This window comes from Cervus canadensis, chromosome 1, assembly GCF_019320065.1.
Source record: "Cervus canadensis isolate Bull #8, Minnesota chromosome 1, ASM1932006v1, whole genome shotgun sequence".
Classification (NCBI taxonomy): Eukaryota; Metazoa; Chordata; class Mammalia; order Artiodactyla; family Cervidae; genus Cervus; species Cervus canadensis.
In genome coordinates this window covers 49,633,609-49,921,966 of record NC_057386.1, presented here as the reverse complement: position 1 = coordinate 49,921,966, position 288,358 = coordinate 49,633,609, and the positions used below count along the sequence as shown (strand labels likewise).

Sequence of the window (288,358 nt, the reverse complement as noted above, 5' to 3'; positions counted from 1 at the left end):
TTAGTCCTTCCAATGAATATTCAGGACTGATTTCCTTTAGGATGGACTGGTTGGATCTCCTTGTGGAGTCCCTTGGACTCTCAAGGGTCCTTTCAAACACCACAGTTCAAAAGCATCAGTTGTTCGGTGCTCAGCTTTCTTTATAGTCCCAACTCTCACATCCATGCATGACTACTGGAAAAACCACAGCTTTGATTAGACGGACCTTTGTCGGCAAAGTGATGTCTCTGCTTTTTAATATGCTGTTTAGGTTGGTCATAGCTTTTTTCCAAGAAACAAGCATCTTTTAATTGCATGGTTGCAGTCACCATCTGTGGTGATTTTGGAGCCCCCAAAAATAGTCTGTCACTGTTTCCAGTGTTTCCCCATCTATTTGCCATGAAGTAATGGGACTGGATGCCACGATATTAGTTTTCTGAATGTTGAGTTTTAAGCCAGCTTTTTCACTCTCCGTTTTCACTTTCATCAAGAGGCTCTTTAGTTCTTCGCTTTCTGCCATGAGGGTGGTGTCATCTGCATATCCGCAGTTATTGATATTTCTCCCGGCAGTCTTGATTCCAGCTTGTGTTTCATCCAGCCCAGCGTTTCTCACGATGTACTCTGCATATAAGTTAAATAAGCAGGGTGACAATATACATCCTTGACGTACTCCTTTCCCAATTTGGAACCAGTCTGTTGTTCCATGTCCAGTTCTAACTGTTGCTTCTTTATCGGCATACAGATTTCTCAGGAGGCAGGTAAAGTGGTCTGGTATTTCCATTGCTTGAAGAATTTTGCAGTTTGTTATGATCCGCACAGTCAAAGGCTTTGGCGTAGTCAATAAAGCAGAAATAGATATTTTTCTGTAACTCTCTTGCTTTTTCTATGATCCAACAGATGTTGGCAATTTGATCTCTGGTTCCTCTGCCTTTTCTAAAACCAGTTTGAACATCTGGAAGTTTATGGTTAACATACTGTTGAAGTCTGGCTTGGAGAATTTTCAGCATTACTTTGCTAGCATGTGAGATGAGTGCAATTGCGTGGTAGTTTGAGCATTCTTTGGCATTGCCTTTCTTTGGGATTGGAATGAAAGCTCACCTTTTCCAGTTCTGTGGCCACTGCTGAGTTTTCCAAATTTGCTGGCATATTGAGTGCAGGACTTTAAGAGCATCATGTTTTAGGATTTGAAATAGTTCAACTGGAATTCCATCACCTCCACTACCTTTGTTTGTAATGATGCTTCCTAAGGCCCACTTGACTTCACATTCCAGGATGTCTGGCTCTAGGTGAGTGATCACACCATCATAGTTATCTGGGTCATGTATAGTTCTTCTGTGTATTGTTGCCATCTCTTCTTAATACTTTCTGCTTCCTTTAGGTCTGTACCATTTCTGTCCTTTATTGTGCCCATCTTTGCATGAAATGTTCCCTTGGTAACTCTAATTTTCTTGAAGAGATCTTTAGTCTTTCCCATTCTATTGTTTTCCTCTGTTTCTTTGCATTGATCACTGAGGAAGGCTTTCTTATCTCTCCTTGCTGTTCTTTGAAACTGCGCATTCAAATGGGTATATCTTTCCTTTTCTCCTGTGCCTGTCGCGTCTCTTCTCAGCTATTTTAAGGCCTCCTCAGACAACCATTTTGCCTTTTTGCATTTCTTTTTCTTGTGGCTGGTCTTGATCGCTTCTCCTGTATAGTGTCACAAACCTCCATCAATAGTTCTTCAGACACTCTGTCTATTGGATCTAATCCCTTGAATCTATTTGTCACTTATGCTGTATGATCGTAAGGGATTTGATTTAGGTCCTACCTGAATGGTCTCGTGGTTTTCCCTACTTTCTTCAGTTTAAGTCTGAATATGGCAATAAGTTCATAATCTGAGCCACAGTCAGCTCCTGGTGTTGTTTTTGCTGACTGTATAGAGTGTCTCCATCTTTGGCTGTGAAGAATATAATCAATCTGATTTCGGTGTTGACCATCTGGTGATGTCCGTGTGTAGAGTCTTCTCTTGTGTTGTTGGAAAAGGGTGTTTGCTATGACCAGTGTGTTCTCTTGGCAAAACTCTTAGCCTCTGACCTGCTTCGTTTTGTGCTCCAAGGCCAAATTTGCCTGTTACTCCAGGTATCTCTTGACTTCCTACTTTTGCATTCCTGTCCCCTATAATGAAAAGGACATCTTTTTTGGGTGTTAGTTCTAGAAGGTCTTGTAGGTCTTCATTAAAACTGTTCAACTTCAGCTTCTTCAGCATTATTGGTTGGGGCATAGATTTGGATTACTGTGATATTGAATGGTTTGCCTTGGAAACAAACAGGGATCATTCTGTCGTTTTTGAGATTGCATCCAAGTTCTGCATGGAAAATATTCCATTTGTAAGTGATAGTATGTATAGTATGAAAGTGAAAGTTGCTCAGTCGTGTCCAACTCTTTGCGACCCCATGTACTATACAGTCCATGGAGTTCTCTAGGCCAGAATACTGAAGTGGGTAGCCTTTCCCTTCTCCAGGGGATCTTCCCAGCCCAGGGATCAAACCCAGGTCTCCCACATTGCAGGCAGATTCTTTACCAGCTGAGCCACAAGGGAAGCCTTGTAAGCGATATCATATGGTATTTGTCTTTCTCTTTCGCTTAGTAAATACAAGACTTTTATGCTATTTGTTCTTATAACTTGCTTATTTGCAGCACTTCTTCATGCTTGTTTTTGTCCATAAATAGGTTTACAGGATGTTGCCTTAGAGAAATGTGGACTATGTTATCTGTATTGCTTACTACCTTTCTCTTTAGTCATACAAACCTTACTTCAGCAAACTTAAAAAGTGATCATTTTATTAAAGAAATTATATTTCTTCTGTAGCAGCATTTGCATTATCCTTTGCTTAGTAGTTTTTTTGAGATATAAGCAGATGTTTCAAATTGATTCTTTTTTTAAGAATCCCTAGGACAGAAGGGCATCCTTTAGCCTATTGTATGTCTTTTGGTGTGTCCTTGAAAAGTTGTGTAGGATTCAGATTTTTAGGAAGTAAATCATATTTTATTCGAGTGCTTACTATTTAAAGGACTACTATGATAAAGCTTATAAGGTAAATTAATCTAATTTTTAAATGGTTTCCCGTGTTTGTTTACTTAAAGATTCTCCTGTACTACTTAAGCAGTGAATGTGTTTCTTAGTTTAAAAAACTAAAGATTAAAAAAGACTATAAAGAAACAGGAAAGAAAATTAGAAAAATGTAACTAGAGAAGCATGATTCATAACAATAAAATAATACTAACCACTGTGTACTGAATGACATGTAATAGCTATTTCATGAATATCCATTTGTTAGGTAACTTAATAAGCATTTTGCATACATTGTCTCTAATCCTCCAAGTATTGCAACATACATATCATCCATATTATCAGGAAATTAAAACTTGAAGCGATTAAATAATTTTGTTCAAGATCATATACCTAGGAAGTAGCAAAGTCAGAATTGAAATTGAGGACTCTGATTTCAAAGTTGTACTCTTCCTATGTTGTGCCTTCATAGAGAACATAAGAATAAAAAGAGTATGTCAGTTTCTCCAACTGAATATTTTGACTCTGGTCTTAAGACTTGTGAATGGGTGAGTTTTTGATGTCAGAAAAATGAGGTATCATACTCTTCAAACATCTTAAAAAGAACAACTTATTTATTCTATATAACTTCTTATTTATTATATATTTGCACTATATAAAACTTGTTATTTATTATATATTATTAAATAAGTCTGCAAGCAGGCTTTCTCTAGTTGTGGCGAACAGGGGCTACTGTCTAGTTGCAGGGCACAGGCTTCTCTTGTTGCAGATCGCAGACTTTAGGCCCACGAGCTTCAGTAGTTGCTACATTCAGGCTCAAAAGTTGTGGCTCATGGGCTTAGTTGCTCCAAAGCATGGGGAATCTACCCAGACCAGGGATCAAACCTGTGTCCCCAGCATTGACAGGTGGATTCTTAACCACTGGACCACCAGGAAAGTCCTAAACATCTTAATTTATTTTAAGAGTGTAAATCTTGATTCTCTCTAAAACTGTTGAGCCTTATATTCTTATACACTCTCCTGTTCCATAATTCTTCTGCATAAAACAGCACTATAGTAGATTAAAGCCAAAAAGAATTGGCTTAAGAATTTAAGAATTTCTTACCACTTAAAAGAAATCTGACAGTTTACTTAATCCTTGAGTATTATTTTCTCGAGAATGGTAATAATTATTATTTATCGCAAAGGGTGGTTATGAGGATTGAAGGAGTATACATAAAGCACCTAATAGACAAATTCTTGATAATAATAACAGTTTATCTTAAATTTACTTTTTAAAAGTATCCCATAATTCTAATAGTTAGGGAGTCTTGGTTAGTTTTAGTCCTACCTTTTATAATAAGGTAAACAGTGCCTAGTACACATACTGGACTTCCCAGGTGGCACTAGTGTTAAAGAATCTACCTGTCAATGCAGGTAGACGTAAGAGACATGGGTTGAATCCCTGGGTGGGGAAGATCCCCTGGAGGAGGGCACGGCAACCCACTCCAATATTCTTGCCTGGAGAATCTCATGGAGAGAAGAGCCTGGCAGGCTACAGTCCACGGGGTCACAGGGTCGCACACGCTGACGTGACTTAGCACTCACGCGTGTAGTATGTGTACCTGTGGTAAGCACTAGGACATGCAGCAGCTTTGTAGACTTGGCTTGCACCTTTCCTCTTGTATCTTTCTGTGGTCTTTTTAAAATAGTCTGTGGTCTTTTTAGTTAGTCTGTTTATATAAAGTGAAAGTGTTAGTTGCTCAGTCATGTTAGACTCTTTGCAACCCCATGGACTGTAGCCCGCCAGGCTCCTCTGTCCATGGGATTCTCAAGCAGGAACACTGGAGTGGGTTGCCATTCCCTTTTCCAGGGGATCTTCCTGACCCAGAATACAATCCAGATCTCCTGCTTTGTAGGCTAATTCTTTACTGTCTGAGCTACCAGCGAAGCCCTTTATATAAAGCATCCTCTCAAATCCCTTGACCATTTAATTGCCCCTCTTCTTCCTGTCTCCCACAACTTTGTGCCTGTCCTAAAATGTGGCACTGATCATAGCAAACACTTTCTTCCAAAAACAGAAGAGATGACTCTACACTTGGACATCAGCAGATGTTCAGTACCGAAATCAGATTGATTATATTCTTTGCAGCTGAAGATGGAGACGCTCCATAAGTCAGCAAAAACAAGACCAGGAGATGACTGTGGTTCAGATCATGAACTCCTTTTTGCCAAATTCAGACTTAAATTGAAGAAAGTAGGAAAAACCACGAGACCATTCAGGTATGACCTAAATCAAATCCCTTATGATTATACAGTAGAACTGACAAATAGATTCAAGGGATTAGATCCAATAGACAGAGTGCCTGAAGAACTATAGAAGGAGGTTTGTGACATTGTACAGGAGACAGTGATCAAGTCCATACCCAAGAAAAAGAAATGCAAAAAGGCTAAATGGTTGTCTGAGGAGGCCTTAAAGTAGCTGAGAAAAGAAGAGAAGTGAAAGGCAAAGGAGAAAAGGAAAGATATATCCATTTGAATGCAGAGTTTCAAAGAATAGCAAGGAGAAATAAGAAAGCCTTCCTCAGCGATCAATGCAAAGAAATAGAGGAAAACAATAAAATGGGAAAGACTAGAGATCTCTTCAAGAAAATTAGAGTTACCAAGGGAGCATTTCATGAAAGGATGGGCACAATAAAGGACAGAAATGGTATGGACCTAACAGAAGCTGAAGAGATTAAGAAGAGGTGGCAAGAAAACACAGAAGAACTATACAAAAAAGATCTTCATGACCCAGATAATCACAATGGTGTGATCACTCACCTAGAGCCAGACATCCTGGAATGTGAAGTCAAGTGGGCCTTAGAAGGCAGCACTACAAACAAAGGTAGTGGAGGTGATGGGATTCCAGCTAAGCTATTTCAAATCCTAAAAGATGATGCTGTTAAAGTCTTGCACTCAATTTACCAGAAAATTTGAAAAACTCAACAGGGGCCACAGGACTGGAAAAAGTCAGTTTTCATTCCAATCCCAAAGAAAGGCAATGCCAAAGAATGCTCAAACTACCACACAGTTACACTCATCTCACACACTAGAAAACTAATCCTTAAAAATTGTCCAAGCAAGGCTTCAAAAGTATATGAACCAAGAACTTCCAGATGTTCAAGCTGGATTTAGAAAAGGCAGAAGAACCAGAGATCAAATTGCCAACATCTGCTGGATCATCAGAAAAGCAAGAGAGTTCCAGAAAAACATCTGCTTTATTGATTAGGGCAAGCCTTTGACTGTGGATCACAATAAACTGCAAAATTGTTCAAGAGCTGGGAATACCAGATCAGCTTACCTGCCTCCTGAGAAATCTGTATGCAGGTCAAGAGGCAAAATTTAGAACCAGACATGGAACAACAGACTGCTTCCAAATTGGGAAAGGGGTACGTCAAGGCTGTATATTGTCACCCTGCTTATTTAACTTATATGCAGAATACATCATGCAAAATGCTGGGCTGGATGAAGTCCAAGCTGGAATCAAGATTGCCGGGAGAAATATCAATAACCGCAGATATGCAGGTGACACCACCCTTATGGCAGGATGGGAAGAGGACCTAAAGAGCCTCTTGAAAGTGAAAAAGGAGAGTGAAAAAGCTGGCTTGAAAATCAACATTAAAAAAACTAAGATCATAGCATCTGGTCCCATTACTTCATGGCAAATAGATGGGGAAACAATGGAAACAGGCTTTTCTTGGGCTCCAAAATCACTGCAGATGGTGACTGCAGCCATAAACTGAAGCGACTGAACTGAAGATGTGGCAAATAGAACTGCACTCAGTTTTTGGAACACTGCATAATTTGGCACAAATGCCAGCTAATTGTTTAACTTTTAATACTCTTAATAATGTTTATTGTCCTACATTGGCACAGTAGCTCATTGGGTTGGTATCTTAAATAATTTACTCCATTGCGTAACATTGGGTCCCATCTGAAGCTTCAGTGTGTTGATTTGTAAAATGGAGAAAATAATTCCCTTATCTACCTCAAAGATCTGTGGTTCAAACAGTTCAAGAATGTGTTAATTGGCGTCACTGGCATCTCGAGTCTGGGCCGTCTCGGAAGGAGAGGGTGGAGGCCGCGGCCAGCTGGAGGCGCAGTCATGCCCCGGAAGGAAAATCCCCCCGGCAGTGTCTGAAGGAAGGAAACTGCAAGGCTTTGAAATACTCATTTTTTGAGTGTAAGAGGTCAATGTTGGATGCCAGATCAAGATTCAGGGGAAGAAAAGGATATTGATACTACTATGTTGAAACCAAGATGAAAACAACAAAGGACTCTGGTCATTAAACCAGAGAAGCCAAAATAAGAAACATACTTTTTGTTACATCTGTTCAGGTGGACCAGTTTTTTCCTCCATGAAACAAGAAAATGGATGAGTTCTGGTTTCCAGTAGGTATAAATGATTCTCTTGCTCTAAGTTATTCTTAGAATAAAAATTTAATTGAATAGTTGTGAGCTGAGAACATAATAGATGTGTTTTAAGAACTGTTCTGAAGCACAGGGAACGGAAAGATTGTTAGTTTCCACTGACTTCTCAACCAGATGACACAATTTGTGCATCCTTTTTCAGTACTGTGGAGGCCAGGGGTGGGACCGTGAGAATCAGCACGCAGCCTGATGAGAAAATATCCGTCTGGAAGGTGTAGGCTAAAACTTTCTTTTATTCAGATTGTACTATTTAGTTCCAAAATAAATTGTGTTTGACTACTTGGTGAAAAAAAAAAAAAAAAGAATGTGTTAATTGAAATCCTTTACAAACTCTGAACTGTTTTATAAGTATAAGGGATGGTTATTATTTCTTGTTTGTAGCTGATAGTATTGATCTAATCATCTTTCTAAATACAATTTAAAATTTTTCCAAAACTTTTCCATACTGTTCATAGGTATAGCAATGGTAGTAATTTTCAACTTGACTACTTATAAGGAAGATTCTGAAGTGTAAATTACATCCTATAGTTCTTTTTTATTCCAGACACTTGTGAAAGCGATAGTCACTCAGTCGTGTCCAACTCTTTACAACCCCATGGACTGTATAGAATTCTCTGGGCCAGAATACTGGAGTGGGTAGCCTTTCCCTTCTCCAGAGGATCTTCCCAATCTAGGGATCGAACCCAGGTGTCCCACATTGCAGGCAGATTCTTTACTACCTGAGCCACAAGGGAAGCCCAAAATGAAAGTCTCCCAGTCCTGTCCAACTCTTTGTGACCCCATGAACTATACCGTCCATGGAGTTCCCCAGGCCAGACTACTGGAGTGGGTAACTTCTTCCCTTTTCCAACAGATTTTCCCAACCCAGGAATCAAACTGGGGTCTCCTGCATTGCAGGTGGATTCTTTACCAACTGAGCTATCAGGGAAGCCCCCAGAAAGTCTTAGAGTACTATGTTACCATAGTTGCTTGTTACTTCCTTTCTCCTACAAAGTTATATGTATTTATTTGAGTATTGAGTGCCTTCTATCTTTTATTTTATCCTGGCTATTTTGTCAGCATAAAAGCAAGATTACCTTGTTTACACGCATGCTGCTGAATCTCTTTAGTCCTGTCCTACTCTTTGCGATCCTATGCATTGTGACCTACCAGGTTCCTCTGTCCATGAGGTTTCCCAGGCAAGAATACTGGAGTGGGTTGCCATGCCCTCCTCCAGGGGATCTTCCCAACCCAGAGATCAAACCCATGTCTCTTTACATCTCTTGCATCGTCAGTTCAGTTCAGTTACTCAGTCGTGTCTGACTCTTTGTGACCCCATGAACTGCAACACGCCCTGTCCAATACCAACTCTTAGAGCCTACCCAAACTCATGTCCAGAGTCAGTGATGCCATCCAGCCATCTCATCCTCTGTCATCCCCTTCTCCTCCTGCCCTCAATCTTTCCCAGCATCAGGGTCTTTTCCATTGAGTCAGCTCTTCACATCAGGTGGCCAAAGTATTGGAGTTTCAGCTTCAGCATCAGTCCTTCCAATGAACACCCAGGACTGATCTCCTTTAGGATGGACTGGTTGGATTTCCTTGCCATCCAAGGGATTCTCAAGAGTCTTCTCCAACACCCCAGTTCAAAAGCATCAATTCTTTGGCACTCAGCTTTCTTCACAGTCCAACTCTCGCATCCATACATGACCACTGGAATAACCATAGCCTTGACTAGCAAGACCTTTGTGGCAAAGTGATGTCTCTGCTTTTTAATATGCTGTCTAGGTTGGTCATAACTTTCCTTCCAAGGAGTAAGCGTCTTTTAATTTCACGGCTGCAATCACCATCTGCAGTGACTTTGGAGCCCCCCAAAATAAAGTTCCTCACTGTTTCCACTGTTTCCCAATCTATTTGTCAGGTCGGCTTTTTACCATTAGTGCCACCTGGTAAGCCCAAACTAGTTTATATTCCCACTTAAAACAATTTTTGTTTTTGAGCATAACTTTGTTGTTTTCGGAAAAGTGATATGTAGTCTTTATATCTGTTATTAAGAATTTTTTTTTAGACAAAGATAAGAATATGTTACCTGAAGTTCCACTGCTTTGCTAGTGCTCTGTTAACCATTGGCAGCATTTTAGTGAATATCCTTCTAAACATTGCATACATACAGGAATCTGTGGATATGTATTCTTTTTTTTTCGGTGGGGTCAAGTCATGCAGTAGTGGGATCTTAGTTCCCCGACTAGGGGTCTACCCCAGGTCCCTGGCAGTGAGAGTGTGAAGTTCTAACCACTGGACTGCCAGGGAATTCCCTGGATATGTATTCAGTTTTGTATAATTTTAATCAGAATATATCTTGTTCTGTAGTTTACTTTTTTTTCACTCTACAGTATGTGGTAGACTTTTTTCCTGCCAATAAGTGAAAGTATTATTAGTGGACGCATTGTTTTCTCTTATCAAGATTTACATAATCTGTCCTTTATTTAGGTTCTTTTTTTTTTTTTTAAGTTCTTTTAAATTTAGAATTTCTATGAACCATGGAATACCATGGTGCATACATCTTTTATTAATCCTTGTGATATTTTCTTGGCAGAGTAAACTCTTAGGCCTGGAACTGATGCATCAAGGGATATACACATTGTACATTTTGATGTATATTGCTAAATTGCCCTGAAGAAATCTGAATCATGCTCTAACCTAGTACTATCAGATTCCCATTGTCAGAGTTGAGAATCCAAATGGCAGTGTGCCGTTTGCACACTAGCTGTTTGTTTCAGCAGTTTTCTTATTTAGAATAGTATTACACTTTAATTTATCAGTTTCTTTAGAACTTGGGTTAATGCCTTCTGGTCTCAATGGTATATGTTCCTTGTCAATTGCATCTGCTATGTAGAACACTAATAATTTGGGCAATGCATCTGTAGGTGGGGTTGAAATTACTAGTTACGGAGTTATTTGACTAGCATGAATGGTCTTTTCACTATACTGCATCCTGGATCTGCTACCTCTTAAATGCTTGAAGTGGGCATTTCCTTAATGTTATCTTTTGTAAAGGGCAAGAATATTTTCCAAATCTTTTTATTTTTCAGACGATCAATATTTTAGAAGATCCAGCCCCTTGAACTGAGTTAAGATTCATGACCTTGTTAAATCAGCACTAGCTATATTGTCTTGGGCAAACTGCTTAACCTGTCCAGATAGCAGTTTTCTCTTCTCAATGAAACAGGCCAGTGATTTCTGATACTCTTTCTTTTTCAACATTTTCCCCCATGACAGTTGATTTCTTGTGCTCATTTCCTTTTTTGGTTTAAAAGATACTGTATTAATTTTGGCACCCCTTATAAATTTCCATCAAAATATGGCATTCGTCTTGGAAGACTTCTGTCATCATATTGGTGCAATTTTTAAAAGATGCCTTTCTTCTGTTACACTTCACTTGTTCTTTCATTAATGTTTCATTTGAAGTATTGGGCCTCCAATAAGGCATATGTTGCTCCTGCTTGGTTACTTATTTTGAATAATTCTGTATACTGTCCCCAAATTTGTTGGTAATGTTTTAGAGAAGTGAGAAATGGAATATTTCCTGCCATATCAGTAAACAAAGGATGTTACAGTCATTGGCAGTTGTAGCCACTGTGGATGGTGAGCTGGTGAGCCCTGAGGGAACTAAGGAAGGAGAGAATACCTCCATCGAGCAGCCATCAGTCTGCAGCCACTGCATATGGTGAGCCCTGAGGAAACTCAGGATGTTTGGAAAACACTGATACTGGCCCGATAGCTGAGGTACGTATCAAAGAAATGATTTCAGTGAGCCAGACTCTTGCATCTTCCCATATATAGAAAGACACTGAATTCTTTAACTTGGAATATCTGGTTTTCTTTTGAGGTTCAGACTATCTGCCCTTTGTGGCAAAACTTCTATATAACCTGGCTCCAACCCTCCCTTCCTCAGAGCAACTCTCACAGGGTTACCTCCCAGGCTTGAAGTCTTAAAATTCTTTCCCCCCCCATCCCCCACCCCCAATAAAACATAACTCTCAACTTTTATGTTGTGAATTTTTTTCAAGTCCACAGAAGGAAAGAATTCTTTTTTTTTTTTTTACACTGGCTATGCTGTGCAGCTTGCAGAATTGAACCTGGGCCACAGCAATGAAAGGATTGAATCCTAACAAGTAGACCACCAGGGAACTGTCTAGGTTACTTTTAATACTTTCGTTTTACTTCCTTAGATCCTCAAAACACTGCTTTGAGGTTAGATATTATTATTCCAAGTTTTATAAATGTGAAACTAAAACTAAGTGATGTGCCCTAAAACTGAAACGAACTAAATGTGAGGCTAAAACTAAGTGATATCCCTAGGGTCACTCAGTTTGTAAATGGTATAGCTGTGTCTATGGGTTCTAAGTTCAAATCTCTTATCTGGCTAAGCCACTGTTGCCTCTATAGTTGAAGGTTAGTCTTAGTTACATATTTTTTTCCTGGTAGTATTTATCATATACTTGTTGTTTAATCTCTAAGTCATGTCTAACCCTTTTGTGACCCCATGGACTGTACCTGCCAGGCTCCTCTGTCAATGCGATTTTCCAGGCAGGAATACTGGAGTGGGTTGCCATTTCCTCTTCCAGGGGATCTTCCAGACCCAGAGATCAAACCTGAGTCTCCTGTTTGGTGGCAGATTCTTTACCATTGAGCCACCTGGAAAGTCATATACATATGTCTGTACTAATCATAAAATAGTCATCAAATTTAAAGAAATTGCTGTCAAGTGACATTTTGGAAGAGGGAAACAGAAACATGAGCACAGCTAATCTATAGGATATAATGTGACAGCCCTAAACAGATACTTTCCCTAATTCCTAACAAAGCAGTAGTTTTCAACTTGTGAGTTTCCTTAAATTAAAAAAAAAAAAAAAGAAAAGAACTTACAATAACATATATAAAGATTACGTTAAATAAGACAAGGTACTATGGGCCCAGGGACTGGCTCACAGAACACAGAAACAAACTGATGTAAGGACACCTAGTTATTCATATGGGGGAAGAAATTAAATTCCTACTTCACAACTTTCATCAAAGTCAATTTCAGATGTATCAAGGGCTTAAATGTGAAATGTAATACTTCAAAACATTTCCTTAAAATGTTTTTAAGTTTGCTTGTATTTGGAATTTTTTATACTTAGTTCTCTGTCTTCTGTAAAAGCTTTATCATTTCTTTGGCTATACTGGTGTTAAACCGAAAAATAAGACTACTATTGATCTCGGAGAAGCAGTAGTGAGCAGTGGCATGAAGTGAGAGCTTAATTCCCTGCCCAGGAATTTAAACTGGGTAGCATGGATGTGTTAGGTAGTTAAAACAGGGAAAAGGAGTCCAAAATGGCGGTGGCTAAAAGACCTGGAAGGGACAAGTCCGCGAAAATAGAACAAAGGAAGGTCCGAGGACCAGAGTGAGGACCTCAGGTAAAACAAACAGCACTCCTGGCTGACCCAATTTACATAGGACAGGCCCAGGGAGAGAAAAACATAAAAAGAGGAGCCAAAGCTCTCTCTCAGTCTCTCTCTCCCTCCCATGCGCTGGGGCTCTCTTCTCTTCCCGTCTTTGGGTCAGCATGCCCTCACGCCTCGAGGATGGGTTTACCTGTTATTATCTAAGTAAAATAGAGCTGTAACACGGAGCTGTAACACTGATTTGTCTAAGAGCTATAACATGGTCCGTTCGAGACCTGAGAGCTATAACACAGTCTGTCCAAGACCCGAGAGCTGTGACACGCCGAGGGCTTTAATGTCCATCACTCCAAACCTTTGTTGTGATGAGACAAAAACCGAGAAGCATACACTCGTGCCACAGATGAAAACCAGAAATCCTAGCCACCAGACCAGCAAGGGCTAGAGGCTGGAAGCGCTATATTTCCCTGGCTCTTGAACCCAGTGAAAGATGCATTTTTCATGGAGGCAAAAACGGCAAATGCAAGTACAAAGTTTATTATCAGAGACAGCACAACAAATGGGAGAGCACAGAGAGAAACAGTTAAGACAGAAGCAAGGCAGAGGTGCACACCTGGAGGGAAAGGGTGTGGGTGTCCTCCCCAATGAGGAGTGCAGTACAGAGGTGGTTAAGTCATTTTTATAGGACAGTTCCAGGCTTTTGTTTACCTTTGGCCAATTATCTGGTTTCTTAACCACACCTGACCTACCCTAGCACCCTCTTCAAAACATGTGTATGCAACTTTTTTCCAAGTTGGATTCCAGCCCAGAGACCTATGTGGGAGCCTTAGCGTCACATATTATGGGGTGGCGCCCCCTTCTTTTTGACCCCCAAGGAGCCTTTCTCCACCTGTGAAATGTCTCCCTTGCCCCAAGGATGGGAAATATATGATGTCCTGATCCCTTACTCAAACAAGGTTTCAGTTCAGTTCAGTCGCTCAGTTGTGTCCAACTCTTCGTGACCCCGTGAATCTCAGCACGCCAGGCCTCTCTATTGCTGCTATGACTATTAAGGTGACACAGGAGACAAGGCCTGGCTATTTACTTTGTTTGTGATGTTACTTCCATTTCAGAGGGCAAATGGGAGCCCATCTATCGCCTGTCTCAGGAAATGCAAACTGAAGGCTAAATTTAAGTGTCCAGCCTGAAGCCCATTTTTTTTTCATCCCAAGAAATGAAAAACAGGAGACCAGTTGTAAATACCTAGCCTGGGGCCCATCTACCTCGTGCCTCACTATGATGGCTGCTGCTGCTGCTAAGTCACTTCAGTCGTGTCCGACCCTGTGCGATCCCATAGACAGCAGCCCACCAGGCTCCGCCGCCCCTGGGATTCTCCAGGCAAGAACACTGGAGTGGGTTGCCATTTCCTTCTCCAATGCATGACAGTGAAAAATGAAAGTGAAGTTGCTCAGTCATGTCCGACTCTTAGCCCGTGGACTGCAGCCCACCAGGCTCCTCCATCCATGGGATTTTCTAGGCAAGAGTACTGGAGTGGGGTGCCATTGCCTTCTCCCACTATGATGGCAAACTGATGTAAAAGTCTTTTTTCTGCTACTTTTTAAAATCTACTGAAGGCCCTTGTTTTCAAGAATCCTCTAAATTTTGTTTTTTTAATTTATATAATAAAATTGTTTTATTTAAATTCCTCTTAAAGGACACAAGAATCTTTGGGAAGTCTTTATTAACAAAAAGAGTTGCAAGTTATCATTTAGTAAAAATGTTCCTCATTTTTCAGATAAGAAAACAGAAGTTTGCTTCGGGTCAGAGTCACATGATTTTAAATAATCACTCTGGCTTCTACTTCTGTGGGAGATCTGTTCTTATGACCAAATTTTCTCCCTCAGCCCTGGGTTAATTCTTTTGCACTGAAATGTGACTCTTAGAATTATAGTTTGGAATGTGTAGAATGAAAGGGAATTTAGTTTCCAGTCTTCCCAAGACTGAAGTGATAACCTATAACACTGTCAACGTTTCCTTATTTTTGAACAAACTTAAAAGTCCACAAATATTGGACTGTCGACCATGTACGAGGCACGAAGTTTGCAATTTCACAGTGAAATGTGAGAAGAGCCATCTCTCAAATATTTGACTGATAAACTGGCACCTCGCATGGTTTGTGTGACAACGGAGAAAGTTCTCTCTTGGCTAGACAAATGGGTGTGTTTATTATTTGCTTTAATAAGCCTTAACTCCTCCTGCGGTAAGAGTTCTTTGCATTTCCTCCAGCAGAGGCTAGCGACGCGCCCCGGAGTGATTCTTTCATGACGTGAACTTCCTAATTACGTCAGGCCTTCCTGAAGGCTCTCCTTGAACAGCCTTTCGTGTGGGAACGATGGCAGAGGCACTGGCGAGTTTCCAAGCTTTCTCTATAGGGCCGCGAGCCGGACCACAAAGCTAGGTGACAGACGCCCCAGGCGCCTACCGGAGCGCGCCTGCGTGCCGGAGCCCCTTTGTTGCTCGCCCGAGTCCGGCTGCGCGTGCGCGGCGGGCCGGCGCCGACAAGTGCGCTGCGCCGCGGGCGCCGGCTGGGGGCGAGCAGACCTCGAGCAGCAGCAGCCGCTGCCGCCGCCGCCGCCGCAGCCGTTGCGACCGTATCAGCGGAGTTCAGAGGGCCAGGCGGCGGGAGGCTTCCTCACACGGGGGCTGAGATGTCGTCCACCGCGGCTTTTTACCTCCTCTCCACCCTGGGAGGGTACTTGGTGACTTCATTCTTGTTGCTCAAATACCCGACCTTGCTGCACCAGAGAAAGAAGCAACGATTCCTCAGTAAACACATCTCTCACCGCGGAGGTGAGAGGGGTCCCCAGAACCAGATGGCGGAAGTAGGGGAGGCTTCCCCCCACCCCACCCCCCGGCCCCGCGACTGGAGCTGAGGCTCCTCGGCCAAAGGCAGGCGGGTGGAAATACGTGCGAGTCTGAGGAAGGATGGGCGTGTGTGAACTGAGGGTCCCCTGGAGGTGAAGACAGTGTGAAGGGGAGGTCGCCTGAAGGAAGGAGAGGGTCTTGAAACCGAGCCAAGGTGGGGGATCTCTTGGGGGCAGGGAAGTCAGGGGTTCTCCGAAGGAGGAAGGACCGGGGCGAGAATGAACGGTAGATGGGAGGCTTCTCGGCGAAGGGAAGGAGAATCGCGGGGTCCCTTCCTAGCAGCGGAGGCACCAGCGGGGAGCCCCGGGCCGATCCGCGGGTACCCTGCCGGGGGAACCCGGGAACAGACTTGTTCCGAGACAAGCCAGTGGCGGAGCTTGTGGGAAGATGGGGCGAACTGCTTCCAGGGCTGAGGAGCTGAGTGAACCTGGAGCGTGGTGCAGTCCGGGCATCCGCAGTCCCTGGGGGCCGGTCCCAGTTCTCCACCCCTCCATCCCTCCTCCTGTGCAGGGTAATTGAGAAGAGGGGGAATCCAAGTTCCCGAGCCGGGGACACTTCCCAAGGTCACAGTTAGAGCTTGAGCTGGACTGGGACAAGAAACTGGGGTGTCCTGATTCCCAAGGCGTCAAACCTCGCATCTATTTTTTTTTCCCCAACTCCACCTTGCACCCCAGCAGTGACGTGTGGATTTCCGAAAAAAAAAAAAAAAAAATACATGATTGGGTTTTGTGACAGGACCATACTGTTTGAAAACAACAAAGAAGTTTCTTTTGAAACAGTGCCTTGCCAGAAGGAACCTAGATAGTTCACCCTCTCATTTCTCAGACAGCAGGCCAAATCTTTGCCTCTTCATTATTGTGTAATAATGTGCTTTTATTTTCATTTCAAGTATGATGTATAAGATGCTGTAAGTTTGGATTATTTCATTCAGTTTTAGCTGTTCTTTAGAGCCGAATGTTAAACTATGTTAAAATTGCTTGGAATTTACTTGAAGTGGTAAATTCTAGGAGTTTACAGTCAAAAATGTCATTTAGTACCATGACTCCTTTTTTTTAACAAAAATTGGCCAGGAATAGTCAGTCAGTCTGTTCAGTCACTCATTCGTGTCCCACTCTTTGCAACCCCATGAACCGCAGCTCTCCAGGCCTCCCTGTCCATCACCAACTCACGGAGTCCACCCAAACTCATGTCCATTGAGTCAGTGATGCCATTCAATCATCTCATCCTCTGCGGTACCCTTCTCCTCCAGCCCTCAATCTTTCCCAGCATCAGGGTCTTTTCAAATGAGTCAGCTCTTTGCATCAGGCCAAAGTATTGGAGTTTCAGCTTCAACATCAGTCCTTCCAGTGAACACCCATGACTGATCTCCTTTAGGATGGACTGGTTGGATCTCCTTGCAGGCCAGGAATAAGGTTTTAAAGTACATTTAAATGTACACAGAAGTACATTTGCACGCTGCTGTAAAATCTGTATAATTTTATCAGTTAAACAAACATAGGACTTCCCAGGTGGTCCAGTGGTTAGGACTCTGCACTTCCAATTCAGGGGGCGTGGATTCAAGCCCTGGTTGGGGAATTAAGATCTCATATGCCCTGTGGTGTGCCAAAAAAGAAAAAAAGAAGATAAGCAGAGTACTAAAGAGTGACTTCAATGGTTATGCTAGTCTCCCACTCATGAAAAGTGTCAAAGATTTTAAGGGATCTATCACCAGCTAAATGACATGTTCTTATTTGGTTTACCTATATTTTAATAGATACAGAGGTAAACTGTAGGTAAAGCCAAAAAACAACTTTTGTGTTTGAGTTGTCCCTGTAGAAGTATTTTCAATGGTAGTAGTCCTACTCTGGAGATAGGCATTACTTACTGATTTTTAAATCAGTAAAGCAGTGTTTACTGATTAAAAAAAAAAAGTATGCTTACTAAAAACCCAAATCAAAACAAAATAAAACTATGTCCTCTTAAGAAGCTTTCTAAACTGTCATTGTGGGTGATCTAGATTTTATTTCAGAAGAAATAATCTTGTTAACTCCTTAGGATATGAAATCTGTTTACAGTCCTGAAGCACTTAGTAAGGTCCTGTGTGATAGTGCTTAATATATTTTTTGTTGAGTAAGTATACCAAATAAAACAGTTGAACCAGAGTGATAGAGAATATATTTACTAAAAACAACTTTGGAACTCAAGATACTAAGTTTCTGGAAAATAATAAATTAGGAAGCAGTCAGCTTCTACTTGCTTTTTATTTTTCTCTTGGACACTGATAATAGCAAGTGAGGCTATCTGTGCATATTTCTCCATGCGTATCATCAACATTTGATCTAATGCTCTATCATCCTAACTGCAAATGACCTATTTCATGTAACCCAGGTGCATGACCACTCCAAGATTGAAACATTGATCATGATAGGTGTATAAAGTATATACACCTGAATTGCTTTAACTTAAAAAGACTGTTAATGTGTACTGTTATGTCTCTATAAAAGCATTATCACCTGAGTCAGATTCTGGACCTATAACTAGTTAACCTTGGGAATAAGCTTTAATTTTAGTTTCCTTATCTATAAATGTAAACCACTTACCTTGCTTCCCTTTGGATTGTTATGAGGATTAGGTGTACAGAAAGCACTTTGAATGCCATAAAATTGTTTAGAAATGTAAGTATGGATATATGGAGTCACATTCGTATTTTGCAATAGAACTTTGCATTGAATGAGAAAAAATGAGATCACCAGTGTACTTAATGTTTTCAAAGTTTTAATGAACACTTTTGCTTTTTGTTGATTGATTGTCCTTAAAGTAGAAAATGCTTTGTTTTAAGAATTAAATGGTATAGGTCTGCTTTGTTCTTACCCAGGTACTGCGTAGGTTGTATTGCATTATATTGTGATAGGATATCTGCTTCCTTTATTAGACTGTGAGTTCCTTAAGAGCAGATTTTATATTTTATTAATGCTTGAGTCTCTAGCCTCTAGTACAGATTGTAACCTACACTTAAAATAATAGCTTATTGTCTGCTAATTATCTACTTTGTGCTAGGTACTTTCCGTGTGTTTCTTTATCTATTTGTCCAAAGAACACTTTTTGTAACTACAGTGTATTGATGAACCCACTCCAGTGTTCTTGCCTGGAGAATCCCAGGGACAGAGGAGCCTGGTGGGCTGCCGTCTATGGGGTTGCACAGAGTCAGACACAACTGAAGCGACTTAGAAGCAGCAGCAGCAGTGTATTGATGAAATACCAGTAAGATCAAAGATGTACCCTTTGGATTAAATCAAGAGTAAGCCATACTCTCAAAGGCTATTTTCATTGTTTCTCAATGAAATTGTGAATTTTAATAATATTTTTGACAGTTGCATAAGCAATTCATGTTCATTGTATTTTTCCAAGAAAATTTGGAAAATATAGAAATGAAAAAAAGTAGTTCCTAAAACTCACCATCAGTAGACATAATCTCTGTTAACATTTTGAAGTACATATTTTAAGTATGTATTTTGAAGTATACCCTTTTTAAAAATATTTTTAAATATGTCCTCTAAGTACATATTTTACTACCCTTGGAATCATACTATATATATACTTATTTCAGATGCCCACTAAGTTAACTAGAGTTAGGATAGCAGGGAAATAACTTTCTCATACTCCCTAACCTGTTTCTCTGGGCCAATTAAATTAAGCAACAGGGTTTACTAGGGTTCAGTGATGAAAGAATTAAAAAAAAAAAATCAGATGATAAAATCCTCACCTGACCTTTTAATCTTTCACCCATGGTTACAAGGCCGAATCCAGATTCGGATTTGTCCAAATCTGGGCATTTTGCCACATATTGATTTGGCAGGTGAGAAGTTTGAGGGTAAATATTGCTAATGGACACTGGTTACTTCTGAGTCCTAAACTTTAATTCCTCAAGGAGGAAATTGAAGCATCAGTTTGAGTCTCAGAGTGTCACTAGAAGTAACATTCTGCGGTTGCACCCTGAAACATGTTCTGCATGGCAGGGTATCAGTTCTTTTCAGCTTCTCTCTTTTCTCTGCACTCCTATTTTCAGGGAAATCTTCCTTACTTGTCAGTAAAGACTTTTCTCCCAACTCGCTTGTTCCTACTGATATCTTACTAACAGTGGAATCATTCATCCTTTATCTTCCCAGGTGGCATTAGTGGTAAAGAACGCGCCTGCCAATGCAGGAGATGTAGGAGATGTGGGTTCCATCCCTGGGTCTGGAAGATCCCCTGGAGAAGGAAACAGTAACCTGCTCCAGTATTCTTGCTGAAGAATCCCCATGGACAGAGGAGTCTGGCAGGCTACAGTCCATAGGGTTACAAAGAGTTGGACATGACTGAAGTGACTTAGCATGCACACATTTTCATGCTTAATAAAGTAGACTAAAATGTACACAGTTGTTTTCAGCAATGGCTGTACATATATCTTAAACTGTATAATATATCTTAAACTGTATACAAAGTTAGAAAAATTGAATGTCGTTACAGAAAAATGTGAAAGTATAATCAGATAGATAGCAAAACATACATGTAGAAAAGAGCACACATGAGCTAGTTAGTTGGTAAATGCTGCTACTGGGTCAGTATATACTTTGAATATCATCCTTCTGTGCTACTGATGTGTTTAAATTTTTTCTTATACCTGTAAATATAAATCTCTCTGATATTTTCCCTAAAAAAAAGAAACAATTCTGCAGTGTTCCAGGGATCCCACATATTGAGAAATGCTCTTTTGTATATACCATTTCTAGTCCTTAAGCTCTTTATGCTCTTACAGATCATACATACTATTTCCAAGGTGCACTATAAATATTGAATTAATGTGTGAGTTTAGAAGTGGAGGAACTCAGCTTTGTTGCTTGATTTATTGAATAACTCCTTTTTAAGTTGAGATAGGATGATGTCTTCCAACATTAAAATGTTTTCTTTGCACTAAGCTGTCTTTTCCAGTATCAGAAAATATTTCATTTGAAAGTTCTTTTGTGGCTGGTGCACATTGTCATGTTTGTCATCGGTTTTATAAACCACACACATACACACATATAGCATGTATACAAAAGATGTTGATGGTAGTGGTGATTGGAGGCTAACTGTAAAATAGGTCTAAACAGGTCTACAATGTTTACTGAATGTCTGTTGTTTAGTTGCTAAGTTGTGTCTGACTCTTTTGCGACCCCATGAACTGTAGCCCGCCAGGCTCCTCTGTCCATGAAATTTCCCAGGCAGGAATACTGGAATGGTTTGCCATTTCCTTTTCCAGGGAATTTTCCCACCCCAGGGTTTGAACCCGCGTCTCCCGAGTTGGCAGGAAGATTCTTTACCTCTGAGCTACCAGAGAAACTTTGTTGAATGTTTACTAGTATATAAAACATTTGGGAGGTAAAAAAGGAAACTGGACAGATATTTCTCTCCTTTACAGCATTTACATCTAAATACAAAATACAAAAGAGAATGTTTCCTTTACTTTTCCTATCCTAACAGATATTAACCACTCACAAAGTAACTGTGAAGCACTATATAAGAGAGGAAAAATTAATATAGAATGAAATATTGGGAAGTATAGCTTTGTATAGTGTTGGGAAGTATGGTTTCTCAAAGAAATAGAAAATATGAACTGGTGAAGAGCGAGGCAGGAAGACATGAGCAGAGACATTATAAACAAATTATAGTAGAACAGCATGTAAAATATATACTCATTCTCTTCTACATTCTGTAATTAATTAAAAATTAAACTTGTTTCCATGTAGAGTAGTTATTTGCAAAGTCATATTAAGCCAGACATCCCCTGCTTATTGAGGGAAAACAAAAATTAATAGCAAGAGTGCTTTATGAATGATGTTACAATAATTGGCAAGAGAAGAAATTCAAACCATTTCATGAGAGAAGAGCTATCACCAAATAATTCCTTAGAGAGGAGTTGGCAGACTTTTAAATTAGTCCCTTAGTTACTCCCCAGGCTTTCACCATATGAATCTAACAAGTAATTTGTGGGTATTATCGTTGTGGGATTTATCTTCAAGCTTTACAAGCAAGTATAAGAATATGGAAATAAGGGACAACATTAATAATTTATCTGTAAAGCTGAAATAAAGAGATATATGACTGCCAGCATAGAAACTGCAGCATAGTTACTAGTGAAAAGAGTGGGATCAGAAGTCATACTGCTTATGCTTGAATCTCAGTTCCCCTTGTTGGCTTATGTGACCTCACCTAATCTTATTTCTGGAGATAGTAATACTTGGCATGATTGTGGGCATTTTAATGTAATAATATAGAGAGCACTAAGCACAGTATCTAGCTTCTCTTAATTATTAATATCTTAATACCTTTTTAATATTTCATTTAGTACCAGCTATTTCATAAACTTATAAAGTAGATCAAAGGTCTTAAGTAGTAATGTTTGCATACTTAAGGTTTTTTTTGCTATAAGGAGCTCATGATTTCAGCCACAGTCAGCTCCAGGTCTTGTTTTTGTTGACTACATAGAATTTCTTCATCTTCAGCTGGCTCAAATCATGAACTTCTTTTGCAAAATTCAGGCTTGAACTGAACAAAGTAGGGAAAACCAGGAGGCCATTCAGGTATGACCTAAATCAAATCCCTTGTGATTATACAGTGGAAGTGACAAATAGATTCAAGGGATTAGGTCCAACAGAGTGTCTGAAGAACTATGGACGGAGGTTTGTAGCATTGTAAAGGAGGCAGTGATCAAAACTATTGCTAAGAAAAAGAAATGCAAGAAGGCAAAATGGTTGTCTGAGGAGGCCTTACAAATCGCAGAGAAAAGAAGTGAAAGGCAAAGGAGAAAAGGAAAGATATACCTATCTAAATCCAAAGAATAGCAAGGAGAGATGAGATAAGAAAGCCTTCTTGAATCGGGTGGAGAGGGAGGTGGGAGGGGGGATCGGGATGGGGAATACGTGTAAATCTATGGCTGATTCATATCAATGTATGACAAAACCCACTGAAATGTTGTGAAGTAATTAGCCTCCAACTAATAAAAAAATAAAAAAAATTAAAAAAAAACCTTCTTAAAAAAAAAAAGAAAGCCTTCTTCAGTGATCAATGCAAAGAAATAGAGGAAAACAATAGAATGGGAAAGACTAGTGATCTCTTTGAGAAAATTAGAGATACAAGGGAACATTTCATGCAAAGATGGCCACAATAGAAAATAGAAACAACAAGGACCTAACAGAAGCAGAAGAGATTAAGAAGAGGTGGCAAGAATACACAAAAGAACTGTACAGAAAAGGTCTTAATGACCCAGATAACCATGATAATGTGATCACAAAGGATCAGAGCCAGACATCCTGGAATGTGAAGTCAAGTGGGCCTTAGGAAGCATTACTATGAACAAAGCTAGTAGAAGTGATGAAATTCCAGCTGAGCTATTTCAAATTCTAAAAGATGATGCTGTGAAAGTGCTGCACTCAATATGCCAGCAAATTTGGAAAACTCAGCAGTGGCCACAGGACTGGAAAAGGTCCGTTTTATTTCCAGTCCCTAAGAAAGGCAATGTCAAACTGCTGTACTATTGTGCTCTTTTCACACACTAGCAAGGTAATGCTCAGAATCCTTCAAGCCTGGCTTCAGCAATACATGAACCAATAACTTCCAGATGTACAAGCTGGATTTAGAAAAGGCAGAAGAACCAGAGATCAAATTGCCAACATCTGTTGGGTCATAGAAAAAGCAGGAGAATTCCAGAAAAACATCTGCTTCGTTGACTAAATTAAAGCCTTTGACTGTGTGGATTGCAACAAACTTTGGAAAATTCTTCAAGAGATGGGTATACCAGACCACCTTACCTGCCTCCTGAGAAACCTGTATGAAGGTCTCTGCTTTTTATTTTCATTAAAAAAAAATATATATGTATATATTATATATATGTATATACAAAAGCTTTTCTACTACACTTGATAAAGGCTTGAGAAAGAACATAAAAAAAAAAGATGGAGAAATTGGAGAACAGAAACTAAATGAAATGGGAGCACTGAATATGAAATAGAAAAAGTGAAACAAACTAGGTAAAAGTAAAAGATCATCATATAGTCCAGTTTTTAAACACGACTGCTCATTAGAAACACATCTGGAGCTCTGGGGAAAAAAAGCAATACGTGAGCATTTGTATTTTTCAAAAAATTTCAAGATAATTTTGATATGCATCTGGATTTTTAAAAGTGATTATAGGTTTTTCTATTAGATCCTAGTTTTGGTGATACAGAGTTCTATTATTTTTCTGTTGGCCAGTCATGATACAATATTAATTGTTACATAATCATAATAGTAAAAGATGTTTATCAGTTTTCACAATCAATAGCAAGACAAAAAATAAAAGATAATTACAATTGCAAGCCATAATGGAAACATGATTAATTTAACAGTATAAAATAATTACATACAATTTGGGGGGGTTACACAGAGTGATGTGATAAGTGGAAGTGCATACATGCACTTGTTTTTATCCACCCAGTCAGTTTGTGTCTCTTGGTTGGTGCATTTAATCCATTTACATTTAGGGTAACTATTGAAATATATGATCCTATTACTTTTTTCTTAATTGTTTGGGGTTTATTTTCTGTTCCATAGGTCTTTTTCTTCTCTTGTTTTTCCTGCCTAGAAAAATTCCCTTAGCATTTGTTGTAAAGCTGGTTTGCTGGTGCTGAATTCTCTTAACTTCTGTTTGTCTGGAAAGCTTTTGATTTCTCCATCAAATCTGAAGGAGAGTCTTGCTGCGTAGAGTATTCTTGATTGTAATTTCTTCCCTTTCATCACGGTAAATATATCATGCCATTCCCTTCTGGCTTGCGAGTTTCTGTTGAGAAATCAGCTGATAGCCTGATGGGAGTTCCCATGTATGTTATTTATTGTTTTTCCCCTGTTGCTTTCAATATTTTATGTCTTTAATTTTTGTCAGTTTGATTATGTGTCTTGATGTGTTCCTCCTTGGGTTTATCCTTCCTGGGACCCTCTGTGCTTCCTGGACTTGGTTGACTATTTCCTTTTCCATGTCCAGGGAGTTTTCAGCTATTATCTCTTCAAATATTTTCTCAGGTCCTTTCTCTCTTCTCCTTCTAAGACCCCTATAATGCGAATATTGGTACATTTAATGCTGTCCCAGAGGTCTCAGTCTGTCTTCATTTCCTTTCATTGTTTTTTCTATATCCTCTTCTGTGGCAGTGATTTCCACCATTTTGTCTTCCAGGCGATTTATCCGTTCTTCTGCTTCAGTTATTCTACTATGGATTCCTTCTAGTGTATTATTCATTTCTGTTTTTTGTTCTTCAGTTCTTCTAGGTCTTTGGTAAACATTTCTTGCATCTCTCAACCTTTGCCTCCATTCTTTTCCTGAGATCCTGGATCATCTTCACTGTCATTATTCTGAATTCTTTTTCTGGAAGGTTGCCTATCTCTACTTCATTCAGTTGTTTTTCTGGGATTTTGTCTTGTCCCTTCATCTGAGACAACTTTCTGTTTTTTCATCATGATTTACTTTCTGTAATACAGTTTTTGTTTTAGCTGCTGTGAGACTGTTCTTCTATCTACCCTCTGATGCATGAGGCTAAGAGGCTGTGTAAGCTTCTTGATGGGAGGGTCTGGCCATGAGAAAAACTGGGTCTTGCTCTGGTGGGCAGAGCCTTGCTCACTAAAGCTTTAATCCAGTTATCTGCTGATGGGGGCAGTGGGGGGGTTGCACTCCCTCCCTGATAGTTTTTTGGTCTGAGATGACCTAGCCCTGGGGTCTACAGGCTCTATGGGAGGATTAATGGTGAAGTCCAAGAAGGCCAAGGGGGACCTTCCAGTGCCTCTGTCCCTGTGGTGAGCCCCTGTTGACCCACACCTCCACGGGGGCCCCCCAACGTGAGCAAGTAGTCTCCTGTGAGGTCACTGCTCCTCTCCTCTGGGTCCTGGTGTGTGCACAATTTTGTTTTTTCCTACAAGACTGCAGTCTCTGTTTCCCTCCATCCCCAGGAAGAGCTCTAATCAAATCCCGCTGACCCGCAAGGCCAGATTCCCTGAGAATTCCCAGTTCCTTTGTCGGATCCTCAGGCTGGAAAGCCTGACATGGAGTTCAGAACCTTCACAATAGTGTGAGAACTTCTTTGGTATCATTGTCCTCCAGTCTGTGGGTCACCCACCCAGCAGGTATGGGATTTGATTGAATCATGATTATGCCCCTCCTACTGTCTCGTTGCAGCCTCTTCTTTGTCTTTGGACGTGAAGTATCTTGTTTTAGTAGGTTCCAGTATCCTCCTGTCAGTGGTTGTTAACAGCTTGTTGCAATTTTGGTGCTCTAGCAGGAAGAGATGAGTGCACGTCCTTCTACTTGGCCGTCTTGAACCAGAAGCCAAGGTCTCTGCTTTTTTAATATGCTGTCTAGGTTTATCATAGCTTCCCTTCCAAGGAGCATTAGTCTTTTAATGTCATGGCTGCAGTCACTGTACACAGTGCTTTTGGAGCCCAAGAAAATAAAATCTGTCACTTTTTCCGCTTTTTCCCCTTCCATTTGCCGTAAAGTGATGGATCAGTTTTGAAGCAGAAGTAGATATTTTTCTGGAATTCCCTTGCTTTCTCTGTGATCCAACAAATGTTGGTAATTTGATCTCTGGTTCTTCTACCTTTTCTAAATCCAGCTTGTACATCTGAAAGTTCTTGGTTCATGTACTGCTGAAGCCTAGCTTGAAGGATTTTGAGCACTACCTTGCTAGAATGTGAAATGAGTGCAATTGGATGATAGTTTGTACATTCTTTGTCACTGCCGTTCTTTGGGATTGGAATGAAAGCTGCCCTTTGCCCTGGGTTCAATCGCTGGTCAGGAAACAAGCCCCTGCATGCCATGACTAAAGACTGCTCATGCTGCAAGTAAGACCCGGTACAGCCAAATAAATAAATATTTTAAAAGATAATTGCCTTCAAAAAGCTTTGTCAGGGTTCAGGTGGATGTACTAGAATTTTTAAAAATTACAATTTAGGAATAAAAACTTCTTACACAGCGTGGGAAGGAGAGAGAAGGATGAATTGAGAAAGTAGCATTGACATATACACATATTCATGTGTAAAATAGATAATTAGTGGGAAGCAGCTGTATAATACAAGGGGCCCAGTCGGGCACTCTGTGATGACCTAGAGGAGTGGGGTAGGATGGGGGAGGGGGGCTCCCGAGGAGGGGGATATGTTTATAATTATGACTGATTCGAGTTGTTGTATGGCAGAAACCAGCCCAACATTGTAAAGCAGTTATCCTCCAATTAAAGAAATTTTAATAAAAGCTCTTAAGAAAATTTTAGGAATGGCATACATGTAGTAGCACTAAGCTGAAACTCCAGTACTTTGGCCACCTGATGCAAAGAGCCAACTCATTGGAAAAGACCCTGATACTGGGAAAGATCGAAGGCGAAAGGAGAAAAGGGCGATGGAGGGTGAGACGGTTAGATAGCATCACCAACTCAATGACGTGAACTTGAGCAAACTCCGAGAGATAGTGGAGGACAGGAACGCCTGGCGTGCTGCAGTCCACGGGGTCGCAAAGAGTCACGACCTAGCGACTGAACGACAGCGAGAGCAACACTGACCTTAAGTGTACAGCTTTATTTTTTTTTAATGTATGTGTACATCCAAGTAGCTGTTACTCAGATCAAAGTATAGAACATTTCTAGAATCCCATAAGAACCCCTTCCCCATCTACCCTCCTCCATCGCCACAGGTGACCACTCCTCTGACTTATCTCATCGTTGACTGTTTAAGACAGTGGTTTTCAAAGTGTGGTCTGTGGAATTCTGGGAGTCCCCAGGACCTTTCATGGGCTTACAAGGTCAAAACTATTTTTATAAGGCATTTCTTACCTTTTTCACCTTGGTGACATTGGCGTAGTGGGTAAAACTGCTGTTGCTTTAGGACAAAAAAAAATACTGGTACAAAATGTACTAGTAGCCATTATATTCCTCAGCATCATGCACTCAGATTTTTTTTTAAAGGGCAGTTTCATGTAAGAATATCTTCGATGTGTTAGAAAGTTATTAATTTTATTGAAGTTCAATCCTTGAGTATATGTAATTTTTAGTATTGTGTGACAAATGTTTTTTTGTGTGTGGGATTACACAAACACTTTTGTTGCATACTAAAGTAAATACCTGGTGGCTCAGACGGTAAAGCGTCTGCTTACAATGCGGGAGACCTGGGTTCGATCCCTGGGTTGGGAAGATCCTCTGGAGAAGGAAATGGCAACCCACTCCAGTGCTCTTGCCTGGAAAATCCCATGGATGGAGGAGCCTGGTAGGCTACAGTCTATAGGGTCGTAAAGAGTTGGACACGACTGAGCAATTTCACTTCAAAGTATGTACATGATTGTCTTGAGGAAAAGCACTTGTGAAGTTGATTGAATTCTGAGATGAATTAGTCTCCCCCCCCACCACCCCGCCGAACATTTTTACTTAAAAAACTGACTGACACACTGGTTATTTAGACTTGAGTATTGGACAGATGTGTTCTTGAAAATAATAAAGTGAGCCTTTCATTAGAAGAAAAACAAATGTATGACAAAACCCACTGAAATGTTGTGAAGTAATTAGCCTCCAACTAATAAAAAAATTAAAAAAATAAAATAAAACAAAAAAAAAAGAAGAAAAACAATCTAGCTGCCTTCTATTAAGGTAGTGCCAATGATTACATTTGAGCTTTTAAGCAAGAATTAGACTTTTAAAAAACTTATATCATCCACAGTGAACTTAGTAGCTTTCCAATTTGATTTTCCTGGTATCAGTTATTAATAAATGTGATTTTTAAAATATATTGTATAATGAAATGTGTCAGTATTTAGAATATCAGCATGATTCAGTAAATCAATATTTTCCAAAAACCAATGCATTTTATTATAAAACATGTGTTGGTGAAAGATCCATTCAAAGTTCAAGATGGACAAATTGATCTTCATGTAATGGAGTACAAAAAGGTCATGATATGGTTCAGATTCCGTGTTACAGCCAAAGAACCTTTCTTTTCCACCTGTCTATGTGAAGGTTGATATGTATGTTTGAAGCAGATACGAAAGTCTAGCTGCCTTCTATTGTCAGACATTAAAGAGATTTGCAAAAGTGTAAAGCAGATGCCACTCCTTAAATTTTTTGGCAGATATTTTTCATAAAATGTTAGGTTAACATGTAATGGGTTTATTATTGTTATTTTCAAATAAATTTTTAAAATTTGGAAGTCGGTTTCTAATATGTAGCTGTTAATGGATTTGTTGTTCAGTCGCTCATTTGTGTCCGACTCTTTGAGACCCCATGGACTGCAGCACATCAGGCTTCCCTGTCCTTCACCATCACCCGGAACTTGCTCAAACTCATGTCTAAGTCAGTGATACCATCCAACCACCTCATCCTCTCTCACCTCCTCCTCCTCCTGCCCCCAGTCTTTCCCAGCATCAGGGTCTTTTCTAAGGGATAGAACCCACATAATCAAAAGCTCTTTGAGGTACTCAGTAAGAGTCCTGAGACCAAAATGGTTAAGAAATGCTAGTTTAAGGCATTAACTCTTTTTTAAAAAAAGTTTTTCTGGAGTATAGTTGATTTACAGTGTTGTATCAGTTGTACAGTAAAGTGAATCAGTTATTGCATATACATATATCCACTCTTTTTTAGATCCTTTTCCCATATAGAGTGTTATAGAGTATTGCATAGAGTTCCCTAAGCTTTGCAGCAAGTCCTTGTTAGTTATCTATTTTATATGTAATAGTATGTATATTTGGAGAAGGAAATGGCAACCTACTCCAGTATTCTTGCCTGGAGAATTCCATGGACAAAGAGCCTGGCAGGCTACAGTCCATGGGGTCGCAAAGAGTCAGACACAACTGAGCGACTAAGACACACACACAGTGTGTATATTTAAGTCTTCCAGTTCACACCCCCCAAACCCCCTGATAACCGTAAGTGTGTTTTCTACATCTGTAACTCTATTTCTATTTTGTAAATAAGTTCATTTGTAGCCCTTTTTTAGATTCCACATATAAGCAGTGTCATATGATATTTGTCTTTCTCTGACTTCACTCAATATAACAATCTCTGGATCCATTCATGTTGCTGCAAACAGCATTATTTCATTCTTTTTGTGGCTGAATGATATTCCATTGCATATATAAGAATGAACTCTTGACTGTAATAAAGAGTTATTGTAATCTTAAGTGAGTGAAAAAAAGCACTTCATGGAGGAGTTGGGAAGTGAATTCATTCTAGAATGAGGATTGGGATGCTATGGTGAAGAGAATTTTGGAGGGATATGATCTGTGTTTAAGGCTTTGATTCTCTCAGAGGTTCAAGAGGGAGGGAACAGATGTATACCTATGGCTGATTCATGTTGATGTAAGGCAGAAACCAACACCATATTGTAAAGCAATTATCCTTCAATTAAGAATAAATAAATTTTTAAAAATTGATCAAAAAAGTAATGCACAGTCATTATGGAGGGTTTGTAAGGCTAGAATAGTGTACATTAGAAAAGAAGTCTTTTGTATTCTGACCTCAACTGCTGGAAATAACTGATATTAATTTGATTTGTTAATTTTTTTGTTTTTTTGCTCTGGTGTGCAGCTTGCAGAAACTTAGTTCTGTACCCTCGGCAGTGAAATCTCAGTGTCTTAACCACTGGACCACCAGGGAATTCCCATACTGATTGCTTATTGTACTCAAAGGCAAGGAAATTAAAAGGACACAGGAGTCAGCTTGAAATAACTAATGATGATGACTTTGATCACTTAGTGAAAGTGGGAGATGCCAGACTTACATTGTGAAGTTACTCTTTTTCTCTTTGTAATTAGTATTTTAGCAGGAAAATACTTTAAACCTACATAAACACCCCATTCCTTATCAGACTTTAAGTCCGTTTATTAAAATGGGTTCAGAATATCCTGTTTTGTTCAGTGGTTTAAAGTCTGTTACTGTCATCATTTTGATTCTAACATTGTCTCGGGTTTGGCCAGTGAGAGCTCTTTCAAATTGGCTTCTGTGTCCTATTAACTTGCTTGTTTTCTGTCACAACAAGCAGTCAGTAATTTAACCTAATCTACAAATAACCATTTTAGTACTTTTTTCTTTTTGATGATATTCTTGAGTGTTCTGTTCTTGAATATTACCTGTGTATAACGTATTTCCATAGTTTTTGACTAAGGCACTGACTGGACTTTTAAAAATCGGTTAACCTCAAAAATACCACCTACTTTGGAAAAAAGCTGTGTTCTCTATATTTGCTTCATCAGTCTTCTGTTACGCATAAACTCTACAAAAGTGACCCCAAAGTCAAAGAGGCCTTTTTCACAAGGGTCTCCCTTTCTCTCTGCCAAATTGATAGAATTTTTAGAACATTAGGTTAATATATTTATTTCTTCATTCTTTATGTTTCTGTTCATTATTAATTAGGTTACAATAAAAATATAATCTAACAATATAAAAGAAGAAAAATTGAATACCCTTGCAACTATGTTCAGAGGTTATTGTATATAAAACATTGTAATGCTGTTACTTGAACAGTACCATAAACTTGAAGTGCTTATTTTTGTTAAGAAAAAACAAAATGGCTGTTTTTCCAAAATATTTGGAAGAATATTTCCAAAGTATTTTTCCTGTGCATTCCATTAATCATTTAGTAATACCAAAATCTTTTAGTTTTAAAATATCTAAAAACTTATGGCTTGCATATTTTATGCTAATTGAGTCTACCTAGTATATTAGCTAAAAAAGGCAATTAGATACTTTTTATCTATGTCCTTTTTTGTAATTTCAGTATTACTTATTACTTCAGGGAGTGGAAACACCAGTTACTATAATGATGGGAGTAGTAATAACAATGCAGTCATCTTTTAGTTTTACTGAATATTCGCTATTTCATTGAATCTAATGCCATTGGTTAATGATGCATATTTTAAGAATTAATTTAAGGATGCATATTTTGAATGTACTGTTTAACACACTTAAAAATCATATAGGTTCTTCTAACCCCCCTGCTTGCTGTGACTGTGTTTTGATCTTTGATTCTTCCTGTGCGGTCCTATGCTTTCTTTGTTCAGTCACTAAGTTGTGTCTGACTCTTTGTGAGCCCATGGACTGTAACCAGCCAGGCTCCTCTGTCCATGGGATTTCTCAGGCAAGAATACTGGAGTGGGTTGCCATTTCCTCCTCCAGGGTATCTTCCCAACCTAAGGATCAAACCTGCATCTCCTGCATTGGCAGGTGGATTCTTAACCAAGGTGGATTCTTTACCACCGAACCACTTGGGAAGCCCTGATTCTTCCTGGTGCCCCTAAAAACGATGCAAAATACTCTTAGATTCTTTAAAATACTTGTAATATCTACCTCATATGTACCAAACGTATGATTTACTTGAAATATACAAGGTGAATTTTGGGGAAAATAAATATTCAAATTAGCTTCAATTTAATGTTTTCACAGGTGCTGGAGAAAATTTGGAGAATACAATGGCAGCCTTTCAACAGTAAGTATATAAAAAGGCATTCCTTTACAGTTTATCATTAAAGTGAAGATTCACAGAGTAAGGATCGTATACAGGTAGCATCTGCTTGTGACAGTTGTTTCTGTTTTATTAAAATCTCCTTTTTTTATTTGGTTAGTCTGAAGTGTTCCAACAAGTGTTTGTCTTCTGCTTAACTGAAAATCTAGATTTGAGTTTTGGCACTACAGTGCCAGAGCTGAAAGAAGACGTTTGTAACAAGGCACATACTGTGCATAATGCTAATTAGTCTCAGAGAGAAGGAGAAAAGGAAAGGAAAGGAAAACACTGTTACATTGGCTCTTGTTTATGTGTAGGATTATGTGTCTACTCAGTAATTCTTCCACAGACCTGAACCTCTTATCTGGTCTTTCTTCTTTGAAGCCTTAGGAGTAATTGATCTTATTTTTAAAAAAAATAAGGTAAATTATTTTTTCCAGTGTTTGAATCATTCATATTTCCCACGGAGGTCTTTTAGAGCACCTCACAGAGAAGCAGCAGGAGAGACAAGAACAAAAGCTGATTGCTATCTTGTTCTTGGTCTTAAAGTAAATGCTTATCATCAGCCTGTGGTAATGCTGAGAACACTGTTTTCTTTTCCCTGAAAAATAAGACAGGAAACGTGGTAAGTTAACCCCCATGAAAAACATGACTATCCATATTTACTAAGGCAAATATTTTCTTATATAATTTTTAACCATTTTTATGTACATAATTGGGGCTAATAAATCAGGCTAACTTGGCTTAAGGTTTAATTCTATTTCTCATCATTCAAAGACACTTGAGAGAGTCTTTTTCTTGTTATCAGGTCCCAAGGTACTGCTTTTCCATAGTCATTTGGTCTAAATCCTATCCTCCTATATTCGTCATTGCTTATTCTTCCTGCTCTAAAACATGATGCCTTTTGACTGTAATCTCAAGTCTCTTACAGCCCTAAAATGCAAATTCTTTCCTCCTGTCACTGATGGTGAAGCAGAATAATGTAAATTACTTTATCTTCTCTACTGAGATTATGTAGCTACCTCCTATAACAAAAAATATATTTAATTTTATGTGAACAGTTTTCACTGTGATTCACACACACACACATGCACACCCACACACACCTACATTGACTATCATTTATCAGATAATTTTTGTCTGTGATGTAGTGATATATTTTACTTGGGGAAAAACTGCTCATGACTGAATGGTTTTAGCATTCTGTATGTAAATGTATGTTATTTTGTAAGTTTTTCTCCATATTTTTTTGCTAAATCTTTACCAGCCACTCTTATTTATGAAATTAAGACACTGAGTTGTATAATAAACTATTTCTAAGGATGATGCATTTGTATAAAACATTATTTCTAAGGATGGTACCTAAATATTTTTTTATCTTTGAAGATTTTGATTCCCTGAAAAATGTTTTGATATTCAAAGAATATCTAATTTAGATGATTTTTACCTGCTGGATACATTTCATTTCCTGTCTTCAGGCAGTTTGTTTTTATATTGTTTTGTTCAAGCAGTAACTATTGAAAAGTACCACAGCCTTCTCTATCATGTGGTAGCTTTCTTTAACTTTAGTTTTTTGGAGGTTTTTCTGGTACTTTAAAAGAAGAAAGCACCTCTTCCATATATTAAGGCTGTTTAACTCTTCAATTGTATGGCTGTTTGCTAACTGACTTTGGAATTTATGTAAAACCTAAACCAAATAGGCTTTATTTTTAAACTTAAAAAAATATTTTTGATGGTGCTGGTGGTAGTAATGATTTGGGTTTTTGTTTCGTTTTGCCTTATGCATCAGTATACTGTCAATAAGTACTTTTTATAATTGTACTTTCATTTATAAATATTCTATTTATGTAACCGCTAGGACACTTAGAAAGGTTTTTTTAAATATACCTACTTCATGAACAATAAGAAAAAGCTGTTTACGCATACTATTTTCAAAGTATTGTATACTAAAAAGATAAACAGTTATACTCCATAATTGGCAAAAGACGGACACTGTGCTTAAGTATGGTTTATCCTTGATAGGTGAAGTAGTTGAAGAAGAAATAGTGAAAATACAATGAGCAGCTAAAACTTAGATCTTATTTGTTACATGTATTTAAATCTTATTTATATATTGATATCTGTGTATATTGAAAAAGCATGTATATTATGACATGGAGGTAAAGATGATATTGAAGAAAGTATAAATAGTTGGTATGGGAAGCCAGGTTAAAATTAATGAGAAAATTGAAAAGATATCAGGACTAGAACAGCTATCATTTGGTGGAGAGGAAGAAGCTCCTTTTAAAATCGTGAAATGTTGAGGTTAAAACGTGAGGTTATGTGGACAGGCTACATCTAGAAAATTGAAAGGACCTTAAGAGTATATGGAAAATTAATTCATTATATATTTACTATATTATAGTAGGGCTAAAGAAGTAATTAGTACTGACAAAGAGAAATAATTATATTTCACAGTTTATAAAAAGTTACTTAATCTGGCTTGTAAAATAATTTCATGGACTTCCCTGGTGGTCCAGTGGTTAAGAATCTGCCCGCCAACACAGGGGACACAGATTCGATCCCTGGTCCAGGAAGATTCCATGTGCCACAGGGCGACCAAGCCCACATGCCGTAACTACTGAGCCCACTTGCCACAGCTAGTGAAAGCCCACATGCAGCAGTGAAGACCCAGTGCAGCCAAAAAATAAGTAAATAAATAAATTTTTTAAATGATTTTACAGACACCTTAAGTTATGAATTGGATAAGGAAATGGCAACCCACTCCAGTATCCTTGCCTGGAAAATTCCATGGATGGAGGAGCCTGGCAGGCTACAGTCCATGGGGTCACAAAGAGTCGGACACAACTGAGCGACTTCATTTTCTTTCTTTAAGTTATGAATGTGGCTCTTCTGGGATTCTTTGAGAATACGAATTTTCCTGATTCATCTCAGTCCCTAAACCTGGCTCTGGTACTAACAGGCTCTCACTAGTCAGTTACTGAGAGGTGTATGGAATGGAGCACTCAGGACCAAAGCAGACTGTTAACAGAAGGTAGAGGCGGAACCCCATTTATAATAAGCATGGAACCAAAAACTAAAAAATTGTACTACAAAGATAGACACACACACTCACACACAAAGAGCCAATAAACCCTGAGTATGTAAAGTGTGGTTCTTAAGAGCTAATAAAACTAGGTTATTAAACCAGGCTGCTGTGGTGAGTACCCACAGGACAGTTTGATCCCAGTGGTATTAATATGAATGGTAAAAGAAAGAAGTAAATTGTATTAGCAATTGCTGGAAGCGTAAGTTGGCCGACAATCAAAGTAATTAATCGGTGACCTGATTCTCATGATAAAATTTTTTAGAATGTCTAATTAATACAATACTAATTATCTCATCTCTGAAGTGGGAATAATATAACCTTAATGTTTTGAGGAATACATGAGATTCAAATAAATTCTTTAACATAAAGTCTATTGTAAGTTTTGATGCATTGTTTATGTGGAGTTTGAAGTAATTTCACTTCTTTTAGAGCTAGAGTTTTTCTTTTCTTTTTCCAGAAATACTGAAATCTTGCCCCCCGTAACTTTTTTCTGTGTTTGTCATCAATTTATCAGAAATTCAGCTATAAAATGTCTGGTGTTTCAGTGGAAGTAGATACATTTTGTTATTTGTAGAAAAGTTTGAAGGCTAAAGTGATTAAAAAAAAAATAGTTTTCTTTTCTCGCTGTGTTCCAGCTATTTGTGTATCGAATTTGAGATGACTTTATTAGAATAATTTACACATTGTCCTAGATACACTTACTATTGTTCTAAATTTTTTATTATTAGCTTTTTAATAAGAGGTAAGCATACAATAAATAAAAAATATTTTTTGTATAATTCCTAAACATTTCTAAAAACAGCCAACATTTCAGCTAAAGGTAAACTTCACACTTAGAAAGATTTCTTAGGTAATATGTATAGGTATTTTTAAATACAGGGAAATATATATTTAAATACAGGAAAATATAGATAACCTCTGCTTTTACCCTGGCAGGCAGATTCCCATCCACTGTGCCACCAGGGAAGTCCCCTTTTATTCTCAATTTTTTTCCCCTTTTATTCTTAAAATAAATAAATAAATAAACGCTAAAAACTATACACAGTATAACAATATTTAAGGAAAATTTAAAATATAGAACAATACTTTTACCAACCTAAAACCTATTTCTGCCTATTTTTAGATTTTATTTTTACACATCTGTGGTTCTAGCAAACACACAATTGCAAACAGTCTTTTTCAAAGGTGGATGTTCTTTAGAAGAGGACATATACAGTTCACATATAGATATTTACTGTCTTAGTAAGAATTATATTAATGAGCCAGGTTTGTTTTTCTCTTAACAGCTGGTGATAATCAGAGCACTGAAAGGGAAGATTATTTAAGAAATAGGGGAGCAGTGTGAGACTTTGGCACACAGCAGCACGTGGCCATTGGTTCTTTTGGAGTGGGATGCTGATGGGGTTGGATCATCAGAGGTAGATCAAGTAAGACAATTCTCAAGTAGTCGGCTCCAAAGATAAATTTTGTGAGGCATATAAAGTGCATACATACACACATACACACTTTATTTTACATCAGTGGGATCCTACCATGCCTACTTTTTTTTCATGTAGATATCCACAATGCCATTCCATGTGAATGCTTTGATTCATTGATTCTTTGATGTATGATGTTCACTAGGGCTTCCCAGGTGGCTCTGTGATAAAGAATCCGCCTGACAGTGCAGGAGATGCGAGAGACACAGGTTTGATCCCTGGGTCAGGAAGATTTCCCTGGACAAGGAAACGGCAATTCACTCCAGTATTCTTGTCTGGGAAATCCTATGGACAGAGGATCCTGGCGGGCTACAGCCCACAGGGTTGCAAAAAGAGCCGGACATGACTTAGTGACTAAACAATTCACTGTGACTTTGTTTTTGTTTTTTAAAGAAATGAACTATTTTAATGGAAAGTGAAAGTGAAATCACTCAGTTGTGTGCAACTCTTTGCGGACCTGGAGATTCTCCAGGCAAGAAGACTGGAGTGGGTTGCCATTTCCTTCTCCTTCACTGTGGCTTTGGATCATCACTATGGACTGATGCTGAAGCTGAAGCTCCAGTATTTTGGCCATCTGATGCTAACAGATGACTCATTGGAAAGGTCCTTGATGCTGGAAAAGATTGAGGGTAGAAGAAGAGTGCGTCAGAGGATGAGGTGGCTGAATGGCATCACCAATGCAATGAACATGAACATGGGCAAACTCTGGGAGATGGTGAGGGACAGGGAGGCCTGGCCTGCCGCAGTCCATGGGGTCACAAAGAGTCGGACACAACTAGGCGACTGAACAGCAGCAATGGATCATCATTGATGAACATTTAGGTACTAGTTGGATATTGATAACCAAAACATAGCTTCATTCTGCTCATTTAGAAATGTGTGATTACTTGCAACATACCCAACATTGTGAACGTTGGAAAATATGAAACAAATACCCTTCCTCACTAGGAATTTACTATCTAGTTGTAGTGACATGACCTCATACACAAACACTGGGAAACAATTTAAATGTAAGGGAATGTATTATACAAACCGTAATTTACCTACTTTACATTTTTCCCTTCCTGCTTTCTCAGTCTGCTCACTCAGCTCTGACTCTGTCCATTCTTGAATTTTAAAAAAGGAAAGGTTTTTTCCCCCTAAAACTCTCTCCCTGCCCTGCCTACGTTTACTTTGTTTTTCATCTTGAAGATGTCATCTGTGGTAATTGATTCATAAAGTGCTATGTAAGCTTTTTACATATACAGAGAGCTGTCTCTTTTCATTTATTAATTCAATACATGCTGTGAGCAGTCCTGTGCCCAGGCACTAAGAATGCGACAGTAAACAGCCATGGTCCAGACACCCTTTCCGTCTAATTGGGCAAGTAGGGGAAGATAAGTAGGTATATTCAAAAGAGTGCGGTAGGTACTCTAACTTAGTAAACACAGGTGGTGCAGGAAGTCCTGGCAATTTGGCAAATAATTGGTAAATAGGCTACCAAATCCAGTCTGGGATGCGGGGGGCAGGGCAGGATTAGGGAAGGTGTCCTGAAGTGCTAGTTTCTTAGTTTACACCTGAAGAACAAGGAAGAGTTAGCAGACAAGGGGAAGAAGAAAGACTTACAAAACTGTTATTGTGGGACTTCCCTGGTGGGCCAGTGGTTAAGACTCCCTGCTCCCAGTGCAGGTTCAGTCCCTGGTGGGGAAACTAGATTCCACAAGCTGCAGGTATTAATAAGACCTGGCACAGCCAAATAAGTAAATATTTTTAAAAAACTGTTTTTTAAACTGTTACTGTAGTGTGTATAATATTTGGTAATATACATTTGGTAATATGCACAAATCTTTAAGTGCACAAGCCCAAATAATTTTAATATACATATACACACCCTTGTGATCACCACCAGAATAAAAGTATAGAACATTTCTAGCACCTCTGAGGGCACCCTTGTGGCCTTGCCCAGCCTGTACTCCTTTCCCCTAGATAACCATTATTTTAATTTCTATTACAATCAACTGACTTTTTTCTGTTCCTGATAACATAAATGTAATCATACAGTGTTTATACTTTTGTCTTTGGCTTTTCTTTCTTTCAATTTATATCTGTAAAATTCATCCATGAGGTGTGAAATAATCTTGTACATGTTTTTTAATGGTCAAATAAGTTCATTTCTCTCAGAAGATACACACTTAGCAGAAGTTGAATTGCTGTATCATGGAGTGTGTGTGTGTGTGTGTGTGTGTGTATGTGTGTGTGTTAAGTCACTCAGTCGTGTCCGACTCTTGTGACCCCATAGACTATAGCCCACCAGGCCTCCCTGTCTATGGGATTCTCCAGGCAAGAACACTGGAGTGGATTGCTGTTCCCCTCTCGAGAGGTGTCATAGGGTAGGTGGATATTTTTCAAAGGATTTTACCAACTTACACTCCCATCAGCAATGTATGAGAGTTCCAGTTGCACCACTGTCTTGCTAACTTATTGTCATTCCTTTTAATTTTAGGCATTCTGTTGGGTATATAGTGCTGTCTCATTGTGGTTTTAATTTCTGTTTCCCTGTGGAATTTTTATGTTGAACACCTGTTCATAAACTTATTGGCCAGTTAGAAATTCTCACTCGAGAAGTGCCTGTTGAAGCTTGTGTCTGTTATTTTATTGTATGTTGTTTTTCTATGAAAGACATTTCAGGCAAAAGAAATATTTAGAGCATGGGGCTGCTTGGAGTGTAGGAGCAAGGTGGGAAGGAGATGTAGAGAGCTAATGTTTTCACTGTTTTGCAAATAAACATAGAGAAGCTAAATAACTGCCCAAGTAAGTGGCAGAGCCAGGATTTGAATGCAGGCTCCCATGTCTGTGCTTTTTTTTTTTTTCCCCCAGCTTTATTGAAGTATAATTGACAACATTTTAATGTATTCAGAGTGTCACAATGTGATGAATGATAAGTGTGTATACACTGTGAAAGGATTCTCACCAAGTTAATTAACACATCCATTACCTCACATATTTACTTTTTTTTTTTCTTTTCAATGTTTGTTCTCTTAACCACTGTGGTACACCTTCTGTATCAGTCATAACATCTTAGGGGGAAAGAAGCCTTAGCAATTATCTGTTCTGATGTTTTCAAGTTTTTTCTTTTTTGAAAGACAATTAAAATATTTTTGTTTTTTCATGGTAAAATGTACATAACACAAAAGTTGCCATCTTAACATTTTTAAGTGTACAGTTCAGTGGCATTAAGTATATCATATTGTTATACAACCATCACCACTATCCATTTTTACAATTTTTTTTTGTTTTTTTGAGAAATAATTGACATACAATCACTGTATAAGTTTAGGGCATACAACATGATGTTTTAATTTACATATATTGTGAAATGACTACCACAGTAGGTTAAGCTAACCTTCATCCTCTCTTATCGACACAATAAAAAGAATAAAGGAAAAAATTCTCCTTGTGAAAGGAACTCTTAGGATTTACTCTCAACAGTTTTGCTGTATATCACAACAGTTAGCTGTAGTCATTATACTATACGTTACATCCCTAGTACGTATTCATCTTATATCTAGAAGTTTGTAGCTTTTGTCTCCAGAACTTTTTAATCATGTCATATTAAAACTCTGTACCCGTTAAATAACTCCCCAGCCTCCTCACCCCACAGCCCTGGTAACCACCATTGTTGTTGAGTTGCTCAGTCGTGTCTGATTCTTTGAGACCCCATGGACTGTAGCACGCCAGGCTTCCCTGTCCTTCACTGTCTCTGAGTTTGCTCAAACTCATGACCACTGAGTCAGTGATGCCATCCAACCATCTCATCCTCTGTCGCCCCCTTCTCTTGCCCTCAATCTTTCCCAGCCTCGGGGTCTTTTCCAGTGAATTAATTCTTTGCATCAGTTGGCTAAAGTATTGGAGCTTCAGCTTCAGCATCAGTCCTTCCAATGAATATTTAGGGTTGATTTCCCTTAGGATTGACTGGTTTGATCTTGCTTGCTGTCCAAGGGACTCTCAAGAGCCTTCTCCAGCACCACAGTTTGAAAGAATCAATTCTTCGGCATTCAGCCTTCTTTATGGTCCAGCTCTCACATCTGCACATGACTCCTGGAAAAACCATAACTTTGCCTATATAGAGCTTTGTCAGCAAAGTGATTTCTCTGCTTTTTAATATGCAGTCTAGGTTCGTCATAGCTTTTCTTCCAAGGAGCAGGCGTCTTAATTTCATGGCTGCAGTCACTGTCCTCAGTGATTTTGGAGCCCAAGAAAATAAAGTCTGCACTGTTTGCATTTTTTCCCGCATCTACTTGCCATGAAGTGATGGCATCCGGATGCCATGATCTTAATTTTTTGAATGTTCAGTTTTTTTCAATCTCCTCTTTCACCTTCATCAAGAAGCTCTTTAGTTCCTTTTTGCTTTCTGTCATTAGGGTGGTGTCATCTGCCTATCTGGGTTACTGATATTTCTCCCAGCAGTCTTGATTCCAGCTTTTGTGAGTCATCCAGCCTGGCATTTCACATGATATACTCTCAATATAAGTTAAATAAGCAGGGTGACAGTATACAGCCTTGACTCACTCCTTTCCCAATTTTGAACCAGTCCGTTGTTCCCTGTCCAGGTCTAACTGATGCTTCTTGACCTGCATACAGGCTTCAGGAGACAGGCAAGATGGTCTGGAATTCCCGTCTCTTCAAGAATTTTCCACAATTTGTCGTGATCCACACAGTCAAAGGCTTTAACGTAGTCATTGAAGCAGAAGTAGATGTTTTTCTGGAATTCCCTTGTTTTGTCTATGATCTCATGGATGTTGGCAATTTGATCTCTGGTTCCTCTGCCTTTTCTAAACCCAGCTTGTACATCTGGAAGGTCTCGGTTCATGTACTGCTGAAACCTAGCTTGAAGGATTTTGAGCATTACCTTGCTAGCATGTGAAATGAGTGCAACTGTGGTAGTTTGAACCTTCTTTGGCATTGCTCTTCTTTGGGATTGGAATGAAAACTGACCTTTTCCAGTCCTGTGGTTACTGCTGAGTTTTCCAAACTTTCTGGTATATTGAGTGCAGCACTTTAAGAACATCATCTTTTAGCATTTGAGATAACCACCATTATACTTTGTTAAATAAACTGTCCTAGGTACCTTGTTTAAGTAGAATAAAAAAATATTTGTATTTTTGCTTTTGTTCACCTAGCATAATGTCTGCAAGGATTATCAATATTGTGGCTTTTGTTTTTCTTTTCCTTTTTTCCTTCCTTCCCTCTTTTCTTTTTTAATAGTCTTTTGAATGGGAGTGAAGTATTTTGATTATATTTCTCTAATGATTAATGATGTTGAGCATCTTTTCATGTGCTTATTGACACATCTTCTTTGCAGAATGCCTATTCATTTTTTACTCGATTGTTTTTCTTGTTGTTTCAGTTTAGGAATTCTGTGTGTATTGTAGATGTTAATTCTTTATCAGATAGATAGGTGATTTTCCCATTGTGAGTTGCCTTTTTAGTCTGTTGATGTCCTTTGATGCACAGACTTTTAAAAGTTTGAAGAAGCTCAATTTGTCTATTTTTAATTTTGTTGCCTGTGCTTTTGGTGTCATATCCAATAAGTCATTGCCAAGTCCAGTTCAATGAAGCTTTTTCTGTATGTTTTCTTCTGAGTTCTTTTTTTTTTCCACTTTAGGTCTTACAGTTCTTTGATTCATTTTGAGTTTATTTTTGGCTATGATTTTAGGTAAGAATTCAAATTCATTCTTTCACGTGTGAATATCCAGTTTTCTCAACACTATTTGTTGAAATGACTGCCCTTTCCCTATTTAATAGTCTTTGCATCCTTGTCAAAAATCATTCGGCCGTATATGCTAAGATTTCTAGACTCTGTCTTCTCTTGGTCTGTGTGTTGTCTCTATGCCAGTACCACATTGTTTTGAAGCTTTGTAGTAAGTTTGAAATTAGAAAGTGTGAGTCTTCCAACTTTGTTCTTTTTCAAGATTGTTTTGGCTATTTGAGCTTCCTCGAGCTTCCATATGAATTTTAGGATAGATTTTCTATTTCTGAAAAAAAGTCACTGAAATTTTGATAGGAGTTGCATTAAATCTGTACAATGTAGTGTTTACATCTTAACAAAATGAAGTGTTCCAGGCCATGAACATGGGGTGTCTGTGCATTTATTTATATCTTCTTTAATTTCTTTCAACAGTGTTTTGTAGTTTTCATTGTATAAGCTTTTCACCTCTTTAGTTAATTCCTAAGTTTGTATTCTTTTTGATGCTGTTGTAAATGAAATTGTTTCACGATTTCTTTTTCAGATTTTCATTCTTAGTGTACAGAAATAAAAGTGATTTTTTGTGTTTTTGTTTTGTATTGAAATTTACTGGTGTGGTTGGTTTAGTTTTTTTAGTTTTTAGTTTTTTTTTTAGTTTTTCAGTAGTGTGTGAAACCTTTTTATCTACATATGAGACTTTGTCATCTGCAGATAGTGATGAATTTACTTCTTTTCCAATTTTGGTGCTTTTTTTTTTTTCTTGCTTAACTTCCCTGATAGTTTCTGATCCTATGCTGAATTTAAGTGGCTGAAGTGGGCATCCTTTTTCATTCCTTAAGCTTTCATTTTGTAGTTTTGGAAATATAGGCCCAGAGAGGGGCATTTACCCGCCCAAAGTTACACAGCAAGTTCATAGCAAAGTAGGAACTGGTACCCAAATTTCAACTTCTGGTCCAGTGTTCTTTCCTTTATATTTGTGTTGTTGTTTAGTCACTAAGTTGTGTCCACCTCTTTTGAGACCCCATGAACTATAGCTCACCAGGCTCCTCTGTCCATGGGATTTCCCAGTCAAGGATACTGGAGTGGGTTGCTATTTCCTTCTCCAAGGAATCTTCCTGACCCAGGGATCAAACATACGTCTCCTGCATTGGCAGGCAGGTTCTTTACCACTGAGCCACCAGGGAAGCCTTTCCTTTAGTTTGGGTTGCCAGATTAGGGATTGCTTGTTATGGAAAGGAGGCAACATGAGTCTCTTATTTATTCTAAGTTCACATAGAATATTTTCATATCAGTTATTCATAATAAATAATAATCTTGAGAAATTTTAGTATTATGGGATTTTCTGCTATTTTGATGTCACTCTGATCTTTTTCTTGTTTTTTTTTTATCTTTTTCATCTAATGTACATAACCTAAATGTTTGCTTATGTTTCAGAATGTCATTATTTTTCTTTGTGTTTCTTCAGTGCAGTTACAATTGGAACTGATATGTTGGAATTGGATTGCCATATCACAAAAGATGAGCAAGTTGTAGTGTCACATGATGAGAACCTAAAGAGATCAACAGGGGTCAATGTAAACATCTCTGATCTCAAGTACTGTGTAAGTAAAAATGCATGATAAACTAATAACTAATAGGTATTTTAATAAGATTTTTTAAAATGGTAGGTGCCAGATAGCGCTTCAATAAATAAGAAAAAAAGTTAAAGATTAATGAATGTCAAAGGAAATTTAAAAAACTATTCTGACTTCCAGTGAGAATTTGTATTCATTACATACATTTGTGAAGACTTATTTTGATAAATGTTTCAACAAAATTACCGAAGTCCTCAAATGTAAAACTACTGAAGTTCAACTTGTTGCAAATATTCTACAGATTATATATATGAACTAGTTTTAGTCTTCAGGAATAGGAAAAAATCCTTTTAAAAATCTGATTTTAGTAGTTTATATGCTCATTATAGTAAACTGATAAATGGAAGAAAAACAATGCCTAATTCTACCACCTAAAGAAAACTTATGTCAACAGGATGCTATCTGTATATATACTCTGAATGTCTTTTACATGGTTGTGTTCTCATTGTATATTATTTATATTGTATTTTTAAACAACTTTAACATTATGGCATGACATACATTTTTTTCCTTTTTTTTTAATTGACTTTTATTCTTTAGAAGTTATATCCACAAAAAATTAATCAGAATATGTAGAAATTTCCCAAATACTTTCTGACCTAACACAGGTACAGCCTCCCTCAACTATCAGCATTCTGCTCCATAGTGGTGCATTTGTTATAGTTGATGAACCTACACTGATACATCATCACCACCCACATAGCTTGCATTAGGATTCATTCTCCACGTTGTATATTCTATAGGTTTCGATGTGGCATACTTGAAAATAACTTCTATCCACTAATATAATGTTATACAGCATGGTTTCCCTGTCCTAAAAATTCTCTGTGCTCTAGCTATTCATCCTTCCTGCTCCCCAACCCCTGACAATGACTAATCTTTTTATTGTCTCCATAGTTTTGTTTTTTCCAAAGTATCATACAGTTGGAATCATACAGTACTTAGCCTTTTCAGATTCTATGCTTATTTTTCATAAATGACTGAAGTTATTATACTGAGTGGATATATTGTTATTTTTTTTTGTGTGTGTGTGTAATAAAGTTTTATTAAAGTATAAAGGAGATAGAGAAAGCTTCTGACATAGGCATCAGAAGGGGGCAAAAGAGTACCCCCTTTGCTAGTATTAGCAATGGAGTTATATACTCTCCAATGAATTCAAAGAATGTCTGGAGGCTGCAAAGACCTCACCAGACCCACTCCCATAATTTACGTTTTAAGATAACAGAGTTGGCCAGAAGGTTTAATCCAAAGATTGTCCTCAGGCAGGATACATCCTTGTAAAGACCAGACCTACTCCCATAATTTATGTTTTAAGATAACAGAATTAGCCAGAGGGTTTAATCCAAAGACTGTCCTCAGGCAGGATACATTATTGTTATATAATCCTAAGGAATGTAGAGGAAAAAAAGTAAAAGTTTGTCCTTTCTTCCTCCTTGAATATCCCAGACCTCTCTCTCCTTGGGGACCCTTAGACTTCTTATCAACCTGCCTAGGAAATGACTCTCTCATTCCCCCCTTTTCTTTTAGGAGAATTATGTTGCCTAGGGAAAAGGGGCGTCGTTCTCATTCCATAACTGCTTCCGAGCTGACAAGGGGCGTTGTCCCTAAATTGGTGAGGCAACATATTCTCCTAATCCTCATAGTGAGGATGTCTGATCCAGGGGCTCTAAGTAATAGTTGGAGGAGGCTGTGGCACTCATAGGAGCTTGGACAACTATTTGTAAATTAAAAGCTTTTAGACTGTTAGAAAACCCCATTATACAGTTACAGACGTAAGGCAAAATAGTCATTAAACCAAGTTAAAATCAAAATGAAAAGTCACATTATGTCCATAGTTACATCAGTCCATCTTAAGGTTGTTAGATGTCATCAGTTTAAGAAGAGGTATCACATGCGATTGTTGAAGTTACTTGCAGACTTGGAGAAAGTCCTTTCCTTGAAGTGGAGATGTCCACCATGGAACGCCTTCCACTGATGAAGAGGGGAGTGCTCCGCAGACCCAGCAGTTAGACCGATTGTGGAATGCAGCATAGGAGTGAGCCCAGGACAGGAAGGCATTGTCTTGAGGATCAAACGGCAGACTCAGGATTTCTGGAGTCAGCAGAAGTAGGCTCACATAGATTATCGGGCCCATCTTGTCCTGAAGGATCCCGGACGAGCCCCCAAGATGAAAGGTTGTTACTGAACGATGAGACGCGGGATTCTTGGCCTATGGAGGAGATGAATTCAATCCGGGGCCAGAGACGAGGCTGGATCGCTCAGAGCTTTTGTGTAATAAAGTTTTATTAAAGTATAAAGGAGATAGAGAAAGCTTCTGACATAGGCATCAGAAGGGGGCAAAAGAGTACCCCTATATTGTTATTTTTAACCATTCCTGGTTTGTTGGGTATTTGAATTAGTTCTGCTTTCACCATTAGGGATAACATTGCACTGAACATCTATTTAGATGTGTGTAAAGATAAAGTTTTGTAAAGATAAAATTTTCTCTATATTTAAAGTTATTTCCTGGTACTTCACTGGTGGTCCAGTGGTTAAGACTTCAGCTTCCAATGCATAGAGTGTGGGTTCAATCCCTGGTTGGAAAGCTGGCATCCTACATGCCTTGCAGCCAAAAAAACTAATATTGAAACGATATTGTAACAAATCGATAAAGACTTTTAAAATAGTCCACATTTTAAAAACTCTTTAAAAATAAAAAAAACAAAGTTATTTCACCAAATTAGCTCTCAGGCTTCCCTGGCAGCTCAGAGAGTAAACAGTCTCCTGCAGTTCAGGAGACCTGGGTTCGATCCCTGGATCGGGAAGATCCCCTGGAGAAGGAAATGGCAACCCACTCTAGTATACTTGCCTGGAGAATTCCATGGACAAAGGAACCTGACAGGCTATATATAGTACATGGGGTTGCAGAGAGTCAGACATGACTGAGCGACTAACTCACACACACAAATTAACTCTCAGCAGGGAAATTATTGGGTAAAAAATCAGGAATATTATAGTTGTGGGTTTTTTTGGCCATGTGACTTGTGAGATCCTAGTTCTTTGACCAATGATTGAACCCGGAACCTTGAGGCAGAAACAGAGTCCTAACCAGGGGGAGCACCAGGGAATTCCCGATAGTTTCTTAACATATATTGAAAGTTGCTGTTGCCAGCTTGGTTTTTAAAAGTGTTCAAAAGACTTTTTCTATCTGATATTAAAAGAATTTCCATTTTGCCACACCCTTACCATTTTGGGGCACTATATATATATAACAAAGAATTTCCTGATTTGCTAGATTAAATTTTAATTAGCATTTCCTTATTAGTGAGTTTGAAGATTTTTTCTTTATGATTTTTTTTCCCTTTGAATTGTCTATTGCTGTTATTTGTCTACTGAGATCTTTGTGTATTTATTATTGACAAATGGTTTGTATTAGTACAGATTTCCTGTAAGTCATGAAAGTTAGTAATTATACAGTCAGTTTGCTGCTGGGGCTGTTCTCCTAGAGAGTTTACTATATAAACATTTGTAGATTTCATTTTTATATTTTTCAAAGAAGCAAATCTTTATGTCTTAATGTAAGATGCTAAGATACTTTTTATTTTTTGAGAGTTAACTTTTTTTAATCATATCTTTTAAAGGAACTCCCACCTTACCTTGGCAAACTGGATGTCTCGTTTCAAAAAGGTAATAATTTACATTTGCAGACAAAATTCATTTATGAATATACTAAGTGTATTCATTTATGCTGAGAATTAGAAATACATGTGTATTAGCTTGTGATAAGAAGTTCTAACTAAAAGTATTTCCCTCAAAGCTTGTTTGTGCAGGCCTACAAATCTGAAATCTTGATGGATATCTAAACCTGAGGTGATGATGCCCAAAGATTTATTAACTGACTCATTCTATCTAAATTTAGTTCATTTAAGTCTGAATATTAATTATGAGAAACCCAGATATTATTAGGGATACTTTGCACTCCTAAAGCTTCAAATTCTAGAATATTACTATAACTTGTAGTAAATAATCCATCATAAATAAGAAGAATAAATGAAAAGAAATTAAAGGGACCCCTTTCGGATCCTTGCCAATTCTGTAATTTTTTCATTCTATGTTATTTAGCTACTCCATATTTTAAATCAGTAAGAGAATTCCGTTAGTCGAATAAACCATCCATTTCCTAGTCATCTTCATTTTCTAATCAGCAACATAGTTTTTTGTTTTTTATTTTTTCTTTTGAGGGAACATTTCTCACAAAGAGACATGTCCCTTGGTCCGATGTGCTAGTTACGTTAGGACGGAAAATACACCACCTCGAGTTACAGGTGCTGAGCTCCCTTCCCTTGACAATTCAACCTCATGTTTTGAGTGATTCACATGTGACTCAGGAAAACTGCATGATGTTCATGTCGTGGTCCTTGGTAAAGCTTGCATATAGTGGAAACCTTGGTTAAACATCAAGGATCTGTTGATATTAATTTTCAAAAAGACCTGTAACCACTCTGTGAGCTAAACTTAAAACTGGTCCATGTAATTTCTCCTTGACTGAGAAACCTTGCTGCTGTTGAGTCGCTAAGTCGTGTCCAAGTCTTGGCGACCCCGTGAAAAAACCTTAGAGAGCCAAATAGAAATCAGAAACCTGTTTGCATGGGCTGTCTCTACAGGACGTTTCAATCTGATGTTTGTGGGGTTTTTTTTTTACTTTGCCTTCCAAGTAAGTATCATTAAGCTTTTGCTGATTTGATGAAACACCTTTCATTCTTATAATTAGTAGGATTATAACTTGCAAAGCTATTCAGTACTGGTGTCACTTGTGGACTTGGAAAAGTTAAGAAAATTTCCTAAGTGAAGTTTTTCCCAATTTTTCCTTTGTAAAGAGCAAAGCCAAAGCCTCACAAAGTTTATAAGATGCTTTGAGAAAAAAAAAATTTTCCCCTGGTTTTATATCTCCCAGATAAGTCATAAAACTTTTGAAAGGGAAGAGACCTTTGAAATCATCTAACCCTGTCTCCTCTTGTTACAGAAAGTAAACTGAGTCCTAAATGTGTAAATTTCCTTGATTAAGGTCATATAACAAGAAAATGACAGACCTGGGATTTGAAACTAGGTCTTCTCCTTACCAGGCCAGTGTTCAGCTATCCATACTGCCCCTCTAGCTACAGAGTCTCTTCAAATCGCATGTTAGTAGCAATGCCATGCACTCTCAAATTTAATGATAAATAATAATTAACCTTTGTTCATATTGTATTCAAGTCATATAATTAGCTTAAAGGCTGTGCCTCAAACGTGAGGTTTATTGTATTTGAAACAGACTTATATATAGTACTGTAAAAACTTGACTCAGATTAGGCAGAAAGTTGTTCAGTTTTTTTCCTCTCCTATTCCCCTGCTTGGAACTGTTGTTTTCTTCAAATACTGGAGGAAGAGAGAGAAAGAAAAAGGGAGAGAGGGAATCAACCCTCAGAGGAGTACAGATTTTAGGCCTCTTGCTTTCTTTGTGGTTCACAACTTAAGTGAAGAAGAATTAAGTGTTTTCTTTTTAAAGGTGCTTTGATGTACCACAGGCTACATTAAAAAGTAAACTTAAAGGAGAAACATGAAAATGTGTTAACCAAAGAGTTTATTTTTATCTGTCCTGCTTACTTGAGAATAACCTCTTTTCCATGGAAAATACATAGTTTGGATCTAGATTTGACTGTAGTGATCTGTTTTAAAGTTCTAGTATGCTTCAGAGCCACTTCATGTGTTCCATCAACCAGCACATCCTATGGCATACTCGAAATCTAGCATTCATGTTTTCATGTTATTTTCCTCTTTCCCTTTTGGTAGTATTTCCCCGTTAGTTATTCTCTGCCTGCAACAATATTGGGGACAAACTTCTTCCTCCAACTCTTTATTCTGTGCTGACTGAATCATCTAATTTACATATCTTCACATCGCTTTAGCACACATTATTCTCTTAGCATATTTTCATTTCCTTGTTTCCCTCCCACTGTTTGATTCAATGTTATTCTTATTGTGTAATGTGTCATGTTGCTTTTCCAAAGTTAGTTTTATCTGACCTTTTTCTAAGTTGATTCTTGCGTACATCTTAACTTAGGTGTGAATAGCTATTGTCTATGGTAATTCTTTGGACTGTGAAATTAGTTTTTCCACATTGAATAAGCTCACAAAAATCTAACTAGAATGGCATTGCCTAAATAGAGCTTTCTATACTGATAGAAATTTTCTACATTTGTACTGTCTGACACAATAGTCAATAGCCACATGTGACTGTTGAGTACTTGAAATGTGGTTAGTATACCCGAGTAACTGAATTTTAAATTTTATTTCATTTTATTTATTTATTTATTGCCACACCATGCAGCATGGGGGAATCTTAGTTCCCCCACCAGGGGTGGAACCCACGCCCCCTGTAATAAAACGGCAGAATTCTTAAGCACTGGGCCACCAGGGAAGTCCCCTATTTCATCTTAATTTAAATAGCCCCATGTGGCCAGTGGCTGCCATGTTGGACTGTACAAATAGAACCTCATGTTCAGACTTTTTAAGTTATAAGTAAACAGAGACCAGTTTACACTAGCTTAAAGGGGAAAGAAGACATTTATTTTTACCATTAACTCTCTAGGATATGGTGGATCTGATATTAAACATTATGGGATCCTTGGGCACATAAAAGGACTCTTGCTTTATTCCATTGTTCTGCTTCTCTTGGGTCCTACCTTCTTTTACTATAGATGAATTTTGCATATGTGGCAGGAATATGATCACTGACAACTATAAATTCACATCCTGCCTGCACTGTGACCCCTGCCTGTACTGTGACCTTACTTATGAAAGGTTCTAGAGAAAGGCACTGATTGGCTAGACTTGGGTCATGTGTCCATCTTGAACTGTTCATGTGGATAAAGGGACAGGCTATTACAATTGGCCAGACCTAGGTCATTTGCCTACTTGTGAGAGTGAGCAGGGAGAAGGTCCTGTTTTTGACAGCCCAATCAGAACAATTTGGAATGTAGGAGATGCATTCCTTCCTTTTCCTAAGGAAGGAAGGGTGCTGGTTAGATAAAAACTATAGCTAAATTTTTGTATATTAACATAAATAATTTTTATAGTTCAGTTCTGTAGTCTGAGTCCAAACTCTTTGAGTTATCAATACTAGAAATCCATCTGAAAATAGTTTGATAAGTTTATAAGAATAATTTATTGCTTTCTCATAACTAAAAAGTCTAGAGGTTATATGCCTTCAAACAACTGATTCCAGTTGCTCAAGCAATAATTTGTCTGTCTCTTATTTCCATTTCTTTGTTCCATTTTCATCATGTTAGCTTTGTTCTCAAGTACATCTTCTTCACATAAAAATGAACCTATGATAAGTTCAAAAGTACAGGATCCGTTTTAGGCAACATCTCCTGTGGTCCATATTTTTATGCTTAAAAGGTTATGTGCTTTCTCTGTGGCTGGGAGACAAAGCCAAATGATTAACAGTCCCATCAGAATGACCCAGAGCCCCATCTGAGTTATAAGGCATAGTAAAAAGACAGTAAGAATAGAATACAGAACCGACAAAATGATAACATATTTTTTCTTTTTTTTTTAATATTCCCATTCCCGTGCTGCTTTTCACACGAGCCTGTATTTTAAAAAGTTTTAGAACTTGGACTTAAATTACTTTTTTTGATATGCTTCTTTGTTTTGGTTTGCTGCACAATAAGGATGAAATAAAGGATCTTTCACAATTTTGTTATTCACGCATTAGTGGAATTGAAGCTTCGGGTGGAAGGGAAAATTTTATAATAGTTATATAGTATGTCATCTAAGTAATTAGAGCAAATGGAACTAAGAAAAGAATAAAATAGCCCTCAGAAAATAAAAAGAATGATTAAAAATCCTCTTCTGATTTTTCATGACTCAGTTTTTCTTTGAATTGATTTAATTGCATTGATATAATTCTTCAACCCATTACTGAATTAGCATGCATTTCCCTTGCCTATCCATATTATTTACAGTCTCTGAAAAATTCAATGATGATATCATAGCAAAACTTTATTTATTTATTTTTAATTTATTTATTTTAATTGCAATGATGATATCATAGCAAAACTTCATTTATTTATTTTTTAATTTATTTATTTTAATTGGAGGCTAATTACTTTACAAAATTGTAAGCAAAACTTTAGAAACAATCGCAATATCCAGTAGTAAGGTCTAGGGAAGGAAAAATTTTTTTCTTCTATTCTTTTAGTTTCTCATCTGGTCCCTGTAACAAAAAAGATTAACACGAGGAAAACAGAAGTTTATTAATGTGTATGTGTCATGGAGGAAGCTCAGGGCGTGGTTAGAACTTGAGTTTATATAGCATCTTAAACAAGCAAACAGAATCCAGTAAATTTTCAGAAAAGTGACAAGACAAAGGAAAAAAGGACTTTGAATGTCTAGAGTGGCAAATGGTGGGAAGGTAAATATGAGGGGTTGATGGAAGATAAAGACTAGTCAGTAGTTTGTCATATAGAGTCCTTTGGTGCTGATAGGGGTCGCGGGTTGTTGTTTATTTTTTACACAGTTTAGTCTTGTTTTTAGGCAGATGGGGGATGGGCATAGAGAACTTTTCTTGTACCTGCCTCTTCTCAATTGCCTTCACTTCAAAATATTCCTTATGCCAAAATGGCATATTTTGGAGTGGCAGATTTTGTTATCCTTCAAGGAGAATGGTTAAATTTTAAACCCTTAAATATATTTAAAATAATAACTGCAGGATAGGATCCATGGATTCTATCAATGTAAATGTCATGGTTATGATATCATACTACAGTTTTGCTAAAGGTTACCATTGGGGAATCTGGATAAACCCTGTACAAATCTCTATATTGTTTCTTAAAACTACATTTGAATCTACAGTTATCTCAAAAAGTATAATGGAAAACTTTTAATCATAATCATAAATGCAGTATATTAACATTTATTTTTACTTATGTGAAAAGATCAAGTTAAAACTTGAAGGGACACGATATTATAACATCATTAGATTATGTATAGGAAAAAAGAGAGAAAGTACATCAAATGGTCTCAATGGTTATATCTAAATTGTTGGATTTTTAGATGATTTTTCTTTTCTTCTTTATACTTTGCCTCATTTTGTAAATGTCCTGTTATGACTGCATACTCTTAACTTTTCTAATCATAAAAAAGGTGATCTTTTAAAAATACATTTAAAAATCTTGCTTCCTCAGCATGCCAATGTGAAGGAAAAGATAACCGAATTCCATTACTGAAGGAAGTTTTTGAGGCCTTTCCTAACACTCCCATTAACATCGATATCAAAGTCAACAACAATTTGCTGATTAAGAAGGTACTTAAGGCATTGCCTCCTCTGAGCGTGTTGCAATCCGATTTCACGAACTAAATACGGCTAGAGTAGGTGCCTGCGTAGATTGACAGTGTTCAAGGAAACGTGATACTCTAGGGACCAGCATTGTTTTAAATACTACGTTGGTAGAAGAGATCACTCGACTGTAGGAAAGCCTGTTTTCAGAGTGACTTGTCATGTCTCAGTCATGGATAAGCGTGAGCTCCTGTGAACCCCCATGGCTGTGGCATTTATGTAATTAATTACTTCTTCCAGTTTCACTTGTTTCATTTGTACTTAGTTTATGTCCAGTTACTAAACAGTTGTATTCTATTAGATAAATCATACAGTGGTAAATGTAATTTCTTATACTTTATGAAATAATCTGAATTTAATTATCAGTTCTTTTAAAATTTTATACTAAGCACTGGCAGATAGTTGTAATCCATTTTATAAGTAAAATCATGTAAGTGGGTTTACAAATAGTCACATGAATAAAATTTTGAATTTTCACATATAGGTTTCAGAATTGGTCAAGCAGTACAGACGAGAACATATAACAGTGTGGGGTAACGCCAGCTATGAAATTGTAGAAAAGTGCTACAAAGAGGTAAGCTTCAAAAATGATACAGAATGAAAAAAAAAGATACAGAATGATCTGTCTTTGTTGTTGTTGTATGTCTATAAAATTTAAGTAATTACAGTAGTAATTTTTTTAAAATATCTTATTTCATAGCCTTGATACAAAGACAGATAGTATTGGATGGAAGCAGCTAACCAGAAGTTTACTAATAGACATAATGAATTTATAGATAATAGATTTAGTAGATAATGGACCTTGCAATTAAGTTCACTATGATTGGACTGGCTCACAGAATTATTATTTTCACATGATAATATTAGTTGTTTGCCAACATGTTATTCATTTTATTATGTATATATATATGACTTTTAGTGTCTGGTTTTTGTTAGGTAATCAAAATTTTTTTGCATAATTTTGAATGAAGAAAAGTATTGAGTCCTTCAACTTTACAACTCAAGCTTTTCTTTACATTACTTCCCAGATAGAGTTAAATCATGGTTATCAGGTTCAATTCAGTTCAGTTTAGTTCAGTCGCTCAGTCGTGTCTGAATCTTTGCGACCCCATGAACTACAGCCCTCCAGGCCTCCCTGTCCATCACCAACTCCCAGAGTTTACTCAAACTCATGTCCATTGAGTTGGTGATGCCATCTAACCATCTCATCCTCTGTCATCCCCTTCTCCTTCAATCTTTCCCAGCATCAGGGTCTTTTCAGATGAGTCAGCTCTTCGCATCAGGTGGCCAAAGTATTGGAGTTTCAGCTTCAACATCAGTCCTTCCAATGAATATTCAGGACTGATTTCCTTTAGGATGGACAGTATGAAAAGATTATCAGGTAGCATATTGAATTACAGCCATCCACAAATTGAAATCTTTCTGTTTGAAGAAAATATATCTATAAAAATTGGATATATTTTGAAATGGTACACTAAGCCTCTACAAGCAAATTTAGCTCATAGTCAGCTAAGAGGATTTGAAATGCAAAGAGTTAAAAAATCTTAAGCATTAAAGATTCTCTTTCAGAATACAAGTGATGATGCAGAAGGAATATCATGACACAAGTTGCAATTCTAAAATACAAAGAATTCTTTTGAAAAGGCCTTTCTTCCTGGCAAAGAAGGAAAGCATAGATCCAAAATCAGCACCATTATAATTAAAAGTACAATCAAAAGTAATGAGGCTCTAATTAAGGCAAGTGATAAGTTTTATCTGTGTACAAAAGGACAGAACAGAATAATCAATGGGCTGAGTGACTTCAGATCCCCAAGAATATAGAACTGAGACAAAAGCAAGATAATATACTGGAGGCTTCATGACCTGCTGATCTTTGTGTGTGTGTGTGTTAGTTGCCTGGTCGTATCTGACTCTTTGCGACCCTATGGACTGTTAACTGGCCAGGCTCCTCTGTCCATGGGTTTCTCAAGGCAAGAATACTGGAGTGGGTTGCTTTTGCCTTCTCCAGGGGATCTTCCCGACCCAGGGACTGAACCTGGGTCTCCTGTATGGCAGACAGATTCTTTACCATCTGAGCCACCAAGGAAGCCCCTTTTTACATCATTCAATTTTTTTTTTCCAAATTAAAAATAGTGATAATAGCAAATGCTGGAGAAGATGAGAAACTGATCTCACATGCATTGCTGGTGGGAATGTAAAATAAAATAGCCACTCTTAATTAAATGAGTAGTTTCTTAGAAAACCAAACATACATTTAGCATATTAATCAGCAATCTTACTCTTGGGCATTTATCTCAGTAAAGTGAAAATGGTGCGCATGAAATTAATTATTCACTCAATTAAGGAGGTAGCAGGAGGGAGTTCTCTGTCGTGATAGAGCAGTTCTGTGTCTTGACTGGGGGTGATTACACATAGCTATACATGGATTACAGCTGCATCTGACTATACACATGCACAAATGAACACAAGTTTTAAAAACGGTGAAAACTGTGTAAGGTCGACAGCCTAACAGTAACATATCGCTGTCAATTCCTGGTTTTGATACATCTGGTTACAGATGGGGCAGCTGCGTTAAGAATAAATGGGACTCTAGTATATTCTTACAACCTCCTGTGAGTTTAAATAACATGTTCACTTTTGGCCGAGAATCACAGAACGTTCCCCTTGATTCACGTATTTTTCTAGACACCTCTGGCCTCCTGTCATTCTAAAATGTAAAAACTCCCAAGATTTCAGCAGCAATTTTCAAACACCTAAGGAAGAATGTCTCAACAGTAATTGTCATTTGTGCTATGAACTTGCTTATATAATTCATGCATCTTTTATAATTCTTAAATTATGATGTATAAGAATTTCAAATTAGCTCTTTACTTCCCAGATGCTAGAGGCTGGAAATATAAAAGAATGGGAGGAAGGTGGAATGAATGGGGAGATTGGGACTGACATATATATGCTACTATGTATAAGATAGGTAACTAAGAAGAACCTGCTCTAGGGCACAGGAACTCTCTGCTCAGTGCTCTGTGATGACCTAAATGGGAAAGAAATCTAAAAAAGAGGGGACGGAGACTTCCCTGGTGGTAGTCCAGCAGCTAGGACACCATGCTCCCACTGCAGGGGGTCTGGGTTTAGTCTCTGGTCAGAGAACTAGATCCCGCATGCCACAAAAATCATCCCCTGTATTGCAGCTAAGTAGCCAATAAACAGGTCTATATTTTTAAGTGACTGAATGTTAAATAAAATATGTTTTTTCATGATTTTTTTCAATGTATTACTTTTATACAGAAACATTCATATGTATTAAAATTTTTGTTTGTTTTAAAGATAGACACGGGGGATCTGGGGGAGGGGAATATGGGGATTTGTTTAGTATAGAGTTTCAGTTTTGTGAGATGAAAATGTGAATATTTGCAACACTATTAACATATATCTGTATCATATCTTATTTAAAATATATATATATGTATAGTTACTGAATATGTATAAGGTTACTGAATATTTCATATCATTATTTCTTTATCTTGTTCCATTAAATTTGATATGTTTAATCTCTGGTGAGAAAGACTACTACCGACAGACAGGACTGGTGCTGCAGAAGCAGAGAGTGGAGAATGGGGAAACTTGAGTATCGGTTTATACTGTAGGACTCCAGGATAGATCCTGACCTATTTGTCAAGGACCAGTCATTTCTAAGTGTAGTGTGTTTGGAAGTAGATGTTGATGATTTAGGGAATACTTTAAACAGATGTCAAGATACAGTCTTGGGGAATCTTGAAGGTTGTGAAATAATCCTCTGATATTGTTTGTGTCTTTTAGAATTCGGAAATTCCTATACTCTTCAGTTTACAACGTGTTCTGCTCATTCTTGGCCTGTTCTTCACTGGCCTCTTGCCCTTTGTGCCCATTCGAGAACAGTTTTTTGAAATCCCAATGCCTTCTATCATATTGAAGTAAGTGATTACCTTGTTTTCATTAGTTAGCGATTACTGGAAAACTAAGACAAAGACTTAGAAAGATTGAAGGCGGGAGGAGAAGGGGACAACAGAGGATGAGATGGTTGGATGGCATCACTGACTCAGTGTCCATCACCAACTCCCAGAGCTTGCTCCAGCTCGTGTCGATTGAGTCAGTGATGCCATCCAACCATCTCATCCTCTGTCGTCCCCTTCTCCTCCCGCCTTCAACCTTTCCCAGCATCAGGGTCTTTTCAACTGAGTTAGTTCGTCTCATCAGGTGGCCAAAGTATTGGAACTTCAGCTTCAGCATCAGTCCTTCCAATGAATATTCAGGGCTGATTTCCTGTAGATTGACTGGTTTAATCTCCTCGTAGTCCAGGGGATTCTCGGATACTCATATTTGTGTAACTTCTCTACTGGGTATAAAGCCTTGTTTTTCACACACTAATTTACTGTTAATACAAAGATTAAAATGTATAAAACACTTGGAGCATTGCCTGGCAAATAATAAGCACTCAATAAATGATAGCTTTTATCATTAAATTATCATTTTTATGTAACAAAGATCTTCATCTCACAATCCCACACCCTTAGAATGTCATTCCTAGCTGTAAATTTCCCTGGAGCTTCTGGAGAGATCATTTAAATGTGGTTTCATCTGCATGAGAACTTTTTTCATCCCCACAGAACTATAAAAATTCAAGCTGAACATACAGCAGTCATTAGAAAATATCAGTAAGAAAGAGAAGTTGGTCAGCACTCTTGTCCTCAGCATCTGTGTTTCACGCTTGTCTTCCAGTTTGAGTTTGTTAGTTATGTATGTGCTTATTTTATCTATTCCCAATTATAATAGTGTTTATTAGCAATTTCTGTAGCTGTTCCTCAGACGAAACAACAGAAATCGCTTCTTGTCTACAAATAAACTATTTTCATTTGCTAAATTAAAATAATTCCTAGCCATTTATCCCTAAAGTACTTTGCTTTCCTCTGGTCTAGAATGGACTGTTGTGCTCTTGAGATCATCTCCAGGTGTTCCTTTTAGAAGGAAATGTTACTAAATTACAGATGTGAACAGATTTCATAGAACTAATTTTTTTCTTTAAAAAGTGATTATGGATTCAGACACTGGTAGAATATTGTGTTTGTATTTATTTTTAATGAAAGAGAGTGGATACTTCCTAAGGCAGTGTAATAGTTTGTGTTTAATGAGGTAATTACTGTTTCAAGTTTTTAAGTTCTTGGGATCCCTGAAAATGCAATTGGGACTTTCTACCTCGGGTAGAATTAGGAGAATAGAAGGAGTTCATTTAGAAAGCTTCAAATAAAAACTGAATTCAGAGGAAAAATTAAGGACTCCCTTAGTGGTCCAGTAATTAGAAATCCATCTGCCAAGGCAGGGGACATGGATTTGATCACTGGTGGGGGAAGATTCCACATTCCAAGGAGCAGCTAAGCCCATGAACCACAACTACTGGGCCCACATGTCATAACTGCTGAAGCCCTGCACTCTGCGACAAGAGAAGCCACTGCAATGAGAAGCCTGTGCACCGCAACTAGAGAGTAGTCCCTGCTTGCGACAACTGGAGAAAGCCTGTGCATAGCAATGAAGACCCAGCACAGCCAAAAATTTAAAGACAAATTAAAAAATAAATAACAAAATAAATTTTTTTTTAATGAATTTAAGTGTGGAGACTCAGGTATTCCTAAGAGTATAGACAAGAGGAGTTGGAAAGGAAACAAGAATCAAGATCTGGGGAGAATGAAGATCACTGTGCAGTTTAACTTTGAAAGAAGCTGAGCAATCTTCACAGTAGAGAGACTAACTAGTCAGAGAAGTCTCTGGGCATAGCCCAAAGTTAATGATACAGGTGGTGCTCTCAACATCAAAGAGGTTGAAGGAACTCATTGTAGGTCTGAAAGTCAAGTGTACTCTTTCAGTAGGAAAGATGTCTTAAAAGGATGGGCCTAGGTCTTCAAATATTGAAAGTGAAAGGAAAAAATGTTTTTAGAGTTTTCTTTTTAATCCCATTTTTACCCTAAATATCTTTTAATACATAGTAAAGTTTGGCTGTGTGTTTACATCTACTGCATACAAAATTACAGCAGACAAGGCAAGAGAAAGGCCTCACCAAAAAAGAAAGAAACATGGGTTCTGGGTACTCGGGATCTTTTGAAAGATAACTTTTAAATTTTCAAGCAAAAAGTTAGCTTGAAATCATGAAAATAGAGAATCCAAATGGGCTTTGTTCTAATTTAATTTTGTCCTTTCCCAAATTTTAAGATAGGACACTGAAAGATGAACTCTCCAGGTCGGTAGGCACCCAATATGCCACTGGAGATCAGTGGAGAAATAACTCCAGAAAGAATGAAGAAACGGAGCCAAAGCAAAAACAACACCCAGTTGTGGATGTGACTGGTGATGGAACCAAGGTCTGATGCTGTAAAAAGCAATATTGCATAGGAACCTGGAATGTTAGGTCCATGAATCAAGGCAAATTGGAAGTGGTCAAACAGGAGATGGCAAGAGTGAACGTCGACATTTTAGGACTCATTGAACTAAAATGGACTGGAATGGGTGACTTTAACTCAGATGCAGCCATGAAATTAAAAGACGCTCCTTAGAAGAAAAGTTATGACCAACCTAGACAGTATATTAAAAAGCAGAGACATTACTTTGTCAACAAAGGTCTGTCTAGTCAAGGCTATGGTTTTTCCAGTGGTCATGTATGGATGTGAGAGTTGGACTATAAAGAAAGCTGAGCGCAGAAGAATTGATGCTTTTGAACTGTGGTGTTGGAGAAGACTCTTGAGAGTCCCTTGGACTGCAAGGAGATCAACCAGTCCATCCTAAAGGAGATCAGTCCTGAGTGTTCATTGGAAGGACTGATGTTGAAGCTGAAACTCCAGTCCTTGGGCCACCTGATGTGAAGAGCTGACTCATTGGAAAAGACCCTGATGCTGGGAAAGATTGAAGCCGGGAAGAGAAGGGGACAACAGAGGATGAGATGGTTGGATGGCATCACCAGCTCGATGGACATGAGTTTGAGTAAACTCCGGGAGTTGATGATGGACAGGGAAGCCTGGAGTGCCGCAGTCCATGGGGTCGCAGAGTCAGACACGACTAAGCCACTGAACTGAACTGAACTGAGGCATATACCAAGTACAATCAAGGCAATGATTTTTCCCTTGAGCTTGTTTTATCACACTGCTATATTCCTGTGATTCTAATTTAAATTTTATTTTCCCTCAGGCTGAAAGAACCACACACCATGTCCAGAAGTCAGAAGTTTCTCATCTGGCTTTCTGATATGTAAGAATTTTAGTTTCTTGATATACAGATTATTGTTTTAACTCTTAAATATGATGCTTATAATCTAGAGCAGACTTTCTATGTGTAATTTGTAACAATGATGAGTTGAACATCAACTATACAAATGGATGTGTATGAATCATTTAGAACTAGCTTAATTACTAGTCACAAAACCTTAAGAGGAATTGGGAGATAATCTCGTCAAACTCAGGAGAAAACTGAGCACTTGGCTAACCAAAGTTAAATGATTTGCTTGGCGTGTCAGTAGCAGACCTGGGATATATACCCATCCCCTGCCACTTACTCACTGTTTCCACTAGCCTGCAGACAAAAACATGGTGAAAAGAAGCATGTAAAGCAGTAAAACATACGTGTAAAACATATGTAAGAGTGTACATTGACTAATGGCACATATCTAAGGAAAATCTACACTGAGACTTAACAGCAGAGTGGAAGCCCCACCTGTACAGTGGGCATCTACCTCAGAGAAAATTCCTTAAATTCTAAGACATGTTGAGTGTAATTTTAGGTAAAACCTACCTCTATTTTGCTTTAAAATGGAACCTTGAAAAAAAATAAAATGGAACCTTGGGGACTTCCCTGATGGTCCAGTGGCTAAGACTCCATGCTCCATTGCAACACAGAGGGAATGAGTTCATGTCTGGTCAGGGAACTAGATCCCACATGCCGCAATTAAGAGTTCACAACTGAAAAAAAAAAAAAAATCCTCATTTCTTCAAATGCAGAAAAGATCAGAAAGGTGGGCCTTTATCTACTAGCCTTTGGGTTTTAAGAATATCAGAGTCCCTTTGATTTTTTTTTTTTTCCCTTTGATTTTTGAAGCTTATTTGTGAACATGAGCTGTGAGTGGTAAATTTCATAAAGTACTTAGTACACACACACACACACACAAAATCCTACATGCCATAACTAAGACCTAACACAGCCAAAGAAAGAAAGAAAAGAAAATGGAACCTTGAATGCCTTGAATGCTTAAATAATAGTCATGAATCACAACCTATTTTCCTTAGCTCCTGTTTCAGAGTTTGAAAGCTAGTTTTGTCTTTTCTCTGTGCCACAGGGTTTATTCTTTTTTTGTTTTATTCCTGATGTCATTTGTAGTTTTTAAGGATGCTTTTTTTTTTTTTGGCCCTGCCACATGGCTTGCAGGATCTTAGTTCCCCAACCAGGGATTGAACCTATGGCCCCTAACCACTGGACCACCAGGAAATTCCCAAGGATGCATTTTAGCTGGTGTTAAATGCATATGATTTTTCATTTCTGCTGCTTAATCATTCTAATAGACTAAACAGAACAGAAATAATATGTATAACTTTTCAGTACAAAAAGCTTCCATCTTGCTCAAGTGACTTGTATTCTAAAAGTTCACTTTTTAAGTTACTTGGAACTGAAAAAAAAACCTTTTTTTTTCTTTATAAAAGATTGTGTAATTAATGAACATTACGTTTCTAAGATAACTCGCAAAAGACTAATTCATTTTGTAAATGGATTGTGACATTATAGAATTTGACCCAAGTTCACTGCCTTATTTTGATTTGGAAAGTTAAGAGCACAGACTCCCTAGTTCTTTCTCACTCTCAGTATGGTGCCAGCAGGAAAAGTGAGAAAGCCTCCATTGAGCTGCTTCAGGAAGAATGGCAGCAAAGAGTAGAAAGGACGGAGAAGGCAATGGCACCCCACTCCAGTATTCTTGCCTGGAAAAATCCCAGGGACGGAGGAGCCTGGTAGGCTGCCATCCATGGGGTTGCTGCGAGTCGGATGCAACCGAGCAGCTTCGCTTTCACTTTTCACTTTCATGCATTGGAGAAGGAAATGGCAACCCACTCCAGTGTTCTTGCCTGGAGAATCCCAGGGAAGGGGAGCCTGGTGGGCTGCCGTCTATGGGGTCGCACAGAGTCGGACACGACTGAAGCGACTTAGCAGCAGCAGCAGCAGCAACAGTCAATATATTAAATCTAGAACCTGTTAAGCATTAGTGTTATAAATCAAAATAAATATGACCAAGGATGTAAAAAAAAAAAAAGAGTAGAAAGGAGATCCAGCAGTAAAGATATAAACGCATCCACAACAGCTATTACTGCTTGAGTCCGCCCGTTGCTTATATCGCTGAAACATTGGGATTAAATCTAAGTTCAATTCAGTTCAGTTCAGTCGCTCAGTTGTGTCTGACTCTTTGCAACCCCAGAACTTCAGCATGCCAGGCCTCCCTGTCCATCACCAACTCCCAGAGTTTACTCAAACTCATGTCCATCGAGTCGGTGATGCCATCCAACCATCTTTTTTTTTTTTTTCCGGTTTTAAAACTTTTTATTTGCATATTAAAAAAATTGTGCCTTCCAATAATTAAAATCATTTGAACAACAAAAAAAAATGGCACTCTGATTAAACTGCATTTTACAGCCCACAGAACACCTTGGACCAGCTTTTTACTCTAGATTTCACTGTCGTCCCACCCAGCTTCCTCCTTCACCAACATGCAAGTTCTTTTCCTTCCCTGCCAGCCACATAGGCAGATGGGAGAGGCAGGCGCGGCCTACGTTGTCAGTAGTTCTCCATTCTTTGATGTGAAAAGGGGTAGCACAGTCATTTAAACTCGATCCAATCTCTTTGCATCTTACAAAGTTAAACAGCTAAAAGAAGTAAAATAAGAAGACAATGCTTGTGGAATGTACAGTGCATACTGGCGGAGCACGCTTCGTTACGACTCACCTGCTTGCTTCTCCTGTTCAATCGTTTCTTTCAAAGGCAGTGGGTTTTTCTCTTGCGTTTCCATTTTCTTCAATTTCGACTTATCGAACTTCTCAATCTCCGCCATATCGGGCTTGTCAGACATTGTTGCAGAGGGCGCGGAGCGAGCTGCGAGCGAGTGAAGTCTGGTCTGCGCTGTGGCCGCCGCTGAGTGCCGCCATCCAACCATCTTATCCTCTGTCGTCCCCTTCTCCTTCTGCCCTCAATTTTTCCCAGCATCAGAGTCTTTTCCAGTGAGTCAGCTTTCTGCATCAGGTGGCCAAAGGACTGGAGTTTCAGCTTCAAAATTAGTCCTACCAGTGAACACCCAGGACTGATCTCCCCTAGGATGGACTGGTTGGATCTCTTTGCAGTCCAAGGGACTCTGAAGAGTCTTCTCCAGCACCACAGTTCAAAAGCATCAATTCTTCGTCACTCAGCTTTCTTTATAGTCCAACTCTCACATCCATACATGACCACTGGAAAAACCACAGCCTTGACTAGACAGACCTTTGTTGACAAAGTAATGTCTCTGCTTTTTAATATGCTGTCAATGTTGGTCATAACCTTCCTTCCAAGAAGTAAGCATCTTTTAATTTCATGGCTGCAGTCACCATCTGCAGTGATTTTGGAGCCCAGAAAAATAAAGTCAGCCACTGTTTCCATTGTTTCCCCATCTCTTTGCCATGAAGTGATGGGACTGGATGCCATGATCTTAGTTTTCTGAATATTGAGCTTTAAGCCAACTTTTTCACACTCCTCTTTCACTTTCATCAAGAGGCTCTTTAGTTCTTCTTCACTTTCTGCCATAAGGGTGGTGTCATCTGCATATCTGAGGTTATTGATATTTCTCCCGGCAATCTTGATTCCAGCTTGTGTTTCCTCCAGCCCAGCGTTTCTCATGATGTACTCTGCATAGAAGTTAAATAAGAAGGGTGACAGTATACAGCCTTGATGTACTCCTTTTCCTGTTTGGAACCAATCTGTTGTTCCATGTCCAGTTCTGACTGTTGCCTCCTGACCTGCATACAGGTTTCTCAAGAGGCAGGTCAGGTGGTCTGGTATTCCCATCTCTTTCAGAATTTTCCACAGTTTATTGTGATCCACACAGTCAAAGGCTTTGGCATAGTTAATAAAGCAGAAATAGATGTTTTTCTGGAACTCTCTCGCTTTTTCAATGATCCAGCAGATGTTGGCAATTTGATCTCTTGTTCCTCTGCCTTTTCTAAAACCAGCTTAAACATATGAAGTTCAAGGTTCATGTATTGCTGAAGCCTGGCTTGGAGAATTTTGAGCATTACTTTACTAGCGTGTGAGATGAGTGCAATTGTGCGGTAGTTTGAGCATTCTTTGGCATTGCCTTTCTTTAGGATTGGAATGAAAACTGACCTGTTCCAGTCCTGTCTTCACTGCTGAGTTCTCCAAATTTGCTGGCATATTGAGTGCAGCCCTTTCACAGCATCATCTTTCAGGATTTGAAATAGCTCAACTGGAATTCCATCACATCCACTAGCTTTGTTTGTAGTGATGCTTCCTAAGGCCCACTTGACTTCAGATTCCAGGGTGTCTGGCTCTAGGTGAGTGATCACACCATCGTGATTATCTGGGTCGTGAAGATCTTTTTTGTACAGTTCTTCTGTGTATTCTTGCCACCTCTTTTTAATATCTTCTGCTTCTGTTATGTCCCTACCATTTCTGTCCTTATTGAGCCCATCTTTGCATGAAATGTTCCCTTGGTATCTCTAGTTATCTTGAAGAGATCTCTAGTCTTTCCCATTCTATTGTTTTCCTCTGTTTCTTTGCACTGATCACTGAGGAAGGCTTTCTTATCTCTCCTTGCTATTCTTTAGAACTCTGCATTCAAATGGGAATATCTTTCCTTTTCTCCTTTGCTTTTTGTTTCCCTTCTTTTCCCAGCTATTTGTAAGGCCTCCTCAGATAGCCATTTTGCTTTTTTGCATTTCTTTTTCTTGGGGATGGTCTTGATTCCTGTCTCCCGTACAATGTCACGAACCTCCATCCATAGTTCATCAGGCACTCTGTCTGTCAGTTCGAGTCCCTTAAATCTATTTCTCATTTCCACTGTATAGTCATAAGGGATTTGATATAGGTCATACCAGAATGGTGTAGTGGTTTTCTCCACTTTCTTCGATTTCAGTCTGAATTTGGCAATAAGGAGTTCATGATCTGAGTCACGGTCAGCTCCCAGTCTTGTTTTTGCTGACTATGTAGAGCTTCTCCATCTTTCGCTGCAAAGAATATAATCAGTCTGATTTTGGTGTTGACCATCTGGTGATGTCCATGTGTAGAGTCTTCTCTTGTGCTGTTGGAAGAGGGTGTTTGCTCTGACCAGTGCATTCTCTTGACATAACTCTATTAGCCTTTGCCCTGCTTCATTCTATACTCCAAGGCCAAATTTGCCTGTTACTCCAGGTGTTTCTTGACTTCCCACTTTTGCATTCCAGTCCCCTTAATGAAAAGGACATCTTTTTTGGGTGTTAGTTCTAGAAGGTCTTGTAGGTCTTCATAGAACTGTTCAACTTCAGCTTCTTCAGCTTTACTGGTCAGGGTATAGGCTTGAATTACCGTGATATTGAATGGTTTGCCTTGGAAACGAACAGAGATCATTCTGTCATTTTTGAGATTGTATCCAAGTACTGCATTTCGGACTCTTATTGACCATGATGGCTACTGCATTTCTTCTAAGGGATTCCTGCCCACAGTAGTAGATGTAATGGTCATTTGAGTTAAATTCACCCATTCCAGTCCATTTTAGTTTGCTGATTCCTAGAATGTTGATGTTCACTCTTGCCATCTCCTGTTTGACCACTTTCAATTTGCCTTGATTCATGGACCTAACTTTGCAGGTTCCTATGCAATATTGCTCTTTACAGCATCGAACCTTGCTTCTATCACCAGTCCCATCCACAACTGGGTATTGTTTTTGCTTTGGCTGCATCCCTTCATTCTTTCTGGAGTTATTTCTCCACTGATCTCCAGTAGCATAGTGGGCACCTACTGACCTGGGGAGTTCATCTTTCAGTGTCCTATCTTTTTGCCTTTTCATGCTGTTCATGGGGTTCTCAAGGCAAGAATACTGAAGTGGTTTGCCATTCCCTTCTCCAGTGGACCACATTCTGTCAGACCTCTCCACCGTAGGGATTAGAAGCTCTAAACTGACTGAATTAGAATTGAGGACTAATTTTAGTCCTTCCTTAGGACTAAGGAGTACCTAAATCTTTTATGCTTTTCTTTTCTAGTTTACTAATGAGAAAAGCTTTGTTTGACCACCTCACTGCCCGAGGCATTCAGGTAAGTTTTTGTAATGATGCATTTTAGAAAGAGCATAGTTTACCAGTTCAACACAAGTTGAAAGGGCAGTAACCCACTACAATATTGTAAAGTAATTAGCCTCCAACTAATAAAAATAATTGGGAAAAATAAATAAATAAAATAAAAGTAAATATTGTTGTTTAGTCAAAAAACAAAAAAAATTAAAAAATAAATGTGCTAAATTTTCCCAGTGAACATGGAGAAAGTGCTGGAGGGTACGTGGGAGGTTTTAGGAGCAGAGAAAAGGTATGAACTTGCAATTAGCAGTGATGGTCAAACTTTTTCTGTTAAAGTCCAGATGATAGTGTCACACCTGTGGGCCGTTCAATCTCTGTTACAACTTATCAACTCTGTCATTTTATTGCAAAAGTGACCGTAGATAATAAAATGAATAATAGGTATGTAAAAAAAAAAAATAAAATAAAGGGCAGTAACTTCTAACTGACTTGATTTGGTCGTAACCCTGCTACTTTTACTGGTTCTCATATATGTAGCCTACCAGGCTCCTCTGTCAATGGGGTTCTCCAGGCAAGAATACTGGAGTGGGTTGCCATTTCCTTCTCCAGTTTCACTTTCACTATATGAAGCCCTTAAGCTCTGCCTTATAGTTAGCAAGATGGTATTGGTTTTTCAGTAGCTAGAGTTCACCTATAGGTAGGTGAGGAGAACTGAAGCCAGAGGGTGGGATAGTCATATTTAGTGAGCAAAGTGGAATTTGTTTAAAGGGCTCAATGATTTCTTAAAATTGCAGAGCTTTTTGTTTTTGGCTTTTATTTGCTGTTGCTGCTTCCTTCCTTGTTTCTTTCTTTCTTTTTTTTGCAGCATTTATTCTGAGGCCATAAGTTATTTGTTTCTTCAGGTTTTTTCCCGGGTATCTTTTTCTTCTGTACAAGCTCCTCTTCTGGTTTAGGAATGATCATCTGTTCTTTTTCAGTAAGGATCATCTCAGTGGGGCAGGGAGAGCTCATGTTTGGGTTGATCTGACCATGACCTCTGTAAGTCCTACCCACACATTGGGAGCCTTGCTCACCAGGATGTGCTCAGTGACCAGAGAATCTACATCTAGAATCTGCATCTAAGCCTATAAGTTCAGCATGACTCTGCATTTTTGAGCATGTGCAGTAAAAATTCAGCACTCTTTTTGGGCCACCGACCCAGTGTCCAGCCCCACTGTTTGGCCTGTGCATACCTAGCACCTCCACCATTGTAATGATGGAATGGCACGCATGTTGCTTCTGTAAAGTGACATCCTTCAAATACTTGGTGGTTTTTCAGATATGCATACCCTTAATGGCCTGGGCAGTTTCACAAGTGTTCTTAAAGGGAGCGTGACGATTTGAACCTCTTGATTTACATGATTTTGTGGCGTTTTCTGGGTTGAGTGAATAGCAGACCATTTTTAGAGGTCACCTCAGACCACTTACCAGAAAAACTTTAAATTGCAGGTTATTAAAAGGTTGTTTCTAAGTGTACTGAGATTGTAATGGATGCATGCTAACATAAAGATAATTTGCTGTTTTAACATTTCTTCTCATACGTCTCATTCTTCTAATTTCCAGGTGTATGTTTGGGTATTAAATGAAGAACAGGAATACAAAAGAGCCTTTGATTTGGGAGCAACTGGGGTGATGACAGACTATCCAACAAAGCTTAAGGATTTTTTACATAATTTTTCAGAATAGAGAAGGAGGTAGTCAGAAGCATTCAAAGAAAACATGGAAAGACCTAAGAAAAAATTTTTTCATTATTTCCCTAAGCCATTTCCAGAATGGTAAAAGGTTTAATCAGTTAAGTGTTTATTACCTCATTTTTAAGCCTGTCTGAGAATGTAGAAACTATATATTGTATATTTATTTTAAACAATATTGCATATTTTACATTTGTAAATAGTTTGTTTAGAAAGATAATTGTTTATGAGATGTAAGTAGAAGATTATTGATCAAGATTTCTGTATTTGATGCAGTATTCTACTATCATAAGTAATTCTGAAATCAAAGGCTGTTGGATAAATTTGACGTTAGCCTTCACTGGGATAAGATCAACTAATTAGTAAGACAGAATTAATGAAGGTCATTACAGCTATTCAAGTTGTCTCATTATTTCTAGGTACACCTTAGTTAAAGGGGAAAAATATTGTGGAAAGAGAGCTTGGAAATCAGTGATGTAATTATCTGACAAGTTGTACATTGTTAACAGAGGCAGACTCAAAGAAATACCTGAAAGTTTGTTACATGATCAGAAATAAAATCTGTAGACTGAATTTGAATTTCTTGGTTGCTGTCATCAATAGGGACATTCTATTTGGAGTCTTTTTCAGGTGTGTAACTATTGCTGCTATATTTCTTGTTTTTGGTAAAAATTAAAATTGGACTTAATAATTGTAAATTAAGACAAGATGCTAACAGTCACATTTTTGTTTCCTCTAGTGAAATGTACATTTTCCATTGTTAGCAATGACCAACTGTCTGGGCCTACATCTAGATTTTAAATAACATCTTGAGTCCTAATAATCATAACAAACTGATGAAAGTGCATATCATTGTGTCTAATACTTATGAACCATCTGCTCCTAATCTTTAAGAATTTATTCTTCTGAGTATTAAATGGGCACAGAATTTCCCAAAGCATTAGGCATCACTTTCTCAGATTTTCTAATGTGACTTCATGTAAATCTGTTTATCATCTTTTTGACTTATTTTCATTATCTCTTTGGAAGGTAAATATATCCTGGAACAATAAGCATCTTGGACCTAGATTACACCTCTTATTTGGACTTTGCCAGCTAACAGTTATGAAGGCTAATCATACTCTCCCACCTATCCCTGGATAACATAAGTAACATTTGTTTTTTTGTTTAAACTGAAATAAAAATTTCAAGAACAAAAGAATTCATTGGTGTTTTCTTTTCTGCCATTGTAATTCAAAATATGCTTTATAATTTTTTTCCAGAATTTAATGAGGTGTAAATTGATAATATAAGTAAACACACCTGAGACTTCTCTCTCATATAAGAAAAATAAAATGCACTTTTATGGTAAATTGCCTCTTGGCATTTGAATAAATAACTTGGGCAGGTAATCCATTAAATCTGTCATTTTCACTTTCACTTATATAACTTATGATTATAGTTGCTAGAGATGCTTTTGATCATCATTGATATAATTCTTTTTTACAGTTTCCCCATTCCAAATTTGCTTTGTTGTGGTTCAGTTATGATGCAGTTCATATTATATGACCAGCATATATTTTGTGTCAATCAGTAAAAGAGAAAGTACCCACTATAGTAAAGATGTTTAGAAAATCATGTTTTAAAAGTTTGATGATTTTATAGTCAAGGTGACTTCAATTCACTTAATAAAAGTATAGTATCTATAACAACAGAGTTCACATTTGTCATCAGACAACATCTGAATATTGCTTTTCTGATAGGGGCATCACATTTTAAAAGATATTAAATATCTTTTCATAATGAGACATGCTGCTAGGCATGGCACACAGCAGGATGGGAAGGCTAGAGAAGTGGTCAAAAGATGTAATTAGAAAAAGAAAAAAGATGTAATTAGATCCTTTTGCTGGGATAAAGATGGCGCTAGATTTGATACACCCTGCTGTAGGTCTAGTCCAGCGTACCAGTAGAATTCTAAATACATGCCGGTGGACAACAGTTGGCAGGTTGGTTTGAGGGAATTTTAATTTGAAGTAGCAAGATCTTCTCTGTAGGAGTAGGTCTGAGGCATGTTATCAGGTAAAACAGGTCACAAGTTAGCAGAACTAGGATCCAGAGCTTGGGAAAAAAACCTCATTTAATAGAACTGAAAGGACAGAGGATAACATTGGACTAATTACGGTGTTAGTTGGTACTGAGTACCAGAGCTGTTCAACCTCTCCTTTCTGGCCAGGACAGGCTGTAAAAATTGGGGTGGGGCCCTGGCTATAGGTGGCCATCTAGTCACCACAACTGCAGAGATCAAATCACTGCAGTGGGTTAAGAAAAGACAACATAAAATATAAATTGTAGTGTGTTGCCCTAAACGTCCAGGAGCGAGCAACAAGAATGAGAGCTGAACACGAAATCTGGTGCAATGGGTCAGGGGACCTGCAGCCTCTACTGGACTGAGGTGCAGAGTCCACTCTGAGTCCAGCTGTTACTCCTGATTGCAGACTGCAAAACTTTCTTCGATCTATCTTTCCCAAGACACTACATTGACATAGTCCAGATCTCCTTGTTTTGACCCCAGGCTGTTCCCTTGTGGGATAGTCTCGGGAACAGTCAGCAAGTGTGTAGGCAGTGTTCATACCTAACGCTGACCCGCTGTTCCAAGGTCCATGCTTTTATGACCCCAGTCATACTCCCTTCTGGGTCTGGCCTTGGGGTCTGTAAGAAGGCTGTTATTCTCAGAAAAACATGAAAAATGTTTTTCATCATTGTTGATACGTCATCACAGTTTCTTGATATATGCTGTTTTTCCAGGTGCTATTTCTATGAGATTTCTCAAGGCTGTGAAAGTACATTATTAGAAATTCCCACTACGGTAGTGTGTTCTAGTATGAGAAACCATTAACACAGAATACAGTATGAATGATTCTGCTTTGAGTTGTACAACATGGTGGCCCTGGAAAGGTTAACAACAACAACAAAAAAAAAAAAACAAGAGAGATCCACCATGGATAAAAGTAAAAATTTCCTTTCCGTTTAAGGAGAGAGAGCCATGAATACAAGGTTGAAGAATTCGTTGTGAATTGAAAGTTGTGTGTCAAGTAGGTGGCTAAACTTGACATTAAGAACTGAAATGGCTGGGCAGTAATATAACATCATTTCAGTACCACAAGGAAAATGTAAATAGCAGTCAGAGGCCAGGCACCAAAACAAGATCAGGACTAAAGAGGTCAAGGAGGCAAATAGTTGAGGATGCTGGGAGCATACCAAGACAATTCATAAAGCTGAAGTGATGTTTAGCTTTCCTGCCTCTTTTGTATATCACTGACAGGATAATATTTGAAGAGTTGGGTCATCCTATAATCTGAAATAAGAATGTAAGCCCAGACCAGATAATGGTCCAGACACTAGGTCAGAAGGCTATACAGATCCAATTAACATGAGATTGCATAAAAATTGATTTGGCAGTAGTTCACCAGATGGAAACTTGCAGCAATCCAGGCATGAAGTAATAAGGGTCCCGATGAAAGGGGTGGCCGTGTAAGTAAGGAAACAATGCATCTACACGTCTCTGTCAGGGAAGAAGTAGCAAGAGTTGGTGACTAGGTGAGCTTAAAAGGAGAAGGGGAAGTTCACTACAGACTCCAAAGCTGCAGGAAAATGGGGAACTTGGAGAGAGGGGAACCTGTTGGGTGGTAAAAATGGTATGTTTTGGATACTCTCTGAAATGACAGAAGTGAATTTAGGTATATTTGTATTTAGGTATTGTTTTTAGGTATTTAGGTATTGTATTAGGTATATTTGAATTTAGGTATATTAGTCTTAAGGATGAAAGGATAGGTCTGGAAGAAAAGATTTAGGAGTTTTGTGTACGCTATAGGTATTGTGCAGCTAGCACTTTAGATGTGATTTTATATAGTTCCTTCTTGGTATTCTGCTTACAATTTGAATAGGTTGCTATGCCACCAGAGGCTGCCTGCATTGTGAATAGCATGATTCATTCTATAGTGAAGTTGAATGATAACATTCTCTCCTGCTCATTCATGTCCTTTTCTTTCAAAACCCTATCAAAAAGCTTTCTTTTGATAGAGAACTCTCAGCAAAACAGGCATAGTAGTGTACATAGGTCAATTCCAATCTCCCAATCCACCCCTCCGCCCCGCCAACTTGGTATCCATGCGTTTGTTCTCTATGTCTGTCTCTATTTCTGCTTTGCAAATAGGTTCATCTGTACCATTTTTCTAGATCCAACCTATATGCGTTAATATACGATATTTGTTTTTCTCTTTCTGACTTACTTCACTCTGTATGATGGTCTCATGTTTTATATTATGTGACTTTTACCACAATAAAAAAGTTTTTAAAAACAGCCTTAATTTTAACTCATTGCTTATGAAAAATAATACAAATACATTGGTCTTGTTTGTCCACTAGTTTTTTTTTTTTTCCTTCTTATTGTATGTATATCATCCCATTAAAATTCCTGTGTCAGTCCTACAAGGTGGGAGGTATTATTTTGTCCTTTTTAAAAAGAAGGACTGGAGGCTAAATGCCTCTCCAATTCACAGTGCTAATCAGAGTCCTATCTGATACTCAAACCCATGCAGTCTGACTTCAAACCATGTGAGTCTTATCAGTTTCACTTTTGTGTTTCTAAAATCTCTTGAGTCTCGTAATCTGGAGAAATGTGTGCAGATATTTGGAAAGAAATATGCATGGACTAGTTTTTAGTTTCTTGAAGCCCTGAGACTGGGACTTCTGCTGGGATGGTTATGCTAACAGGGGACTGAGCAAGTATAGCTGAGCAGGTTTCACAAGAGTTGGTCCACTTTTTTTGTGTTTCCTATGTGAGTTTCAAATAAATTTTGACTTTAAAAAAGTTTCCTGCAAAAAAAAATTTTTTTTTTTTGCTTCTATAATCTTTGTTCAAAGATCTTTCTCTCTTCAGCCTTGCAGAACCTCCTTCTCTTCCTTCCTCATTCTAAGCCTTTTTCATTCAATCAGTTCCTCAAGGATTTATGGTCCTTTATGGTCAGTGAGTTGGGGATACGAACAGGTAATTCTCAAATGTAAACAGCAAACAAAAAAAAGTTTCACCTTATCAAAAACCTATAAATTAAAATAACTTTGAGTGAGATACCAATCTCTGACTCTTACAAGGGCAAGAGTGAAAGCCTGTGGAAACACATATTCATGAACTGTAGGTGGGAATATAAATTGCAGAAAACTTTGTGGATCAATTTGACAGTATCTTTAAATATATCCTTTCATTCCAAAATTCCACAGCTAGTAATAATATCCTGTGAAAACAGGATAAGTACCCAAAGGAACACATGCATAGTGAAAAATTAGAAACAACCTAAATATGCAACATATTTAGGGACTGTTTGCATAAATTATGGTAAATGCAAATAATGACATTATTAAAATATTGATGTCCTATATGTCCTATATCTATCCTATATGTCCTATATCTATCTAATAATATCTAATAAGATATTATTAAGTAAAAAGACTAAATCACAAGACCATATATTCTGTGGTCAAAAAATATATATATCCATTTAAAAAGTCAGTGATAGCTACCCAAGTGTTAGTTGTGGCTTTTATGATGATGGAATTATGAGTGACTTATTTTTACTTGTCTAAGTCTTCTAATTTTTCTATAATTGAGATTAATTTTTTTTTTTTTTTAATTTTTGGCTGTGACTGGACATGCAGGATCTTAATTCCCCACCAGGGATTGAACCTGTGCCCCTACATTGCAAGCACAGAGTTTTAACCACTGTTTTGTTTTTAATTTTAAAAATAATTTTAAGGCAATTATTTTTAAAATAATTTTTTTTAAAAAGCCTTTCTAGCTAATATAGAATTGTTCGATGTCCAGGCCTTAGCAAGTGACTCTTCTCCAAATTCTTGAGGAGAGAAACATTTAACTGCCAAAAAATGCAGTTTTTCTGCTTAACCACTTCATTCTAACAGGTCAGGAAAGAGGGATTATGGCTTAGCTTCAGATAATGATCCAGAAATTATCTGGACCTTTTTAAAAAATTCATAATTTCACAACTCAGCAACATTTTTAAAATTAATTTTTTGCTTTATTTTCTTTGATTTTTTATAGTACATAGTTTGGTAAATTTCTTTTTTAATATTTATTTTTTACTTATTTGGCTACACTGGGTCTTAGTTGCAGCACGTGGGATCTTTTTAGTTGCTGCATGCAAACTGTCAGTTGTGCCGTGTGTAGTCTAGTTCCCTGACCAGGGATCAAACCTGGGCGCCCTGCACTGGGAACACAGAGTCTTAGCCACTGGACCCCTGCTTTGGGGGATTACACACGGTCTTGATCACAACATACACATACTTTTCAGTTGTTTTTTTTTCCTGCTTAATATCATATGAACAGTTTCCCATGTTATAAATTCTTTTTTAAAAAGGTAGAATGCCATTTAACCAAGTAAATGTGCCATGATTTACTGAAATATTTCCCTGTCATTGGAAATTTGTTTCCAATTATTCATATTATAAATAATGCTGTGATGAACATTCTTATATACTAATATGGATATCTCACTCCCTCACACCCAAGCAATCATGAGATCCTAGATATCAAATATGTTTACTTCTTTTCAATCCCACTGTCACCAGCCTTGTACAGGCCATCATCATCTCTAGGCTAGAACAACATCTTTCTTTTTTCTAATTTTGAAAGTGAAAGTGAAAGTCTTTCAGTCACGTCCAACTCTTTGCGACCCCGTGGACTATACAGTCCATGGAATTCTCCAGGCCAGAATACTGGAGTGGGTAGCATTTCCTTTCTCCAGGAGATTGTCCCAACTCAGGGATCGAACCCAGATGTCCCGCATTGTGAACTGATTCTTTAGCAGCTAAGACACAAGGGAAGCCCAAGAATACTGGAGTGGGTAGCCTATCCCTTCTCCAGTGGATCTTCCCGACCCAGAAATCAAACCAGGATCTCCTGCATTGCAGGTGGATCCTTTACCAACTGAGCTATCAGGTTTTAATGTAATCCATTTTAAATAGGTAATATATTCACTGGTTCATCGAGTACAAAAGGGTATACAGTGAAATTTCTCTTTCCCCTTCCTATCCTCCAGTCACTGAATTCCCTCTCCTGAGGAAGTTGGAAATCAATATTATCACATATTTATGCAGTAGGTATTTACTGAGCACCTCCTACAGGTCAGTCACTTATTAGACCTGGAGCTATTAATATAATGGTAAGCAAGATATATGGAAATAGTATATAGACTCATAGATCTTACATTTAGTTTGAGAATACAAACAAAAATTAATTTCAATTGAAGCAAATATTATGAAGAACATAAACAAGGGACTGAGATAAGTAATAACAAGTCGAGTTTATTCTAGGTAAAATGGTCAAGATAGCCCTCATTGAGGAGGTAGCATTTACACTGAGATCTAAAGCAAGACGAATGGACCAATTAAAGAATAGGAGGAAGAGCGCTTTGAGAAGATGGAAGAGCTCATGCAAAGGCCCTGAGGTGGGAAAGAACTTGGTGGGTACTACGAATAAAAGAAGAGGAGAGAGAAGGGATTTCCCTGGTGGTCCAAGTGTTAAAAATCCACTTGCCAATGCAGGGTACCTGAGTTTGATCCCTGGTCTGGGAAGATCCCACATCCCACAGGATATCTAAACCCAGCATAGAGTCCATGCTGTGTAACAAGAGAAGCCACTATAATGAGAAGCACATGCACCACAACTAGAGAGTCGCCCCCACTCGCCCCAACTGGAGAAAGGCCCAGCAGCAACAAAGACCCAGTGCAGCCAAAAATAATAAATAAATAAAATACTTGTTTAAAAAAAAAAAAAGGAGAGGGATAGAACATAGTGAAGAGGTTGGCTTTGGCTTTTCATGGGAAGAAGACTCTTCCTCCATCGTAAATGGAAAGAAAGAAGGGACAAATTGAAGGTGCAAATAAAAGCAGGGCTTTGTTCTTTGCTGGTGGGAAGATTAGAGTTTTCATCCAATGGTTTCTAATTTCTTGATGACAGGTGAGCCAAGGTTTTTGCTAAAACTAAGAATGGAGAAAGGGGTGCAAAAGGTTTGAGAACATAGGAGGCTTTCTGTCATAGTCACCTTGGGAAATAGGAATGTGTTCCTATTAGAGAAACATGATGGGGCTCTTGGGATGCTCTGAGTGCTAACTTGAGGCTTGAGATTCTGCCTTGGACATGAAATGAATTCAGCTGTCATTTATCAAGTCACCAACAAAAGAGTTGATCATTTGAATTAGGAAAAAAAACTCTTGAAGAAAGTAAGTGGGGAAAGAATAAGGAGAGCATTAATCCTTAGAATATGCTGAGAGAGAGAAGGTGGGGGGTGAGAAATAAGAAGTAGAGAAGCACAATATCCTCAACCACAGGCAGAGAATTTAAGAAAGGAAGTGTTGAGAATTCCCTGGTGGTCCAGTGGTTAAGACTCCGCACTTTCACAGCTGAGGGCCCCAGGCTGGATCCCTGGTCATGGAACTAAGATCCTGTTAGCTGAGAGGTGGAGTTAAAAAAAAAAAAAGTCCCAAATAATTTCTAAAAATAAGAAAGTGGTGGGCTTCCCTGGTGGTTCGGTGGTAAAGAATCCACCTGCCAATGCAGGAGGTACTAGTTCGATCCCTGATCTGGGAAGATCTCACGTTCTGCAGAGTCACTAACCCCAAGTATGCCAACTTTTGAGCCTGCGCTGTAGAGAGGGAGCTGTGACTACTGAGCCCACGTGTGGCAACTCCTGGAGCCCATGCATCCTAGAGCTTGTGCTCCACAACAAGAGAAACCAACACAATGAGAAGCCCTCACACATCTAGAGAGGTGCCCCCTCTCACCACAACTAGAGAAAAGCCCACACAGCAACAAAGACCCAGCACAGCCATAACAAAATAAATTCATAAAAAAGAAAGTGGTTATCAGCAATGTCCCTATCAGAACATTGAGGTCTGGGAAGCGAGGGCTGGACAGGAAGACCGCATCTGGTTTAAAAGGAGGCCTCCCTACCTGGGGTTCATTCATCCCTAGAGTTGATGGAACTGATACCAGACCACAAAGGGATGAAGACGACTGAATGGCACTAAATGAGGCTGGTAAAAATGAGCCACTTATGCAAAGAAACTAGAGAACCAAGACATTTGAAAAGGCAGCAGGGTCAAGTGAGATATGTCCTAAATGGGGAGGTTTATAAATGTGTGAAAAGGAGAAGAAGCTCGTGGAGACAGGCTGGAAATATTGGAGAGAAGAAGACGTGAGCAAGGATCCTTTTCAAGACTGAATGGGCTGTAATTTATTCAACAAATATTTATGAACGCCTGGCAGGCGAGGAGCCTGGATGATAGATGTATGTGAATCAAGTGGAAAAATTCTTGCCTTTCTTGGTGTGCACGGTCTAGTTAGTAGCTAATCAAGAGCTGAGAGAAGAGGAGGGAAAGGTATCTTTCTCATACTTCAAGGTAGACTGGGAGTAAAAAACACTGGGAAGTTTTGCACTTAGTAGAAAATAGGAGAACTAAAGGTAGTGTATTAGTCTTCTCAGGCTGCCATAGCAAAATACCACAGACTGGGGGGCTTGCATGACAGAAATTTATTTTCTGAGGCTGAAAGTACAAGATGAAGGTACCAGGAGGTGTTGGGGGGAGGAGGGCAGTGTGCTTCCGTGGTGGCCCAGTGGTTAAGAATCCACCTGCTAATGCAGGGGGCATGGGTTCGACCCCTTGTCCGGGAAGATCCCACATGCTTTGGAGCTACCGAGCCCACACACCACAACTACTGAAGTCCTAGCACCCTGGAGTTTGTGCACCACAATGAGACGCCTGCTCACTGCAACCAAGAGTAGCCCCAGCTCACCACAACTAGAGGGACTAAAATAGGAAATCTAGTCTGGCCAGGGATTGTCAGGAACTGCTGTGTTATCTCCCAGTTTCCTAGGATACCTACTTGGAAATGTACATAGACAGCTGAAACCAAATAAGTCTATAGGTTGCTAGAGAAGGGGAAAAAAAAACCCCAACCAAATGCTTTTTTAAAAATTTAAATTCAAATTAAGCTTCAAGGAACAGTGAGTTCAAAAGTTTTGATAATATGTTACATTTATAAAACAATTTAGATTTTATTTACTTTAACATACGTTTTATATTCTCACGTGTTTCTCGCAATAATCTGGTAGAGTAGTTGATACTACAATAGCAAATCTCCATTTTTTAGGTGAAACTGAAACTGGGGGGATTTATAAAGTCACTGGGCTAGAATTGGTGTGATTGGGTCTTCTTAACTTTTGTGCGTGCTAAGTCGCTTCCGTTGTGTCCGACCCTTTGAGACCCCATGGACTGTAGCCCACCAAATTCTTCTGTGCATGGGATTCTCCAGGCAATAATACTGGAGTTGGCTTCCATTTCCTTCTCCATCTTAACCTTTGTACCCACTCTGATTTTTCTAATTTATCTTCAATTCACTATTCAGTGCTAAGAAAAATATCAAAAACCAGATAAAGGGGAGGTTGTATTATGATCCTACAAAAAGTAAAATTTCCAGATAAAAGCTTCAGAAAAGAAAATTTCCACACATCAAATGTATGTATTGTTCTCTGACATGACTTTTTTTTTTATTGTAGTATAGTTGATTTAAAATGTTGTGTTAGTTTTGGCTGTATAGGAAAGTGAATCTGTTATTCATGTATCTACTCTTTTTTAGATTCTTTTCCCGTTTAGTTATTATGGAGTATTAAGAAGTTCCCTGTGCCATACAGTAGGTCTTTATTAGTTATCTATTTTATATGTAGTAGTGTTACTTAAACAATGTGACGTGGAGATAAGAATCATTAATTGATGTTCTGTCAGTGACCAAAACCATTAAACAGGGAAGTAGATGGAAACTACCACCACTTTTCTGAGAAATTCAGAGATCTCAGATAAAAATAAAAACTAACATTAAACATTTGTGAATCTAACACCCAGAACTGACAACTGTTAATATTTTATTATATATGCTTTAATTTTTTTCTAGCAGAAGAAGTATAACCTTACAGGTAAAATGCTTCCAGATCCCTATGCCTAGCTGGAGTCTCCCTCCTGCTTGGCCAGAGGGGAGCCCTAGTATGAGATGAGACAGCAGACAGAGTGTGTGGTATTGCTCTCAGGTTCCTTTCTATAAAATCACTTTGGGCTGGCTGAGTCCTCTGACTGAAGGGCAAGCTTACTTCAAGGTGGCTCTGTCTCCAGAACCTTACCCCCCCAGGTGCCAGTAACAGCGCCCCATCTTTCTTCCTTCTATGAGTGGTAAGAGCACCATGACTGGTCCTTGGACGTTTTACTATCCTTGTGGTTTCCTCATACCTTCGTAAATTCTCTCTCATTAAACAATACTCAGGCTGGCCTAATTTGACTAGGCATCTGTTTCCTCTTTGTTCCCTGACCGATTCAGCTGGGAAGTTAGAAATGCAGACTTTCAGACTTCCCCGGTGGTCCAGCTGTTGACAATCCACCTTCCAACGCAGAGGACACAGGCTCTTCGTCCTGGAAGATTCCACATGCCTCAGAGAGACTAAGCCCGCGTACCACAACGACCGAGCCGAAGCACCCTAGAGCCCACGCTGCCAACAAGAGAAGCCGCCACGATGAGAAGCCCGCGCCCCGGAACAAAGAGTTCCCTACGCTCGCCGCAACTAGAGAAAGCCCGTGTGCAGCAACGAAGACCCAGCACAACAGAAATTTAATAAATGAGTATTTTAAATGCAAATTTTGAAGGCTCCCCCCCACTTTCTTTTTCTTTCTTTTTTTTTTCAGTAAAGTAATTTAACAATTTATTTTTTATTTTATCAAAGTATAGATGATTTACAGTGTGTTAATTTCTGGTGCATAGCAAAGTGATTCAATCATACACACACACACACACACACATTCTTGTTCATATTCTTTTCCATTATGGCTGATTACAGGTTGTTGAATATGGTTCCCTAGGTTATACAGTAAGGCCTTATGGTTTATCCATTCTATATGTAACAGCTTGCTTCTGCTAATCCCAAACTCCCAGTCCATCCCTCTGCTCCTCCCTTGCAGCCAGGATGTCTGTGACTCTGTTTCTACTTGACAGGTAAGTTTATTTGTGTCATATTGTAGATTCCACATATAAGGGATATCATATAGTATTTGTCTTTCTCTTTCTGACTTCATATAGTATGATGATCTCTAGGTCCATCCATATTGCTGCAAATGGCATAATTTCATTCCTTTTATGGCTGAGTAGTATTCCATTGTGTGATCTATGGCACGTATTCTTTAGGTATTCATCTGTCAAGGGACATTTAGGTTTTTTCTGGGTTTTAGCTACTGTAAATAGTGCTACTGTGAACATAGGGATGCATGTGTCTCTTCAAATTACTTTTATCCAGATATATGCCCAGGTGTGGCATTGCTGGATCATATAGCAACTCTGTTTTTAGCTTCTTGAGGAACCTCCATACATTTTTCCATAATGGCTGCACCGATTTACATTCCCCCCAACAGTGTAGGAGGGTTCCCTTTTGATTAGATGCTTTCTGTACCTAAGCTTGTTAAATGTTAACTCTTTCATTGACCAGTTTGAAAACCAACCTCACTATTTTTAAAATTTATTTTCCTTTTTAAGAAAATAATAGACTTGGTTTTGTTTGAGCAGTTTTAGGTTCACAGATGATCAAGCCAATAGCGTAGAAAGCTCTCATATACTCCTTTCTCCCTTTCTCAGTTTCCCCTACTGTTAACACCTTCCATAGTTGTTGTCCAGTCGCTCAGTCATTTCTGACTCTCTGCGACCCCATGGACCGCAGCACGCCAGGTTTCCCTGTTGTGCACTATCTCCTGGAGTTTGCTCAAACTCATACTCATTGAATTGGTGATACCATCCAACCATCTCATCCTCTGTCGTCCCCTTCTCCTCCTGCCTTCAATCTTTCCCAGCATCAGGGTCTTTTCCAGTGACTCAGCTCTTGCCAGGAGGTGGCCAAAGTATTGGAGCTTCAGCTTCAGCAATAGCCCTTCACTTAATTCACTTAGTTATTCATTCAGTCAACAGCTCTAAGTGCCCCCATGTGCCTGTCATCGGGCCAGGTCTTATGGATACACAGGTAACAAGACACAGTTCCTGCCCTTAAAAGAAGACACTCGGTTGAGAAGGAAGCAACTTAATCATGGCTAATTTGGATGCGATAGAAGATTGAGGAAGCAGGAAGCGACTTCAGTGACCAGGGAAGGCCTCTCTGTGGAGGTGGCATTTCAGCCTGAAGCCTGAGATAAAGCCTGAGGGAAGAGTGCTTGTGGCAGAGGAAACCACAAGTGCAAAAGGTGGGAGAGACCTTGGTGTTTTCAGGGAGCAGAGAGGAAGCCACTGCGCTCGGAGCCCAGTAAACTGGAGATGCACTGTCAAGTTGGAGAGCTAAGCAGAAGTCTGGGCAGGTCACGGTGAAGTATTTGCATTGTATTCCAAGGGCGCTGAAGTGGCATTAGGAATTTTAAGTAATAGAAGTGTGCATATTTTTAGAGATTATTCTTGCTGTTGAGCAAGGGTAGTTTGGAAAAGGACAAGATGGAAGTAGAACCACAAATAACAAATGTCGGTGAGAATGTGAGCAAAGGGAGCCCTTCCACCCAGCTGATGGGAAGGTAAATTGATGTACTCAGTGTGGAAAATAGTAGGGAGGTTCCTTTAAAAAACAACTAAAATTAGAATATGATCTAGCAATTCTACTCCTGGGTATATATCCAAACAAAAACACTAATTTGGTAAGATTCCTGTACCTCAATGTTCCTAGCAGCATTATTTACAATAGCCAAGATACATGAGCAACCTAAGTGTCCATCAACAGAGGAACGGATAAAGAAGATGTGGTAGAGCTTGCCTGGTGGCTCAGTGGTAGAGAATGCGCCTGCCGATGCAGGAGACAGGCTTTCAGCCCCAGTCTGGGCGGCTCTCACGTGCTGAGCAGGAGCTAAGCACGTGTGCCTCAACTGTTGAACCTGTGCTCTGGAGCCTGGGGGCCGCAACCGCTAAAGGCTGCACACCCGAGATCCTGGGCTCTGAGGCAAGAGAAGCCACTGCAACGAGAAGCCCTCCCACCTCAACAAAGAGCGGCCCCTACTCTCCACAGCCAGAGAAAAGCCTGAGCAGCAACCAAGACCCAGCACGGCCAAATAAATAAAGTTATTTTTTTAAAAAGATGTGGTATGTATGTGTGTATATACACACACACACACACACATATATATACATACACACACACATATATACACACACATACACATACACACACACACACACATATATATATACACACACACAATGGAATACTACTCGGACTTGGAGGGCATATGCTTAGGGAAGTAATTCAGAGAAAGATACTGAATGTTATCATTTATAAATGGAAACTAAAAACTAAACAAATGACTATAACGAAAAGAGGGAACTTCCCTGGTGGTCCAGTGGCTAAGACTCTGCACTCCCAAAGCAGGGGACCCAGGTTTGACCCCTGGTCAGGGGACCAGATCCCACGTGCCACAGCTTAGAGTCTGTATGCCACAGTTAAGACCTGGTGCAGCCAGAAGAATGACTGAATGAATAAATAAATAAGGAAAATACGGAAATAGAGATATGTCAGTGACAGTGAAGTAGAGAGAATTGGCTGGATTTGAGAGCTATTTTGGGGGTAGCACCAGTGAACTTGGCAGATGAAGAAAGGAAAAACTCTATGTTGATGGGTAGATATGACTTTCACAACTGGATAGCTGGATGGTGGAGCCATTTACGGAGATGGGAAAGATATTTCTGGAGGGAATACGAAAAATTATAACTCAAGTCATTCTTTGAGAAACATTGTCCAGAGCCCACGAATGCAAGCTTAAAGCTCTGCAAAATAATTAGACAACTCCAACCCTACTTTGGAAAAAGGAGTGATGTTAACTTTTATCCAATACTTTTTATATGCCAAGTGCTATCATACCTATTATGTTATTTAATCGTTATCATGGTCCTGTGATATTATCTCTAATCTATAGATGAGGAAACAGAAGCTGAGATGGGTTAAGTGACTTGTAAAACACTGCAAGCTAGTAAGGTGGTGAACCCGATGAAAGTGAAATTGTAAGTCGCTCAGTCATGTCCCACTCTTTGCAACCCCACGGTGTGTGGTCCACCAGGCTCCTCTGTCCATGGAATTCTCTAGGCGAGAATACTGGAGTGGGTAGCCATTCCCTTCTCCAGGGGATCTTCCAGACTCAGGGGTCGAACCCTGGTCTCCTGCATTGCAGGCAGATTCTTTACTGTCTGAGCTGCCAGGGAAGTCCGGTAAACCTAGTATGCAAACCTATTTCTTCAGAGACCAAGTTCAAAGCTGTTTTACCACACAACACTGCCTTTAATAGCAGATTCTTTCCTCATAGCCTTTGTCATTTAATTTCTTAAATATGACCATGGGAACCACCTGGTAAAAGGAATTAAATTAGCTCTTATGTAATTGCTTTCCTTTCTCTTCCAAAGAATAATCTTGATTAAACAAATTAATATTTGATTTACATCAGTGCTGGTCTTCTTTCAAATGTCATATGGTGTTACACAGGAGATATATATTTTTTTACTTCCTCATTCTATTTTCACCATATTATGAAATAAAGAAATTTGAACTTTAAAAAATCCAGGAATCTCACCATTTCTCTCTTCTGTGATCTTTGAGGTCAAATGTTAAATCCTACCAATGAAGAAGCTACAGTTCTGTGTATTTAAGTAACAGTTATGATGAACTGTTCAACTCTCTCCAAGTTTTTGCCCAGTCCCTTCTCCTCTGTGGCTGATTCATTTCCCCTTTTCTTGGTTATATTCCTGCAGTCATCATGTTGAGTTAGGACTTGTGATTCTGAAATAAGAAACGTTTAGGCAGTTTTGCAAAATGCAACCCGGATACACCTGGTCCTTTTAATGACTAACAGCAATCCAAATGTGACCTACCAAAAACCTAGATAAATGATATCCTCTTGGAAGAAAAATACCTCTTGGCTCAGGAGGGAAATGCTGAGAACTATGGCAAGCTTTCTCAGGGAAAAAAATCGTCTTTTTCCAAATTCACCAGTTTTTAGAACAACTTCACTCAAACACTTGTTTTAAAAAGTTATCAAGGACTTCCCTGGTGGTCCAGTGGTTAGGAATCCACCTGCCAGGGCAGGAGACACAGGTTCGATCCCTGGTCTGGGAAGATTTCACATGCCTCAGGGCAAGTAACCCCGTGTGCCACAACTACTGAGCCAGCATTCTAGAGCCCGCAAGCCACAACTACTGAAGCCTAAACGCTGCTGCTAGAGAGTAGCCCCCTTGCGCAACTAGAGAGAGCCCATGCGCAGCAACAAAGCCCCAGCACAGCCAAAAATATAAATAAATAAAAATTAAATATATCAGAGCCATCTCACAATTATTAGAATGACTGCTGCTGCTGCTAAGTCGCTTCAGTCGTGTCCGACTCTGTGCGACCCCATAGACGGCAGCCCACCAGGCTCCCCATCCCTGGGATTCTCCAGGCAAGAACACTGGAGTGGGTTGCCATTTCCTTCTCCAATGCATGAAAGTGAAAAGTGAAAGTGAAGTCGCTCAATCGTGTCCGACCCTATGTGACCCCATAGATGACAGTCCACCAGGTTCTGCCGTCCCTGGGATTTTCCAGGCAAGAGTACTAGAGTGGGTTGCCATTGCCTTCAGCTACTATTTAAGAAAATCCAGAGGATAACAAATATTGGAGAGGTCGTGAAGAAATTGGAACCCTTCTGTGCCGTTGGTGGGAGTGCAAAGTGGTGTGACTGCTATGGAAAAAGGATAAGGCCATTCCGCAAAAAATTAGAAATAGTATTACCATATTATCAACAATTCCTCTTCTGGCTAAATATACCAAAAAAATTGCAAGCAGGGACTTGTCAAGGTATTTGTATACCCATGTTCATAGGAACATTATTCACATTAGTCAAGGGGTGGAAGCAACCCAAGTAACCATCAACAGATGAATGGATAAACAAAATGTGGGATATACATACAAAAGAATATTAGCTTTAAAAAGGAAATTCTGCAATATGCTACAACATCAATGAACTTTGAAGACATTATGTTAAGTGAAATAAGTCAATCACAAAAATACAAATATTTTATGAGTCCACTTAATACAAAGTACCCAGAGCAATGACATTCATGGAGACAGAAAGTATAATGGTGGTTTCCAAGGACTGGGGCAAAGGGGCATGGAATGCTATTGTTAAAAGGATAGAGTTTCAGGTTTTCAAGATGAAAGAAAGTTCCGGAAATAGATGGTAGTGATGGATGCAGAACAATGTGAACAGATTTAATGCCACTGAACTGTACAGTTAAAAATAGTTAAGATGGGTTAAACAAAAACATGATTTTAGAAAGTAAGTTCAAAATAGATTTGATAAATTTGGGGTGGTGAATAAACAGGATTTTTCATCTACAGCATCATCTCCAGAGGTTACAAAAGTGAAGTGAAATTTGCTCAGTCATGTCGTACTCTTTGTGACCCCATGAACTGTATAGTCATGGAATTCTCCAGGCCAGAATACTGGAGTGAGTAGCCTTTCCCTTTTCCAGGGAATCTTCCCAATCCAGGGATCGAACCCAGGTCTCCCACATTGCAGGCGGAGTCTTTACCAGCTGAGCCACAAGGGAAATCCAAGGGAGCCTGTAATTTCTGCTAAAGTATACTACCTCACTCATTTGAAAACAAAATGAGAAAGTCTATATGTGTGTAATTGGCCAACTGACATTTTATTAAAACTCCATCTAAAACAAAAATTAATAAAATAAATTTTGTGTTATGTGTATTTCATCACAATTAAAAATCAAAAACAATTTTTAAAGTTACTAGTAGGTCTAGTAAGACTGACAATTTGGGGAGATAAATGTTTATTTCATTTTGGTGAGGGGGTGGGGGAGCAGTGTCACACTCTGCAGCTTCTGGAATCTTAGTTCCCTGACCAGGGATTGAACCCCAGCCCTCAGCACTGAAAGCTCTGAGTCCTAACCACTGGACCACCAGGGAATTCCCATTTCATCTGTCCTTAAACAGAACTGGGATAAATGGAAATATTTTAGATTTTAATACCTTTAGAATTTTAGCATTTATTGATCATCTATTCCAAAATTACCCGAACAGAAATACTTCTACCCCCGATCAAAGAATATTTACTCTCTAATTATGTTCTTCCAGTAATTGGGAGCTTTTATAGTGATGGGAGGCAACTCATTCCAGCTCCTTGATGCTCACTTTGGTTTGTAACTCAAATTTCCTATGCTTTGCTGCTTTGTCCACCTGTAATCTACAAAAAAAGATCATCCTGTTGCACTAGAGTCAGTCCTATTCTGATACCACCATTTAAAAGACTACACTTTATTAATGAATGTACTTTTTGTGTCTGTGTTCTAACTTACATGACTTTTCCAGCATATGTTTTCTAGTCTTCAGGAAACATAACAGGGTAAAAATGTTATGCTTTTAAAAATACATCAACTACCGACACATAGATTAAAAAAAAAAAAAGGATCACTCATTCTTCATTTAGCCTCATATCCCAAAGATGATAATTGTCTGTCATGTGTTTGGAATATTTTCAAGTATAAACAAATCATTCTATTGTATCACAAATTATATCACACTATGAGAAGGAAATGGCAACCCACTCCAGTATTCTTGCCTGGAGAATCCCAGGGATGGAGGAGTCTGGTGGGCTGCCATCTATGGGGTCGCACAGAGTTGGACACGACTGAAGCGACCTAGCAGCAGCAGCAGCATTCATATTGTTCTATAGTTTACTTTTCTCTTTTTGTGATCTATTCTGTGTAAATTATCAAAAGTTATTCTATTCATGGAATATTTTGAGTCATTAATGGGGCTTTCCTAGTGACTCAGACCGCAAAGAATCCACCCGCAATGCGGGAGACCTGGGTTTGATCCCCAGGTCACAAAGATCCCCTGGGGAAGGGAATGGCTATCAATTTCAGCATTCTTGCCTGGAGAATTCCATGGACAGAGGAGCCTGGCAGGCTACAGTCCATGGGGTGGCAAAGAGTCGGACATGATCGAGTGACTAACACTTTTTTTTTTTTTGAGGCCTTAGTGGAAACATATTGTTATGACCGTAACAATGCATTGGGAAGGATTTTCATGATACTGCTCTGTCTTATCTCTTCCTTATTCAAAAGTGAAAGTTTTCTTACAAAACAGGTTTTGATTTGAATAATATCTAAACCTAAACTCCAATTAAAAACAAATTTAAAATCTGGCAAATTGCTTTTGAAGAGTTCCTATGGGAGAATATCAAAGTTAATGAACTTTTACTGTACTTTGAATTTCTGGTGTCTTTTTTTTTTTTTTTTTTTGACTTCTTGAAACTGTTAGCACTAATTCTTGAAAAAATTCCCAACCAACAGAAATCCTGTAGTCTCACTGGTACCCTATTTTTTTCTGAGGATATTAATTGCTTCTTCCTGCAGAATCAGATAGAGGTCATTTTTTTGTTCCATGATCATTAGAATCAGATAGAGGTCACTTTTTTTGTTCCATGATCATTCTGTACACTATCTTTGAAATGTTGCTTACATTTTGCTCCTTAATCTCTACTCCCCTATACAACTGGTATTTGCTTTAGGGTCAAGTCTGAGATTCTTCCAGGCTTGGAAGAAATATCTTCTATGACATTCCTGATATATAGTCATTTAAATTGTAGGTGGAGGACTTCCCTGGTTGCCCAATGGTTAAGAATGCAACAGTGTAGGAGACACAGGTTCTGTCTCTGGTCTGGGAAGATTCCACATGCCACTAGGCAACGAAGCCTGTGCTCCACAACTACTGAGCCTGTGCTCTAGAATACGAGAGCCACAACATTTGAGCCTGTGGGCTGCAACTACTGAAGCCTGAGTTCCCTGGAGCCCATGCTCTGCAACAAGAGAAGCCCCTGCAAAAAGAAGCCAACGCTGCAGCTAGAGAGTAGCCCCCACTCTCCACACCTAGAGAAAAGCATGCACACAGCAACGAAGACACAGCACAGCCAAAAATAAAAATAAGTAAATATGTTTTTAAAGGGAGAAAAAGTCCACTGTTGTCTGACATAGAAAAAAATTAATGTATGGAAATCTGTTGTAACTCTATACATTTACATCTAGCTATCAGAAGAAGAAATTAGGAAAACAATCCCATTGACAATTAAAGAATAAAATTGCTAGGGATAAATGCAACTAAGGAGGTAAAACACCTGTATTCAAAGAACTATATATACATGATGAAAAATTGAAGACACACACAAAAAGATAGAAACATACACTCTGCTCGTGGATTGGAAGAATTAATATTGTTAAAATGATCACACTGCCCAAGGCAATCTACAGATTCAATGCCATCCCTATGAAAATGCTAATGATATTACTCGTAGAACCAGAACAAATAATTCTAAAGTTTGCATGGAAACACAATAGCTAAACAATCTTGAGAAAGAACAGAACTGGAAGCATCACACACCCTGATTACAAATTATATTAAAAAGCTACAGTAATTAAAACAATATGGTGGTTGTTGTTCAGTCGCTAAGTTATATCTAACTCTTTGCAGTCCCATGAACTGCAGCACACCAGGCTTCTCTGTCCTACACCATCTCCTGGAGTTTGCTCAAACTCATACCCAAAGAGTCAGTGATGCCATCCAACCATCTCATCCTCTCACCCCCTTCTCCTGCCCTTAATCTTTCCCAGCATCAGGGTCTTTTCCAATGAATTGGCTCTTCACATCAGGTAGCCGCAGTATTGGGGCTTCAGCTTCAGCAACAGTCCTTCCAATGAATATTCAGGGCTGATCTCCTTTAGGACTGACTGGCTTGATCTCCTTGCTGTCCAAGGGACTCTTAAGAGTTTTCTCCAGCACCACAATTCAAAAGCATCAATTCTTCAGTGCTCAGCCTTCTTTATGATCCAACTCTCACATCCATACATGACTACTGAAAAAACCATAGCTTTCACTATATAAACCTTTGTCAGCGAAGTGATGTTTCTGCTTTTTTTTTAAAAAATTTATTTATTTTTGGTTTCTGCTTTTTAATATGCTAAGTTTGTCATAGCTTTTCTTTCAAGCAGCAAACATCTTTTAATTTCATGGCTGCACTCACCATCTGCAGTGATTTTAGAGCCCAAGAAAATAAAATCTGTCACTGTATCCACTTTCCCCTCATCTATTCGCTATGAAGCGATGGGATCAGATGCCATGATCTTTTTTTTTTTAATTAATTTATTTTTTATTGAAGGATAATTGATAATTGCTTTACAGAAGATCTTTGTTTTTTGAATGTTGAGGTTTAAGCCAGCTTTTCTACTCTCCTCTTTCACTTTCATCAAGAAGCTCTTTAGTTTCTCTTCACTTTCTGCCATCAGGGTGTTGTCATCTGCATATCTGAAGTTATTGATACTTCTCCTGGCAATCTTGATTCTAGCCTGTAAGTTATCCAGTCTGGCATTTCACATGATGTACTCTGCATAGAAGTTAAATAAATAGGGTGACAATATACAGGGTGACAACTGAACACCTAGAAGTTCTTGGTTCATGTACTGCTGGAGCCTAGCTTGAAGGATTTTGAGCATTACCTTGCTAGTAGGTACAATTGCCTCTGTAACTGTATGATAGTTTGAACATTCTTTGGCATTGCCCTTCTTTGGCATTGGAATGAAAACCAAGTTTTTCCAGTCCTGTGGGTACTGCTGAGCTTTCCAGATTTGTTGGCATAGTGAATGCAGCACTTGTCTTTTAGGATTTGAAATAGCTCAGCTAGAATTCCATCATCTCCATTAGCTTTATTTGTAGTAATGCTTCCTAAGGCCCAAATGACTTCACACTCCAGGATGTCTGGCCCTAGGTGAGTGATCACACTGTTGTGGTTATCCAGGTCATTAAGACCTTTTTTGTACAGTTCTTCTGTGTATTCTTGCCACTTCTTCTTAATATCTTCTGCTTCTGTTAGGTCCTTGCCACTTCTGTCCTTTATTGTGCCCATCTTTGCATGAAATGTTCCCTTGGTATCTCCAGTTTGCTTGAAGAGATCTCTGTTCTTTCCTGTTCTATTGTTTTCCTCTATTTTTTTTGCATTGTTCACTTAGGAAGGCTTTCTTGTCTCTCCTTGCTATTCTCTGGAACTCTGCATTCAGGTGGGTATATCTTTCCCTTTCTCCTTTGCCTTTCACTTCTGTTCCCAGCTATTTGTAAGTCCTCCTTAGACAACCAATTTGCCTTCTTGCATACTTTTTCTTGGGGATAGTTTCCCTAATTACAAACTATATTATCAAGCTACAGTAATGAAAACAGAATGGTATTGGCACAAAAACAGACATATAGGTAAATGGGACAGAATCGAGAGCCCAATTGATTGGGCAATTAATCTATGGCAAAGGAAGCAAGAATATACAATGGGGAAAAGAAAGCCTCTTTAAATAAATGGTGTTCGGAAAATTGGACAGTTACATGCAAAAGAATGAGACTGAACTATTTTCTCACACCATGCACAAAATAAACTTATAATGGATTAAAGACTCAAATGTTAAACCTGAAACCATAAAAGTTCAAGAAGAAAACACAGGTAGTAAGCTTTTTGACACTGGTCTTAGTAATATTTTTTTGGATATGTCTCCTCAAGCAAGGGAAACTAAAGCAAAAATAGCCAAATGGGATTATATCAGATTAAAAAGCTTTTGCACAGAAAACTACAACAAAACATAAAGGCCACTTACTGAATGGGAGCAAATATCTGCAAACAATATATCTGATAAGAGGTTAATATCCAAAATATACAAAGAACTCATACAACTCAACATCAAAAAAATAAACAACCTGATTTAAAAATGGGCAGAGGATCTGAATAGGTATTTTTCCAAAAAAGACATACAGATGGCCAACAGATTCATGAGCATCTTTGTTCAGCACCACTAACCGGATATATGCACCTTTATGTTCATTGCAGCATTATTTAATAGCCACTATGTGGAAGTATTGAGTTAGACAAGACTGTGGTCCTGTGATCAGATTGGCTAGTTTTCTGTGATTATGGTTTTAGTGTGTCTGCCCTCTGATGCACTCTTGCAACACCTACCATCTTACTTGGGTTTCTCTTACCTTGGATGTGGGGTATCTCTTCACGGTTGCTCCAGCAAAGCGCAGCCGCTGCTCCTTATCTTGGACGAGGGGTATCTTCTCGCGGCCACCCCTCCTGACCTTGAACGTGGAGTAGCTTCTCTCAGCCCTTCTGCGCCCGCACAGCAGCTGCTCCTTGGCACTCTAAGAGTCAGACATCCTGGAATGTGAAGTCAAGTGGGCCTTAGAAGGCATCACTATGAACAAAGCTAGTGGATGTGATGGAATTCCAGTTGAGCTATTTCAAATCCTGAAAGATGATGCTGTGAAAGGGCTGCACTCAATATGCCAGCAAATTTGGAAAACTCAGCAGTGGTCACAGGACTGGAAAAGGTCAGTTTTCATTCCAGTCCCAAAGAAAGGCAATCCCAAAGAATGCTCAAACTACCGCACAATTGCACTCATCTCACATGCTAGTAAGGTAATGCTCAAAATTCTTCAAGTCAGGCTTCAGCAATATGTGAACCGAGAACTTCCAGATGTTCAATCTGGATTTAGAAAAGGCAGAGGAATCAGAGATCAAATGGCCAATATCTGCTGGATCATCGAAAAAGCAAGAGAGTTCCAGAAAAACATCTATTTCTGCTTTATTGACTATGCCAAAGCCTTCGATTGTGTGGATCACAATAAACTGTGGAAAATTCTTAAGGAGATGGGAATACCAGACCACCTGACCTGCCTCTTGAGAAACCTGTATGCAGGTCAGGAAGCAACAGTTAGAACTGGACATGGAACAACAGACTGGTTCCAAATAGGAAAAGGAGTACGTCAAGGCTGTATATTGTCACCCTGCTTATTTAACTTCTATGCAGAGTACATCATGAGAAACTCTGGGCTGGAAGAAGCACAAGCTGGAATCAAGATTGCCGGGAGAAATATCAATAACCTCAGATATGCAGATGACACCACCCTTATGGCAGAAAGTGAAGAGGAACTAAAAGCCTCTTGATGAAAGTGAAAGAGGAGAGTGAAGAAGTTGGCTTAAAGCTTAACATTCAGAAAACTAAGATCATGGCATCTGGTCCCATCACCTCATGGGAAATAGATGGGGAGACAGTGGAAACAGGGTCAAACTTTATTTTGGGGGGCTCCAAAATCACTGCAGATGGTGACTGCAGCCATGAAATTAAAAGACGCTTACTCCTTGGAAGGAAAGTTATGACCAACCTAGATAGCATGTTAAAAAGGAGATACATTACTTTGCCAACAAATGTCAGTCTGGTCAAGGCTATGGTTTTTCCAGTGGTCATGTATGGATAGGAGAGTTGGACTGTGAAGAAAGCTGAGCACTGAAAAATTGATGCTTTTGAACTGTGGTGTTGGAGAAGACTCTTGAGAGTCCCTGGGACTGAGAGGAGATCCAGCCAGTCCATCCTAAAGGAGATCAGTCCTGGGTGTTCATTGGAAGGACTGATGCTGAGCTGAAACTCCATACTTTGGCCACCTCATGCGAGAGTTGACTCATTGGAAAAGACCCTGATGCTGGGAGGGATTGGGGGCAGGAGGAGAAGGGGACGACAGAGGATGAGATGGTTGGATGGCATCACTGATTTGATGGGCATGAGTCTGAGTAAACTCCGGGAGTTGGTGATGGACAGGGAGGCCTGGCGTGCTGCGATTTATGGGGTCGCAAAGAGTCAGACACGACTGAGTGACTGAACTGAACTGATATATATATATATATATATATATAAATAATAAAAAGAATGGAATATTACCCAGCCATGAAAAAAGAATGAAGTGTTGCCTTATGTGACAAATGAATGGACCCAGAGGGTATTATGCTAAATGAAAAATCAGACAAATACTATATGACTTCACTTATATGTGCAATCTAAAAAACAAAACAAATGAACCAACAGAACAAAACAGAAGTCATAGATAGAAAAAACCAATGGTTGCCAGTGGCAGGTGAGGAAAGGAGTAGGTGAAAGAGATTAAAAGTACAAACTTCCAGTTGCAAAATAAATGAGTCATGGGTATGAAATATACGGTGTTAAGAATACAGTTTATAACTGGTAGTTCAGCTGGTAAAAATCCACTTGCAATACAGGAGATACCGATTCAATTCCTGGGTAGGGAAGATCTGCATGGGAAGGGATAGGCTACCCACTCCAGTATTATTGGGCTTCCCAAGTGTTAAAGAATCCACCTGCAGTGCAGGAGATCTGGGTTTGATCCCTGGGTTGGGAAGATCCCCTAGAGAAGAGAACCCACTCCGGTATTCTGGCCTGGAGAAGGGAACCCACTCCAGTATTCTGGCCTGGAAAATTCCATGGTCAGAGGAGTCTGGGAGGCTATAGTCCCTGGGGTCGCAAAGAGTTTGACTTGACTGAGTGACTTTCAACACCTTTGTATGGTGACAGGTTGTAACTAGACCTACTGAGTGATCATTTTGAAATTCTAGAAACACGAAATCACATGTGTAACAGGAACTAACATAGTATTGTAGGTCACTTATACTTCAAAAACAAACTCACATAAGGGGATGTCAGGACTTACTTGGCATGGTCCTGTGGTTCGTGCTTCTGATGGAGGGGATGTGGGTCCGATCCATGGTCTGTGAACTAAGATCCCACATGCTGTGTGGCATGACCAAAAACAAAACAAAACAAACAAACAAAATAAACCAGAGACCAGATCTGTGGTTGTCTGAGAGGGCAGGGGTAGGCAGAAATGGAATGAAGGCAATCAAAAGGTACAAAATTCCAGTTATAAGATAAATAAGTACTAGGATGTAATGTACCACATGAAAAACACAACTAACACTGTTATACATTATGTATGAAAGTTGTTAAGAGTGCAAATCCTGAGTTCTGATCACAAGGACAAGCTTTTTTCTATTTTTAAAAATTTATATCTATGTAAGATGATGAATTTTCACCAGTTACTGTGACAATCATTTCATCATGTATGCAAGTCAAATCATTGCTGTACACCTTAAACATACATAGTTCTGTATGTCAATTACATCTCAATAAAACTGGAAGAAAATAAATAACACACAAAAGCAAAGAAGAAGACTGATACATTTGACTACGTAAAAACCAAATTTTCTGGAATTGTATGATACATAAGTTATATCTCAGTGAACTATTAGAAATCTGTATTTCCTATGTGTCCAAAAATACCCTCAAGTCAAACTGTGAGAATCATTTGCAGCACATATGGTAGTTAAAAGGGCTTTCCAGGTAGTGCTAGTGGCAAATAATCTGCCTGCTCATGAGGAGACGCAAGAGACATGGGTTCTATCCCTGCGTCGGAAGGATCCCCTGGAGTAGGAAGTGGCAACCCACTCTAGTATTCTTGCCTGGAAAATTCCATGAATGGAGAACCCTGGCAGGCTACAGTTCATGAGGCTGCGAAGAGTTGGACACAATTAAGCATGCACACACAGACACGCAGAGTTGAAAGATGAAGTTCTTTAGTGTACACAGAACTCATACAAATGATGAAAGAAAAGACGAACAATCCAAAAGAAGTAGGGTCTAATAATATAGATAAATTAGAGAAAAACAGAAAACTTTGAAAATAAATTTTTTGTTTTAAACCAGATGTTTTGAAGATATTTGATCTTTGGAATTTAACCTTGCTGCCCCACACACCCAGTGCTTCCAATCCTACTTGATCTTTTAATTTACCTGATATCTTTGTCATTGTTCTATGTGGTTAGTTTAATTGATTGGAACCTGAGTTAAAGAGATGCCAGTGTGACTTTGAGCCCCATCAAAATTAGCCACTTCTTGCTGAGAACTGTTTCATATCACGGAACTTTGGCAAGCTGCCTCACAAGTGTGAGCCATTATTCTCAGAAAATTTGAGAGAAATGTGGCTGGGTCATTGCAAACTGTTGAAAGCAGTTTGTTGGAAACATGAAGCATAATATCCAACTGATGCCGTTAGTAAAAATGTCTTCAAAATAAAAGGCATCAACACTATCAGTCTTGGAATGACTTTTTCCCTTAAAAGTGCATTCAATTTCCTTGTACACTCATGTGGAGTGTCTAATGTGTATAAAACTCTGTGGTTGGGCCCTACTTTCTGGAAAATCATGTTTTAATCATTTATTTATTTAGGTTTATTTAACTTTTTTATTATTAAACATTTTTATTGACATCTAGCTGATTTATAATATTATGCTAATTTCTGCTGAATAGCAGTGACTCGGTTATACACATATACATATTCCTTTTTTATATTCTTTGCCATTATGGTTTACCTCAGAATATTAAATATAGTTTCCTGTGGTATACAGTAGGAACTTGTTGTTAAGGAAAACCATATTTTAGAGAGAAAGACTCAAAATAAGAGCTTAATAGTCCAAGGACATTTTCTAACTTGGCATCTTACATTCAGTTACTACCCTGTTATTGATCCAGAAACTCAGAGAAAGGCAAAAATTGTATAATTTTACTCATATGTAAAATCTAAAAAAACAACAGCCAACTCACAGAAAAAAATCCACAAGTTATAGTAAAAATTTGCTATAAAACAGCTGGTACTGATGTAGTAAAGTATTCCTTCATTCAAAATTAAGTATCTTCTAGGTAGCAGGCACTGTCCTAGACACTGGGAATTTGATAATGAATAAAATGTTGTCCTTACTCCCCAGGGAACAGTGAAGAGTTATAATTTAAAGAAATATTTGTCTATTTATTTGGCTGTGTGAGGTCTTAGTCATGGCACTCGTGATCTTGGCTGCATCATGCGGGATGTTTTCTTGCGGTGCACAGACTCTCGAGTTGAGGCATCTGTGGTCACTGGTTGTGGTGCGTGGGCTTAGTTGCTCCAAGACATGTGGGATCTTAGGTCCCTGACCAGGGATTGAATCCATGTACCCTGCATTGCAAGGCAGATTCTTAACCACAGGGCCACCAGGGAAGCCCCAGGAATTATAATTTATAAGGCATATTTATATACATTGCTTTCCTTGATTCTCACAGAAGTTCTATGAGGTAGTCATGAAGAGACAGAGGCTCAGAGAGTTCCAAGAATTGCCCAAGGCTGATGATCAAATAAATCATAGACTATTTACACTGAGGTTTTTCTGAAGGCAAATTTATATACAATAAGGATTAATATTTTGTGTCTGAACCTGGAGAGAATCTGGTGATCTGACTTCTTTCTCTGTATTTCCTTTCTTTTTATGGTAGGCAAAAGGAAAAATTTATCTTAGCTAGTAGTGCATTTTACTTAATATTTGGAAAACCAGCAGTGTTCTGACTATTTATCTCTTGAGACTACTTAGACAACAGTCTTTGAGAGATCTGAAATGATAGCATAAAAACTCTAAAGTTCTCTCGTTGGAATTTTTGTTGTTTTCATAAAACTAACATAAATTCTGTTTAACAGAGTAGAGATTTCTTTTATTTTTTTTTCTTGTCTGTAATGTGTAGCGTAGGAATATATTTCATTTTCCCTTGGGGTGTTGCAGTCACACAGACACAAAAAACAACTGTTATTGCATGGAGCTTCTGGAGGGCAAGAAGCTCATCCCATTCAGCTCTGTTATGTCCCTCTTTCCCAACTTGGCAAGATGCTATGAGGTACTTGGTAGATCTTCATTTAAACCTCAGGTTGAGGGACTTCCCTGGGGGTCTGGTTGTTATGAATCTGCCTTCCAATGCAGGGGTCACAAGTTCCATCCCTGGTTGGGGAACTAAGATCCCACACGCCGTGCGGCAACGAAACCTGAGTACCACAACTAGAGAAGCCCCTACCTGCTGCAAACAGAGAAACCCAGAGCAGCTAAAGAAGCAAAAAACAAGCCCAACAACAAAAACCTTCAAGTTGAAAAGAGTTAGGAAAGAGAAATTGAGTTATAGAAACACTCTTTTGGGGGACACAGCAACATTCTTCAGGGTTAATATTTCAGATAATGTGGTTAATTCCAAATTTGCAATAAAAAAGTTAGCTAAAAGTTCTACGAGTTTCTTTCAGTATTTAGTGAAAATAAAGTGAGGATGAAATGGCTTCTGTGTGTAAGTAAGAGCGTTCTGGTTTGAGTTTTGTGTTGGCCAGTATTTTCTTCCCACATAATTGACAGTCTTTGAACAACACTTCAAGAAGGAAAGAGCTTTGACTGCAGAAAGACGAGGTGGAGAAGTTGAGCAGCGTTGTCAGTGTGACTTTGCTTATACCGCCCCACGGATTGTCTGATGTTGGGCAACCCAGTAAGCTGGAATAAGAAACAAATCTTTCCGTGCAGTCTTTACTCGATAATAACTATTCTTGCCCTTTGACATAGGCACAGAGAGAGAGAGACAAGGGGCCGCTCGGATCTTGAGGATTCTAACCCTGAAGTAGAGCAGAGGTCTCAGGTGTTGCTAGTCCAGTTTCCCGCGAGTAATCAGAAGCCGAGAACCACATGTCTCATTTGTTGCTTGAAGGAAATACGAGATCTAGTAGCCAACTTTCTTCAGAAGTGTGTGCAGATATTTGAGTGCTTAAAGGGAGAGGTTCTAGTGTACTTCCCAGGTGTCACTAGTGGTAAAGAACCCGCCTGCCAATGCAGGAGATGTAAGAGACAAGGGTTCAACTCCGGGGGTCAGGAAGATCCCCTGGAGGAAGGCATGGCAACCCAGCAACCCACTTCAGTATTCTTGCCTGGAGAATCCCATGGACAGAGGAGCCTAGCGGGCTACAGTCCACAGGGTCACAAAGAGTTGGACGTAATTGGAGCGACTTAGCACACAGTGTACAGTAGTGAAAAAAGGCAAGCAAGGTCTGCTCTGAAAACCTTCTCTAAAAGTTTTAATCCAACTATGTGCGTGTTGACTGAATCGTCTATTATCTGAGTCTAAGCACCCTTTTGTCTTTTACTAACTCACCATGAAAAAGAACAATCTGAGAGCAGAAAGCATGAATAGTACCAGATTCTAGCTGATAAAATGGATTAGGATCCCTTTCCTTGGAAAAGTGACCACTCTTTCTACTACCTGGAAAGAATGAACACCATGTGCTGCAGGTCAAAGCCAGATTCGTGCAACATTAATGACTTTCGTTTCTGTGCTTTTCCATTTCTAGGATGTGTCCTCAATTGCATTTTGGAAATGTAAGTTCTTTCAAGTGTGATTTCTATCTTGTATATACCAGTGTGACTATGAGTAGGGAGCTGGCAAACTTTTTCTGTAAAGGATTACATAGTATATATTTTAGGCTTGCAGGCTATAGGGTCTCTGTCATGACTACTCAGCTCTGCTGTTACAATGCAAAAGCAACCAGAGAGACTACCTAGATGGATAAGCTGGCTTGTGTTCCCATCAAAATTAATTTTGGACACCGAAATTTGCATTTTATGTAATTTTCCCATTTCACAAACTATTTTTCTTCTTTTGATTTTTTTCTTCAACCATCTAAAAATGTAAAGGCCATTCTTAGCTTATGAGTAATCTGAAAAAAAAAGAAGGTATATTTAGTCCCTAAATCATAGTATGCTAATCTCTGGCACAAAGGACTGGTTAGTTCAGTTAATTAGGACCTGGTGATGATGCCAAAGCTGTGGATTTAATCCTCACGTGAATGATCAAACCAACTTTGCAGTGATGAACCCGTAGCATTCTCAAGTCTCACCCTCAGTTCTGGCTGGGGACTTGAAGACGTGGGCACCACGACAAGCCAGCAAAAGACACCACTTCCTCATGCTTTCGTTTCTAGGGGAGCCTGCTGATGAGTATTCACACTTTTTCCATCACTTGCAAGTTTTCAAATTCTGCTTTTTCAGAGTAGGGTGACACAAACTGTTGTGGGCATTTGCATTACCCGTTATTAAGGCAGGAAAGTCAGGAATCCATGGTTTTGTCGTTGTCAAAACTGTTAGGGAAACTGGCTCCTAAGCATTTTGGATAATTTTCTGAGGAAACCCAACAGCTGTGTTGTGCATACTTAATATTAATCTTGGACTTTTTTTTTGACCAGGAACATTTCATCCTGTGAATGCCCTAAGCAATTCCCTTAGGCCTACTCCTGCACTAGGAAAAAACAGGAATACTTTTGTTTCCTGTTTAGGTCATCTTTGAACAGTTTTGTAAGACCCAGAGTTCTATTTACATTAACTAATCATTGCGGTTAGCTTTGTGTTATTTTCTTATCATTAACTTCCCTGACCTAAATTTTCATGCCTCTTTCACCCCTCGTAATTTTCCGCTTTTGAAATGGCTTTGTTGTTGAGGTGAAGAAACTGGCCATAGGGGATTTGTGAAGCGTTTTAGAGGCCTTGGAAGAGATTTAAAAACAAAGCCACTCTTTGTCTCTTATAATTGTAAACTGACTTAAATTTCTGCAGTAGAAATGATTTTTCAATTACAGGTTTAAGTAGGTTCAAGGCTATTCCAGAAAGGTTTTGTCATGGGAAACATTTCCTAAACTTGATGTTACTATTTTGAGGTTTGAAGGACTGACTCCTGCCAAATTCTCTGTGTCATTGATTACACAAAAAAGCTTGTGTAAAAGACCTGGGTTCAATCCCGTTCTGCTCAGGTCTGAAAACTGAAGATCATGCCTGATAACTCTTTTTTTCTTCTACCCCAATTCCATGAAAGAACCCTGTCAAATCTACCTTCAAAATGCATTCAGAATCAGATCCCTTCTGACTTCTCCCTACAATTGCTGCATCCCTGACCCAAGCCCAAACCTTTCCTTTCCTGGGTTACTGTGAAAGCTCTCCCTGCTTCTTCCCTGCTCTGCTTATTCCATTTCTCTTCTTCAGACTTTTCTCAACAGAGCAGCCGAACTGTCCAGTTAAAACTTAAGTCAGGGTCTTAATCAGGGGAGTGGTAAGATGGCAGAGTGGGAAGACCCTGGACTCACTTCCTCCCATGGGTCCACCAAAATTATAACTATTTACAGAGCAACTATTGGTGAGAAAGACCTGAAGACTAGCAAAAAACATCTTCTACAACTAAAGATATAAACGAGGAAGGACCATGAGACAAGGAGGAGGGGCAGAGACGTGGTATAGTCAAGACCCATAGTCTCAGATGAACAACCCCCAAACAAGAGGATAGTTACAATCTCAGAGGTTCTCTGCAAGGAGCAAGAGGTCTGAGACATGCGTCAGGCTCCCAGCCCGGGGGTCCTGCACTGGGAGGATGAGCCTCCAGAACCTTTGGTTTTGAAGACCAGAGGGGCTTACTTCTGGGAGAGCCAGAGGGCGGTTGGAACAGAAACCCTCCTCTTTTCTCTTCTTTTTCAAAAAAATATTTATTTTTTCTCTGGAGAAACTCCTCTCTTAAAAAAACTCACTCATAGGACTTGCCCGGTGGTCCGGTGGTGAGAATCCGCCTCCCAAAGCAAGGGGACACAGGTTTGATCCCTGGTCTGGGAAGACCCCACATGCCTCAGGGCAACTGAGCCTGCGAGCCACAAGTACTGAAGGCTGAGTGCGCAGGGCCCATGCTCTGCAAGAGAGGCCGCCACAGTGAGCCTGCACACCACACTAGAGAGTAGCCCCGTTTGCCACAGCTAGAGAAAACCAAGACCCTGTGCAGCCAAAAATAGACAAATAACAACAATTTTTAAATGTTAAAAAAAATAATCACTCATAGGGAGTTGCCTGGTGGCCTAATGGTATGTTGGCAACAGATGTGAAAAAAAGAGAATCCACATGCACTGTTGGTGGGAGTGAAAATGTGTGCATCCATTATGGAAAGCAGCGGAGATTCCTCAAAATTTTAAAAACATGGAAATTCCCTGGTGGTCCACTGGTTAGGGCTTGGTGCCTTCACTGCTGGGGCCCGGGTTCAATCCTCACAAGCCATGTGTTATGCTAAAAAAAAAAAAAAAAAAATTAGAACTACCCAAGTAATCTAATCATTTCACTCCTAGGTATGCTTCCCTGGCGGCTCAGAGGTTAAAACGTCTGCCTGCAATGCGGGAGATCTGGGTTCGATCCCTGGGTCAGGAAGATCCGCTGGAGAAGGAAATGGCAACCCACTCCAGTATTCTTGCCTGGAGAATCCCATAGATGGAGGAGCCTGGTGAGCTACAGCCCACGGGGTCACAAAGAGTCAGACACGACTAAGCAACTTCACTTCATTTATGTGAAGAAAATAAAAACACTAAATAAAACAGATATATGTACCCCTATGTTCATTGCAGCACTATTTACAATAGCCTCAGTATGTGTGTGTGTTGCGTATATATATATATATATATATAAATGAATATTACTCAGCCATGAAAAAATGAAGTCTTGCCATTTGTGACAGCATCAATGGATCTAGAGGATATTATGCTAAATGAAATAAATCAGACAAGAAATGAAAAATACTGTATGATTTCACTTATGCGTGGAAACAAACAAATGTAACAAAACAGAAACAGAATCAATAGAAGCAGAGTCCAAACAGGAGGCTTCCAGAGGGGAGAGACGGGAGGAGAAGGTAAACAAGTGAGGAAGATTAAAGGTACAAACTTCCAGTTGTGAAATAAGTGGGTCATAGGTATGAAAAGTACAGTATGGGGATATAGTTGATAATTATGTAATATCTTTGTATGATGACACACGTCATAATAGACATTGTGGTGATCATTTTGAAATGTATAGAAATTTGGAATCACTATGCTGTGTAACAGGAACTGACATAGTGTTGTAGGTCAGTTGTATTTCAAAAACAAGCAGACTCATAGATAAAGAGATCAGATTTATGGTGGGGGAGGAAGAGTTGGATGAAGGCACTCAAAGGATACAAACTTCCAATTATAATATAAATAAATACTAGGCGTGTTACCACATGATAAATATAATTAACACTGATGTGTGTTGCATATGAAAGTTGTTAAAAGAGTGAATTCTAAGGGTTCTCATCACAAGGAAAAAAAATTTTTTTTTCTATTTCTTTAATTTTGCATCTTTCTGAGATGATGGATGTTCACTAAACTTATTGTGGTAATCAGCTCACAATGCATGTAAGTCAAACCATTATGTTGTACCCCTTAAATATATAGTGCTGTATGTCAGTTATAGGCCTTTCCCAGTGACTCAACTCTAAAGAATCTGCCTGCAACATAGAAAACACACAGGAGACGCTGGTTCGATCCCTGGGTCAGGCAGATCTCCTGGAGGAGGAAATGGCAACCCACTCCAGCAATCCTGCCTGAAAAATCTCATAGTCAGAGGACCCTGGTGGGCTACAGTCCATGGGGTCACAAGGAGTCAGACATGATCAACTGACTGAGCACAAACTGCCTGCATGTCAATTATATCTCAGAGATACTGGAAGGAAAAAAGGAACTGAAGTCAGGTCATGCATGCATGCTCAGTCCCTTAGTTGTGTCCGACTCTTTGCACCCCATGGACTGTAGCCCCCAAGGCTCTTTTGTCCATGGGATTCTCCAGGCAAGAATACTGGAGTAGGTTGCCATTTCCTCCTCCAGGGGATCTTCCCAACCCAAGGACTGAACCAGCATCTCCTACATGTCTCCTACATTGCAGGTGGATTCTTAACCACTGTGCCACCAAGTCAGGTCATATCTGTCCTTAAAACTCTTTAATGATTTCTTCTGTATCTAAGCATAAAAGCCTAAAAGTCTCAGACGACTTTATCCTTCACCCCAGGCCTCACTTCTCTTACCTTATGTCATTTAACTTTCCTTATTGTTTACTCAGTTCCAGCCACACTGGCTTCTTTTTTTGCTTCTCAAACAGCACACTGCTGCCCTGAGACCTTGGTACTTCTCTTCCAGAGGCAAATGTTCCAAGCAGAGTATGCTTCTTTCAGATCTTTGCTTAAAAGTCATTTTTACAAACACATAGAATGGCTAAAATTAAGAAGGCCGAGGGAGTTCCCTGGTGATCTAGTGGTTAGGATTTGGCACTTTCACTGCTGTGGCCCAGGTTCAGTCACTGAGATCCCTCAACCACAAGATACAGCCAAAAAAAGAAAAAGACTGACACATTCACATTTTAGCAGAGATGGGAGAAGTTTGAACTCTCATACTTTCCTGGTGAGAGTATGAACTGGTTCAGTCGTTCACTATTAATCATTAATTACTAACACTAAACATACCTGCTGCATGACACAGGGATCCTGCTTCTAGGCATATACCCAAGAGAAATGAGTACTTACGCCCACCAGAAGACACATATAAGAATATTTATAGCAGCTTTATTTATAATAGCCCCAACTCAGAAATAATCCAAATGTTATCAACAGGAGGATGGATAAAATGATTGTGGTGTAATCATGAAATTGAGTACTTGATAGCAATAAAGGGAATAACTACCTTTACTTGCAACAGTATGGATTTTTTTTTTTCAACTTAAATAATAAACATTTATTTCTCACAGTTCTGGAGGCTAGGAAGTTCAAGATCAAGTGGCTGGTGTATTTGGCGTCTAGTGGGGCTCTCTTCCTGGCTGCCTTCTCACCGTGTCCTCATGGGATAGAGAAGTTGTCTCTTCCTCTTGTAAGGGCACTAATCCCACTATAGGGGCTCCACCCTTGGGACCTCATCTAAACCAAACTACCTCTTTAGATCCCACCTCCAAATACCATCACGTTGGGGATTAGGGATCAATATATCAATATAGAAGCACACAAGTGTTTAGTCTATAGCACAACTTTTGCCGATATCAAGCAGAGAAAGGAATGCATGGTGCAGAAGAACTGACTGACAAATTTTATCAGTCGACTTCCTGTACCCACGGACTTGATCAATGAAAACCTTAAGACTCCTGTTAAGTCACTCAGACCTTTGATCAGTTAGCATGGCTTTAATGATGGTTCAAACCAGTCAGTCCTAAAGGAAATCAACCCTGAATATTCATTAGAAGGACTGATGCTGAAGCTGAAGCTTCAATGCTTTGGCCACCAGATGCAAAGAGCTGACTGTTTGGAAAAGTCCCTGATGCTGGGACAGATTGGGGGCAGGAGGAGAAGGGGACAACAGAGGATGACATGGTCAGATGGCATCATCAACTCAACGGACGTGAGTCTGAGTAAACTCTGAGAAGGACAGGGAAGTCTGGCGTGCTACAGTCCGTGGGGCCACAAAGGGTCGGACACGACTTCGCGACTGAACAACAATAATGATTGTTCATCACTCAGTATAAGTGTAGACCTATCTAACACCATCTTTCACTACTTAGCCATATAAACAGAGGCTTCTCCAGAAGCATGCAGGTTTATCCAGCTCAGGGCTATGGAAAGGTGATACCACACAGCTCTTCCCCAGCTTGGGGAATACATGTCTATGACCTAATGCTAATTTAAAGCAGGAAGCCTATTCCACAAAGCCTCCTTCACCTCAACATAGGACTCCTCAGGCCCTGACACCTTAAGACACACAACCAACCCTCCGGTAAGTGTGAAGTTTCACCACATCATCAAATAAACCACAAAACTTAAGGAAGATTACATGAGGGCTGACATTTTTGAGCCTGTCATAAAATATGTCGAGAATATAGATCTCAGTGTTCCTTTCAAGGAGGTGGTTATCAGGAAGGAAGTAGCTGATATCATTTGTTTTTCTTTTACGGCATCAAGAGTCTTGACTGGGTCTTAAGCTGTAGAAAAATGCCAGTATACATGCCCTCTGTCATCTGCTGTCTTTTGGTATAAGCTGTGTTGGTGGGAAGGAAGAACTGGTGAGAAATAGACACAGTGTGCACATGAGATTGTATGTATAAAAGAGCAAAGTCAATAGTGAAGCAATGTGTCTAAGCATAATTAGGCTTCTAACATCCAGATTCTGGGTCACTAAGCAATTATGTTACTTTCCTCTGAGTCCTGTCTGTTTTCATCCCCTCTGATATTGGTTTATGGGCCGAGCTAACTTCCAGTGCTGCATTAAACATCACCCAGAGAATCTAAACACAAATACCCATTGGGGCTTAGCTTCCATCTCGGGAGGGAACCGTACGGATTAATCTCACAGATGTTACATTGAGTGGAAGAGGCCAGATCCAAATGATATGTACTTTAGAATTCCGTTTATCTGAAGTTCAAGAACTAGTAAAACATCAGTGGTAATAGAACAGTAGTGCACTCCTAGACTTTATTTTTGGGGGCTCCAAAATCACTGCAGATGATGAAATTGATGATGAAATTTCATGACTGCAGCCATGAAATTAAAAGACGCTTGCTCCTTGGAAGGAAAGTTATGACCAACCTAGACAGCATATTAAAAAGCAGAGACATTACTTTGCCAACAAAGGTCCGTCTAGTCAAGGCTATGGTTTTTCCAGTAGTCATGTATGGATGTGAGAGTTGGACTGTACAGAGAGTTGAGTGTTGAAGAATTGATGCTTTTGAACTGTGGTGTTGGAGAAGACTCTTGAGAGTCCACTGGACTGCAAGGAGATACAACCAGTCCATCCTAAAGGAGATCAGTCCTGGGTGTTCATTGAAAGAACTGATGTTGAAGCTGAAACGCCAGTCCTTTGGCCACCTGATGCAAAGAGTTGACTCATTGGAAAAGACCCTGATGCTGGGATAGATTGAGGGCAGGAGGAGAAGGGGATGACAGAGGATGAGATGGTTGGATGGCATCACCGACTCAACGGACATGAGTTTGGGTGGACTCTGGGAGTTGGTGATGGACAGGGAGACCTTCCGTGCTGCGGTTCATGGGGTCGCAAAGAGTCAGACATGACTGAGCAACTAAACTGAACTGAACTGCACTCCTAGAGGGGCATAAAAGAACCTTCTGGGTTGCTGTAAATGTTCTATATCCTGACGTGGCCTGTGGTTACAATATGAACATACGGAAAAAGTCATCAAGTTGTACATAGCTGTACACTTTATATACTTTATATTATGTATATTATACTTTAATGATTAAGAAGAGAAAAAGTAAGGGACTTCCCTGGTGGTCCAGTGGTTAAGAATCTGCCTTCCAATGCAAGGGACGTATATTCGATACCTGCTCAGGGAACTAAGATCCCATAAGCCACGGGGCAACTGAGCTGGTGAGCTGCAACTAGAGAAAAGCCCACACACCGTAACTAAGACCCAGTACAGACAAAAACGAGCAACAACAAAGAAAAGTAAAAGAAAGAAACAAATTCAGTTATCTAAAATAGCTCTTTCTACCTTCTCACCTCTCCCTTATGAGCTGTTTTATTTTTATGCAATAGCACATACCACCAGCTGACCTAGTTTATGTAGAGTAATGTATTTGCATATTTATTATTCATATCTGTCTCTCTCACTAGGATGTAAACTCTATGGGAGCAAGGACATTTTCTGTTTACTGCTGTACCTCAGTGCTTAGAACAGTGCTTGGCACATAGAAGACCTCAGTAAAGATCTGTTAAATAAATGAGTGGCTGTGTTGCAGCTTCAGCACTGGATCTACTTACAAGTCAGTTTTTGTCTGGCATATGAAATACTCGTCTTTCCTGCTAATCAGCACTACGATTAATTTACAAACTGATTACAGATTGAAAAATGGGTTTCAGGACCGTGATGTCAGTCTTTGGGTTGAGCTGCAAGTGCTGAGTTTTTACTGACAGAGATGTTAGTTGGTTGATTTCTGGGTCCAAAGTTAAGAAAGCAGAAGAATGAGGGTATCAGTTCACATTTCTTACTCTACCAAGATAGTTGAGTTGTTCAGTAAAATTTTCTCAGAAGCCAGAGACAAAAAAGAATAAGCCTTTGTCTCCCTAAGCTAAATCGCTGTGCTGTCATCAGGATCTTTGACCCTGGAATCCCATAGAAAGAATTAGCAAAGCAAATCTTAAGAAATGTGATATCTGAGGAGGGAGGTGGGAGGGGGTATCGGGATGGGGAACACATGTAAATCCATGGCTGATTCATGTCAATGTATGGCAAAAACCACTACAATATTGTAAAGTAATTAGCCTCCAACTAATACAAATAAATGGAAAAAAAAAAAAAAAAGAAATGTGATATCGTAAAATGAACAGGATAGTGGCGGTGGTCTCTCCAGACCTAGAAAACTCTGGCTGATTGCAAAAAACACAGGGAGAGGATAAGGAATAGACAGGACAACTAAGCCTATGCCTCAAAACCACAGCCTGTGTGCTGCAGCCCCTGAAACCTGCCTGCCCGGAGCCCTCACACAACTAGAGAACCCGCACGGAGCAGCAAAGACCCAGCACAGCCACAGCTTTCAAAAATAAATAAACAAATAAATTGAGAAAGAGAAATACCTGAGTAAGTGAAGAAATACACCATATTTCTGGAGAATATTAATTGGCATAAAAATATTGATATTATCAAATTAACTTTTATCCACCAGATCCTCATAGAGGATCTTTTTATATTCTTGAGTATTTATTTGAGTTTTGAAACAAATTAAAGTGTCTTGGGGTTTTCACTGTATAATTCTTTCAACCTTTCTTTCTCTTCAAAAATTTTCAGAACTAGTATGGATGTGGAGGAGTGAGCAGGCAAGACCAACAAGGAGAGTGTTATCAAAAAACAGTGGATATGAGTGTGGGCTTGCCCTTTCAAATTTTAAGACTGCTGTTTCCCTCATAAACACTGGAACAGAAACCAAGACAGGTCAACAGAATACAAACAGGTATCATTGAACACACCTTAGGATAGATAAGTCCATGACATTTTCATCATAGTTACTAATCAAACATTCATTCAAAGCTCACCATGTGCCAAACACTGTTCTAGATTCTTTACATATATGAACTTATTTATTTATTTCTCTTTATTTTCATTTAACCTTTTTATTTGATCTTGGAATATAGCCAATTAACAACGTTGTAATAGTCTCAGGTGGACAGCAAAGGGACTCAGCCGTACATACACATGTATCCATTCTCCCAAATTCCCCTCCCATCCAGGCTGCCACATAACATTGAGTACAGTTCCCTCTGCTACACAGTAGGGCCTTGTTGGTTAACTCATTCATAAATTAACTACTTTAATTAAGAATGGGTCTCTGGAGCCACACTGCCTGTGTTCAGGATTCTGTCTCCCATCTACTACCTGTGTGACTTTGGAAAAGTTACTGAACTTCTCTGTGCTTATTTTCTTAGCTTTAAGATGTGAAAAATAATAACTACCTATCTCAGGGTTCTTAAGACGTTAAGTTAAAGTTGTATCACAGTAGATAAGAAATGATATCATCAATGGTGTGAAGAAAATTGGATAAAAAGACTTAGTTGGTACCATATACTGAAAATAATTTCCAGAACTTAAAGATGTATATGTTAAAAATAAAAGCAGGGAATTCCCTGGCAGTCCAGTAGTTAGGACTTGGCACCTTCACTGCTGAGGGCCTGGGTTCATTCCCTGGCTGGGGAACTAAGATCCTGAGTAAGCTGTGCAACACAGTAAAAAAAAAAAAAAAGGAAGGAAGCATGAAGTATTTAGAAGAAAATGTATATATTTAATTAATCCTAAAACGAATGGGTTTCTAAGTATAAAAGGAAAAAGAAATAATAAACTTGTTAGTCGCTCAGTCCGACTCTGCAACCCCATGGACTGTAGCCCGCCAGGCTCCTCTGTCCATGAAAATCTCCAGGAAAGAATACGGGAGTGGGTTGCCAGTTCCTGCTTCAGAGATAATAAACTTAAATATATCAAAAATTGAAAGTTAAGAAAAAGAAAAAACTTGGATATAGATAAATTAAATGGACTAGATGATGGGTGAATACACTTTTAAAAAAAACTGAAGTATAGTGGGGCTTCCCTGGTGGCTTAATGGTAAAGAATCCGCCTGCCAGTGCAGGGGACATGAGTTCGATCCCTGGTCCAGGATGATCGCACATGGCTCGGAGCGACTAAGCCCGTGCACCACAGCTCCTGAGCGGGGCTCTGAAGCCTGGGAGCCGCGACTGCTGAGTCCACATGCCCTAGCGCCGGTCCTCCACAAGACAGGCCGCTGCAGTGAGAAGCCCTCGTACCACAACTGGAGGGTATCCCCCAGTCTCTGCAACTAGAGAAAATAAGCAACGAAGTTCGATCACATCCAATAAATAAATTAAATTTTAAAAAATGGAGTATAGTTGACTGACAATGTTGCTTTAGTTTCAGTGTACAGCAGTGATTCTGTTATACATGCATGTGTTGATCTATGTTACTGTTTGGACTCTTTTCCATTACAAGTTCTTGCAAGATATTGACTACAGTTCACTGTGCTATACAGTAGGTCCTGTTGTTTACCTATTTTATACATAGTAGTGTGTATCTGTTAATCCCAAATTTCTAATTTATCCCTTTCCCCAACCTCTGCTATCCCCTTTGGTAACCATAAATTTGCTTCCTGTGTCTGTGAGTCTTATTTCTGTTTTGTAAATAAGTTTCTTTGTATCATTTTTTTAGATTCCATGTGTAAGTGATATAATATGATATTTGTCTGATTTCACTTACTACGATAATCACTAGGTCCATCCATGCTGCTGCAAATGGCATTATTTTATTGTTTTTTATGGCCAAGTAATATTCCATTGTATACATGTACTGCTTCTTATTCATCCATTCATATTTGATGGATATTTAAACGTTTTCTATGTCTTGACTATTGTAAACAGTGCTGCTATGAACATTGGGGTGCGTGTATCTTTTCAAATTAGAATTTTCATCTTTTCTGGGTATCCGCCCAGGAGTGGGATTGCTGGATTAAATGGCAACTCTATTTTTAGTTTTATAAGGAACCTCTGTACTGTTTTCCATAGTGACTGCACCAATTTACAATCCCATCAATAGTGGAGGAGGGTTCCATTTTTTTCACACCCTCTCCAGCACTTTTTATTTGTAGACTTTTGGATAATAGCCATTATGACAAGTGTGTGGTGATAACTCATTTTAGTTTTTATTTCTCCATTTCTCTAATAACTAATGATGTTGAGCATGTTGAACATGCTTTTATAAATCAGAGAAACATAGAAAACAGGCAAACTATATAAACATTTACAGAAGAAAAAATACAAATTGCCTAATGGCTACAAGCAGATGGAAAAAAATATTCAGTCACGCTGATAAAACATAGCTCATTTAAATCAATGAGATAATAAACTAATAAATTGGCTTGGATTAAAAAATAGAATGTTTAATGTTGACAAATGCATCATAAAATAGACACTCATGTAAAGAATAAATGTGACATGACCTTCTGGAAAGTATTTTGGCAGATTGTACTGAGAGTTGTAAAATGTTACATATGTTGATCTTGTGATCTATTTGTTGCAGGTTGAATTGTTTCCATCCAAGCAGCATGTTGAAGTCCTAACCCACAGTGCCTCAGAATGCAACCATATTCTAAAACTAGGTCATCACTGATATAATCAGTAAAGACAAATTCATACTGGAATAAGGAGGACTATGGCTTCAATATGATTAATGTCCTTTTAAGAAAGGAGTATGTCATAAGAGGCTTCCCAGGTGGAACAGTGGTAAAGAATCTGCCTTCCAATGCCAGAGACACAAGAGAGACAAGTTTGATCCCTGGGTCAGGAAGATCCCTTGGAGTAGGAAATGGCAACCCACCCCAGTATTCTTGCCTGGAAAGTCCCGTGAACTGAGACTGGTGGGCTACAGTCCATGGGGTCGCAAAGAATCGGACACGACTGAGCAGGCACACATGCACCCAGGAAGGCACACGCCCTGTGAAGGCAGAGGCAAAGAGAGAGAAGCGTGCTGAATGGCTATGAAGGCAAAGATTGGAATGATGTCATCTGGAGGCAAACCAATGCCAAGGATTGCCATCAAACGACAGAAGAATGAGAGAAGCAAGGAAGAATTGCCCCCTGCAGTTTTTAGAGGTGGTGTGGCCCTGCCAACACCTTGAACTGCTGCTTTCCAGAACCATGAAACGATACGTTTCTGTTGTGTGAAGCCACCTAGTTTGAAATAGTTTATGGCAGCCCTAGGAATCTAAAACACTATCTTTGGGGAATGATTGATATGAATAAAGATATGTCCAAAGATATTTATCACTAAATTATTTATAATTATGCAAGTTTAGAAGTGACCAGAATATATAACAATAATAGAATCGTTATGTGAAATATATTTAGAATGCAGAATATTATGGTGCCAATAAAAATCATATTTTTGGAAGTCTGGATAAACATTTCATAATATAAAAGTGAGAAGAGGTAGCAAATAACACTGCATATACTATAAGATTCAAACTTTATTTTTAAATCATAATTTTACATAATTATATATTTATAGAAAAAAGCTGATGGTAAATACAGGGTCAATAGTGGTTAGCTTATGTTCTATAATTTTAGATTATATTTTCTATAATTTTCTACAGTTATCATTGCAAAGTATAAATATTAGAAATGTAAGAAAGAAGAGACATAGTATATTTAAATTTGATGGTCTTGGAGACCAGAAGGAAAAAAAAAGTAATTACAGGCATCCAGTTTACACTGTTTCATTTGTTCACACAGCTGGGACTTGTTTTCCCCTTGAAATACAGCCTATTTCTAGAGCAGAAGGTGGCAAGGACTTAATTCAGGCCCAAGCCCATGTTCCTAAGTACAGAACCAAGGGTAGAGGCTGTCAATTTGACTCTAGTATTTTATTTTCTTTATATCGTAGACTATAGAGACTAAGAAGAACACTGAGAAGATTCCAAGGAGATACAGAGGATATTCATTCTCACTTGAAATGCTCAGTTATACTTCAAGATTACCAGTCCCTGTGACTTCCCTGGGGGCGGTCCAGGGGTTGACTCCACTCTGCCACTGCCCAGAGCCGGGTTCAATCCCTGGGTGGGGAACTAAGACCCCACAAAGCCGCAGTTACCAGTTTTAGGTGACCCCAAGTGCCCAGCAAGAGAGAAGCTTCACAGGGCTAGAGGAGCCGCAAGAAAAGGCATTTATAGGAGGAAGGGTATGATGCCACAGCTGCAAGTGCTGTGAGCTCTAGCAGGGCAGCAAAGCCTCACCCAAGGCCGTGCATGGCAGTTACATTACTTCACCTCACTGCATCCTCTCGGAGGAGTGATACAATCTGATGGCTCTCTCCCCTCCCTCCCCTCTCCCTCTCCTTTCCTCTCTCTCCCCTTCCCCTCTCTTACAACATGGTGTTTTCCTACAATGGAAGTGCTTCCCTAGGATGCCTTTCTTTTGTTATTGCTGTTTGTTGTTTAGTCGCCAAATCGTGTCCGACTCTTTCCACCCCATGGACTGCAGCACACCAGGCTTCCTGTCCCCCATCATCTCCTGGAGTCTGCTCAAACTCATCACTGAGTCGAAGATGCCATCCAACCGTCTCATCCTCTGTTGTCCCCCTCTCCTTCTGCCCCTCCCCTCACCTTCCTCTCTTGATCAGTCGTTTGCATTTCTGCAACATTGTAACTTGGTATAATCTTGTGGTAAGGCAACATGACAATAAGTATCAAGAGCTTTAAGTTAAGGAAAACAAGAAAAAGGAAAATAATTACAACAGTAATTTGTCTACTTGCCAGTTCTGTGCCATATACATAGCATACAGGATCATAACCTCAATCCCCAGAGGATCTGGGAGCTTTAAGCAAAGCATTCAAGTCACACAGGTGGTAATAGGCAGGGCTGAACTTTTACTCACGTGGTCTAATTCCAAATTCTGTGTTTCTATCCACTCTGCTACTTTGCCATACTATTCATACTCTTCGCCTCTGAATTCTGACTCCTAGAAAGGTATCCTACTACTCCTAGAAAAGTAGTTATGTGTGGATGTGAGAGTTGGACCATAAAGAAAGCTGAGCTCTGAAGAACTGATGCTTTTGAACTTTGGTATTGGATAAGACTCTTGAGAGTCCCTTGGACTGCAAAGAGATCAAACCAGTCCATCCTAAAGGAAATCAGTCCTGAATATTCATTGCAAGGACTGATGCTGAAGTTGAAACTCCAATACTTTGGCCACCTGATGTGAAGAGCCGACTACTTGGAAAATACCTTGATGCTGGGAAAGACAGAGGACAGAAGAATAGGGCAACAGAGGATGAGATCGTTGGATGGCATTGTCGACTCAATAGACATGAGTTTGAAAAATCTCTGGGAGATAGTGAAGGACAGAGAAGCCTGGCGTGCTGCAGTCCATGGGGTAGCAAAGAGTCAGACATGGCTTGGAAACTAAACAACAAACAACAATAACAAAAGAAAGGAATCCTAAGAAAACACTTCAGTTGTAGAAAAACACTGTGTTGTAGTGTTAGAAAAGAGAAAAATTTGAAACACTATTATTGTCTAACAATAGAAGAATACCTGTACTATGGTGCACCTATGTTATGGAATATCATATAGACTCCCACGGAGACTCTGGAAGTATGAAAAAAATATTTCAGATACACTATTTGGTGAAAACAGCAGAATATGAATGGTCATATTCATTAATTGCAGCAACATAAAAACATGTATGTATAGGAAATATAATTGAAAGTAGTTGTGGATTGAGGTTGCTTAATTGGACTGGCTGAATTTTTTCCCCTTAGTTTTAAAACAATGATCTGAAATGAACAATCGCACATAATCCCCTTCTCAGTACGCTAGCTTCATTCCAATTTCTTTACTTGTTCCTCTTCTGTTCAGAACAGCTCCCCAGTTTCCATTTGCTTCTGTTGAACTCCACAGCATGAGCTTTTGACACTCAGGTCCGTGTGCAGAAAACTGGCCCAAATAGGAGCCACACATTTCCAAAAAAAGAAAGAAACTGCATGTATCCAGAACTCACTTCACCATTTCGTCCATCTCTGCTGTGATCAATAGTGTTGAGCTGCATTTTTTTTAAAATTTTGTTTTATTTTAAAAGATATTTATTTATTTAATTGTGTCAGCTCTTAGCTGTGATACGCAGGATCCTTTTTAGTTGCAGCATGTAGACCGTCAGTTGCAGCATGTGGGATCTAGCTCCCTGACTAGGGATCGAACTCGGAACCCCTGCATTGGGAGCGAGGAGTCAGTCACTAGATCACCAGGGAACACATGAACTGCGTGTTTTATTGAAGAATTTGTCCTTTTTTGCCCCTCCACGAAACAGGGTCTTCCCACACACACACACCCCCATTATAACAACATTCCTTTGAGGACAGTTGTCCCCTTTATACACTTGCATGCAGCTGTTGGTCACGGGGCTTCTCAACCTCAGCATCACTGATATGTCAGCGCAGATAAATCTTGGCTGTGTGTGTCCTCTGCATTGTAAGATGTTGAGCAGGATCCCTTACCAGACGTCAGTAGCATCACTGCTCAAAAGTGTGACAACTGAAGACGTCTCCAGATATTGCCAAACGTCCCCTGGGGCTGGGGGCAGAATCACTCTGGATGACAACCCGGGGAATGTTGGCGGCACAGTGAGAACCTGTAGCTGACTGTTATGCCCCGCTTTGACCACAAGAGGTCTCCCTAGACCCCATTATGGTTCCATCCTGGCACACAGGGCGATGGCCGCCACCAAATAGGTTAATCATCATGATTCGGTGGGTGGCAGCAGCAAAAGGTTTACAAACAAAAGCATTTGATCAATCTTCTGTGCAGAAGAACTCCAAATAAACTAAGGAGACATTTCACTCTAAAAGAGGGAGCTTTATTCCCATAGTGCGGTCATTCAGTTGCTCAGTCGTGTCCGATTCTTTGCGACCCCATGAATCGCAGCACACCAGGCTTCCCTGTCTAGCACCAACTCCCGGAGTTTACTCAGACTCATGTCCATTGAGTCGATGATGCCATCCAACCGTCTCATCCTCTGTCACCCGCTTCTTCTCCCGCCCTCAATCTTTCCCAGCATCAGGGTCTGTTCAGTGAGTCAGGTCTCCACATCAGGTGGCCAAAGTACTGGAGTTTCAGTTTCAGCATCAGTCCTTCCAGTGAACGCTCAGAGTTGATTTCCCTCAGGATTGACTGCTTTGATCTCCTTGCAGTTCAAGGGATTCTCAAGAGTCTTCTCCAGCACTAGCATCGATTCTTCGGAGCTCAGCTTTCTTTATGGTACAATTCTCACATTTGTAGCTTTGATTACATGAACCCATACATGATGTCCCATAGTGTAGGCTATGCATTACTGATTTGCTGTCAAAGAAAGAGGAATGGAATGTTAACTGTAGTGGAGAAACTCAGCAAACATGACCTCAGCCAGGGGACTGAGGTCAACATCAACACTGATAAATCATAATGATAGTACTTACCCTTGACATACATGATGAAATGGCACTTTACCTCTGTGATCTGCCTCCCCAGTACCCTGTGACCGCAGTCTAATCATGAGAAAAAAACAGCAGACAAATCCCAGTAGAGGGCATCCTACAAATACCGGCCAGGACTACCCAAAACTGTTAAGGTCATTAAAAACAAGAAAAGTCTGAGAAACTGTCAAAACCAAGAGGAGCTGGGAGACATGACAACTAAAGATAAGGTGGCACCTGGATGAGATTCTGAAACAGAAAAAGAACAGTAGGTAAAAATGGAGGAAATTTGACTAACTATAAACTTTAATTAATAATAAAGTGTCAGTGTATGTTCATTAATTAGAACAAAAGTACCATATGCTCAGATGCTCAGTCGTGTCCAACTTTTTGCTCCTCTGGAGTACTAGCCCACCAGGCTCCTCTGCCCATGGGATTTTCCAGGCAAGAATATTGAAGTGGGTTGCCATTTCCTGCTCCAGGGGATCTTCCTGAGCTAGGGATAGAACCTGGGTCTCCTGCATTGCTTAAGATAATACTAATATAAAATTTTAATAGTAGGGGAAACTGTATACAGGTGTCAGGTTAAATGGGAACTCTGTACCCTGCTTAATTTTTCTTTAAAACTATAAATTAAGTCTATCAATTTTTTTTTAAGTCTATCAATTTTTAAAAAAGCATCTGATCAAGCACTGCATTGGTAAAATAAGTGGAGATCTTAAAATGGTGGATTTGCTAGAACTCTGATCTAAAAGGAATCATTTGATGACTAGTGAGAAATGCTACCATCATGAACCAATCAAGCCCATTGCTTTCTGCCGAGGTATCAGGTAAGAAAGGCAAAGACTGATACTTTATTCCATTCCAAGAAAACTTTGAATGGAATAAAGGAGCCCAACTAACATGTTGGTAAATGCGCCCTGACCATACAGTGAGAATATCAACTATTTATATCTCACTGATACCCCCTTTCAAGTTGATTATATATATTCCAGTTGAGGAAAATTGAATCTCAGCAAGATTATATAGCTGCCTAATATCGTAGAACTATTATGTGGCAAAACGAAAACTCAGCTTTTTACATCTGATTTTACAATCTTTGCTTTTGACTCCTGTTCAACATTTCCTCCCTATATGTGACAGCCGAGGTTATTCATGTCTCTGTAGAGTATATATTATGTAATTTAAAAAGCGTTGAACAAAAACCAGAAGTCTGCATCCTCGGCTGGCTCAGGATACCAATTTCCTTACCAGAAAATTGTGGATAATAATACCTGTCTTGCTTACTTCACAGGGTTATTTTAAGAGTCAAATGAAAGAATACATGAGAAAATGTCTTGGAACCTGTGAAGCATGGCATTGTACCCTTAACACATTTTCATTCGTGCAGCTTTTTGCAAAGATGTCTGTGAGCTAATTGCCAGATGGAATTTGTGGAGCTGACGGAAGGGAGCTTTAGACTGGAAGGCTTAGAAGAGAACTGTGTCAGCCTCAAATCCTCCCTTGGAGGATAAGATCCCAAGCCTGTGGTCTTCACCACTGACTGCACGTACCACCTTGGGAGCTTTTAAAAGCATCCATGCCCAAGTTCCACTCCAGACCAATTAAATCACAATTGCTCGTAGTGCGGCACAGGCATTGCTCGGTTGGGAAAGCTCTCCAGGTGATTCTAATATGCAACCAAGGCTGAGAGCTGCCATCCTAATTGATCTAAAGTTAGCCCAGTTCCGTGGGGCCCACCCTACCCTTCCCGAGTAGGCTGTTCTGCTCTTCCAGAAATTGCTGGCGTTGGCGCATTGCCATCAGGCAGTGAGGCAAAAATAAAAGTCTGGTCAGCCAAGCTGCTGAGACAGCTGATGATATTGTCATTTGACTAAAGGAAATAGATCTATGTCAGTTTTATTCAAAGAAAGAAGAGTCCAGTCACGGGAGGGAGAATGCTACAGAGGCTAGCTTTGCAATCCTGCAGCCCTCTGCTGCAGCAGCAGGCCAGGAGAGCAGAGAAGCTGCTCGGAGCCTGTGTAAACTCAGCTCTGTGGGTCAGTTTATCTTGGCTATTGTGTTGTCTGAAGAGCTTTTTTTGTTGGGAGCCTGGGCCTTGGGGCCTGGCAGACCAAAGCAACAATCAGCTTTCAAGTCAGTGAATTAACACTGTTCAAAAACTGAGACCGAAGAAGAAAAAGCTGTTGAGCAGGAATAACATTAGATGTGCTACAGAGTGAACACAGTTCAGAGCTGGAAACTCCCGTGTTTTAGAGACCAGGCCCAGGTTCTCATATACTACTTTTTCAGGGTCTTTGGCAGAAGGATTTAGGTTACTGCAATGCCAGAAGAGAGGGCTGAGATGAAGTCATCTGGGGAAACTGAGGGTCCCTGTCTTCTAGGGTCTGGGCATTACTTTGACAAATTCAAGACTTCATTTTGCTCTTTGTTTGTTTTTCTGGGGAAGAGGCCTGCTTCACAGCATGGAGGATCTTAGTTCCCCAACCAGGGCCCCCTGCATTGGAAGAACAGAGTCTCCAACCAATGGACTACCAGGGAAGTCCCAATAATTCATCTTGTCATAACTTAGAGGTGAGCAGTCTCTTGGGGGTAGACCCACGTTAACCAAGCTCACAAGAGTCTGATGTTAAATTATGCAATGACACTGGATGGTATGTTCTCAACCATCTGTTAGAAAGACAACATGGGGAGCCATGTTGGAATCAGAAATTATACTTGAAAATCAAGAATGGAATTAAGAAATGAGTTAGGTGATCTTACAAGATGGTGTCTTCAAGCTGAATTCATTCAGCCTTTCTGCAGGGGTGAACAGTTAAGCAGAATAAAATACCCCAGACTCTGGCTGGGCGCCTTCTGTCTGAACCACCTTGCAGTTGCTGGCAAATTCCTGCTGTTGGGGAGTCATTTTTTCAAACCAGGGCCTCCGAACGTTTCTGGTTGTACTTTCCTAACAAATAACAACAACAAAAAGTAAAGTCAGTTTTCCAAATCATCTGTGGATAATTTTGATTTTTTTTTTTTTTTTGCTATCACCTTCTTGTCAGATTTGACAAGACAGTTATTGCTTTTTCCTGAGTAATGTGGCTGACGGCTGATATTAAAGGTAAGAGAAATGTCAACCTCACCATTTTCTTGTTTGCTGGGGCCTTAATTAGTAGCATTATCTTTAATTTGTGGTTTCTCTGCAGGAAACTTGGTAACCTCTTGTCCATTTTATGAGGGTTAACTTAATGGAAACTGAACTCGGTAGTGTAAGATTACCTGTAAATCCATTAAATGGGGCGCAGTAAACTGCAAGGTGCCTCAGGCTCTGCTGAGAGGAAACCAGTAAGGGAGGTGCCACTGTCAACATTTCCACTGTGGAATTCCCATTCTTTGCTCAGATACCGCAGCCATGAACGGAGCTATTCTTCAGACCATATATGACACAATGCATTCACTCAGAGACTAGGATATTTTATAGCTTTGGATACAGTAACAATATACAATTGTTCTTATTTAGACATTTTGCCCTAATCCCCATATGGAAAGTCCTAGATCTCTATCTAGGGCTTCCCTGGTGTTAAAGAATCTGCCTTCTAATGCCGGAGACAAGGGTTCGATCCCCGGCTCAGGAAGATCCCCTAGAGAAGGAACTAGCAACACATCCCAGTATTCTTGCTGGGAAATTCCATGGACAGAGGAGCCTGGCTGGCCCATAGGGTCACAAAGAGTCTAACATGACTTAATGACTAAACAAATCTCTATCCGTTTGCTGACTAGGGGAGTCTTTTGTGTAGACGTCCAGTCTCTTCCATCACGGTTTGATTCTCCTTATTGTTACTGCTGGAGGGGGACTTTTATCTGAAGTTTTGGGGGTGCCTAAGGAATACACTGCTCTACACAGAACCATAAAGCGAGCATGAGAGAACCATGAGCATCGTCTCATTTCACTATTAGGAGGATGGTTTTATTTAAACTCAGAAGCAAAACAGCCCAAAGCAGAGCTAATTTGGTTGACGGGATCAGGATGAACTAGTTTTACCTCTCTCTGTTCAGAGACTTCCATTCCTGGGAAACTTTCCACTGGGTTTTAAAATTATGGCTCTGGAACATTTAAAAATTGGCTGAGATGAAATTTTCGTTGTAATTGGTGTTGTGCTATAGGTGAGTCTGCAGGCATTTGAGACATTTGTCTGCAATGGATTAACAACAAAAGAAAGTCTCCTGATCCATGGCTTTCTCCCAAAGATAGCACAGAGTTTGGACTCTATAGTCAGACTGTGTTGGGTTGTTCTTTTTATTTCCTCCATAGAGAAATTAACTTTATTTTTAATAGGTGATACATACACACGATACTTAATGGGAAGGCTCCCTCCATCTCCTCACTCCCAGCTCCCAGTTCTTTTCCCAGCAGGAAAAACAGGTACCAGTTTCTTGAGCATTCTCCTAGAGATAGTAAAGGTGTCTTCAAGCATACTTCTATACATCCTACATATATTTATATTTAAAAAAATAAACAGTGGCATACTTTGTACTGTTGTACTGCCCCATGCCTTCCCCCCCACTCCTGCTGCCCAGGAATTCTTAGAGTTTGTTCGCTCAATTCATTCATTCAACATGTATCAATATTTACTGAGCACTATGCTAGATTGAAACATTGTTCTCTACTCCTCAAGGGAGGGTCATACATCCTGCTCTCTGCCTCCTGACTTCTGAGGCTATTTCACAGAAAAAAGTGAAGTATACTTCTCTTCTCTCTTGACTTTGGACTTGATCACATCATTGTCTTTGAATAGTGGGTTGCAGACCAAAGTGACAATATGTCAGTCAAGGGAGAGGCTTTAAGAGGCATCATATGTTACCACATACTTCTTAAACATACATCAGTTATCCCTAAATGAGAAGACACTAGAAGCCAATTTCAACCCAGCCTGTGACCCTTAGCCTGAAGCACAGGTGCCTGAGAGATTCACGAGAAAAAAATCAATGTGTTTTGTGTGTATGGGTAAGCTACTGATATTTTGGTATTATTTTTTATGTGCATACTCAGTCATGTCTGACTCTTTGCGGCCCCATGGACTGTAGCCCACCAGGCTCCTCTGTCCATGGGATTCTCCAGGCAAGAATACTGGAGTGGGTTGCCATTTCCTCCTCCAAGGGAATCTTCCCAACCCAGGGATCGAACCCAGGTCTCCTGCATTGCAGGCAGATTCTTTAACATCTGAGTCACCTGGGAATCCCCACTGTCAGTTAGCCAGAAGCAAACTAAGACCACTATGAGCCCAGGTACTATTCTAGGTGCTTAGGTTCATTGGTGAACCAAAGACCCTTGCCCCCATGGAGTAGCTATGTAAAACCTGCCTCTTTATAATGGCTGCATAGTATTCCTTCAGGCAGAGGCACTGTAACTTATTCACCCAGTCCTTTATTGATGGATTTAGAGTATTTCAAAGCATTAGTTTTAAAAGATGAAAATCATATTTTCAATATAAATGCATAGAAACCATATATTAAAATTTTTATTTAACCCATTAGTGAAGAAACTACCAGGATGACAAAGTTGTTTCAAAACAGAATATGCAAGTTGAAAATCATAAAATCAGTGGATAAAAAGATTCTGAAATAGCAATTATGGTAGATAACTAGCTAATGTCCTACAGGGTGAAAATAATAACATTTTAAGTTCTCTACTATTAAACAGAAAAAAATAATCATCCCCAATTATCTGTTTTTTGGAAGATATTCCCTGGTGGCTCAGTAGTAAAGCATTCACCCGTCAGTGCAGGAGATACGGGTTTGCTCCCTGGTTCAGGAAGATTCCTTGGAGAAAGAAATGGCAACCCACTCCAGTATTCTTGCCTGGAGAATCCCAAGGACAGAGGAGCCTGGTGGGCTACAGTCCATGGGGTCACAAAAGAATTGGACATGACTTAGTGACTAAACTGAAACATTATCAGTTTTAGAGAGTCATAAAATTTCTGGGCTTTAATCATTTTTAAAGTTACATTTCCCAGAGAGTCAGAGTTTTTGCTAAAACTAACAATTTTACAATATCCTTTAATGTCCATCTTCATGCACATGTGTGAGTCCATCTTAAGTATAAATTCCTAGAAGTGAAATTTCTGAGTATATTAACTTCTTATTTTGAGAGAGGTTATCAAATTGCCCTTCACAGAAATCATACCAATTTACCTTATTGCAAACAACATATGAGTGTGTATTTTGTCACGGGTTCTTCAACACAATGTTTTTATTTTTGGGTTTTTTTTGTTTTAGTTTTTATTAGAGTATAGTTGCTTATAGACACTAACAATGTTGTTAGTGTCTACTGAGCAGCAAATCCAACACAGTGTTACTGAGCTTTTTACTACTTGTCAATCTGATAAGATAAAAATAGTACCTCACTGTAATTTTAATTTACTTTTTTCTTGTTATCTGTATGGTTGAATATTCATATCTTTACAAGTTATTTCTTTTTCTTCTACTGTGAATTGTCACTTCCTATTTTTGCCTTCAGAAAAAACTAGCCCTCAGGCTGTCACATGTGTTCCAATTTTTTTTCCACAGCTGCAGACTATTTCTCATTGTAGTTCTACTATTTACTGTCTGTGTCAGCTTGGGCAAGTTACTTAACCTCTCTGAATCTAAGTGACTTATCTGTGCTGCTGCTAAGCCACTTCAGTCGTGTCCAACTCTGTGAGACCCCATAGACGGCAGCCCACCAGGCTCCCCCGTCCCTGGGATTCTCTGGGCAAGAACACTGGAGTGGGTTGCCATTTCCTTCTCCAATGCATGAAAGTGGAAAGTGAAAGTGAAGTTGCTCAGTCATGTCCGACTCTTAGCGACCCCACGGACTGCAGCCTACCAGGCTCCTCCGTCCATGGGATTTTCCAGGCAAGACTATTGGAGTAGGTTGCCATTGCCTTCTCCCAAGTTACTTATCTGTAAAGTTGGGATAATACTATAGTCCTCAGTCCCATAGTTGAAACCCTGGCATAGATGTGTTTTAAATTCTAGAATCTTTCAGTGCATATACTATATATTACATAAAACCCCGGGGTGTATGAGCTCTTCCAAATATTAATATTCCAGTAAGAAAGATATGAGCATGCCAGATGGGACTAATAAAGCCTATGAACAGCCTCATGTCAGTTGAAGCTTGCCATCAAATGAGCTACATCAAACTTTACAAACAAAATCTTGGGGACTTCCTTTGTGGTCCAGTGGCTGAGACTCTGTGCTGCCAGTGCAGGGGGCCTGGGTTCAATCCCTGGTCAGGGAACTAGATCCCACATGCCTCGACTAAGAGTTTGCGTGTGCAACTAAAGATCCCCACATGCCACAACATAGATTGAAGATCCTAAAGCACAAAGACATGCCACAGCCAAATAAATAAATTAATTTAAAAAATCTTTTAAGGCTTTTTACATCAGTTTAAAAATTATGCAGGAAAAAAAATTAAAAATTATGCAGAAGAGAGTCATCTGCAAAAATTATGCAGAAGAGGGGTACTGTAATTGATTGTGAGGCATAATCTATTAATTATACCAATATTGAGACTAGCCCACCCGGGAAGGGCTGGAAATGAAAAGACACTCAATAAGAGTGAAAATAAAGAAGGAAAATGCAATTGCTTGCATCCTCCCAAATATTTTTTACCCTACAGATTTAGCTATTGAGTACCACTGCTTTGTTATTGTTCCATATGGGTTGTGTCAAATTTTTAATTTTTTAAAGCTTGTTGAATTTTGGAACTGTGGGTAAGGTATGTAACTCCCCTTCCCCACAGTGGCAGATCTTTTCCCCGGTGGAATAGTAGGTAAGTATGTAAGGTTAGTACACCTGTGTTATCTCTCTCATAAGGTTATTGTGAAGATTGGATTAAAATGTGTGGAAAATGTCTGTATCAGCTGTTGCATTTAAGATGGAAGTTCTCTTGCTTCTGGGACCTTTGAGTTTTGCTTTGTGGGGGTAATCTGATATTTGGATGAGTTTCCTTGTCAAAGTGACTGGAATATTTGAAGAGAAGAGGAGCGAAGACTTTGTCCTCTTTGATGGTGGAGAAGAACGAATGAATGGGCTTTGAAGCCAGATAGATCAGGGTTCTTAATTCCATAGGATCAGCTTCTGTAAAAAAAAAAAAAAAAAAAGAAAATGGAGGAAAATACCTATCTTGCAGGTTGCTTTGAGGATTAAATATAACGAGATAGAATAGAAACTGCTCTATCCACAACACGTGCTCAATAATGAGAGCAGCTGTTTTGTTCGGCGTGTGTTCAGGAGGGCTGACGCATAACCCTTACCCACTTACAGTCTGAAAAGCACATAATCAGCCACTTTCACGACTGAAAGTGAGGGGCTTGGACAAGGATCAGAGAAAGCATCTATTGTACGTCCAGAAACAAAGCACTGTTGCCATGATGTGTCTGCAGGAAGATGGCACCAGGCCCTCCTCTGTGATGTAACGTCATGGGACTTTCCATGTTGGGGAAGATGGCAGGAAGGGGTACAGTGCAGCCTGGGAGGAGAGCGCCCCCTCCCCACCCTGGCTGTTTTCCTAGGTGGTGTGGTAGTGTGACAGCCTGTAGCCTTTAGAGTTCAGGAAGTTTCCATTGTGCTGTGATTTTAAAATGTAGGCAGCTCCTTTCATGACGGAATATACTGAAGTTTCAGGTTAATGTGGTCACACCATCAAGTCAGACCGCTATAATTGATCAGTGGACTCTGAAGTCAGGGCTTATCCATTCCTGCTTGGATCCCGACTGGTTTCAGCTCAGATATAAACCTGGAGGGAAGGCCTGTCACATGCCAGGTGCTGAAAATATAAAGACGATCTGATAAGGTTCCAGTCCAGGAGGGACTGGCAGAGAGAATAGATAACTGAGAACTCTTAACAGGGAGTGCAAAGTGTGGAGTGGTGTGATGGAGTTATGAATACACGGCTGTGGGGGGCACCGGGAAGAGAAAGAATAGGGGAAACTCCTCCAAAGAAGTGCCATTTGATCTTTGGACTGAGTCCTCGAGTGAAAGGCTTTGAGATGGAATGAGCAAGGAGCAGAGAGGGGAAGGGCATGAAGCAAAGTGAAACAAACTGCAGGGGCTGGGGTGGGAGGTGGGGAGCATGTTCATTCATTTGTTCAGTTATTTATTCCACAAGTATTGGTCGTGTGCCAGGTGCTCTTCCAGGCACTGGGGAGACAACAGGAAGGATGGCGATGTCCCTGACTCGATTATGGAGTTTATACTTTAGAGCTGGATGAGACAGAAAACAAATAAACAAGGTAATTTCAGAGGGATAGGTGTTATGAAAAGCTGGAGGTAGGTAGAATAGAGACTAGCTTGGAGGGGGGAGCATGCAATGACTGAGGGGCCTCTAAGAAGGAAGTATTAGACCTAAGAACCAAGTGGTGAGAGGCAGCCTTCTAGCGCTTCAGGAGGAGGGAAGAGCAAGCACTGACTCGGTAACGGGGCTAGGCTCGGTGTGGACTTCTAGCCCCCTTGTTAGGACTCCCACTTTCATTGTCAGGGCCCTGGGTATGATTCCTGGGGAGGTGGGGGCTAAGATCCTGCAAGCTGAGTGGAACAGCCAAAAAGTAAATGAATAAATAAAATTAAAAAAAAAAAAAGAAGATGATGACGACTAGGCCCAGTGTATTTAAGGAACAGAAAGGTGGCCAGCTCCTCGGGAGCAGTGTGAGCAAAGGGGAAAGACCGGAGAGGTGAGCTGGCCTGCTTAGCAGGGCCTTGTGGCCATCGTAAGGGGTTTGTTTTGAGGAAGTACCATCTGGCTGCTGCGGAGAGAATGGACTGGAAGCACGGAGATCAGTTGGGAGGCTGTGGCTTACTCTAGGCAAGAGATGCTGTGGCTCCGACAAGGGAAGGGGCAGTGGAGATCTATCTCATGCTCAGAGGAAATAGAATATGCATTCTTGAAGTAGAGCTGACAGGACCTGCTAATGCACTGCTGTGGGGGTGAGGGAAAGAAAGAAAGTGCGAAAGTTTTGGTCGTGTCCGACTCTTTGTGATCCATGGACTACAGCTTGTCAGGCTCTTCTGTCCATGGAATTCTCCAGGCCAGAATACTGGAGTGAGTAGCCTTTCCCTTTGCCAGGGGATCTTCCCAACCCAGGGATTGAACCCAGGTCTCCTGCATTGCAGGCAGATTCTTTACCAGCTGAGCCACTAGGGAAGCCCACCATGAGCATATACAAGTGACCTTTGAGACTTTCCTGGTGGTCCAATGGTTAAGACTATGCTTCCAACACAGGGGGCATGGGGTCATCCCTGGGTGGGTAACTAAGATCCCCCACTGTGAGTGGCATGGTCAAAAGAAAAAAAAAAAAAAGTGAGCCTTTTCACGGTAGCAGTGATGTCAATATGGCAGCAGTAGGAATGTGGGATTGGAGACAGCGGATGCTGGAAAAGAATGGCTGTGAAAGCTTTGGGAATGAATGAATTCAGCCACATACAGAGGAGACAAGTGTCCTGGGCCACTGACAGAGGCAAGCTGATCGATATCCTGTCTGTGGGGTGATCTGAACGAATTTATTTACATCTCTCCCTGTATTTTTCCACCTCATTTTTGCTCTATGGGGTAGATATCTGTCCATTCTCACACTCTCTCCATAAGCTCAGCCCTCTATTCTTTTGGTAGGTTCTTTGGAAAACCACCATTCCAGCCAATCAGGCAAGTCTGCACAGAATAGGCCCCTGAGTGAAGGTGTCCTGAGAGGCCATTCAAGGTGCTTTCAGAGAGGAAGAGAAGTTGTTTCTGCTACTTTGTTTCACTTCTACCTCCTCCCGGGAATAGTTCCCAATGCTTGGCTCTTTTGACAGGGAGGAGGCATGATCAGGCTTATTTCATCTTTTTCTGTTGGCTGCCTGGCTTGGTTCTATTGTCTCTAGTCTTGCAGTCTGGATGCCTCTTCCAGTCCCTGGCATACACATGGCCAGCCTGCAGGGGTCCTCAGATCTCCCTCTGAAGCTCCGCACCAGGCTCGTCCTCCTTAGCTAACATTATCTTTTATTTAAAACAGTAGCCACCAATCTTGTTACATAACATACCAATATTCCAGGGTGTTAAACTCATGCAGGGCCTGCTGCTGGGGAGTGGTGATCTGGCAACAGTAATATTCACTAGGATGTTGTTGAAACGTTGTAACAAGTTTGACTTTCTGGACCTGCTTAGATTTTAGCGCCTGGAGGGGACTATTTCAATCTATTTCAATCTTTTTTGTTTCAAACTGCAGCTACTAAGGTCTGGAGAGAGGAAGAAATTTGCCCAAGAGGCAGATTAGAGCAGAAATCAAGATCTCAATAATCGAAAGAATCTACCACTTCTTCACAGATTAAGGATTAAGTGCTAAACCTTTCTTGATTCTTTATCTGATAAGTATTTAAATTTTTTTTGTTTTAAACTTTTCAAGTTCATCAACTGTGAACAGTGACAAGGTGCTCTTGTTTACACTGAAAACGCTTACACTGAGACTGATAGATATGTGAGATGCCGATGTGTTTCTGGTATTTTTTGTTGTTTTTACTAACATTAGGACTGGATTCACACCCAACCATGCAACGTATATTATCAGAATACATCCAAATGAGAAATATATTAACTGAATCAAACGCATTTTAAAGACAGCTGGCTGGAGTTGTGGTGAAGTTTGAGCCACCTGGGGATCTACCTTGGGTACCATTCTCCATTTTCGCGCAAACCAGCGTGGAAAGGGGTTGAAGACAGCGTCACCTCCAGAAGGGTCTCACATTTCTGACAGCGGCTCTAACTAAAACCTGCGGTTTCCTCCTGCTTTCTGAACAACTGCAGAATCCCAGAGGCCAAATGAAAAGGCTGAACTGCTCTCTGCCCCTGATCCCTGTCTGCATTCTTTCTCAAAGTGACCTGTTTTCTTGCTGGGAAGCTGCCCCACTCCGCCCACCTGGTGCCTCCCTAGATTTCCTGATAGCCCTGGGCTTATTTTTTAACCGTCTCTTCCGTGAAAAGCACCGCTCCACTGACCCAGACTGGGCGCACCGCCCCTATGGTCACTGACCATCCTAGTGTCCCAGGTGAATCGTTTCTCTTCAAAAGCCTTAGAAAACCAGCAGCAATTAGGGGCGAGGTGTCTTCCAATGTAAATGCCTCTTATCCTGAATTTAATGCGCCCAGTTTAAGGAGAGCAGAGAGACAAGGGGAAATGCCTTGCTGCTGAGTGGGGCCTGGCGGGGGCCCCCTCGGGCTGGCGTTGTCTTATTACATTCAACTGCCCTGGGTCCCGAGAGCCTCTCCAGGTAACTTAGACTGAGTTAAGGGCGGCTAAGGCGTGAGGAGTGAGTTACTGTCTTAGCTCCTCTAAGCAGAAGCATCACTAGAAAGCGCGCCCCCCCGCTCCCACCCCGGGTTCTAGAAATCCCAGCCTTGACCTGGAGACAAACTCCAAACCCAAATAAACGGTCTTCGCCCGGGCGCCGAGAGCCTCTCCATCGTCATCACCCTTCCTCCCCGTCCCTCGGGCCAGCCGACCCCCGCCTCGCCAGGCCCGGCGGGCTCAGCCTCCCCAGGGCTAGATCCCGGCGCCCGCCTCACGCCCCGCACCCAAGCCCGGCGGGGCCCGAAGGGGTGGTGGGGGGTGGGGGGCGGAGGTCGGGGAAGCAGGGGGCGGAGTTCCGTCCTTCGCTGATTGGCTCGCGGCGGATGGGCTGCGGCCGGGCGCAGCCAACCCGCGGCGTGTTGCTATGTGCTGCGCCGAGGGGATAGGCGCGGGGGCGCGTCCGTCACCCGGCAGCCCCCGGCCCGGCCGGGAGGGATGCGGAGCGGCGGCGGCGGCGGCTGTGGCTTTAAGAGCGCGCCCGGGCCCGGGATCCGGCCGGGCGGTCCTTCGCTGCTGCGCATCCCCGCGGAGCCGAGCGCGGCGCGGGCCGGACGGGACTGCGGGCTGCCGGGTGAGTGAGACGCGAGCGCGGCGCGCGTGGGCGTGGGGCGTGCTGTCAGCGCGGGGCGCCCGCTTGGGGCGCGGGACGCCTGTCCCCGTCCCCCCGCCACCCCGCCCCGGGGCCCCGGCGGCCCGGCTCTCTCGGAGCGCGCGCGGCACCCTCCGGCCGGCGCGGCCGAGGTGGGGTCCGGCGCGGGGGTCGCCCCGGGGCGGGGTGGGGGGGCCGCGGGCACAGGGGGCGGGGAGCGAGCCGCCGGGGCCACGTGATCGGTTTGTTTACAAACACTGCCGGGGCCCGGCTGCGGCCCGCTGCGGGCGCCGAGGGGGCGCGGGTCCCCGGGTCGGGGCCGGGGACCCGGGCGACTAGCCGGGCTGGTCTGGGGCGCGCGGGGCGGGGGCGGGGGGTGTGAACCTGGAGACCCGATGGCCGCGCCTTTCTCAGCTTAGTTCCCGCGGGTTGGGACTTCGTGGGTGGGGGCCCGTGGTGGGAGTTTAAGGCGTTTTCTGTCCCCGATGTCGCTGGGTCTGCGCTGGAGACACTGGGTCCGGGGGCGCCGCCCTCGGTGCCCCACCGGTTCCCCCGCCTTTTGGGGGACTGGCCGCCCTCAAGACTCCGAGGAGCACTTGGCCGGCCCCGGGCAGAGGTAACCGCAGCAGAGTTCCTCCTGCCTGGCCGCTTCCCGGCGCCTCCCCAGGGCCCTTGCCAAAGAGGTGGGCGCGAGTTCACTCCTGCCCGACGGAATCAGGGGGCCTCTCCAGCGAGTATCTCTCGGGAAGTGGGTTTGGGGGGCAGCCCCGACCCCTCACTGCTTCAGGTGCACCCTCCCTGGCCGCTGACCTCCTCTGGGTATCTTTACCGCAAGTGGTGACTTTTCTCTCGTTGGCGAGGGTGGGGGGGAGGGGAACCACCTGTTCTTTTGGACCCGGCCCAGGAGCCTGCCACCTCTGACTTCACTCTCGGCTTACAAGAGCTTATAAAGCCTAGGGAGTGAGCGCCCTCGGTTTTTCTGTGTGATGTAGCTGACCTGCCCGCGGTCCCGCGGCTTTGAATGGCACGGGGAAACCGCTCCTGGGCTTCGCTGGGGTTTTTTTGTTGTTGTTTGGTTTTTGAGCTCAGGCCTCCTCGTCGGTTGCTCTCCTCGAGTCTTCAGGCTGTTTTCAGTAAGTCCTTGCTTCTGATGAGTCTAAAAGCTGAAAAGACAGCTAGCTACTCTTTTTTTTTTTTTTTTTTCTTTTTGGCCACATCCTGCTGGCAGGCGGGATCTTAGTTCCCCCATCAGGGATGGAACCCACGCCCCTTGCAATGGCAGCTGGAGCCTTAACCCCTGGACCACCAGAGAAGTCCCAGCTATTCCTTCTCCCTCCTAGCTCTTCCTCCCATGTTCCTCTCTTCTGGTCGGGCCAGATGGGGCTGCCTGTCCTTGCATTGGGCAAGAAGGGACGCTGTCTGATTCCTTGTGTTCCACTTGCTCCCAGAACATTGGCCATGCAAGGAACCGAGGGGATTGAAAAGCTAAGTGACTTGCCCAAGGCAACCGATGTCACTGGTTCTGGGGTGAGACGTGACTTCACATGCCTGATGCTGTCCAGTGCTGTCCTGATTCTGAGAGCTCAGGGCCTGCTGGTCAGTGGGCCTGGATTCACCCTTCCCTGACTTTCCTTTGACCTAGTCACTGCCCCAGGACTGCACTGATGGGTTGAACCTGAGTTCTCTTATTCCTTAGACTGAGACTGAGCCTCCCCCGCCTGGCTACCTACCCACCCATAAGGGAATATTTCAATTCTTCTAATGTATGATAATGAGTGTGCAAGTTCTTTACCAAGGAACAGGTCCAGCCTGGGAAGAGTTGTACAAACTTCCCTTTGGCACTTTCCATATCCTCAGCTCCTTGAGAAGGGTCTGGGGCAGGAAGGAGCCTTGGGCTGACCCCCCTGTTCAGTTTGACATTGCCTCATCAGTTTAGGATTTGATAACAGCCTTTGTGTCTTGATAACTTGTGCTTGAACTAAAATCCAGAAGCTCGGAATTAGGGGTGAAAAATGGTAAATAAACACCATGCATAGGAATAGCATAAAATATTCCATAAAAATATTCCTTCATCCCTCTAGGAGAGTGGTTTTTAAACTGAACCACAGTGATGAATACATTTTACATCACTGCACAGAGGTCCACAACCGCTTAAGTTCCCAGAAACAATAATTGCCCTGACTACCTGCAGTGTGTTCTATTTATAATTTTTTCCTACTTAATTAAAAAAAAAATCAACTGCTGGTCATGACTCATGGCCCAGAGTTTGCAGAAACATTGCTGAAGTTCTCAGACTTAAATGTGCATAAAGACGACCTGGGTAGTGTTTAAACACTGTAGTTTGTAAGTCCACTCCGGAGATGTTTATTGTCAGTGAGGGACGTTTTTAATAAGTGGGCCATGAGGTTGTGAGACAGATGGTTGATAAGAAACGCTGAACTAGTGGGAATTGGGGGCGATGAACAATGATATGCAAAGCCTTGGTCAGATTATATGACCCACACTGTATACAGACCTAGGACCGCTGATCTGTCGCAGGCCCAGGCTTTGAAACGTCTAAGGGTATAGTGTTTGCTTTCAGCTGCCTTGAAGCATTGGCCCTAAGAGATAGGCATGGGCCCTGTTATTCCCCGCAGCACCCTGCTCCAGTCCATATGAGGGCTGCTTTTCACTATTCTGTACATTCACTATTCTGGATGTTTCTAGGTGTGTGGGGTTGGGGTCATGAGTAGTGCTGTTGAATCTGCTGCATTATTCCCAGATGTAGGTGAATTTTCAGGGTTTTAATGATTTTAATGGTTTTGAGTTGAGGATAACAGTCATTGTGCCTGGGACATTAAGAGTCTGGCCAGCAGGAAAGGTTGATTTTGTTTAGTATCTGGGTATTTCAGGCTGTGTAACCTGGAGGAAGGGCATACTGGTGATTTTATTTTTCTTGGGAGTGGGGAGGGGAGCCAGGGGTTTGTCTGTTAACAAGAAGTGACAACAAGTTTCCATGCCCCCTTGCCGACCTCAGCCCAGCTTCTTTCCTGGGTGGTGGCTCGGCTCCTGTGTGCAGTTGGATCTTGATTAGTCACCCGTTTTCTGATGCTGTTACCTGTCTCTCTTACCTGTTCCCTGGTAGCTCAGGTAAAGAATCTGCCTGCAATGCAGGAGACTGGGGTTGGATCCTGGAGAAGGAAATGGCAAACCACTCCAGTATCCTTGCCTAGAAAATCCCATGGACAGAGGAGCCTGGTGGGCTGCAGTCCATGGGATTGCAAAGACTCGGACACGACTGAGCGACTAACACTTTCACTTCGCTTTACCCATCTCTACTTTCAAGCAGAAACACACTCCTGCTTCTTCCACATGTTGGATGTTTCCCTCTTATTCTTGTGTCCAAACACGTTGGTAAAAGAAGTTTCTTCGAATTAATCAAAGCTGCAGTTTAGCTTCAGAAAAGATTCAAATTCAAATTCATCCTTCTGTGGTGCTTCCTGCCAAGGGTATGCCTTATTTGGGAAGGCTAACAGTGGGATTGTTGAAATTAACTTTAATAATATTCAGTCTGGTCTAGCAGCTCACATGGAGAGTGTTGAGTTTTGAGCCTCTGGAATAGAAAACAACAAAAGGATGGCCAAGGATACGACATCCTAGGATGGGAAGAGCAGGTGGGATTCAGATAGAGGTCTGGATCAGTTTTCTTTGTAAATTATCTTGGCATTTCCCTAGAGTCTGTCAACCAAACCACCAGTTGCTCTGACAATTGCATTCCCTTCATGATGAGGGGGTATAAAGCTCTGGAAAAGGAACTGTCTTTTTTACTTTTAGCATCTAGTGATGGAAAGCAGGTTTCCCTGGCAGCTCAGTGGTAAAGAATTTGCCTGCAATGCAGGAGATGCCGGTTCAATCCCTGGGTCAGGAACATCCCCTGGGGAAGGAAATGGCAACCCACTCCAGTATTCTTGCCTGGAGAATGCCATGGACAGAGGAGTCTGGCAGGCTACAGTCCATGGGGTTGCAGAAGACTTAGGGACTAAACAACAACAAACAATGGAAAACCAGGGCCTACAGGCTAAAGGGATTCCCTTAAGAGTTTTGAGTTTGGTGATACTACATCTCTCTGAACTTCCCTTGGAGCTCTGACCACAGCCCTGGAGATTTTACACTAGGGTTATGCCCCTCCCATTGCCCTTCAGAAGGAGTCCACCTCCTTTCCCTGTAGCCCTGTCTCCATCTTCTCCCACCTCATTCCCTGCCGGCCTTCACTTGGTCTGTTCTACTTCAGGCTGGCTTCAGTCTACTGCAGTGGCCTTCCAGAAGTTTCTAAAACATGTAAGGTTTGTTTTTGTCATGGGGCCTTTCTGCTGGTGCCTGGTCTCCAAATTTTTGCATGATTGGGTTCCCTCACTTGCTTCTCAGAGAGCCCCTCCCTGACCTGTTATCTAGAACAGTCCTCCCTCCCTGCCCCTCAGCCTCTCGTAATCCCCTTAATTTTTTTTTTTTCTCCAAAGCACTTTAATACCATCTGGAAATGTATTTGTCTACTTGATGGCTGGATTGGAAGCTCCTCTGTCTTGCTCACTGCTGACAGTGCCTGGCAGGGAGTAGCACAGGGTAAAAATCTAATTGTTGCTGGAATGAATGAATGAGTGACTGACCAAGAGAGCCAAAGTTTAGAGTCTTTTAAGAGTAGGAACTATGAACAAAGCTAGTGGAGGTGATGGAATTCCAGTTGAGCTATTTCAGATCCTAAAAGATGATGCTGTGAAAGTGCTGCACTCAATATGCCAGCAAATTTGGAAAACTCAGCAGTGACCACAGAACTGGAAAAGGTCAGTTTTCATTCCAGTCTCAAAGAAAGGCAATGCCAAAGAATGCTCAAACTACCACACAGTTGCACTCATCTCACATGCTAGCAAAGTAATGCTCAAAATTTTCCAAGCCAGGCCTCAACAGTATGTGAACCTTGAACTTTCAGATAGATGTTCAAGCTGGATTTAGAAAAGGCAGAAGAACCAGAGATCAAATTGCCAACATCCGCTGGATCATCGAAAAAGCAAGGGAGTTCTAGAAAAACATCTACTTCTGCCTTATTGACTACGCCAAAGCCTTTGACTATGTGAATCACAATAAACTGTGGAAAATTCTTCAAGAGATGGGAATACTAGACCACCTGACCTGCCTCCTGAGAAAGCTGTATGCAGGTCAGGAAGCAACAGTTAGTACTGGACATGGAACAACAGACTGGTTCCAAATCAGGAAAGGAGTACATCAAGGCTGTATGTTGACACCCTGCTTATTTAACTTCTATTCAGAGTACATCATGAGAAATGCTGGGCTATGAAGCACAAGCAGGAATCAAGATTGTCGGGAGAAATATCAATAACCTCAGATATGCAGATGACACCACCCTTATGGCAGAAAGTGAAGAAGAACTAAAGAGCCTCTTGATGAAAGTGAAACAGGAAAAGTGAAAAAGTTGGCTTAAAACTCAACATTCAGAAAACTAAGATCATGGCCTCTGGTCCCATCACTTCACTGCAAATAAATGGGGAAACAATGGAAACAGTGACAGACTTTATTTTTTGGGTGTTCCAAAATCACTGCAGATGGTGACTGCAGCCATGAAATTAAAAGATGCTTACTTCTTGGAAGGAAGGTTATGACCAACCTTGACAGCATATTAAAAAGCAGAGATATTACATTGCCAAAAAAAGTCCATCTAGTCAAAGCTATGGTTTTTCCAGTAGTCATGTATGGATGTGATGATTGGACCATAAAGAAAGCTGAGCACCGCAGAATTGATGCTTTTGAACTGTGGTGTTGGAGAAGACTCTTGAGAGTCCCTTGGACTGCAAGGAGATCCAACCAGTCCATCCTAAAGGAGATCAGTCCTGGGTGTTCATTGGAAGGACTGATGCTGAAGCTGAAGCTCTAATGCTTTGGCCACCTAATGGGAAGAACTGACAAATTGGAAAAGACCCTGATGCTGGGGAAGATGGAGGGCAGGAGGAGAAGGGGATGACAGAGGCTGAGATGGTTGGGTGGCATCACTACTCAATGGACGTGGGTTTGAGTGAGTTTTCCGGGAGTGTAGTTGCTTTACAATGTTGTGTTAATTTCTCTCGTGCAGCACAGTGAATCAGGTATGTGTAGATAACACATCCCTCCCCTCCTTTTTGGATTTCCTTCCCATTTAGGTCATCACAGGGCACTGAGCAGAGTTCCCTGTGCTGTGTAGTAGGTTTTCATTCACTGTCTATTTTATAATATTTTGTTTTCAAGAGAAGAGGAGGAAAAGAAGTTTTCTATTCCTTTTCCTGAGATTTTCTGTTCCTGTGGAATTACTTCTGAGATTTCTGCCTCTCACAAATTTTTCATCCTTTTTGTCTTTTTATAGGTTGCCAAAGTCTCTAAAATCTCCACGGTTATTTTTTTTGTTTTTATAATAACTCTTGCCTGCTCTACTGGCCTCACTAGGCTTCATTGTTCTGACAAACATAGTAATCATGTTTCATTAATGCTAGGCACTATAAGTAGGGCTAAGAATCTTGACTTTGGAACTAGAAAGCTCTGTGACCTTGGACATTTTCTCTGAGTCTCTGCTCCTTATTTGTTAGATGAGACTAATAATAGTTACTATCACACAAGGTTGGTGGGAGGATTAAATGAGAGAATGTACAGGAACCCAGGTCCCGGGCCTGGTACATGAGCTCTTGGTATTAGCTATTAATAGCAAGAGTAATGTTAATAGTTAGATTCTCTCTGTCTCTCTCACTGGCAGGAATTTCTATTGATTTGGGAGTGCAGTAAGACAGGGAAAACTACCAAATTTTACATTAATGTAAGTAAATGAAGACCAAAAAGGTCACTTAGATTTATCAGAACTGGAATGGAATGTAGAAGTCATCTAATTGGAAATTGCTACCCAACTCTTAATAAACATCCATGTGGAAGAAGTAATATTTATAGAAGTGTTTGGAAGAACAAGTTGTCTACCTGGTCTTAGTTTTATCCTTGATTTAAGTTGGGCCAGTGAAAGCTGCATGCTTGGGCCATGTTAGCTCAGCCCCGCCCGAATTACTTTCACTGAGATGAACTTGGGTGTCCTGCCCTTTGCTTTATGGAGTGATGCTCTCCAAAATAGCTTTCTGTAACTTGCTACTATATTTCTTGTAAGAGTTTACATTGTTGAAGACTTAAGCTACAGCTTCATTTAATATCTCTGCTAATTGGAGAAATTTCCTTTCAGAATCCAGTGCCAGGAAAAGCTTTGCCTCTCCCAAGGAACTGGAATGATTTTCCTTTGTGGACAATTGGGTGTAACTGATCATATTTCTCTTTTTGCTTTGGCTGCCAGGAAGCAGAGAAACAAATTTGTGGCTTGACTTTAATAACTGTCGGGCCCTGTATCCCAATTTTTTCCAGTGGTAACTTTATCCTTTTATTTTCCCTGCTTTTGAGCTAATGGTTTATAACTCTGTATTATTTAGATATTTGCTGGATTGGGCATTCAAATCCATTTTAGGTGTTACATTTTAGAGACATAAATGTTGAGGCTCAAACAGGCAGTAAGAACTTGCTTATTAATGCACAGAACTAAGTAGGGCACAGCATAGACTGTAAACTGTATCTTTTATTTCTCAGATCCAGGGCTCTTACAACTCCTGTGCATTTTGGAGGAGTACCAACTCCTGACTTAAACTCTGAAGAACTCATAATGTCTCAGTGCTAGGCCAGGCCTCCCTTCTCTCTTGGAATGGACTAAGCATCTGCTAGTGAGGTGTGCTCTGCCACCTGAAGCCCTGTTTCCTGGCCGGGTCACTGACCTCTCTGGTCTCCTGTGTTCCAGTGCAGTCAGGCCTCCCCGTGGTCTTGGGAATGCAGTCTGTCCAGACTTAGTGGGTTTTAGCTGAAATAAGAGTCACTGCTCAGGATGAAATTAGCCTCTAGTGTCTGGAGTTCCCTTGGCTGTTTCTTGCCACGAGAGGAAGGCTTGCTATCCAGATGGCAGATGGGTGCTGGATGCTGTTTACTCGCTAAGTCGTGTCTGACTCTTTGCCACCCCATGGGCTGTCGCCCGCCAGGCTCCTCTGTTTTCGTGGGATTTCCCAGGCCAGAATACTGGAGTGGGTGGCCATTTCCTTCTCCAGGGGATCTTCCCAACCCGGGGATAGAACTCGTGTCTCCTGCTTGGCAGGTAGTTTCTTTACCATTGAGCCCCCGGGGAAGCCACATGCATGCCACTGAGGCTCAGAGTCCCCTGGGTGTGAGCAGTGGTTGAGATCAGTTGGGCAGAAGAAAGTGGCTTTATTTTAGCTAATGTGAATTTTGTTATAGGAAATATTGACCTACCTAATGATTTGGTTTGTTTTCCCGTGGTGTTCTGGGTGGGAGTACCTGGGGCAGAACATATCCTGCCTGAGTCAGGAAAATTTCGATTCCTTTTTTGAGATAGAGAAGAGGAACCTCTGGCCTGGGGCTGAAATTCAACCTTGATTTTATTTCCCTGGGTAATCATCATTCAACAGACGATAAGACCTTTGGGAGAAAAAGATAAGTTATAATATGGCCCCTAAGAGCATATCCTCAAATAGGAGTGATTAAGGCATCTATGTCAATAACCAGAGTACAAGGTAGAGTCTAAAGTCCTTAGAGCGACACAGAAAGAAGGGTAGGCGTTTTGGAGATAGGGCTGGGAAGTGACATGCAGAAAGAAACACGCGGGGGGACACAGTGTGTGCACAACCACGGGGGTATGAACGTGAGCGGAAATGTACGAGGAGCGCCAGGAGGCGTGTATGATGCGAGGAGAAATTGCTTAGGCTGCCACTGCTGCCGAGTAGCTCCACAGAAGTGGACTGTGACTTACATTCACAGTAGAACTCTGGACGATGAAGACCCATGCACAACAGCCTGGCTGACATAGATCATTGTTGTTGAGTTGCTCAGTCGTGTCTGACTCTTTGCAACCCCATGGACTGCCGCACTCCAGGCTTCCCTATCCTTCACAATCTCCCTGAGTTTGCTCAAATTCCTGTGCATTGAGTCAGGATGCCATCCAACCATCTCTTGCCCTCAATCTTTCCCAGCATCAGGGTCTTTTCCAGCGACTCAGCTCTTCGCATCAGGTAGCCAAAGGATTGGAGCTTCAGCTTCAGCATCAGTTCTTCCATTGAATTTGATCTCCTTGCTGTCCAAGGGACTCTCAAGAGTGTTCTCTAGTACCACACTTTGAAAGCAATTCTTCAGCACTCAGCCTTCTTCGTGGTCCAGCTCTCAACATCCATACGTGACTACTGGAAAAATCATACATAGGTAATAGGCATCCTCAAAAGTGAGACTGTCCCTGGGGATTCTCTACCTTGATTGTCTTGAGAATTCCTGGCCCAGCTAAAGGCCTATAGAATCAGAATTTTTGGAATAGGGAATCTAATAAGAGTAAGCAAATAATACCCCTGCATATCCCCATTTCCCAGATTTTTCTAGGCAGCCCACCCCACTCATGTCCGAGGTCTGGAAATCACTAAGGCAGTTGCTCTCCCAGGCAGAAACCAGCTACTAAACCTCCTTAACCTCTGGCCTCCTTTGCCTTAGTTTCTATGTCTGCCTCTTCCTTTTCTTTTGTTTGTAAGTCCCTGTGTGTCATCCATTGTATTTGTGTTCCCTTAATCGTTTTCTTTGACCACTTTCGTCTTTGTTGGGGTGTCCCTACCTAAACTGACCCACCTCCAAAGGGACCGTAAGGTAGAAAGGATTCGCTTTCAGTATTTGCTGTGCTAAGGGTATAAACATGTGTGTTATGTAAATATATATTAATAGGGCTTTGGGTTAGTTTTGCTTACATGATTCTTAATTTGTTTTCTTCAGGATTTGAGGGGGGAAAGTGACTGCAGCCTGAAAGCTAAATACCCCGTTAGCGTGAAGAGATGACAAGAACTGAAAACGAGCATTCTCTTGTGCCTACTCTGCTGTCCCACCTTCTGGTTCCGGTTATTCCCTCCCCTCATTTGTTTTCTCAGGTTGCTGCAATTAAAAGTTGACTCACTGGGCCAACCCTGGGAGTCTGAAGATGTTTTGAGAGAACTTGACATCTTCGTTTTGCATTGTCATTAATTGACTTGGTCTCTCTCTCTGGGAGGTATTGTCTTAGAGGGCTCAGGACCAAGGATGCACCTCTTCAGATCACTTTCTGCCATGTCTTGGTTGAAGGATCCCCTGGTGGGGTTGGGGGGTGGTTCCCAGATTCAAATCTCAGTTCTGGTACTTTTCTATTTAAGCCACTGGTGGCTCAGACAGAAAAGAATTTGCCTGCAGTGCAGGAGACCTGGGTTCGATCCCTGGTTTAGGGAAGATCCCCTGGAGAAGGAAATGGCAGCCCACTGCAGTATTCTTGCCTGGAGAATCCAATGGGCAGAGGAGCCTGGAGTCCTGTGGTCGCTGGGGTCAGAAAGAGTCAGACACTCGGCGGCAAACAGTTTGACTTCACTTTTTGGTACTTTCTAGCAGAGTGACCTTGGGCAAATTGCTTAACTTCTTTTGGGCTTTTTCATCATCTCTCAAATAGGAGTAATCATAATAATACCTGCCTCTCTGGGTTGTTGTGAGGATTGAGATAATATGTATCGAGTGCTTCACCCCTCATGGGCCCACAGTAAGAAATTAATACATTGTGGAGCTCTGGAGGCTTTCTGACAGTTGCTGAAAGGCCTCAGTGACTCTTCCTACGTCCATCCTTCGCTCATTTCCTACCTTCCTTCTCTGAGCTCTTAGTGCCAGTGGGGCTTGGGGCTAGCTATGACAGATGATCAACTGGATGTGGTTCCTGGACGTGATCATGAACGACACAGCATCTAGTGGGAAGATTAACCCATAAACTACTAGCTTTGTGGAGGCCTCTGACAGTATGTGACAAGGCAGCACCGGCAACATGCTTGGCTTCACCTAGGAGTGCCAGGCTGAAAAGGAGATGCGGCTGTCATTCTTATGAAAATCTGCCATTCCCATAACAGGAAGAAGCCAGAAATTTGCTCTAGAATCAATCTGTCTCCCCCACCCTGTTCCTTTTCCATTCCTTCAATAAATGGCCACACTGGGTGACACTTTAATTCTTAGAACAAAATGCATCCATCTCTGGGGTGGTGACGGCCGAGACTTTGGACATACAGGCAGCCTTTTGAAAGTGCCTCTGCCCGTTTTTTTTCCTCCTGAGTTTTAAGTCCAGTTTCCAAATTCCAATCGTGGAAAGGCAGGGAGCCCAGCCACAGATGTCAGAGCCGAATTTTGGATTTATTTGAATTGGGAGATTAAAGTGAGAAAGCCAAAGGCATGCTGACAGGGGAACAATAGAATGGTATTGGCAGATTTGGGATGGATGGCTTGTAGCTAATTGGGGCCCCAGCTGCGCCCTAGGGGAGCAGCAGTTAAAGAGAAAGCAAGGTCACACAGTGCCCATGTTCCAAAAGACAGTCATTTATTCAGTAAATAATATTGGATCTTTGAGTGTGTGAGACACAGACGACAATCAAATAATCATCTCAATAACAACGGTGACAAGTGCTATCACATGGAGTTGGGGGTCTGTCTTACTGGGGCTTGGAGGAGTCTAAGGTGAGGGTTCCCTTGAGAAGTAACCTGATGACTGGCCACATCTCATACTCTGCTTTCCAAGACGTTTTCTTTATGGATCTTCTAAATGGCTGCTTTACATAGCAGTTCATAGTGTAGCCTTGTCTGGGACAGAGGAATGGGCTGGATCCCTATCTGGGGCCCAGATCATGGGAAGAATGCATTCATTTTGTTTTAACCAGGATTATCATCTCTGAGCATGGCCAAGCAGAAAATGAAGGACTCACACTGAAGGTGACAGTCCCTGGGGACCGGCAAGTAGGTAGATCTGGTTTCTTTGAAACGTGGAGCAGAGGCAAGGTCAAGGGACCCTTTCCTCCTCGGCCTGAACCAAGTCTGACACTGCATTTTCTCTGACTCAGTCTTACCTAGAACAGCAGCTCAGACTGCCTTGGGGCTTTAGTGGGGACCCTCCTGGAAGAGAAGGTTCCTGGGTGGGAAGTCTGGGGGTTTCTTTAGGGGTCTAGAAGCCACTGCTGGCCTGGAGAGGGTGCCTTGGGAAGTTGCCCTAGGTGGGCAGTGGTGGGAGGGGCCAGGGGAGGCTGAATGGGAAGTATTTCTGCCAGCAGCTGGGTAAAACCATCAGAGGTTTTTATGATGGGGCCTATCAGAGATAGGGCTCCGCAGTCCTGAGTTTCAACCTGCCAGCCCAAGTGAGTTTACATCAGAAGAGTCTGTGGAACATTACTGGTGTGTGAGTCCCGTGTAATACCCGGAATTCAGTATTTTAAATGTACTGGATAAGGGCAAAGTAAGGAGACTATAAAAAAAATACCAGCTTTAGAGGCCAGCACAGAGCCAATGATGGTCATTCAGTTTACTCAGTTAATTAACATTTATCAAGAATCTCCAGTGTGCTGGATACCCGGAGTCCTTGGGAACCAAGGAGGGTGGGTGGATAGAGACTGGACCTCTGACTGCAGGAAGTTTCCAGGCTGAGAGTGGAAAAGTACCATTCCAGAGAACTGTTTTTTTTGCATGCTGGATGAAGGGGGCCTCTAGCTCTGCTTAGGCTCTCTTTTTCTTTTGGCCTGTGAGATATGTGAGATCCTAAGCTCCACAACCAGGGATCGATCCTGCATCCCCTGCATCGGCAGCACTGGGCTGCCAGGGAAGTCCTTCCTCAGGGTCTTATTGGAGCTGGGTATTAAGGGGTGAGGAGGTATTTCCTGGGCAGAGAAGATAGGTTAAGGCTTTGCAGGAGGCTGAAATAACTTGAGAAAGGGTAATGAAGGAGCTCGGTCAGATGGGGAGACAGGTTTGCCGCAGTGTGGGAAGCTGACGAGAAGATAGAGAGAATTGGGCCCAGGCTTCAGTGCCACGTCACGGGGGGCTGAACCTTGCCTTGCAGGCTGCTAGGAAACCACTGGAGGTTGAAACATGCGAGAGCTGTGATCAGATTGTGCTGTATAAATAGAATTCTAGAAGGGGCTGGGTTGGAGAGGTAAGCGCTGAGTCAGGGGGACCAGTTTAGGAAGTTCAGAATGAGAGAGAGGACCTGGCTCCCAAAGCTGCCAGCTGTGACTGAGGATGACGGTGGGAGGGTGGGTTGTCAAGGCAGTAGCTGTGTAGGGGACAGGCTGGGGTGTGTGTGTGTGTGTGTGTGTGTGTGTGTGACATAGAAGGGAGAGAGAATAAAGGGAGTTTCCTGCCTGGGCAGCTGGGCCTCCAGGAGGAGGGAACAGAAGAGGAGGAAAGGGGATGGGAGCCAGGGGGAGGGGGAGAGATGGTGCTGGCTTTGGGAATTCTAAGTGCTTTCCTAGGAGCCAGAAAGGGGTCCCCCTGTAGAGAGGAATCCATGGACTTCCCTGGTGGTCCAGTGGCTAAGACTCCACGCTTCCCATGCAGGGGGCCTGGGTTCGATCCCTGGTTAGGGAACTAGATCCCATAACTAAGACCCAGTGCAGCCAAATAAAAAATAAATATTAAAGAAAGAAAGAAAGGAATCCAGAGAGGTATTTAGAAGACTTGAGTGTGGATGAGAATGCTGGAGATGTAGGGGGTGGGGGGGAGGGCAAGCAGGCATCTGGTGGAAGCTCCTCCAAGGAGGAGGAGGATGGAAGAGCTGCCTGGGAGACTGAGGCTCCATCAGAGACCGAGGAACCCAGAGAGGCAAGAGGAGGCCCATAAGGGAGAGTTTCAGGGGAAAAAACAGCCCAGGGAGAGAGCTGAATGCAGCACCCGGGCCAAATAAGTGCTAGCATTCAAAAGTATTAGTGTTTGGACTTGGCATGTTGGAGGCTGCCCATATTTTTGTTACTCAAAAGCCTGGTTGTGATAAATGATATTCGTGGAGCGCTGCCAGAAGGCTGTGCAGCTCTCCCGTTCCTCTGGAGAGCCGATATCGCTGGATCCAGCCAGACCATCCGAAAGCCACGTTCTTGGGCCGCCCTCATTTGACCCCATGTAGAATCCCAGTTACTGAATCGTCAGTATTCCTCGCGCTGTCCATTTTCGCGGAGGGGCCTCTGAGAAAGTCTTGTAAGAGAATCCCGTGGCGGGAAGGGCTGACGCACTGGGGCTCCGTCCGCTGGCTTGCTCACTGTCTCCTGCAACCACCCAGAGGAGAAATGTCTCTCAGAGAATCTGTGTCCTGAGCAGCCAAGATACTTTCATTTCACAGGAAATACAAAACGTCTAACGGCTGGTATTTTCTTTTCCTGCCTTGGTTCTTGGGGAGCTCAAAGCCAAATTTGCAGTTGAAATTCAGAAAATCTTTAGTAATTTAATAGCATGCATTTGTGTCCTAACTCTCTTTTTGTTCTTTAATTCTTCCTACCCTAATTTCTTAATCTATTTTAATAGTGTTGTATGATTTGTGCTTTTGTAAAGCCCCCTTAAATCCTTTTTGGATCTTGGTGTTGTATAAGAAAAAGAAGGAAGCCATCAGTGAACTTAAGCCAAATGTGCTTGGTAATGAATCTTCAGACAGGTTGTATTTGGTTAGAATTGTAGAAACAACCCAAAGTAATATCTGATCTCTTCCTAGCCAGCTAGCAACAGCTATTTGTATGTAATGACTAGTAAATTACTTGCAAGTTTCAGAATATTCAAGAGGAAGTGCCTCTTCTCTATGCAGATGTTCTAACAGATGTAAACCTCACATGGGGGCCTCCCAGGCAGAGTGCTGAACTAAGGGCCATGTGGAAATATATTGTTTTGCTAACAGATGTTGCAAAGCACTGTCCAGCCAGTGGACTCTGCGAGGCTGGGATGTTTCTGTGACCTCGCAAAACAGAAGGTTGGTGGGTGGGCACTTTACTCTGGGGCAGGGTTCAGCTGGCAGAGACATCACATGAAATCAGGTTTTTAAGAGCTGAAGGAATCCTAGAGATCATGTTGGATTATCATCTGAAAGATAATCCCCCTGAAATTAAGACTAGACCCTGTATCCAACATAGAGATGAATGATTGGTTTTGTTTATGAAAGAGTGGTTTCCTGAATATCCAAATGGTTTTTTTTTTTTTTTCCATTAACTAGATGGATTTAAAGTACCACCTGAGTTCAGAGGTATAAAGTGGTTAACCATGAAGTGATAGCATTGTTTTTCCCACGTGCCTTGCACATCAGCTTGTGGCAGTTTTAATACAGAGTTTCAATAAGGTTTTCAGTAGCGGCCCCCTCCTGGGATTAGTAGAGTCAATGCAGACTGCAGAGGTACCTTCCATTGCACGAAGTGATGGAGTGGTCTGTTGTTCACAGTGACACTGCAGTAATGTCAGATCCCCAGCTAAGCCACCAGAACCTGCTTAAACCACAGTATACCTTTAAGTGGATTAATTTAGGCCTAACCCTCTAACCACCATGAGTCAACCTGGCAGACAGGAGCACCGCTTATTCAGGTCTTGTGAACAGGAAGGGTTCCCGTGTTTTCTTCTCTCTTGCTGGTGAGGATGATCGCAGCTAATCAAGGTTATGGAGTACCAGCCACATGCCAGGTGCTCTGCTGAATGCTTCACTTGCATTATGTCATCTGATGCTTTTGTCTCCTCCACGAGGTAGGCACTGCTAGTCTCTTTCAGGCAGCTTGCCCAGTGGCGATGCAGCTAGTGAGAAGAACCAAGACAGAATCCAAGTCCCTCTCTAATCCTGTCCTCCTCACCAGGGGAAGATACCACCACCCACTTCTCTTAAGTGGCACCCTAGGGAAACTGGGTCTCCCCACTTCCTGAGCAGGATCGAGGATTCTGGTGAGATCAGGAGAAAGGGGAAGAGAGAGGAGTATCTCCTGGGATAGAGGTTTTCCACAGCCATTCTGTCTCTTCGTTTTTTTCTGTCTCTAGTCCCAGAATGGCTCACCTATCCCCTTTCCACTGCAGCCTATTTCTTGCCTCCAGTTGGGTCTTCTCTCTTTCCTCCTGGAACAAGCTCCTACCCTCCTGTTCATGCTCCTACCCTCCTGTTCTTAAAGCCAGCATGAAATCCTTCTTAGGATTCCTGAGAGTTCCTGCGGTAAGTGCGTGTGTGCTCAGCTGTGTCCGACTCTTTGCGATCCCATGGGCTGTAGCCCACTAGGCTCCTCTGTCCATGGGATTCTCCAGGCAAGAATACTGGAGTGGGTTGCCACTTCCTCCTTTAGGGCCTACAATAAGTACAAGATGGAAAAGCTGGAAAATGGTTAGGCTGTAACCTCAACAGATATATATATATATATATATGTATTTATATATAGATAGACAGCTTCTGTTGGTGGCTCAGTTGGTAAATAGTCTGCCAGCAATGCAAGAAACCTGGGTCCAGTCCCTGGGTTGGGAAGATCCCCTGGAGAAGGAGCGACTGAGCGACTTCACTTGCTTTCTTTCCTTCTTTACTATATGCCAGGTGCCTGTGTAAGTACTTTATAGGTTTTAGCTTAGTTAATTCTCACAAGAGCCTTATGAGGTCATTATCAGTGTTCCTAGATTTTGATGATGAGAGCAAGGTCCAGAGAGTTAAGTTGTTCCAGGTCACACAGCTAATAAGTTATTGAACTGAGGTTTGAAATCCTCGGAGTCTGTTTCCAGAAACCCTTTTTAAAAATATTGTTGTAATTAATTACATACTGCACGATATGATATTAATTTTCAGGTGTACAACATGATGATTCAATATTTTTATACATTATGAAATGACGACCACAGTAAGACCTGTCACCATACAAAGTTATTACCGTATTGTTGACTGAATTCCCTGTGTGTACATTTCATCCTCATGACTCATTTATTTTATCGCTGGAAGTTTGTATCTCACCTGTCTTATTTGTCCCCCCACACCTCTCCTCTCTGGCAGCCACCAGTTTGTTCTCTGTATCTGTGACTCTGTTTCTGTTTTATTATGTTGGTTCGTTTGCTTTGTTTTTAGATATATAAGTAAAATCATATGGTATTTGTTTTTCTCTGTCTGACTTATTTTACCTTGCACAGTACCCTCCACATGCAACCATGTAGCTGCAAATGGCAAGATTTCATTCATTTCTATGACTGAGTAATATTCCATTGTGTGTGTATATGAATAAATATATATATATAGTATATATACCACATCTTTATTCATCCATCAATGAACACATGTTGCTTCAATATCTTGGCTATTGTAAATGGTGTTGCAGTGGACATAGGGGTATGTACATCTTTTTGAATTAAATGTTTTAGGTTTTTTTTTCAGTTAAATATTCAGAATCCATCTGTTCACCCACTGCCTCGTGTTGCCTTTCTGAAGGACATGAGAGTGATGAGGTTAAATACATACATGCTTTTTAAATACATGACACTGGCTGAATGCAGAAGGTGGGCTTAAGGGGGAAGGAGACTCAGCCCTGCTAGGGCTGTGTGCATCAGAGATGCTATGTTCCTGGCAGTGCTTTAGGCCCTTTGCGAGCATGGCCATGAGGGAAGTGACCCCTTAGGGGAAGGAACATTGCTGCAGATCCTCCAGTGCACTCACCACCTTGAGAAGAGAATTCTAGGTTTAGAGAAATGTCATCCCAGTGATCGCAAAGGTACCATCTACCTTGCTTGAAAACAAGCTAGACAATCCTAATGAAGCAGCAGGAAAACCATGTCTGTCTCTGAACTCTCTGGCCTCCTTTTCCTTTTTCTTCTTTTTTTTTTTTTGAAGCAGCAGCATCTTTTTTTTTTTAAATTCATCGACCACTAAAAATAGCAATTGCTACAATTTTGGTGTTTTGTGTGCCAGTACTGTGCGTGTACTTATATCCTCTCATTTGATCCTCCTCACCCTGAGTATGTCGGTTTTATTAGAATTGGGGGAGCGGGGGGTAAGAGGAGTTGAATAACTTGCCAAAGTCACTCAGCTACAGTGGAGCAGAACCAGTCTCTCTTTTTAGTTTACCATTTTCATGATTTTATTTTTATTTTATTAAATTTATTTTTTTTTTGGCCAGCCCATGGGATCTTAGTTCCCCGACCAGGGATCGAACCCACACCCACTTCATTGGAAGCGTGGCGTCTTAACCACTGGACCACCAGGGCAGTCCCCTACCACCGGTTTCTGACTCCAGAGCCCACTTCTTTTCCAGGCAGTCTTTGCCCGCCCTCCTCCAGAACAACACCCCACAACAGCACGGAGGCACACCTCGGGGTGGTCCTGGCCTGTGGCTTGGGCGGGGGGGTCACTTCCCTCGGCGAGTTGCGCCCTCCCCGTTTCTGGGGCTCTGTGAGATCGGATGCAGCTTTGCTCGCTGTCACTTATCCAGTGCCTTCATGACTTATCTGAGGGCTCGGTACCTCCCTGCCCTCCATCCTAGGGACACGCAGAAGGTTCTGTTTTGAGTTCCACCTGGGCAGTCGTGGCTTCTGGTGGAAAAGCCCAGTCCATGAGGTGGGATGTCTAGGTTCGCTGTGTGCTCCCTTTGAGTTTGGCTCTCAGCGTGGCATATCTGAGGTCTTTGTTTTTAATCATAATAGTTCACATCTTTTCTTTCCACGCCAACCAGCAGGGGCCAGCTGGAGGTGGTAGCAAATCTCCCTTTAATTTCCACTGTGATGGATTATTATTTCGCTTAAAATGGTGTTTAATTTGTACACGTGCCCTGAGGCTTTTAAATATCGAGCTCATTTGATTATTGTTGGAAATCAATTTAAACTCCACAATGTGTTCAGCAAGGTGGACTCAGGAAGCCCCATGGAGCCTGTGGCCCCATTAGCAGGTACCGCAGTCCAGAGATTAAAATGCGGTGAGTTCTGCAGCCCTGTAGCCTTAACTTCTTCCTTAGAAAAACAAAAACAAAAAGCTATTTCATCTTCCTTCCTAACAACTGACTTCTTTTTACTTCCTTTTTAAAAACTGACTGCTTTTTAAAGAAGCAGCTTTTAATATTTGACCTTAAGAGGGGAGGAGACAGTAATTGGTGATTAGTTTTCAGTCTCCAGCTCTTCACTTTTTCTCTGACTCAGCCCATTCTTTCTTCTCAGGCTCAAGGACCCCTCTCTTGATCCTCCTTCACCTTGCTTTCCACTTTCCCCCTCTTATTCCTTCTCGTCTGCCCCACAGCAGTTGAACAAGATTCATATTTCAGCAAGCCACTTTTTCTTTCTTTCTGTCTTGGGGAAGGAGTCACCTTTTGTGGGTTCCTGTCAATTCCTAGGAATGAGTGGAGACTTTGCAAGGAGAGCAAAGTAGAGCAAAGTCCAAGGCTGTTCCGGGCTTTTCTAGCACCAGGCAGCCTGCGATGTTGCTTGCATGGTCCATTTTTCTCTTCTTAAGTTCTGAGCTGGATGAATGTGCTCGTGTGTGACACATGCATGTTTAATGCAGATTATGAATGCCGATTTCTCCAAAGGTTTGTGTAAGTTTTGAGATTCACATTTGAAGCTGAGCATAACCAGAAATCCCTGCCTGTGAACTTTTTTGGGGGCTTTCCTACAGAAGAGAAGTGAAAAAAGAAATAATTCTACTCTGGGGAAATGCATAATTTAGCAGCCGTCTGCGTGTGTAAGAAAACAGACTCTGGGGCTGCTCTGTAAACCCAGACTGGCAGCCAGGACTCACTGTTTCCTCGCCTTCCCGCAAGTTTGGATAAAAGGCGGACAGGCCAGAAGCAGTGCTCCTCCTGCTCTCCTCCAGGCAGCAGGGGCCCTGGCCTTCAGGAGAGCCTGGCCCGGGGCAAGCCTCCCACCCACTTCCCCTGCCCTGTCTTTCCTGTTCCTGCCCCCTGACCTTTCACCACTTCCTTTCCTGGAAATGCTGCCATTCCTGAGAATAGCACAGGAGTATTGCAGAGTTCTAGGATCTTTCAGGAAACCCCAAGCAGGGTCCTTGGCTCTTTCTACCACCTGCAACACTTCAATACCCAACAGCCTTGGTCTACCGTGGGCTTTGGTTTGGACCACTCACCTTAGCGTTTGCAGAGTAAGCTTAGGATGAGATGCGGGGGCTCTGATCCAAGGGGTCGTGTTGTCTCCTGTTGTGTCTCCTATCTCCTGCTATGGCCAGGCCTCAGGCTGAGGCAAAGCTGAGCAGGTGAATTCTGACCCCCATCCCTGCACGTGTGCTGAGTCGCTTCAGTCGTGTCTGACTCTTTGCGACCCCATGGACTACAGCCTGCCAGGCTCCTCGGTCCATGGGGTTCTCCAGGCAAGAATACTGGAGTGGGTTGCTGGGCCCTCCTCCAGGGGATCTTCCTGATGCTGGAATCGAACCTTCATCTCTTACATCTCCTATGTTGACAGGCAGGTTTTCTTTTCTTTCTTTTTTTTTTTTTTTACCACTGATGCCACCTGGGAAGCCCCTCTTAACCCTTCCCATATTCTTCAAGTATTTCTATGATGCTCAGTTTAATCTGATTACTCTTTTTAAAAAAAAAAAAAAAAAATTTATTTGGCTGTGCCGGGTCTTAGCACATGGGTTCTTTTTAGTTGTGGCATGTAGGATCTAGTTCCCTGACCAGGGATTGAACCCAGGTGCCCTGCATTGGGAGCGTGAAGTCTCAGCCACTGGCCCGCCAGGGAGGTCCCCGATTTCTCCTCTTTAAAATTAGCGGTAGAGAATCTAGCAGCCAAGACACTGTGCCTGGGCCCCTCTAGGTCTGAAGCCCTATAGCAGTTGGACATTTCAGGTGACCAGTTGGTCACTCTGGATGTGGTGCTTCCTTGGCTCAGCTCTCAAGGGACATGCGGGGTGAGAGATGATGACCACTGCTGTCCTTGAGCCTAGTGCTGGCCAGGGGTGTTAGCCACTCAGGAAGCTATAGAGTGCCCCAGGGGCACAGTGGCCTTCAGTGGCGCAGCAGTGGGAAGGATGCCAGGGAGGAGGGCGGCTTTCGTGCTGAAGATTTGGTTCCAGTGGAGGTCTAGAGGGAAAAGACTGTGATTGGCGGGCTTTGTCCGAACATCCAGATGGATCCCAGGCATAATGCGGCAAGGAAGATCTGATTTTGTTTGTCTTCCTCCCCCGTCTCTCTAAATAATTTTATCTTCAAAGCATGACGCAGGCGTTAATTAACACTCTGGCTCTCCTGGGAGGTAGGCAAGTGGGAACACCACCCCCGTTAGTGAAGAGTGAAGCCCAGGGAATAGGTAGATCCAGAAGCCTTAGGTGTGTGAGCCGCAGAGAAGCAGAATGGGTTTCAGCCCTTGGGGTTTTGCCCTCAGACCTTTAACTGGACATAACCCGGGAGCCACCCCTCCGTGTCCTTATTCTCCATGGGAATCACAAAGCTGAGGCTGTGGTAGGAGAAATACTTGGTACTGTAGGGTGAGTAATGGAAAGTTTGAGTGTTGAAGAGAAATTCTGATCAGACTCACTGTTATTGTGAATTTGAAATGCAGGAGTCTGATTCTGCCATTAGTTGCCTTCATTTTACTTGCTTAAAAACAAATGCGCTGAGCATCTCCTTCTGGACAAGGTATTACAAAGAGAATCATTTCTCAAAAGGACTGCCTGGCCATGAGGGATCCTCTTGGTTGGGAACTTGATCCTTTGTATCCTGTGTTTTGTTTATACGCACAAGGGACCATGGGGTTTGTTGCCTCTTCAGATGGTGGTAACTTCAACTGCTGGAGGACTCCTGGCATTTGGAGATGAATACACATCTATCTGTGAATTGTTGACTGTAGGAAAGTCATTCATCTTGGCTGGATCAGGAGAATGGGACCCCCAAGGGTCCTCTCCCTGTGCTGTAAGTGGCATATCTTTAAGCCTGGCCTTTTCTGTAGCTGTGAGTTTTCCCTCGTAGCTCAGCAGCAAAAAATTTGCCTGCAATGCAGGAAATGCAAGTTTGATCCCTGAGTCGGGAAGATCCCCTGGAGAAAGGAAATGACAACCCACTCTAGTGTTCTTGCCTGGGAAATTCCATGGACAGAGGATCCCGGTGGGCTACAGTCCATGGAGTTGCAAAAGAGTCAGACGCAACTTAGTGGCTAAACAACCACCACGTCTAGGAAACTTCCCAGGAGTGGTGATCATGCCAGTTTGCTGGACGTTGGTAGAATAACTCCTGAGAGCCCCCAGTCGGCTCTGAATCTCCAGCTCTAGAACTGCAGCAACCGTGGGATCTCCACTGGTTTCTTTCTTACTCGTTGGGCATCTTGGCACAGCGCAGGAACGCAGAAGGGGGATCTTTTTGTGCTGTAAATGCTGCCCTCTCTCGGGTGGCAGTTGGACTCGGCTGGCTTTACAGGAAGCCCAGCTCCATCTAGCTAATGATATTCGCTTATCTTGGCCCTGCAGGCTGCTGAGAACCAGCCCGAGACCTCTGCTTGAGGGTCCTTCCTCTGAAGACATCACCAGTGTGTGGAGCCTGCCGCACACCCACCCCCCGCCAAACCACGGCCTTTACCTGCGTCTTTCGGTGTTTCCCGTGCGACCCGTCCTGTGGGAGTGCCTCGTGGGCCACCCCAGAGTTCACCCCCCGCTCAGCAGCGCCAATGGTGAAGATGACCAGATCCAAGACTTTCCAGGCTTATCTGCCTTCTTGCCACCGGACCTACAGCTGCATTCACTGCAGAGCCCACTTGGCCAATCACGATGAACTTATTTCCAAGGTACATGTTCGCTGCAGGCCCTCCTTGCCGACCTCGGGGGAGGGCGCTTCTGGGTTCGCAGACATGGACAAGCTCTCCCAAAGGGCCCGGGACGTTTGTATTCCTCCTTCTGTCCAGGGAGGGTGGATCTGCATGGCTGTCTCACTCAAAACTAAGAAAGAACTCGGAGTTGGGGGGGATACAGTACTAGTTTAATCTGTAATTTTGGAAAGTGGGTGTCATCCCTGTTGACATCCCCAGGTTGTGGGGAGAGGGGCCAAGGAGTGATTGGAGCCTTGCAGCCAGCTGGCCTGGCCTGGGTTGGCAGATGAACTCAACGTGGGGGCTGCCCGCCTGGAAAGGACTTCTGAGAAAGGTGGTAGGCAGGAGAGAGAAAGGTAGAGCAGTTAATGGCCGAAATGAGAGGGAATATTGCTTTTTAAGCTCCCGGGGACGGTTACCGGATGGTTTAGTTACTAAAGTGGGTGACCTTTGGGTGAGTCACAAGTGGCTTGGTGAAAGTTGACCCACTGGCTTGTGGGTCCCTTCAGGGCTTCTACGTGAGGTAACATGGCATGACATTTGATCACAATCAGAAGAAAGACAGGAACCCTGTTTTCCCTGAGGAGCCTTGACAACTGCTCCCTAAAGCTGGGGTGAGGGATTATTATTCATAACAAACACTAAGTGCCCCAGTGGGAGTCCAGACCCCGGCTCCTGCAAGCAGCGTTCTCAGGGCTGCTCCCTTCCTTCTGGCTCTGAGTTCCCAAGGGAGGAGAAACAGCTTTGCTAGGCTGCATGAAAAGGAAGAAGAGCTCAGGGGGGACTTGTGCCTTTATAGGTGACCCGTGGGAGCTGGCTCCGAAGGACCCCGGAGCCAGTGCTCTGTGGCAACCTGGACGGGTGGGGTGCGCAGGGAGCCGGGAGGGGACATACCTGTCCCTGATGCTCGTGCATGTTGATGTGTGGCAAAAATCATCACAATTTTGTAAAGTAGTTATCCTCTAATTAAAAAAAAAAAAAAGCATTCTTTGGGAATGGCTACCCACTCCAGAACTCTTGCCTGAAGAATTCCATGGACGGAGGAGCCTGGCGGGCTATAGTCCATGGAGTCGCAGAGAGTCGGACACGACTGAGCAACGAACACTTTCACTTTCACACTTGAAGAATGTAGACTTCATATCGTTGAAGTGAAAAAAAGAAAAGAAACTTTTATGCTAACTCAGACTAAGTTAAAAAAAAAACAACCCAGTGTTCTTGATCTGTTTACAAGAGGTGCTAGAAAAGATGGCGCCCGCTCCCCGCCTCTGGCTCAGTGAGCCGCCGCCGGAGGGAGGAAGGGCCGGCCGTCACAGAGAGTGCCGTCCAGCTGGCCGGGCTGACAGGAAGCGGGGGAGCCGCGCCAACAGCCTCGTCTGGTGGCGGCGACCCACGAATCAGGGCTGCAGCTGGGTCGGCTCCTCCTAGGCCCCTCCCAGGCTCTGGGATCACCCCAGACCTGGAACCCCGACCGGCCCTTCTCTAGGTCTCTGCTGCTCACTCTCCTCGGCGCCGTTCATGTTCCGGCCAGCCTATAGCTTCCTCCCCTGTCAGCCAGACTCATCTTGTCTCAGATTGCTCTTGGATCTTTTGGGAACCCCCTGAGTCTGGAGGTTTGGATGTGGGGAGGCTGTATCAGTGAGAGGAGAGAGGTGGTCAGTCCTTTTTGCTTTGGAAGGGGGCCTGCAGGCTTGGAGGGGAAAAAACATGTGAGTTGTCCTGTTCCTGGAAGTCTCCAGAGAAAGCGGAAGCCAAGATGTCTTTTTAACTTGAGGGAGAGGTGCTGTGTGTCCTAAGAAATGGAGGTAACCGTAAACTGTGTGTAGGTACCTTCCGAGTACAGAGGACTGCTGCCTAACACTGTATAAATAGTACCTCACTCATTCCCTCCTAAGATGCCTTTGAGGTAGGTGATGCTAGTCATATATTATATGGAGGGAGAAGTTGAGATGCATACAAGTTGTCCAAGAACTCAAGTCTTGAGTTCTCAAAGAAGAGAGGGCAATGACTTTGAGCGTGTTCGGGAAGAATTTCTGGAAGAAATTTGCGCTGGGCCTTGTTAAGGTGAGCAGAAGGAAGTATGTGGGGGTGGTATTGGCCATCAGAGTGATGTCCTACTTCTGTGGCCTGGTGCACATGGCCTTAGATGATCTGGCAGAGCCTAGCTTTAGAGTTAGGGTACCTTGCTTAATGTTCTAGTTCAATTCAGTTGCTTAGTCATGTCCGACTCTTTGCAACCCCACGGACTGCAGCACGCCAGGCCTCCCTGTCCATCACCAACTCCCGGAGTTTACTCAAACTCATGTCCATAAAGTCAGTGATGCCATCCAACCGTCTCATCCTCTATCGTCCCCTTCTCCCGCCTTCAATCTTTCCCAGCATCAGGGTCTTTACCAAGGAGTCAGTTCTTCGCATCAGGTGGTCAAAGTATTGGAGTTTCAGCTTCAGCATCAGTCCTTCCAATGAATATTCAGGACTGATTTCCTTTAGGATGGACTGGTTGGATCTCCTTGCCATCCAAGGGACTCTCAAGAGTCTTCTCCAACACCACAGTTCAAAAGCATCAATTCTTTGGCACTCACCTGTCTTTATAGTCCCACTCTCACATCCATACATGACCACTGGAAAAACCATAGCTTTGACTAGATGGACCTTTGTTGGCAAAGTAATGTCTCTGCCTTTTAATATGCTGTCTAGGTTGGTCATAGCTTTTCTTCCAAGAAACAAGTGTCTTTTTAATTTCATGGCTGCAGTGATTTTGGAGCCCCCAAAAATAGTCTGTCAGTTTCCATTGTTTCCCCATCCATTTGCCATGAAGTGATGGGACCAGATGCCATGATCTTAGTTTTCTGAAGGCTCAGTTTTAAGCCAAAGGGTCATTGTTGATTCCTTTCTTACTGCTGCCCCCTTTCCCCCTCCCCCTGCACCCAGTCCCCATATCCAATCCACAGGTAAGTCCTGTTAGCTCTGCCCTCAAAAAAGATATTTCAAATCTGGCCAGTTTTCGCTATCTTCCCTTGTCTGGACTCCAGCAATGAGCTCTTTTTAACTGGCTTCCTTACTTTCACTCATGCATCTTACAGCACATTTCCGAGAAGAGCCACAAGGATCTTTTCAAAGTGTAAAGATGTTGCAGGTCCTCTGCTTAAAATCCTGAAGTTAGAATAAAATTCAACCTTCAAAGCCTTACTCGCTGATGTACCTGCAGTCTTACTAACTTTTTTCATGGCCTTAGATGATCTGGCAGAGCCTAGCTTTAGAGTTAGGGTTCATTGCTTAATGTTCTAACCTCTTGGCATATCCAGCAGCATTTCCCTGGACTTGCAGATAGGGGTATCTCAGGCCTCTGTGCCTCAGCCAGGAGCATCCATTTTTCTTTTTTTGGCCATGCTGCACGCTGTTATGCGATCTTAGTTCCCCGACCAGGAATCGAACCCATAACCCCTGCATTTCTGAAGCATAGAGTTTTAATCACTGGGCTGTCATTTTTCTTTACCTCCTTCCTCTCTCCGAGGGGCTCTTACACATCCTTTTCCTCCTGGGGCCGTATCCTATGAGCTTTGTATCTTTGGGTCAGAACCTGGCTCACGTCAAGAGCTCAATAAATGATCAAATAAACAGATGGATGGCTCTTTTGGGCCTGGGGAGAAGACAAGTGATGAGCAAAAAAAGAGTTGATGTCCTCCTTCCTACACCTTTTGGGGAAGAAAGCCTCCTTCACAAGTCCAGGCCAAAGTCAGCACAGGCTTTAGTTTCATTGGCTACAATCGGTGCACAGATGGGGCGCATTGGGGCTTGATGATTTAAAGAGCTGGGTTAAATTCCTGACTGCGGGGAGAGCGAGGGAACTGTGGCTGGCATCGCACAAAGATTCCTTTATTTCATTCCACAGCCACCCCCGGCGTTAAATAATCTATAGATTTCTTATGCAAGTCTGCTTAACGGAAAGATCGTTGCCCCAGCCCCCTCCCTGGAAAACAGGCCTTTCTTTTCATTTTGTTTCTCTCTTCCATTTAAGAAAGTTCAGGGAGAGAATGTTTCTCCTGTTCTCCCCTCTTGACATAATCTCCTATGTGGTTTCAGAATCCACCCAGTGGGAGTTAGGAGCTGGGAAGCAACTAACTGGAGCAGCAGTGTAATTAAATGATACTTTGTCCTTGTAATAGAGCCTTTCATCTGGAAGCTTGACGTTCCATTGTTTGGGGTTTTGTTTTGTTTTAAGTGAGTCTGCCTTCACTATGGAGAAGGCGACACAAAGGTGCAGAGAACTAAAGCTCCGGGGCCAGCAGAGAGCTGGGAACAGAATCGGGACTTCAGGCTTCCTTCTTATCAACGTAGCTAAGCCTCCATGGAAATGTGTAGTTGTCAGGTCTTGAACAATTAGGGTCCGTTTTGATACGGTGGTAGAAAGACTCCTGCACTGGGCTTTCTGTCTTCCCAGCTCTCTCTAGATTCCTAGAGGCCTCGTTGCCTGGAATCAGCTGTCCAACCTCTGAGTCTCACTTTCTCACCAATAAAATGAGTAATATTTGCTGTGTCGATGGCTAGCAGTTAGCACTTGTTGTGTGCTTACTACGTGCCATGGCCCTAACAGCCCTAGGAGGTAGCCCTACCTTGTTTGAGTGTCGGGGGAGCAGGTTTACCTCACTGGGTTGTTATGAGACTGGATGAGATCATGGATGTGTGGGTGGTTTGCAAATCACAAAGCTCTATGCAAATATAAAGTTGTCCCTTTGCTTCTCTTGGTCTTGCTGTCCCCCAAAAAAAAAAAAAAAAAAAAAGTCAAGGAGATGGGTGGACAGGATTGTTACTGCCTGACACTAAGCAAATTGACTTTATACCAAGATAGTTTTGCTTTAGAACGTGGAGCATAGGAGTTGGATTTGCAAGGCTAAGAAGAGGACAGCAAAGCTGTGTGTGTTGGCAGAAAGGTAACAGCATTTGCTCTGTAGGATGCTGGGGATGGGGGGGTGCCGGGAGGGGATGCTGCTTTTTGAATCGATGACAGAGCTATCTAGGGAATGTGCTGAGGCCTCCTACAATTGCTTTCTTAGGGGGTGTTGTGGTCTAAATGCTGAAGTGTTTGCACTCATAGGTATTTTGAGTTGGCACGAGGAATTGCTCACGCTGTTGTTTCTCACTTAATGGTGCAAGTCACAGTATAAAAATATACTTTGGTTATAAAATAATAATAGTTTACATCAGAGCAGTTGCCCACCCCCCCCCCACCCCAGTGAAAACAATCTAATGCTCACTTCAGTGGATGCTATCTATCACGGCAACCTGGATCTTCACAAAGCCTTTCCTGAAAAACTCTTTCGTCCTTCCCTCACCTCCTTCCTGCTAGCCCTTGGATAGGCTGGCAAGGAGGCCACTTAAGAACGGTGAATTGGACTAATCTACCGTGAACCCACTTGGGCACGTTGGCTTCATTCTGGGACACAGGTTGCTCTAAGCACCCTGGGTCCTTAGAGGGAAGGTGTCGGAGGCTGGTGCCTCCGTGACCAGCTGAGGTTACCCAGCCCGGTCTCCACCTCACCCCCTGCACTGCTCAGTGTGGGAGCAGCTGGGCCTCCTTGTGAGGCTGCAGCCTCATTAGGAGGCAGGTTCTTTTTGTTCCCTCTGGGGTTCCTTTGGGCTCATAGTGGTGGCCTTTGGGTTTTTCCTTCCTGCCTAGACACTAAATGCAGCATCACTGTGAGAAAAGTGGCAGGGAGGAAGGTGCTCTGAAGTCTTGTATTGACCTGGTGGCAGCTGAGAGGCCCACTTGCCCATCGCCGCTTCTCAACACAGTGTTCTACACCAGTGGCTCCCAAAAAGTCTTGTTCCCCCAACACAATGATGACTTAGAGATTGTGGACAAAAGCAGGGTACCGTCCAGTCCTGTCAACTCTACCTGTCAAGGATGTATCTGTCTTCATTCCCACCACCCGCCAGCTTGTACAGGTAATAAAACTCTCTCTCCAAAATGATAATGCAGTTATTTTTGTCCTGAAAACCTCATGTGAAAAATAAATACAGGAACAGAATTTCTAAAAAAAACAAAAAAAAAACAAAAAAAAAACTACACATTTCTTTTTCTCTAAGTGCCCTGGAAAATGTTATAATAAGCATTGGATTGTATTAGCTGTATTAGTGACCACTGTGTCACATTAAATGGCATAATTCCTAAAGAACACATGCAGTAAGACATGGGTCTTGAAGATAATTCTGTGAGCTTACCTAATTTGCAAAATATGTCAAATTGTAATTTTATTAGTTGAGCAGTTTTGGTATCCAGTGATAACAGTTATTTTTTACAAAAAAAAAAAAAACGAATTTAGTAAAATTAGTTTTTCATTCTAGCAGGAGGGGGAAAAGGCAGATTGCATATAAACATGTAAATGTCTCATTAAAAGTGTCCGTTTTTGTTTCTAAAATCCTGGAGACCCAGGACTAGAGTGATTGATGGGTTTTAAGAAACAAAAGGTTGAGAACAATCACCAATTTGGGACCCATGCCAAATAGCGGGTGCCTTTGCTTCTTTTGCAATGTTTGCAAAACACTGTCACATGTTTGTCAGTTTCCTAAAGAGCATTTCTGAGGTGCAGTGAAGGCAGAAGTGATAAATTATGGAAGTGTTCCAACATACACCAATACCCTAGTTTAAAGACACAATCAATTTTGCTTTTGTAAAGAGAATCCATATCCAACCTAAAGCTTGTTTTGCTCAACTGTTTGATCTTTGAAAGCTCTAATCTCCTGCTAATGAAGTGTTAGTTCTTGGGGGGTGGGCGGGGGAGCAGTGTGGGGTGGGGGTGGGGTTGCAGATGAGCTGTTGACCACCCAGGAAGGGGTGACAGGTGAACCATGTCTATACAGCAAATCTCCAAACAAAGGAATGTGGTTATAGTGTTTCTTGATGAAAAGAGATTATAGATTATAAAATATAATCTCTTACGGTATCTTCTCCCCATGGGGCAGAGATTGAATCAATTCAGGGTAAGATAAATCATAAGTTAGGCTGGTATAATTTGTATAGCATAATTGTTCAGAGTTGGGACCACCTTCCCTGGATATCAGAGGCCTCTGGTACACGTGGGTGATGGCAGTGGGGCCTGTGCCTGTAACTTGGTCATCTGTTTCATTGGCCGTGTTCTATTATTGCATGAATAGATATGTATTGTGGGGTGGTGGCGCACTGTACTAGTTGTGGGGTGTGTATGTGTGTGTGTGTGTGTGTGTGTGTGTGTGTGTGTGTGTGTGTGTGTGCGCGCGCGCGTGCGTGTATGTGCACGCGCGCACACGCTCAGTCGTGTCCTACTCTTGGACTCATGGACTATAGCCTGCCAGGCTCCTCTGTCCATGGAATTTTCCAGGCAAGAATACTGCAGTGGGTTGCCATTTCCTACTCCAGGGAGTCTTCCCAACCCAGGGACTGAACCTGCATCTCCAGCGTCTCCTGCATCGGCAGGCAGATAAGTCATCCACCCCCATTTTTTTTCCTTAGAACAATTTAACAAATTATACACGTATATTTAGAGGGCTTCCCTGGTGGCTCATAGCTCCGTTGGTAAAGAATCCACCTACAATGCAGGAGACCCTGGTTCAATTCCTGGGTCCTGAAGATCTTTAAAGTCTTTATTGACTTTTGTCTTTATTTTAATTTTATTATTTTAACTTTTATATAATTAAAGACACCTTATGTCTTTAATTTTATTCAAAAAAGTCTTTATTGAATATTGCTTCTGTTTTATATTTTATTTTTTTGGCCATGAGGCACATGGGATCTTTGCTCCCCAACCAGGGATTGAACCTGTATCCCCTGCATTGGAAGGCAAATTCTTAACCCCTGGACCACCAGAGAAGCCCCCAAACTCCTTATCGTAGGTTCCAACTTAAATCTACTAATTTATATGCAAATACTATGCCATTTTATATAAGGGACTTCAGCATCCTTGAATTTTGATCTGTGAGGTGGACCAATCCCCTTCAGATACAGTAGAATGACTGTCTTTCACTTTATGTTTATCTTAGGTGCTGTCTCTCTCTTTTGGCTGTGCCTCAAGGCTTATGGTATATTAGCTCCCTGGCCAGGGGTTGAACCTGGGCACCAGCAGTGAAAGTGCCACGTCGTAACCCCTGGACCACCAGGGAATCCCACACCTTATGTTTATCTTAAAGCATTTATCACAGTGTAATGATGCATATCTCCCAGTAGCCTGTGAACTACTCATGGAGGTGATTGTGATGTCATCTTTGTGTCTCTGGCCCCTGGCACAGCTTTTAAATACTGGCCAATTTCCAGGGAGTATCTGTGCAAATAACTTGTTAGTTCTCTCAGAGAAAGACAATAAGGGGCTCTACATCTGGGGTCTCTGGGCTGACTTCAAAGGGTCCCTGAAATTGTATGTTTAATTCTACATTTATGTATATTTTTCTAGGGAAGTTTCCATAGCTTTCATTAGATTCTCAAAGGATTCTTGATGAAAAACTCTATAGGTCTATCTTTCTAGAAACGAAAGTTCTAGGAAGACTTGGTAGGAGTGATACTGAGATGTCCCTTGAAGCAAGAACCTAGATGTGTGGAAGTGGATGGGGAGGGACTTGTAAAAGGAGCGTCATGAACAAAGAAGTGAAGGCCCGGAGTGTGTGGGGAGGGGTCATCCTTTTGGGTCACACAGTGAGGAACTGTGTGAATACGGATTGAAGCCAGGTTGTTGGGAGAAGAGAAGTTGGGACTTTATTCTGCTGGCAGTTGGGTGCCACTGAAGGCTTTTGAGCATGTAATGCCCTGACCAGAGCCTGGCTTTCAGATGGCAGATGTCACGGTGTCGTAGGTGAACTACTGAAGAAGAAACCAGACCTGAGGGAACGAGCGCATACGCGCTGCAGTGGTTGCAGGTGGTTCATGCACGTGGTGATCATCAGGTGCAGACCGTTGACCACTGCTTGGGAAAGAGCTGTAAGCATTCTAGGGCTTAGAAAAATTTGCTCTATCATTTATAGCGACGAACAAGAGGAACTGAGTTCAGGAAGTCACACTCTTTGGATGGGAGGCAGACCTGTCCTACACTCTGTGAAAATTAATGATCTGGGCATAAGCAGAATTGCTCACCAATTTATTATCAAAGGAGCTGCTGGAGATCAAGTCGAGTGAATCATCTTGTGTTGTTTGCTGCAGACTGCAGGCAGCTGGAGCACAAATCTGCTCAAATGCGGTCCTTTCTATGTGGTTGCTTTAAATACCAAAAGGAAATGTTGACTTGAGCTATGAGGCGTACCCTGAAAATTAACTCTGCGGTTTGCAGATGCCTGTAAGGTTTCAATCCTAAGATTGGTTTGTGCATTTGTGTGTTGGCCTTCAGCAAGGACACCGGTGATTGCAAGCTTTGTTCCTTGTGAAAATCCAAACTCTTTTCAGCAGGGCCCTCTCCCTGGGAAGCAGGCGGTGGAAGCAGAACCCCATCCCCATGTTTTGTTGGAGCGCCAGCACTCTCGAGGTCTCTGGAATGGTAAAGCTGCACCGTTGCCTCTTTGGTTGTTTGTATTTTGGGACCTGACTGGAATCCACCATCATATGCTGATTGTTCATTTCAGTAATATTTTTTTGTGTTTCAGATGACATGCCAGGCCTAGGCTGGGTTCTAGGGATAGGGAGAAGCAGCCTACTGAGATCACAACATTCAGGGAGCCTGTGATCTCTGGGCTACATGGAAACATAAGGCTCACTGGGAGGGCAGAAGAGTGTTACAGATGAGGTTGTATTGGTGACCTGGAAAACACAGGATGGAAAATCTACATTGTTGCTGTTAACTATTATTTATAGAAGATCTACCATGTACTTGGGACTCCTTACTTTACAACGGCCCCTCAAGGTGGGAATTAGGTGACTTGCCTAAGGCCATGGGGTAGTCAGAAATGGAATACAGGTCTAGATGGGTCTCTGCCCTCTTAACCATAGTTTGACCTAGGTAGCTCCTTTGGCACTGTTTTCTGGGTCTTGTTAATATTGGTGGTCAATCCTGTTCCTCTTCCCCTCCTGTCATTTTTCTTTCCTGGAAAATCCTTCTTTTTCTCTAGTGTCTACTCATTCTTGAAGACCAGCTTAAGTATTTTCTAGGATGTCTTCCTGGATACAGGGTCCTCTCCCTCCACTGAACATCAGTGGTACTCACCGCCTGGTGGTTTTGTTCTTTGAGCAATCAGTCATGACTGTCTTGTGATAATATAGTCTATATGATTGTGATTACATCATACATCATGTGTACTTTTATGTGTAATCGTCTGGTTTCCTAATAAGATTCTAAATGACCCGGAGTCATAGACTCTCTGAGTATTAGAGGCTTTGAACCAGGGTGTTTCTAGTTCTGCTCATCATGTTACAGGTTAGGAAACCAAGGCCCGGAGAAACCAAGTGCCTCTTGACTCTGCACTTTGCCACCTCCTCCCTGCCACACACACCACCTTCCACTTAACAGGTGCTTGAAAATGCTAAAGGCAGCCCTGGAGGAGAGTACAGGCAGCCAGAAGAAGGACAGTATCAAGCCGTGCGATCTTGGGCAAGACTGTTCTCTCAGGCTCTCCTTTTTCTTCATCCATCCAAGCTTTAGATCAGACTGTCACTGAAGGTTCCCTCCACCTTCCCCATCCTCTGATTCTATTAATAAGATAGCAGCAGGAGATGATGCGAGGCAACATAACTCAGTGGTTAACAGTATATAACATTTGAGTCAGGCTACGCAGGTTCAAACCTGGCCTCCTCACCTAAATAGTTATGTAAGCTAAGCAACTCCTGGGTTGCTCTCGGTGCTCTCATTGGGAAAGTGGGAATCATGTTCATCTTAGATGTCTCTAAGATTTTTTTTGTGGACATTAAGTGAGGTAATCAGTATAAAGTACTTCTCACGGTGCCTGGCCTATCGGAAATGCTCGGTAAATGTTGTTTTCTGTGCACATCACTAAGCAAAGTGAAAGTGTTAGTTGCTCCGTGGTGTCCGACTCTTTGCCATCCCATGGACTCTAGCCCACCAGGCTCTTCTGTCCATGGGATTTCCCAGGCAAGAATAATGGAGTGGGTTGCCATTTCCTCCTCCAGGGAAAAACTCTGAGACCCAGAGATAGAACCCAGGTCTCCAGCATTGCAGGCAGATTCTTTGCCATCTGAGGCACCAGGGAAGCCTAAGCAAAAACCAAACAGAAAGTGACAAAGAGACGCAGGTCCTGTCGCCGTCACCCGTCACAGTGCCGGGGTGACAGCCGCAGCAGCAGCTTCCATCCTGCTCTTGGGGTTTACCTGCAGGTAGCTGGGAGGCCTCTCTGGAGTTTAAACAGAAAAACCAGCCCCCTGCCCTCTTCCCCTCCAGTCTGCGCAGTGGTGTGATTTTGCCCGTGAACCACACGTCGGACAGTTTCAGAGACCTCGAACTACCATGATAGCCGCAGCAGCCCAGGCAGCTGGGAGAGAATTCGGGGCCTCAGTGTGGGAGCAGCAGCTCAGAATTGCTCATCAGTTTGGTTCACCTTGTGATGCTCCATGGTGGGTGTAGGGCAAGATGCTGTTTTTCTTATCTTTCAAAAACAAAACCGAGAAAAAAAGCATCTCTGATACCTTTGTTTTCAAAGCACTCAGCCAGCTACCAGGGGGAGGATTTGACTCGGTGACCCAGAGTATTATCTCTGGGGTCAGGGCTGTCTTGCCAAGGAGAACCTCAGCTCCGGGTTCCCTCCCCTCCCTGCCTATTGCTGGTGGCTGGACAGTGACTCAGAGGAGGAGGAGGCGGGGAGGAAGAGAGGAGGAGACAGCTCCGCCAGCTGCTGCAAAAAACAACATCTCATCCGTCCATCACCTCCCTCCCCTCCAGACCACAGTGAGGACAGGGGGCAGCGCGGGTGGCCCTGATTCTCCCCTACCCCTCACGCCTAACACCTTTGGGTCTCTGAAGGGATGGTTTACGGTTGTCAAAAGGGAAATTATCTACCTTCGGAGGGCCTGGGAAATTCCTTTTCTTCCCTGTTAGGACTGGTTCCACCAAGAGCCTTCACTGTAGCGTCAGCTCTTACAGATGAATGAGGAGAAGCACATCCCCTGGCAGGGGAAATGGCAGGCCAACTCCAGGATTCTTGCCTGGAGGATCCGTGGACAGAGGAGCCTGATGGGCTATGGTCCATAGGGTTGTAAAGAGTCGGACACGCCCGAGCACACACACAAAAGCAAACGGTCTCGGTGTGAAACCTCCTGTGCTAAGCCCTGCCGGTTCGGAGTTCAGCGAGCACCTCTGACCTGTTAGATATTGGGGAGACAGCCTTGCCTTCACCCAGCTCGCACGCAGAATCCTTTGGTTACTAGCAAGCCCACTGTCTGAAGAAGCAGCCGGTGGCAGGACAAGTGGGGAACTCCATCTTGAGGGTTGGCTGGAGCAGCTGAGAAGCCAACATTTCCATATCATCTTCTGTCCCGTTTGCCTGGTTTTCAGGAGATGCCAAATGTGTCCCGCTCGCCCTCTGATTGCCCCCGCTCCCCCCACTGCAGCGTGGCCCCGAGTGTAAAACTGCCGCCTGGGATCTGCTGGTAGTGTGTGGTGGCCAGTGACCCAGGCCTGCGGTTCTCAGGTGTCCTTGGAGGAATGTCTGCTCTTAGGATCAGGCCTCTCTCGCCCTGGGGTGGTGGCTGCCTTGCACGCTTCACCCGCAGCCGGTCCCTCCCCTGTACGTGCCAGACGTGCCACCGGGCAGGCGGGGCTCCGAGGAGTCCTTTGAGGTCCCTCCCAGACAGATTCACCCAGGAAACCCAAGGGGAGAGGAAGTGAGAAAAACCAGACTTCCCGGAGCTCCTCTAAGCCCCAAGTCTCCGTATATCTTGATCCTCCCCTTTGCAGGAGAAAGAAAAACAAAACAAAGTATATCTGTGGGGAAGGAGAGAGGTCCTCCCAGTCTCTCTCCTCCTCTATAAAAACACCAGGCCAGGCTGCCCTGGGCAGGTGTCGGGTAAGCAGGGAGGAAGGAAAGCTGATAAGATAAGGTCTGACAAATCTAGGTCAGCAGGCTGCTGCCAGACACCTGTGTGACTAGTCACCTTGAAACTGACGAGAGGGAGGGTGGACCTTTGTTCAGGGTTCAGGCCCAGACTAGCTGGACCTTGTTTGTCTGTTTATTTAATAAACATTGCTTGAGTACCATTAAACCAAGCCAAGTCATGTGCTCGGGTGCCCCAGGCCCCTGTGTGTGTCTCTGATAGGGAAAATCTCCTCCTGGATCCCAGGCCGGGAACCAGAGCTAAAAAAAGCAATGACATCATGCAAAAGCCAGTCTGGTCCACTGACTTCCAGAGTGGGGGCAGCCAGTCCCTTGGTAGTAGGGCGGGCCTGTTTGGAGTCTTCATTCCCTGTTCCTTCAGCTAGATCAGGGGTCAGCAAAACTTTTCCTGTAAAGGCCAGATAATACATAGTTAAGGCTCTGCGGGCCATATGGTCTCAACTGTGTGTGCGCTTGCCAAGTCGCTTCAGTCGTGTCCGACTCTTTGTGACCTCTTGGACTATAACCCACCAGGCTCCTCTGTTCATGGGATTCTCCAGGCAAGAATACTGGAGTGGTTTGCCATTTTCTTCCCCAGGGGATCTTCCCAACCCAGGTATCGAATCCATGTCTCATATCTCCCGCATTGGCAGGCGGGTTCTTTACCACTACTGCCACCTGGGAAGCCCCTCAACTCTGCAGTCATAGAAAATTCATAAACGAGTCAACCTGATTATGTTCCGGTAGCACTTTATTCACAAGACAGGTGAGAGGCCCCATTTGGCCCTAGAGGACTGTTTGCTGACCCCTGATGATTGGAATGACCGTTATGAGATCGGTGTTGGAAGAATGGGTCAATGTGATTTCAGGAGGTGTCCCAGATCAACAGGGGAGCTCCGTTTGGTAGGGATAGTACAGGAGTTGATGGACGCTGTTCAGTGTCATGGTCTGATTGGCGCCAGGGAAATCCTCTGCACGGGCCAAACTGCATCCTCAGCCATCTAGTGCACTGGTTCCCACCAAAGGTTACACGGTGAGTGAGCCAGACAGTGCCTGTAGTTTCAAACAATCTCATCACTTCCGTGGGAAAACAGCGTGGTGCCCTGTGGGTGGCGAGTCATTGGCACCACCTTACGAGCCCTGAGTGAAGAGTCAGGCCACCTCTGCCCTGGGGCCTGGCTTTGCCACTGAATGTTGAGTGTGGCCTTGGATAAGGCACATGACCTCTCTGACCATTCAGCGTTGTCCTGAGTACTGCCGTATGAGGCACTGGGAATACAGAAATGGACATGATAAAATTCTTGCCCTGAAGCAGCTCATGATCTAGTGGGCAAAAAGAAACAAGTTAACTATTACAGGCTGAAGTGAAACTCGGGCTTTGAATAGGTGATTATTTAGGCTGCTTACAGGGTCAGAGAGCAAGATGAGTGTTTACTAAGTGAACACGAAAGGGGAGTCCATTCCAAGCAGAGGCGTAGAAACGTCGTAGCGGAGATCCAGCCTAAAGGACCGCAGGTAAGAGATGGAGAGGGCAGGTAGAGGGAAGCAGAAGGTCAGCATGGGTGGATCACATGGGCCCAGAAGGCCAGGGAAGGAGTTTAGACACAATTCTGTATGCTGCATGCTCTGGGGAGCCACGAATAGTTTCCAAGTAAGGGAATAATAGCCTTTGGTTCCACTCAGCTTCTCTCTTAACTGCTCTAAACCGTATGCCTATGAGCTTTGTGTGAAGAGGAATGTTGATATTGTATAAAGTTAATAAGTGCTGATAATTAAGCCAGTGGCTGTAATTAATAACCAGGCCAGTCCATTCCTGGTGATGCTGTCAGCTAAACGGCAGCCAGATAAATTACTGGCCAACACCCAGCACCCGTGACTCTGAGATGAAGGCCTTTCAAAGTACTCTGGGACCTGGGTTATCTGGTTCGCTGGGTGAGATGCTCCCTCTCCTATGAATTCCTAGCTTCTTGAGCTCACTCACTGAGTCATCATAAGCAGGCCGTTGCAGCCTGCATGTATGGATTTTTTCCTATTACTTTCAAGGGAGAACTGAGTTGCAGAATGCAGATGACTTTGGTGTATGTCCTTTTGAGGCTTAGGCCAGGGAAAAGTGAAGGAGGAGATTAAGTGGCTTCTACAGCCTTCATGTCTTTTAGGGTCTGAGAGTAGTTGAAACTGGCTTTGGAAAATGGAGATTCTTGGGCAGTGATTCCTAGGGCGGAGAGTACATCAGAATAACATGGGATAAAATGGCTGGTCTCCAGGTCCCAGGGATTCCTATTCTGTAGGTCTGACTGTCACTGGGAAGCCCCTACTAGGGGAAGGAAACAAGTCTCCTAGGACAGCAGCTTTAAGGAGGCACTCTATTTGGGCTTCCCCTGTGGCTCAGACAGTAAAGAATCTGCCTGCAATGCGGGAGACCCTAGTTAGATCCCTGGGTGGGGAAGATCCCCTGGAGAAGGGAATGGCAACCCACTCCAGTATTCTTGCCTGGAGAATTCCACAGACAGAGGAGCCTGGCAGGCTACAGTCCACAGGGTCATAAAGAGTCGGACACGACTGAGCGACTAACACTTTCACTCCATTGTAGGTTATTGTAAGATATTGAGTATAGTCCTCTGTGCTATACAGTAAGTCCTTGTTATTGGTGGTGGTGGTTTAGTCACTCAGTCATGTCCGACTCTTGCGATCCCATGGACTGTAGTCTGCCAGGCTCCTCTGTCCATGGGATTTCATTATATTTTAATGATTGAGTGGTATTCCATTGAACCACGTCTTCTTCATTCATTTGGCATGGACACTTAGGTTGCATCCATGTCTTGGCTCAAATCGTATATATGGGCTTCCCTGGTGGCGCTAGTGATAAAGAATCTGCCTGCCAGTGTAGGATTCATAAGGGACTTGGGTTTAGTCTCAGTCGATTTATACTACAGTCTTTTAGTTGTATTCATGTTTACAGTAGTCTTGTTTTCAGGTTCCTAAGGAATAAGACAGTATGTTCTAATGTCCTTTCTTTTGTGCTGAAGTGAATTTGTCACTGTTATCCTCTGTATTCTTTTTCCCCCCAAGACAAATAACCACTATTTGTTGACAGTTATAACCTTAAAGTTATTAATACTCTATTTTAGTATAATTTTTTAATTTATTAATTTTATTAAATAGTAAATACATTAAAATGATTTTATTTATATATTTATTAATAAAAATTTTAATGTTTATTTGATTAAAAAAAAAGAGAGAGAGACTTGGGTTCAATCTCTGGGTCTGGGAAGATCCCCTTGAGGAGGGAGGGCATGGCAGCCCACTCCAGTATTCTTGCCTAGAAATCCCATGGATAGAGGAGCCTGGCGGAAGTCAGGTTGACGGAAGTGACTTAGCACGCACATGAACATTGGGGTGCATGTATTTTTTCGAATCAGAATTTTCTCCAGATTTTCACCCAGGACTGTGACTGTTGGATCATATGGCAAATCTCTTTTTAGTTTTTAAAGGAGCCTCCGTACTGCTTTCCACAGTGGCTCCTCCAATTTACATTCCCATCAACAGTGTAGGGGGGGGTCCGTTTTCTCCTCTTGTTCCCATTTTCAGGTGAAGAAAGTGAGGCTTGGGCAAACTGAGTTGACCAAAGGGGACTCAGCTAGGAAACGGAAGTGGTAGAACCAGAGTTGGAATTCAGGTGTGATGCGCGCCCCGCCCCCGCCCCCTGCCCCCATTCATTCCCCAGCCCACTCCCCTAAGAGTTCTACCTGGAGGCCTGTTTCTTGCTCTGAATTAGCAGAGGAACTGAGAGCCCAGCCTCCTCTCTTGGTCCTTCCCTGGCTGTCTGCCTGGCTCTGAAATCTCCAGGTAACTTCCTGTTCCTGGGATTTAGCACTTGGACCAAACCCAACACCCCATATTTCCTTTTTCACTTGTTACTGGGTTTCCGGGTGCATACACAGCTGAGGCTCACTGGGGAAGGGGCAGAGGAAGGGCACCAGTGGTCCTCAGACGGGCCCAAGAAGAGTTCTTCTTTCTTAAGCTGTTTACCGATTAACTCCCATTGCTCCTGAAACCAGAAAGAAGAGGAACTCGAGAGTCAGCAGGGCTCAGAAGCCCTAATTAATTTGTGGTCCAACTGGGTCAGGGGGAGTGACCCTGGGCAGTGGCCTTTTTTTTTTTCCCCCAAGGACATGTCTGCTGAGGCTCACTGGGGCAGGGTTCCCTGCCATGAGGGAAGGCATTCCAGCCCTGCTGTCGCCCCCACTCCACCCCGCCAGCCCGGGGGAGTTAGATCTCCTGCGAAGCTCATGTCTGCCTATTCAGTCCCTTCCTCCCCAGCCCTCTGGCCGGGCGCCTCCCGGTGTTAAGTTGCCCCAAATACCCAGTCTCTTATTTCACATTCTCAGGCAAAGATCCCACAGCCAAGGTGCCCTTTCCGCTTAGCTTTCCCATCGGCTGCTCACTAACAGATAAGCTCCTAAGAGGAGGGCGGGGTGGGGTGGAGAGGTGGGTAAGACCAGCGGGCAGACCCTGCTGCGCCCTTTGTCGTGGGGCCCACTGGGTCCGGCAGCGCCACTGCGGGGCTTGATGATGGGGTGAGCCCTGGGTGGGGGCCCCCGTCCTTCGTTGGCAAATGGAACTGGACTTGGCTGAGGCACAGTCATACATACACTTAGGTTTTACCTTCGGCTGGAGATCAGAGGCAGAGAGTCTGTAAGCGTCCAGAGACAAGGAAACTCTGTGTTCCATGAGCGCGCAGGCTGGGAGAAGCCTGGCCTATTTGCACCTCCTCTGCCACGGCTGTGCCAGACTCCCCGTCCAGGCCTCGCAGAAATGTCTCGTCCCTCAGGCTGGATGGAACTGAGACACGAGTGCTGCTGCGGGTCGAGACGGGGAAGAAGCCAGTGGACAGAATGTTCCTGCGCCTGGGCGGACCAGCCAGCCACGGCACAGGCCGGGTTCCCTGGGAGGCGAGCTGAAACCTTGCTCCTTTCTGTAGCCAGGCCATATCTTGAGTCACAGTCGAGTCCCTGCCAGAGGAACTGGTGTTAGTTCAGCTTTCTGAAGTGATAGATGGACTTAAAAATGAGAGTGACCGGGAGGTCTGCCCTGTTAGCTTCGCCAGTCTCGTTGCTCTGGGAAATGGATGTGGACGCTGGACTTAAACTACCACCTCTTTTGTCTTCCCTTCCCCCTTCATTTGCAGCCAAATCAAATACCTGGAACCTGGTTGTAGGGATTGCTATGGTATGTGGAATTAGTCCATCCTCCGAACAGTCCCAGGGAATTTTCCCAAGAAGGGAGAATACAGGCCAACCATGGCCTCCTTGGAGGTAGGTGTCAGTGTGAGAGAACCCAAGAACTGGGCCTCTGTATATAAGTTGGTGTCCAGAATATATTTAAAATGATATCCCAAGTATCCAGAGACAGGTTTAAAAATGTGTTCAGAAAGGTAGCAATTTATTGTTTCTCTTGGAATAAGCCTGGCCTGTGCATTCTCCCAGGAGCCTTTGCCTAGGGAATATGATTAAAAATAGATCTGAGTAGCACTTCCTGCTTGGCAGATGGCTGATAGCAAATGCTAGGGCTTGCAGCTGACCTTTCCTTTCTGAAATCTGCTCTGTGTTTCCATGATGCTAATTGAGTCCCTCACTAAACCTAATCAAAGAGCTGGTTGCAGAAAAACTAGGCTTGCTGTGTCCTGGGTAGGCTCTGTTCATGGAGCAACTTGAAAGCGCTGGAATTTGCATGGAAACACCCACTCAGTGGTCCAACTGGCTGGTCCTTGTTTAAAAACTAACAAGTTCTGCTTTCAAAGTTGCTGTCCAGTGCTGTTATGGATCCCACACCCTCTCTCCACCCCCATCAACAGGAAAGATCAATGGGTAGGGGAATGATGTGTATACAATAGACAAGGCTCACCCACACTTCCAAACAAAGGAGCTGCCCCCGGCGTGGGGGGTGCTTTTTTGAGTTTAACTTCTGGGTGTGGCTCTGTCCTCATCAGTTTATCTTTTTAAAAATTATTTATTTATGGCTGCACTAGGTCTTCGTTGCTGCGCACGGGCTTCTCATTGGGGTGGCTCGTGGTCCCTGCGTGAGTAGGCAGATTCTTTACCCCTGGACCACAAGGGAAGTCCCCATCAGCTGTCTTATAGAACAGGCATAATACCTGAGACAATGCCCTGAGGTGGTATCTAACTAGGGGAGATACAAGATATTGTTGTTTTTCTTATTATGTAGCGAGCATCTGGGGACCGCTGCTCACTGAGTTATTATCCTTCCCTGGGAAAGAGGTGCGCATATAGGCAGGCCGTGCCTCGGCTGTTCCCAGTCCTCTTCGTCATCTTCACCTTGGAGGAAAGCCCTCTGCTGGAATTTAAGAATCTTTGGGACAGACTATTTATACCCTCTGGGGCTATGCAAGGTCTGGGACATTAAGTATTTGTTGATTTAAAATTATGGAGGTACAGCATTCTTTCTTTATGGCTGTGCTGGGTCTTCATCGCTGCACAGGCTTTTCTCAAGTTGCGGCGAGCTGAGCCTACTCCCCGGCTACAGAGCACTGGTTTCTCATTTGCCGTGGCTTCTGTTGCTGCAGATCATGGGCCGTAGGGCACAAGAGCTTCAGCATCTGCGGCCCGTGGGCTCAGTAGTTGTGATACATGCTCTGGAGCATCGGCTCAGTAGCTGTGGCATGTGGCCTTAGTTGCTCTGCGGCATGTGGGATCTTCCTGGACCAGGGACCAAACCTATGTCTCCTGCATTGGCAGGCAGATTCTTTTTTTTTTTTTTTGCAGGCAGCTTCTTTACCACTGAGCCACCAGGGAAGCCCTCAGCCATATCTATATTATTGAACAGTTAGCTCTTACCCCACCCCATGTCTCCTATTTTTAAAATATCATAGACTATGTTACTGTGGGAAAATCTCTTTGCCCAGGAGATGATTTTCCAGTGCCTGATATTTCAGTGTGCCTTAGGTTTTTCTGTTGGCCAGGGAAGAAGGTTGAGCACCAGAATATGTGGCAGGGATTTAAGTCTCTAAGTCTTGAGGATGAGTCTTATCAAGGAATTAGATAAGATAGACCAGCTGATGAGCAGAAAAGACCTTTTATCCAGATAAACAGGAAGTTGAAAGAACACCAGAAAAGAGGTTCTGACTCAGAAATATTCATTTACTGTGCAAGGCGTCTACTCTCTGGAGAATATGGACTCATGGAATATTCACCCTTGCAAGAAACCTCAGTCAACCCCCTCATTTCACAGATGATGCAACTCCCAGTGCAGAGGGGCAGGGCTCTGCATGAGGAAGGCATGGAGTTGGAGGCAGATGATGAAGCCTTGCCTGGCTGGGGCTGGGAGCAGGCCGGCTGGTTGTTCTGACCCGCTCGTGTTCTGCCTCTAGACAGAATACTGAGAATCTCCACTGCCCAGCTTTTGCACTTTGGCAAGCACGTAATGCACAGATCTTTCTAATATTTGTATCCTTGAGTCTTTTTCATAAGAGCTCGCTGGCTGTGATTTCTTCAAACCCTTTTAAATAACATTGTCTCTTCCTTCATAACTATTTCATTTAACTCTGCTCCTGACTAAGCCCAGTCCCTGGGGATGCATGGATTTGGAGGTTAAATGTAGATAGATGCTAATACGCTCATGGGAGGAAAGTCTGGTAATGGACCTGTGGCCTGGCAGGGAAGACCATTTACTCAGCCTGCTTTAGTTTGTGTGAACAACCTGACTGGTGAAGCAAGTCCTTGTGCTTTGATTAGCATTTCCAGGAGAGGAAAGGGGAGTTCAGGAACCCCTAAGATGAAATGAAAAAATCAGGTTAAGAAGACAGTGAGAGACTCTGTGAGGGTAAAACCATGCCGCGTACAGGAAATTTGAAGGATGCTACCACTTTTCAAGGGCCTGGCTTATGCCAGTCACTTTACTCTCTGCGAGGTGGGTACTGTTACCCCATTTGACAGGTGAGGAACTCGAGACCAGAAAGGGGAGCATCTTCAAGAACACACAATAGAGAAAATGCCAGAAATGGGATTTGAATCTAGTTCATCTGCTAAACTGGGAGAAGCTTAGCCCGTGGAAGGAAACCACGACATAAAGCTCTAACCAGAAGTATTTTTTGGCACCAAAGGGTGTAAAGATTAAGGAATATCAGAGCGACTGGCAGCAGAATGGGCTTCCTCGGGAGGCAGGGTGAAATACTTTCACTATCCCTGAAAGTATTTAGGCAGAAGTTTGGTGGAAATAGGGCTTCCCAGGTGGCGCAGTGGTTGAGTCTGCCGGTCAATGCAAGGAGACAAGAAGAGACGCAGGCGGGTCTCGATCCCTCGGTCAGGAAGGTCCCCTGGAGGAGGAAATGGCAACCCACTCCAGTATTCTTGCTGGGAAATCCCATGGACAGAGGAACCTGGCAGGATACAGTCCATGGGGTCGCAGAGAGTCGGACACGACTGAGCACACTTCAATCTTTGGTGGAAACGTGGACAAGAGCCATGCGTCAGGTGAGTGGTTGACCCCGGCTCCTCAAAGCCCAGTGGTCTCTGAAACTAAAACTGGATAAAGTCATACGTATATTTTGTTTTGTTTGGAGATCCTCCGTGACTGTGGAGGCCTTTTGCCACTATACCTAACCTGCAGTCCACTTCATGAGATTCCTACGGACTGTAATTTGTTATTTCTTTTTTTGAAAGCTCCCCAAAGCATTCTTTCAGCTTCTCTGCTCATTCTGCGTCATGAAGTCCATGTACCCAAAAAGAAGGGAGTGGATTTTTAAGGGCTTCATTGATTTTCTTTTTCCATGGGTTGTGAAATGAGAATCATTCATTCAGTTGTTACCTGGGAGGGCTGGTTTCAGGCTAGGTTGCAGAGAGCATTCTCTTGGTGGCCCTTAATCAGCCTTAAGCATTGTTAAGTTTACAAATTAAATTTTATCCATTCTCCCAAGAGTGACCAAGCCCTGGTGAAGTGATTCATCCTAACATAACTCACAGGAAGCTAATTGGTAGACCAGAATTCTAATTAATTTACAGTGGAACAGATAATCCCAAAAGCTTAGATGTGTGTTATCTTCCTTGAAGGTAAACCCACTGAGCGATTGAATTAAATTTAGGCAGTTGCTGAGTAAATATGGAATCAGAGCAGAGGAGGGTGAATAGCTTAAGAGACTTTCATCAGTTTTGACAGCTTGATCCATCCTTCTTCTTCAAAGAGACAGATTTTCCAAGTGAACACATTCTAGAAAAATCTTGGGACCTGGAGTCAGAAGCTGTAGGTTTATGTATTGACCTTGAGTTACAAGCTTTGGGAAACTGGGTAAGTCACTTGAACAGTTCTGGACCTCAGATTCCTCCTCTGTTGTTTTGGAGGTAAATCAATGAACATATGTGAAAGATCTTTAAATATGTCAGTATTAGTCTAATTCTGTTGAGCTCCTTTCTTTTAGGAAGTCACTTGGACAGCACCCTTGTCATCCCATCTTCATTCTTGCTTAGATTTTGGAGCCAGACTGCCTGGGGTCACTGGCATGTGTTGGTATTTGACCCTATGTTGGCATATGTCTTAACCTTTCTTTGTCTTGCTTTCCTCATCTGTAAAACAGGATGGATGAAAGTACCTCCCTCATTAGATTGTTGACAGGATTAAATTACCTGGCTTATGTAAAACAGTTTGAATCCTGTCTGGAATATGTTGGCTTAGTTGCTCAGTCCTGTCCAACTCTCTGCAACCCCACGGACTGTAGGCTCCTCTGTCTGTAGAATCCTCCAGGCAAGAATACTGGAGTGGATTGCCATTCCCTTCTCCAGTGAAAGTCGCTTAGTCATGTCCAACTCCTTGCAACCCCATGGACTGTATGGTCCATGGAATTTTCCAGGCCGCAATACTGGAGTGGGTAGCCGTCCCCTTCTCCAGGAGATCTTGCCAACCCAGGGATCGAACCCAGGTCTCCTGCATTGCAAGCGGATTCTTTACCGGCTGAGCCACCAGGGAAGCCCTGTATAGCATATAGTAAGCACCATATAAATATAAGCCACGACTATTATTATTTCACCATTTCCAGTTTATTTTAATGAGCATCTCAATTTGGGCTTCCCCGGGGGCTAAGTGGTAAAGAATCCGCCTGCAATGTAGGAGACACAGATTCGATCCCTGGGTTGGGATGATCCCCTGGAGAAGGGAATGACTACCCCACTCCAGCAGTCTGGCCTAGAGAATTCCATGAACTGCATGGGGTCAAAAAAAGTCAGACACGACTGATCGACTTTCACTTCACATCTATAAACTGTCTCCAATTTCACTATCATGATTACTTGTTAGAAGATATTTAGAAATCAACTCCCCCCGCGCCCCCCCTCCCCCCACCCCCGCCCCATAGCATGTGGCTTCAGTCTTGCAGGAACCGTTTCTGTCTGGACTGGTTGCAGGGGAAGTCTTGCCTTGAGAGTCTTTAACTTCAGGGGCTTGTAGTAAATTGTTTTTAAAGGCCTGAAAAAGTTTCACACACATGATTTCATATGATCTCAAAATAAACCTTTAAAAAAAAAATCCCTCTCCCCTATACTGCCCTTCCCCGCATTCCTCTTCCCACCAGTAACCACTAGTTTGTTCTCTATGTCTGTGAATTTGCTTCTTCTGTTTTATTCACTAGTTTGATTCCACATATAAATGATATCATACAGTATCTGTCTTTCTTTGTCTGATTTACAGAATAAAAGTCCATCCATCTTTCTGCAAATGGCAAAATTTCATAATTTTTTTCTGGCTGAGTAGTATTCCATTACATATATATATATATATATACATATACATATACACACACACACACACACACACACATATATAAAACATCTTCTTTATCCATTCATTTGTTGATGGACATTTAGGTTGCTTCTGTACTTTGACAATGATAAATAATGCTGCTGTGAACACTGCAGGTAGGGAGGGGTGTGCACATATCTTTTTGAATTAGTGTTTTATTTTTCAGATATACACTCAAGAGTGAAAGGGCCTGATGGTTTTGAGAGAAATTTGAGCTCCATTATTTTAGCCCCCTTAGAAATTTTATTTTTATCTATTTATTTTTTAGGTGACACTGTGCAGCACGTGGAATCTTAGTTCCCCAACCCAGGATCGAACTGGGGGTACAGAGTCTTAACCACTGGACTGTCAGGGAAGTCCCCCCTCCAGAAGTTTCAGTTTTATATTTGAATTGCAAAGGGCCCAGCTTTAATGAGACTTCCCTGTTGGCTCTGGCTGCCATTGCATCCTGATTCCACCTGTTCACTCTCTGTCTCAGAAGCCGCTCCCCCACCCAGCAGACATACAGGCTTTCTTCTGTAGAGGATAGGGGCTTGTCTGATCATAGAAACCCCCTCCTCTGTATCCTTGTGGAGAATGCAAGTGTCCCAGGACTTCTCTGTGGAGAGAAAGGAGGAGAACAGGTTGTAGGGAGCTGCCGGCATCTGCTGAATTTGGAAGGTCTGATCATTAAGTAACTTAGATCCTGAAGCCTCCACGTTTCAGCAATAAAATGTGGCACCCAGGCCCCACACCACCTTTTGTTTTTGCCATTCAGTTTGTTGTATCATGTATGCTGCCATGCCCTTGGAATTTCATGACTCCACACTGCAGATATTTCCTCCTCTAGAGCCAGTCCCTTCCCTGCCCCTCCCTTCATCTGGTTCAGGAACGGGAGGGTGAGTGGCGACCTCCCAGAGCTCAGAGGGAGCCAAGCTTCTGCCCCTAGGCAGCACACACGTGGCTTTTTACCCCATGCAGACCTCCAGACAGATGTGTGAAAACTTTCTATAAACCATAAACACATACAAATGGCTTTATGCTTTCCTAATCTTTCCTGGTGACCTGTGTCCCAGTGTGGAAGTCTTACATAGTCAGGAAATTCTTCCCTTATAATGAACCCAAGTCTCTCTTATTTCCGTATCGGTCCACTTCCTCCTTATTGCAAAGAAAATGGAAGAAATCCCCTTTGATTGTCTTTCCTCTTAGCTAATTGCTCAGTCTTTAAACTGCACTCGGGTTCTAATTGTGGAAGTTTTCATCATTTTCATTGTTCTTTATTATCACCCTTCCCACTTTCTCCATATGCTTCCTCAAGGGTGAAATTCAGACAAGGTTATTTTGCTTGGGTTTCAGCTCTTTGGAATGGAGCCTGTGGTTTACTTTGACCCTGAATAGCAAACTCCACCAGGCTTGGATGCAGAAAGGAATGAGAAAGGAAAAAGGACTGACCTGACCTTCCCCAGGAGAATCTTGAGGTGGGGTGTTCAGCCCACACCCCAAGGGAGGAGTTTTACTTATCCTTTATTGTGTCTTTATCTAATACCTCTGTTACCTTCTCCCCGACAAGGTACAGAGTACAGCATATAATACCATGAGCAAATCCGTAAATATAGAAAGTAGGTTTGTGGTTGCCAGGGACAAAGGAAATGGAAGGTGACTGATAATGATGCAAGATTTCTTTGTGGGGTGTGAAGATGTTCTGGAATTAGATAGTGGTGATGGTTGCATAACCTTGTGAATATACCAAGAGCCCCTGAATTGTATACGTTCATGGTGACTTTTTTTTTGTTTGTTTGTTCATGGTGACTTTTATGGTATCTATCATGCCATGAAGCGTACACAGTATTATTTATTTCTTATACAAATCTGGTGTGAGTGTGAATACAATTTTACTGTGTGCATTTTATAGATGAGGAAGTTTACTCTCAGAGAAGTAAATTGGCTTGACCCAGTTAGTAGCATCGTGAATACATGGCCACGCCAAGGCTCCAACTCTGGCAGTCCCATATCTTCAAAGCCCATGTGATGGACATTGTGCCTATGGACGGTACTTTAAAAGGTTCGTATTATTGTAACTGGTAAGGGTCATCAGCAGCTGCAGGGCTATCCCTATATTTTTATGGATTTTGAAGAACCAGACAGAGTCAACTTTTTCTTCTCTCTTCTGCAGGCTTCTGAAAAAGCCAAAGAGGGAAGGTGGAGAACTGATCTCCTTTTCCCTCTGCACTTGGTTTACCTTGTTTTACTTCTTGTTCTCAACAACTTAGGACGTGGGCACATTTTCCATCCACAGGTGTAAAAGATGTGGAAGCCCAGAGGGTAGATAATTCTCCCAAAGTCAAGTAGAGCTAGTAAGTTGAAGTTGTAAAGCCAGGATTTTATCCTGAATTTCTGAGCCAAGATGAGATCCTCTTATCATGTGCGGATACCCCAGGACTAGCTCCCAGTTGTTAGAGCTGAGTAATCAGGTGGGCCTCTGCCTGCCTCATCCCTGGGCACCTCCTGGGGCGTGAACTCAGTTGACGATGAGTGACCTTCCCAGAGAAAGGCGACTGAGAGGCCCTCTTTATGTGAGGAGGACTTCATGCCTGAACCTGTTCGAGAGAAGGAGGAATCCGCATGTTTGCTCTGTTGCCACCTCCCCCGACAAATATTCGTTTTTCAATGGTCCTCCTGCTTTTGAAAGGAATTGCTGCCTTCCAGACTTTCAAAGGGGCCAGAAATCAGTGGTTTTGGCTACCAAACAGGAAACTCAAAGCCTTTCCGTTCCTTTGAGCTGGCTAGAAGGGCTGGGCCTGAAACTATAACTTTCCTTTAAAGGACAGAAGAAAAGTTTGGGGTAATTTTTTAAAAAAACAACAACAACAACCAAAAAAAACCCTTTCCTGGAGTCCTGAATACCAGCCTTGGTTGATATACAACATGGAAAAGAGCTGCCTTGTTGCCTGGCAGTCATGATAGCAAACAAATGTGTCTGACCGTCTGTTCGGGCTCTCCTGGTCTGAAATCCTGCTTGCTGCGTTCTGATTGCTCCCTGCGCTGGCTTTCTGTCTCCCCACCTTCCGTTCCACCCTCCCTCAAGGGAGCGCCGGGCCGCGCCTGGTCGTGCCAGGCTGGGCCGGGCCCCACAGGATACAGCGACCCAGCCGGGCTATTCTTGTCTGTGTCTATTTGCAAGATGCCTGTTGTTCTCCGTGAATGTTTTTCTCATCATAAATGTTGGCTTGGCAGCGGCCCAGCGTGGAAGCCATGGCGGAAGAGCTTGCAGAATCTCCCTTGTCCTCAGAGGCTCAGCTGGTCCCGGGTGCAGAGCTGGGGAGACAGGCTCATCGATGCTGTCGCTAGTGGGGTGCCGCTGTGGGTATCGGCACCTGATGGGTTCAGCACCCTTCGCAGAGCGTGGGCCTCTGCCAGTACACCCTCGGAGAAGACACCTGGAGGAGCCGGGGTCGCCCTGGGAGGCACCCCTGGGCCTGATGGAAGACTCTTCTTCATGTGCCCTCCCCCACCCCACTGTCTAGGAATTCGAATGTGTGTCAGGCTAGAGAAAGCCACTCTCTTTTTTTTTTTTTTTTTACTTTTCACATGATTTTTAAAAATTGATTTATTCTTGCATTCCTATATGCTAAAATGAGAAAACAGAAAGAAATTAAGGAAACAGTTCCATTCACCGTTGCAACAAAAAGAATAAAATACTTAGGAATAAATCTACCTAAAGAAACAACAGACCTGTGTATATAGAAAACTATAAAACACTGATGAGAGAAAGCCACTCTTAGGCCCTGCCTGAGAACCCCAAGAACAGTCACCTCTGAGCATTTAAAGTCACATACCCCTACCAGGAAAGTGTTTTGAGCGTGTACTCCTAATGTGTCTATTTATTTATAAATGGTTTACATGGGGTTGCTAATTTGTACATTATAAACATTTACTAGAAATTTTTAATAATTTATGCAATTTAAAAGGATGGAAGAAAAAGTAACACAATTATAACTTTTTAATCTTATTTTATTGAAGGTATATATGATTGAATATGCTCTCTTTTCAGGGGAAAAAAAATCTTCGTTTATCACTTTCTGATTCAGTAATTCAGAAAGTGAAAGTGTTAGTCGCTCAGTCGTTTCTGACTCTGAGCCCATGGACTGGGACCCGCCAGGCTCCTCTGTCCGTGGAATTCTGCAGGCCAGAATACTGGAATGGGTAGCCGTTTCCTTCTCCAAGCATCTTCCTGAACCAGGAATCAAACCCAGGTCTCGTGCACTGCAGGCAGATTCTTTACCATCTGAGCCACCAGGGAAGCCCTCAGTAATTCAGAGGTGTGTCCAAAGACAGTGCCCTTCGGTACTTCATTCTAACTATTGCCCTTGCTGAAAACTTCTTTACAGAGACAGGTAGATTCAAATGGAATATTTGCGGGAATTCCCTGGTGGTTCAGTGGTTAGGACTTGGCACTTTCACTGCTAGGGGCTTGGGTTCAAATCCTGATTGGGGAAGATTCTATTGGATTTCACTAGCAAGAGTATATTTTACTGTAGGTAAAAATAATTTTTTAAAAGTCCAATGAGTTTTGACACATGCATAGTCTTACGCACCACCAAAATCAAGATGAGAAAATAATTCCATCTCCCATGTTACTCCTTTGTAGTCAAACTCACCCCTTACCCATAACCTCTGGCAACCACTGATCTTTTTAGCCTAAAGCATTTCAAGCTCATCCATGTTGTTACGTGTATTAACATAGGTTTTCATTACATTTGGGTAATTGAAACTGCCAAATGCTTGTCCAGACTTGGCCATTTTGCAGTGTCCTTGAGAGCACTTAGTTTTGTCAGTTAAAAAAAATTTTTTTTGGACCGTTCTCATAGGGGTATGTCAGTTGTTTTTCATTTGCATTGCCCTAGTGGCTAGTGATGTCCAGCATCTTTTCATGGGCCTGTCCCATCTGCTTATCTTTGGTGAAGTCTCTTCAAATCTTTTGCCCATTTTAAAATTGGATTTCTTATTTTATTATTGAATTTTGAGGGCTCTTTATATATTTTAGATACAAATCCTTTGTTAAAAAAGCAATATGTAGATATTTTCTCCCAGTCTATGATTTGTTTCTACACAGTGTTTTTCAGAGCACAAGTTTGAAATTTTGATGAAATTAGGAGTTTTTTCCCTTTATAAATTGTATTGCTGACGTAGTATCTAAGAAATCTTTTCTAATGCAAAGTCAAAGATTTTCTCCCGCTTTTTTTTTTTCTTAATAGCCTCCATTTTGAATTAGTTTTTTTGTACAGGCATTTCAATTTTGAGCTACAAAGATCATATAAAATGAAAGCATTGCTAAATACCAGTTCTCTCTGTAGTACAAGTTTCTTTGGAAAAGGTGTTACATTTCCATTCCCTGTCAAAATGTTGCCTTTACTTTGAAGGGGCAGATTTAGTGTGTGTTTTAAAAAAAAATATTGCCAAGTCAGTATTTTGTCAGCAACTTTTTGTTAAGATAGTTTGGGATGTTTTTTGCAAAGGAAAAATGCATAACGTTATCTTTACATTATTAAGTACTTGGGTGTAAATGAACCTCTTTGGGCTACTCTGTCCCATTATAAAACATTACAAGGATCCTACTGTTTAAAGATCCTATTTTTATAACATCAGTCTCATTATTGACATCTTAAAGCACAGAAGCAGCGTTTTTTTTTTTTGTTTGTTTGTTTGTTTTTTTTAAGGAAGAGGCAATTGACTCATGGGATAAATATTTTGTAAATGATGCCAGATTTTTCATGCTATATGTTGCGGGTTCAGAGAGACATTGAAGACACGGTTCATATCTTCAGGGAGCTCACAGTCTAGTGAGGGAGTTAGTTAGACAGGCAGTTGAAATCAAGTATGCTGAGAGCTAAGAAAAAAGGAACAGGTGGTGAGCAAAACGAGTCCCGTCCATGGGTACCAGGGGGTGCCTCTTCTTGGGGAGGTCAGAGAAAACCTTACGAAAGAGAGGAGGCTGAGCTGAGGCTTGAGACTGGTCAAGTGAAGGAACCTCCCCGTCTTAGGGAGGATCGTGGGCAAAGTTGGTGAAATGCAAGTTCCAGGAATTGCACATGGTTTGGCCCGACTAGAGCAAAAGACACAGTGGCAGAGGAGCAAGAGAAGAGACTGCAGGGGGTGGTGGGACCAGATGGTGAAACTTTTGCTATCCTGGTGGCGCTTGGGTGTCTGTGTGCTGCAAGACTGAACTAACTGGTTGGCCAAATGTATGGTCTGAGACATTGTCTCATCTGAACACGTGGCATGGACTTCCAGGTTCCAGGTCTCGAGGCTGTAACACTGGGATTCATGCTTAATTCTAGCCTAGAGCTCATATATTCCCCGGAGATGCTTCAGGCCCCAAAGGAAAGAGAGCTGGTTTTGCCTGAGCAGCAGCTGGGGAACACCTGCTTGCTCCTCGGAGCTGCACCTGGGAGCCAAGGCTTCTGGCGTATTTGCACATTGGAGGCAGCCAACCATCCAGCTGCCCCAAAGACAGATCTGTGGCTGGCCGGCCCCGATCCCTAAAGTCCATTGCTTCTGACGGCAGCTGTCATGGACGCAGTGATCTGTGTCCTGTCTGGTTCTCTCCTACCCTCTGGTCATCTGTTAACCAGTCAGCCCTGGATCTCTCCAGCCACTGAATAACAGAGGTCATGGGAAAGTCCCTTATTTTGTTTGGTTGTTTCTTTCTGAGTGGTCTTCAGAGCAGACGAGGATGTTTAATTCAGGGTACAGTTGTCAAGCCACATTAAAAATGCAGGCAGCAGTGTGGGACATGGCTGGCTCATGTCAACCAGACATTCCAGTGTAACCAGAGGAGGAGAACATGGACAGGGCCCGTGTTAGAGGAAGTATTGCAGGGTGAGCTTTCAGGCTCCGGTTTCTCCCAGTCCCTGCCATCCTCCAGCCAGAAGAAAGAAGCTCCTATTTGTTGTTGTTTTTGTTCAGTTACTGAGTTGTGTCCAACTCTTTGTGGCCCCATGGACTGCAGCCTGCCAGGCTTCCATGTCCTTCACTATCTCCTGGAATTTGCTTAGACTCATGTCCGTTGAGTCAGTGATGCTGTCCAACCATCTCATCCTCTGTCTCCCCCTCTTCTCCTGCCCTCAATCTTTCCCAGGATCAGTCTTTCCAATGAATATTCAGAGTCGATTTCCTTTAGGAATGACTGGTTTGATCTCCGTGCAGTCCAGCTCCTATTTAAGCTAGAAGTTAAAGTGGGATTACCCTTTAGTGGGCATTCCTATGACCTGGAGATCAAGTTGCCTTACACCTCAGAGAGAGAGAACTCCTGCAGTGCAGGTTGGTTGGTTTGTTTGGCTGCACAGCGTGTGGGATCTTAGTTCCCCAACCAGGGACTGAACCTGTGTGCCCTGCATTGGACGGTGAATTCTTAACCACTGGGCCACCAGGAAAGTCCTCCATGCTGCATTTAGGAAGACAGTGACTGTTAGAGCAATTAGGGTCTCCAGGAAAGTAAGACCAGTGAGAAGTGTGGGTTTGGTGGTTCAGTCTTACCTTGGGAATTCTTTGCTGTCTCCTGGGGGTTGTACCCAAGAGGGCAGGGAGAGGTACTTGTGCCTCTTGCCGTACCCTGGCCGCCTTGAGGAAAGCTGTGGGCAGCACAGATGGCCAAAAGCAAATGGGTCCAGGAAAGGCCAATGTGGATTAATGCTGTCTCCTTGCCAATCCAAGTGTGGGCTGACCCGGGTTCCGTAGCTTTGTTTGTTCTGCCTTCTCCTCCTCCCACCGTGCCATCTGCCAGCTGGACAGTTAGCTGCCTCACTGCTCCCTTTTAGCTCTGTCAGTCCTGCAAGGTCATGATTGTTGTGCTTTGGGGTTGGTTTCCCCCCGGGTGGGTGAAATGGATCTCTAACCATCGATTTGTCTTCTTGCATTTCAGTCGTTCCAAGGAAGTCAAGGACGAGCTTACCTCTTTAACTCAGTGTGAGTGTCTCTGAATGGTACATCCATTGTTTGGTGCAAATTTTGAGGGATGGGGAAACGCAACACTCCATGATGATGACACAGTGGAACCTGTCCTCTCTGACACACACACACATACACACAACCCTGTGGGGCATTATTTAACCACACATGTTAGCCAGTCATCCTTGGGGAATTTGGTGGTGGTGGTGGTGGGGGGAGGGGCATCATCTTGGGCTAAAAATAATGTAGGCAGTATTCCAGTAAGCAGAGAGGGCTGTAGTCTCCTAGCAGAGAAGCTGGCGTGCTTCTTCTGAAGCCTGACCACGAAGGTCTCAGAACTAGAACTGAGACGTGTCTCTGAGGAAGAAAGGAGGATGAACAGAAGACCCCAGGATCCACTGGAGGACTGAGGCTGGAGGAGGCTTTGTAAAGTGGAGTTAGCCAAGAGCCCCTGTCCCCTCGTACGGTCTGCCACAGCCCTCAGCATCGTTTACAGCTTTCTCTGGGAAAGCAAGCCTGATGAACTGTGAAAATGGAAATCTAGCATGTTCAGCTTGAAATAATAGGTTCTCCGTGAAGGAGTTTAGGTAGCTGATAGATGGGGCTCACTGGTCCCTGATGAGGACAGGACTCTGCTGTCATGATTGACATCTCCGGCCATGGTCCGTCCTCAGGAAGCTATGCTCAGGCTGTGGGCTTCAGTGTGGTTGTCCATTTGCCCCCTTAAATCACAAGCCTAAAAGCACCTGTTAAGAAAAGCTCTGAAGAAAGAAAAATTCTAAGCAAAGTCTCAACCATAAAGACTGTTTTGAGTCGACTCACTGAATCAGAACTTTCAGATCTGACAGACAACTCAGTGGAGATGTTTCCACGTGGCTACCTTTTGGAGATTGCTACTAGTTTCCGTTAGAGGTGATGCTCTTAGCGTTGGCTTCGCTTCGGGCAGCCATGTTCAGTTAATCTTTTGCTGGAAGTTCAGCTCCAAAAACCAATGGGCATTTGCCTGACTCCCCTCTTTCTCTCTCCCCACCCTTGGCACAGAGTTAATGTGGGCTGCGGGCCGGCGGAAGAGCGCGTGTTGCTAACAGGACTGCACGCCGTCGCAGACATTTACTGTGAAAACTGCAAAACCACCCTGGGCTGGAAATATGTAAGTACCGAGGGGTCTGGTTGGTGGAGAGCGTGCCGTAAAGAAACGAACAGAGTTGGACACTGGAATGCAGCCTCCCACTTGCTTCCCCTGGCCTTGTGGGATTCTCTTCAACGAGGATGGGAAACTGAGTTCCAAGAGCAGTTCCTGGCACACATGCGTCCTCTTTTCATTGATAGTCCACTCTTCCTACTCAATCCTTCACCTGCTCCTGACACACACAGACACACAGTCACACACCCTCTCAGTGTAGTAACAGTGAAAAGTGAAGTTGCTCAGTCGTGTCCGACTCTTTGCGACCCCATGGACTGTAGCCCACCAGGCTCCTCAGTCCATGGAATTTTCCAGGCAAGAGCACTGGAGTGGGTTGCCATTTCCTTCTCCAGGGGATCTTTCCAACCCACGGATCGAACCCGGGTGTCCCACACTGCAGGCAGACGCTTTACCATCTGAGCCACCGGGGAAGCCCAGTAGTAATAGTATTAGTAGTAATAACAATGGCACATAACATCTGACGCCTTGCTGTGTTCCAGGCATACATTATTTTATTTACTCTTCCCAGAATCCTTAGAGTGTGGGCCATATTTTAATCCCTAGTTTACAGATGAGGAAACTGAGGCTTAGGCAGGGTGATAGTATGTCCCATATTGTCTAGTCATTAGGTGGTCAAAGAAAAATAGGAGTGCAGGTAGTGGTCTGACTGCAGAGCTCTTTGCTCCAGTAAACATCCCCAGAACATTTTAATTTTTTGACCATGCCATGCAGCATGTGGCATCTTAGTTCCCTGACCAGGGATCGAACCGACACTCCTTGCCCTGGAAGTGCAGTCTTAACCCCTAGACTGCCAGGGGAGTCCCTCGACAGATAGTTGTAATGTCTCCTTGGCAGCTAGGAGAGTGTGCAGAGCCTTGCTAGGGTGAGAGGAGTTTGTGTGTTCTGTCCAAGTCAACTGGTATTATTATTATTGTTGCTGCTATTATCGGTAGATCTTTTCACAGTGCTTTTCTCTGTCCTCTCTGTCATTGTGGGGCTGTTAAAAGTCAGTCTTCCTGTTTCTGGGAGAGAACTTTATTCCATGTTGTCCCAAAGGGTTGGTGTGGGGCTGGCTCGTAGGACCTGCTTGGGAAGGAGCCTGAAGGAGCAGTCAGGACCTCCTGGAGAGTGCTAAGGATGTGTCGTGTAGGTTTGTTGATGGCAGCAAAGACACCACTCTGCAGGACTTTGCTGGTGGAGGAGCTTCTGCATATGTGGGAGCAGGGAGCGTAGGGGAAATCTCTGTGTCTCTGTGTCTCCTGCTCCTTTTTTCGATGAGTCTAAAACTGCTCTAAAAATATGAGTCTGTGTGGAAAAAAATATATTGAGCAAGAGAAGCCAGCCATGAAAGTATGATTCCGTTGAAATAAAGTTTAAAAATACTCAGATCATAAAAACTGCAGCAGGTAGAGTCTCCAGGGAAGGAGCACAGCCTTTAGATTCTGTCTTTCATGTCTTCCTTGGAATGCTCAGAATGAGAACGGAAAAACCTAGACACTGTGTCACGATGCTGAGAAGGTTCAGCCACAGGTTCATCTGGGAGAAAGGTCCTTGGCCGATCTGATTCCCCTGTGTGGCCACTAGCCCCCTCTGTGGTCTGGGGGCCACAGTTCTGGTTTTGATTATCCAGAAATGTTCTGCCCCTTCTTTGTTTCCCAACTTCTTGATTATCTTATTCCTTGAAGATGTGCTGGATTATAGACAGAAAATAATCCTGAGTTGGCTAGCTTGTCTCCTTACCTTGGGTTAAATGATTAAGTCCTGGGGACTTCCCTGGCAGACCAGCGGTTAAGAATGCACCCTGCAATGCAGGGGACCCAGGTTGGATCTCTGCTTGGGGAACTAAGATCCCACATGCCACACAGAGTGGCCAAAAAAAAAACCAAAAAAACCAGTCCTTTGACAAAGCTTTATTTATTAAGAGCTTTGTGTTGGATACAAAAGTGAGTGAGATCCAGTCCTTTCTCTCAGGATGCTTACAGTCATGATACTTGGGAGGAAAGCCGCAGGTGACTATAAAACAGCTGGACAGGACAACAGAGAAACATCCATCTCCCCAAACATTCCCTGATCCCCTCTCACATACCAGGCCCAGTGCTCCAACCTTTCATTCTATTATTCCTTCTGACCCTTACGATGACCCTGTGAAGTACTTGCAATTATCCCAACTTTGTAAGTGGAAAGTTTATAATTCTGCAAACTGTTAATGGAAGTCAGATGCTTAGATAATGCTTTTGATGCTGGGAAGCAGTAGGAGCGGGGTTTAATCTGCGATGTTTGTGTCAATTCCAGATCCAGTGCTCTGTCCCTTGGAGTCCACTTGTGACATTTTGCAAGTGTCTCGAGGCTTGAGGGGTGGGCGTATTGACTTTCTTTTCCCTCTCTCTTTTCTTCTTTAAAATAGGGACACACTGTCACTTTCCTAGTTTTATTTCTTTCCTCCCTTTGTATTCCGAACACCCTACCACGGAACAACAGGTCTTATTCCTAAACCATATTCCTCTGTTGTGTACACATCACACTCAGGCAGACAGAGCCGGGGAATAAGGAGGTGTCAGGGAAATTACTGCTGAGCCCACAGCTCTTGTGTGTGTGTGTGGTGTGTTTGCATTTTCTCTCGACACCCCTCCCCTCTCTGCTACGTGGAATGACTCCTCTCTGAACGAGAGACTCAAGTCTGAACTCGTGTTGAGACCCAGAGCCCCTGCACCCTAGAACAGAAGATACAGTTCATTGCTGCCTAGCACCTATCAGCAGTAGGATTCAGCTCCTTCCCGACTTGGGGGGCTCCTTCCCGATTTGGGGGGCCTATCAAGCTTCGCCATCTGATGACCCTGACACCCACTGGTTTTTAGAGGCCACACCAAGATGGCTTTCAGTATCTGTTTCTGCAAATAGAATATCATCGTGATGCCACACCGACGCAGGGCTTATTTCCGTGGGGCTTGTTAGCTGGGAGAGCCTGCGGTGCTGTTTCAGATGGACACCTCCCAGCTGGTTTGTAATGGGTTTGCCCTCTGGAGGCCTCGCAGCCGAGTGGGGCTCAAGGGCTGGCAGGTCCTTCAGCCTGCAGTTCATACAGCTCCTTGCTCCCTGGAGAAAGGCAGTGACGGAAAAACAAACTTAAGCCATCTGACATGGAAATAGCAAGATAAGAAATAAAAGAGAGACCTGTTTGGCAATACAGTACACTTTGTCCCTCTCCCTGAATGTCTTTTCTCTAAGCCTAACAAGCATGGTTTAAAATAATGGCACAGTGGGCATTCCCTGGCGGGCCAGGGGTTAGAATTCCGTGGTCTCACTGCTGAGGGCCCAGATTCAATCCCTGGTCGGGGAACTAAGATTCCAGAAGCTGCTTGGCACAGCCCCCAAAAATAATAAAAATGTGACACACACAGAAACTCTGTGGATACCTCCATAGGATGGATTTGTGGTTGACATAAAAAGCTAAGTGCCCATAAGATTTTACAAGGCAGACAAAACACAAAGTAGATATACAATGACCAAGACAGACAGACACAAAATAGATACAAGTTACACTGTATGTTTGAATGTGGTTAAGTGCTGTGGAGAAAAGTAAAGCAGGAAAAGACAGGGGGCAAAGGGGATGGCTGTAGGGGAGGTTGTGGTTTTCAATAAAGACCTTACTGCGATGATGATGACGTTTGAGCAAAGATGCTAAAGGAACTCTACTGCAAATACTGAGAAACTATTTAGGATACTTAAATTTAAAAATATTTAAATTCTACTGCAAATACGGAGAAAGCGCTGGTGATGCCTCAGTCCTGCAGTTAAGCCAAGGGGACATGGCCTGCTTGACTGGTGGGCCTTCTCCGTGAGTCTGGGTGAGGCTGGGCCAGACTTCAGAGGCCCCGAGGCCCGTCACTGGCCCTGCCTTTGCTCCTGTAGCCAGAAGTCACCTGCGCATCTTTGGTCATTGGATGTCTTCTCTTCCTTTGTGTTTCCGTAGGAACACGCCTTTGAAAGCAGCCAGAAATATAAAGAAGGCAAATACATCATTGAGCTAGCACACATGATCAAAGACAATGGCTGGGACTGAGGGGAGAGCATCCAGCCAGCCCAGCGTCCACGCGAATGCCATCCAACCGAACATTCTACCCAAGCGTGAGAGAGTGATGAACACTTGGTTCCATCCATTTAGGGGCCTTGCCATCTGGGGCATTCTCCCACCCTGACGCCATCTTTCTGGTGACCGGCCTCTAAACCGCTGTCTCTCTGTCTCTTTGCTTTGTATCTGTTTGTGAGTTGATCCTGGCTTCTCTCTCTGTTCTAGTGTTGGCTGAAAAAACAAAACAACAAAAAGGAACAGACGCCTGCCCGCATGGCGGCAGCCCACTTTGACGAAGGCCCCAGGGCCCTTGAAGAGCTGCCCGAAGGCCACTGGGTCAGGAGCACAGTGGCCCAGCCTGGGGGTGTGAGGGTCCCGGGTGGGCAGGGGACGGGAGGGGAGAGGTAGGAACAGACTTGTGCTGCTCCTGGAGACCTGGGAACTTAGGCTTGAAATAATCGACTTGTCTAAGAGGACAAAGAGGAAAAAAAAATACCTCATGACTTGCATTCTCTCTGATCAGAAGCTTCTGTTCCTGACACCAAATGTGCCAGGTTAGCAAATGCGAGCACAAGACGGATGGCCCCTAATTGTCACTGGTGGGGCAGGGGGCCGGCCTGGTTCTCCCGGGCCGAGCTGGTGGGGGGTGGTGTGTCCTGGCAGCAGGGGATGACTTGGGAAAAGCCCGGAAGGTTTTGATGACTCTGATGCCTCACTGCTCCTCTGGGTGATCTCTGCCTCTTCAGCCCCTGTAGGTGACAGGAGAGGGGACTGTCATTTGCAATGTGCGCGAGATGCAAATATCCCAAAGGCTTTGACCAGCAATCAAGTAAAAAAATCAGTGATTGAGGATAACAGGGAACAAAGCCGGGGGGAGGTGCAGTTGGGGAGCTCTTGCAGAAATGGCCTTGATCTTGGGCCAGAGAAAATAAAAAAGTAGAACCAGTTAGCAATTCTGACTGACCTTTTTTTCTGAACCTTCATAAGAGAAGAGCACTGTGGCAAGGAAGTGGGGGTGGGGTGGGGCAGAGCCTGGAATAGTTTAGGTTTGAACTGTTACAGGTTAAGTGCATCGTTTTTTTTTTTGGTATGCATTGGCTTCACTGAAAACAGCAGTTCTTTATGCATATGAGTTTTTGGGTGTTTTCCTCCAGCTCTATCATTGTAGTTGCGGAAAACAAAGTCCCAAGGCTTCGAGTTTAGTGATACCCTGGCCGGTAGATTCCTCATGCCCCTAACTTGTTCTCTTTGTACTTGAATGTTTTTGTGTGGAGAGAAATCTGTCCGTGTGATCCAGCAACGGGAAGGTCTTCGATTTGATGTCAGACGGCAAGTTATAAATTCCAGTGTTACACCCCACCCCCAACCTCCCCATCCAAAGTTCATTATATTAGGGAAGTGGGGGAATGCATCCCTGTGAGGCTCATGAGAGAGGAGTTTGTTGCATTTAATCAACACTGTGAAGTCTGTTCTACAGCAACTTAGCCAGTACGCAGTGCATGACCGAAACTCATTTAACTGAGATAATTTCATTACTTAGACTGAAAATATTATCATTGTTAAGATATGTGTAGGTTATGTTAGGTAATTCTCAGCATCTCATTCTCCCAGTAGGCTGATCCTATAGGAAAATTCACCTTAAAAGTCACAAAAGAGTGAGTTGAAGGAGAACCTGTAAAATTGTTAAGCAAGATTAAAGCAGCCAACCCGGGATGTTTTCAGAATGGAACGAGATTCCCAGAGAGGGTGAGTCTGTCGTGGAAATGCCTTCTTGTGTCTCTGGGGGCTGCTGGTGTGACGCGGGGCCTGAGCTGGGCATGGCCCTGCCCGGGTAGTGCTGGGCGAAGAGCTAACGGAAAGCCAGGTAGCCCCACGTTTAGCAGCAGGCAGCCTCTGCGAGACAAAGAGGGTTCTGCAAAACCAAATTTGGTTCCCCAAAAGCTTCTTGGCCCACATCATTCGGTGCTTTGGTGACCCTGGGAGATTAAGTTGTTCTCTCCACTGTTACTAAAAAGCAGACCGAGATTCAGAAGTCTTTCATTTCCAATCCCAGACACACAGTTCCTCTGGTTCCCAGGCCCAAGATCTCGATTAAAAAAAAAAATCACTTTCAACTTTCACATTCCTAAGCTGGTTTGCCAGCCCAGAAATCATAAATTCCCCTCTGCGTCCCTGCTGAAGGTAGTGGCTCTCATTTCTGTGTTTTGATTAGCCCCTTTACTCAGGGAATGTCCTGGCTATTGATAATCCTTTCCAGGAAAAGAAAACAGGCAGGGTCAGGGTGGGGGGAACATGTAGGTGTGTAAAAACCAAGCGTGGTCATATAGAAACTGGACGTGAGGTGCCCTAGAATGTTAAAGGGGCAGAGGAGACCGAAGTGCCACTGTTCACCCTTGGGGATGGGGCCTCTGACTCTTGCATGGATCAGAGCAGGCTCCAGTTAGACCCGGGTTCTGGTGTTTTGTTTTGCTTTAATTTAAATTACGATCCATTGAACATCCAGTGGGCACATGGTGCGAGAGAGCTGAACAAAATGCTGGTTTTTCCGTAATGACAAGGGTAAAAAAAACCAACTCATTAGGCTTTCCCTAAGAAAAACCAAAAGTGCTTCTTATGACTTGAGCTCCATTCATGGCTTGTCTACTAATGTCTGGCAGCATCGGAGAGACCGCAGCTGAGCGAGGGAGATGCCTCAGTCGGTTCATTTTTTAATTTCCTCACCAAATTATGGACTCAGAGCATAACCAAAGACCTCATCCGTTCACCCCTGGTGGGTTTGGGGAACTGGAGTTCGATGGTAAAGCTTAGGTGGGGTGCCTAGAATAGGGAAAGGGAGAAGGGGAAAAGAAAAAGGCATGACGTGCTAGACCTCAGCCAGCAGCTGCCTTCCTTTTCAGCTGAAGTCCAGCCGGCAGATTCTAGTTCCATCTCCCTTGTGCCTCCCCAGGTCATATGGCATGGGCGGCCCTGGATTACACCCAGCCCGCTGGGATATTAGTCTCAGGCCGCTGATGGGTTGATTTGATGTGTATCCAACCCAGCCGAGCTCAGCGTCCACGGAACATCAGCTGGGCCTGCCCAGTTCCCCGGACAACAGGATGACGGAGATAGGATAGAGTCAATCTTTACTGGTGGATCAGTGTGTGAAAGACAGGTGTCCCCTTTATAAAAGATTTTCAAGAGGATATATAAGAAACAGTTGCTTGTGAAATATACTTTTGTAAATAATATTTAATTTTTTAAATAATATATTTGGTGCTGTTTTCTCAGATCCCCTGAGAGCACTTTTTATTTCCATTTTTAAATTCTCTAGTTTCCTCTGCATTTCTTGAAGTATATCTTAAGGGAAACAGTGATCACCAATATACTCTTGCAAAAGAAAAGGAAAGAAAAAAAAAAAAAGATCTCCATCACTTTAGTCTGGACAGAGGCAATAAATGAAACAGTGCCTCTGTATTTCTTCCCAATGGAACTGACTCTGCAGTACATTACCAGGTTGAGAATTGAAATATTTTCTTGCACCACTATTGGCCAGAAAAGAAAATAAATAGAATCAAATAAGTTTAGTAACAACTTAGAGTGATTCCTCTTGTTGGAAGAATTTCCAACAGATGGGAGTCTTGTTTTTAATTGTTTGTGTAAGTGTGTGTGTGTGTGTGTGTGCCTGTGCGTGCGTGTATGTGTGTGCGTGCGTGCATGTGTGTGTGTGTGTGTGTAAAGCACTGTATTGTGCCTCTGGTTTTTGTTTTTTGGGGGGACACTATACAGTTTACACCTTGGGCACTTGAGATTTTTCTTCCCTTTCTCTCTGCTGGTTTTGTTTCTGAGTGGACCAACAGCACAACCCTCGAGGAGTTTGTTTTCCCGAGCTCAGAGCTGTTGCGTGTTTGCTCCTCTGTCTGTGTGTGCTCAGCTTTTCCAGACTGTAAAGGAAATCTGTTGTTTGTGAAGACCCAGCAGAGTCACAGCTGTGTTCCTCACTGAGATGTGAGGGTGTACTCATCATGGACCCAGGGCTCCAGTTGTTGTGGAAGCCACATCACGTTAAACATTAAACTGGTTTGGGTTGAAAAGAATGTCAATAAAATAATACACATATTTTGTAGGTAAATAGCTTTTTTTTTTTTTTTTTTTTTTAAGGTCACATTGCCTCAGGTTCAGGAAGAGGCTGGGAAATCAAATATTGAACACAATCAACTTAGATATTTTTTTTTAAAAAATGAGTCTGCCTCAAATGAGAAAACATGCTAGTGGTCTAGGTCAAGGAAAGAGATATATTAATATTTAATATTTAAAATTAAGATAACGTCATGAAATCAGCCAGCAGTGAAAGATAAAGCCAAGAAGAAACAAGCCGTTCTCATATTATCAAATTCTACCTGCCCGTATGTTTTTGTATAACATTTGGGTGAAAGTGAGAGTCAGTTCCCTTTTCCAGCCTGCAGAGACTATCTTTCAATACAGACTCTGCCTATTTATGCTTGTGTTTACAAACTGTATTTGTTGGGTTTTGTTTTTCTTTTATCTTTTTTTTTTTTTAAGTGGCATTTTCAGGTCACTTTGCTTCAATAACAAAGAAAATTATTTTCAAGTAATTTGTCTTCACCATTTCCTGTATTTGTACATAGTGATTCAGTATTAGAGAAAAGTGCATTGTTTCTGTCATATTTCCGATCTGTGTTGGTGCTCATTTGAGAAAATAAAGTTTTCAAATATGAATTCTTTGCAGGGCTCCTGTGTCTTAATTGACCCAACATGTTTTATCTCGACATTTAACACATAAAAGTAACTGAAAGGTCAGAAGGAGGTCGTCTGTCTAAGCCCATTCACAGATCTGTCAACTGAGGCCCTAGGGGGTTATTTTCTCTAAGGACACTTGGCTGATTAATGAATAAAAATCAGGTCTCCTGCTTATCTATAAACACTTCTCCTGGTTTTGGAGATCAGAAATGCAGGAGTGACCTTTATCATTTCTGTCTACTAAGTCCCATGTTAGTCTCTGCAACATTTTCTGTTTACACCAATTTTCTTTGGAGATAGAATTACATTAGGCAAAGGGGGAAAAAAACAGGTGAATCAATAAAATAATGTCAAAAAGAGGCAACATTACCTCTGAATGGTTGACTAACAAAGGGAAATAAGCATAGTTACAATATATGGAAAAGCAAGTCTTCTCACTCACTGAACAAATAATAAACATCTATTCAGTTCTAGGTGGCTTCCCTTGGTGGCTCAGACTGTAAAAGTTGTCTCCCTGGAGACCGGGGTTTGATACCTGGGTCCGGACGATCCCCTGGAGAAGGAAATGGCAGCCCACTCCGGTATTCTTGCCTGGAGAATCCCATGGACTGAGGAGCCTTGCAGGCTTCAGTCCATGGGATCGCAGAGTCGGACACGACTGAGCAACTTCACTTTCACATTCAGTTCTAGGGACTGGGTAAGGCAATTCAACCATCCTAACATTGCAGCTGTTTATTTCCCAAATACCTTTCCCTCTAGTCTTGTCTATATGCACACACAGCCTTGCATAGCCAGTCATTATAAGTACAGTTTTAACAAGGCTACTTTTACCTAAACATCATCAGTTTATTCTGCATTTTAAAGCATTTTTTCAGAAGGTTGCATCCACAACTTGTGCAAGCAACCTAAACAACAGAGAGGACATTAAAGCCACACAAGTATATGTGTTGTATGTTTTCATGTTGGTAATAATTTAAAAGCCTATTCCCTATTAAAATAGGAGATACCATCTCTACTTTCCTGGACTTTTTACTTACCCATTCTGGCCCCAGCTACAGTTGACTTTTATTTGTCCTTGAATGCATTATCTCTTTCCTGTGACCTGTTTTGCTTCAGTGGCTACCCTGTTACCATTTCATTTGTGTTTGCCTTTGGCAGCCACTGAGGGGGGAAACGATAACATGTGCAGGAGAGGACCAGACTCAAACCAGGGCAGCTGTCCAGGAGATCAGGCTGGAAGAAGGGATTGTTGTTTAGTCGCTAAGTCATGTCCAACTCTTTGTAACCCCGTAGACTGCAGCCCACTAGGCTCCTCTGTCCATGGGATTTCCCAGGCAAGAACACTGGAGTGGGTTGCCATTTCCTTCTCCAGGGGATCTTCCCGACCCAGCGATCTGAACCCGCGGCTCCTGCATTGGCAGGACTGTTTACCACTGAGTCACCAGGGACGCCTCCCGAAGAAACGGAGGGGAAGGCAGGAATGTTCATGGAGTGCCTGGTTTGTGTGAGAGCCTGTGTTGGGCTCTGCTTGCATGACCTCACGTAGGATGTTCACAAGAAAGTGTTTCCTCATATCATCCTAGGCGTTCGTGGGAGAGCAGGGCAGACGATCATTCTCATTTTGTAGGTGAGGAAACCAAGGTTTGCTCATGACAGGGTGAGGAATTACAGCCCATCTGACCTTATGCTCTTGGTTCCCTACACCGTGTCCCACATGTTAGCCTCTGTCTTCTGCCCTCATTCTAGCGTGGTTCACAGGGCACTTGCCCAGTCTGCCCACCATGACTGTTTAATAAATAAGGATTGAGGAATGCAAATTAGAAAAGCGGTGCAAACAAAGCCACAAAGCTCAATTCTACCTGAAAAGTATTGTGTCCATAGCTGAGTATAAGCTGAGCTTTGTTGCTCCTTTAATACTCTGTAATGAATTACATATGTAATCCTTGGCCCTTTGATTAATAGAAGGTCCTTAATAAGTGCTTGGTGAACACTGAATTAATGTGTAGCATTCATAGGTGTTTTTTTTTCTCCCTTAATCTCTTTAACATGTTAGTTTCCCTAAGAGAAGAATGGAGAAGAGGTTAGCGTTAAATGTTCCATAAATTGTTACACCATGAGCAATCAGTTTATTAACTTGCATTTATTTATTCAGCAAGCACTTTGGGGGCATCTATTATGTACCTAGTCTAGTCAGGAAACTAACCCCAGGGAGGAGAAGAGCAGGGGTACTAATTGTGTTGAGGGAGAACAAAGGATTATGCATGGCTTTCCCTACCGTTGGCCAAATACCTAGCCACAGGGACCACGACCCTCAGGCAGCTGTTTCCTGCAGAAGCAATTGCTCATAAATCCTTTAATCTGAACCCAATAAATGGCTCGTGTCCTAGAGCAGGGCACAGGGCAAACACTGGAATTAGAGCACCTGGTTTCAAATACTGGTTTCCCTTCATAAAAAAAGGAATCTATGGAAAGTGTTAGGCCAGCACCAGGGAGGAGTCAATGATATTAAAATAACTGTTATCATCACAGACTGCTCAAGTCCGTTTTGAATTTGGCATGGGAAAAAAGGACTACTGTATTTTGCTCTGTATGTATATTTTTTGTTTAATTTCACAACAATCCCATGAAGCTTCCCTCTTTTACAGAGGGAAAAACTGAGGTTCAGTGAGCATAAATATATACATGGAAGAGCTCTGAACTGTTGTTCTGATTCTGAAGTCCACACCGTATCTGGTCCAGCCTGCCATTCAGGAAAAAGGAATAACTACCAAATCGGAAACTCTCTGGCAGGTCTGACTAAGCACACACCCAAAATGTCATGCTATTTTGTTCTCTTATATTTTATTCTTTTTTCATGAAATGGCAACCCTGGCTTTTCTGTTAGAAGCCAAGAGCTTAGAACTGAGGAAGCATAATTTAAACCTTTATTTTACAGGATTTCATGAATATTGATTTCAGTACTATGACTTCTTATTTCTTTCGAGGGAAAAAAAAAAAGTATTACTTTCAGTTCAGACTGAAAGATAGAAACCCCAAAACTTACCCATCTGGATGTGACTAAAGTGTCCTTACACATGACATTTCTTTGGAGCCATAGGGGGCGATGCTCCGGGCCTGTTTGAACAAGCCAAAGATTAAAAGTTCATGTTGCATGAAGATTCTTCTCATTCCCAAGTGATGTGGGATCATTTTAATGAGAGACAGGATAGCTAGAGAAGCTGACTTTTTCAAGGCCTGAGCAATTTTTTTTTTTAAGGCCTGAGCAAATTATTTGAAAACTATGACCAAACTATTGAGTTATATTTATTTTGAATTAAAATCATATTAATAAAATAAAATAAAATAAAATAAAATAAAATCATATTAATGATTTCTCCCAAGCTGAGGTATTAGCAAGGTCAAGTAGAAAGGTTACTTTGGAGTTGGACAGATGGGGGTTTGAAGCCTAGCTGCATGCTTATAGCTTCGCCGATGGCTCACTTGTTAAAGAATTCGACTGCAATGCAGGAGGCCTAGGTTCGATCCATGGGTTGGGAAGATCCCCTGGAGAAGGAAATGGCAACCCACTTCAGTACTCTTACTTGGAAAATTCCGTGGACAAAGGAGCCTTGCAGGCTACAGTCCATGGGGTCTCAAGAGTTGGACACGCATTGATCACTTTGAGGGAGTCACTGAAATTCTCAGGACTAGTTTTCATCGTTTGTAAATTGGGGCTACCAGAAACCATGCGTAAGTTATTGTAGGGATCAATAACAGCCAGAAAGTACTCAGCGCTTTGCCCAGACCAAGTAGACCTTAGCAGGTGTCACTTGTCCTTTATTTGCTGAGTAATTGAAACTCACTGTGGTAGGCACCACTAGCACATAGGATTATTATTATTATTTTTTTTTTTTGGCCCAGATATTATCTCAGCATTCAAGATCATCATTCCTCAACCAGGGTTCGAACCCGTGCCCCCTGCATTGCAAGGGCCAAGTCTTCACCATTGGACTGCCTGGAAAGTCCCAGCACATAGGATACTTAAGGTTTAACAGTCATCCTTCCACCCCATCTCTACCAAGGAGGCTGGCACTCAGGGAGGTTAAGTAACCTACACTTGATCATGGGCCTGGTATGTAGCCAGAACTGGAACTGGAACCCAGAACACCTAGGCAATCAGACTAGGAGTCCCTACACCACACTTTTACTTCGAGAGGAGAGTATATACCTTTAAAAAAGAAAGGGTGTCAGCTAGGAAAGCATCCTTGCATTTTAGAATCCTGTTTGAAATGTACCCATCTTGGGTCATCTTCCATACAGCAAAATTTGCTCGTTATCCTTACACCCGAGACTGATGTGCAGTCAGCTTGTGGAGGAAGCAAGATGTTCTCAGACAGGCTCACCTCCCCAGCCTCCCCGGGACTGCCCGCCTCTGATTTTGAGCCACTTTTCCAGAGCACAGCCACCGACCGAGCAGTTGAATCAGGGATGTTTTATTTATGACTTTAATAATGGAGTCTCTTTGGAAAATTTTGGTTTCCCATTCCCAGAAGTGAAAAATCATCTACAGAATGTTCTTGAAATTTTTTGCTGTTTACATTTTTTTTTCCTCCTACCACAGTCTTTGAGCCACCTTAATAGAATTTCAAACATCCCTTCACAAAAGAAGGATAATTTGAGCTGATGTTCATTTGGCTGGTATGTTCTGTACCAAACGGGCACAGTGTCAGGAATGGAGGATATAGGTTGATAATGTGGCTGCTGATACAATCCTATGTTGAACATGGTGTTTATTGCCAAAACAGCCACTAGGCCAACAGGGGCTTGTTTTAACTTTGTCTAGTTCCCAGAGCCTTATTTCCACACCCATTGGACGAACAGTACCCACGTCTCACGGAGGCATGCAGGCTTGAAGTTGTTTCCATGGTGATGAGACATGTCCAGGGCTCAGGTTTCATTCTGTTCTTATTTCTCAATGATATTATAAAGAAATAGTTTTCTTTATAATGAGAGAATGTTAACCACATGAAGAAGAGAAGTTGAAAAAAGGAAGCATCACTGACCTTCTGGGCCCTGGCTATAGGAGGGAACTCTGGAAGTTTCTGTTTAACCAGGGGGAGTTAGGGAGTCATCTCGGGAAGACCCCCTGGAGTAGGAAATGGCACCCCACTCCAGTAATCTTGCTTAGAAAATTCCATGGACAGAGGAGCCTGGAGGGCTACAAAGAGTTAGATACTGAGTGACTTGAGGACAGGCCCAAGGCTTGCAAAGAAAAGGTTAGAGTTATCACTGAGCTAACTGGTTTGGACCTGTTGTGTCCTATACATCAGGTATTTCATCTTGCCTTGGGTAGAGCTAGATTTAGCCTGAAGGAGACTTACCTGAAAAAGCAGATAAGGCAGGCAGAACTCAACATTCAGTTTAGTTCAGTTCAGTCGCTCAGTCGGTTTCTGACTCTTTGCGACCCCATGAATCGCAGTACGCCAGGCCTCCCTGTCCATCACAAACTCCCGGAGTTTACTCAAACTCATGCCCATCGAGTCAGTGATGACATCCAGCCATCTCATCCTTTGTCGTCCCCTTCTCCTCCTGCCCCCAATCCCTCCAAGCATCAGGGTCTTTTCCAATGAGTCAACTCTTCGCATGAGGTGGCCAAAGTATTGGAGTTTCAGCTTCAGCATCAGTCCTTCCAATGAACACCCAGGACTTAGCTCCTTCAGGATGGACTGGTTGGATCTCCTTGCAGTCTAACGGACTCTCAAGAGTCTTCTCCAACACCACAGTTCAAAAGCATCAATTTTTCAGTGCTCAGCTTTTTTCACCGTCCAACTCTCACATCCATACATGACCACTGGAAAAACCATAGCCTTGACCAGACGGACCTTTGTTGGCAAAGTAATGTCTCTACTTTTTAATATGCTATCTAGGTTGGTCATAACTTTCCTTCCAAGGAGTAAGCTTCTTTTAATTTCATGGCTGCAGTCACCATCTGCAGTGATTTTGGAGCCCCCAAAAATAAAGTCTGACACTGTTTCCACTGTCTCCCCATCTATTTCCCATGAGGTGATGGGACCAGATGCCATGATCTTAGTTTCTGAATGTGAGCTTTAAGCAACGTCTTCACTCTTCTCTTTCACTTTCATCAAGAGGCTTTTTAGTTCCTCTTCACTTTCTGCCATAAGGGTGGTGTCATCTGCATATCTGAGTTATTGATTATTTCTTCCCGGGCAATTTAATTTAGCTTGTGTACTTTCTGCCAGCCCAGCATTTCTCATGATGTACTCTGCATATAATTAAATAAGCAGGGTGACAATATATAGCCTTGATGTACTCCTTTTCCTATTTGGAACCAATCTGTTGTTGCATGTCCAGTTCTAACTGTTGCTTCCTGACCTGCATACAGATTTCTCAAGAGGCAGGTCAGGTGGTCTGGTATTCCCATCTCTTTCAGAATTTTCCACAGTTTATTGTGATCCACACAGTCAAAGGCTTTGGCATAGTCAATAAAGCAGAATAGATGTTTTTCTGGAACTCTCTTGCTTTTTCGATGATCCAGTGGATGTTGGCGTTTGATTCTTGACTCCTTTGGCCTTTTCTTAAAACCAGCTTTGAACATCTGGAAGTTCTCGGTTACGTATTGCTGAAGCCGGCTTTGGAGAATTTTGAGCATTTATTACTTACGGTTGTGAAGATGAGTGCAATTGTGCGATAGTTTGAGCATTCTTTGGGATCGCCTTTCTTTGGGATTGGAATGAAAACGGATCTTTTGCAGTCCTGTGGCCACTGCTGAGTTTTCCCAATTTGCTGGCATATTGAGTGCAACACTTTCACAGCATCATGTTTCAGGATTTGAAATAGCTCAACTGGAATTCCATCACCTCCACTAGCTTTGTTCGTAGTGATGCTTTCTAAGGCCCACTTGACTTCACATTCCAGGATGTCTGGCTCTAGGTGAGTGATCACACCACTGTGATTATCTGGGTCATGAAGATCTTTTTTGTACAGTTCTTCTGTGTATTCTTGCCACCTCTTCTTAATATCTTCTGCTTTGTTAGGTCCATACCATTTCTGTCCTTTATTGAGCTCATTTTTGCATGAAATGTTCCCTTGGTATCTCTAATTTTCTTGAAGAGATCTCTAGTCTTTCCCATTCTGTTGTTTTCTTATACAGGAGACAGTGATCAAGACCATCCCCATGGAAAAGAAATGCAAAAAGGCAAAATGGTTGTCTGAGGAGGCCTTACAAATAGCTGTGAAAAGAAGAGAAGCAAAAAGCAAAGGAGAAAAGGGAAGATATTCCCATTTGAATGCAGAGTTCCAAAGAATAGCCAGGAGAGATAAGAACTCAACATTAGAAAGCCTATAAAGATCTTTTCTGCCTGTGGGCATGAGACTACCAGGCAGTTGGGGATTAAAAAGCAGGCTTCCAGGCTCTGATTAGCTGTGTGACCTTGGATTAGTTACCTTTTGAGGCTCAGTTGACTTATCTGTAAAAGAAGGTTGTTGTAAAGGCCACGTGAGATAATGTATCTGAAGTGCCTGGCACCCCTAAAGCTAAAGAAATGTTGGTTGGAAGGGTGGTTTAGTCCCTAAGTCATGTCTGACTTTTGCTACGCCTTGGAATGTAGCCCACCAGGCTCCTCTGTCCTTGGAATGTTCCAGGCAAGAATACTACAGTGGGTTGCCATTTCCTTCTCCAGGGGATCTTCCTGAGCCAGGGATCAAACTCAGATCTCCTGCAATGCAGGTGGATTCTTTACTGACTGAGCCACCAGGGAAGCTGGTGTAATGTTGGTTATTGTTGCTTGAATAGTAGTAAAGGCAGAGCATGGATGTGTGTTATTCAAAGTGGAAAAATGCATGTGCACCAATGGCCAAATGACAAGGATTACTGGTAGGCTGGTTTATGATTTTCCTTTTCCTTTGCATACACTTTCTGAACATATTTTATTTTTCTCCATTTCTGTATATTTGGCAATTATTAATGTCTGTATATTTGGGCAATTCTACCCAAGGACAGTAATTTACCCATTCTTTCAATAAGTCTTTTTGAGCCAGGCTTAGGGATAATTCCCCTGCCCTTGGGGGAGTTTTCTCAATCTCTTTAGGGAGTGCTTGTGTTACAAGGGGGAGAAGGGGTTGCCCAGGGAAAAAAAAGGTCAGCGTTACCACAGCAATGATTGGTTTGGACTAGAAAGTAGAGTTCTAGAAACGCTTCCCAGTGGCCCCCTTGCTGCCTTTCTCCCTCTGGGTCCTTGTAGCGCTTGACGCAGGCCTCCTCTATGGTCCTTACCAGGTTTGTTGTCTGACTCCTTCCATAGGACTTCCTCCTGGACAGGGACCCAGGTTCTCTCTTTTTTTTTTTCTTTGGCTTGCTCAGCATGTGGGATCTTCGTTTCCTGACCAGGGATTGAGCCCACGCCCCCTACGTTGGAAGTGTGGAGGCTTAACAACTGGACCACCAAGGAAGTCCAGAACTCCTTATAGCCAACTAGTGAACATTTGATGAACAAATAATCGTGGGGAGTTCCCTGGTCGTTTAGTGGTTAGGATTCCAGGCTCTCACTGATGTGGCTTGGGTTCAATACCTGGTTTGGGAACTGAGATACCGCATGCTGCGTGGCCAAAAAAAAAAAAAAAATGTGTGGATGTAAGGGATGGTCAGTTAACAAAAGAATTATTCCTTTCAACCCCAACCCAAAAGGAAACGTGGTATTTATTGAATGCATGTGGAGAAAGGAAAGATTGCTTTAGCATTTACCTTCATTCCATTTGAAACAATAAGGAAAATGAGAGAAGTCGGTTTATTTTTTATTTATTTTTGGCCATGCCACATGGCTTATGGGATCTTAGCTCTCTGACCAGGGACTGGACCTAGGCCCTTGGAAGTGGAATTGCCAAATCCTGACCACTGGACCACCAGGGAAGTCCCCAAGAGAAGGTTGACAGGTAAGGTAACTAAAGTGGGCATATTTTATATCCCTTGGTGGGAGTGAAGCCTGTCATATGGTTTCTTGCAGTCTAACCAAGTACAAGTGTAACAGGAGGGAAGGGGGCAGGGCACAACTTTTGAAAGAATCACATAGCCCAAGGACACAACATAAATCAATTAGAATCAAATGGGTCCAAGATGGCAGACAAGTCGATTTTAATTAGACCTTGATCCCCAATCAGCAAGCTAAATGACACACCCAGAGGCGCCATGACAGTTCCAAGTGAAGTGAAAGTCGCTCAGTCATGTCTGATTCTTTACAACCACAAGGACTGCAGCCTGCCAGGCTCCTCTGTCCATGAAATTCTCCAGGCCAAGAATCCTGGAATGGGTCACCATTTCCTTCTCCAGTAACAGTTCCAAGACACTGTCGAAAGACCAAGGAGTACACAGTGGCCCAATTCCTGCAAATCTCCACCGCTTCCCCAAAATGGGTTTCCCTGGTGGCTCAGACAATAAAGAATCCACCTGCAATGCGGGAGACCTGGGTTCGATTCCTGGTTTGGGAAGAGCCCCTGGAGAAGGAACAGCTACCCACTCCAGTATTCTGGCCTGGAGATTTCCATGGATAGAGGAGCCAGGCAGGCTACATACAGTCCAAAGAATCGAACATGACTGAACAACTTAACACTTTCCCCAAAATAGTTGAAATAATCCTCCCACTCACTAGCATATGAATTTCAGCAGCTCAGTCATTCACTCACTCCTTGCAGTCCCATGGACTGCAGCATGCCAGGCTTCCCTGTCCATCACCAACTCCTGGAACTTGCTCAAACTCATGGCCATCAAGTCAGTGATGCCATCCAACCATCTCATTCTCTGTTGTCCTCTTCTCCTCCTGCCTTCAATCTTTCCCAGCATCAGGGTCTTTTCAAATGAGTTAGTTCTTCACATCAGGTGGCCAAAATAATGGAGTTTCAGCTTCAGCATCAGTCCTTCCAATGAATATTCAGGACTGACTTCCTTTAGGATGGACTGGTTGGATCTCCTTGCAGTCCAAGGGACTCTCAAGAGTCTTCTCCAACACCACAGTTCAAAAGCATGAATGCTTCGGCTCTCAGCTTTCTTTATAGTCCAACTCTCACATCCATGCATGACTACTGGAAAAATCGTAGCTTTGACTAGACAAACCTTTGTCATCATAGTGTCTCTGCCTTTTAATATGCTGTCTAGGCTGGTCATAGCTTTTCTTCTAAGGAGGAAGCATCTTTTAATTTCATGGCTGCAGTCACCATCTGCAATGATTTTGGAGCCCCCAAAAATAAAGTCTCTAATAAATAAAGTTTCCATTGTTTCCCCATCTATATGCCATGAAGTGATTGGACCGGATGCCATGATCTTAATTTTTTGAATGCTGAGTTTTAAGCGAGCTTTTTCACTCTCCTGTTTCACTTTCATCAAGAGGCTCTTTAGTTCTTCTTTGCTTTCTGCCATAAGGGTGGTTTCATCTGTGTATCTGAGGTTACTTTTTGATATTTCTCCTGCAATCTTGATTCCAACTTATACTTCATCCAGCCCAGCATTTCTCATGATGTACTCTGCATATAAATTAAATAAGCAGGCTGATAATATACAACCTTGACATACTCCTTTCCCAATTTGGAACCAGTCTGCTGTTCCTTGTTTGGTTCTAACTGTTGCTTCTTGGCCTACATACAGATTTCTCAGGAGGCAGGTCAGGTGGTCTGGTATTCCCATCTCTTGAAGAATTTTCCACAATTCATTGTGATCCACATAGTCAAAGGCTTTGGCGTAGTCAATTAAGCAGAAGTAGATATTTTTCTGGAATGCTCTTCTTTTTCAGTGATCCAATGGATGTTGGCAATTTGATCTCTGGTTGCTCTGCCTTTTCTAAATCCAGCTTGGACATCTGGAATTTCACAGTTCACATACTGTTGAAGCCTTGCTTGGAGAATTTTGAGCATTACTTTGCTAGCATGTGAGATAAGTGCAATTGTGCAGTAGTTTGAACATTCTTTGGCATTGCCTTTCTTTGGGATTGGAATGAAAACTGACCTTTTCAGTCCTTTGGTCACTGCTTATGGCCACATGAAATTACCCAGCCTATAAAATATGAAATTACCCAGCCTATAAAGACTAACCATGCCACATTTCACAGCCACACTCGCCCTCTGCGATGGCCCACACTCTGCCTGAATCTGAATCTGCTTCTTTCTGAATCTGGATAAATCCACTTCTTACCTGTCTCTGTCTCTCACTGTATTCTTTCTGCAATGAGACATCAAGAAACTGAGCTTCATTAGGTCTGTACCATGTACCGTGGGCTTTGGCTGGGCTTGAGTCCCAGTCACGTAGGTTCAAGTCCCAAGCAGGGTTTTGTCTGGGTTTGAGTTCCCACCACATGGGTTCAAGTCCCAATCTGAGGCAAAAAGTTTCACAAGTGGTAGGAGAATGGGGTGGCTGGCAATCACTCATGTAATAGCAAGAAGGAGGCTATCTCCACGGGGAGTAAGCTCGACAAAGAACTGCGCAACATCTTGGGGGAACAGACATCTCTTGGCCCCATTTATCCTTTGCTCGTCCTCTCTTTTCCCTCATCTCTTAGAATCTAGGGAACCCCTTTCAAGTGAAGGATAGAAGTGGAGAAATCTTGCTTTTATTCATGGTGTTTTCTCCCACATGGTTTGTTCTTGCGTAAAGTCCTCTTTTCTTACCCTTGTTGACCTAGGATTTTGAAACTCAAAAGCTAAAGAAAGACAAATATTTTTTCAAATCAGAAATAATTTGGGACTTCCCTGGCAGTGCAGTGGCTAAGACTCTGTACTTCACTGCAGGGGGCACAGGTTTGATCCCTGGTTGGGGAACTAAGATCCCACATGACATAGTATGGCCCCCCCCCAAAATAATGAGATATTATTCATTTCTATCATCTCAAACATTCCTTAACATCCTTCTTTTCTATAATGAATCCACTTCTCCCTTCCTTAGCCCCTTGACAACAACTGATCTGTTTTCTGTTTCCTTTTCTAGAAAATCTATATAATATATAGGTTATATATATATATAAATAAGCTATAATAAATAGCTTTCTGAATCTGGTTTCTTTCATAACGCTTTAAAGGTTCATCCACAGTGTTGAATGGATCAGTAAGTCATTCCTTTTTACTGCTTAATAGTATTTCATTGTATGGATATACCACAGTATGTTCACCATTTGATAAATGTTTGTGTTGTTTCCAGTTTCTGACTATTATTGTAGAAACTGCTGTTAACATTTGTGGACAGGTTTTGGTATGTATTTTGTATATGCTTTCACTTCTCTTGGGTTTCTTAGATATGAAATTGCTAGATCATATGGCAAATGAATGTTTTAAATTTAGAAGAAACTATCGAACTTTTTCCAAAGAGTCTGTGCCGTTTTGCATTCCCACCAGCAGTGCATGAGAGTTCTGGTTGCTCCACATTGTCGTCAGCACTCAGAATTGTCTGTTTGTTTATTTTTCAATTTAGTCCTTCTGATAGATGTAGACGCTCACTTATTTTTTTCTTTGGGATAAATGTGTAGAAAATCCTATTTGACAAATAAAGCCAAGAGGAAATTTAAGAGTAACTTTACATAATAAGCAAAAATGTATCATTTCATAAGAAAACATAACGGTAAGAAGGAAAAACTGAAGAAGTGAGGAGCAATGTTGGGAAGTGGGACCTAGGGATGTGGTCTCATAACCTTTCCAGTATAGTTCTTTTCTGTCATCCATTTATACAGGACACAATGCTGTTGTTGGTTAGTGGCAAAGTCATGTCTGACTCTTTGCGGCCCCATGAACTGTTCTCCAGGCTTTCCTGTCCTTCACCATCTCCCAGAGCTTGCTCAAACTCATGTCCATTGAGTCAGTGATGCCATCCAACCACCTTATCCTCTCTTGCCTCCTCCTCCTGCCCTCAATCTTTCAGAGCATCAGGGTGTTTTCCAATAAGTCTGCTTTTTGCATCAGGTGGCCAAAGTATTGGAGCTTCAGCATCAGTCCTTTCAGTGAATATTCAGGGTTGCTTACCTTTAGGATTGACTGGTTTGATCTCCTTGCTGTCCAAGAGACTCAGACAGGGCACATACCTTTGGCCAAATTTTCTGACTAATCCATTTGGAAAAATCTACTTTTCTCTCAGCATTGGTTATACAACCAACCACTTTTTGTGAACTCCTGTTTTCCAACTTAGTCTCCTTTAAACCAGAAATGTCAGTGCTCACAGAGACAGGTGAGACAATAGCATTGCTAAAATAGCCACATGTAAAATTATTATAAAAGATTGCACATTCAAAGGAATACCTCACCCTTGGCCCAAAATTATGTTATTTTTCAGTTCTTTGGAAGGGTAGTTTGACATAAAGAGTCTTTGAATTCTTCTGAAGACTCATCTTGTACTTTTCCTTGTCACTCCTCATTCACTTCATCGACACACACATTTGCAGGATAATCTTGCAATTTATCTCTTGGCCATTTATTTCCAGGCTCCACTGAGACTATTATGACCTCTAAAAGAGGCTGCTTGAATCAAGATCCAGAAACCTCAGGTGTGAAATAGACTGCCACCCCCTTCTTATGCATGAGATTGGGAAGGAAGGCATTTCTTCCAGCTGTGTTTGGGACACACACGGGGGCTTTGTTTACCCAGGGTTGCTTCAAACACGTCCGTGCAGCCAACAAAAAGAACAAAGGACCCACATCCTACCCTGACAGTCTATGTCCCGCTTCCTTTCCTCCAAGGAGAAACTGCTGCTTGTAGCCATACTTGCCTGCACCAGTCACCTCTCTTTTACCAAATGCAAGGGAGAGCAAGCAGGCAGAGGGGTTGGCATTTTGAAGAATTCAGGTAATCCGCTGACTGGTTGACAAGGCTTACTTTTCATTTCTAGGCAATAAGTCATGATTTATAAGCAAAAGGTTACTCTTGTATTCAGCCATCATCTGCATCCATATTCCCCACGGCCCTGTATCCAGGGTGACCCGATAGTTTGGCAAAAGAAGAGTGTGCTGACATTGACTGTTCATATTTGAGAGCCAGACTCCAGACTTTTGGTTCAAAATGTGATGGTGACACAATGGGGTCAAGAGAAGCTGTCAGGAAAATAGCTCCTAAGAATAGCTCATATGTATTGAGCCCTAGCTCTGCACCAACCACCGCATGCTCCACATGTTCTTTTTTTTTTTTTTTAATTTATTTAGCTGTGCTGGGTCTTAGTTGCAGCACTCAAACTCTGAGTTGCAGCATGTGGGATCTAGCTTCCTTACCAGGGATTGAACTCAGGGTCCCTGCATTGGGAACCCAGAGTTCCAGCCACTGGACCACCAGGAAAGTCCCTCCACATGTTCTTTTTATTTTTGCCATGCTGCATGGCTTATGGGATTTTAGCTTCCCAACCAGGGATCAAACCTGAGGCCCTGGCAGTGAGACGCCGAGTCCTAACCCCTGGACAGCCAGGGAATTGCCACATGTTTGTTTCCTTACTAGACCTTACATGAACCCTATGATAGATCCTATTATTAACTCAGTTTTACAGTAAAGAAAACTGGAGTTCAGTGAGAGAGTGACTTTACCTAAGGGCCCAGTGTTAGCAGATAGTAGTGTGTTTATGTGTGTGTGTGTTAGTCACTCAGTCGTGTCCGACTCTTTGCGACCCCATGGACTGTAACCTGTCAGGCTCCTCTGTCCATGGAATTCTCCAGGCAAGAATACTGGAGTGGGCTGCCATGTCCTTCTACAGAGCAGATAGTAGAGCTAAGTTTTAATTATAATTAGTAGAGCTAATATTAATAGATGATGTGAGTCTTCATTCTTAACAACTACTATATTCTCAGGGGACTTCCACAGTGGTCCAGTGGCTAGGACTCCATGTTCCCAGTGCAGGAGGCCTAGGTTCAATCCCTGGTAAGGAAACTAGATCCCACAGACTGCAGCTAAGAGGTCACACACCACAACTAGTGTATCCTGTGTGCCATAACTAAGACCCCGTACAGCATAAATAAATAAATTGTTTTTAAAAGAACAAAAACAAAGCAAAAGCTGCTACATCCTATCTCAACTAGAGCTCCATTGCAGCAAAAATCCACAGGTAGATAAGTCTGACAGTGGGAAAACGTGAAGATCAAAATTGCCCAGATTTTGAAATCTACTTTGAAAATCAATTCACTTCAATAAGTCATTCTTTTATTCATTTAACAAAAATGTATGAGCATGTACAGATGTTGAGCATACACTAGTTATAACTATGGTTCCTGCCCTCATGAATCTTACAATCCTAAAGAGAAACAGTTTGTAAAGGGAAAATTATGGTAAAAATTGATGTATTTTATCAGACCTATGAAGGTGCAATGCCAAGGAGAAGGAAGAGGTACCTAGACCTGACTATGAGTGTGAGAAAAGGCTTCCTGGAGAAGACATTTTAGCAGCTGAGTCTCAAAGAATAGGGGCTTAAAGATCCCCTGGAGGCAAGGGAGAAAGAGCCCCTGCATGGCAACCCACTCAGTATTCTTGCCTGGAGAATCCCCATGGACAGAGGAGCCTGGTGGGCTACAGTCCATGGGGTCACAAAGAGATGGACACAACTAAGTGACTAAACACAGCACAGATGATGCTAGTAGTAAAGAACCTGCCTACCAATGCCAATGCAGGAGACATAAGAGACTCAAGGTTGATCCCTGGTCAAGCAACTCTCCTGGAGAAGGAAATGGCAACCCACTCCAGTATTCTTGCCTGGAAAATCCCATGGACAGAGGAACCTGGCGGGCTACAGTCCATGGGGTCACAAAGAGATGGACATGACTGAAGCAACTTTGCAAGTAGGCTCAAAGAATAAAGAGGAATCAGGCAATAAATAGGGTGTGTGCGTCTGTGTGTCTGTATACATGCACAGGTGCTTGTGTATATGGGGTGGGTGTTGCACAGAGGAGAAAAGGAAAAAGCATAGTATTCATACTTGAGAGCACATGTTTGGTGTACCTGGAATAAGGGCTTCAGTGGAAACAGTGGGAGAGGAGGATAAGGCTGCACAAGGAGGTTGGGACCAGGTCTTTGAAAGGCCTTATAACAGCCTTCAACTCACAGGCAACAAGAAACCATTAAAGGATTTTGAGCAGAAGTGTGACATGATCAGATGTGTGTCAAGGGAATTCTCTGGCAGTCTAGTGGTTAGGACTCTGAGCTTTCACTACGGTGGGAAAGGTGAGTGGTTCAGTCAAAGGGGAAAAAAAAAAAAGATAGGTATCAGATTCCAACATGGTCAGTTACAAAAGAAAACATGGAAACAGAAAATCTAGGAGGATGGGACAATTTCAAAGATGAGAAAAGATGAAATGCTTAACCTGGGGCAGTGCCCAAAGGGATAGGGAGGAACAGACAAACAAGGAGATTAAGAAGGCAGGATCTCTGGGACTGAGGATTGCTTCACCATGAGGTATTGCAGTGGTTAACTGCATGTGGCTCCACATTGCATTGATTCCGTACATTTCATAGCTGTGTGACTCAATCAAGGTACTTAAACCATCCGCCTTGGTCTCCTCATCCATAACATGAGGACACAATAGTACTTACAGCAAAGGCTTGTTGCAAAAGTCAAATGAGATCCATGCGTCAAGAACAGTGAGTGCTGGACTTTCCTGGCGGCACAATGGTTAAGACTTCATCTGCTAACGCAGGGGACAGGGTTCAGTCCCTGGTCCGTGAAGATTCCACGTGCTTCAGAGTAACTACGCCCGTGGGCCACAGCTACAGAGCCTACAAGCCTAGAGCCCGTGCTCCACAGTAAGAGAAGCCATCACAACGAGAAGCCCATGCGCCATACCTAGAGAGTAACCCACGCTCACTGTATCTAGAGAAAGCCCTCACAAAGCAATGAAGACCAGCTCAGCCAAAAATAAATTAAAAAAAAAAAGAGGAGTAAGTGCTCAACAAATTTTCTGTTTATGTAATTTTAGTGTGACAAGGGGAGATATCTATGCTAGATTCCACGTTCCTGACCAGGGTCACTGTGTCAATGTGGACTACGTGCAGGCTACTTTCCCTGAAAAGGTTGTAATTTCATAGAGCACTTGGGCTTCCCTGGTGGGTCAGATGGTAAAGAATCCGCCTGCAATAGCGGGAGACTTGGGTTCGATCCCTGGGTGGGGAAGATCCCCTGGAGGAGGGCATGGCAACCCACTCCAGTATTCTTGCCTGGAGAATCCCCATGGACACAGTCCCATGGAGTCACAAAGAGTCGGACACGACTGAGCGACTAAGCAAAGCTAAAGAGCACTTACTGATAAAACACCGTGAAGCTGATCCTAATGGGCCACAACTAAAATTTGATATACTTGTTGAGCCATGTAAGTAATGAGTGACACTCCTGAGTAGCTCCAGGATCTGAGCTGCCTGATGCAAGCAAGATTTTCTGCCTTTGTTCTTAGAAGATATTTTTCAAGTATCAAAAGTATTTCATGTGATTCTAATGCTCTTAAAGTAATCCCAGATCATTGAAAAAAGTACTAGGAAATACTCCCTGAAAAAGATTACTTCTTCAAATTTCTAGATTTTTTTTTTAGCTTAAAAAAGCATTCTAGAACTTTCTGTTCCCCTTCCCCCCCAAATGAATTCTACCTCTGAATTCCTGGGAATAACTTTAGTGGGAATTCATGCTTGGTTCCTCAATTTCTTGCTTGTAGGAGTAGATCCTTCCAGTTTGAATCTCTTTTACTTTCAGAGGGACACTTTGGTACAAATGATTTTCAGCATATGGTGTTGCTTTCTACCCATCCGTCCATTCATACATCCTTGGATCCATTCATCCACCAACCTACCCATCCATGTACCCACGCAGACTCTTTGACTGTGTGGTACACTGGTGAAGAGTCTAGAGTTTGGAGCCAGACCTACCACTATAAAGCTTTACCATTTAGTACCTATGAGACCTTGAGGCTGTCATGTAACCTCTCTGAACCCAACTCCCTGTTTGTAAAATGAGGATTCAAACAAGTATCTCCTCACATTTCTCTTGTAAGGATTAAATTAGAATGACTATAGAGCATGGAGCACAGTGCTAGGCATTGACTACATACTCAATATTGGTATGTGGTTGTTTTTTGTTGTTGTTCAGTCACTAAGTCATGTCCAACTCTTTGCAACTCCATGAATTGCAGCACACCAGGCTTCCCTGTCCTTCACTATCTCCCTGAGTTTGCTCAAACTCATGTCCATTGAGTCGGTGATGCCATCCAACCATCTCATCCTCTGTCACTCTCTTCTCCTCCTGCCCTCAATCTTTCCCAGCATCAGGGTCTTTTCCATTGAGTTGGCTCTTCACATCAGGTGGCCAAAGTATTGGAGCATCTGTTCTTCCAATGAATATTCAGGGTTGATTTCCTTTAGGATTGACTGGTTTGATCTTGCAGTCCAAGGGACTCTCAAGAGTCTTCTCCAGCATCACAGTTTGAAAGTATCCATTCTTCAGTGCTCAGCCTTCTTTATGGTCCAACTGTCACATCTATACATGACTACTGGAAAAACCATAGCTTTGGCTAGACAGATGTTTGTCAGCAAAGTAATGTCTCTGCTTTTTAAAACACTGTCTAGGTTTATTATAGTTTTTCTTCCAAGGAATGAGCGTCTTTTAATGTTGTGGCTGCAGTCACAAAACCTGCATTGATTTTGGAGCCCAAGAATATGAAATATGACACTGTTTCCATTTTTCCCTATCTTTTTGCTGTGAAGTGACAGTTATTCCGCAAACCAGACGCTGTGCCAGTCACAGAACACACAGCTGTGAACAAGAGTTTGGGGCCCTGTCTTCATGGAGTATATAGTCTGGAGGAGGAGAAAGACATGGAATTAGTAATTTCCCCCAAATAATCCCATCTCATTAAACAGCTACTATTCTCCCAGTTTATCAGGTTCAAAATCAAAGGGTCATCGTTGATTCCTGTCTTACTACTGTCCCCGCTTCCCCCCTCCCCCTGCACCCAGTCCCCATATCTAATCCACAGGTAAGTCCTGTTAGCTCTGCCCTCAAAAGATATTTCAAACCAGGCTAGCTTTTACCATCTTCCCTTATCTGGACTTCAGCAAAGAGCTCTTTAACTGGTCCCCTTACTTTCACTCAAGCACCTTATAGCACATTTTCCGAGAAGAGCCACAAGGATCTTTTCAAAGTGTAAATCAGATGTTGCAGGTCCTCTGCTTAAAGTCCTGAAGTTAGAATAAAATTCAACCTTCAAATCCTTACTGGCTCATGCACCTGCAGTCTCACTAACCACAGACAATCTTTCTGTGCCTTGAACACATGAAGCCCTTAGCCGTCCTCCCATACATGCCTCCTCCTCACCCACTGGGTCTCTGCTCAGATGTCTTCTCTTCAGAGAGGAGGCCCCCCAACTGCATTGGCCCCACCCCATTACCCACTTCCAACCCCACTCCACCCCCATCATTCTAACCCATTACCTTATTTTATTTTCTTGATATCACTTTTTTTCTCTATCTCTCTCTCCCTCCTTTTTAATTTAATTTTATTTTTTGACACACATGTGGGATCTTAGTTCCCTGACCAGGGTTTGAACCTGTCTGTGTCTCCTGCAGTGGAGCAGAGTCTAAACCACTGAGCCACCAGGGAAGTCCTTCCATCCCACTTTTTAAAATCTCTACATATAACTGGTCTCCATGTGGGGCAGGACTTTGTCTTCTTGCCTCCATATCCATGTGCCTTGAATAAGACGCGGCCCATAGTATCTGCTCCAAAAATATTTTTTGAATTAAAGATTGAAGGGCTGAGTGCATAATAAAGTCTCTGTGATCACAAGAACAGTGCAGCTAGGGCGGCGGGGTAATGCCTGCTCAACTATGTACTGGAAAAGACTTCCATCTGTCTGAAATTGAAATTCAGTCCTGCCTGGTAGCAAGAACTTGGATTAGAATTTTCTCAGAATTCCTTCCAATCCAAGATTCTGGGATCCGTGCCTTTTACTGTGTCCTGAAGTGTCCTCCTTTCACCTGGTTTTTAGTAATACTCAGATTAAAGACCTGCTGTGGCCGAATGATTGGTGAAACGGAGACCTGGCCGCCACTCTTAAGAGAGCAATCAGTCACCTTCCTCAAAGAGGCACTGCCAGACTTTACTGAGGTTATTTTATAGCTGAAGTCATAACAAAGGCTCCCATTTGCAGTGTACCTGCTACATTCCATCCACCTTGCCTCCTTCTTGGCTCATTCTTACACCCACTCTGCAGAGTAAGCATTTCCCTCCTCCTCGTCTTGCATATAAAGAACCCGAAGCCCAGAGAGCATAATTGCCCAAGGTCACAGAGCTGGTTAAAGTGGGGAGCTGGGGTTCAGACACATGTCTGTCTGGCTCTGATGTCTGGGCTGGTTCCCCAGCATTCTCGAGGGCCAACTCCTTAATGCAGGTGGTAGATGGCACTGATGTCAACCTAGCTGATGCTAATTTAGGAAAACAACCCTGAGATAAAGAGTTAGAGCAAGAAGATTGTAATGAGCCTGCTGGCCTAGCGGGAATGATGAGTTTTTATCTATTGCAGGTCAAAGCTATTTGGCTTCTGGAGCTTCGAGGGCAGGCCTGTGGGGACCTTGGAGAAAACAGTTGTCAACGACAGAGAGCCTGTGATGGGTCCTCCCCGTGATGAGACCCTGCTGGGTGACAGGAACAAGAGGTTTGTAAGGAGACCAGTGGCGTCAGAAAGGCCCTGGACAGAGGACAGACGGATGCTGGGGATGGGATTCAGGAGAGGGAAGAGGTGTAGACCTGCCCACGGCAGGAGATTGGGAAGGGGGGTCTGGGAGCCCCCTTCCTTCTCCCAGGACAGTCTTCACTGAATCCCTGGCTGAGGTCCCCTTTTGTTCCGCTTAGAGTGTTTCACTCAGAGAGAAGGGAACTTGGCTGAACACTGAGGCGGGGGTGGGTGGTGGGTGGGTGTGACCTTCATAGTCAATTTCCAATGAAATCCCATCAAGTTCTTAACTTCCCCAGAGTGGCCGCCCCTGACCTTCTCATCTAAGGTCATAAATCAGTCACCCCTCACCCCACCAGCTCTCTCTCTCTCTTCTCTCTCTTTCATTTCTTGGGTTTTTGGTTTTTGTTTTTAATGGATCCTGCAAGGATCTTAGTTCCCTGACCAGAGACTGAACCTGGGCTCTTGGTAGTGAAAGCTCGGGGTCCTAACCACCGGGCTGCCAGGAAATTCCCCCTCTATCGCTCTCTGTTATCTCCACACACCGTTCTCCACTGCATAGCCCCCTTGCAGTGTCCACCAGTCCTGCTCTAGGACGTGATTTCTCCTGGTTCTGTCCTTCACTTGATATCCTATACTTGATGGGAGTATGTGACATGTTGCTCAAATGCTATTCAATTAGCGTTTGTCTTTATCCTGGTGCCCTTGCTTACTGCATATGTCCTTACGGCAGCAGTTTAGGGGGCTCTGCAGGGCTGGAGAAACCATGCATTCAGGAGGGCTGTGTGCAGTTGACAACAGACCGGTTACGTGCCTTATGAAGGTAGTCAGGAGAGAGATCTGTAGGTTTGCTTCTGCACATTCTGATACCGTGAGCTAACGGGAACAAGGTTTAGGGGGTCTCAGTGCACTAACGGGCTTCCCAGGTGGCCAAGTGGGTAAAGAAACTGCCTACAACGCAGGAGACACCAGAGATATGGGTTCGATTCCTGGGTTGGGAAGATCCCCTGGAGGAAGGCATGACAACCCACTCCAGTATCCTTGCCTAGAGAATCCCCACGGACAGAGGGGCCTAGCGGGGCACAGTCCATGGGGCCTCAAAGAGTTGGACACGACTGAACATAGCACATCCTTCTCTATCACTGCAGCTGAGCACGTCTCTTACCAGCATGTCTTACGATTAGAATGATGTACTTGTTAATTTTCACATCCTGTGTGTGGTTCACCCGCTAGAGCAGAGACCATCATTGTTTTATTTACCATGTGTGTTCAGAAACCAGAACAGGGCTGGTGGGAAGGTAATGTCCATAAGTATCTGTTGCATGACCAAAGGTGTGAATGATGTATGGGTGGTTGATTCTCAAACGGGATGGTATCGGTGGCATGTAAATAGATTACAGTGTGCTCATCCCCTCCACATCAGTGTATAGATAAAATCATATTAGGGTTCATACCAAGCATAGGTCCAGAGGAGAAATAAAGACCACTCCCCAAGAGGTGTCTGGGAAGTCCTGCCCTCTGCCTACTGAGGTGCAGGGAATCCTGGGCTCTTTGATGAAAATGAAAGTCAACTTAGTTCCCATCTCTCAACCCCACACCAGCCCCCACTCAGCGCCCGACTGGGGGGCAGGTCATGCTGGGGCTTGCCTCACTTTGTGCTGCCAGGAGCTCTGGCTGGCTCCCATCAGATATACGCTGGCTGTTGGCAAGCAGGAAGGAAGCAAGCTGTAGCAGGAACAAAGTCTGTCACCCTCCCAGAACTTGAAGTAGTTGCCGAGGGAAGTCAGCTGGTCCTGGGTTAAGGAGACCATTATTTGCCATCTCATAAGCAGGTGTTTGAGGATCAGATTATTTCTCAGCAGGTTGAAAACCAGGGCAAGCGTGATGTTTTGTTTCTCCTTTGGCCTTGCCGATAGCAGGGTTCACCCATGAGGTCAGGTTGACCTGGTTCTTCTAAGGGGGCCTTGAAATGTAGCTAAGGGTACAGTCAACCCATTCTTCCTGATGTCATCCTTCCTTTATCAGCTGTGAGACCTCCGATAAATGTTCTGAGGGATGATGAATGGAGCTGGGAGACTCCTCACTATGGGCTCAGCAAGATGCATCACAGTCCAGACTGGGCCTCTCTTTGGGACTTCTGAATGGTATGAATCTAGAGAAGGGAAAAAAAGTTTTACTTGTTCTTATGAGATTTCATAGCAGAGATGGTCTTGAGGCTGGTCGTTTTCCCCACTGGTTTGAGGGACTTGGATGACCCTGATTTGCTCTCATAGTTCCCTTCCTTTTTATTTTCTGGAAAGAAAAGTTAGACCACTGGATAAGATTCCACACTCCCAATGCAGGGAGCCCAGGTTCAATCCCTAGTTGGGGAACTAGGTCACACATGCCCCAGCTGAAGATCCTGCTGCAGCAACTGAGACTCGATGTGGTCAAAAAAAATAAAAATAAATAAAAATAAAAAATATAATGGAAATGAAACTATTAAAAATATAAAAGCAGAAGAAAAGAAAATTAAGACTGTTTATTGCCTACCTACTATATTCCAGGCACTGTACTAGGCCAATTTTCCAAAGTTGTCTCATTTCATTTGTATAAAACCATTTCAGGATAGATTATTATTTTTTTATATAAATGAGAAGATGTAGGCTCAGAAAAATAGAGTAAAGATGCTGAGCCCCTCAGCTGAGGGACTGAGTCAGAATGTGAACTCAGGTTGCCTTGCTCTTAAATTTGCATGTTCTTCCCCTCCAGGGCCCAGGAAGAACAGGAATGCTGGAATAAATTACACGGTAACCCAAATTCATTACTTATCAGCATGAATCTAACACTAAAGATTGTTAAGCATGTCTGCATTTACTGCAGAGAGACAGAGGAGGGGGAGGAGGGGGGCCTGAAAATATTTTTTTGCTGGGATTCAGTCTGTTCTCAGCACCCTGTCCCATACAGACAACCCGAACCTCTCCAAGTTTGCTACCTTGCTTCTGTAGTGTCAGAGAAAAGAGGACTTGGTAGGGACGAATGCTAACTTAGCTTCTCTACTGGCTCAGTCGGTAAAGAATCCACCTTTGGATTTGGGAGACCCAGGTTTGATCCCTGGGTAAGAAAGGTCCCCTGGAGAAGGAAATGGCACTCCATTCCGGTATTTTTGCCTGGGAAATCCCATGAACGGAGAAGTCTGGTGGGCTTCTGTCCATGGGGTTGCAACAGTCAGACACGACTGAGCAACTAAACCAAACCACAGTGCTAACTTGGTCCAAAGTTAGCTTTCCACCTACTCTTCATAGAGCACTGCATCACTGCAGTAGAGCTACATGCATAGAGCTACTGCATCATTGAATAAGAGCCACACTTTTCCAGTCCTGCCCAGGAATATCTGTGGGAATAAAGACTTCAATAAAATGCAAGGTAGCCTGGATTATTGTCTCCTGCCCTAAACCAGAGGCAGTTCAGCAAGACAGAAACCCCAGAGCAGTGTCTCGTCTCTGGGACCAGTGACTCGGTCACCTGGGCCTCTGTCCTTCTGTAGAAGGCGACACCTCGCCTCTACCTTCTGGGAGGGAACCTGAACCCTCCCGGCCCTCGGCAGCCCCACTCCAGGAAGTCTGCTGCTTTCTTATTCGAGATGTCTTATTAAACTGTAATCAGGCTGCCAGAAGAGCCAGCCAAAGCACTGGCTATTAATAGGGAGGCGAGGACAGCTGACTAAGGAGGGAGCGGACTTAGACTGGAGGGGAGAGCCTGGCCACCTTGGCCCACAGTCCTCGGACACAGGTCAGCGAGAGCGAGAGAGAGAGGCCTGAGCTCTTTTCATTCCTGGGCCACAGTCAGCACTATCTGGCTTTCTCAACTTTGGAAATAGAAACCCGAAGCGGTCCCGATCAAAAGGATATCCAGCCGTCTTTCCCAGGTCCTTGGGGAGCCTTGGAGCCCTGAGAACACATAGCTTAAATAGCTACGGCATCAGTCAGCGAGACTTGGAAAGGTGCTGGGGCTATATTTCTGTGGTCTCCCTCAACTGACAAGCCAGTGCTGACCCAGCCGCTTGGCTGGCCAGCCCTTCCCACTGGCAGAGACGTCAGAGTAGGGAGATTCTATTTCTGGCTGCTTGATAAGGCTTGGGGAAGTGGGTGTTAAAGAAAGGTGCAAGGGGAGAATGAAGGGCGTGGTGCAAAAAGGGCCTAATAATGAGGAAGAAAGTCTTTGGAAACTTCTGTCGATGGAATGCCTTTTTCAGGGAGTTAAGATTTTTGACATTTAGTAGAATCTGTCAACCTCCTGATGCTGGAAACAGGATACATTCCAAAATCTGGCCATGGGCACTTCCCTGGAGGTCCAGATTCTAAGCTTCCATAGCAGGGAACACGGGTTCCATCCTTGCTCAGGTAACTAGAGCTCCTGCATGCCGCATGGCACAGCCAAAAAAACCAAAAACCAAAAAACCAATCTAGCCATGGCATGCCATGGATGCTGGGTGTGGCGTATCTCTCACTCTGAACCAGGCACTGAACACGCACATGTTCTGTGTATGCTGACACATTTGCTCTGCACCAACCCCCACAGTCGGTATTCTCACCCCTCTTCTCAGAGGGGAAAGTGAGATTCAGAAAGGTAAGTGACTTGGTCACACAGTGGGTGAAAAAGATAGTACTAAAACTTGGGTCTGTCTGAGGCCAGGGGGAAAGCCAGGCTTCCTGCCTCTGTGCCCAAAGCATACCCCCATCCTTTCAGCTTCTTCTACCTTGATCCAGCCATCCCCTTACCCCTATAGCTACCCCAGTACTGACACTGAGGTCAAGGTGGTAGGGGTCTGTATGTGTGTTGCTGGGAGGTGCTGAGAAGTGGGGGACTGACGTGTTATAATCTTGTCACCTTTCTTTTAGTTGGCTAGGCATGCCTAGACATGTTTCAAAGTAGAAGATTTGTTTTCGTTCCTGGATCTCTGAAGAAGGAGGTTCAGATGGAGATAGGATGTGGGAGATTTCTTTCCCTTCTTTCCTAAAAATATTTATTAAGCACCTATTGAGCTCAGCTCTGGGTACTTTCAAATGATGGGACAATTGAATGACATCATGGATCTGGTGTTTTTCTCTGCTGTTTTTCACATATCCTAGAAACTATCCATATATGGATATCTCTTGAGAGTTACAAAGGTGTCATAATCTACACACTTACGTGCATCTACCAAATACCTTTTCACAGAAAAGAGAGAAGTGACTTTCCTTCCACTGATTGTCGTATAGACTACTTCCTGAACCTGAAGGAAATTCCAGGATCCCAAACACCAGGCACTAAGCTCTTGCAAATACAAGAGGGGAGAGTTTCAGCCCCCAGCTGTCAGGGGCCCCAAATACAGAGGTGGGACCAGACCAAGCCTGATAACTTACAAGCTCTCAGGCAGTAGATCATCTGAGCTATTGTTTCGGGGTTTTATGTACTCTCTTTTTTTTTTTTTTAATTTTATTTATTTTTGGCTCTGCTGGGTCTTTGTTGCTGCACTGGCTTTTCTCGAGTCGCAGTGCACAGGTTTCTCTTTTTTTTTTTCACAGGTTTCTCTTTATGGCAGCTTTTCTTGTTCCAGAGCATGGGGTTTAGGGCACGCGGGCTTCAGAAGCTGCAGCATGCGGGCGCAGTAGTTGTGGTTCCTGGGCTTTAGAGCGCAGGCTCAATCGCTGTGGTGCACGCTTTGTTGCTCCTTGGCATGGGGGATCTTCCTGGCTCAGGGATCAAACCCGTGTCTCCTACCTTGACAAGCAGATTCTTTCCCACGGAGCCACTGGGGAAGCCTTATAGACTCTGTCAGTCAATTCTGTTTTCTTCCTTTTTTGGAAAGGCAAGCAAGTAGCCTACCAGCCATAATAGTCAGCAAGATGGTGTCAGCACCCAGGTTCAGACAGCCGCCTCCTCTCACTGTAGTCAAAGTTAATTAATTCCCACTGTACCTTGAACTAGGTCACCCGCAAGTCTGTGCCGGGGCCTGACCTGGCTGCTAGGGGAGGAAGAGAATTTCTAATCTGGCTCTTGCTGTCCCCGGCAGGAGGGGTGGAGAAGGGGGTACGTTTCACCTTTGCGTGGGCTTGTCTGTCCTCTTCTCCTCCGGGGAGGTGACCGTTTTCAGATCTGTGGGTGGGGAGGAAAATCTTCTCTTCCAAAAATAATGTCTTTCTGCAGCGGGGTTTAAAGCTGGACCAAGCTGCTAGAGCTATTTTTACCCAGCTTGCAGTTCAGGGTGTAAATAGCAACGGCGGCTGTTTTTTTCCCACAATAGGGTCGATGTCCTGGAGGCGAAGGCATTCTGGCGTTTGCAGCGAGGAAACAATACAGGTTGTCCTTGGGCCCAGGGGCTGATCCTTGACCACTGGGTCAGTATAGAAACCCGGGTGGCATCTCCATGGTTCTGTTATCTGGGGCTCGGCTGTAAATACCAGGCCCCCGGATAACTCCTGGGCCGAAGGCTGATTTAAAGAAGCTTGAGGTGGAGTCAGGTGGGAGTCTTTGAACGGCTGAGGGTTCTGGGAGCTTGTGCACCTCGGGGCTCCCTCTTGATCGACCTCTTGCCTTAGCAAGCACGTCCTTCCAGGTTGCTGCCGTTGGAGGGTTTCTTGCCCCAAGCCCACCAGGTAAGGAACTGAGGAGAGATAGAAAAAAACAAAATCCACTCGAGGCTGCCCAGATGACGGAAGGTCTCTAAAAATATATATGCCTCCTAGTTCTCAAGTGATTGGCAGCCCCGCGGTCTTCAGCATTGGAAAGTGTCATTTAGAGGGTTGGCTCCCTCCAAAGCTGAGAAACTCACCAAGGCTTTGAGTTATGTCTCCAGCTGGCTTGGGTGTGGTGGGTGGGGAGTTCAGCTTTCCAGAAGACCCTGGTTGGTATTATTGATGAGTGAGATAAACCAGCAAAGCTTGAGATGTGCCCATCACAGTTGACGATTCTCTATTGCTTTCCTTTGAAGGAACAAATAAACTTCAGTGGCTTTCTTTTGAGGCCAACTTATTTACGCAAATCTTTCCCTGGGGTCTTTCATCTGAAATTAGACAGAAGTTATGAGTCAGCTCTTTGTTATGAATTACAAAGCAGCTCCTTGTGGAACTGTCCATTCCTTTCCTCCAGGTACACATTGATCAGAGAATTTCTCAAATATCTACCACATACTCAGAACTGGGCCTTTAGGCACATGGTTCAAGTTTCACGTTCTTCCTGGAGATGATGTGTGGGGTAAGAAAAGGATTGAGGAACAGGTAAGCAGCTGAGTAATCCCCAAATGTGCTTTTTTGGCAATGGTTTTTCTGTGCAGCTCCTTGAAATTGATTCTCAGCAGCTGTTAATTGCAAAAACTCACTGCCAATTATTGATAGCTAAAACGACACTGGAGAGCTTTTCATGGTAAAAATAGGGGCAGACAATAGATGAGAAAAGAGCTTTGCATTTGAGGAGAGAGGTTGGGAACATATTGTTTCAATCTGGGTTTCCACTGTCAGCTTGGGTTCTCTCCCAGGACTGGCCAGTGAAGCCTATTTCCTGACCTCCAGCAAGAAGTCCGCCCTGGAGCCTCTCACGATGAGATCAAAGCTTTGTCTCAGCAGCCAGACCAGAGGACATCCACGCTGGGTTCAGGGCATTCTGGTCCTCACTGTGATGGGTCACATTAAAGAGCCAACCCCACAGCTTTTAGTGAAACCTGATGAATTTGACATGTATGATTAGCTAATGTGGGGAATTATTATTGTCCAGTTGATGTGGTAATTTGTCTACCAAACTTCAAAATTATAAACAATGGTTTTCTGGGGAAAGCCTCCTGAAGCATGAATGGTAAATGTTTACTGTAAAGAAACAAACACAAAAACCCCCCAAAAAACCTGGATCTGGAAAGAGTGCCCTGGTGAATAAAATGAAAACCATGTGCAGACAGTCACATTGCTTAACTGACTAATTGTTTCAAAAAACGCTTCCAGCTCTAGCCTTGACATTGGGCAAATTGGGAACACTGTACCAGACTTCCTGTCTAACACTTCCTTAGATTTCCTGGAATCCAGTTTGAAGCGCCGTTTCCCTTACACCTCCAAGGAGTTAAACCTTGGCTCTGCTGTCCGGTGACTAATAGGCACCGTGTGGCTCTGAGCTCAGTGAGAAAGAAACTGACAGTCGGCGTGGGAAGCGTGTGATTTCAGTGCTCTTGCAACACCTTTGAGGGGCATGGTGTGCGGGCATGAGGAGGATTGCCATCGAGTGCCCTCAACTGCATCCTTTTATCATCAATTCTTGGTTCTTCCTCTGAACTTTGCATGATTTTTAATGAAGAGCTCCAACTCCTTTGGGGGCCTGATGTTATGGTGATGTGTGTTACTTCCATGGAGAAGGATGTTTTAAACAGCAACCAAATTCCATCACTTTGAAAAAGAACCCATTTTGATTGAAAACAAAGCAGAATCAACTGACCTTATCAAATCACACTTGATGTGTGCTGGGGGTGGGGGGACATCGTCTTTCCACTCTTGCTGTTTGCTTCCTGGTGAAAGAAGCCTAATTAACACAACACTCACTCTCTCTTGCTTATCTGGGAAGGAAGAGTGGTTTAATAGGACTGTTGCGTTTCGCAGGAAAGTCTTCCTTTCCTCTTGAGAGTTCACACTGCTCCTGCATGGTGGGAAGGGGAGACCTGTTCTGGCCCACCTGTCCATTGCTAAGTGGCCAGATTGTCAGATTCTGAGTTTGAGTACTGGGTAGCTCATGCTCATTCAGTTCAGTTAAGTTTAGTCGCTCAGTCGTGTCCGATTCTGCGACCCCATGGACTGCAGCATGCCAGGCCTCCCTGACCATCACCAACTCCCAGAGTTCACTCAGACTCATGTCCATTGAGTCGGTGATGCCATCCAACCATCTCATCCTCTGTCATCCCCTTCTCCTCCCACCTTCAATCTTTCCCAGCATCAGCGTTTTTCAAATGAGTCAGTTCTTCACATCAGGTGGCCAAAGTATAGGAGTTTCAGCTTCAACATCAGTCCTTCCAATGAATATTCAGGACTGATTTCCTTTAGGATGGACTGGTTGGATCTCCTTGCAGTCCAAGGGACTCTCAAGAGTCTTCTCCAACACCGCAGGTCAAAAGCATCAGTTCTTCAAGTGCTCAGCTTTCTATGCTCAGCTCAGTTGGACTATAAAGTCCAACTCTCACATCCATACATGACTACTGGAAAAACCATAGCTTTGACTAGATGGGCCTTTGTTGGCAAAGTAATGTCTCTGCTTTTTAATGTGCCATCTAGGTTGGTCATAACTTTTCTTCCAAGGAGTAAGCGTCTTTTAATTTCATGGCTGCAGTCACCCATCTGCAGTGATTTTGGAGTCCAAAAAGATAGTCTCTCACTGTTTCCATTGTTTCCCCATCTATTTGCCATGAAGTGACGGGACCAGATGCCATGATCTTAGTTTTCTGAATGTTGAGTTTTAAGCCAACTCTTTCACTCTCTTCTTTCACTTTCATCAAGAGGCTCTTTAGTTCTTCTTTGCTTTCTGCCATAAGGGTGGTGTCATTTGCGTATCTGAGGTTATTGATATTTCTCCCCGCAATCTTTTTTTTTTTTAAAGTAAAAGGAGGATGGGCAGATCGCAACTCCCAGGCATCCCGCAAAGTAGGCAGGTCACCTTAGGGGCAAACTTCACCCGCTCAAAAATTCGTCTCACATTAGCAGTGAAGATTCGGGCGTCACCCCGAATCGTTATTTTCCTTACTCATAAGTTTAAGGCATCTTCCGGCAATCTTGATTCCAGCTTGTGCTTCATCCAGCCCAGCATTTCTCATGATGTACTCTGCATATAAGTTAAATAAGCAGGGTGACAATATACAGCCTTGACGTACTCCTTTCCCAATTTGGAACCAGTCTGTTGTTACATGTCTGGTTCTAACTGTTCCGTCTTCCTGCATACACATTTCTCAAGAGGCAGGTAAGGTGATCTGGTATTCCCATCTCTTAAAGAATTTTCCACAGTTTGTTGTGATTCACACAGTCAAAGGCTTTGGCATAATCAATATAGCAGAAGTAGATGTTTTTCTGGAACTCTTTTGCTTTTCCAGTGCTCACTGGCCTGACAATATAAGGCTTCCCTGATGGCTCAGACAGTAGAGAATCTGCCTGCAATGCAGGAGATCTGAGTTCAATCCCTGGTTCAGGACGATCCCTTGGAGAAAGGAATGGCAACTCACTCCAGTATTCTTGCCTGGAGAATTCCATGGACAGAGGAGCCTGGCGGGCTATAGTCCGTGCGGTTGCAGAGTAGGACAGGACTGAGCGACTAACACTTTTCTCTGAATATCAGCTGTACTAGTGATAAAGGGCATTGTTGGTCCTTGTCTAGCTTCAATTCAGTTCAGTTCAGTTCAGTAGCTCAGTGGTGTCCGACTCTTTGTGACCCCATGGACTGCAGCACGCCAGGCCTCCCTGTCCATCACCAACTCCCGGACTTCACCCAAACTCATGTCCATTGAGTTGGTGATGCCATCCAACCATCTCATCCTCTGTCATCCCCTTCTCCTCTTGCCCTCAATCTTTCCCAGCATCAGGGTCTTTTCAAATCAGTCAGTTCTTCGCATCAGGTGGTCAAAGTATAGGAGTTTCAGCTTCAACGTCAGTCCTTCCAATGAACATTCAGGACTGATTTCCTTTAGGATGGACTGGTTGGATCTCCTTGCAGTCCAAGAGACTCTCAAGAGTCTTCTCCAACACCACAGTTGAAAGGCATCAATTCTACAGTGCTGTTTTCTTTCTTTCTTATCTAGCTTACTTCTGTCTTATCTCTGATTTAGTTTAAAATTTGCAGAGCAAAGGGGATAACTGCCTCTTGGGAGCCTTCTCAAAGACCTCAACATTGACTGGAGACCTCCTGGTGGTTAGAAAAAGCTTTGTGTTGCGGTGAGATCCTGGCATCTAGATCCACATCCCGAATTCCTTAGCTGTCAAATGAGTAAAGGAGAGTTTACTGGTGTTCCTTGGAGTTGAAATGTATCCATTCAGAACTTGTTCATAGAATGCCTACTATGTGCCAAGGGCAATCAACATGAACCATCTGTTGTCACACAATTTATAATCTAGCTAGTGTGTATCAGAAAATTTAATGTTCCAAGTGAAATCAAACAACCTCAGAAAAGCTTAAGCAATAAAGAAAATTTATTGGCTCACTGGGGAGGCAGGCACAATTTGATCCAGGACTCAAACAACAGGTTCCATTGCTTGGTTCTGCTTTCCCTGGGAGGGATCCATTCATTTGTGTACACACGATCCACACTTCCTCTCTCCTGGCAGCTTCCACAATGGCTGCAGTGGAAATAAGACATACCATTTACCATTTGGGCTAAGAAGAGTCCAAGTCCCCAACTTCCCTACACACTCTCGAGGTCCACTCTGATGAGACCTTTCTAGGTCATGTGCATGCATGCTAAGTCATTTCAGTTGTGTCAGACTCTTTACGATCCTGTGGACTATAGTCCACCAGGCTCCTCTGTCCATGGGATTCTCCAGGCAAGAATACTGGAGTGGGTTGCCATGCCCTCCTCCAGGAGATCTTCCCGACCCAGGGATCAAACCCTGGTCTCTTATATCTCCTGCATTGGCTGGCAGGTTCTTTACCACTAGTGCCAACTGGGGAGCAGGCCATTCCTAAAGCAATGACTGGGACTCAGTGTAATGGATGCATTTATGTACCAATGGGCTTAAACTCACTGAAATTCAGGGACCCTCAGGGTGGGCACCCAGGGTGAAGAACTGTGGGGTGTGGGGCATGGTGGGTGTCCAGGAAGCTGGGAGCAGAGCACCTCCCACAGTCATAGTGAGTGTGGCTTTGGGGGCTCCCGGAGGCAAGCTCTCAGGAACCCCTTGGGCCCCTGGAGGGGTGGGAGGGCCCACCTACAGATGGGATGGGCCCAGGACCTTCCTGGAGGCAGTGTGGGAGGGAACAGCCCTAGGGAGAGCTTTAGGCTTTGTGCCCTCCTTCCCTCCAGCTGTGGGTGTAAAGATAAAAAGAAGACTGAAAAAGAAAAAGAAAGAAAAATCGGGGGGACGGGCCTCTTAGGAAGAGAGGAGAGGCAGCAACCAATAACTGTCCATGATAGAAGGGAAAGGCCATAAATAAAGTATTTCTGCTCTGAGGGAACACTTCAGCTCACAGAAAACAGATATCCCATTTTCACCTGGCCAGTGGAGCACAAGCCTCGGAATTAGAGGTCTGGATTCTGGGCAGGGCTCCTTTGCAGAGCGGGCCCTCAAGTCATGGAGGTTAGTAGACTGTGCTTCTTGGTCTGGCCCCTCAGGAACTGCCCCTCCCGTCGGATTCTTCTGCCCTGTGATCCCTTCTTTCTTTCTGGAAAGGAGGCTAAGGTGCTTGAGAGGACCAAGGTGAGAGCCGCACAGCGCCTGTCGCTAAATAAACCTAAGCTGAGTTGGCCTGTGTTTGCTATTCTTTCTGATTTATGGACATCCGGCCAGCAGTTAGGGGTTAAACATTAACTACCCTGGGCCAGACTCAGCACCCCAGCACCCCAGGAGACATGAACCCTGAAGATACACAGGCCTTCAGCGTTGTTTGTTAGTGTGCCTGTGCGTGCGTGCTAAGTCACTTCAGTTGTGTCCGACTCTTTGCAACCCCATGGACTGTAACCCGCCAGGCTCCTCGGTCCATGGGATGCTCCAGGCAAGAAAACCAGAGTGGGTTGCCATACCCTCCTCCAGGTTATCTTCCTGACCCAGGGATCGAACCCGAGTCTCATGTCTTCTGCACCAGCAGGCTTGGTCTTTAACCATTACCGCCACCTGGGAAGCATGTTTGTCAATGTGCAAGGTTCAAAAGATCTGTATAAAAGAATGTGTAACCCAAATGAGCTGAAAACAGACATAAATGCCATCAGACATGCAGGGTAGGAAGATTACTAAGTACCCAGCTATTTCTCAAGAGGTCACAGTACTTGCCAAGTAACTCAAGAGTACCAGCAGGCCTGAGCAATCCTTCACCTCTTCATTCAACAAATACTTAATGGGTACTTTCTATACAAGAAGCCACAGTAAGAACACATAACCAAGGCTGCCACTTCAATCATTTTTTTGGAAAAGAGAAGGAATCTCCATTTGTACATAGGTAAATTATTATAAGAAACCAGATTACTATGTGCTGCATAAAATGAATTAAAGACCTACTTTTATACCAGAGACAGATCACAGTAAAATTAATTTCATTTGGGGTCAGATGTTGGAGACAGAGGGGGCCATGGCCAGATTTAAGTGAATCTTGGTTTAAGATAGAAACAAATATATAGAGTTATGTTAAAAGATTGTAATCAATGAAAGTCTTTTTTGGTCTCCCAAATGAATGTGACTCAGTCCTTTGAACACTAAACAGCAACAGTTTATTTGCACCTTTCTTATCGTTCTTATTCTGAATCTGTCACAGTCAATTATTTATTCAGTCAATTCTTTGGTCAGTCTCTCACTGAAGATTTACATAAGGCTTGTTATGCACCAAGTACAGTGTGGAAGACCAGGATACAAAGCAGAGTGAGACACGGTCCCTACCTTCTGCGAGCTCAGGGCAGAGGCATATAAAAAGAATAACGGTAACATGAAAGGTGCCCTAACAGAATCATGTACTGAGTGCTCGGAGGTGAGGTCTTTACAAAGGAGGTAACATTTCATCTTGAAGATAACAGGAGTTTTCTAGGCTGAAATTGCACATTATCTGGAATGTCCGTTAAGGAAGGAGCCAGCATGGTATGTGAGGAAATGGTAAATAGTTTGGTATGGACAGATCTTGAAGTATGTAGGGAGAGTGTCAGAAGGGGAGGGTAAGAGATAAGTCACCAGAGCGTCATACATAGATCTTGCTGTAGGCATTGGACTTTATTTTTACAGATAAAAGGAAATTTGTTGAAGGACTTTACGTAAAAGAAGGACAATATTAGGTTTGGGCTTTAAAAAGACGTTCTGTCAGCAGTCTGAAGGAAGAGTTATTATGGGGAGGGTTTGGAGGCAAAGAGAACAGGGAGGTATTTCAACACCTAAATCAACAGGAGGTAAATCAACAGGGAGGTGGGAAGTGACAAGGTCTTGATAGCTGAAACAAAGGAAACAGAATGGGTTCAGGGAAGAAGGCAGAGAATGATGCAACCAACAAGACCTAATAATTGACTGATGGGAGATGATGTGGGGAAGGAAGACGTTAAGGATGACTTAAGAAGTTAAGAGTCAGGAGCCAGGACAGCTGAGGAAATGAGGGTTCCATTAAGTACAGTAGGTAAAAGAAGAAGAACAGGTTGGGAAGAAAAATGACATACTGTCTTTAAGATGCCCACACGACATTCAGATGGGCAAGCCCCGTGCGCTATTGGAAATATCTGTCCAGAGTTTAACCTAGAGATGGATTAAGGTTTAGATAGGTGCTGAGGCTATGGTATTAGATGGCACAGATTAGACCACTGACTGGTAAAGTTTTTGACATTAGTAACTTGATAGTCCCTCAAACCCCTAGCAAAGTACTTTGCACAAAGCAAGCAGTATCTCAGTAAAAATCTACAGGAACATACAAAGACATACCAATTTGGAAATTGCTAGTAATAGCTAGATGCCCAGAGACCTCAAGTTTGAAGTCACTGCAATTTTGAAGACTTATTTTAGGTTCAAATGGGCAATAAGAAGAGTACAGCTAACAAATTACTATGTATAAAATAAATAAACAACAAGGATATATTGTACAGCACAGGGAAATAGAGCCATTATTTTATAATAACTTTAAATGGAGTATAATCTATAAAAATGTTGAATGTGTTGTACACCTGAAACTAATATAATATTGTAAATCGACTGTATTTCAATTTAACAAAAGGGTACAACTAGCATACTAATATTCAAAGAGATACTAGCTTTCCCCCAAATTCCATTAAAACTTCTATTATCACCCTGTGTAGTATATCTTGGCATTTGGTCTTGCAGAGAAGATACAGGGTTAATACCATAAAATGAAGAAGCTGGGGAAGCATAATTTATCAGAATAGGGGAGTTCAGTAGCAGTTGCTGGAACACAGAAATTGATGTCAATGTATTTGACCTTCAGCAAAGTCATTCTGAGGGCAGCTTCATGGTGTTTGAGGAACTAAGCAATGTCTTCATCAAATGTCACACAATGTTACAGTTCTGCATTTGCTCATTCTTTCAACAAACACTGTTTGCGTACTTTGTACGCCCTAGACACCGTGTTAGGGACAAAAGACATCTTCCCATCCCTCAAGGAGCTCACAGTCCAGTGGAGTTGGGGGTAGGAGGATGTAGAGAAGGGAATACAATCCAAATATCCTGGGAAGTGCTCTGATAGCACTGTATGCAATTAAAGCAGAGAAGGACTACCTCACTCAGAGGGTGGGAAATGAGGGTGGCGAAATGGTGACAGAAATCTTTCCAGAAGAGATAACACCTGGGCTAGGTGATATAAGGAGAGGGTAAGGTTTCAGATCAAGGGGAGATCAACTGTAAAGGCAAGTGAAAGTGAGAATCACTCAGTCGTGTCCAACTCTTTGTGACCCCATAGACTATACAGTCCATAGAATTCTCCAGGCCAAAATACTGGAGTGGGTAGCCTTTCCCTTCTCCAGGGGATCTTCCCAACCAGGGATCGAACCGGGGTCTCCTGCATTGCAGGCAATTCTTTACCACCTGAGCTATCAGGGAAATAAAGGCAAGGAAGAACAGAATTCATTATGGTTGGACATAGACTACACGGAGGCAATGGTAAGGAGTGAGCTGGGAGAGGTGGACAAAGACGTCATTAGGCCACTAGAAGCCCTTCTAAGGAGTCTGGACTTTTAGCTTGAAAGCAACAGAGCCACTGAAGGATTCTTATAGAGGACTTTTTTTTTTTTTCCTTATAGAGGACTTCAAAGCAAGTCTTTGGCTTTTGACATTTTTCTTACTTCTCTTTCTGTCCTCACCCCCTTCCTCTCTTCTCTCCTCCTTCCCTCCTCTCTCCCTTGCTCCCTCCCTCCCGCCCTTCTGTCCTTCTTCCTTCCTTCAGTCCTTTCCACAAGCCTGCTTTTGGACATTGCAGCTGATCTGGCCTGTATCTAAAGGATAAGGGCACAATTTATGATTTGTCCATGCTGGGGCTAGAGGAAAAGGAGTTGGAGATGCCTGAGCCTTTTTTGGCAAAAGATTGACAGGATTCCAGAAATAATTCTTATCAGAGAGACTGTTACCTCCAAGGTATGGACAGGAATCTTCACTGAAGAGAGGTCTACACTCTTGTTGCTTAAATGAGACTCCTGGCCTAGCAGAATCAACATCTCCTGGAAGCCGGTTAGACAAATAGAATCTCAAGCTCCACCTCAAACCTGAGTCAGAATCTGCATTATTAACCAGATGCCCCGGTGATTCCCATGTACATGCAAGTTTGAAAAACCCTGATTTAAAGATAGGAAAACTGCTTAACTGGTAAATCCTGTTACCATGTTGCAATCTTAAGTTTTTTTGCATGGCTAATTGATATGTAATACATTTATCAGCCCCTATGAGTCTGATTTACGTCCAAAAGTAAACTCAGTCAGGGGTTAAACTCTTTGTACTTTACTAAACATTTCCAAGAAATCTCCTTAGAGCCAGTGAGGTTGAGATCCCTTGAGATGGAGGGCTCGCTCTCTGGCTGATGGGTGAAAGGTTCATTGTTTTTGTGCCATTGGGACAAAATATACATAATATACATTTACCATTTTAACTATTTTTAAGTGTACAATTCAGTAGCAATAAGTCCATTCACATTGTGGTACAACCATCACACCCATCTATCTCTAGAACATTTTCATCTTTCCAAACTGAAACTCTGTATCCACTAAACAATAACTCCCATTGCCAGGACCACCAGGGAAATGAGGGTTCCATTAACTACAATAGGTAATAGAAGAACAGGTTTGAAAGGAATGATAAGACATACTACCTTCAAGATACGCACATGACCTTCAGATGGGCAAGTCCCACGGGCTGTTAGAAACATCTATCTAGAATTGAGCCTAGAGATGAACCAAGGCTTAGGTAAGTGCTGAGGCCAGGAAATTAGATTCCTATGAATGGAATCCAGTATTTTGCTTTTGTGATTGGCTTTTTCCACTTAGCATAATGCCATCAAGGTTCATCCATGCTGTAGCTTGTATCAGAATTTCCTTCATTTGGGGAACTTCCCCAGCTAAGAATCCACCTTCCAATACAGTGGTTGTGGGTTTGATCCCTGGTCAGGGAACTAAGATCCCACATGCCTGTGGGGCAACTTAAGTCTGCAACTAGAGAGCTGCTCGCTCTCTAAGATCTCTGCAACTAAGGTCTCTGCAACTAAGATCTGATGCACCCAAATAAATGAATTTTTTAAAATTATATAAAAAAGAATCCCCTCCCTTTTTAAGGCTAAATAATATTCCATTCTGTGTATATATTGTATTTTGTTTCCCATTTATCCATCAGTGAACATTTGGGTTTCTTCCATGTTTTCGCTGTGGTGAATAGTGTTGCTATGAACATGGATGTAGAAAGATGCATTCTTGTGACCAGCATTCATGCCAGGCATGCAGCTCCCTATTTTCCCAGCTTATTCACATTATTTCCTAGTAGTGTGCCACAAGGAACATGATAAAATTCACAGCTAATGGATGTTCTAAGTGAATTTTCTTTAATATGTCAAGCCTCGAGTCAACTTATCATTAAGGAAAGGGAATTTGCTGTTGTTTGGAGCGAAATGTCTGTTCCATTTAGCATCTCTGTCTGGGAGCAATGGCCTTCTGGATATAAACGTAGAGCCAGAGCCAAAAAAGATATTAATTCGTAAAGCTCAAGTATTGATTTGGTGATGCCATTCTCTTCCCCGATGCTATTCCTATCAGCCCAAATTATCTCTGTGAGTATAGGAAGCATTTTTTCCCCAGTGTGCTGGGCAGCTGGTGACAAGCGCTTTGCTGATAGGCTCTGACAGAGATGAACAGTCAGCCCTGAGTTTGCAGCCCTGAAGCCAAGAGGCAGACACCCACCCGACAGACTCAGCTCCATCCTGATTTCAGGGACCTGTAATGGGGCTCAGACAAGGCGAAGGGCCCTTGAACTTATGGTGGAACTATTCTAAAAAATTATTTAAAGGGTTTAAAGAATTATTTAATTATCTAAAGAATTATTTAAAGCTGATCTCCTCATAAGCTTCCCTGGCGGCTCAGTGGTAAAGAATCTGCCTGCCAATGCAGGAGACTCGGATTCAATCCCTGGGTTGGGAGAAAGAAATGGTAAACCCACTTCACTATCCTTGCCTGGGAAATTCCATGGACAGAAGAGCCTAACGGGCTACATACAGTCCATGGGGCTGCAAGAGTCAGACACGACTTAGCGGCTAAACAATGACAACATTATCTCCTCACACTGATCATCTTTCTCTCTGGAGTCTCCACTTTACTTGTGCCCCTTCAGGAGGTTGGAGATAAGGGCGGGAAGGAGGGCAGGTTCTCCTTACGCGGTGTCCTACAGGTATCCAGTGGGGGCACTCTCATACCCTCCATCTCGTCCCCACTGTTTAATTCTTGGGCTTCTCTTGTGGCTCAGCTGGTAAAGAATCCTCCTGCAATGCAGGAGACCTGGGTTCGATCCCTGGATTGGGAAGATCCCCTGGAGAAGGGAAAGGCTACCCACTCCAGTATGCTGGCCTGGAGAACTTCATAGACTGTGTATACTCCATGGGGTCACAAAGAGTTGTTTAATTCTTGGAACAATTCTGGTTTACTGGATACGCTGCGTGTGACAAGGAGAGGGTTACAATCACACCAGCTTATTCGGAAAATAAACACTGAAACTCGATTTCATCTTCAGTGCCATCACTTTTGCTTTGCAAAGTAAATCTAGATGTTAAGGAAGGGAAACCACTAAGTTCCCCATTTTCCTGTTAATTCCTGGCTTTCGAGGATGATTAACTTTATCGAGAAACTGTAAACACACTGGGCTAATCGTTTATGAGATCTGATTAAGAGCTTTACGGGGAAGATTTGCACCACGTTAGAGGCTCCAGCAATTTGGGAGAGTGTACATGTAAGGAATTTCCTTTTACCCGATTATAAAAGTAGAGTTAGAAATCACAGCCAACTATCCTAGAAAGGGGTGAGGACCTGTTGCCTTTTTGAATCTGAAGGAAAAAATGTTTGCCTGTTGGCGAGAACCCTTGAAGAATTCCCATGAAAACTGTTAATTAAACCAAAATTTGTAACATGAGATAAGATTAACTGTGTGGGCAGCCACAGCAACATGTGACGGGCTGGAAGGACCCAGGGAGAGTCAAGAGACTTGCATAGGATAATGAAGTATCTGGGGGCCACTGCCTAGAATTTACAATTTGCCCCTGCCCTCTCCTCTAGAAGGTCTTTCCTTGTCCTTTTCCTCTCCATTCATACATACTTAACAAAATTTCACCACTCTGGGGAAGACTGCCCAGGGTGACCACTCTCACCTGTAATCATTCTTTTTGTTGTTTAGTCTCTAAGTTGTGTCCAACTCTGTGACTCCATGGACTGTAGCCCACCAAGCTCCTCTGTCCATGAGATTTCCCACGCAAGAATACTGGAGTGGGTTGCTATTTCCTTCTCCAGGAGATCCTCCTGACCCAGGGATCAAACCCGAGTTCTGTACATTGCAGGCGGATTATCTACCACTGAGCCACCTGGGCAGACAATCATTGTCTTGCACCCTCTCAACACGTGTCCTGTGTGTCTCAGGGCAGCCCATATGGTGTTAACAACACATTCGTAAATGGTCATTTTCATGACATTTTTCATATGTGTGGTTTGAGCTCTTACACCCATCCATGAGCTCCTTGAGGTAGGGACTATTAGGGTAGAGGGAGGTGTTAGTGGTTTTGGTCTTTCTTCTAGAATGCTCTAAAGCTGCCCCTTTCACCCCTGAACACTCATGGGAATCAGCAGGGGATCTTGCTAAAATGGAGATGCTAATTCAGCAGGAATGGATCGGACCCGATAGTCTCTATTTTCAACCATTTTTCCAGGTGTTGCCTCTGGTTGGAAGACCACAGTTTGAGTGGCAAGGCCCTATAACACTCAGTAAGGTGTTTCAAAATAAACAAGTTCAACTTTCTATTAGGTGTAGTTCTGGGAAAATTCCTTTACTGAGGCCTGACCCCTTCAAGCAAAAGTTACCTCCCAATAAGGCCTTATCCTTTGATCACTAAGCTGTTCTCTAAACCAATTAGAGCCTGAGGACATGCTTTTATTACAGTGCAGTTTGGATTTGTGTTTAAACTCTAGGAATATGGGTAGTTTTACTGAAGTAATTTGAGAGCATTGGCGAGCATTGGGTGTACATGGCCCAGCCCTGCCATGCTAGGCCACTCTTTTTTTCATTTAAGCAAAATCCCTTTTAAAAAAAATATTTACTTAGTAAGTTTGGCTGCACTAGGTCTTATTGCAGCATACCAGCTCTTTGGTTGCCGGATGCAAACTCTTAGTTGTGGCTTGCGGGATCTAGTTCCCTGACCATGGATTGAACCTGGGCCCCCTTCACTGGGAGTGTGGCATCTTAGCCCCTGGACCACCAGGGAAGTCCCTAGGCCACTTTTTTTTTTTTTTTTAATGTGGATCATGTTTTAATGTCTTTATTAAATTTGTTACAACACTGTTTCTGTTTTATGTTTTGGTTTTTTGGCATGTGGGATCATAGCTACCCCATCAGGAATCGAACCCACACCCCCTGCATTGGAAGGTGAAGTGTTAACCACTGAACTGGCAGAAAAGTCTCCCTAGGCCACTCTTGATAAGAGTCACAGTGACGCTATCTGGTCCCATGGAAGGGAGCACATGCCAGCCCTCCCAGAGTGCTGAGAACTGCAACTCCCCTTCTGGAATAGGGGCCCTCACTTTTCTCCCTGATGGCTTAGGTCAGCAGAAGCAGAAACAAAGCTCACTTGTGTTTACCTGTATCCAGTAAGTCTCTGTTTCCTATATAAAGTCTTGCTCTGTTAGAGGCAAAATGCCCCTTTTCATTTCACCTTTGAAATGAGGAAAATCAGTCTTTATTTCTAAGCAGACCTCAATAAATGCTTTTTAACCAGAGGGACAGATCAGAAGGATAAGCTGACACCACTGAAACTGCAAAGACAGCTAGGACAAGTCAAATCTCTTGAGACCTCGATTTACTTGTCATAAAATCAAGATGTTGGTCTGGAAGATTCTTGCTGCTGCTGCTAAGCTGCTTCGGTGTCCGACTCTTTGCGCGCTGTGGACTGCAGCCCACCAGGCTCCTCTGTCCATGAGATTCTCCAGGCACGAATCCTGGAGTGGGTTGCTGTGCCCTCCTCCAGGGGATCTTCCTGACACAGGGGTCGAACCTGCATCTCTGCATCTCTTATGTCTCCTGCACTGGCAGGCGGGTTCTTTACCACTAGCACCACCTGGGAAGCCAGGAAGAGTCTTACCATTCCTTAAAGTGTGTGATTCTAATCAACATGTCAGGGGAAGGCACAGGAGACAAGAATTCCACACCTGGCTCCTTGGGAGCACAGTGTGACTGGGCGCCTCCTGGCTCTTAACTGCTGCCTGATCTCAGCCCGGAGGCTTGCCCTGATGTGGTGCTAAGTTGTCCCATCCTACAACTGGGTGCCTCGCATCTGCCAGCCTGTTGTGGGAAGACTGGAAAGATATGCCCTGTGCTGCCACCTAACGGTTCAGCTGCTATCAAGGTGATACCTCAGCACCATTTGTTTCAGTTCAGTTCAGTCGCTCAGTCGTGTCCGACTCTTTGCGACCCCATGGACTGCAGCACGTCAGGCCTCCCTGTCCATCACCAACTCCCGGAGCTTACTCAGACTCATGTCCATTGAGTCGGTGATGCCACCCAACCACCTCATCCTCTGTCATCCCCTTCTCCTCCTGCCTTCAAGCATCAGGAAAGTAAACCATTTGTTTACTGTAGTCTTTAGGCCCTTACAATCCTTCATCTATGAGAGTGTAAGAAGAGAGAATAAAAATAGAGTACTTCCAGGTGACACCTCATTCAGGGAATCAAGAACTATGACGGCTTTTTAAGCTTTGTAATTTCCTCCTTGTTGTTATTTCCTGTGTTTCCCTGTAGTGATTAGCAGTAAAACTCTAAAAACAAAAAAGGGCCACGGTGTTTGTTTTCCAGGGCAGGGAGGAAGCAGGGAACTGGGGAGACTGCCCTCCAGGGTTTGAGGTAAACGACTCCAGGAGATGGAGGGGGTGGATGGAGCCCAAGAGCTGAACGGAAAGCAGATTGAGTCTTCAGGCTGGTTTGAAAAAGGAAAGGGGGAGTGGGAGAAGGAAGCTGCCTTCTAGTTGGAATGAAGGTAATGGTCTTAAGAGCATTGCTGTTCTTTCCTGTTTTGTCTTCAGATGCACCAGTCTGTTTTCAAGCCAGTAAAATGAAGTAAATGTATAGCTAGTGTTGTAATTCAGGGAACTTTGTAGCAAATGATACTCCTCTGGAGTAAGGATCCTAGATGCAAACGTTGCAGAAGGGCTAGGAAGATGAAGTACCTGGATGGTGCCAGCCTGGGGGTCAGGCTATAAGGAGCAGTGGGGATTGTGGTAATTGCAGGTCACTTACCCCATCCAAGAAGGGAATAGCTACTCAGCCGCAAGTGGTTATGGCCCTAACCAAAATGTGTATTGCCTGATCTTTCAAATTTTAAAGAGAAGCTGGAAATTTGAATTATTATGTGAAGTCCCCTTATTTTAAATGTTGCCAGCTAATGCTGCTTTGAAAACAAACAGCAGCATTGTGTGGGCCAAATAAAACATGTTGGTGAGACATATTTAGCCCAAAGACCAACTCTTTGAAAAGTTGGACCCAGAGAAATCTGCATTCTGGAATCTCAAAGCACTAACATGATGCTGTCAAGGCAAGTGGTCTTTCGTCAACAATAGCAAACTACCATCAAACAAGCAAATACCAGATAAATTGGGGAAGTATAAAATGCTTTGTTTTTAGACTTTGTTCATCTGTTAATTTTTCAGATCCAGCTGAAAAGTCTTGAATGTAGTCATTCAATAACTCAAGAAGCATTTGTTGAGCACTTAATATGTGCTAAATAATGATAAATAAAACTTTTTCTGTGAGGGGCTAGAGAATAAATATTTTAGACTTTGAGGGCTATATGGTCTCCCACAAAATTATTCAACTCTGCCAGTTACAGCCGCAAAGCAGCCTTAGACTGTATAAAACAAATGGGTGTGGTTGTTCTTAAAAAACAACAACAAAAACTTTATTGACAACAGGCAGCAGTTGGCCTTTAGAACATAGTTTACCAATCCTTGATCTAGAATATCTGAGAACTTGTAGCCTAAGGCAACCGTTTTCTTTCTTTTCTTTTTCTTAAAATCTTTTGGTTGCACCGTGTGGCATCTTAGCTTCCTGATCAGGGATCAAACCTGCGCCCCCTGCATTACAGGGCAAAGTCTTAACCACTGGACCACCAAGGAAATCACAACAGTTTTCTTTAAGGAGTCTGACTTGCTTATGCTTTACTTTCTAAGACCAGGGTTTAGGGTGTTATCAATATGATTTTAAAGATATTTTTATGAGATGCTCCACATAGCTCTCTATTATCATTTAGTAGAATACAAATGATCATAACTATTCTGTAAACACAAACAAAGTGATGTTGCTCAGACGTGTCCGACTCTTTGCGACCCCATGGACGATAGAGTCCATGGAATTCTCCAGGCCAGAATACTGGAGTGGGTAGCCTTTCCCCTCTCCAGGGGATCTTCCCAACCCAGGAGTCGAACTGCATTGCAGGCCGATTCTTTACCAACTGAGCTATCAGGGAAGCCCAGTAAACATAAACAAGTTCCTATAAACATTGGAAATAATTCTAGCTACTGAAGTTAGTTTGGCAAGGCTGTCTGCATATGAATTTAATGTAGGAAAATTTTTTCACAAAGAGAACTATTTATACAGGAAACCATTGACTGAGACAGTTATCTCAATAAAGTGATTACATGGTTGTTTGTTGGCATTTGAATCTGTTGTAAAGAGACAACATAAAACTGAACACACCTGTTTGTTTCCTGAGTCCTAGGCTTTATTTACTACTTGGAACTTTCATAAGTGTGTTCTAAAGAGGACAAATGAAGCAATATATCACTTTCATCCTTTTATTCTCAATGAGATAATAGTAAATAGAAGATGCTCAAAATTTTTTTGCTTTATGAATAGGAGACATTATGTCCATGTTAATTTCTTCTGATGTATGTTTGAAAGTGATTTCTCACTCAGTCGTGTCTGACTCTTTCATGATTATGAACTGTCAACTAAAGATGCCTAGCTATTTGTATGGTTGTAGATACTGGGTATTTGTTGTGCGTGTGTGCGTACTGAGTCACTTCAGTTGTGTCCAACTCTTTGTGACCCTATGTACTGTAGCCTGTCTGACTTCTTTGTTCATGGGATTCTCCAGGCAAGAATATTGTAGTGGGTTGCCGTGCCCTTCTCCAGGGGATCTTCCCGACCGGGGGATCAAACCCACATCTCCTGCATTGGCAGGTGGGTACTTTACCACTAGCACCACTTGGGAAGCCCGTGTATTGGTTACTGAAGCTCTTTATAGCCTCTTTCTCCTATGTCCCAATTCTGACCAACAAGATATAAACCCAAGTACCTGCTGGGGGCTTCAAAGAATATTTCCTAACAGGCACTGATTCAGTCTGACCTCATATCCCTTCTCTTTTCTTCCTAACCCAGAACATAGACACAATACCTTAGCAGTTCCGCAGCATTTCAAAACCAGGAGGGCAAAAGCAAGAGACAGAATGGTGGAGTGTAAAGAAAAAGGAAAGTTTAATGATATCACCGAGCAGCTAGCACTAGCCGTCTGTTGCTGTTGTTTTGGCTTCACTGAAGCGTGTTTGGGATCTTAGTTTCCCTGCAATGGAAGCTCGGGGTCCTAAACACTGGACCACCAGGGAAGCCCCAGTTTCGCTAGCTCATACTTACCACCTTTGGGTTTCTTATTACATGAGGGGGAAAAAAATAATTCCCTGAGAGGCAAAGCCATTATTACCTGGTTTTCTATTTCTTGCAACCCAACCCAATGCTATCTATTTGGGGCTATTTAGAGGTTGCTTCTAATTGCTCAGAAAATGAAATTTCTGGCATCCAATGTAGTCATATCAATTCTCCAACTCTTCTGTGCCGCTTTAGAGAGTTGGGCTAAGGACATTCAAAATCTTGCTACAAACCCAAATAATATGTAAAGATCAAAATTTATTGGTTTTCTTAGGAAGTCCTATTATAATACATCAACATCAACTTCAAAGAAAATGTTCTACAATACAGCTTCTAAGAAAATCAAAGGTACTGTTGACAGATTCTTTTTGAACTAGTTAAGTAGCAAATATTTTATGTTAACAAACTATCCCAAAAGTAGTTAAAAATATATGAGTATATTCTAAACATTTTAAAGTTTCATGGCCCCTAAAGCTATCAGATTTTGTGACCTATACCTTAGGTTATTATAAAGATCTCTCAAATTTTGTTTTTTAAAAGCTCCCAATTGCCAAGTTTTGGACAATTTCAGCACTGAAAAAAGAAAAAAAAAAAGAATGATGGTATAGATTGTAACACATCAACAGAAAAGTGAAAAGAAAATTGTGAGTCCATAGTGATTCACAAGCATGTCAGCTAATAAATGTAGATAAATGATAGAATGAGAGTTGCAATTGCCAGTATTGGCTCAGGGTAGGATCATTAATGAATGCTAAAGCCTTTGAGTGAAGGAATGTAGGGGAGCAAGATAATCATAATCATATGATTTCAAAGTAGCATCCTCTACATTAATTAATAATTCCAAAAGGAAAATATATCTTCACCATGGAAAGATTGGTCAAACACCGTCTTAACCAAGAGCTAAAACTTGACATCACCAATGACAAGACAATAGACAGCCTTCTTATCTTGTGCACTAAGAGGTACCTAGTACCCTCTATGCAGAATTCTTTCGGGAATGTTTAACCTGAATCTAAACATAAGGTAGCAGTTAGGCAAATCCAGAATTCAGAAAAACCTCCAAGACAACTGGCTAGGAATCTTTAAAACATTCAATGTCATGGAAAACCCAAAAGGTGGGGGCTTTTCTAGACTAAGGGAAACTAAGGAGATGACCAATTGCAGTGTGTATGGCCTCTCTGGTAGCTCAGTGGTAAAGAATCCTCCTGTAATGCAAGAGACATAGGAGATGTGGGTTCGATTCCTGGGTCAGGAATATCCTCTGGAGGAGAGCATGGCAACCCACACCCCTGTTCTTACCTGGGAAATCCCACGGGCAGTGGAGCCTGGTGGGCTACAGTCCATGGGGTCGCAAAGAATCTGACATGACTTAGCAGCTGAGCACACACAGCAAACTTTGCTTAGATTCTGGATTGAAGGGGCAAACTTGGCTATAAAAGAAATTTCAAAGACCATTGGAGAAATCTGAATATAGATAGAATATTAAAGTACATTATTGAATTAATGTTAATTTTTTTATGTGTGATAGTAGGGGTATATGGTTATTTGGTCGAATATTCTTTTCCTAGGAGATACATATTGAGATATTTAAGGATCAAGTGTCACAATAGCTGCATCCTACTTTTTAATGAAATATGGTGTGTGTGTGTGTTTCTGCTTGCAGAGGCAAATGTGGCAAGATGTTAATAACTGGTAAATCTATGTAAAGGATTTGGACTTCCCAGGTGGCACTAGTGTTAAAGAACTGTCCTACCAATGCTGGAGACGTAAGAGACACAGGTTCGATCTCTGAGTCGGGAAGATTCCGTCGGAAGTGGGTGTGGCAACCCACTCCAGTATTCTTACCTAGAGAACCCCATGGACAGAGGAGTCTGATGGGCTACAGTCCATAGAGTTAGACAGAGTTGAACACTACTGAAGCGACTTAGCATGCATGCATGTAAAGGATTTAGGAAGTTTATTGAACTATTCTTTCTTTCAACTTAATTGGAAACTTAAAACTTTTCAAAAAGAAAAAAAGAAAGAGAGGGAGAGAGAGGACTTCCCTGGAAGTGAAGTGGTTAGGACTCTGTGCTCCCCGTGCAGGGGGCCCAGGTTCTGTCCCTGGTCAGGAAACTAGAAAGACCCTACATGCTGCAACGAAGATTGAAGAGCCCTGTGATGCAACTAAGAGCTGCCACAGCCAAATAAACATCTTTTTTTAAGAGACTTAAATAAGTGAAAGGAGAATAGAGATTGATTTAAGTGATATTGAGATGATGTCTGAGTTTTCTATATTATCTTAGGAGATGCTGGTGTCCTTCCACTTGAAGGATATTGGACATCTTTATCACTTAGAGTCATTTCAGTTGTATCACAGGCAAACTAGGCTGAATCCTTCTAGGGTAACCCACTGTTCTAGGTTGCTCAAGACTAAGGGATTTCCGGAGACAGGAGACAATCGAGGCTAAAATAGGGACAGTCCTGGGCAAACTGGAATGGTTGGCCACCCTAACTGTCCTGCTACTTGTCACTTAGGTGGCCTTGAGCAAATGATTTAGCTTCCCAGAGCCTTGGCTTCCTTAGCTGTAAAAAGGAGATTATCCACATGCTACAGCATGGATGCACCTTGAAAACATTATACTAAGTGAAAGAAACTAGAGACAAAAGCCACATATTCTATGATTCCATTTATGTGAAATTTCCTAAACAGGCAAATCCATAGAGTCAGACAGCAGATGAATGGTTGCCAGGGTCTGGAGGAGGAGGATATGGGGAATGACTGCTAAGGAATATAAGATTTTGGAGGGGGAGGTGATAAAAATGTTCTAGAATTAGATATTAGTGGTGGCACAACTTTGCGAATATACTAAAAACCACTGACTTGTACATTTTAAGAGCGTAAATTTTGTGGCATGTTAATTGCATCTCAATAAAGCTGCTTTAAAAAAATTCAGAAACATAGAATTACTATATAACTCAGCAATTCTACTTCTAAGAATAGGAAAATAGATAAGCAGATTAGGTTGCCTAGGGCTGGGAGAGATGGAGGAAAATGGGGAGTGACTGCTAATGGGTATGGGGTTTCTTTTTAGAGTCATGGAAATGTTCTAAAATTGATTGTGGTGATGGTTGCATATCCCTATCAATATACCAAAGACTACTGAATTGTACTTCAATGGGTGAATCAAATTTATGGTATGTGAATTATATTACCTCAGGACGGTTCACAGGTCCATTTTTTTTTGGCCACACTCTGCAGTTGGTGAGATCTTACTTAGTTCCCCAACCAGGGACTCAACCTGGGCCACAGCAATGAAAGTACTGAGTTCTAACCACTGGACTGCCAGGGGATTCCCAAACAGATGGTATTTTAAAATATTTCAGGCTAGGGCTTCCTTGGTGGTCCAGTGGTTAAGAATCCTCCTGCCAACACGAGAGACACAGGTTCGATCCCAATTCAGGAAGATCCCACACGCCTCAGGGCAACTGAGATGGCAGGCCACAACCACCGCAGCCTGAATGTGCCTGCGCTCCACAAGAGAAGCCACTGCATTGAGAAGCCCGAGCACCACAACTAGAGAGAAGCCGACATGCTGCAACGAGATACAGTAGAGCCAAAAATAAATACTTTCCAAAAATGTTTTAGACTAAAAGAAAAAAGAGAGATTGAAATACGTGCGTGAGATCTAAATGAGTCTTTGTTCTCACAGCATCTCATGCCATCCTCACCAAACACGCAGCATCAAATCATCACTGAGTATGCCTTTGTCTTGTCCCCTGAACCGATTTTCATCTTGCACTGGGCCCTGCACATTTTGTAGCTGTCCTCAATCTGGCTTTGTAAGCCCAGCACTTAGCATGGTGCTCCATGGGGGTTCAATAAAGGTTAATTCTTCTTCCCCCACCCAGTACCCTGAGATGTCCCTTGGACATTGCATTGACCTTCAGTACAGATTCACCCTGAGCTCTCCCACTGTGCCAGGCACTGGGTCAGCATCTGGAGATACAGTGAGGAGCCAAAGGAGGTAGCCGAGACCTCCCACCACCCTCTTCACAGCATGGGAGCTGCTCAGAAGGGTGTTCACGCAGGCTGGGAAGCCCACCTAACCGTTTGCCTCAAGCAGCAATGACAGCATCTGACTCATCTGTACTTTTAGCTGGAGGAAAACACATCACCTTGGAATCCTGATTTTGTGAATTCTGCTTTGTTGCAGGAAACAGAAAGGTCTGATAAATTAGGATGGGACTTTAGTTCTTTTCCACGGTGTGAAAAAACAAGTCAGTGCTGCCTTTTTCAGTATGTTTGTGGTCTATCACGTTGACATCTCGTGTTACAGAAATCTCTCAGCGCCTTTTAATTCAATTCCATTTCCATGTACAAAACACTAGGCGAGGTGCTGCAGATAGAAAGATAGTCACTGGATCTTTTTAAGCTCACCATACAGGCTCCTTGGACAAAGATTATGGTGGGCTGTAGCTTCATGGGGAGTCAGCAGAGAGCAGTAGGCAAGCGAATTCCTGATATAACTAGCTTCCACTTACTAAATGTTTTTTTTTAACTAGCTTTGAGTCCCAGAGACAATTCCTTAGTCTTTCTAAACTTTAGTTTTTTAATCATTTAATATGACCCTGGTGTCAAAGGGCTATTGTGAAGATTAGATGAGACAATGCACGCACAGTGACTGGCTTTTAGTAGGAAAGCCACAATAAAACAAAACCTAAAACATCTTGTAAAATGCAGCTATTTCTCATCATAATGGCTAAATGTTTCTGTTCCTGGCACACAGCCCTGAGTCATAAAATACCTCTGCCCGCAACTTCAGTTTTTCCAGTTAGAGGTGAAGGTAAACAACTTCGGCCGACATCACCCGGCACCGTGGAGTCAGTGGGTCTTCTTCCTCTCTTTCAGTCTTGATAGTCACTCTCACACCCTCAGACATGCAGTATCTTTTGTTGGGGAGGCTGAGCAACGGGGCTGGAATGCTTACAGCTGCTGGTGGGACCACTGGAGGGAGAAGGGTTTGACCTGTTCTGGAATCTTTAGCTCTTCTGAAACCTGGAGCCCATTACTCCGGAGCACAATCTGCTCACTGAACACCTAAATAAAGACTTGGGAGCCCTCCCCACCCCTCATTACCGCTCCCCATCTGGCCCCCACCGCCCATCATTGGCCAGTCATTAGAAGTGTCTGCCCCCAGGGATAGGGGCACAATCCTGGACAAGACAGGTGGGCAATTCTTGGAGAGATATTCTTCTGAGAGCTGTTAGTCAACTCTCCCAGCAGGTAGGAAATTGAGTGCTCAGTCATGAAAGAAGGAATCTAGGTAGGCAGTGCATGCTAAGTCACTACAGTCATGTCTGACTCTTTGTGACCCCCTGGACTGTAGCCCACCAGGCTCCTCTGTCCATGGGATTCTCCAGGCACAAATACTGGAGTGGGTTGCCATGCCCTCCTCCGAGGGATCTTTCCAACCCAGAGATCGAACCCATATCTCTTATGTCACCTGCGTTTGAAGGCAGGTTCTTTACCACTGAGCCACCAAGTAGGTAGTGTACCAGAGAATCCATTCTAATAACTAAGTGATAGGAATTTTTGTTCAACATTTAAGCCATTGCTATGAGTTCTTAAATGGGGTTTGGTTGAGGGAGGATAGAGAATCATGAGATAGGCCATCCACCAAATTTCATAGTTGATTATCTGAGAAAATTCATTGAAAACTGTGCATGTTATGGCTTTATGTATTTTTAACTTTTCTAAGTAGATCAAGAAAAAGTAAAATAATCAAATAAAATATCCATTTACAAGACTGCTTTCTTTTAAAATCTTTATTCTTGAATAGACATAATGGTTACATAGTCGAAAAACCCCCAAACACTAGGACTCTGGAAATAGACCAGACTGGGTTTAAATCCCAGCTCCATGAGGTGACCTCTGTTTAGTGACCTTTGTAATGAAGATAGTATACCTACCTTGCTGGATTCATGAGAGAATACACTTTGCATTTATTTAGCAATTTGTAAAACTTTAATGTAGGTTGATACCATAGACAACATTGGTGGCTACTTCACACAGGGTAGCCAGAGATTTCTTTGAGGGGATGACTTTCTGCTGAGGTCTGAATGACAAACAACTGCAGGCAAGTGACGATCAGCAGGAAGAGCGTTCTAAGCGAGAGATCTCAGCTAGTGCAAAGGCCCTGAGGACTTGAGGCGGGAACAGGGTGGGCTTGTTCAGAGAAGCAAATGGCCAAGTGGCTGGAGCATGATGAGGCGGAGGCGGAGGAGCAGACCCTGTAATCCGAGGTTGATTTACCATGAGGTCAATGGAATGACATTTTGCAACATTACAATAAATTAGAGAGAAGTTACAGACCTCTGATGTGGATATGAAAGGCATCTTCTTTTGAAATCTTTTACATTTAGTTACCAAAAGACTGGGGGGAAAAAATCCAGAGTGAAAATTAGTAGAATATGAAGATAATTCAATAGTAAATACTCTGAGAAGTGAAGTAGAAAGCAACAAAAAGGACAGATTCTACAGAAAGTACTGTGTATTAGGATGAAGAGATAAAACTTGAATAGAAGTTATAAATACACTCCTAAATTGTCTGATAATCCAGTTGATGAAAATGAGGGTATTGTAAGAACCAAAGATTTTCAGGTCTTGCTGAGTTGGTGTGAAATACTGATGTCAATGCAAGTGACGTAATTCTCAGAATTTACCGTTAAAATAAAGATTTCAACAACAAACAGGTTAAACAGTTATTGTCAAATTGAAGAATGTGCGTGCATGCTAGGCTGTTTCAGTCGTGTCTCACTCTGTACGACCCTATGGACTGTAGCCTGCCAGGCTCTTCTGTTCATGGGATTCTCCAGGCAAGAGTACGGAAATATATTGCCATGCCCTCCTCCAGAGGAATCTTTCTGTCCCAGGGATTGAACCTACGTCTCTTATGTCTCCTGAATTTGCAGGCGGGCTCTTTACCACTGGCGCTACCTGGGAAGCCCCAAATCAAAGAATACTTAAGATTAATTTTTAAAAAGAAAACATAACATGCCCTGAAATCTTACAGTTCATCTGCTACATTTGACATCAGTCCTGAAATTTACATAATAATGAGTGTGAAGCTGAAAGAAGTTCTTTTAAATGATGATAAAAAACAAATTTTGAGCAATTATGCTGGAGGAGGAATGAATTATCTTTCTACTCTCTCTTTAGGAAATGAAATATCAGATGATATTAAAATGTGTTGTCTTTTGAAGGGACAAAGAATTAGTAGCCCCAAAATGTAGAATAAAGTATTATAGTTGTGTTAATCAATTAATTATAAAAATATTATACTCTGTTATTTTTCTGAACTCAGTGATATTTATAATATTTGTAAGCCTTTGCATTGGTTAGTTTGAAATTTATTGTAGCTTCCACTCAGATTCTAAATAACTGTTCATTTTCAATTTAATTTTTTTGGAAAAGAGATCCAACTTTTTGAATGCATTATGTGAAATGGATTAGCAAAGACATTTACATTCAGATCAAAATGGTACAGATCTAATATAAGTTATTTATTGATTATCTGGCAAGAACAATTAGAATATACAATAGTGTTCATTAATTTGTGATAATGAAGCAGAGCTGAAACTAATTTTTATAAGGTTCATAATAATATACATAGTTTCCAGTAACTGTGAATCAGTGCACATATTGATCATGTGCTTTCAATTTAATATTTTATTTGTGATATTATATTTTTTCCTAAAGAGTCTACTCCCCCAAACCGAAATAAATTGTATAAGTTTCTTTTTTTAATTTTAAATTTATTTAATTGAAGGATAATTGCTTTACAGAACTGTGTTGGTTTCTGCTGTAGAAGTTTTAAGCTGCACAAAACCTCGATCTGCCTGTGGGTATAAAATGAGGGCTGGCTTTGCTGGCTGAGGGAAGGATCTGGATTTCCTTCTAGGTATGATGGAAAACTGTTAAAAGAGTTTTTGGTTACACATGTGACATGAACAGACTGATGTTTTAGAAAGATGGCCCTGGCTGCTGGGTTCTATGCAATTAACATGGGTTAGTGGGGACGTGAAGAGGAGGGGCTGTGTGCAAACTGGGGTGATGAGGTGTGGGGGGTGGCCACACTGTGCAAGAGCCAGAGCCTGGAGAGAAAAAGTCAGGACAGGGCGTTGGGGCAGGAGGTGATAAGCCTCAAATGCAAGAAGGGAAATAGCTCTGGGTTAATTCAGAAATACTGAGGAAGAGATTGAATTTCTTATAGGATGGGGGCATGAGTTAAGGGAATTGTGATCTGAGAAGGCCAGAGGGTTTAGGGACAGGGGGAGTAAATGGCTGGTAGGGAGAGAATAAAAAGATAAAGAAGGAATGAAAGCCAAGACACCAAGAGTGAAGGGAGAGGGAGAGATTAGTTGGACAGAAACAAAGAATAATAATAATAGCAATACTAATAACAGCCAACACTTCCAGAGTGCTGACTGTGTGCCAAGTACTGTGCTTTGCCTGCATGACCCTATTATTTTATCTTTCAATTTTTTGGCCATACCAAAGAATATGGCTTGTGGGATCTCAGTGCCCCAACCAGGGATTGAATCCCAGGTCCTGGCAGTGAAAGCCCCAAGTCCCAACCACTGGACTGCCAGGAAATTACCTACATTAACCTGTTAACCTGTTATTTTAGAAAGATGGGCTACAACTGGATCATGGTATGTTCTAAGTGCCAGGCAAGGGAATATGGACACATTCTATTTTATTGACAGTTGGGAGTCACTAAAGGTTTTTGAACAGTTATTATAAGAAAATAAGAGAGAAAAATAAAGATTGCTTGAATAGGGGAGCCTAAAGAACTCATGAAAATGTGAGCCTAAAGTACCCCTGAAATTTTGAGTTCATAATTGTGGGAATAGCTACAGATTTCTTTTTCTGGAGGAGAATGTCCATAACTTCAGTCCAATCTCAAAGGTGTCTGAGACTTCAAAAAAGGCTAGGAACCACTGATGTAGCAGCTTCGAGCCCAAATATCCAGCAGGATGTCAGTAGCATTGAGGAAAAAGAGATTGCAAGAAAAAGAAGTGAAGAGGCAGGGTTGACTGGAAAGCAATAGAGATGGTCCCTTCCTCCTGAGACCTGTTGTGTCCACGATGCTGTAAGCAAACCTTTCAGAGGCCACCAGGGATGGGGAACACAGCCTCCAGAGGCTGAGCGAGGCCCAGACACAGGCAGGGAGCGACCTCCATCACAGGCTGGAGTCAGAATGACATTGTCAGGGGAAACAGAAAAGGAGTCCAAGGGCCGATCTTCGAACCCGTTTAATCTGTCTGCTCTGCCTTTCCCTAAATGCTTTCTGACAGATTGTTTTTTTTTTTTTCTACACAGGAAATTCACAGTTTGAACTTCAGTTCCTAAAATACATCAAATCACACTTTGGCTTTGGGTGGGGGGAGGAGGGGATGCACATAATGACTACTTAAGTGGTTCACTTCTCATCCGAGGAAATTATCTTTTCAAAATGATCACGGTGCTCCTGACCCTGTTCCACAGAGTGTGGGTATTTTTGAGCTAAGTTAGGAAGCGTGTAGGATAATTGTTAGCACTCAGAGGGCCTAGTTCTAGCCCAATGTTGAAATCTCACGAACCCACAGAATTCCTCCTCTCTATGGAGGGAAAGGAAAAGATCTCTGTTACCCTTCCCCTGCTCATTACAGAAAAGCTACTTAAAATATTTGCTGCTGTTGCTACTTACTTGCTTAGTCATGTTGGACTCTCTGCAGCCCCATGGACTGTAGCTCTGCCAGGCTCCTCTGTCCATGGGATTTTCCAGGCAAAAATACTGGAGCAGGTTGCCATTTCATACTCCAGGGGAATCTTCCCAACCCAGGGATCAAACCCGAGTCTGCTGCATCTACTGAATTTGCTGGTGGATTCTTTACCACTAGCACCATCTGGGAAGCCTGCTTAAAATATCTAAGTAGATTGCAAATTGATAGCCCTGTTCTGGATCAATGGTTATAACTCAGTTATACTACTGTGTAGAAATATCCCATAGAATACCAGCATTTTCACAAGAGTTTCAGTAATTTTATGCGGGTACTTAATGTCAAGAAAAAATGAGAAGTTCTAATCTGTCATACCCTGAAACTACTTAGTCATCATCACGGAACTTTGTGGAAGCAGTAAAATGTCTGTAAATGGCCATCATGGTCCCCATAGTTAACATATTGAATGCTTACATTTTCAGACTCTGCAGAAATTTTTATGGGCCATAATCCAGCCTTGTGGGACCAGATGGTCAACACAAGGTTGTGCTGTTCCGTCACTAAGTCACGTCCGACTTTTTGTGACCCCATGGACTGCAGCACACTAGGCTCCTCTGTCCTCGCACTATTATCTGTAGTTTGCTCAAATTCATGTCCATTGAGTCGGTGATGCTATCTAACCATCTCACCCTCTGCCACCCCCCTCTCCTTTTGCTTTCCATCTTTCCCAGCATTAAGGTCATTTCCAATGAGTCAGCACTTTGCATCAGGTAGCCACAGTATTGGAGTTTCAGCTTCAACATCAGTCCTTCCAATGAACACCCAGGACTGATCTCCTTTAGGATGGACTGGTTGGATCTCCTTGCAGTCCGAGGGGCTCTCAAGAGTCTTCTCCGGCACCACAGTTCAAAAGCTCAGCCTGCTTTATGGTCCAACACTCACAAATCTACATGACTACTGGAAAAACCATAGCTTTGTCTACATGCACCTTTGCTGGAAAAGTGATGTCTCTGCTTTTTAATACACTGTCTAGGTTTGCCCCTGATGCTGGGAAAGATTGAAGGCAGGAGGAGAAGGGGACGACAGAGGATGAGATGGTTGGATGGCATCACAGACTCGATGGACATGAGTTTGAGCAAGCTCCGGGAGTTGGTGATGGACAGGGAAGCCTGGCGTGCTGCAGTCCATGGGGTCATGGAGTTAGACATGACTAAACGACTGAACTGAACTAAACTGACTAGGTTTGTTATAGCTCTTCTTCCAAGGAGCAAGCATCTTTTAATTTGTGGCTGCAGTCACCATCCACAGTGATTTTGCATCCATACAAGGGGGGCTGTAGTAGACACGCTTAGATCTGCCAAGCTGCGCAGTAACTCTGTTTACCTGTACATTCTCCCACCTGAGGTGAGGCTGTTCTAAGAGGACTATGCTCAGCTCTGAGGAAGTCCCCTCAGGCAAATAGAAAGTGTTAGTCTCTCAGTTGCCTCCCACTGTTTTCGACCCCATAGACTGCAGCCCACCAGGCTCTTCTGTTCATGGGATTTCCCAGGCAAGAATACTGGAGTGGATCACCATTTCCATCTCCAAGCAAACAGAAGAAGCGCGGGCAGATAGGAATACAGAAATGTCTGCTCAGCGGTGAGAGCTGGAGATGGAACTAGATTTACTGAAAGGGAGCACGTAGACAGGCAAAGCTAAGAGTTGTAGGGCAAAAGGCACACCCCAGAACAGCAAGGGCTTGTTGACAGGCAATCTATCAGTGAGGAAATTCAAGAAGGGCCGTTATTTAAGAACCAGGACAGGTGTCATGGGTCATGGGATGGCCTTCCCCCACCCATCTCCCCTTTTACTGGTTGAGTTGTCGCCTCAAAATTCATATCTCCAAGTCCAAAGCTCCAGTATCTCAGAATGTGATCTTATTTGGAAATAGGGTCCTTGGAGATGGAGTTAGTTAATTAAGGTCATTAAGGTGGGCTTCCTTGATGGCTCAGTGGGTAAAGAATCCACCTACAGTTTAGGAGGTACAGGAGACGCTGGTTCAATCCCTCCCTGGAGGAGGAAAATGGCAGCCCACTCCAGTATTCTTGCCTGAAAAAATCCCATGAACAGAGGAGCCTGGTGGGCTACAGTCCACAGGATCGCAGAGTCGGACACGACTGAGCAGCTATGTATGCACTTGCAAGGTGGGCCCTAATTCAACGTGACTGGCATCCTTCAAAAAAGGGATGGCATGACACAGAGACACACACACACAAAGAAGGTCATGTGAAGATGAGGACAGATCAGGGTGACGTTCCTACAAGCCAAGGAATGCCAAAGATCACCAGCAAAGCACCAGAAACCAGCAGGGAACAGAATGTTCCTCTCAGCTCTCCGAAGAGACCGATGCTGCCAGCACCTTGGTCTCATACTTCTAGCTTCCAGAAGTGTGAGACAATAAATAGCTGTTGCTGAAACCACACGGTTTGTGTTACTTTACTACAGCAGCCTGAGGAGATGAATATACTTCCTTTCTCTAAAATTATAAACCGGTTCTATTCTGCTTCCTGGTTTCCTGAACCAAAGCCTCAGAGGTGGTGGTGCTGAAGAGAATGTTTCAAACAAAATGGCTCCCGCAGATCCTGCAAGGTCGGCAGGGCTCATCGCAAGGCAGCAGGCAGAATGGCACGGAGTCCTCCAGCCCTGCCTTGCACTTTAGACACACTCTATCTTATGTACACTGTGGCCTGAGAGAGGGGTTCCCCAGTGAAGAGCTGGGTGCTCACTCTCTAGAGGGATTAAAAATACTCAACCCCCAAGTCATGGTGTTGTTTACCTGGATCCTGAAAGTCTTTGTTCTCAGCCTCTCTCTCCCTCATCGTCATCAGGCTGTTACCAACCTGTCTTTTAGTCACCTGACGAAGGCAGCAGGTTTCCATGGTTACCTACAAGCACACAGCAAGGTGGCGTTCCTAGAGGGCCCCGGATTAGGCAAATAACAAAGGGCCGCTGGCACAGTGAAAGTCACCTAGATCCAGCGATCCACCTGGGATATGGGGAGGGGGGCAACTGGTTCTCAGAAACAAATCAGAAGCCTGGTTGTTAGAGCTGGGCATCATAGCACTGCTGTCTGGCAAATTCTGAGTCCCTCCTCCTGTGAAGACAGTGCCACATCAAGTACTTCATGGGCCTTATCTCCTTGTGATCCTTGTTTGCTAAGGTAAAGAGTCTTTCTGCAATGCTGGACACCCAGGTTTGAGCTCTGGGTCGGGGAGATCCCCTGGAGAAGGGAATGGCTACCCACTCGAGTATTCTTGCTTGGAGAATTTCATGGACAGAGGGGCCTGGCAGGCTACAACCCGTGGGGTTGCAAAGAGTCGGACACGACTGAGCGACTAACACCTTCACCCTCACTTTCTGTTTTATTGAAGGAACTAAGCTCATGGAACTTGTTGAAGATCACACAGCTGGTAGTTACAGAGCGAAGACCTGAACCCCAGTGCTGACTATCTCCGTCTTTCCCTCCAGACCCACTTTCTGCTCTTCTGCACTCCAGAGGCCGACCTGCATCAGTTGCAGCAACAGCCCTCCTGGCTCTGATTAGGTCTGTTTTAGCTGGGGTCCCCAACCTCTGGGATCTAATGCCTGATGATCTGAGGTGGAGCTGATGTAATAATAATAGAAATTAAGTGCACAATAAATGTAATGGGCTTGAATCATCCTGAAACCATCCCCCCTCCCCCAATTCATGAAAAAATTGTCCTTCATGAAACCAGTCCCTGGCGCCAAAAAGGATGGGGACCGCTATACAGGACAGCCCCACAGAGAAGGGGGAAGTAAGGAGACGTAGTTTCATCTGGCTGTGTTGTCTCTGCAGAATCCTCTCCTTCCATTTTCTCTCCTTGGGACTTTGAGTCTGGGACAGCTATTCCAGGCTACTGCCCAATACCCTGTGGTTACCCGCGCTCACCCTTTTGTAGGAAATCGCTTGTAACACATCCTTCCTTACTGTCGTCTTTCTAGGGAGGCTATGACTGGTCTGCCAGGTCTGTGTGTTGCTGAAGGCTTTGCCTTTAACTCTATCCCATTCTTCCCCTCACTCCCAGCCAGTGGAGTTGAGTCCCTGAGAGCTGGCTCGGTGCTCTTTGGGCTGTGCTTAGTCACTCAGTGGTGTCTGACTCTTTGCGACTCCATGGGCTGCAGCCCTCCAGTCTCCTCTGTCCATGGGGTTCTCCAGGTGAGAATACTGGAGGGGGTTGCCATGCCCTCCTCCAAGGGATCTTCCCACCTCAGGGATTGAACCCAGGTCTCCTGCATTGCAGGTGGATTCTTTTCTATCTGAGCCACTAAGGAAGCCCTTTAAACCCCTGCAGTCTCAGGGCAGGATTGGTCTCTGAGACTCAGGGTTGCAGAAAAGAGGTGCTGAAACTGACATGGGTCCCCTGTGGTTAGAGGTATGGGGAGAGGGCCAGAGCCCAGCCTACAGAGTTTTGTTTTTTTTTTTTTCAAGTTTCAGACTATTTATTCATCAGTGTAAACCTCAATACAACACACCAACATGATTCTGTGCATTTAGAGGGGAAATATTTCCTGGTTAAGTGGAAAATTGTGCGGATGGCTTCTGGAAGACCTTCATTCTAAGCAGCTTTAAGTGAAATATTTCATTTAGAAGTCTGGACCTTCTTTCTTCAGTTTGCTGTAATCTACGTTCACAGAGTAGAACTTGTACTGATCATTAGGACCTAGTTTGTTCCAGGGTTCTGGGTTATTCTTTCTGTCCCAACTGACATCGGGATTGAACAATGCCAGGCGTGTGACATACAGTGCTGCTCCAGTCCCTCCTGCTCCAATAAATATGAAGAGGGGGATCAAGCTAGGATGCTTCTTGGCCTGACCGATGATCTGGCGGAGCATGGTTGCGACAGAGGCCTCGAGCCCAAACCGAGAGCCAGCCTACAGAGTTAAGCAGGGTCTGATACTCACCTGGAAGGACTTTCAGTTCCCACATGATCCATCCTGTCCTGGCAACTCCCCAGTGTTCAGTTACTGCAATGAGATTAGCTAACAGTACATTTCGAGTGAGCAGTCCCCACAAGACTGTCCTCACTTTCGGCGTTAGCTGTAAATATGTGGATTCCCAGGACCTCTCTCCCTTCAGACTAGCTGGCTACAAAATCAGAGGTTCCTTAGATCATGGCAACTTGTATAATTTGCTAGAACAAGTCGCAGAACTCAGGAAGGGCTGTGCTCATGGTTTTATATATTTATACTAAATATATGATGTCTGTGCTGACCCTTCACCGCCGTGTGGGCTTTTCTGTAGCTGTGGAGAGCCGGGACTACTCTCTAGTTTCAGTGTGTGGGCTTCTCATTGCGGCAGCTTCTCTTGCTGCCGAGCAAAGCTCTAGGGCACACGGGCCTCACTAGTTGCGGCTCCCAGCCTCTGGAGTACAGGCTCACCAGTTGTGGCAAATGGCCTTAGTTGCTCTGAGGCTTATGGGATCTTCCTGGATCAGGGATTGAGCCTGTGTCTCCTGCATCAGCAGGCGGATTCTTTACCACTGAGCCACCTGGTAAACCTAATTACAGCTTTATTAAAATCAGTCAAGGAAAGAAATGTGAGGGCAGAGTCAGAAGGGGTCCGAAGGTCATTGGTCATCCTCTCTACATGGTCATCCTCTCTGCATGGAGGGGTGGAGTCCTGAAGTCCTGGCCATGATGTGACAATACGCTCATAGACTTGCCAAAAAGGAAAGCTTACTCAAGCCACTGATGTCCAGTTTTTATTGGGGCTTGGTCAGATGTTCCTACATGGCTAACTTTTAGCCTCCAGCCCCTTCTGGAGTTCAGAATTGATATGGTGTGACCCAAAGTCCTCATCATAAATCGCAATATTAACTATCCAATGACCAAAGCCCCTAGGCAAACAAAAACACTCCTGTCAGGTAAGACATTCCAGGGGCCTAGAGTTTACCTCTCTATTGTTCAGTTGCTCCATCATGTCTAACTCTTTGTGACCCCACGGACTGCAGCACACCAGGCTTCCCACCTGTCTATAGCTGAAGACAAAGGACCTGACCTCTCTTGGGCAAGTTTGGTTTTTTATTACATGGTTACTTTGTTCCTTTAGTATCCATCAGACCCCCTTGATGAGTCATGTCTCTCCCAGCCAGCCCAACCCAGGGTTATCACCATCCAGGCATCTTTCAAAGTTTGAAATGAGTCTAAGGAGCTATTTGACGCAATCTGTGTGAGCTTAGCAGACTTTACCCACTGAGAGGTTCAACCACCACAACCATCACCCCTGCCACTGTGTTAACAGATTCCAGGTCTGAATCCACTTGACAAAAAAGTTTGCCAAAAAATCTACTTTACAAAAAAAGTTCCTTTTTGTGTCAGTGGACATTAGACTGTTCACAACCTCCTTCTCAACGCTCTTGCAGAAGACAACTGTTGCCACGTGGAGAATCATGGTGGCCCCACTCTACCAGTCTTGATGAACATCTTGCCTGTTCTACCTTTATTCTATCACTTACCATAGGATGCTTTCGAATTGTGGTGCTGGAGAAGACCCTTGAGAGTCCCTTGGACAACGAGGGGATCAAACCAGTCAATCCTAAAGGAAGTCAACCCTGAATATTTACTGGAAGAACTGATGCTGAAGCTGAGGCTCGAAAACTTCGGCTACTTGATGTGAAGAGTCGACTCACTGGAAAAGCCCCTGATGCTGGGAAATACTGAAGACAAAAGTATAAGGGGGCAGCAGAGTATGAGATGGTTAGTTAGCATCAGCTACTCAAAGGACAAGAATTTGAGCAAACACTGGGAGACAGTGGAGAACAGAGGAGCCTGGCATGCTGCAGTCCACTGGAGAACTGAACTTAGCAACTGAAGAACAACAACCGCATTGTATGTCCGCTTTCTCCTCTAGTCTCAGGCCTCTTGAAAGCATGGTAATGTCTTATTTCTCTTCTACCTCCAGTGTCTACCACGTGCTAGTCTCTCCCAATTAGCCTGTAAATGAATCCCAGGTCCCCTGCATAGAAACACCATTTAGTGTTTTTAGATAAGAGTTAGGAGAGACGCCTCTGATGGCACGCCTGCCTGCTTTTTAACAATAATAGCTCATATTTACCTGGAAGACTTACCCTATTTATAAATGTTATCTCTTTTAACTTTTTTTTAAAAAGGCTCAAGCTCCCCAAAGGCAAAGCAGTTCTACTTTTTAAAACATAATTTTATTTATCTATTTTTGGCTATGCTGGGTCTTCATTGCTGTTCAAGCTTTCTCTAGTTCCAACGATTGGGGGCTACTCTTCGTTGTGGTGTGTGGGCTTATCTTTGCAGCTGCTTCTCTTGTTGCAGAACAAAGGCGCTAGGACACAGGCTCAATGGTTGTGGCACATGGGCTTAGTTACTCCGTGGCTTGTGGGATCTTCCCCGCCCGGGGACTGAACCTGCATCTCTTGCATTGGCATGTGAATTCTTTACCACTGAGCCAGCAGGGAGCTCTCTTTTAAGCTTTGTGTGTGTGGGTGCTCAATTGCTCAGCCATGTCTGACTCTTTGCAACACCATGGACTGTAGCCCACCAAGTTCTTCTGTCCGTGGGATTCTCCAGGCAAGAATATTGGCTTGCCACGCCCTCCTCCAGGGGATCTTCCTGACCCACATCAGGGGATCGAACCGAAGTCTCTGGCATCTCTTGCATTGGCAGGTGAATTGTTTACCACTGAGTCACCTGGAAAGCCTCTTTTAACCTCAGCACTTGTGGAATAGGTACTAATGCTATTCTCATGAACCAGAGAAACTGAGGCAGAGTAACTTCCCCAAGATCATCCAATCCCCAGGTGGCCCAGCAGGGATGGAACTGGGTCTGCTGGATTCCAGAGTTCCAAGCCCTTAACCACTACTCCATGATGGATTGGGGTAGTTCAGAGAGATAAGTTTGATTAGTAGGCCATTTCCAGAAGAGGATTCAGCTTGAAATCAGGTATAGAATTAGAAATGAGATGATAAGATAAAGTGACTTGAAATAAGCTGTGAAGGACTTGGAAGCTAGTGATTATGATTGAGAATGTACTGGAAGTAAAGAAAAAATTCTGATTTTTTAAGAAAGCCCCTGTAAGTGGATGAAAGAGATCATTGTTAAACCCACAGGTAAAATGTAAACTGAAACATTTCTGTGTGTGTTTTTTTCTGACTTTAGAGTGAGCTTTACTTTGCAGCTCTCTTTTTTCTATATTTTTCATATTGCATGAACAATATATCCTTTTTTTAAGGTTAATTTCTATATTTACACATGCAATGTGTTTGGGTATATGTGTGTGTGTGTGCGCTCCGTTGTGTTTGACTCTTTTCGACCCCATGGACTGTAGCCCACCAGGCAAAAATACTGAAGTGGGTTGCCATACCCTTCTCCAGGGGATCTTCCTGACACAGGGACTGAACCTGTGTCTACTGCCTATCAGGCAGATTCTTTACCATTGACCCATATGGGAAACCCAAGCATATCAATCAGTTCAGTTCAGTTCAGTTGCTCAGTCATGTCTGACTCTTTGCAACCACATGGACTTCAACACGCCAGGCCTCCCTGTCCATCACCAACTCCCAGAGTTTACTCAAACTCATGTCCATTGAGTCGGTGATGCCATCCAACCATCTCATCTTCTGTCATCCCCTTCTCCTCCTGCCTTCAATCTTTCCCAGCATCAGGGTCATTTCCAATGAGTCAGCTCTTCACATCAGGTGGCCAAAGTATTGGAATTGCAGCTTCAACATCAGTCCTTCCAATGAACACCCAGGACTGATCTCCTTTAGGATGGACTGGTTGGATCTCCTTGCAGTCCAAGGGACTCTCAAGAGTCTTCTCCAACACCACAGTTCAAAAGCATCAATTCTTCCGTGCTCAGCTTTCTTTATAGTACAACTCTCACATCCATACATGACTACTGGGAAAACCATAGTCTTGACTAGATGGACCTTTGTTGGCAAAGTAATGTCTCTGCTTTTTAATATGCTGTCTAGATTGGTCATAACTTTCCATCCAAGGAGTAAGTGTCTTTTTATTTCATGGCTTCAGTCACCATCTGCAGTGATTTTGGAGCCGAAGAAAATAAAGTCTGCCACTGTCTCCCCATCTATTTGTCATGGAGTGCTGGGACTGGATGCCATGATCATAGTTTTCTGAATGTTGAGCTGTAAGCCAACCTTTTCACTCTCCTCTTTCACTTTCATCAAGAGGCTCTTTAGTTCTTCTTCACTTTCTGCCATAAGAGTGGTGTCATCTGCATAATTTTTGTTATATCAAAGATATAGGAAGTTCCCTGGTGGTCTAGTATAAGGATTTGGTATTTTCACTGCCATGGCCTGGGTTCAATCTTTGGTCAGGGAACTGAGATTCCGTAAAGCTGAGTGGCAAGGCCAATAAAAGAGAAATGAACTAAAAGTCAGTGTTTACGTTAGTATGACCTAGCAAGTGTTGTTGACAGACAAGCCAAGTAGTATTGACAACCATACCTCCTTTTTCACACAATCCACATTTTTCCTTTGTTAAAAACTGCCATGTTTTTTCATTGGCCTATTCATCTATAAACTTATCCAAATTACCCCAAGCATTTTGATACCCCTGTCATCCTCATGAGTCTTCCCAGGTGACCCTAATGATAAACCTGCCAATGCAGTCGACATAAGAGATGTAGGTTCGATCCCTGGGTCAGGAAGATACCCTGGAGGGGGGCATGGCAACCCACTCCAGTATTCTTCCCTGGCGAATCCTATGGACAGAGGAGCTTGGTGGGCTACAGTCCATGAGGTCACAAAGAGTCAGACATGACTGAAGTGATTGAGCACACATGTCGTCTTTATATAATCAACTGTGTCTCTCAAATATTTGTACATGCCACTTCCATAATTTTCCAGAGTGCTCCCAAAATCTTCCTTTGTATGCTTGACTAGGAAGAATGTTCTCTGGGGCCATACACCACTGCCAATTTTAAAATTCCTAGATTTTATTTTTATATGTCATTAAAATGTAAAAACAAAACAAAAAACCACTGATGCATATACAGTATACCTTCTAAAGGTCTTTTTTTGCATAATAAATTCTTATTTGAATTTTATCTACTAATCTACTAACTATTTTAAATCCTGGAAAACATAGGGAATGAACCAAGCATTGTTCTGTCATTCTGCTTTTCCTATGCTAAATGAATCCTTGGGTAACCAAATGCAGGTAAGGAAAAATTCCTCTTTATGGAGCTCCCAGATAATAAGTGGAGAAAAAATCTTTGAAATAAAATACCACATTTTGTATTTTTAAAATAAATTTTTATTGGAATACAGTTGTTTTACAATGTTGTATTAGTTTCTACTGTAAACAAAGTGAATCATCTCTATGTGTACATATATCCCTTCTTTTTTGGATTTTCTTCCCATTTAAGTCACCACAGAGCACTGACTAGAGTTCCCTGAGCTATATGGTGGATTCTCATTAGTTATCTATTTTATGAAGTGAAGTGAAGTGAAGTTAGTCGCTCAGTCGGGTCCAAGTCTTTGTGACCCCATGGGCCGTAGATTGCCAGGCTCCTCTGTTCCTGGAATTCTCCAGGCAAGAATACTGGGGTGCGTAGCCATTCCCTTCTCCAAGGGATCTTCCCGACCCAGGGATCGAACTCTCGTCTCCTGCATTGTCAGGTGAATTCTTTACCGCTGAGTCATCAGGAAGGCCCCTATCTATTTTACACAGACCCAGTCTTCCAGTTCACCCCACTCTCTGCTTCCCCTGGTGTCCATACATTTGTTCTCTATTTCTGCTCTTCAAATAGGATCATCTATACCATTTTTCTAGATTCCACATAGGTATATCAATACACAATATTTGTTTTTCTCTTTCTGGCTTCACTCTGTATGGCAGTCTCTAGGTCCATCCATGTCTCTATAAATGATCCAATTTCATTTCTTTTTATGGCTGAGTAATATTTCATTGTATACAGGGACCACATCTTCTTTATTCATTCCTCTGTTTATGGACATCTAGGTTTCTTCCATGTCTTGGCTATTGTAAACAGTGCTGCAATGAACATTGGGATGCACATATCTTTTTGAGTTATGTTTTTCTCTGGGTGTATGCCCAGTAGTGGGATTGCTGGGTTATATGGTAGTTCTTCATGGCAAATAAAAGTGGAAAAGGTGGAAGGAGTGGCAGATTTCCTCTTCTTGGGCTCTGGGTTGTTAATGCAACCCTGAAATTAGAAGACAATTGCTTCTTGGCTGGAAAGTTATGACAAACCCTGATAGTGTGCTAAAAAACAAAGACATCACTTCGCTGACAAAGGTCCATGTAGTCAAGGTTATGGTCTTTCCAGTAGTCATGTACAGATGTGAGAGCTGGACCATAAAGAAGACTGAGTGCTGAAGAATTGATGCTTTTGAGCTGTGGTGTTGGAGAAGACTCTTGAGAGTCCCTTGGACTGCAAGATCAAACCAGTCAATCTTAGAGGAAATCAACCCTGAATACTCTTTGGAAGGACTGATGCTGAAGCTCCAATACTTTGACCACTTGATGCAAAGATCTGACTCATTGGAAAAGACCCTGATGTTTGGAAAGACTGAAAGCATAAGGAGAAGAGGGCGACAGAGGATGAGATGGTTGGATGGCGTCACCGATTCAATGGACATGAGTTCGGTCAAACTCTGGGAGATGGTGAGGGACAGGGAGTCCTGGCATGCTGCAGGCCGTGGGGTCGTGAAGAGTTGGTGACTGAACAACAGCGGCAGTTCTACTTTCAGGTTTGATTTTGTTTGTCTGTTCGTTAGCTGCGCTGGCTCTTTGTTGCTGCATTTGGGCTCTTTCTAGTTGTGGTGAGCGGGAGCTACTCTCTGATTGGGATGTATAGGCTCCTCATGGCAGCAGCTTCTCTTGTTGCGGAGCACAGGCTTGGTTGCCCTGTAGTGGGTGGAAGCTTCCCAGACCATGGACCTTAACCACTGGACCACAAGGGAAGTCCCTGCGTGCTTTTATATGTTTAAAATTCTCTATAATAAAAAGTGTAAAAAAAATGTAACCTAGAGATAGTTATGCCCCAAATCAAATGAAAAGTCTCATAAAAGGTAAGGTCATAGCTTACCCTTTTTCTAATGTGGCTGTGGTGATTTTAAAAACACAGCCTCAAAATTCTTTGATACTTTTCCCATTAAGTGGTGGCCTCTATGTCTCTGGCTTTTGAATCTAGGTGAATTTGTGACTGTTTTGCCCCATAAAATCCAGAGGAAGTGATGGTATGCGACTTTTGAGGCTGGTCATAAAAGGTTGCTGCAGCTTTCTCCTGGTTCTCTTGGAACACGGCTCCGCCAGAAGTCAGCCACCAATGAAGTAGTCTGAAAACCCTGAGACCACCTTGCTGGGGAGATCATGTGTAAATGGTTCAGGAGACAGACCTGACTGAGCTCCCAGAAGACTGCCTGCAGCAACTGCCAGCCACGCGAGTGAGCCATCTTTCATGTCCAACCCAATCGGGGCTTCAGATGATTTCAGTCCCAGCCAAAACCTAACTGCGTCCAGGTGAGAGAGCCTGAGATAAAAGTGCCCCCTAGAGCTCTCGTCAGCGTCCTGACTCACAGAGTCACAGGCCAAAGCAAACGGTTGTTGATTTATGTCACTAAATTTGAGGGGTAATTTATTATGTAGCAACTGTAACTGAAACTCTAATCAGGTAGAAGAACCAAAATTAAGGATACATAGAGCGAGAAAACTGCCTTTCATTTTTTGAAAACGTAAGTACTGTGTTTGATTTTAATGACTTATGGAAAGCTTTTGCTTATGATTGAGGTATAAGAAGCAACTTGAGTCACTTCTAATAATCCTTCTAGTTCTAATATTTTCTAATCGATAACAAAAAATGGAGTTTTTTACATTATACATCCAATTTTTCACTGCTATGCAAACTAACTTTCATTTAAACAGCATCATTTATTAAAAATTTCAACAAATATTTGACTCAAGCACTATTGCCAAGTGCTGGGCACTGTTCTTACATCCTCTAAGGAAATTTGGCTTCTTTTTTTTAACTGAGGTAGAGTTGACATATTATTATGTTAGTTTCATGGGTAAAGCAAAGTGATTTGGTTATGCATCTATATGTATATATCTATATTCTTTTCTAGGTGAGCGATCACACCATCATGATTATCTGAGTCATGAAGATCTTTTTTGTACAGTTCTTCTGTGTATTCTTGCCACCTCTTTTTAATATCTTCTGCTTCTGTTAGGTCCATATCATTTCTGTCCTTTATTGAGACCATCTTTGCATGAAATGTTCCCTTGGGATCTCTAATTTTCTTGGAGAGATCTCTAGTCTTTCCTAGTCTATTGCTTTCCTCTATTTCTTTGCATTGATCACTGAGGAAGGCTTTCTTATCTCTCCTTGCTATTCTTTGGAACTCTGCATTCAAATGGGTATATCTTTCCTTTTCTCTTTTGCTTTTGAGCTCTCTTCTTTTTACAGCTATTTGTAAGGTATCCTCAGACAGCCATTTTGCCTTTTTGCATGTCTTTTTCTTGGGGATGGTCTTGCTCCCTGTCTCCTGTACAATGTCATGAACCTCTGTTCATAGTTCATCAGGCACTCTTATTAGATCTAGTCCCTTAAATCTATTTCTCACTTCCATTGTATAGTCATAAGGGATTTGATTTAGGTCATACCTGAATGATCTAGTGGTTTTCTCCACTTTCTTCAATTGCAGTCTGAATTTGGCAATAAGGAGTTCATGATCTGAGCCACAGTCAACTCCCGGTCTTGTTTTTGCTGACTGTATAGAGCTTCTCCATCTTTGGCTGCAAAGAATATGATCAATCTGATTTCGGTGTTGATCATCATCTGGTGATGTCCAAGTGAAGAGTCTTCTCTTGTGTTGTTGGAAGAGGGTGTTTGCTATGACTGGTGCATTCTCTTGGCAGAACTCTATTAGCCTTTGCCCTGCTTCATTCTGTACTCCAAGGCCAAATTTGCCTGTTACTCCAGGTGTTTCTTGACTTCCTATTTTTGCATTCCAGCCCCCTATAATGAAAAGGACATCTTTTTTGGGCGTTAGTTCTAGAAAGTCTTGTAGGTCTTCATAGAAATGTTCAACTTCAGTTTCTTCAGGGCCTTAGGAAGCATCACTATGAACAAAGCTGGTGGAAGTGATGGAATTCCAGTTGAGCTATTTCAAATCCTGAAACATGATGCTGTGAAAGTGCTGCACTCAATATGCCAGCAAATTTGGAAAACTCAGCAGTGGCCACAGGACTGGAAAAGGTCAGTTTTCATTCCAACCCCAAAGAAAGGCAATGCCAAAGAATGCTCAAACTACCACACAATTGCACTCATCTCACACGCTAGTAAAGTAATGCTCAAAATTCTCCAAGCCAGGCTTCAGTAATATGTGAACCGTGAACTTCCAGATGTTCAAGCTGGCTTTAGAAAAGGCAGAGCAATAAGAGATCAAATTACCAACATCTGCTGGATCATCGAAAAAGCAAGAGAGTTCCAGAAAAACATCTATTTCTGCTTTATTGACTATGCCAAAGCCTTTGACTGTGTGGATCACAATAAACTGTGGAAAATTCTGAAAGAGATGGGAATACCTGACCACCTGACCTCCCTCTTGAGAAACTTGTATGCAGGTCAGGAAGCAACAGTTAGAACTGGACATGGAACAACAGACTGGTTCCAATAGGAAAAGGAGTATGTCAAGGCTGTATATTGTCACCCTGCTTATTTAACTTATATGCAGAGTACATCATGAGAAACACTGGGCTGGAGGAAGCACAAGCTGGAATCAAGATTGCCGCGAGACTCTTTCTCTTCAACCAGGCGGCCGAGCAGACGCAGAGATGCAGATCTTTGTGAAGACCCTGACGGGCAAGACCATCACCCTTGAGGTCGAACCCAGTGACACCATTGAGAATGTCAAAGCCAAAATCCAAGACAAGGAGGGCATCCCACCTGACCAGCAGCGTCTGATCTTCGCGGGCAAACAGCTGGAGGATGGCCGCACTCTGTCAGACTACAATATCCAGAAAGAGTCCACCCTGCACTTGGTGCTTCGTCTGCGAGGTGGCATCATTGAGCCTTCCCTCCGCCAGCTCGCTCAGAAATACAACTGCGACAAGATGATCTGCCGCAAGTGTTACGCCCGCCTGCACCCCCGTGCTGTCAACTGCCGCAAGAAGAAGTGCGGCCACACCAACAACCTGCGCCCCAAGAAGAAGGTCAAGTAAAACTCCTCCACCGGCTTCTCCTTTGCCCCCAGGGCGGCCTCCTGCCCAATCCCCGTGGTCCTGGGGCCTCAATAAAGTTTCCCTTTCGTTGACTGGAGCAGTAAAAAAAAAAAAAAAAGATTGCCGCGAGAAATATCAACAACCTCAGATACGCAGATGACACCACCCTTATGGCAGAAAGTGAAGAAGAACTAAAGACCCTCTTGATGAAAGTGAAAGAGGAGAGTGAAAAAATTGGCTTAAAGCTCAACATTCAGGAAACGAAGATTATGGCATCCGGTCCCATCACTTCATGGCAAATAGATGGGGAAACAGTGGCTAACTTTATTTTTCTGGGCTCCAAAATCACTGCAGATGGTGACTGCAGCCATGAAATTAAAAGACACTTACTCCTTGGAAGGAAAGTTATGACCAACCTAGACAGCATATTAAAAAGCAGAGACATTACTTTCTCAACAAAGGTCTGACTAGTCAAGGCTACGGTTTTTCCAGTGGTCATGTATGGATGTGAGAGTTGGACTATAAAGAAAGCTGAGCACGGAAGAATTGATGCTTTTGAACCGTGGTGTTGGAGAAGACTCTTGAGAGTCCCTTGGACTGCAAGGAGATCCAACCAGTCCATCCTAAAGGAGATCAGTCCTGGGTGTTCATTGGAAGGACTGATGTTGAAGCGGAAATCCAATACTTTGGCCCACTGATATGAAGAGCTGACTCATTGGAAATTGACCCTGATGCTGGGAAAGATTGAAGGCAGGAGGAGAAGGGGACGACAGAGGATGAGATGGTTGGATGGCATCACCGACTCAATGGACATGGGTTTGGGTGGACTCCAGGAGTTGGTGATGGACAGGGAAGCCTGGCATGCTGCAGTTCATGGGGTCATAAAGAGTCAGACATGACTGAGCGATTGAACTAAAATATTCTTTTCTTTTCCAATCCTTCTGCAGTATAGGATATTACAAGTCATTTCATATAGTTCCCTGTGCTGTACAATAAATCCTTGTTGTTTATCTATTTTATTTTAGATTGGTTTTTTATGCACTCATTTTTTAAAAGATTTTTTTTTATGTGGAGCATTTTTAAATTCTTTATTGAATTTTTTAAATAATACTTCTGTTTTATGTTTTGCTTTTTGACCATGCGGTACGTGGGATCTTAGCTTTCTGACCAGAGATCAAACTCTCACAGCCTGAATTGGAAGATGAAGTCTTAACCACACTAGGGGAGTCCCTCTATTTTTTATATGATACTGTGTATCTGTTAACCCCATACTCTTAATTTACCCACCCACCCCACTTCCTAAGGGAACTTGTTGATCCAAATTTAGGTATAACTGAATCACTGTGCAGTACACTGGAAACTAACACAACATTGTAAATCAACTATACTTCAGTAAAAAATTTTAAAACACACACACACAGAGAATAAATTTAGGCATGGCATAAGTAAAGACACTGTCTCACATCCCAATTGCCCTTTCCCCCAACTTCCTTCATGTTTTTGCAGGTTTATGAGAGTTGGCACCAAAACACTCTTTTCATGGTTTTTTAATCTTTTCTGAAGAAAAGGCCTTTTGATTCAGAAGGTACCATATACAATACTGAACTCTGTTCATTTGGGTATATAAATACCAAGGAAATTGGCTTGGGTACATAAATATCGAGGAAGTTGGCATTAAATTCTAGGTAGTTGCATGGCAAAATTGCTACAAAAATAAATAGCATTATTATTTTATGCAACACTGTTTAGTAATCTTAGGGTACATTTCTGGACCAACATTTAGAGTTTTGGCTTTGTTCTTAAGCTGGAAATGAGAAGAGCTAAATGAAATGACAAATTGATATCTTTTTTGCTTAGGCAAAATGATGAAAATATGAGAAATTAATTTGAATTTTAAAGAAATGTCCAAGGTGCACCTGGGCTCCAGTTCAAAAATTTTGTTTGCTTACTGTGGTTTCATTATAAAATAACCCACTAATTTTACAATGTTAATCAGTGTGCATATGTGTGTATGTATATATATGTATGTGTGTGTTTGTATATCTCTACCTATAAATTTTTTTTTTCATTACAAACACATCTATAATACTTAAGATGAATCCGTATGGTTAATTTGCTTTGCTTTCTGCAAGGTAAATTAAAAGTCAAATTCATTCTAAATAAATTAGTGCTGTACTTAGGAGTAGGTTAAGAGTTGGATATTTAACTTTATCTCCTTCTGGAGTTGATAGTATTATTGGTATCTCCCAAATTTATAGCTCCTGCCCAGACTTCCCCTTGACTGAGCCCCAGATTTATATATTCAACAACCTGCTTGATATTTCAATTTGGTTACAAGCTACATAAACTAATTTTAACTACCTAGGGAAAAGGAAATTTTATGGAAAGCTGTGAGGATGTAACAGAAGAGGTTGAGAAGGTTGAAGAAGACAGGAAAGAGGCTGGCAATTCCAGAATGTCTTGGTAGAAAGAACTGCTCAACTATCTCCCCCTAAGGTTTCTTCCATCTCTGGGTCACTCCAGACAAGATTAAAAGTCCTGAAGAGAGTTTGGTTGACCCCAACTTGAGGCATTTGACAGCTCTTTGGTTGATCCAGTGTGATCAGATTTGCAAAGATGTAAAAGTTACCAAGACTCGTTGTTGGTATAGATGTTCTCATATGCAACTGTTGCAAGTAAGTTGTCTTGGCTTTTTCTGGAGGCTGATAGTACCCTAAGATATATATATATACACATATATTCTTAAGGACACATTCTTTAATCAAGACAGTTCACAAGGTAGAATTTTTCTAAGGGAAAAAAATTACGATGTTCCATATTTGTTTACATAGACACATGCCCATTATGTACTGTTATATGAAAAAAGCAAGTATAAATAGTATGTACAGTATGACCTTATTTTTTTAAAATAAATACATACATATATGCACATTAAAAAGTTTTAAATTGAGATATAATTGTAACATAATAATAAGTGTTTCAGGTATACAGCATATATATATATATTTTTAAAGTGTAAATAAACATAGAACACACAGCCAAGTATGTTTTCACTTCAATAATCAGAAAAGACAATAAACTTATTTTAAAACAGGGTGTTTGTTTATAATAGCCAGGACAAGGAAGCAACCTAGATGCCCATCAGCAGATGAATGGATAAGGAAGCTGTGGTACATATACACCATGGAATACTACTCAGCCATTAAAAAGAATTCATTTGAATCAGTCCTAATGAGATGGATGAAACTGGAGCCCATTATACAGAGTGAAGTAAGCCAGAAAGATAAAGAACATTACAGCATACTAACACATATATATGGAATTTAGAAAGATGGTAACGATAACCCTATATGCAAAACAGAAAAAGAGACACAGAAATACAGAACAGACTTTTGAACTCTGTGGGAGAAGGTGAGGGTGGGATGTTTGAAAGAACAGCATGTATATTATCTATGGTGAAACAGATCACCAGCCCAGGTGGGATGCATGAGACAAGAGCTCGGGCCTGGTGCACTGGGAAGACCCAGAGGAATCGGGTGGAGAGGGAGGTGGGAGGGGGGATCAGGATGGGGAATACGTGTAACTCTATGGCTGATTCATATCAATGTATGACAAAACCCACTGAAATGTTGTGAAGTAATTAGCCTCCAACTAATTAAAAAAAAAACAAAACAGGGTGTTACTAAGTAAAAGTAGAGACAGTATTACTTAAATGTGCTTGCAGGTGAGTTGGAAAAACACTGTTGTGTTTCTCCTTGATTCTCCAACTATTACGACACAATACATCTGACACCAAATGTGTGGGTTTTCTACACATCAAGCAACTTCCAACACTGTTGAGTGTGCTACAATCCAATTCAGTTCTGACACCATCTACCTGCAGTTTCCTTAACCCATCTGATCCACAGGTTAAGGGCTCAGTTGCAGAAGTCTGTTTCCACTGCAGATGCTAATCTCAAGTGTACTTCTGACCCTCTGGCTATAAATCAGTGTTCCTCTGCTCCCCTCCTTGGGTTCAATAATTTTCAAGAATAGAACTTCTCTGGTGGTCCACTGGTGAAGAATCTGCCTGCCAACACAGGGGACGCTGGTTCGATCCTTGGGTGGGGAAGTAAAACCCCACATGCCTTGCAGCAACTAAGCCTATGCAGCACAACTACTGAGCTCTCTCTAGAGCCTGTGCCCCACAACAAGAGAAACCACCGCAGTGAGAAGCCCACACACTGCAACTAAAGACTAGCTCCCAGTCGCCACAGCTGGAGAAAGTCCACGCGCAGCAACAAAGACCCCGTGCGTCACAAGAAACACCCAGCACAGCCAAAAAAAGGAAGAATGGTCACAAAACTCAGGAAAACTCTTATGTATACTGGCTTATTATAAAGTACATAATAAAAGATGTGAAGGAACACCAGCTGCAGAGATACACAGGATGCAGTCTGGAAGTGTCCCAAGCATAGGAGCTTCTGTTCCTGGCGAATTGGGTAAAGCAAACTCTTGGCATGTAGATGTGCTTACCAACCCAGAAGCTGTCAGATCCCAGTATGATTGGGATGTTTATAAAGGCTTCTTTACATAGGCATGATTGATCATTAGTTCCATTTCCAGCCTCTCCCCTTCTCTGGAGAAAGGCAGGAGGAGGGAACTGGAGTTTTCAAGCTTCTATTCACAACATGTTCTTTCTGGGGGGTCAACCTCCATCCAGGAGCCCACCAAGAGTCACCTCATTAGAACAAAAAACATCCCTATTAACCAGGAAATTTTAAAGGATTTGGAAGATTGGTGTCAGATTCTCCTATCATTAAGGAAATTAAAAAGATCTTAGGAGTTCTATCCCAGGAATCAGGAGCAGATACACACACACACACACACACACACACACACATATTATATAACATATATACATATATATATGTTTCTTCTTATTGTTTCACAGTTGATTATTTCTATAAAGTGGTATCTCAGACATTCCTGGTGTTATTGTGGACAGGAATCCGCCTGCCACTGTAGGAGACATAAGTTCGATCCCTGGTCGGGGAAGATTTCACATGTTACGGCGCAATGAAGCTCATTCGCCATAACACTGAGCCCTGAGAGCCTCGCCTGCTGAGACTGCGTGCTGCGAACACTGAAGCCTGAGTGTCCTAGAGCCTGTGCTCCACATCAAGAGAGGCCACCACAACAAGAAGCTTGTGCACCTCAATGAAGAATAGGCCCCACTTGCCGCAAACAGAGAAAGCCTGAACTCAGAAACAAAGAACCAGTACAACCAAATAAATAATTTTAAAAAGTGATATCTCACATTTAAGTTCTTAATACACCCTCCAAGATTTTAATTGTCATGATACTACTTTACTAAAAATAGCATCAGTGATAATAATAATGAACATTCATGGAGTGCCTGCCACTATGTTAAAATCTTTCTATGCATTATCTTCCCCTTCATGGAAAACAACCTTGTCATGATGAAGAGGCTTGCATAACTCAATGAAGCCATGAGCCATGAGCCATGCCATGCAGGGGCACTCAAGACAGACGGGTCATAATCTTTCAAGCTAGGCTTTAGCAGTATGTGAAGAGTTCTGATAAAACATGGTCTGCTGGAGAAGCAAATAGCAACCCACTCCAGTATTCTTCTTTGAAGAACCCCATGGATAGTATGAAAAGGCAAAAAAATATGACACCAGAAGATGAGCCCCCCAGATTGGAAGGTGTCCAATAAAATACTGGGGAAGAGTAGAGGGCAATTACTAATAGCTCCAGTATGTCAGCAAATTTGGAAAACTCAGCAGTGGCCACAGAGCTGGAAAAGGTCCGTTTTCATTCCAAATCTCAAAGAAGGGCAATGCCAAAGAATGTTCAAACTGCCAGAGAATTGCACTCATTTTACATGCTAACAAGATTATGTTCAAAATCTTTCAAGCTAACAGTACCTGCAGTACCAAACTCTTTCAAGCTCTAGCAGTACCTGAACTGAGAACTTCCAGAGTCCAAGCTGGGTTTAGAAAAGTCAGAGGAACCAGAGATTAGATTGCCAACATTCATTGGCTAATGGAGACAGCAAGGGAATTCTGGAAAACATCTACTTCTGCTTCACTGACTATGCTAAAGCCTTTTTACTGCATGAATCACAAAAAACTGTGGAAAATTCTTAAACAGATGGGAATACTTGACCACCTTACCTGTCCCATGAGAAACCTGTATGGGGGTCAAGAAGCAACAGTTAGAACCTTACATGGAACAACGGACTGGAAGAGTATATTGTCATTCTACTTATTTCACTTATATGCAGAGTACATCATGTGAAATGCCAGGCTGGTGAATCACAAGCTGGAATCAAGATTGCTGGGAGAAACATTGGTAACCTCAGAAATGCAGATAACACCACTCTCACGGCAGAAAATGAAGAAGAACAAAAGAGCCTCTTGATGAGGGTCAAAGAGGAGAGTGAAAAAGCTGGGTTAAAACTCAACATTCAAAAAAACTAAAATCATGGCATCGAGTCCCATCATTTTATGGCAAATAGAAGGGGAAAAAGAGGAAGCAGTGACAGACTATATTTACTTGAGCGCTCCAAAATCACTGCAAATGGTAACTGCAGTCATGAAGTTAAAAGATGCTTGCTCTTCGGAAGTAAAGCTATGACAAACCTAGACAGTGTGTTAAAGAGTAGAGACATCACTTTGCCAACAAAGGTCCATATAGTCAAAGCTATGGTTTTTCCAGGAGTCATGTATGGATGTCAGAGTTGGCCTGTAAAGAAGGCTGAGCACTGAGTTTATGCTCTTGAATTGTGGTGCTGGAGAAGACTCCTGAGAGTCCCTTAGACTGCAAGGAGATTAAGCCAGTCATTCCAATGAATATTCATTGGAAGACTGTTGCTGAAGTTGAGGCTCCAATACTTTGGCCACCTGATGTGAAGAGTGACTCATTGGAAAAGACCCTGATGGTGGGAAAGATTGAAGGCAGGAGGAGAAGAGAGAAGCAGGGGATGAGATGATTAGACAGCATCAGCTACTCAATGGACATGAATTTGAGCAAACTTCAGGAGACAGTGGAGGACAGGAGGGCCTGGCATGCTGTGGTCCACGGGATCGCAGAATCAGACAGGACTTAGCGACAGAACAACAACAAATGCATTATCTTATTCAAAGCTCACCACAGCCTTATTCGGTTGACATTATTAGTGACCCCATTTCACAAATGAGGAAACAAAGACTTTCAATCAAGTCAGTGGAAAGTCCCAGACTGCCACCCAAGTATATTTAAGTCAGCCCCGTGCTTTTAATCTCTAAGCTATGATTAGGAAATTAAGTCTAAGAAAGATCATTTATTTATTTATACCATTGCCTTGTTTCAGAAAGGATTTCAGGCATCTAGTTAAGTAACTTGTCCAAGATTACCCAGACAGTAGGTGACAGAGCCAGGAATCAAATCTCTTTCTCTCATGAACTGTATAAACTGAGATAACACAGATGTAGACCCACATCATATATTTCCTCATAGCCATGAGAAGGGGAAGTGGGGACATTTTCTTTGGCTTTCATTTTCATTCTGGTTGAATCTGTTCTCAGTGTTAGAGTTCCTTGCTGTATCTTTCGAGAAGGGATGAACAGAAGAAAGGGCTTCAGGGATAACAGGTCTGGGCAGTAAGTACATGGGCTGCTCATGATGAGCAAATGAAAAAGCCTCAGACATTGTGAGAAATGTGCCTGGTATGTGGCAGGCAACATAGCTTAATAAATAAACAGAGTTCAGGAGGAAGGGGAAGAAAGAGTGAAGAGAAGGTGAATGAACAGACAGAGGAAGAATGGGAAGCCAGGTATTAGAGGAAGTAGAGGAAAGGCAAAGGGGATAGGGAAGGGAACACATACCTGTTCTTCAAGAGTGAGAATAAAAATAATAATTGAATTTTGTGTACAAGGTTTTGCAGAAGAAGAGTATAAAAGGTAAATACCACCAAAATGGCTGTTAGAAAAACAAAAACACCGCATATCCTAAAGTATTTCAAATTAGGGACAGTCCCTTCAAGTCTGAGTAACACTTTCATAAACCCCTCTCAGTCCTTTCTTTTTGAATGTAGCGTTGTCCCTCTTCAGCCAAATACTTAATCCATCTCTTTGGGCCCAAAAGACTCAATCCAAACAGGATTGTGAGGGAAAAAATGGCCTTTTCTTGGGCATCCCCTGGCAGTCCAGTGGTTAGGATTCAGTGCTTTCACAGCTGGGGCCTGGGTTTAATCCTGCTCAGGGAACTAAGACCCTACAGGCTTCATGGCAAAAATAAAAAGTCTTTTCTTGGCAATCACTTGAAAAAACAAATAAGATGAAACATACACTCATATTTTGGTATGTGCCTAAAAAGTGGAACATTTATTTGCTCTCAGTTTGAATTATTATAAAAACATTGCAGAACTTGTTCTTAATCTTTTTTTTTTTTTAAAGAAGGAGCCTGTCTCAATTTAGTATCCTTAACCAAATATGCTTTAGTCTCAGGGCAAGAACTGGCTATAAAGAAAATATAACTCTTTTAAGAGCAGCTCTTTAGCCCTGGCTGTCCACTGAAAGCTAACTATGGAGGCAAGATGCATTTGAAAGTCTTCTCATTAAGAACCATGATGTTTTACTCAAGTTGGACTTGATCACTCTGGATAATGTGAAACAGAAGTTACTTATTGAGAGGCAAGGACAGGAAGAGGAAATGGCTGACCGGTAACTAGAGTTCTCCAAAGGTGATAGGTACATTTATTAATCTCCTGGGACCTATATTCAGCTAGCAACTTGATCTGACTAGCATGTGTGTTGAGTAATGTTTAAATCATTAGAGTGCATACATACAGACTTAACATCACAGGAATTTATTTCCTCCCCCTGCCCTTCTCTCTAGACATTTCCTTTTCTTCCTAAACTATGCAAACAAAATTAAAAAACAGCAACCCAATTCAGACTTGTTGGGTAGACTCTCATGGAATATTGATCATGAGAACTTCTCTTTTTTTTTCCACCAGACAGGGACAAAGAGGTCTCTGTTGTAAGTAAATTAATCCGAGGCAAAGAAATTTCCACATCTTGAGTTTAGTTTGGAATTTTTCCTTCTTTCTTCAATGGTGGCTTAGTGTATATACTTTATTTTTAAATATAGGTAATTAAATACATATATTTTTTGAAAGAAGGTTGATTCAGGGAGAATACACATATAGACAGAGGGTGGGCCGTTTCAGAAGGTGAGGGAAGCATGTATCATTTATTTTTTAATTGGAGTATAGTTGCTTTACAATGTTGTGTTAGCTTCTGTTGTACAACAAGGTGAATCAGCTGTAAGTATATATATATCCCCTCCCTCTTGAGCCTCCTTCCACTACCGTGTATTATATATTTTTTAGTGTAAGCAAGTTACTCTTGTTTTAAGGATTAAAGAAAAACAACCTAAGATAATTGAAGGAACTGCAAATTTAACAAAGTAAACAGCAAAATCATGAGGTTCTTGAACTGTATGTGATAGAAAATGTTTCATAATAGCCAGTGGCTAAAAGCCTGACCCAGATTAAATTTAATCCTTCATTGATTACTTTGTAAAACCTCAGGTCTCATACAAACAATAGCCCTGACACTCTAATGCAACAGAGGCACAAATATATTAGACTTTAATGCCCAGTAAAATGATATGAGATATAAAAGATCTGTGCTCTGATACTATTTTTAAAAATTGTGATGTTCTCAGCTTTGAGAACCTCTGAAAGAAAAATGACTCATTTCGTAAATGCATTTTTGTAAGCGAAGTGGATTTTGAACTTAATGGTGACATTTAGTCATTATAAAGCAGACAATTTCATGAAGAGTAATTTGATATTTATAACAGCGTCATTGTCAATTAAATTTGTAAAGAGTAAAAGTGAATCAAAAGTCCTTTATGAGCAAAGAAAGAGAAGTGGAAACTGTAATGCGGTTGTCAGCTGTTAAAAGAAAAGAAAACCAAAGGAAAGTTGTAGTTTTTGTAGTTGTTCATTTTTAATTCCATTGATCTTTAGGTGTGCATTGTGATAGAACCAAAGGCCCCAAGAACTAGGTAAATGTATAAAAATTCAGATTACTTGATGGCCAAATCTTCTTGTGGATTTCGTTGTCTCTCTTATTTTTTTCTTTGACTTACTCATCTGATAGACTAGTTTCTCTTCTGCAAAGATTTCCTCAAGATTTTGTTTTGTAGCAATTTTTGGTTGGTGATCCATCCTTGAAAGACAGTTGTTTACTACATTCTAAAATAGCCGCAAAGAAGGAGTGTTTCCATTGTCCTTTGGTTACACATTCCTGTCTATTCAAATTGTGAACCAACTTGCTTTTCTGTTCCATGCAGGCTACAGCCTCATATGCTCTGCACTACCTCCTGAGGACAATGCAGGTATTGTAAATGTCAGAAACATATGTAAGTAATCAAACTCCATTGTATCAAATATTGTGCCAAGAATGTATTTTTCACACATGGTGCATTAGTGAAGAAATAAAACTTTGAAAATAAAGTGTTTTCCATTATGTAGAAAATGGTAGATGCCCCAGGGCAAAACTTAATTGATACTTAGGCATAAACTATTGATTTTTAATTGAAAGCTTGTTTATTTTAAAGTGTAAATCTATGAGCTAAACCACATTTTGAGCCTAAGGATTCATGACTAGAATAAGCTCAATGCTGAATTAGCTCTTAGAAAATGTTCTGTCTTAGAATAATAGCATTAGCTCCCAAGTATATTTTCTTTGGTAGCTTTATTGCACCCAAAATAAAATTAGTGACATTTGACGATAGCATAAAACATTTACCTTAACTAATAATAGCACGTATAAGTATGTTCAATAATTGTTTCCTGAGATCTCAGCATCTGGAAATGCATTCACAATGTCGCCTGACCAGCAAACAAATATTTCATTTTGAGGATTGAAAAGACGAAGCTTTAACCCTTAATTATCAAGCCTATGTTTTACAGAAACTATAGTATATTGCTGTAAGTTCTTTTTTTTTCTTTATTTTCTTTGAGAATATCTGCTTTGAATTTTCATTTATTCCTTGGGGTTTGTGGTTTGGTAAAGCACAGTGGCAAATACATTTACCTAAAAATTTTTAAAAACTTTTTTTTTCTCATGACTCTTTTAACTCCCCAATTGAAATTTTAGAAGATCAAAGGGAAAGTAAGCAATAAATGCTAATTTTTTTTAAGGATAAAAGAACAGACTGCCTAGCTCATTTACTTCTAATTAAGGCCTGCATGAAACCATAAAAATGGAAATGTGTTTATGTAACCCACTTAAAAGCTAACCAATCCACAGAAAACAGCCCTCACTGGGTGTGTCAACACACAATTTTGTAACATAAGAAAAGAAAAAATGATACAAAAAATAAAGATTCAGTGGCTGGTCTCTTTTCTTAAAACAATTTTCCTCTACTAAAAACATGAGTACCCAAATGAACTAAGTTAATATCTGCAGATGCTGGTTTGCCTCTAGGTATTAAGATAAAACAATAATAAACACACTGTGCAAAGAAATTGATTTCTTTTTTCACTCATAGCTATTTAGCTGTGGGTTGTGTGCCAAGCACTGTGTTCATCCTAGCCATCGCCCAATACCTAATAGAATAGGGTGAATTATCAAGTCTCTCTATGGCGAAATTATAATATATCTTTAAATTATTTATTTATTTATTAGGCTGTGCCTAGTCTCTTAGTTGCAGCATGTGGGTCTAGTTCCCTGATCAGGGATTAAACCCAGGCACCCTGCCCCGGGAGCTTGGAGTCTTAGCCACTGGACCACCAGGGAAGTCCCTGTAAGTGTATCTTTAGATGGTCTTTCATTTTCAACCCACTGTTTCATTAAAATTCATATTTAGACATTTTTCTCTCATGTTGAAGGCTAAATAAAATTTTTATTAAAAAGTTGTTTTTGCTTATTATTTTTTAGCTGCACTGCGTGGCTTATGGGATCTTGGTTCCCCAACCAGGTATGGAACTTGGGCCCCCGGCAGTGAGAGCACCGAGTCCAAATCACTAGACTGCCAGAGAATGCCAGGAAAAGGTTAATTTTAGATCTTCCACTGGACAGATTTAATCCAAAAACGTTCTTTCACATTATTTCAAGTAAATTATCCTGTATTTTCAGGGCTGAGTTCTGAGATTGTCAGTCCTGTTTAAGCCACTGTCTGCTGAGTTATTAAGATAGCTGTGAATGTGAGACGCTGTAGGTCAGTGTATGACATTTACTTGTTTATGGATGCCCCGGGTATTCTCTGCGGTGTGTGGGCTTCTTACTGTGGTAGCTTCTCTAGCTGTGGAACGCGGGGCCTAGAGCACGAGGGCTTCAGTGGTTGCAGCACATGGGGTCAGTAGTTGTGGTACTCAGGCTTAGTTCCTCCCTGGCATATGGGAGCTTCCCAGACCAGGAATTGAACCCGTGTCCCCTGCATTGGGAGGTGGATTCTTAGCCACTGGGGACCACCAGGGAAGTCCTCAGTGTATTACTTTGATCAGAGCTTTTTGCCCAACCAAGAAGACTAAATTTGATGTCTATTCAAAATTATAAGTCATTTGGTGGCAATATATACACTCTTCTTTCTGGGATATTTGCCTATACCCTTGTCAACGCTAATCCCTCTTTTTGGTATAGAACTTTAGGCTTCTTAGCATTTTAATTTTCATAGCTATCCTCCCTCTACCACCTGCAATAGTCTGTTTTTTTTTAGTATTCAGATTGGACTTTCTAGATTTTTTCTTTTTAACTTTAGAGTTAGACCCTTATTTTGGCTCCTTGATTTGAATTCTCTAATTCTGGTGAGATAGAGGATTCTCCAGTGTTAAACTAAGATGTCTCCAGGGTAACAGAGCAGAGAAGTGGTAGAATATGCTAAATAGGGCTCTGAGCTATTTCAAATATTATGTGGAAAGCACCCAGGAATAATCAAAGGCACTATAGAATATCAAAGAAAAGACTCTGAATGAACCTATGTTGAAGAAATGAAATGCATGTAAAAGAGCCAACATGCTATCTTTCGTGTAACAAAAGGGGGGAAATAAAAAATATAGCCATATTTGATGATATTTGCATAAGAAACAATGAAAGAATAAACAAAAAACTAAAAATAAAAATTTTTAGCCACGAAGTATAGGAGCTGAAGGGGGAAAAGGGAAGGCATAGAATATTTTGTATATACCTTTTTATTTAGTGTGACTTTTACAAAACATTATTCTTATTTATTTGGCAACTCCGGGTGTTGGTTGCGGCATGCTGGAATCTTTTTAAATTGCAGCATGCGGGATCTTTAGTGGAGCACGTGGGACCTAGTTTCCCAACCAAAGATAGAACCTGAGACCCCCCTGCTTTGGCAGCATGGAGTCTTAGCCACTGGACCACCAGGGAAGTCCCTATTTAGCTTGACTTTTGAAACTAAATGCATGAAATGCAAAATAAAATTAAAAATTATTTGGAAGACAGGTAGATTGGGATCAGTAGATTGAGATCTATTAAGCTATCTTTAAGCTATCTGGGTAGATCCTCATGCCAACTGCTTCTAGCAGCCCCATGAATCCTCAGCCTTTTGCTCAAGTACTAAATTCTTGGCATCTATATTTCATGTAGGTGACAGAAAACCCAACTCAAATTGATCTCAGCAAAAAAAGAAATTTATTGACTGTGGTAAGCTAGAAAGTCCAGGCATAGATCTTAAGGCACACCTTGACTCAGGCATTAAACTAGAGAACACTGGGACACAGCCCTCAGCTCCTCAACAGAATTAGCTCTGCTCTGTAGTTGCCAAAGAAATGGTCCCTGGCCACTACCGGCTAACAACATCACAACAACCAATTACACTTTTCCTCTAATAGCTCCAATGAAAGTCCCAGAATTGAGTCTTGTGGGTTCTGATTGGCCTGTTTTGAATCATGTGCCCATATCCTAACCAATCACGGTAAGGTAAGAGATAGCATGCCGTCATTGGCTGCATCTCGGTCACATGCTCCACTGTGGAAGCAGGAACAAGTGAGCTTCATGGGACGTTCATAAGAGAGGAGAGAATTCCCCAAGCTTAAACCGAGGTATATTGTCAGGAAGGATTTTTTTAATTTTTTCTTTATTTACTTTTTGCTGTCTGCGGGCTTTCTCTAGGTGAGGCGAGCAGGGGCCACTTTCTAGTTGGGGTGCGCAGCTTCCAACTGTGGTGGCCCCGTAGCTTGTGGAATCTTCCTGGACTCGCGATTGAACCCGTGTCCCCTGCATTGACTGGCAGGTCCCCAACCACTGGACCACCAGGGAAGTCTGTCAGGAAGGATGGCGAATGCTGGGCTCAAAACGTTCCCCACAGCACCCCGTCAGGAAGACCCCCGCCATCACTTAGGGACCCTCAGTGCTCACTCCCACCAGACAGCTCCAATTGTGGTGCTGGTGGTGTAGTCATTCAGTCGTGTCCGACTCTTGCGACCCCATGGACTGTATCCTACCAGGCTCCTCCGTCCATGGGATTTTCCAGGCAAGACTACTGGAGTGGGTTGCTATTTCCTTCTCCAGGGGAATCTTCCGGACCCAAGAATCGAACCCGAGTCTCCTGCATTGCAGATGGACTCCTGCATTACAGGCGGATTCTTTACCGACTGAGCTACGGAGGGAAGCCTCCAGTTGTGGCGAGATGACCAATAGTAGCTTTTTAAAAAAGAGATTCCAGACTCTAGAATTAAAATGAATTTCTCAGCCTGAAATAGGTGAGGCAGAGAACATTTTACTTTTCAAAGCAGGTCAGAAAAGCTGCTGTGTTAATCAAGGAAGAGCAAAAGTTAAAATAAAACTTGTTTATATCCCAAAGACTGAAACAGTTTACAGTGGGCAGTTTCATAGAACTGTCCGTCTTGAGTTAGACAACGAACTCTCTTTGTGTGATTCTTTTGTTATAAAAGTTGGGTCATTGTTTGGCCTTTAAACCTTCTTTTAATGTGTATTAATTCTGAACAGTGACCATAGCCAGTTTATAAATAAATCAATAAGTACTCCACTAGGAAAAGACTGAAAGGAGACATTCTTTCCAGGGGAGGCTCTGCCCTGTTATTCCATGACAGATCTCAATTAGCTTTCTGCTGCCGCCATGCATTAGTGAAGTCGGCAGTGGTCACAGAGATCATGCCCGTAAGTCTGGGGAAGATTTCCACTTTCTCTTCATTTTTGGCGCTGCTGGAACATTTCAGTCCAGGACACATAATCAGTTAGAGTGCATGAATAAAACTCTACTATATATAGTATGAGTGAATTCCAGGATGCAAACTATATATAGTTGAGCTAAAAAAACAAGTTCAGTGTCATGTTACTCAGGTTGGCAATGTTTAAAACATTAAACAGTCCTTTCCAGTCATTCTTTGTTGGACGCTGGTCCTCACGGTGCCTCCCTTGTGCACCCTGACTCCCAGCTGGCCTGTTTTCATTAAGTCTTTTTTTGGACTTGTGTCAAGTGGGAGCTGCTTCTGTCTGACTTCCATATACCCAGATGACTCTAGGTTTTGTAAGCAGGAAGAGCTCAGGACAGCAATCTGGTTGGGGAATTGCCTGCAATCTTTTGGGGGGTTACTTGGAGGGTGTGATGGAGACTACAGAGGAGACAGGACTGCGGAGCTCACCCTCGACTATCTTTTGGTGCTGCCGCTACCTGTTTACATGCCTGTTTTCTTATCTTGCAGACACTGCTTATTCTGGCAGGCACTTGTCCAGCCAGTGAAGCCAAGATCACCCAACAGAAAGTCTCTGATTTTTGTCTGAATTGCCTGTTTCCATCAGCAGGGCTGTAAGGGGTCCTGTGAGCATTTATTTGGATACTGGAAGTGTCAGAATGAACCAGATGGTCCTTGTCCCAAGTTGTTCACAGTCTAGAGGGGAGTGGGGGGAAAAGAAATATACAAAAACAAACAAAATAAGACATAAGACTATACCTTATTGGTGCCTTATGAAAGTAGCAGTGTGGGCCCAGGGGAAGTCCTCAGATCGCTCTGTTTGTATCTCTCTAGTCTAGGACTTCCCAGGTGGCACAGTGGTAAAGAATCTGCCTGCCAATGCAGGAGACGCGGGTTCAATCTCTGGGTCAGAAAGATCCCCTAGGGTAGGAAATGGCAACCCACTCCAGTATTCTTGCCTGGAAAATTCCATGGAAGAGGAGCCTGGCGGGTTACAGTCCATGGGGTTGCAAAGAGTCGGACGTGACTGGGCATGCATGCACGTTCAAGTCTAGAGCAACTCATACTTCATTTTTCCCTCCACATTCAGCTCATTTCACAGATATTTATTGAGTGTTGACTGCTCAGTTGCTGAGGCAGGAGCTGTGTTGCACTTTCATTCTAGTTTAAGAATCAGATAATAAACAAGTCAACAAATAAGATACATAGTAATAAATCAAACAAGCTAAATGTAGCTAGTGACTGGGGCAGGGAGGGAATGGACATCAAAGGAGAAAGGTTGCAACCATAGGCACCAAGATCAGGAAAGGCCTTTTAGGAGCAGGCACTTGTGAGCTGAGACCTGATTGGTAAGAAATGACCAGCCATGGGGAGATCTCAGAGGAGAGCTCTGCTGGCAGGTAAAACTGGAAGGCGGGAGAAAGTTTGGGGTGTTTCAGGAGTGGAAAGAAGCCCATATGGCTGGAACGTAAGAGTGAAGATGGAGCATGAGCTCCGAGAAATCAGCAGGGCCCGATCATGAAGGCTGGAGACCTTGTTCCAGTATTATTCTCACTGCAATTTAGAGAGGAAGGTACACTTTTCCGGTGATCAGACATGCCCGTTTCTCATCTAGGGTACTCTCTTCAGCATCTAAAGAAAACAGAATTAGTAAATAAAATATTAGCTGCTTGGTGAGAACAAAATAAAAGCAAAAGTAGGGGCTTCCTTGGTGGTCTGGTGGTTAGGAATCCACCTTCCAATGTGGGAGACCCAGGTTCGATCCCTGGTCGAGGAGTTAAGATCCCACATACCATGGGATCAACTAAACCCATGGACCCCAACCACTGAGCCTGAGTGTCTTAGAGCTTGTGTTCCACAACAAAAGGAATCCTTCCACCACAGCTGGAGAAAGGCAGCGTGTGGCAAGGAACAAAGACAGTGCAGCAAAAAAAAAAAAAAAAAAAAAAAAATAGAACAAAGTTAAATGAAAGGTCTTGAGGGATATTTTACATAGTACCAAAGCATCCACAACATTGGGGATTTTTCCTTCTGGGTGTCTGCATGTCTGTACCAGATAGACTACTGTGCCTTGAACAAATTTTCATTCCTCAGGTTTCCTTCTCTTTTAGGGTTGATTGTCCATTGTCTGTATTCTTTATCACACCACCACCTTGCCTCATTGCTGTAGCTTTCAACATAATGAGGATTCTCAGTTTGTAGATAAAATTTAATCACCTCAAGATTCTAATCAAAGCCTGTTCTACTATGGACCTTCACTGGGAAGTATGTAGTTAGATGGTATCCCATCTGTGTTTAGTGAATGATCGCCAAAATCAACCCAAAGAGGGAGACCTCCTGACTTGGTCTTTTGGTCTGGAGGTGAGTCTTCCTTTCAGATGCGTCACCCTATAATCACTAACCATAATATGAAGATGGTTTTGATGTAAAAAATAGAATCTTTCCCCAAAGAATCTGTTTACCTAGCAACTTTAGAACCCATACAAAACAAGGAGAATACAGATTTTGCTTTGGGAACCTCGTTTGCTCATTCAAAGTACATGGAACCGCAGGCAGTACAGTGGGCACAGGGGTAAAACAGGTGCACGATGTACTTCTAGCCCCCGAGTCTATACAGCTTTCATATGTATCTCTGGTCCTTAAACTGAACAAACTGTCTACTTATAACATGTGTACTTCTAACTGCCCTGGATTTACAGGGTGTGTCCTCCACACAACTTACAAATATCTGCCTTCAATTATCTCCCAAGGACTAACAGCCACCACAGCTTCTGGTTTTTCCTCTCTCCTCCCTGTTGCTTCTTCCTGCCTCCAGAGCCCTCATTGCTGTTGCCATGACAACCGAAATGAGTAAGCCTCCGAATCTTATCTCTTACTATGGGTACGTGCCTCCCCACAAGGACGTTATTGTACATTAGCCAAACTGGATTCCAGGGGCTGTCCTTTAAATTTACCATTAAGTGATGTTGAAATTGGAACTCTGGAGGCAAGATTCTGATGGAATTTGGTCAAGGACCTAAGAATTCTCAAATCTTTCTTTCTTTGAAATCTTCAAAGGGACTATGTGCACTCATGACAAGGCAAGGTATAGGAATGCTTTTTTACTAACTGGGGCTTCACATCCAAACCCCAGCTTTAGTAAGTATATCCAGGGCTGGTGGAGATTCCTTTAGGTCTAAGCCAGGCTGGCTTGAGAAACCTGCTTGACCACTAAGAGACTGGAAAGAAAAGATCCCCCAGCTCAAATCTGTCTTCTGGGCCCCAGGCTCTGATAGCCATCTGCCTGCCATCTGACTAATTTTCATCTTATCAGTCTTTACCTCCTACTTCTCTCTCTCCATAAACAGCTTCAACACCCAGCTAGTGGCCCCGGCCAGGAAACTGGGAGTCATCCTCGATCCTCCCTTGCCTCCCTCCATACCTGCCCGTGTGCATGTTAAGTCGCTTCAGGCTTGTCCAGCTCTTTGTGACCCTGTGGACTGTAGCCCGCCAGGCTCCTCGGTCCATGGGATTCTCCAGGCAAGAATACTGGAGTGGGTTGCCATGCCCTCCTCCAGGGGATCATCCGGACCCAGGGAGCAAACACATGTCTCTTACATCTCCTGCTTTGGCAGGCAAGTTCTTTACCACTGGCGCCACCTGGGAAGCCTCTCTGCATACCTAGTCCTTCCTAGATTCTATGAACTCTGCCTCTACAAAAACCCAAACAGGTCTGCTTCTCTGTATCTCCACTCCCATCTCTTTAGAACAAAATGCAGTTATATCTTCTGCCTAGGTAATTTTAATAGCATTCTGACTCTTCTGCTTGATTCTACCAGTTTTTCCCCCTGGAGCCCTTCTCCCTAGAGCAGCTAGAGTAAGCTTTGGAAAAGAGAAATCAGACCATATCACTTTGCTCTTTAAAAATGCTTCCTGGGATTTCCCTGGTGGTCCAGTGGTTAAGAATCAGCCTGCCAACACAGGGGACACGGGTTCAATCCCTCCTGGTCCAGAAAGATTCCACATACTGTGGAGCAGCTAAGCCTGTGAGCCACAGCTACTGAGCCTGCATACCTTGAGCGGGTGCTCCGCACCAAGAGAAGGCACCACAGTGAGAAGCCTGCGCGCCCAAACTCCAGAGAGAAGCCCCGCTTCCCGCAACTAGAGAAAGCCCATGCACAGCAACAAAAACCTTGCACAGCCAAAAATTAATTGATTTTAAAAAACCTCTTAGTTTAGTTCAGTGCAGTTGCTCAGTCGTGTCCGACTCTTTGCAACCCCATGGACTGCAGCACGCCAGGCTTCTCTGCCCATCACTAACTCCCGGAGTTCACCTAAACCCATGTCCATTGAATCGATGGTGCCATCCAACCATCTCATCCTCTGTCATCCCCTTCTCCTCTTGCCCTCAATCTTTCCCAGCATCAGGGTCTTTTCAAATGAGTCAGCTCTTCGCATCAGGTGGCCAAAGTATTGCAGTTTCAGCTTCAGCATCAGTCCTCCCAATGAATATTCAGGACTGATTTCCTTTAGAATGGACTGGTTGGATCTCCTTGCAGTCCAAAGAACTCTCAAGAGTCTTCTCTAACCTCACAGTTCAAAAGCATCAATTCTTCAGTGCTCAGCTTTCCTTATAGTCCAACTTTCACGTCCATACATGACTACTGGAAAACAGCTCTTACTGCCTCCCATATACTTGGAATAAAATCCACATTCTTCATCCTGGCCTTCAGGGCCCTACGTTGAGTTCCCTGAGCAACTGTCTGACCTCATTCTGTACCACTCTCCACCTGCTCCCCGACCCCAGTCACACTTTCCTTCCTTCAGTGCCCCGTGTGCCTTGTAAATATGTCTTTAATTTCCTCCAAGGTCAAACAGCTGCCATCATCCTGGTTTTCCCACCAAGCTCTCAACTCTCAGCCTTTACCCCCTCAGTTCCTTTTGCCTGAAACACATTTCCTCCTGCCTTTGCCAGCTCTTTACACAATGCTGTTTCCTTCTCAACTATGAGATCTCAGTTAAATGTCACCTTCTCTGGAGAAGGAAATGGCTACCCATTCCAGGATTCTTGCCTGGAGAATTCCATGGACTGGGGAGCCTGGTGGGCTACAGTCCATGGGTTGCAGAGTCCGAGGTGAATGAGCAGACACACCCATGGTTTGTGATTAGAGAAACGACTTTGCTAATGCAGGTGAGGCTGGCACTTCCTTATATATCTTTATAATGTTAACTCTTAATAAGTTGACGTTATTCCATGGATGGAGGAGCCTGCTTTACCAATTGTTTATGTCCACTAATGTTTGAGCATATTACTTTATATATGACAGGATTCCAGGGTGGGAATGGAGTGCTTTTTCTCTTTTAATTTTTATTTTAAAAAAGAGTTGGACATGACTGAGTGACTTAACTTTCTTTCTTTCTATAGTTCCTTTTGGAGAAGAAAATGGCAACCCACTCCAGTGTTCTTCCCTGGAGAATCCCAAGGATGGAAGGGCCTGGTGGGCTACAGTCTATGGGGTTGCAAAGAGTCGGACACGGCTAAGCAACTAACACACACACACACACACACACACACATCTTGACAGGATGATAAGAACATTCTAAGTATCATTGGGGGAACATGAATAATAGGATTTTGGTGCCTTCATCAGACTTATTCAAAGACAAAGATACTTTTATTTTCATTGTATAAGACTCTGGGACCCTGGAATAAAACTGGCTATATGCATACAATTCTATGGAACTAAGTTCATTTTATTTTTTGAAAACTGCTACTCTACAGAAAGATTTTGATTTAGTAGTTTGTTTTTAATCCCCCTTTGTATTTGCATTTGGTAAGGCCTAAGTGTGACAAAAGCTCTTGTGCAAACATAAGGCAGTACTGTGTTTTGTTGGAATCTGAGTTCATTCACTGAAAGATTTTTTGTCAGGTTTACCAATTGTTTATGTCTACTAATGTTTGAGCATATTACTTTATATATGATGGGATTCCAGGGTGGGAATGGAGTGCTTTTTCTCTTTTAATTTTTATTTTAAAAAATTACTTAGACTCCACTTCAGTGTTGTGCTTTATGGAGGAAAGTGTTAAATATGATATTTAAAACATTTTTCTCTGTGATTAAACATGATTTCTCAATTTTTTTTAACTTGTATTTTGCTTTTGATATGGCCAGATACTCAGCTTGTTTTTCATAGTTCCTAATGTTTTCAGAAAAATTAAAAAAAAATTAGTTTCCTAAAGAAAAAAAAAGTCACCTTCTCAGCAAGGCCTCTCCTGACCACCCTATCCAAAATTGCCATGATCCTCTATCAATGTACCCTGTTTATTTCCTACCTAATATTTCCCAGAACATATAGCTCTTTTGTTTATTCATTTGTGTATTTACCAAGTTTGCCTTCCCAACTAGGAACATACATTCCTTGATGGCAGGAACTGTATCTGTTTTACCCACAATTGGTAGCATGTAGGAGGAACGTGAACGGAGGAGCCTGGAGGGCTGGGGTCCATAGGGTCACAAGAAGTCAGACACAACTGAAGCAACTTAGCACACATGCATGCAGGAGAAACATGAATTCATGAATGAGCCTGCCTGAAATCCTGAACCCAAGAAAGCAACAGGAAACTCTTCTTCCTCTTCTTCCTTCGTTCTCTCAGCTGAGGTCTTGATGGATGGAATTCCACTCAGATGGTACAAATGAAGAAGTGTTAACGAAGAGATTTTTGTCTGAGGCATGTTTGGGGTTAAGACAACCAGGATGGTGACTTCCGTGGTACTCCAGTGGCTGAGACTCCGTGCCCCCAGTGCAGGGGGCCTGGGTTCGATCCCTGATCAGGGAACTAGATCCCACATGTTGCAACTAAAGATTCCTCGTGCTGCAACTAAGACCCAGTGCAGCCAAATAAATATTTTTCCAAAAAGAGAGAGAAGTAGGATGTTGAGATACCAAAGACTAGGAAGAGCAGGGAGAAGTTTATATCCCGCCAAGATGAGGGGAGGGAACGGGGTAGGGGGGCAGACCGGGGAGGGGAATGAATGAATGAATGTTGTTCCCAGAGCCCAGTAAGAACTAAATCTGTGGAGGAGGGGCTTCCAGCTAGACATCTCATCTTGGAGGGACACAACCACTGCCAGATTGATGGCAGCGAGGCGGGATAGGAACCCATCGAGAAATAGCCAATCCTCTCTCTCCTACTCTTTTATCTCTGAGCCATGCCCCTCCTTGGCCAAAGTCAAGCCAGGGAACCAGGGAAATGAATCCATTTGTAGCCCCGTCTTCCAGAGCACAGAGCAGGTGATACATGGAGAATAATCAGCACAGACTTTGTCTCCTAGCAGCCGGAACCCAGGCTGGTCTTGCTCCTGTGACTTAGAGGTCAATCAGATTTGAAGTTTATGCTTGGAATTTAATTACCACTTATACTGTTAGGCCTGAGGAAAAAAAAGAAACCATTTGGATTTCTAAACAGCCAACTAAATAATAAACTTGGGAACACAATTCACTAGGGCGTTGAAGCCTGCCTTTAGAGTGACTGAGTGAGTGAGATTTTTTTTATTATTAATAAGCAGAGCACAGCCTACTCAGTAAAATAAAACTCTTATAATCTTATCTGGCTAACCATAAATCAAATTATGAAGCATTTCAATGCTATACATGGTATCCTCATAAAATATGTGAGACTGGTATTTGGCAAATTTGATTTCTAGGTTCTTTCAAACCAATTACAGAGAAAATAGAGCTAGAACTTTTCCTGAGGCAAAACGCTTTAAGTCTCTGAGTTCTGGTTTCCATCCTGCTCTGAACAGTTGTTGTGAGAATGTCCATTCCTGATTCATTTTACTCTACAAATACAGAATTGCAACCAGCTGATTTTTACAAAATTTTATTGAAGTATATTTGATTTGCAATGTTAACTTCTGCAGAAAAGTGGCTCAGATATATATATATATATATATATATATATATATACATATACATATAAATATATATTCTTTTTCACTATGGTCTATCACAGGATATTAAACTTAGTTCCTTGTGCTGTATAGTGGGACCTTGCTCTTTACCCATCCCATATGCAGTAGTTTGCATCTGCTCACCCCAGATTCCCAGTCCTTCCCTCCCTGTCCCTCCCTTGGCAATCACAAGTCTGTTCTCTATGTCTGGGAGTGTGTTTCTATTTCATAGATGTGTTCAAATTTGTGCCATATTTTAGATTCCGCATATAAGTGATATCCTGTGGTATTTGTCTTTGTCTGACTTACTTCACCTCTACTTCTCCAGGTCCATCCATGCCGCAAATGGCATGATTTCATTCTTTTTGATGGCTGACTAATACTTATACCCAGCCGATTTCAAGGGTATGGGCCATCTTGGAGTTTTGGTAAGGTTTTACAGATGTATGCTGGGGGTAAAATAAGAAGTGAGATGTAAGTCTTCCTGAAAGATGACAGTACTACATGGGGGAAAAAAGTCATTTCATCTTTATACCTCTAGCAGTCAGACCTAGAGCTGACTTGTGTGACTGGGGGGACTCACAATATTAATACAGCTCCTCTCTAGAAATCTTCATTTTAGAGTGTGACGAACACTGAGACAGTTGTATTGAATGTCTCAATAGGAGCGGAGGGGCCTAGGACAGAGAAGCGGCTGCCCGATTTATTGTAATTAAGTGCTAGATCTGTGAATGGAGCACCGTAATGGTAAACAGCAGCCTCATTTTCAATTCATTTTTCTCTTTGCTTAAAATGTCCTAAATATTGGAAACAAAAGCTACCAATATTTAATTGGAATGTCCCCCTTTTGTCTACTCTGCTTTGTGTAACAAGAAAGCATACAATATACTTATTATGTTTATTTATTTATGCTTAGAAAATAAAAGAGTGCTAGTTTAAGAGAGGCTGGGTTTTATCTCTCAGCTGTGTAGGAAAGAGTCAAATTTTCTAAGCTTTCCAATGTTTGAAACACAGAAGCTTGTAAGGAAAATTAAAATCTGCCTCTGATTTCCTTGTGTTCTGAGTTTCCATAGACAAAAAAAAAGAAAATTCTCTCCTAAAAGAACTGCATACCACCTGGCACATATCCTGAGAGAAGCAAAGCAGGGTGGATGGAAGAGTGAAATATAAGCTCAGTGGAAAAATAACAATAAAGATCTTAATTAAATCACCCAGGACCTTATTCCATGATGATACGCACCAGGTGTTTCTGCTTCTATTTAATCAGCTCAGCATTAGCTCCCTTTTAGAAATGACACATACTGTTGGGGTGTATCCAGCTGAAATACACATCAACATGTACAATGCTTTTATTTTATTATTTAAATTAATTTTTATTGGACAACAGTTGCTTTACAATGTTGTATTAGTGTCTACCATACAGCAAAGTGAATCAGCTATACCTGTATCTCCTCTTTTTTTGGATTGCCTCCCCATTTAGGTCACCACAGAC

General features: G+C 42.5%; 5 protein-coding genes, 1 long non-coding RNA gene and 1 other non-coding gene across 15 annotated transcripts; 4 read left to right on the top strand and 3 right to left on the bottom strand.

Annotated features, from left to right (window-relative positions):
• The first annotated feature begins 15,385 nt into the window (after nucleotides 1-15,385).
• GDPD1 (glycerophosphodiester phosphodiesterase domain containing 1) lies at nucleotides 15,386-69,814 on the top strand. 4 transcript variants are annotated; one of them, XR_006272121.1, is made up of 11 exons: nucleotides 15,399-15,730; nucleotides 32,239-32,281; nucleotides 44,053-44,188; nucleotides 47,842-47,887; nucleotides 53,431-53,549; nucleotides 54,067-54,156; nucleotides 57,399-57,532; nucleotides 60,789-60,848; nucleotides 66,857-66,908; nucleotides 68,489-68,716; nucleotides 69,646-69,814. XR_006272121.1 is itself a non-coding variant. In XM_043482765.1 (10 exons), the coding sequence occupies exons 1-10, from the start codon at nucleotides 15,589-15,591 to the stop codon at nucleotides 69,757-69,759; spliced, it is 936 nt and encodes a 311-aa protein (XP_043338700.1). In that variant the 5' UTR covers nucleotides 15,386-15,588; the 3' UTR covers nucleotides 69,760-69,814. The 4 variants fall into 4 exon arrangements, 2 of the variants coding, with proteins under 2 accessions (XP_043338700.1, XP_043338686.1); XR_006272120.1 differs by having other exon boundaries at nucleotides 15,400-15,730; nucleotides 68,489-69,246; XM_043482765.1 differs by lacking the exon at nucleotides 68,489-68,716 and having other exon boundaries at nucleotides 15,386-15,730.
• On the bottom strand, nucleotides 63,163-63,770 carry LOC122450429 (thymosin beta-4-like). Its single transcript, XM_043482779.1, has one exon. It carries the CDS (start codon nucleotides 63,700-63,702, stop codon nucleotides 63,568-63,570), a length of 135 nt encoding a protein of 44 aa, XP_043338714.1. The 5' UTR covers nucleotides 63,703-63,770; the 3' UTR covers nucleotides 63,163-63,567.
• A 58,759-nt stretch (nucleotides 69,815-128,573) lies between the features above and the next one.
• YPEL2 (yippee like 2) lies at nucleotides 128,574-215,881 on the top strand. Of its 6 annotated transcripts, none has more exons than XM_043482713.1 (6): nucleotides 151,245-151,370; nucleotides 160,792-160,870; nucleotides 183,085-183,128; nucleotides 184,152-184,260; nucleotides 213,596-213,727; nucleotides 215,771-215,881. In XM_043482713.1, exons 1-5 carry the CDS (start codon nucleotides 151,354-151,356, stop codon nucleotides 213,695-213,697), a joined length of 351 nt encoding a protein of 116 aa, XP_043338648.1. In that variant the 5' UTR covers nucleotides 151,245-151,353; the 3' UTR covers nucleotides 213,698-213,727; nucleotides 215,771-215,881. The 6 variants fall into 6 exon arrangements, with proteins under 6 accessions (XP_043338616.1, XP_043338631.1, XP_043338648.1 ...); XM_043482705.1 differs by having other exon boundaries at nucleotides 160,795-160,882; nucleotides 215,771-215,880; XM_043482689.1 differs by having other exon boundaries at nucleotides 160,792-160,882; nucleotides 215,771-215,880.
• Nucleotides 215,882-220,017: 4,136 nt separating this feature from the next.
• Nucleotides 220,018-252,665, top strand: LOC122450408. Its single transcript, XR_006272119.1, has 3 exons — nucleotides 220,018-220,362; nucleotides 220,856-220,983; nucleotides 251,925-252,665. It is a non-coding gene; the product is annotated as an uncharacterized LOC122450408 (long non-coding RNA).
• Nucleotides 223,342-223,491, bottom strand: LOC122424729. Its single transcript, XR_006264502.1, has one exon. It is a non-coding gene; the product is annotated as a U12 minor spliceosomal RNA (small nuclear RNA).
• A 321-nt stretch (nucleotides 252,666-252,986) lies between the features above and the next one.
• On the bottom strand, nucleotides 252,987-253,440 carry LOC122450395 (cytochrome c oxidase subunit NDUFA4). The gene has a single exon (XM_043482722.1). The coding sequence runs from the start codon at nucleotides 253,405-253,407 to the stop codon at nucleotides 253,159-253,161; it is 249 nt and encodes an 82-aa protein (XP_043338657.1). The 5' UTR covers nucleotides 253,408-253,440; the 3' UTR covers nucleotides 252,987-253,158.
• Nucleotides 253,441-263,312: 9,872 nt separating this feature from the next.
• LOC122450401 (ubiquitin-60S ribosomal protein L40) lies at nucleotides 263,313-263,851 on the top strand. The gene has a single exon (XM_043482736.1). The coding sequence runs from the start codon at nucleotides 263,368-263,370 to the stop codon at nucleotides 263,752-263,754; it is 387 nt and encodes a 128-aa protein (XP_043338671.1). The 5' UTR covers nucleotides 263,313-263,367; the 3' UTR covers nucleotides 263,755-263,851.
• Nucleotides 263,852-288,358: the final 24,507 nt, after the last annotated feature.

What these genes read in the sequence shown, in the direction of transcription:
- GDPD1 (XM_043482751.1), top strand. Translation starts at nt 15,589, where the DNA reads ATGTCGTCCACCGCGGCTTTTTACCTCCTCTCCACCCTGGGAGGGTAC. An exon ending in ACAATGGCAGCCTTTCAACA is followed by an intron (nt 32,282 to 44,052) that starts GTAAGTATATAA and finishes GTGTTTCTTCAG; the next exon opens with TGCAGTTACAATTGGAACTG. An exon ending in ACAATTTGCTGATTAAGAAG is followed by an intron (nt 53,550 to 54,066) that starts GTACTTAAGGCA and finishes TTTCACATATAG; the next exon opens with GTTTCAGAATTGGTCAAGCA.
- LOC122450401 (XM_043482736.1), top strand. Translation starts at nt 263,368, where the DNA reads ATGCAGATCTTTGTGAAGACCCTGACGGGCAAGACCATCACCCTTGAG.
- LOC122450395 (XM_043482722.1), bottom strand. Translation starts at nt 253,407, where the DNA reads ATGCTCCGCCAGATCATCGGTCAGGCCAAGAAGCATCCTAGCTTGATC.
- YPEL2 (XM_043482674.1), top strand. Translation starts at nt 157,294, where the DNA reads ATGTATCTGTCTTCATTCCCACCACCCGCCAGCTTGTACAG. An exon ending in CCACCCGCCAGCTTGTACAG is followed by an intron (nt 157,335 to 160,791) that starts GTAATAAAACTC and finishes AACTCTTTTCAG; the next exon opens with CAGGGCCCTCTCCCTGGGAA. An exon ending in CTCTCGAGGTCTCTGGAATG is followed by an intron (nt 160,883 to 183,084) that starts GTAAAGCTGCAC and finishes CTTGCATTTCAG; the next exon opens with TCGTTCCAAGGAAGTCAAGG.
- LOC122450429 (XM_043482779.1), bottom strand. Translation starts at nt 63,702, where the DNA reads ATGTCTGACAAGCCCGATATGGCGGAGATTGAGAAGTTCGATAAGTCG.